Below are 269403 nucleotides of genomic sequence, written 5' to 3' on the forward strand. Positions count from 1 at the left end.
GGGATGGCTAGAGTACGTGTTTTCTTTACCCATTCTCCGATTGTGCTGTCGCCGCCGCTGTGCTGAGTCAGAACTGCACTTCCAGAGACGTGTTCAAAGGCGAAATGCCAGGTGCAACATAACAATCACCCCCTTCAACGGCCGCACCCTTTTCGTTTCCTACGTGCACTCTATTGGATTACCAACCTCAATTCACTTGGACACATTTGCTTGACGCTGGAGAAACCAACGAAGATGGTTCCAGATGTTTAATTTAATTCTAGTTCAGTTTCATCTGATTCGTGCCGAGCAGTGCCGGCTGAATAAAGAGCTGCGCCGAAAAGCTAGCGTTGACCGGGCAGTAAAGGCACGGGTAATTCGAGACGGGGGTGCGTGCGGTTAAAATTAAAACACACCGTTGTTCGTCATTCACTACCACTTACATCAATTCATGGCACGAACCTTTTTATAAACCTAGCAAGATTTTTCGGCCGAGTGTAGCTAATGCCACCACAGGGACCAGGCGCGAATCGCGCCCAAATCGCCTGACTATAGTCACAAGATTTTTGTATACATATAAATTTTTTGCGTACAAAAATTAGAGGAGGACAAAACTCCGAATAAGGTGGTCATGAACAATGGTGTGGAAGGTACGAATTATAAATATCTGGAGATTTATTAGAGCTCTAAAGCCGCATCTGTGCCCATCTGTAAGGAAAATAAAGTTGATTTGATTTGATTGATTTGATTTGATACAGCTCGTGGAGTTTATAATGGAGTGTGTTTATGGAGTGTGGAGTGTGTGTTTATGGATTGTGTTTTTGTGTTATGGAGTGTGTTTATAACACACCGGTGCCAGAAGCTGCAAAATGTTTGCTAATGGACAACTTCATGATCCACAGTAACGTTATATTTAAGATAACTCCGCTTTTCACTCATCCGGCTCCTCCAATGACTCGCGTCCTTTTGCGAGTCGGCGTGCAGTGGATGTAAAGGTTAAAAATAATGTAGCCAGGTATTATTTACCTCGCTGTCTAGAAGTCGTCTGCACGGGAAGGACATTGAACAGCTCCCCAACTATGGTCCGTCGGAGATCGGGCAAAGCGCTGTTACTTCCTCTGAGTTGGACAAGCCACCGAGTCCTGAAAGAACCCCTGGAAACAATGATCCACGTTCTAAACGACCGATTGACAACCCGACCATTGCTTATTCAGGCCGATTACCCTCATAGACCCTCAAGTCGCGTTCCGCACAAAGCTTTCTGTGAACGTCGGTTTGCGGCGCTACACCGGTGGACCCGGAGTGCACTGTATGCGCTACTTCAAACGAAAAATAGGAAGCGGCGAGAACTCGACACGTTCGACCTCGAGGCACATGCATCCCCCCTGGCAGACTCACCGACCGCCATCGGTGGATATGGGGACTACACTACCGCTCCTTTCTCGCGTACCTCCGCGAAACGGTAAATACGTTAATTTAAGCCAGAAGGCATACTATCGCATTAAAGAAAAAGAAACATGGGATGAATGTTATTACTGAGCCCGCGTGCTGGACCCGTTTGGGCTTTTTTTTTTGTATTTCTGATATGTTTCTTCAGCCTTCCTCACCCTCAAGGCTTTTTTTATGGTTGTTGTTGGGTTATAAAATAAAAACACGACATCACCACGTCTCCCGTCACGCACCATCAGGTGGTAGCACTAGAACCACCTTTGTTCCTATTGGGACGACGTCTCCTGCACTTTCCCCTGCCCCCCACGCCATTCTTAAATACCTTGTAGTAGCCTAGAGCTTATTTAGTGAATTTAAGTTCCGCACAGTGCTTTAATCTAACCGTACTTTACCGACTTCAGAGCTGGGGGAAGAGCACGCAAAATTTGCGCACGTCGCGTGCTGAAATTCAATGCGATACGCAATTTGAGCCTTTCAAGGAATTTCTTGATTATTTCGTGTATCTCATGTCCCATTGCTTTTAGCTGCACTCTGTACTAACTCAGTACTTTATATTAGACAATGCATCTTACTGAACCAGATTATACATTGCATTTTATTGTACCAGCGTCTTGCAGGCCATGGGCTCATGTACAGTCTTTGTCAAAATTTTGTGGGCCACGGTGACCGTGGCCGGAGCAGGCGCGAAGCCGAGGGCTGGTTGCGCGGCTAAAGAGAGCGAGGGGAACTTTTGCTCATGCTTTTGTAGTGTGTCCGGCGCGACAAGTGTTGCGCAAAGTTCCTGCGCTGAAGCGAAGTGCGCCTACTCTGAGAAACCGGCCCCGCTGCCCTTATCGCGGAAGCCGTACAAAGAAAGGAAGCGCGAAAGTTCCCCTCACTCTCTTTAGCCGCGCAACCAGCCGACAGCGGCAAGCGCAGCTCTCTTGCTCGGCCGCGCGCCTGCTCCGGCCACGGTCGCCGTGGCCCACAAAATTTTGACAAAGACTGTACTTTGGTCGCGGTAGGTAAGTATTGTAAAGAAGTAATCCGTAGCCCCTAGTGCGCTTTACAGGTGCAAGGTGCGTAAAACCGCGAGTTTGACTTGGAGCATAATCATCGTTTTCAGTTTGCCTCTGTTCTGTGTTCTCAGACCGTTGCAATTACGGTTAGGAATGTTGATGAGGCGCCCACGCCTGTGCATCGGGCCGCGCTTCCCAACTATAGCGCAGAGAGGCGCCCTTCTTTTGTGCTTTTGCTTGTTAGGCAAAAAAATAAGGTGCGCTGACCTCCCTGACGAATGCTTGCAGGGAAGGGCTAGCAGGGCTCAGAGTGACGTGACTTCGTTCGTCCCTCACCAGTGGGCGCGCATTGGTGCTTGACCGCGTTGTTTCCTCATTACGAATTCCAATGCGAGGATTTCTGTATTCGAGCAGTTCACTCTCGCCAAAGCGGGACTAAATACCGTCCTCAAGTAAATGCTGGAAAGAAAAACGAACCAACACCATCAAAACTTGACGCGCCCCGTTTCAATTTGGACGTCGCAGTAGCCTCAGCTGCAGAAAATCAATAAAGAAAGACACCAAGGAGAGTTTAAAGCCTCGTACACGACTTTATTTGGGAAATTTTATCCGAACGCAATATCGCTGCCGGAAGGCACGAAACTAAGTCATCGCTAACCGCTTTGGCTCGTTCCAGAAGGATCAACCGACGACAGTAAGTGGGCATGAAGCTGCGGACGCTTGTGCACGCTCCCAGCTTTGCCGGCTAAGCACCACCGACATTTTGGAAGTGAATACAGGTCCATTCAAAATGTGAAAAATGTACGATGCAATTGCTGCTGAGCGCGCGATGTGAACACTAACGACAGCTAAGGTTCACGTCCAAGGCACTGTAACGCTAGACTAGCGTGCCTCGGAGTCAACTTTCTGAGGGTTGAGACGGCATTTTGGGTTGATTACGAAACTTGCCTTTGGCTTACGTTCTGCTTATTTATGAATCGTGTTGGAGAGTGCGTACCGTGGGTGTTGTGTCCAAGAGGAACACCGACAATTTTTTTTTGTTACGGAAGTTACTTTCTGCTTAACGTTCAGCCCCACCACAATGTCATTCATAAGGTGGACTTCCTTACATTACGAATGGTCTCGCGGTAAAACATCATTTACAGGTGGTTATCGGATCAGACGATAGACGGCGTGAGATTGTGATTGCCTCTCATACCGGCAGCTGTCGCTATGTATGCGCTCTCTTCCCGCAGCTTTAAACGAGAGAGAGAGAGAAACTTTAGTTTGAAGATTCAAGTCTGATACCCGTGCTACACGAGCGTTTGAAATGACATTTGAGTCGAACGACTTTCGGAATTTCTAATACCATTCGGAAGGAGTTTCGCCGATCTACACGACAATTCTCAAAGGCATTTGAAGGTTTCCCGCGTTCGTCCGTTTTGTTTTTGTATCGCCACTGCTGCACTATGTCATCCTTGGAAAAAATTTAATTTTAGAGTTAAAATTGGCTAGAAAACTATTATTAGGGATCAAATTGATAAAAATCGACAAGCTCGCACAAAAAATGCGCAAGACTGCCAGTTTTTTTTTTTTTTTTTTTCGCACCGCCGGCGTTCAGAATACCAAGTTGCCTTGTAATCGTAGAGCGAGTGATAGAGAACAAAAACAAGTGAAAAATTATGAAGATCGTGCACTTTACACACCTAGTTTTTCTCGTAAATAATTGTTTCGTAACTACGGCCAGAGTCTTTCAATGTTTTACTGGTCACGAAACTTCGGCGCTCGTTTCATATAGGGACCGCGCGCGCCGCTACAGGCGCCACCGCCGCACGAAGGTCATCCAGCCGCCGCGCGTGCGGCGTATTGGCCAGCTCTTGGCGTGCAAACGCTTGCTGCTTTTGGTGTCTGCGCGCTGATTAAGTGTTTTTTTTTTTCGTAGTAGTCAGCGATGAATAGTCCAGTCATTGTGTATATCACCTGCCTTCAATGGGGTTTTATTTTTCGAAGCAAAATACCGTATACTTCGGCCGCGAACGGCAACGGCTTCTGCGTGCTCTGGCACAAGCGCTGCGCCGTCGTGTTTAGGGATTTTTAAATCTATATTGCTTCTTTTCGTAAAGCAAAGCTGTAATTACCACATATACGGTAGCTGTGTAGTCACGGAACGCTGCGGGCCTATCGATAATACAATAAAAAAACTGAAAGAAACCAAGTACGCGTCGTTCAGACTACGCTTAATGAATCCGTTGATTGCTCTGGAATGCACAGAACGCTAAAAGAGATAGCCCAATCGTATTGTCGTTTCGATGAGTTGTTACATACTTGAGAACATCTAAAAACGCTGCAGAAACGCGAAGGATCAAAACACGAAGAGATATATGTTGCACCATGTGTCTTTCTGCATCCACGCTTTGCAATACTTGAAAAAACAGGAAGCGAAAAAAGAACAATAAAACTGATTTTATCACACGCTACAAAAAATTTCAATGTTACGAAGGGAGACAAAAGAGCGTGGTTCAGCGTACAAAAATTTATTTTTTCGCGCTGCGATGTGCAGCACACGGAGAAAACAGAATATTTCAACGTAGCCAAGAACGAAGCAAAGCTTTTCTGAACGCAGCGAGCTAGCGATCTTCTGCACTACAAAAGACTAGAATGAAACACAAACGTCGAAGAAGCAGTACGCAGTGTGAGCCCTCATTCCCACCGCCATTTTTCACCTCGTCACGTCACCGTCCCGTCACCGTCTTCCGTCATGGGCGCCGTTCTTCGATTGATTTCTCGCCGAAAACGGTGTGACGGTGACGGGAGGCCGAGCTATACGTTTCCGTCACGTCAACGTGACGGGACCATGCCCCGCGCTAAACCAGCTAATCCGAAAACAAATTTTTACGGCTAAATTTCGGGAAAAGTGAGCCCAAACCATTTTCCTTACTTTTTAGATTAAAAACGCTCAAGTCTAGGCTAAACTGATCACTAGGCAGACGCCCCTGTAATCTGACGGAAAGCTCCCGTGTAGATCCAGTCTGAACACTTCTCCGTTCCGTCAACGTCGCTTTTTGTTGACGTGACGGTGCCGTGACGGAGAAGGTGACGGCTGTGTGAATGAGGGCTGACGTGCACAGATGAACGTCGATAAAGTGAGTTATTAATTTCAGATCCATAGAAATGGGATCGAGAACATTGTCGAAGAAACAAAAAATCAAGTTAGCGACAAGGTGGCATCCTTTCCATATCAAACAATATTGCCTGACGGGACGTACGACAAACAGAGCAAATGGGCGCTCCGGTTGAAACGCCAGATAAGAAACCGGAATCGGCCACGCGCGGTTAAAAAACAAACAAAACGAACCCTAAGGGATAATTCGCGGAAATATGAAAAGTAAAAGCACAAGGACGTCCCAAAGATTTTTTACACGCGAGCCTGAGCGCAAGGTAATACAAGTTTGCAAACAGGTAATGGAGCACCGCTACAACCTGACTGATATGACAAAAATCCGGCTTTAAGTTAGTCTTGTACAATTCTAGGTAAACGATGCTCTCAAAATGGTACATTGCTTTTTCCGTTCTCACACACAGTGCATTTCCACACACTTTCGCACACTTATAATCGAAGCTGAAATCCCCCGTTGCTTGCCTTGGAATGGCGCGCCTCACGCAGCTGCCCGTCGCTCGGTCAACAGAACAAGGAAACATTTTCTGTGGTATCGTTGTACAAGGAACGACATCCCGAGGCGCAACACATGTTCGGCATCGTCGTTGCACTACTTAAGTCGCATCACAAGAGTGCGATATGCCCGTTACATTTTTTTCCCGCACAAAACAAACACAACTCGCCGCCGCTCCGCCGTTCGAGCCAGCGCAACGCCTCCCGAGGAGTGACCTCAGTGAGAGGGTGGCGCCACCGCGCGGCGGCCAAACGCAGCATATGAAGCTCTCCCATTGAGTTACGGAGCAGTTTCGTGACCAGTAAAGCATTGAAAGACTCTGCTACGGCATACAGAAACAGCGCCCGGTGGTGCGACCGTTCGCGTTTCAAAAGCCTTTGAGGACCTTTGAGTTGATGGTGCTCCTTTGACTCAAGTGGCAGTTCAACCAAAGGCCTTTGAAAAACGACGTGTAGCAGCTCAAAGGCGTCGTTTGAGTCAAATGACATCCGACTGGAAGGCCTTCGAAATGCTCGCGTAGCACGGGTGAGTCTTCGGTGACCTGCTTCTCTGACAGGGAAGTTGGAACGGCCTGTTCTTGTGAACGGTCTTCGGCTGTGGGATGATAGTGTAAAGAAGCATGGGCTGAACGTGAGCAGCGAGGAAGGTCCGCCAACATTGACCGAGGTACGTGACAAGGTGGTGCAGCCTGTTTCAACAATTACGGACTTAGATGCGGAGGTAAGGAACGCGGCATTTGCTGGAAAAAAAAAAAAAACATGGCGTCCTTGACAAAAAGGCCAGGACCACGCTGTATGTCCGCGTTATTACACGGATTCCCTCCGCAGTATTGGCAATCCTTGGATGTAGAGGACACGTTAGCGGGGCTGTGGTCTTGTCGGATAGGGAGAAGGTACAGTGCAGCGTGGCCTGTTGCCCGAAATATTGGGCCATTTTCACTAACGTGAAACCTGGGGAGGGGCGAAGCATGCAGTGTATAAGTGTATTCTTGGCGCCTTGGCGTTTTTGCCAACCGAAATGAAACCGTTGGGGGGTAGGTATACAGCTTTGCTGTAAAAGTATCGTGTCTTCGAAGCAAGAAGTTCTGTAGCGTGAGCCGTAAACGAGCGTCCCGGCGTCTTTTTAGTAGGCGTTACGTTCTAGCGCGAGGCGTAAGCCAATTTTCCGGGTGTTTTAGTACCGTGACTACATGAGACGACGCTTACGACGACGACAGGAGACGCCACCAGCACCAGCCCCTAAGGGGCTTCGCCCCTTAAAATACGAATCTAAGCTGTTTGGCGGAGATGCTTTTCCGTTGGGTCAACCCGGGGGTCGTAGGCGTCTGGACATGTAGCAGAAGAGCTCCCGGATAGCTCGTTTCGCGGGCACGGCCAGTGGAGTGCATATGACCCGGTAACCCGCTCGAAGGCTCGGGCGGCTTCTTGGCTGTCAGTGAAAAGGGTAAGTACTTGCAGCTTTCGGTGATGCAAGCTTGTGACTACTTCGGCGCTTGCCAGTATGGGCGCTGCCAAGACCGAAGGAGCATAACGAGCGCCGATGACCACCGCCACTATGTAACATGTGTAATCAAGTGCAACCTCGGGGCATCAGTGGTCTCACTTGTCTTCTATTGCCATTTATTAAGGGACGCGGCATTGGTTCTATCACAAGGCGCGAAATACCATTTCACGAAGGGCATTCACGTGGAAGAGGCGGAATATATATATATATATATATATATATATATATATATATATATATATATATATATATATATATATATATATATATATATATATATATATATTATATATATAGTATAAGTAAAGAGTCGGATACACAGCAAGAACAATAACAAACAAGGTTGACTTACGTAGCGGCAACGGGACTTGCCTTCATCAGAGTAAAGTTACATGATTTTGCTGTCGCAAACATTTGGAACACATTTCTTATATAGGTTTACAGAAAACTGTGAGAAGGAGCGGGCGGAAAATGTTTCGGAATGGGAGAGTATGCATACAGTCGGGCTACGCCTATGTTATAACAAAAAAAAAAAAGGGGGGGAAGGGGAGAGAGAGAGAGAAAGGGGTCGTGTTAACAAAGCAGCGTTCAAGTTCAAGGTTGCACCATGACGGGTCAACGTATGCCCCGTGGGCTGCAAGTTCAGACAATGCCGGAAACTGGACAACCGCGGTTTCAAAAGAAAGGTATTCAGTGGCTGGGGAGACTGGTTGGGGCGGAAGCGAAGATGGGTGTGCCCCCCGCGGATGAAGAGAATAGATACGGGGCACAAAAAAGCATTTCACAGAAGCTAGCAACTGAACGGGAAATAGGTAGGGCTCAGTTCAGTTCCTGTTCAGTTGCTAGCTTCTGTGAAATGCTCTTTTCTGCGTTCCGGTCGCCGGTTGCCTGACCCAACCATGTCCATGACGCGAGAATCGGCCAACACTGCGGCCACCCCGGTGCCGCCGCAGTAAACCATTACGACCCGCCAGCGGGACCCGGCATCGTTCGCTGGCCTTCGTGGGGAAGACGTTGATGAGTGGCTCGGTAGCTACGCACGAGTCGGCGCCTTTAGCAGGTGGTACGACCACACGAAGCTGCAGAATGTCTCGTGGTCCCTGGACGAAGCAGCCAAGACGTGGTTCTTCAACAACGAGCACCGCATCGCTGACTGGCCCGATTTCACCGGGCAGATACGCCAGAAATCGGCTCATCCGCTGCTGGTTCTGACGCCACGAAGAAAATTTCACCATCTTCCCGTAGGGGAACCCTGTGTAGTATGCGAAGCAGCCATGGGGTCGACTCAAGTTCCCATTAGTTTTCAGTTCGTCGTTTCCGTTAAGTTGAGGTTCGTAACTACCGATGTTGTTGGCGCCATATGTTACCGAACTCTTGTTGCAGCACGCCGATGTCCGCGTTCCGGTACTGTTAGTTCTGGTTGCTTCCGACTTTGGTCAAGTTGTTATCGAACCAAAGCCGGTCGCACACACTGCAGCTGTGCCCGAAGCTCCGGTCGAGGAAATCGCGCTTGAACCGCGCGTCGGCGTCGGCCGCTTCGGGATCCGCTGCTCGGCGTTGACGTTTCGATTCGGCTTCGCGAGCCTTCGTTGCATCCGTAGCTTCTTGACGGTGTTTACGGCGCCCTGCAGCTTCCCGAGCCCGGAGCTCAGGATCGTCTTTGCGACATTGACGTGCCACATCAGCTTCCCGAACCCGAAGTTCAGGATCTGCTTGCCGGCGTTGACGTGCAGCTTCAGCTGCGCGAGCCCTCGTTGCATCAGTAGCAGCTTTTTGGCGGCGTTGACGTTTCCTTTCGGCTTCGCGAGCCCGAAGTTCGGGATAGACCTGACGCCGCTGCCGTTTCGTGGCAGCGGCTCGAGCCCTCTTCTCCGCGGCGCTGACACTGGCGTTGACGCTGGCGTTGCAGGTGGCGTTACCGGCGGCGTTGCCCGTGGCACTCATCGCGGCGTTGCGGGAGGGGGTTCCCCTACGGGAAGATGACGGCGGTGGTTGAACGCGAAGCTATCTCGTGATGGATTCTTTGGTTGGCCAATCCCTACGGGCATCCTGCCACAATCATCATCAGTGATGCCTGGCTAGGCATGCGCAGTGGGGGTGTGGACGCCGCACAACGGCGCCCACACAATGGCGGAGGGAACAGGCGCGACCTTAAGCTGCTTCGCATCTCAAAGCTGGACGGTCGCGTGCAACAGGCCCAGGAGACGTATACGTCGTATATAGAGGACGTTCTTGCGCTGTGCCGTCGCGTCAACAGGGATATGCCGGAGGTAGATAGGGTGCGCCACATTATGAAAGGGATCAGCCAGTTTGCATTTTCAGCCCTTGCTGCAAAGAACCCAGCGACAGTAGCCGATGTGGTCGCGACGTGTCAGCGATTGGACGAGCTGCAATCCATCCGCCTCCAGAATGACACGCTGGCACCTGCCTATTTCGCCAATGATGAGCTCCGCACGATGATTCGTGCCATAATTCGTGAAGAGCTTAGCAGCCAACCCTCACTATGCAGTGCCAGTGTTCGTCGCAGTACTCCTGCACCTGGGCTTCGTGAAATAGTTCAAGAGGAGCTGGCGTCTCTGTCCTGTCTTCCGCCGTCCCCTCTGCCGACAGCGGTGACCAACCCGTCGTATTCCGAAGTCGCAAGTCGAATGCCCTTGCCGTTGGCGTCAGTCGCTGCTCAGTCTTACCCTGGGTTTGTGGCAGCTGTTCCTGCGGTTTCCCGCCCGCAGACCTACCAGCCGACGTGGCGACACCCCCGCCAGGACCTCCGCACTCGGCGGCCAGCATGTTGCTATTATGGCATCCCTAGTCACATCTATCGTTTCTGTAGGCGACGCCAGCAAGATGAAAGACGCGGCTGCAAGACGCGGATGAAAGACGCGGCCGTGAAATTGGATCTGGTTACCGTCCATGGTCCTATACGCCCCCTATACGTTATTCCACCTGGCCAACCAGACTTTCATCACGATTCCCGAGAAGTGCACCGTCGATCTCCGTCACCGTATCGCCGCACGTCGTCTCCTCTTCGCCCTGTCTCTCATGAGACTAACCAATTGGCGGGAAACTAGGCCCTGCAGTTTTTTTTTAATGCAGAGCATTTCAGTAACTCACGATGTCACCCGCGTTGACGTCCGTAGTCGTAGTCCACACCCCTCCCCCTACACTATATAAAAAAAAATACTATCCGGCGCCTGGTTTCGATCCCTCGACCCTGCGGGCGGAACGCAATGTACATGGTGCTCTACCCACTGCGCCACAAAGCCGACACAGAATGGGAGGCTTCGAACGCGCCTTATATTCTTGACTCATTCAAACTACGTCAAGAAGCTGCTGATACAACGCATTCACTACCACGAAACACTAAACCACCAAACACTAAACGTTAACGCAATACACCCACCCCCTATGCGACGCATTTACTCGAGTCCCCCTCGCGGGGAGATGGGCCCAATTACGATGGCAGTGCAACGCCGGCACGTGCGGGGAGAAAAGAACAAAGAGAACAGAACTCCCGCTGGCGCAGTTTCAGGCAGGGGGCGCGCGAGCACTGCGAAGGCGGGAAATTTGAATTGCATGGGGTGGTAGCAGTAAGCGGATAACGGCGGTACAGGCCACTATGGCGAATCACTGCTCTGTATTTCCGACAGCTTTCACATTGAGTGGAACGGCTTCTTTTTTTTTTTTTTTGGGGGGGGGGGGGGCGGAGGGAAACTGCACCAGTTTCGAAAATTGAAATTCCCCCAGGTCATCCAGCTAATATGTTATCGGTATCTGTTGAGGGGATTCGTGTACAAGCTTTGATTGATACGGGAGCAAGCATTTCGGTTATCCATGCTGATTTGTGTTCACGCTTACGAAAAGTGAGGACTCCCTACGTAGGGCCATCGTTGCGCGGTGCTAATGAGACTGCACTTACACCTTCTGGATACTGTACACTTAGGGTTATGATCGCCGGAGTTAGTTACCACATATTGTGTGCTGTACTTTCTCCATGTGCCCACAAGCTGATATTGGGCTGGGACTTTCTCTCTTCGACGTCTGCTATCATTTCATGCCGTCAACCCGCCATCGACATCTCAGATACAGAAGACATCATTGTTTCCAATTCAACGGAGTCAGTGACTTTGACCGCGGATTGTGTTATACCTCCTAGCTACGAGCACATCTTGCCGATTTCTGCTGGAGCCATTACTGAAGGAGATGTCTTTGTTTTGCCCTCTGCTCGTTTGCTATCGCGGGGTATTACAATCGCTGCGGGTCTTGTCCGATTTACGCAAGGGACTGCACTCATTACTGTTCAGAATACGACACCAGAACCAATTCTGCCCTCCAAGGGTTGCACGGCATGGCCCTACTGCGAGCGGAGCGAAGCTGGCTAGGTTGGGGATTAAACTTAGGCCCACTTGACGGAGCGCGCTGGCTGCCATCTGTCGCCGGCTGCGATGGGCAGGTAAACTATCTATGAAGCCGGTCGTGGCTGCGCTCTAGCCGTCCACTGCGGATGCACGCATGTACGGCCGGGCGACAGCGGAGTACAGTAATCACTCATGGTTTCCGGCTTAGTGCAGGAGACAAGTAGGGTGACCGCGCATATACCATACATTGTTTCCTCGTGCGGTCTGACAATTGGTCAGGACAAGGGACAGCGCATACACGATAACTGTGGCGGGTAACAGCTGCACGACCTAACAATGAAGAAGGGTCACTCGAGTACAGCGCACACGAGAAAGCGCAGCAAGCGCGACGGTACATTTACGCTTATCCAGCGCATGCCGGTTTTCCCTTGCATGCGTATAAATGCAAGAGTAACCCGAAAACTAACATTAGATGTGGCTTGTAAGTTAAGCTGCCTCGCTCAGTTACAGCCTTGATCGCGTCCGGTGTTCTTTAAAGGGACAGACAGCCGTTTTTTGTCGAGTATATTTTGTTTATTAAAATGAATGGGCATCACTTAGAACACCTTTACCCGAAACGATTTCGCTGGTAGCGCCCTAGAACTTTTAAAATCGCAATTTTTATATCTACCATGCGTGTCCCGTCTAAAAGATTGCTGGCAATCGTGACAGTGGGCCGTGCTGCAACAGACTTTTAAGGCGGCGTCTCGTGCCTCCCGCGGCATAGAGTTTCTTACTATATACAAGAAACTCTACGCCTCGCGGGGTACGAGACAGGTCCCACCCGCAGTGGCTCCTGCCCAGCGTGACGTCATAGCGACGTCGTAGTGACGTCATAATAGCAATAATTGGAATTATTTTGCGTAGTATTATTTTTAATCAAAATTAAAAGGCAATTCAATTGCTAGAAGTTTGCTCAGCATCGCCAGGGAATGGGGGGGAGGGCGCAGAGCCCCCTGCGGGATGCACCGGAGGGGGCTGCGAGGACTTTGTTTGGATGCGTGACGCCGCATGACTGCGGTGGAACAGCGGACCAGCTATACGAAGACAAGCCGGGCACCTAAAGTGATCTGCACTTTAAAAATTGAAATGAAATCACGTGGTGTGCTCAGATGAAGACGGGCAGACTGCAGACTGTGCGTGATACAGAGAGACCAACCGCCACCAGCTTTGCGGTGGCTGTGTGCTATACAGCTCTTAAAAGGCGTTGATAATGGCAGGTGAAGGCTTCGTAAGCCCTACCAACTCAACGCAGCACAGATATGGAAACTTGTGTAATTGGCACTGCGTTCTCCAGCATCCCTCGTATGGATGCAGAAATTAAACGCGACGAATGCTAGCTGTCCAGTTGACTTTTCAGCCTAGGCACACTAACGTCAAGTGGCGCACGCGTATGTACAGCGGCCGCCACAACTTAATTAGCAGTAGTTATGCGGAAAAAAAGGTAACAAAGAAATATAAATAAACGTGTAGGCTGAAATGACGTGTTATGACGGAGAGCTAAGCGAGGAACACTTTCACCTGGGCCAAAAAATTGTGGATATAAAATTTGCTTGTTCGAGAGACATGTAAAGCACCAAGGGATAGCAAAAAAAGAAAAAGAACTTCCATAAATGTTGTTGAACGAAAAGGGTTGGTGAAGCGCTTTCGAAAGAACGACTTCGATGAAACATCCGCCGATAAAGTGGTGTTCGGTATTTATTATACAGACACCAAAAAACATTTAGCAGCGCTAAAAATTAACTGTTTCGAACGCACTCATGACTGCACACAAAGCCTTCGTTTTCACAGGGCGGGGACCAAACTAGGGCGGGACTCTCTGCGGGACACCTTGCTGTGGGTACCTCGCTCGACGCGTGTGCGGGCTTGGCGAATCCGCCGGGGCGCAGAATAACGTGAGCCTGCGGTACTAAAAATGTCATACAACCGAACTTGTTCTCCGAAAAAATGAAGGAAGTTCACACAAACGCGTAATGCTTGAAGGTAGCGAAGCTGTACGCAACTTTCACGACCATCACGAAGGTTTAAGTCCATGATTGCATACGATTTGCTTCATCTTCGCTGCCGCAACGACCTTTACTCCATCATTGTTGCTGAAAGTGTGCGCTTCCCTTTTTTTTAAGTAATATTTATTGGACATCCACTTGGAGCGGCATACGCTATGACGTGTCTTTCTCGTTCCGAGCAAGTGTTGCCACGATTGCGGCGAACGCGGGAGGTTCTTTTTTTTTTTTTTGCTCCTCTCCGTAAGTGGGTATGCTTGGCTTGACAAACGTGCGTCGGGGACAGTGGGCAATCGCCGCGAGACACGCACTCACACGCGCTCGGCATTTTCTTGGTTTTGTTAACTGCCGGGCGATCGCAGCGAGGCACGCGCTCACGTGCGCTCGTCATTTTCTTGGTATTTTTTAAAGCCAACTGCACTCAAATTTTCGACAACGCAAAAAATAATGTCACCTAATAGTACACATAAAAAGAGTGCGAAACGCAAAATACTACGCTTCAAGCACGAACGCGCGCGACGCAAACGGCTAACGGCAGGCGGCCATTACCAGCCGCCAAACGTGACGTACGTAGGGACCCTACGTACGTGATGGAACCGAAGCGGCCGCGCTAGAACCGGCGGCCGCTCAGAGCCGCCTTCAAATGCACGTGGTAGCGTCTTTCCCGCTGTTATTTCCAAAAAACTCCCACTAACGTTGGTCCAGGATAATGGAGTTACTCCGACATCGCGTAGTTATCAATGGAAATGAAGTGGACCGTACGAAAGTTATTTTTTCATCAGGAAAACTGCCGTTGTAGCAATCCTTGGCATTGCGAGTAAAAAAGTGGGCCCTGACTCACAAAGCTAGTTGCTCGTACGATATCGAAAAGCAACTTTGGTTAGCCGGCGCCTCGGCTATCACATCGCACTCTTTCAAGGGAATAAACCGCGTGCGGGCGGAGGTCAATATTTTTACTATACATTAGGTGCAAACAGCTTTGTGAATATCAGCGCAGTATTTTTCGCCTTGCTGCACATCGAGAATCGAATTATAAGAGGGATCTGAAACTATAAGCCAGCTTCCACGGCTAAAGGATGCACTAAAACACGAAAAAAGTTACCTATCTAGCGCTGTTTTCTAGTTTCACCAAAGACGTGTGCTGTTGAAAACATTTTACTTTCAAGAAAACTATATCTAGCGCGCTCTACAAAAGTAAGTACTTCATTTGGGAATGAAAAAAAAATCGTTTGTTTAGGAGAAGAGCAGTTTCGTTAGCTTTAGCACTTCGCGAATTGACGACGGCCGATATTTTTGCGGATGTATTTGTTACCACGTACGAGCAAGGCTGGTTTTGGTTCACTTAGCGAGTGAGGCAAAAATCGCACAAATGTTTATATCCGCGTATACACCAACTTTAGTTTGGTCGCAAAACTTGGGCAGGTCTAAGGGATGAATAAGATATTGCAAATATCGGACGCGGAAGTGCAAGTGGTCAAGAATTTATAGAAGGTCCTTTTTTTTTGTGATAGATGCAATAGAAATGACAAATGTAAGCCAAGTGTGCGTGACGCGTTATTGTTTATCAAATATTATTTTCAAGTAAAAAAATTGGCTCCAATACACGCTGTGAATGTGGTTGGAAAGCAAAGCTTTGAACGACACCCACAACAATTTCCCACGTGACGACACTTGAATTCACACACGTGGCTCTACAACGAGTGAAACCAGGCATTCTGCCCGTTACCTGGAATTCGCGGTGGTGGCGTTCCGAACGCAGCAGCAGCGTCGGCCACGGTCGGGCTAGATAGAGCGGCGGGCGCAGCCGCTGTAGCCCGGCCGTGAGTCGGGAGAAAGAAAGTGGAGAGGAGCGTCTTTCGAAAGGTGATGGCAGCGGAACCTAGCCATCCTGATCTGCTAGCTTGGGGCATGTGAGCTTAGTGATTCCCATTTATACCGATTTAAACTAGTTAGTTTAGTAAGTTTGAAAATTGCGAGAAAGCTAAGGGAACTTTTATAATCGCTATTTTCGAAAACTGAGTCCCATTCGTGGCAAGGAGTGTGCAAAAGGCAGCGTTTTTCTAGCGGCCAGATGTCTGTATGTGGTTTGCACATTTTGTTTTCCTGCCCTGCAAACCAATCCTTAACGTATGTTTGCCGTACGACCGCTTAATTCTGTCGGGTGCGGGTTACCCTAGAGGTGCTGTCGAACAAGCTAATCAAGCCGTGCGAAGGCAGCGCGCAATGGACGCGAAGCTGCGCCGAAACAGGCCCAAAACAACCGTCTGCGACAAAGCCGTACCGCCGCCGCCGCCGCCGGCGGCGAGCAGGCACTTCCGCGCGGGGAACGCTGGGTAAATTCGCAGTGTGCGAATTTCGCATCTACAGTGTGCTCCGTGAGTGAAACCCTCCGCCCCTCCCTTCCCTCCCGCCGCCGCGTTGGGAGTTTGTTGTCCCGCACGCCACAAAAGAACCGTTGGCTGGTAGAGCTAGAAAGGTTTTGCCAACTCCAGAACATTCGCAAGCGTGTGAATAGTTTGTAGACTTCTAATCTCTTTTATTGCACTGAAAAAAAAAAAAGCACGATATTGGTACCTATGTGATGTGATTGCGACGGCGGTAAAGCGCGGTGGTGTAGCAGAGAAACCCCGGGCGAACGCGTCCCTGCGCCCGGCGGAGCGCCGTGCAAGTCGCCGGAGAAGCGCGAGCTTCACGGGACTTTACGGGAATGAAGGTTCTGGGGACCGGTTCCCCAATCTCTGCCAAAGGCCGCTTGGAACTTGTTTCGGCGACTCTCCGCCAGGTGCAAACGTCGTCTGCACGGAGCTCTTTAATTTGAACGGCGGTACCTAGTGTGCTTTGTGCTTATGAAGCTTGGAATTTCGCCATGGTGATTTTAAGAGCATAGACTACTTATTTGGATCAAGTTTGGGCAAAGAAAAATTTGAGTGCTGTTGGCCTTTAACTCTGGACACGAAACTCTTAACGATTTGCTAAACAGCTTCGCTGTTAATAAATTCACTAAGAAGCGGACGGCGTCTGGCAAGGTAAGCTACAACGCTGTTAGTTCCAGAAATGCGCAAAGATCCCGGATCATGGGCGAGCAGCGAACCCGACACACAATAGCTGCGCGCAGCACAGCATGACGTCGTTGTTACTCTTTTGACGCTAGTCACATTCAAACTAAAATTAGACAGTACGTGCCATCTGCCAATTATTGAAGTTCCATCCGATAAGTGTGAATGGCAATCGGTTTATCTCCGGCCACAAGCAGAGTACATGTGTGCGTAGACGTCTCTGTCTGTCCAAATGGCTAACCTACAAACACACATGGAACGCAGACATGTCACTGTCATAACATAACACATGCAGCTGCTACGTCCGCCGGCGTCGTTCAAAACGCAGCCTGCGGCACGACAGGCGAGCAGAAACGTAAAGCGGGCAGTAAAGTCAGTCAGAGGGTAGTAACTCTAGCTGTACTGAAGAGAAAAAAAGAAACAGCACGAATGATATCCCCACCGTTGGCCTGGTCTGCTGCGCACTGCTGACCTAGATTCCGATTTAAGTGGAACACACAATTCTGCGCATACGGTGATGTGAAATGTTTTTTGGGCCTTCCACTCGAACATAGTCTGCGCACACACGTGCCTCAAAATTCCAGCGGTTTTTATGTTTCCATGGAGTGAATATGGCATGCACACCGCCTGCGCCACCCTGCCTCCCGACCGTTCACTGTGGAAGTTTAGAAACAGCTTTGCTGATGATTTCACAGTTGTTCATTCATCGCCCAAAAAGTTTTACGTGCGTTGTTTGCATTTGTGGTTCTGTTTCCTTGTTGTTTTCTTTGTTTGTTTGCACGCATATACAAAGAGCGGTAGATATTTTTCGTTGTAGCCTTGCGTATATGCAAGGCTACAACGCAGAATATCTACCGCTGTATGCAAGGCAACCGCAAAATATCTACCGCTACAACAAAAATGATGCAAGGCTACAATGAAAAATATCTTCCACTGGTCGTATATATGCGTGCAAACAAACAAATAAAGGAAGCAAGGAAACGGAGAAACACGCATCCAAACAACGTACGCTCACACGCGGTAAAAGTTTTGGGCGATGAATGAGCACCCGTGAAGTCGGCAAAGCTGTTTCGAAAAACTTCCGCAGTGTTTGCTTTTTTTGTTTCCACAGAGCAAACACATATTTGCGCGATGCACGTTGAAATGCGGAATGCATTAAGAAGCAAAAAAGCATAAAAGGTTACAAACATTAACTACAGGGGCCATGAAGACACAACATATATTGTTCAGTTTGAAAGAACTGGTTGGCCTTTGGTAACTGCCTCAGCTCCATTCCAATTTCTAACCACGAAAAACGTTTTTTTAACACAAAAAAGAAAGTATCGAAAAGCTTTCGAATTTCCCGCTACAGTGACGTAATAAGGGAAGTGTTGACGTATTACGGGCCAGCACTAAAAACAGTTATCAGTATTAACTGCACCTTAGCATTGAAGTGACAGGGTAAGAGTTAACTAAAGACCCCACTAAAATCGCCCAATCATGTTTCTTGGCGTAGGCTCAAATCGGCGGCCGCCTATCGCACAAAAAAGATTCTGCGACGTCAGAAAAATCGCCTGAAAGTGTGTGTGCGGGAGAAAGGGGGGAAAGGGTCGCCGTTGCTTCATGTTTTTAAAGATGATAGTCTTTCTTGGGCGACTTAAAACCTTAACATATTCATTTGTCTGTCTGTCTATCCCTTGATTCAGCTTTTCGGCCAAAAGTAAAGGAATACTTCAACGAGAGATTTATGCAGGTAAAACTTTTCCAAACCACTAAATCTGGAAATACACTTCATACATACCTGTCAATGTTATTCAACAAAAAAAGTACATATTTGAGACAAAAAGTCAATGCACAACTAAAACTAGCGGCGTTCTTTTAATTCAAAATAAATTTTTGCTCGATATTTTTGATAGCAAATAAAAAAATGCCCTTTGAAAGCAATATTTTTACCCAAAAATACAAAAAAGTGCATGCGAGGAGCCTGGACCACGCGGTGGCATTTCAAGTTCAACAGTAACGAAAAGTTCCAGTAGGGGCAAGCGAGAAGTTGAATGCACGGAAATTGAATCGACTTGAGCAAATCTTCTCCACGTTTATCGTGGGAGGAGCGAAACAGGAAGGGAAGATTGCGATAGCTCGAGAGGAGAAGTATTTACGAGAAAAAAGTGGCAGAAGACTATCGTCTTTCAACGACATTTGCAGCGAAGTTAGCAGATACGCGGAGAATGATTTTTTTTAATATCACGATTATTCATTCAACGTTTGCAATAAAATTTGTATCATTGTATTGGGACACAGCAGGCCTTTTATTGAAACACTTGTATTTTGCCTCCATGGCCCCCCTTTAGGCGCAGCCGGTGCTCTGTAACTTATCTCCCCCAAGCTCTTCTGCGTGCAGCTGCAAACACAGGCTGTAAGGCATGCCGTAAACCAGGTCGCAAAAATAGCGATGCTGCGTGCACAGCCATCTCTATTCCGCAATGTTTCCGGCGTTGTTGGATGGTGCAGCGCTGCTTGCATCTGGTGCCCGCGATACCTGTCCTTGGCACGTGGCACGCAGCTTTGGAGTTTCATTTGAAGACTCGGGCCGCTCAACGCTGAATTCCACAGGCTTTGTTCATATTTGCAAAATTCATTGCCACGGGGAACTGTTTTGCGAATTCTTCGAAAAGCTGAAGTGACTGTTTATAGGGGGGTGCAAGGTAATTCAGTGCTGCTGTTTTCCAACTCGTCCACCTTTCAGATGCTGTGATTGGGAACCGCGCAACAACTTACTTTCGAAACCACGCAAATGAAAAACACTCTTTTTCCCGGGATCTCCACATGGGCAAGGAAATATTGTATAAAAATCAAAGTATTGCTTCGTGAAGCTTTCAAGGGCATTGTGTTGAAATTATTTCTCACTCGTAAAAGTACTGAACAAAATTACAAATGTCTTTGCCCCTTTTTGCGCAAATCACACGGAAATGCAAGATTAAGTGTTTGAGGAGTGATTGAAAGGGAGGTGATTACTCGATTACAATGGCGACACCATTACCTCGTGGTACTTTTTGACAATACTGGCAGCGACACGCTGTAATTATCAGCCCACCTCGGCACGTGAACGGCAGTGCAGCACCACGGCAACGGCCACAGGTGCAATCTGGACAGTGAACGTGAAAGTGGAGGCACGCCTTTTTCCTCCCCATTTCCCTTTGCGAGCTCAATGAGGCTAGTCATTCTGCATGCGTTGTAGCATTTTCTGTAATCAACGCTGCACATACATGAGCAAGACATGAAGTGGTAGCCTGATGCAGCGTAAGAGAGGTAGGTCGGGGGAAAGTGGACACCAGTTTACTCTCATTGAGTTAGGCAAAAAGTTGCCGCAACCCAGAAATTTTTCATTTGTTACTGTAATAATACAAGGGGGTTTTGTAAGGTAGAAGTAACAGTTTTATGCACATTTCTGGTGATTATAACAAAATTAACTCGCCAAATAGTTTCGTTATATAGAGTATTAAAGTGCGTTTTCATCTCTCTTCACCCTGTCCCATACAGCGTGCAGTAGAGGCTGGTCGCAATGTCAGTTACAACGGCCAAGCTTCCTTCCCTAAAATACCCAGCGGAAAAGATTCTTCTCATTAAATTCAAATGGAAGTGGCATGATACATCATGAAGTTGGCAAAAGTTCGTAATTTTTCATTACATGGAGGTTTCCGTTACACGCAGGTTTCGAGCTAATGCTGGCTCGCGTGAACGAAGCAGGAACGGAGTCAAAATGCTAGACGTCAGTGAAGGTGAACTCACCCTCCAAGGATTTACTTCACTGTAAAAAAACTGCGTGATTTGCGCCGGCTGCTTTCGCACGAGCGCACTGGACGGCGCTCCTAATATACCTCCGTATTCACAAACGCAACTTAAATATCACTTTTGACTTTTGACACTTTTAACAGCAAAGCTGTTTAGCAAATCGCAATTTTTCGTGTCCGCAGTTAAAAATACCAAGAAATTGCCGAGTGTGCGCACGTGAGCGTTGGCCTCGCGGGAACCACCCGGCTGTTAACACAACCAATAAAATACCCAGCTCTTGTGTGTGCGTGCCTCGTGACGACCGCCCAGCGTCCCTGGCGCACGTTTGTCTAGCCAAGCATACCCACTTAGGGAGATTGCCCAAGATTGGCCAAAAAGAAAACTCCGACAATCGCCATCATCGCGGCAACACTTGCTTGGAACGAAAAAAACATGTCTAGCGTACGCCCCTTCAGAAATATCCAATGATTATCACTTACAAAGAAAAAATGAAAGAAGTTTACACTTATAGCGACAATGATGGAGTAAAGGTCGTCGGCAACAAAGAAGCAAATCGGCCGCAATCGTGGGCGTGATGGTCGTGAAGGTTGCGTACAGCTTCGCTACCTTGTTAGCTCCCTTTATTTTGTTCCAAACGTGTTTCAAGAACCAAACTTGGGTTGAAAGGGCGCCTTTTTACAAATTTGATGAGCCTTCCCGCGCTCGAAATTGTTGAGTGGGTGCTAGCTTTGATGCTGTACAGGGCAGCGATGGCATCTAAAATTGTGAGCTTGTTTTGAAAAGAGAAAAAATTTCACTTTCTGGCAGAACTCATCACGATGAACAGACATCACAATTAGCCGTGGAGATGCACGACTACATGCCAACAGGCAGGCCTAGCCCCTCGAAACTAAAAGTCTCGAAACGACACCGCACTCACATGTGGAAACACAGCATTTTGCGGTGTGGCCAAAAAAAGTGAAGAGTAGTTACCCTTGCTATCTGGTGTTGTGTCACGTTACACAAGCAAAACCAGAAGTGGATAGCCACGAAATGGCACTATACTCAGGTACGGGCTAAGAATGGCAATAGCTCATGCACTGCATTACTCCGTTGAAGCGGCAGACCCGGATGTCAACGCGCACGTTTTGAAACGAGATTGCGCTTAATGCATAACATCGCCTTCTTTTTCACACCTAGTCTTTTTGCAGTCGCTGCAGGAATTTAAAAGCAGATTAAGTGCGAGAAATCACAGAAACGGCTCGTGTCACGTTCAAGACGCTCACAGTAAGGCACTTTTTGGGCTGCGTGAAGTAACAGCCGGCAGTGGTGATGAGGCACAGCGGCAACTTCCGTTGTCGTTCTTAAGTTGTCCCCGAGTATAGCCGCTCTGTTCAACATCATGATCATGACAAATTTTGTTTTTCAAGGAGCCAAAACATTTTCGTTGCTTCTGGCTCCTTACAGTAGTGCTAGTACTCGCTAAATTAGTTCATTTCTCCAGCCGATTTTTCAGTAAAAGTGCAGAAAACAATGACTGATCAGCTTACAGACTTCATTAAATTAATTAGTTAACTGCCGCAAAGTCTCCATTACATAGAGGTCTCAAACATATTGGCGTCAATGGGGGTGGCAATGTGGAATTGAAAAACTTTGTTAAATCCAGGTTTAACTGGACTTGCTCTGTATTATGCCTCGTTACAGGGAGTTAGCTGCAAAGTTATTGGTTCTTTTTATGGTTCCTTTAAGTTCCTGGCTAAGTCATCTGCCCATCACTGTAACAGGTTAAACCTGGAAGATGTAAAAAGTTTATCACCTGTAGCACTGAACTGAGCTTAAATCATCAGCTATCAGTGAATGAGCACTCAGAGGTAACCTTATGGTTTCCCACACAGAATATGCCACACGTGCATGAAATATGGGCATGACAGACATGCTTCAGCCAAATGTGTGTAGTTTAAGGCAATGAAAGCTGCAAAGCCAGAAGCTTCTTAAAAATAATAAACAATGGGCTCTAGTGAAAGACTAGAATTTATTGCTGTTTGCCAGTGGCGACACAGTGTTGACTTTGTGGTTCATGTGGGCTACGCAACTGCAGTTATTACCAAAGACAGAATAACAAGAATATGCAAAGCACTCTTGTTTGAAAACGGCTCGGAGCGAGCTCAAGATAAGCGACACGCAAAAAGCAAGCACAAGTTTACAAAAAACCTACATAAAGCAGCTCTACAAATTTGATAACTAAGATTTCATTCTCTCATGCTGCATGCTAGTAACAAACAATTATGTGATGCAGATATCAAGAACACTGGCCATAACTAAAACATATCAAGTAGCTGTCACCAGCAAAGTTGGAAATGTTCCAGTTCGAGGAAGCAGATCTCAAGAACACTGGCTGTAACTGAAACATGTCAATTAGCGGTTATCAGGAAAAGCAGAAATAGTGTTGCCATTAATTTCATATTTTATATTAAGAAGCTGCCCTTGAAGCAGCATCAATACACAGACAACACCACTCAAGAGGCATTCAGGCTTCAATAACAAAGGTTCCAAGCCCAAACCCCATCACAATGTACAATTTTTTTGCATGCCCTTTACATAAGTAAATGTGCCTGTGAAAAAAAGACAAGGCCAATAAAAATGAATGTAGGTGGAGGTATTAAGTGGGAGGTGTTGGTTCATTAGAGGACTGGTATATTTTAAAGGCAGTGATTACTAAAACAAGATTTTTAGGTTATACATGTTACCACTAGGAAAGAATAGCAATCATAAAACCACAAAGGGCTCAACTATGCAATACTGTTCCATAAAATGAATTTAAGTACCACAGCAAGTCACAGGGTGGAACATTTTCTCATGCGATGCAAATAGATATCTACAGTGCTTCATTTTGCTAAAACAACATTTTGTGTAACACAGGGCAAGATTCAAGGCGATTCGTACTGAAAAAGCATTCAATGGACTGTAGGCAAATACAAGATTCAGCATATACAGGCAGCAGACATTGGGTTTGTTAGCAGAACATAGTTTAAACATATCTTTTGCACTGGCTCTTCCTATCACTAACAGTAAACGGTTAGTTGGTAGCATACGCACACTGATGTACTGCAAGCAACTTTAAGCATCCAATAAATGCAGTATAAAAACATCATTTCTGGCTTGTACTTCGATTGTAGCAGCTAAATACAGTGGGTTGCAAAAAATTTGCATAACCATCATTGCCATACCCAGCGCATAAACCAAGAGCAAAAACACTGTACTTGGCCTCCAAACGTAAAATACCTGACAAGTTCCAAAGCACAAGAAAAAATCGATCATTTAAGCCTGCAAATCAACAATGGCATTGTACAGTACATACATACACAACAAACAGTCCTATGAAGAACAAAACTTTGGTACATGCAAAGGCACAAGTACTTGACAAAGATGTTTTCAAAACATACTACTGGGAGTGCTATCTCAAACACACGGAGGGCTTGAAATTTATTAGCTGATATGTTCATCATTCTTGGGCTTCTTAAGTCAAGGCACATTGCCATTATAAACTTTTCACTTTCAAAACCTTCGTACAGGGTAGAGCACACTTCATGGCCTGAACATTAAAAATATCAAACATGCAGTTTGATACACACTCACACACTTCTTTTCAAACAACTTTTGGGAGAACAACACCAGAAAGTACCCTGCTTCCTTTTTTTCAGAGCTCTTTTTCCATAGTGAGCAATCACTTCAGTTCTTTCATTTCCCAGCTTCCATAAAGAAACCACCAAAACTTGCATAAAGAACAACTCCAGAGAACAACTCCACTGCCTTTTTTAAAATCAACAAAGTAACCTCGACTGCCAGTTAGATAGCAGCTGTAGTACCCCAACGAACTACCCCCACAAAATTAAAAACGCTTCCATTCGGCTTTGAATGTGGCACGAAACGAATAGGTGACATTGCCGATTCTTGTTGCTCGAACGTTTCGGGCATTGACAGGTGCTTTCCAATAAAAAGGTGCAGTCCACCCAGCGTTGCCGTTCCTCATCCTCGTTTACACGGACATACGGGCACAATGGAGAGACAACAACCACAGTGGACGGCGCTGGTTGTTTTCTCTTGGCGGCCAGACTGGTGTCATCACGGCGGCCAGGCGGGTGTCGCCGCTGCATTTCTTGTTTCAGCACTCAAGTCTGGTGATGGGCCAACAGCTGCAGAGGCACATGGGGGTGGTGATCGTTCCGCTTCGCCACGCTGCGGACGATAGCTGGAGATCAGTGGTCGAAGCGGGTGTACGGCGTCTCGTCCCTGACGAGGCCGTACTTGCGCCGGATGTCGTCCGTGCGGGCCTTGCGCTCTGCCCGCCGCTCGTCTGACCGCTCTTGGCGCTGCCTCCGTTCTTCCTCCATGCTGGCCATGTCGCGAAGCCACTTGCTGTTGTTGCTTTTGCGGCAGCAGCAGCACCAGCAGCAGCACACCGAAATCGCCAGCAGCACGGTCCCGACGACCACGCCGATGGCAATCACACTGCCTTGGAGGGAAACTGTGATAAAAGTGGAAGGACATGCAGAATGTTGATGTACTGTTTTAATTTGCTGCTATTCCATCCCTGCCCACATGTAAAAGAGAAATGCCCATTGCATAAGGGCAGTGGCAAAAAATTTACGGGCAAAGGTTATGATCGATCCTGTAACAGCGACAAACCCCGCTGCCTTGAGCAGCCACTAGATTTTAACAGGACCCAGTAATAATTTTCATGGGGAAATGTTTAGAATATCTTCACAACTGCAATGTCCAGACAATTTACCACAACAACTTCACCTGTTTGTAAAACGATACAACTCAAATCTTCCTAGATCTGGATTGTTTTACGAAATGCATTTCACAGCCAGTATCTGAAAAATGGGCTGTCATTAATTAAAATAGGCTAATACAGAAAGTCCCACATCTGATAAAGGCAGGATCAGTATATTTCACTGTACACTGGAAAAAATGCGAAGAGCCATGCGTCAAAAGGGGCCATAAATAGCAAAGGGTTATGCTCCATGACATATGCCACCCCTTTCCAGCCAAGTGCCATCGATCACTGTACTACTTCTTCCCCTCTAAGCCCTCTGTGATTTTGCTTCCATGAAATTCATTTTTACCATAATCACACAGTTTTTGCACATTATTACAGTGAAGAAGCAGCCTTTCAGTGGAGAAATTTTGAGTGCCAATTACTCCAGGCTGTTAGTACAGCAGGTCAATGCATATTATATGCATTACAGTGGCCTTTTTTTTTTTTTTTTTTTTTTTGAGTGAGTGGACTGGTTTCTCTAATACAAGTGATTGAAAAAAAGAAAAGCTTGGTGTTGGGCTGGTTGGCATAGCGTCACTGAGGGCGTAGCTAGCGCTACAACTTATTACCGGGACAGATTACAAAATGTGCATTTTGATGTGAAGACTAGACGCCTTCCTCAATGATGATTGAAAAAATTCAGACACGAAGCGCAACAGACCTCTATTAGGGTCGCATGACAGCTCTTTGTGTAGACATCAACAGCACTTCGTGTTCAGTCCAAGGAGTTGTGTGGACACGTTTTCACTTAACACAACAGATAGCACCGAAAAAAAAACTCACTGAAGCAGACGCCCCAGTAGACCTCGGAGAAGTAGGCACACTCATCATGGCTTGGAATGAGTCTCTTGTACGGGTAGTAGCCACACTTCCGCGAAGCAGAGCAGTAGTAACACTGAAATATCAAACACCGGCAATAAACGGCAGTCCGGAACACTGCCACAGTTCTTACTTTAAGTGTGCAATGCTTTTAGAACTAATCTCGTTTTTTTTTCTTGCGGCATAGGCTGAAGCATACACATTACAAGTCCCTCTGGGCCATTTTACAGTTAGCTGTATATGCCTTGCATGCCGCACGACATGAAAAATTGTGCCATCCAAGAACTATATATTTATATTCCCTGCTTGAGCCTGGCTTGCTGCAACTGCTCAGTGTTCTGTGCTTGATCTTTGTTGTTTCTAGTGGCATAATGTCACTGTCTGTTGTTGTCTGTTATTCTCTGTTATGATGTCTGTTATTCTCTTACCATACTGCATACCCCACAGCTCAAAACACTACAACAGTACCTCAGTGGCTAGCATGAGCTTAAATAGTATGTCACAGCAATTGATGAACTAATGCCTGCTCCCAAGATTGTCCTAGAACGCAACAGACAATTCGCATAAAGGCTGAAGGGATCGCCAGGTTTTGAGCACGGTATTAAACTTCACTTCTACAGCACATTTTTTGGCTTAAAATGGTCCAATCAATTAAATATACAGCTGAGTCTGATTAAATCAAAATTTATATCTAAACCTGCCTGACACATTTTATTGAAGAAATGTCTTCCCTGAAGGAATTTTCAATTTTGAAGGGTATCCCAGCCAGGAACATGCTTCTACGCTTCACTGCAAGGGCCCTCAAATGCCTTTAATTTAAAAACAAAACGCACTGAACATTTTTGCACTCTTTCCGGTCTACCGACATCAACTGTCACATATGTGCCCAGTACTGCGCAAAGGCATTCAACTATGATGACTTAGCTTCACGGGTGTTTCAAAAGCCTTTGAACGCACTGTCTATCAAGTAAACTGACAGTTTCACTTTCCACGTAGAGCACAGGAAAGGCCATTGAGTCACCTCACCATACAGCCAATGAAGCTCCATTGAAAGTTTCAAAGGCCATCGACTCCACTGTCAGGTGAAAGATTCTATGCATGAGACTTGTCCTTTGTAGTGAAAAACAGATGAGATTTAATGGTACAACAACGACGTAGTTTACACTTAAGTTTCATAGCCCACACTTCATGTCAACAAAGACGATGATGTCATTCATTGTTTACACTCAACTTTTTGGCCAACTTATTGTGCTGGTAACAATTGTGTTAAGAATGACAATGACACGGACTGTTTTCGGCAATGACGGGCAGACATCTTGAGAAGGTCACGCTGCTCTGGTCAATTGCTCGCTTTGATGCAGACGACGATGATGGCCATGGCAATGACAAGCATAATTTCTGCGAAACCAACCACACAGAAATCTAGGGAAGCGTCCCACCTACAGTTTTCACAAAAGAGGCTTTTACCCAAGTCTTGTTGTATGACACGGCAGTCCTTAAAATTACAATCCAAAAGCAGCCAAACGGAAGAAGCAATAACCGAGCAAATATTAATTTAGATTAATTGTACAGGCACATTGAAGGAAACTTTAAGAATAACAAATCCTGCAGGGGTCTTCTAGGCTCCTTGCCTTGCTTGCACGCATGGTTAAGCCTCCCCCGGTGGTGAAGGTGGCCACCTCGGGTAGCAGCGCAATCTTGTGTGTGCTAGCAGGGTTTGTACGGGCTTCAAAAGCAGAAATTCAAGGGTTTGCAAGGACTTTCAAGGACCGGAAAACACATTTTCAAGGTCCCCATCTTATGTTTTATCTGGGATTATTTATCACTTTTTCAACACAATGCAAAATTTTGATATTGCGCAATGCCTAAGAACATTAATGCACATTTAGATAGGCGCTATGGGCTCATGAATGCTCCCCCAGCTTTATTTTTTGATTTCACGGTTTATATTTAGAGGTTTTTCTTTTTTCTTGGTGTTTTGCTAAGGCTGTTTGATTTCAAAACTTACTTAATGTTGCCTGCATCTCCTGCTTTGCCAGCAAGAGTATCAGCTGAAATTAACTCAGCAAGCGTTGCTGCAAGGCAGGATGAACTATGTACACGTCCACCATTTGCACGTAAAAGCAAACACAGATGGCGCGTATGAGGCACAGCAAACATGCAATGAAAGGCCATCACATACTAGATGGAACATGCAAGATAGAGAACAGAAGCCGGCTTTCACGGGATTGTATCGTGACATGAATTCTATTGAGGAGTGCTGCTCCCCATGTTGCCTCGTAATAATGAGAATCCACAACTCGCAATTTCACGCAATACACTGAAACTTGATTGTTACAATGTTTCTTTACATTTTTAACACCTAAAATCCACGACAAACACTTTAAATTCTTGTGAAAAGATAGGCCCATTGGTTCTCTCCAGAAAATCAAGGGTTTTCAAGGACCCTTTAAAAATTCCAGGCCTTTCCAGGCCTTGAAATTTACACTTTTAAATTCAAGGGTTTTCAAGGTTTTCAAGGACCTGTGCGAACCTTGGCTAGCTACCTCATCGGCCTAGCATGGCATGCTGTACCACAACACCATGCAATGTGCAAGTGAGGTGCCGAAGAATGGACCCTCATTGGTCCCCCCGCTGGCACAATCTTTCCTAAATGAAGCCCCTTTTCCACCGAGCCAAGTTAGGATGTGTGCACCATGTTCGTGGGGACAGAGATTTGGTCTGAGTCGATTGTCGTGGGTCCACTCTCCCCATGGCAATGATGACATATCTCAGTCTAAAGCCCTCACGGCTTAGTGAACGAGTTGAGTCCCTGCCTCCGCTGGGAGCGATGGTCATACTGTTATCTGGTATATTACCTGTATTTACTGGGAAATAAAGCCACAACTTCATTGCCGGAGCGTGAAGTCTAGTCTACTGTGCTTAGGTACTCGAACCCGTGCACAATTCTTCAGATTCCACGGTGGACTAGCACTGGCTTGGCAGTTAATACTCTCATGTAGCTAGTCGGGGTCCCCTGTTATCTCGTACAGTAGAGCTTGATTGTAGGGTTTAACGCGCCGACGCAACGCAGGCGATGAGGCGCGCCGTAGTCAAGGGCTCCGGATTAATTTTGACCACCTGGGGATCTTTAACGTGCGCCGAAATCTCATACACACGGGCGTTTTCGCTTTTCGCCTCCATCAGAAAAGTGGCCGTGGCGGCCGGGAAGCGAACTTGCGACCTCGTGCTCAGCAGTGCAACGCCTTAGCCCCTGAGCCACCGCGGCGGGTGCGTACAGTAGGCCACAACCTAGAAATACACATTCAGTGGAAGTAGGATGCAGGTGCCACAGGGTTGGTTAATTCCTTCTGCAGTGGGTCACAAGAAAACGCTGCAGCAAACACGTTGTCAGGGCAAGGTAGCGCCAGAGTCCTTCAATGCTTGAAGACTCTGGCAGCGCATTCAAAATTGAGATGGTTTGTAAAAAGTACAATGTACGCGTTTAATGATAATTTTGCGCTACAGCAAAAGGCCACCATGTGAAACTATTCTGGGCCCAAGAACACAACACAGGCTAGTTTTTGCACACATTCAGACGCTTCTTAATAGGTGCAGAAAGTATCTTGGAAAAACAATTGCACACAAAATAAGCAATGCAGTCAGCAATTAGGTCGCCAGGTTCCACAGCATACTCATCAGCATAGCTCTGTGAGCATGACAAAATGACACGTGGCGCCTAAACGCATCAGTGTCACAACAGTGTCATTGTGCTTGACCTTTTTGACGAGCTCATCAGATCCAGACATAAGCATAAGTTCTTCAGCAAAGCATAAAGCTCAGAAAATATTCCTTTAATTGATAGCAGCGCTGCCCACAGAGAGCAAATAATGGCTGAATAACACCCAAGAAGGTGTGTGCTTAGAAACTAGAGTGCCATACTGATCCCCTCACAGCTGGCCATTAGACTGATTTCATTCACCTCAAATGTTTTTGATGTTAAGCATATTTCAGAGACGTCCAGATGTCAACACCTTATTTCACAGCTGTAAAGAATGGTGCGAGGAACTGATACCCGTGTCACACGTACACGAAAAATGACATTAAACGCTTAATGCCTTAAGTTTTAATGCCATTAATTTGCTGCTACACGCAAAAATCTAATGCCATTCGCTTAAATGTTATTTTAGTTTAAGGACTTCCGCACAACTCATTTACCTTTGCGAACACCTTAAATCTGCCTACTCTCGAGCGCAATGAGCACCAAATGAAGCCACCGAAACTCTCAGCACCAGTGTTGACGCGGAAATGTAGCTAAACTTCGAAATATGACGATTTTTTGTGCACAATTGGTGGCGAAGTTTTGAGGAAGACAAAGTTCATTTGAACAGAGGCAAAAGTAAGAACATCGCGTTACTTTTCGTGTTAAATTTTTTGGATTTGGCTACCGCTGGCTGGCGACGGCATCCTGAAGCCACTTTTAGAAACGGCTCCCACAATTTTTAAGAATCTTTCGCAAAAAACAGTTTTAACGCTTCTAAGGCGTTTTTCTCTACATTAAAGACTTCTAAAATATGAGTGAATTTCTCTTTTTGGTCATGATCATCATCATGCATAACACATTTAATGCCTTTGCATTTTCGCGTGTAGCACGGCCCGCCCAATTAATGACATTGGTATCTTAAGGCCTTAAACAATGTCATTTTTTGTGTACGTGTGGCACGTGTATGAAATACCAAACCAAGCTGCAAATTTTCTGATGAGAATGAAGGGCAAGTGGAATGGCGTTCTTTGACCTCTGCCAACTTTTGAATTTTCTTTTTTTGCTATGATACAACGCATTTTCAACAACGTATCCATACTATGGCAATTCCTTTTTCTAAGCAGAAATAGTTGTGTATAAATTTAAAAAAGTGCATAATGCTGATCTTGTAAACTGATTTGCCCCATCTTAGATTTTTGCCAAATGCTGTTTGCAGACACCATACAGTAAAACAAACAAATAAAAGATACACACAGGTTCACATAAACTAGATGAGAAGCGTAGCTTATTTAGTGGCTCTAGGATCACATATCTAAACTCCAGCTGCTATCCCACTCCCAGGCAAGCTTGCAAGAAAGCAGCTCGCGCAAAGATAATGAATATGCACTGCCTACAAAAATACCTCGCACTTTTTTACAAGCTCTGCGATAACTGAACGTTTCTTGCTAGTATCTTCAATGTGCCTAAACTTCCAAATACATCTCCTGGATTCCACTGACTGCAGCAAAAAGCCACTGGCGCAAGCTGGGGCAAGTGTCAGTAGTTCAGCAGACGCCGCAAGACACGAGTTGAGCAATAAAATAAGGACACTCATGCTTCACTTACCCCTGTGCCCGCAGCCAGGCAGTCAGCGCAGGACGCGTTGGCCTTCATAGAACATGCTGGAAGCAAAAGACAGCCGGAAAATTATTTTAGTGCCCCAGCAAGCAATACTAAAGTGTGCAGAGCACACGCTAAATATATATATTTTCTTTCGCATACACCAGACTCTCATTCCATGGAGAAAACCTTTAAAGGGGTCCGAAACACAATTACTATTAAAGAAAATATTACAACTAAAAAGAGTGCTTGTTTCTGTTCTTTTCTCCCACGCCGTTTGTAATGCAAAGCTGTGGAAGTTGCAGCACGCTAGCCGAGGATGACGACCGGACTAATCGTGAAGATGCCTACATGCAACTGTTAGCGCCTTCGTTTTGCAGATGTTCCACTAAAGCTTTTCAGGATCGTGTTGCCATCACTTGTGCAAGCAATGAAGTTACAAAATCACTGAAGCTGGCACACTGTGGTCATTGCGGCCTTGCATATGAGTGATTTCGGCCTAACCTTTAATGTAAACAGAGCAACGTATGAGATGCTGAGCACTTGGGTTGAAATTCGGTGGTCCCGCGCTTTGCTCAAGAGCCTTATGATATGGTGGTAGCAATGGATGCATCGGTCAGCAAAGCTGAAGCTTCTAATTTCTAAAAAATTGCTGCAGACATTGTTTAGTGAATCTGTCTGCGCGAATGTATAATTAGAAAGCAATGGAATGTCTATTGCACCCAATGCTCTGGATTATATGCTGCTTGATGATATGTTGGAATATATGCCACTGCACTCGCAAATAAGCTGCTGACCCTAGCAGCCTATACAATTCTTTTCCACGAAGTGGGAACATGGCCTTGCAGCAAGCTGCGTGATAAGATATCCTTGAAAAAGAGATAACCTTAAATGAACATGATAACGCGTCAGCGCTCCACATGCAACATTATTAATGAAAAGTGCCAACATCAACAGCAAGCTGACGATATCTGCCTTGAGCACTAAAACAGATTCGCACAACAGAGAAAACGCATTTTCTTTGCCTGCCCCTTGGCACAGCTGACACACGATACCCTATGCTGAAAAGGACGGCGCCTAATATCACACAGACTGCTCAGACTCTGGCTGGGACAAGTGTGGATGCAACCACTTTTGGATTGAAGATAGATGCGTAGTTGGGTGACAGCCACCCAGCGACCACCTGCAGTGCAGCGGTGGGATCACCTTGCTCCTTCTACGGTGTCGTCTGCTATTTTTTCATACCGTACGTATAAACGCATGGAAGAGCCGAATCATCAAGTGATGCACTGCAACGTCCCATATTTGCCTACCTCTAACAGCCACCTCGCTGTCGTGGGAATACCGCATTACCAGAAGGGCATGTAAAGAGCTAACCAATAGCAGGGACCGCTGCTGTACGATACACAAATGTGGCGATGATAGTAATGGCGATGACAGCAATGACGTGGAAAGCCCCCAAGCAACTGCATTCTGAAAGCTCCATTGTGGCGTTAAAGATGAATACGAAGAAATAAAAATAACGCTAAACAGACAAGCAAAAAGCCCTGCCTTAAGCCTAGCTAACGAAATGCTTGAAGAGGCAGATGAATACAGCTATCTTGGACAAGCTGTAAGTGCTGATACAAACGACAAGAAGGAAATCAGGTGTAGAGTTACTATGGGCAGGAGAGAACACAGCAAACACAGTGACAAACAGAATGCTACCTCTGTTGCTAAAAAGAAAAAACACACAACCGGTGCATATTACTGGGGATAACTTCTGGCACAGAAACTTGGGGATTTAGTAAGCACACTGAAAGAAAACTTGGGTCACCCCAAGGAGCCATGAAAAGAAGGATGATAGGAGTAACACTTTGGCATAGGAAACAAGTGCACTAGATCAGGAAACAAAACTCAATCGGAAACATCTTGGCTCGAATGAAAAGAGAAGTGGACTTGTACTGGCAGGTAAGGCAGAGAACTGACCACAGATGGAATATTTTGGTAACTGATTGATTGTAGGGTTTAACGTGCCGACACAACGCAGGCAATGAGACGCGCCATAGTGGAGGCCTCCGGATCAATTTCGACCGCCTGGGGATCTTTAATATGCGCTGAAATCTCGTACACACGGCATTTTTTCTTTTCGCCTCCGTCAGAAAAGCGACTGTTTGAGTAACAGAGTACTGTTACTGAGAGACGGAACTAGGGGTAGGAAAAAAATTAACTTGATGGAGGGCCAAAATAACAAAATTTGAGGCAAAGAAGGGATTCAGGCATTGCAAGACAGGAGCGATTGGAAGTCTAAGGGAGACCTTCACCCTGCAGTGGACATTAGCACTATGACAGTGATGGATACTAAAAATATTAAAAATATGCTGTCTCTTATGCAAGCTAAAAATTTTTCCGAGATGACACAGTAAATATCTGCACTTTCATCCTAATTTATTAGCAACTATAATTCATTTTTTTGGAGACCATGTTTGGGTGGTAGAATTTTTAATCAAATGTGAATGTCCTCAAGAATACAGTAGACTCACGATTGTTCAAACGTGAAGGGACCTGAGGATTTTGTTGCGAGTGATCAGAAGTTTGAATTATCACAAGTTCTCAAATATAACTTGCGGCAACATACCAACTGGTGTTGCAATGAAACAGTTCGAAAAAGAAAATCACTTTGAAAAAAAAAATCACGAATGGCCGACTGCTTTGTATTTGCACGAGAGTTCAAAACAAAATTGCCCACAAAAACAGTCAGTTCACTGTGAAAGTTGTCTGCACTGGCATGCAGGTAATCGGCTTTATTTGTAACAGAAGGCTGCAAATTTGCAGCTAAAAGCGGCAAATGCTGCAGGTATATTTCAGCAAGAAGAAGCAAAAAGTACAAATTTAATAAATTTACACAATGAAGCAGTTTAAAATACATTGAAAACATAGCGGGCCAACCAAAATTTCAAAATTTGTTTGAATTACCGAAAGTTTGAATTATCGTGAGCATACTGTATATGGCTTTGATTTAAAAATTGAACACCAAATATCTCTAGATAATTGTATTTTTTTAAAGCGTACAATGCCATTAACATCAGTAGAACGTGTTGCTGGGCAAAGCATCCGTCCCATCTTTTCACTGGCCTTGTCTTAGCTGCGCTAAACCTTCTTCAATAGTCGCTTAAATCTGCTGTTCTCAAGCTGCAAAAAATGCCAAATGGAAAAAAAAAAAATTCTAGAACACACACCTGTGTTTCTACAGTTGTCAATGTGCAACACTTCGGAATGTGACCTCGATTTTCAAATGCGGAGCTTTAAGGCAATGGAATGTTTCAAACCCAAATATTTGTACAGAAGCATTTAAACCTATGAAGCATCAGATTATTGTTAACAATTAAGTTATTAACAGGCATTGTTCATAAACACAATTTCGTCGAACACACGCACGGTAAAAAATTTAGATTCTGGAGACGGCCTAACCTTTTAAAGACAGGCTGAATTTCAACTGCGCTCTTTTTCCTAGCGAGTATAAGGAAGGGGCAATGCAAGTATAAGGAGCACCCACCGCCTATGCACGTGTCACACAGAGATCAGAAAGTGAGCAAAGCTCAATGAAAAAATATCACAGCAGCTTTGTGCTATACTGAAGAATTGCAACTCAACTTTCGATGGAGCTGTTAGCACGGAAAGCCTCTTCCGATTTTGCCTGCGTGTAACCCATAGCACGGCAACCATACACCCTGCAAACTGAAACCCAGTCCAACATGCGGTTCTTCCACGATACTGCTGAAACAGTCGGCACACTTCAGCAGTGAAACAGTCAGCAAACTTTGGAACATTTGGAGTGGCATATTTTCGTTGAATGTAGGGTTTAACGCGCTGACCCAACGCAGGCGATGAAGCGCGCCGTAGTGGAGAGCTCCGGATTAACTTTTGACCACCTGAGGATTTTTAACGTGAGCCGAAATCTCGTACACACGGACGTGTTTGCTTTCCGCCTCCATCAGAAAAGCGGCTGCCACGACAAGGAATTGAACCCGCGTCCTCATGCTCAACAGCACAACGCCAGCATTTTTTCTTAAGCCCATAATTAACTCAAGCACCATAAACATTGTCCAAACATAACCCATAACATGCACTGCATGCAGCGCTAATATGAACTGTCCGCTACATTTAGCACTTATGAGACCAAATATTCCATGCATGCTATATAAATACCTCTAAATAGAGCACAAAAGCACATTTAGTAATTTCTTTTGGAGAGTAACTAAACCACAAATCAAAAACTTTTTGCCTCGTATAACCCATGACATTCCCTCTAGTATTCCCTCCATATTTAAACTGTGCAGCATACTACAGCAAAAAGCCGCGTGTGTCTCCTTGAAGCGCTTGCACCGGTATTTTTTTTTCCAAAGCTCATTAATCATCTACGCAGTTGAAATGTCTGGCCCCACATGACACTAAGCCGCCAGACATTTCTTGCAAATTCTGTCTTCCACCTGACAGAGGGCACAAATCCTGCTTTTCACATTATGCTCATATATATATACAGGGCGAGAACATAGATATAGTACTTCTCCATAACCAGTATAAATAATCTACAGCAAGTCAAAGTTTCACTGCACATCCCCCTTGATATGCCACCAATTACATACAAGTTTTGCGTATCATTTTACAACCCCAAGGCACTAGATAGCATGCATGTAACTTTTTCAAGTACTTCTGGCCGTCCTAACGGCTTCGCTACGTCTACAGTAGCTGTTTAGTTTTGGTTGCCACGGCAAAAATCCTCCCACCTCTGCCTGTAGCTGCTAGCAGATACAGCGTGTCAAATCTTACTGTTTTAAAACTTCCAAGTCTCTTGTCCTTTTGCAAATGTTAAAAAAAGAAGGCCTGCCCTGTACAATGCCATTAACAACACGTACTTGAAGACCTGAAAAACATTTATACTAAAAGCCTCATGTAAAAACAGCATGTCTCATACATAACATCCCTCAAAAGAGTGAACAAAAGTCTCAATATACTATTGTTTCCCACATTCATTAGCAAGTATATTACCGCAAGTTAATTTATTAAAGTGTCGTTCGCTTTTTATCACTTATTTGTTGTAGTTTCATTCAGTCATTACGCCGATGTATAAAACCTTTGTTAATACAAGCAAAATGTTTTCACATGCTGGTGATGTTATTAATGAACATAAAACCTACCAAATGCCTGTTCCTAGCAGTTTTGTCTGATGTGCATCTTTGCTTTTACCCTCATTTCATTTGTAGTATCAATTTAGAAGCAGGGGGTGATTGTGGGATGGTTACAATTTTGTGTCAATGGGAAGGTTTTGTTTGTTAAAGAGTACAGCTATACAAAATATTCCAAAGTGTCAGAAATCCCGTTTATATATGTGGAAAGTGAAGATAGAATTCTGCCACAAGGTGCCTTATGTGTACATTGGATGTTGGTCCGTTCATTCTCTCTAATTTTTCTTTTCGAGCGCAACTTGGGCTTCAATGTATACCGCCTACTCAAACACCTGATCTAAGCGAGTGATCCCCAAGTTCCAGGCAAGCAACTTCGCTTGGGTCACATGTAATTTACAATTGAAAGCTCAATAATTTTGTGGCCACCACTTCCACCCCAAAATTGACAATTGGGCTTTCTTTTCCCTCTAGCTCTGGTGGCTTGCACCATCGTGCCAAAACAACTGCGCGGTGTTTACTCGCAAGATAAATACAAACATAAATGAAGGTGGTCGTGTTTGGAAGTGCTGAAGATTGTGCACTATGGCTGTGCAGCCAGCTAGTATAATGTGAGGTAGAGAGAGGCAAATTCATACAAAACATCCACAGCTGTGAATACTTCAAGATGATAAATGTCCAGCTCTTCCCGGTTCCAAGTGATATTGACAAGAGATAGTTCAGTTCAGACTTTTAGAATAAAAAGCAGGCCGTGCACTATAGCACTGCTTCCAAAACTGGATTCCAAAATAACAGGACAAAGCAGAGTTATTTCCCCATAAACATTTATCCACACATTTGCTGCGCAAGTTCAAGGGACAAAGGAGAAATGGCATTCAAGAAAATTGAGGAAGTTTTTCAGGTGTGGCCGGACTTTCAGGACATGTTGGGTATTTGCACACAAATCACTCACTTCTGCAACTAGTTTGGATAGGAGAGACAGTTGCGCCGCTCTGGAAGTTAATCTAGCCAGATATGAAACATATGTGCAAGATGTTTACATCAGCACCAAATATATGTTGCCAACGCATGCGCGCGCACACACACACACACAATAAAAAAAATGATAAAACAACCCTCCCCCACTTGAAATGGCACTGTTTGGATGAAGCTCTTAAAATAGGAAGCCTCCTAATTATTATTCCTAATATTATTCAACGATGCGTGTTGCTATGCACTTAACCAATTACATGCGAGCTTCAAACAATGTGGGAAGCAGAGAAGGGCCTTACAAGTACAGCAACATAAATCAAAGGCCACAGATAATGAGAAATGTCACATGCCAGAGAAGTAGCACAGTCTTCAAGGGTGGGGAGAGAAGAAAAGGAAAAAAGAAGTGATTAAATATTTCAACTACAAGGAAGCAGACTGAAGTCTGAACACGCCAAGCGCGACTCATACCTAGAGCGATTAGGTCATGCAAAAATGTTGCAAGAAAAACTGCCAGACAACTTTAGACGTGTTTGACGCATGTCTGCAAACGCGCTGCTGTTGAAAGCAGAAACCACTTGCGTAGTCTTAAATGCGACACCATGCATTTCAGAGCGAAACAACACATCTGGCATGTGTAAGTAACCAACAGGTCGTTGACACGAAAGAAAAATATGCTGCAGGAGTGACGGTGGCGTTAAGGCTCCAGCCTAACAATTGACGCATGTTTCAGCATTTCCAAAACTTGCAGCCACTGGACACTGCTTTCATGTTGCACTGAAACAGATTCTAGTGGGGTTAATTTTCAGAGTGCCTGAGCTGTGTACATTTACAGGTGCCAATGCACGCACACGTACCAGAGAGAGAGGGCTCACTTTTCGAGCACCGGGCATTTCTCATGCGGAGGAAGTCGCCATTGCACTCGCCGCAGCGGACCCCGCATCTCGGATCATTATTACCGATTCGCGGAGTGCGTGCCAAAATCTTACCAAAGGTCGCATCACCATTTGCGCTGCTCGAATCCTCAAGGGCTGTTATTATATGGACCGCCCAAATACACGTTCCGTCATCTGGACTCCAGCTCACGCAGGACTAGGTGGTAACGAGGCTGCCGATGCCTCAGCCCGCGCGCTTGATTCCCGGGACCCTCCTCGCCCTCCATCTCTTGACAATCCAGAACCTAACCCGGTCAGCTCATTTCGCGACATCACAGCGATGTACAAATCGAACAGGCTCCGATTTCCGCCTCCGGCGCCGGGCCTAAGGCTGACGAGCGCTGGCTCTTACGGCTATACACTAACATGGTATTGTGCCCGGCGATACTTGGGCACTTCAATCCGGCCTTCTCCGGGGAATGCCCACACTGTGATCATCCGTTTGCAGATACTTTCCACATGGTGTGGGCATGCCCATCCAACCCGACGGTCCCCCCAATCACGTCCCCTTCCCACCTACCCGTGAGAGCTGGGAGGCTGCCCTGCTCGGCTGCTCGACCTTGGAGGGCCAAAGATCCCTCGTGGCCAGGGCGCGCGCCGCCGCGGAAGCCACAGAGGTCCCGGACTAGGGACTCCTCCTAGAGTTTGTACAGGGTCGGCCCTTAAGGCCGCCCCTATCTCTCACTTGTACATAGTCTTAATAAACGTTTTTCACCACCACCACCTACGTTTAACTTTCATCACCCTCTTTTTGTTCCGTTTCATTTATAAAAAGTATACATTTCCAATGTATAATTCTTTCTGCTGTTGCCTTTCTTCTAAACAGGCTGTTGCCTAGTTACAATTTCTGTCCATGCCTTTATTCAGCTAAACAAAACTAGAAGCTGTTTCACTAAGGTGAATGCGAGTGGTAGCGCTCAAGAAAGGGAGTGCTGTCTCCGTATCTTGGCCGTTTTCACTCGTACTTCGCATGCCTCACACCCCTGGACGCTGCCTGGCAATGCTTTCTTGCTCACACACCATTCTTAACCTTGACTGACGCGCTTCGCACTCCGGCAGAAAATGGCCTGCATAGTTTTACGAGGTGCGGAACATAGCACCCTTGTGGTAAAAAATTCTAGGTCACCCATAATTCTACCCAATGCAGCCTTCCTTTTAAAGGCCAACTGCACTCAAATTTCACCTCGGCCAAATTTGTTTTTAATGCGTAGTAAGTACCCCAAAATAAGCTGAGACACAAGTGGTAGCCCCGTGAAACGCGTCGTTAATCAGTCAGAAGCGTTTAAAAAGGCTCCGCCGCAGACCACTCTGCACCTGCCGGCGGATCGCGTAAACAGCCATGACGCGCCTGTGACGTTCCAGCCGACGGTGGCTTTTTCCTCTGGCCAGCCACGCAGCGGGAGAACCGGTCGAGCTCTGCTGCCCCATGCGCGCGTAGAGCTTGCGCGCAGACATTCTCCCGAACTGGTGACCGTCCGGCCGCTCGCTGGACGGCTGCAACGTCACTGCAATGGCCGCGCTCTCCTCGGTTTCGGTTTCAAAATCGCCGATTTTTGCTGGCCGCTTGCGGCGTCCACGTGCGTATTTCAGCTGTTGTTTTTAGCATGTTGCTTTCTTTTTAAGCAGACTATACGGAAATAGGGTTTTCAAGAAGTCGAAATTTTGAGTGCAGTTGGCCTTTAAAGGAGCCATGAAGACAAAATACAAGTTGGGTTTATTAGAAAGACTGCTTAGTCCCGATAACAATGATACCAATATCATCGCAATCTTCGAACAAATAACGGAGATATTACAGAAAACGTGTGAAGCAGCCGCGACCCCCTAGCCAATTTCCCGCAACTTTTCTATGACGTCACGGAACCTTGTTTGTGCGATTGGCGGCCGCCTAACTGACCTGTCGCGACGAGACATGACTGGACGTCTGTAATGGGGCCTCTAGTTCCATTTGACCGCATCACTTGAATGCTAACGTGCAGTTAACACCCTGAAAATTATGTTTTATTGTTGGCCCTTATGACGTCATTCTTGCTCATAACACGTCACTGCGGCGCAAAATTTGAAAGTTTTTAAATACTTGCTTTTTTTTTCGTTAAAAAACATCTTTTGTGGCTGTAATGGAGCTGAGTGAGATACTGAATCCTAGTTCTTTCAAATTAGACGAAGTTGTATTTTCTCTTCATGGCTCCTTTAAGGAACGACATCCACAAAGGGTTTTGTAAAATCAGACATGCTTCAAAAATTGTTCTAGCTGTATAGTGTAGCGAAAATCCTTTACCATAGCACACCAGCTATGGGTGTCTACAGATGTGGCAAAATAAATCAAGGGGATAGCACATGGAGATTTCATTTAGTACACCACAGCCTCTTTCAGTGCTAATGTAAAAATCCTTGGACAAACCCAGCTGCAAACCACAAGCTTGTTGAAATTACTGCATCAGGCTAATGATTAGAGTGCATAGCCAATGGTCCATTTTATTCTGGCATTGGGAACTACTGTTCTGCACTGTTTGTTCTCCTGTGATGACATCCTCCAAAGTTTGCAGGGATGGCATTTATTAAATTGTAGGCAAGTTTACCTGACACAAAATGTTCCTAAACAGACAGAAATAAAACATCAAAAAGGCCATAAAGACAAAATATAAGCTTACTGAAAAAACTGCATTATCCTAACAAATGATACCAGTTTTAATGTAAACTTGCAACAAATACTACTCTAGATGTTAAGAAAAATAGATGAAGCAGCAGCAGCAGCTCACCAACCCCTTCCTTGCGAGGCCTTACAGGTTAGACGGATTTGTTTTTGCGAATGATCGCCGCCGACCAAAGCCACCACTGAGAAACATGGCTGCCTGGTTGTAGTGGTGCCTCTAGTTCCATTCAGTCATAACACTTTAATGGTAACGCACAGTTAGCATACTGAAAAGTGTTTAATATTCTACATATTAAACCTGAAACTCAAAAAAGTTTCCCAATTTCTTTTTTTTTTCTTTTTCGGTTAAGAAGAATCGTTCGGGGCTGCAATAGAGTTAAGCGAGTTACCAAAAGCTAGTCTTTTGTTTTTGACAAATTAAACAAGGTTAAATTATGTCTTCATGGCTTCTTTGTCTTCAGAATTGTCTCTGAGAACAAGCAAGCAATCGGGAACTAATCACAAGTTGGCATTACATAACGTGTCACTGCTTACCCCTGCTGAACGTGAAAATCTTAAAAATAAGAAGGAAATATCAGCCCGCATGTGAACGTTTCGAGGCTTTAATTATTCACATGAAAGGCAAGCAATGCATAAGCATCGTGTCTATGAAAGGAAATTCACTAATCTGAGGGCATCACCACAACATGATCACTTTAACGACTTCCCCGTCATATTCGTGCCTCTCACTGAAACATGTCATTCTCATGTTTCTGCTCATTACAGTGCCCCTCACCCTTTTCCTGGTAATATATGCTGTGGCATGTCCGTTCATCCTTCATCCTGTTCAAAAGCACTGTTTTTCTTCCCCTCAGCACCACATACAAATAACCCGCCTTCATTTCCACGTTCAATTGGTGCTTTGAAAAGCCTAAGATGATGAAAAACAAATTTTTGAATTCCAAGATAGCAGCTAGGTGTACAGCCAACGGATGTGCCATCCCTGCAGTAGTTTGTAAGGCAGGTGCAAACCTGGCTTGGTGTTCTCTCCCGCAAACTTCTACAGGAAAACTAAGGCTTTATTACACTTCCCATAGCAGTGAAATGCCATTAAACGAACTGAGGTGCACAATACAGACACTAACGAAAGCTAACAAATTACCATTGGCGTCCCTTTAAAGAGGTACCAAACTTGCTCCCTCTGCCACTGGTACAAGTGATGGTTCTTTTTCTGAAGCAGGGGGCAAGCTCCAGCAAGTTCTGGAGCAAGGGGGACTTGGGTCGGAGTGCAACCCCTCATATCTGACGTTTGCACCCAAACTGTACAGACAGCGCAATATCTACAAGTCCTGGGATGGTGATATACTGAAGGAGCAACAAGTGGCCAAGATAGGAGAAGGCAGCAAGGATAAGGGGGGCATCTTAGAACTTCAAGCAGCCTCCTGACCTTTGAACACAGCCCCACGCTTCACTCAACTACGGAGTATGAACCTGCCTAAGCTGCAAGGAGCTCCTGAGCTGGCACACTGGCTTCACTGGCAATTCAGTCATATGGGTAATTCGTACACAAGTCCCTAGCTCCCAGTCAGGTCCCGCATAAGGCGTTTCCACCCTGCTCTCCTCAGACACGATACTTGGCCCACTTATGCATTGATCATTTAATTCTGTGAAGGCAATTTATTTTCAGCATGAAAATTTAAAGAAGCCCTGCATCAATAGAAAATAATGAACTTCTTTAATGAGAAGGGCCAGGAAATCACTGGGATTGTTAGCAGAACCCATGCATACGTGCAGAAAAACATTTTGGGACATTTGTTTCAAATCTGTAACAGGAATGCAAGCAAGGATCCTGGTTTGTCTATGCTGGCAGATGTGGCTCCACGGAGCACAAGCTTCATTTTACGCACTTTCGCCCAATGCGCAGACACAGACAAATGCTTATGCTCTAACGCAATATGTGAGGTGCTCTTTTGCACATGACAAGCATCTGTGAGCCGGCTCTTCGCTGCTGATGTCACACTTCCCCGCTGCGCAAGCGTGATGTGCTGCTCCAGCCATTTCTCTCAATGCTCTTTCATGGTTTGATGGGTTCCACTACCTCATTTATTTTAAAGGGACAGTGAAGTCAATTTGCCAAAGTTCGATTTGTGACTGCATTGTGGAGTTTAACACACGTAGTCCGTTATTTCACAGAAGTCTAGAGCCTTCACTTGTCTGCGATGAGTGCCAGAACAAAAAACACCATGCGCCGTTCATGGCTGCCGCAACTACAGCCGTAACGACGTTGCACCTGTTTGCGACGAGGCTTCACACTATTTCAGCATTCCAGATTTTGGTTTCGCTCCATTCAATCTTTACTGCCACACAGACTTTACAGGTTAAATTTGCTAACAATGGACCAGATTTATCCCTGTGCTCTTGCCAGTGTTTTGTCCCAGCTGATCAACAGGGAGGATATGATGCATGACAAATGACGTTACGAATGCACTTTCCTCCTTGAATGTGGACTGGCCAAAAAAAACTCAAAACACAGCCTATATGTTCTGGACTTCAGGCTGCCAAGGCAATTAGACGGCATTTACAACACACCTCAGTGCCCCTTTAATTAAACATTCGCAACCTGGGCTGCACAATTCCAGAGCAGATAAGCCCAGAGAAGTGTTAGCATAGTGTGTACCATAGCGTTCAAAGGGGTTTACTACACCCCAGGTTCACAGGTAAGATATCTGTGCAGGGCACTCTAAGCTCCCTTATTTTTCATTATAAGTAAATCAGGATTCTATGCACAGGCACTCTAAACTGGCTTATGTGTTATTACTAAAGCAGGATTCAGCGCACTTTCCTGAACCTTAATCATCAGAAAGCCGATGCAGAGGTAGCTGCCCAAGCGACTTGTTGACAAACTTCCTACAATTTAAGATGAACCCATCGAGTACGAACAACACCCTTCTAAACTGCACCTATGCTGGAAGGGAATCACAAGAATGATGATTTCTATTACCCCCTGTAATTGGCTTCACTAAGGACATCACAGTGGCTATACCCTACTTAGTACAACAAAATTGCTCACGAACGTTTTGCTTTTAAGGTTTTACTAAAAAAGCGTCCTTTCCTTTTTTGAAGCTCGTCTGGCAATCTTTTGTACTGATCAATATCAGTACAAGAAGAAATGCCAATCAAGCTCCAAAAAGAAAAGGACGCTTGTTTTTTCGTGGAAGATCACCATGAGAGGTGTACAGATTTGCATTAGGAAGGATGTAGAAGGAAAGGCAGGAAAGTTAACCTGGCTAGAGCCTAGTTTGGTATCCTGCACGTGGGAAAGGGTACAAGGCAAAAAAAAAAAAGAAAGAATGAAGAAAAATTGGAGCAGACAGGTATGCCCAGCGCTGAAGCACTGAACGTTCAACTTCATGGTTAAAAATGGTTCAATGTGGCAAAAAAGGTTTGTTCGCATCAATTAAAAAACCACGTGATAGAAAGAAATCAAGTGTAGTAATGAGAGGGCAATGTAAGCAATTCGTTCATCTGCACATAAGCCTGCAATCACTCCACAGCTACATGTTGGAGACCAAGGCAGGCTATGAAGCCCATCTGCACCCTTATCATTCCCAGGCTGATTGTTATGCCATACTCCCCTCTCAGTTATAGTACAATAGCATGGCTCAGTTAATTCCCACTATACCCAGAAAATTGTCTCTGCATTCCAAAGTAAAGGGAGGCACTTTGGCTCGAAATTTTAAAGTGTATCACCACAATGAGTGCCAGCCATGACCATCCCAAAGCATGGGCATTAAAAGGTGGCACCCGGCACAGTCAGCATGTTTGTCATCTGGAACCTTAAAACCAATTATCATTACTTGGGAACTGTGCACATGACTCTGAAGTAGACACAACTACTCAAAGGCTGTACTACACCTCCTCTAAGGTGAAGGAACTTGATAGCTAATGAGTCATAACGTTAAAATACAAATTCTCCTGTCCCTCCTTATCGAGGTTCCACAATGAATCAGTTTACGAGCAGACAGAACTTTGAAGCTGCTTCATTCTAGACGGCATCCCTTTTTCCCGCACAATTAAAACCGTATCGAAAGACATTGTGCCTCGTATAGTACTGATTGGCGCTCTCGGCAAGACGCGCCGAACATGGCAGACGTAAGAAGGGCATGGAGTCAATTGTACTACATTAGTCACAGCCAGGTGCCATTTGGAGAACAGGACAAAGGAGGAGGGCGCTATAATGCAAGCACAATGAGGTGCACGCACTGCCCTAGTACGGCTGCGTAGATGCAGCGCCTGAAGCGTAAAGCCTGCTGTCACGAGTGACGGTGGTTGCGCGGATGCTAATGACAGTCCGCCGTCGCACAGTGAAATGCCGGGCGCGTGTGACGCCCGCAGCGACCGCGAGAACAAAACAAAAACGGTCGTTTCCATAAACGGCACCAGCGCCTGCCGTAAGCATCTACGCTTAATGCGCTTTGCCTCCTGCTGCGCTACCGGGTTTCCGAAGCGTTTCTGGACTTTCACTCGTGAGGGGAAAAGGTCGCGCAATCAGAGAGTGCGGCTCGGGAAAAACCCACGAAGCCTCGAACCGGCGATACATTTCCCTGAGCTCGTTGAAAATTTGACGATTTTGACGCCGATGATAGGCGACCCGTACTAGATATTTCTAAACAATGCCGCGAAAAGCAACGACAATACAGGTCGTTTGTTATCTGTTTACGCAGCGTAGAACTCAGGTCATTACACGATCGGGAATTTCATACCTAGAATTTTTTAAAGTATCGGTTGTCTTCCTGACAACCTCAGAGATGTGTTGGTGTAGCAAATTTAGAATTAACCGGCGGGCTCTGTTGCACGTCGTTACAACACAACGGAAGTACTGCACTGTGCACACTTGCTTATCAGTGGCCGCCTACATTTCTCGTACGATAGGGCCCAGGAAATAACGTTCAGGCAGTCTCTACTCTCGAGACACAAAGCGCGTACGTCGAGCTTCTCATTGAGGTTGTACTCGCAGATGGCTCACAATACCTGTTTGCGGCGAGATGGTCGTCGTGGGCGGTTCTGTTGTGTTCGCTTCAGTAGTCGAACCAAACACTACGGCGATGCAACAGGTGGTCACCACAAAAAACAACGCCCAGCGCATGTTGCACACTTTCCGATGTGGTCGGCCCGAACAACCTGATGAAAAAGCACGCTGCACTAAAGGGCAGGGAGCTAGTGCACCGCGAAGTTCCTTCAGCTGGCTTGCTGCTCAGCGGCTGAGTGCGCACAACGAGGAAATAGACGCGCAGACGTCGCAGGTTTCAATCGCACGCTCCAACGCTCCGCCAACCGCTGAAAGAGAGAAAGATCGCGTCACCAGCGCTCTTTGCGCCGCGCGACCAGCGCGACTACAGCGGGCGCTTCTCACGGACGCCATGAGATGTCGCTAGGTGCCCAGCGAGTGCAGCAAAAACGCCTGTCCCTATCCGCACGCCTCGCGTGGATAATTTTGAAAACTGTCCGCACGCCTCGCGTGGATAACTTTTAAAACTGTCCGCACGCCTCGCGCGGATAATTTTGAAAACTGTCCGCACGCCTCGCGCGGATAACTTTCCCTGTTCTGTGCCTCGAGCCCGAATGCAGGCAATGCAGCCGATGCAGCGCCGTGTGCCGAGTTTCTTTTTCCGGGTGTTATTATGGACGCACCAGTTTCCTCCGCTCTCAACTTAGATGATATCCGCGTGTTACGTTGTCGTGGCTGGTTACTTTAGTGTTCGCTAGTACGGTGATTTGATGATAGTACGGTGATTTGATGATAGTTTAGTATAGCGGAAAGCACCACTTTAGCGCGCCCATAGCGTTAGCGGGCACGCTAACCGTAGAATCACGCGGCGCTATCCGTTCGCAATTGCGGCCCGCAAAACGTTAACGCTACAGCTAAAACGCTATACTAAAACTCCCTAGTGTTCGCTAGTACGATGTTCGATAGTACGGTGCAGCGCCGGTCTGCTAACGCTCGGCTTCGCGTTGTGTGCTGTCCTGAGCCAGCCAGCTCAAGGGTGAAGCCGGCGTGCTAAGCCCTCGTCGGGGAAACGGCGACCACGACGACACCGACCCATCTCCTGAAGAATCGAGGACGAAGTTTGCCATCGCTAGTTCTGCACGTCCTACAAGCTACGTTGCAATAATGTGCCAGAGATCACCACATGAACAAATGCCGTGCTGTGATATGGCGAATACTGTGAGGTGAAGATGATTGTGTGCATCGGGGTGTAGTGCTCGACGTACTACCACATTCGTCTTGTGATTGCGGTGACGGCGTAAACTTTGTAAATGAGAGCAAAAAAGAGCGAAGTTCCTCCGGTTGCTAGTGGCCTTGGTGCTCTATCCTCATTTTCACAGCGAGCCTCCTCTGACCGTAACACCTTCCCTCGTGGTGGTGTACAGCCATTGCTACTATTTCTCAGGCCCACTTTCTGTTGCACACAGAAGTAGCCATTCCACTGAGAGGAGGGGGAATCACCCCCGCAACCTCACCCACCCAGAAGTCGTCACCTGTACTCATGGGCGTCCGGAAAGAGGGGCAAGGGGGGGGCAACTGCCCCCCCTTGGAAATTCGGATATTTTGATGCACTACAAAAAAGCTGCACAGCTTGGTTGGCCCATATTTCAAATAACTTTGCCCTGAAGGACAGAAGAGAGGAGAGAACGACACCGACGTTCTCTCCTTTGTCCTGTTCTTTAGCGAAAAGTTTTTTTTTAATTATGTACTTGAACCAACTAGCACAACAATCCATGCTACTCAAATGATTAGAACACTCAGGTCCTGCGTATCCGTATGGAACACCCTTCAGGACTGCGGTCAACATTGCACTTTAGACACTAACATTGGCGCTCATGTGACAGCAGTGAAACAGACTGCCTGTGCTGGCTATTGAATATAGCAAACAATTCTGAAAGGTTTGACTTTTTTAACTCTAGATTTATGCAGTCTTACCGTAAGAACTTTAGTTTTCGGACAAAGTTGCAGCTATATCTAGCAAAAAATCTTCACCGCTACACCTAGTAGGGAAAGTGTAACATCCTCCCGTGCCGTCCCATCACCTTGTACACCTTTCCTTCGAAATTGCGAAATGTTGGCACCACCCAAGCCCCGAAACAAAACCTATAAATCAGCCCCTCAAAACGCTTGTACGCCCGTACTGCATTGAAAGCCAGGGAGGCGAGTAGTATCTTTATTGTGTGAGCCATTTCAACAGACTTCATCACAAATGTCATCTCGCAATTTGCCCAGAAAAACCCGAGGCGTCTGCAGCTGCTATTCAAGGGAGATTGACGGAGTGCAGTTCTATGTATGTGAATGTATTGTACTATGTTCTGCTGATCAGTTGGCGTGAGTCGAGAACCCTCACGCAGGGAGACTGGCCACTCTTCTTCACAAAGTGAGAGTAACTTTTCGCATTTTCTTTATTAACTCTATTTCTTTGTTCAGTAATAAAATCCAATGTATTGCCTTCAAGTCTGGTTCTAATTCGCTGTTTGTACTGTTTGCAACCAAAATAGCACCTTTTTGGTGTTATCCAACCGTACAACCCCCCCCGCTAATGGATGCCCCTCCTTGCAAAAAGTTCTGCCGACGCCCTTGCCTGTACTCGTACTCTTATAGCGCTTTCCATTGGGCGAACAGGAATACTTCTAACTGCACCCAAAGTGCTCTCGCGAGTTCTGGCGTCTTCCAGTGGTCGGGCAGGAGCAGGGGCGTTGTGTTTCATTGGTCGAGGAGGAGCACTTTTTTGGCGCCGAGAGCAGCCGAGAGCAGTTCTCGGTGCTCCGTCGCCAGCGGCGACATGACCTCTTTTACGTCATTTCTGGTTTTATCCCCGGGTGGCGGAGGAAAAATGGCGGAATCCAGCAGCCGCGATAGTCGCTCAGTGCGTACGGCAGCAGCTAAGCGCGGCCGTCTGGACGATGCTGCTACTTTTAGATGTTGAAAGCACCACAGATTCAAGCACAAACTCATCATCGGACAGCAGCAGCAGCAGCGACGACGACGACGATTTGATATTGAATGAGTTTATGTTCGAGCACCTGTATAGGCAAGAAGTCGACTGATTTTTCATACGCAGTGTTTTCGAAGGGTCTTTGACGCCTCATCACATCTAGCACAGCTAGGACATGAGGGGGCCAGCTAGTGGGTAAACCATAATGCTCACAATAATAAAAAAAAAAAAAACGGGCAGATTAAAGGACTGCAAACAGCGCTAATTTTTTTCTCCATTAGTTGTTTTTATTTTGTGCTGTGAGCGTTATTCTACGTACCCTCGTGTTGTTTTCAAAACCAATGCATGAACACTTGATTCAGTATCGCTTTGGCAATGTGCCTGTTGGGTCATTCCATGCCAAACGTCCCAGCCGCAAAATCGACCATCACGGATTTGCTCAGTAAAAATTGTGGGTCATCCTCGCATGGCCCACAATGCTCCCTAAAAGCGTTTTTGTCCAAAAAAAATTTCGTTCTGTTTCTAGCGGCCCTTTTATCTCCAGGGTTTCAAGCAAACTTACGTCTGTGAAAAAATTCATGAAAAAGTAAATTCTCCTACAATGGCCACCATTTTTTGTGAACATCATTTTGAGGCCCTGGGCTGCTGTATGCCGAATTTTTCAAATATTTTTCCTTTTGTTTGCTGTGATTACGCCATTCAGAAAATACACGATGTCGAGCATTTTCAAGCATTTTTAGCAAACACAAGCACATTCTCTCAGCCAATGAAGCATTTGTACCTGTATCTCAGCATTGTGGAAAATTGGTAAAAACTATATTTACACTGAAAAAAGGTGAAGTGTGCGAGAAAACGTTTGTCAAACTTGAAAAAATCTTCTTTCTGGCTCATATTCACCTTGGAATTGCGCATTGTTGTGCTCGTAGTAAAAATATCAAATACAAGCCATTCACTAGTACAAATGATCACAGTTTATTTCGAAAAGTTTAATCAGAACAGTTTTTGTTTTAGCAGAGAAAATAATTTTTCAATTTGTTCAGCGACACTACGTCACCCCGTTGTTCCACAGAGCGTCTTCTCTGCACGGCATGCACCTGCCTGCATGAATATCCGCGAGCCAGAGGGTTAAATTTGCGCTACAAGAATACCTTTCGCCGCAATGGTAGTTCGTAGCGTCAGTACAGGAAAAAGGAATACCATACGCGTGTTAGTGGGACCATAGTTTGGGGCTCGTTCTGTTGAACTTGCGAACTGGTCTGCAGGCCGGGGGTTGTGACAAACCCTTGTAACCTAATATCATAGGGGCCAGAGCGTGGAAGTACGGTAATTCCACGAGACCTCCTCGAGGAATCGGGGAGGCCGCACAATCCCTGCCCAGGGAGCGTGCAAAACGGCCGCCACTGCGGAGGTTCCTGGTCAACTGGAATACGCGGAGGTCGGGTGGTTGGGTGTCAACCCGGCACTTGGCAATGCGGTTGAAGCAGGAAGGCGTGTCGAGATCGATCAACTATGACTTTCTTTGGCCGGGGGAAGTAACGCACCCCTGTAATCCAGCGTGAGAGGGGGCCGGCGAGTCAAGTTGTGAAAGTAGCAAGTGCCGCAAGCGTACAGTCGTTTGTTGTTGGCAGTACCGATTATAGTCGGGAAACCACTACGGGCCGGGAGACTGGCGACCCTTGTAACCGCAAGCTGTGGCGGGGCCAGCGACCTGATCGCAAAAAGCCGGGGGGAGTGACAGACCCCTGTAACCGGACGTCACTGGGGGCTAGATGTTGTACAGTCCGTATGGGGCCGGGGGGGGGGGGGGGTCGCGCCCCCCTGTAATCTTGCTGCGAGGGGCATCTTCTCTAGCTGAGGTGCAGGCGAACCTCGTCACCCAAATGCCGCTGGGGCGCAGTTTCACGAGCTACTTGGTGTCCCGCACGGGGAGCACGAGGAAAGGTGAGGTTAGTACACCGACCGGGGAAACTCTCCTGGCTTAGTAACGGCTAGTAGGCCCGGACCGATCTCCTCTGCCATATGCAAGTCAATGCCCGGAGACTCTTGTTCCTATGAGCGAAAGAGTAGGCAAAGAGAAGGACATATGAATAGGCCCTTACTAGCTGGAGGGACCTTGCGAACGGGCTGTTGAGGCACCGTGCGCATACAAACTTCCGGTGTCCGGAGACCGTGAAAAGCAGGTGTTGCAAGTACCCGTGTATAGTGGAAAGCTTTACTGGTGATTCGTGAGTACCTGGTGCGGGACCGTCGATCGAGGACGTTAGTACGCATCGGCCGCAGAGCTGGGGGTCGGGGGGGCCGCCCGTCGCCACTAAATAGGGTACTTCCTGTCTCCGACAGTTGGGGCCCAGTTATCGGACCCTATGGGTGAGCGGTTACCCGTGGCAGGGACCGCATATTTGGCAATTGGCACTGTCTGATGCCCTCGCTGAGCAATCAGTCTTGGAAGAGAGTCAGACAAATGGATTGCAGCAAAATTGCTCCCCCCCTTCCCACCCTTCTTCCCATAACCCATCCCGATGTCCAAGTTCCCGTTCCCAGCAACCCACCCTATCCGGCTTTTTCCTAGGGGGGACAAGGGGGGTCCTCCCGGGCTCGGGGCCCCTGGCGGTGGGTCGCAAGAAAGCTTTTCCCGTTAATTTCTCTCCACCTTCGGGTGGACAAAATTCTCTGTGCCGGTTGGCCCGTTTTTGTACTGTTGCAATTGGGTATAACCGGTTATAGTACGGTGGTGCCGGGGAGCTATTGAAAGCTCCATTTACTCGATGTTAGTGGGAAATGTACAACATGCAGCTAACGGTGGTGCGCCCATTGTATGAGCGCGGGTAACTCAACGGCTAGCTGGACATGGACGTGCATTTAAAGAAGCAGGGTATGTTATACGCGGTATCTATTAAGTATGCCGAAAATTACGAAATAAACAGCGGTTGAGTCATCGAGTTAAGCGGATTTATTTGTATGCGTTAGCGGGAATTCATAAACTAGAAAAGCTGTTCTTTTATCCCACTAGTTAAATAATAGACGTCTGTTAACCAAACGCTCATCCCCGTGACGTACGTTTTTCATTTTCTATATATATATATATAGAAGAGAGAGACGGTGCTTTATATTCAATCTAAGAAAAAACCAAATTTAGAGAAATTCATTTTTTACCATGAAAGGTCCGTATTCAGTTTTTTTTAAATTTCTCGCAATTTTTCAACGTATAAGGATATTTTCGAACTTGTTGCCAGGGCCAGTGACGAAATTTGAGTTCTTGAAACAATGTTTAGGTAGTACACGAATTATGCAGCACTTATAAATCAGGCACCGATTGTACGCTCCCGATTTATTAAAACGCCAGGATTAGCTTCCGTAGCGCTTTTCGCTACTCCCTGGCTGGTAGCAATGTTCTTGCAGCGTGGTCAGCCTCAAACCACTTTGCCTCTTTCCTTTGAAAGCCTTTTTTGTGTGCACATACGAACTTGCCACGAGCTGTCTAAAAAAAGAAAATAAATACGTGCAACGCTAACAGCAAGCTCGGGGGGCGCACTTTTGTTTATTTTGCCCGAGGCTACTGCCAAGAATAGCAGACGGGCAGCCCGCGCATGCGCAGATCGATACTGAAAAAGGTCCATACAAGGACTGACAAGAGTGAAATTTGGGGATTCAAGGGGGGTGTCCAGAAAAACTAGGGGGGTCTACACACCCCCTAGGGGGGGGGGGGGGGGGGGGTGTAGGGAAATCACTGACTCGGCCCCACCTCATTGCGCATTTACCATGTGCTACGCCGTCACCGCAATCACAAGCCGAATGTGGTAGTACGTCGAGCTCTACGCCCCGATGCACACAATCATCTTCACCTCACAGTATTCGCCATATCGCAGCACGGAATTTGTTCGTGTGGTGATCTCTGGCACCAATCCACGCTGGAAGGTGGTTGGAAAGCAAAGCTTTAAACGACACCCACAGCAATTGCCCATGAGACGTCACTTGAATTCACACACGTGGCTCTACAAAGAGTGAAACCAGAGATTTTGTCAACCATTACTTCGAATTCGCGGGGGCGGGGGCGGCGTCCCGAACGCAGCAGCATCGTCAGCCACGGCCGGGCCAGAGCGGCGGACGCCGCCGCCCCGTCGCTGTAGCCCGGCCGTGAGGCGTGAGAAACAAAACGTAGAGGAGCGTTATAGAGGCTAGAAAACCTTCTAGCCTCTATAGGAGCGTCTTTCGGAGGGTGAGACAGCGGAACCTATAGCCATCCTGATGTGTTAGCTTGTGGCTACACCACCGCGCGACACAAGCGCGGACACCGAAACGATTCGGCGTGTGAGCTTAGTGATTCCAATTTATACCTATTTAAACTAGTTATTTTAGTAAGTTCGAGAATTGCGAGAAAGCTGACGGAACTTTTATAATCGCTATTTATCAGAACCAGTTGCTCCTTTTGCCTTTTGTAATACCTCTTAAAACACAAACGAATAGGTATTCACCAATTTAGAAAACGGAGTCCTATTCGTGGCAAGCTGTGCGCAAAAGGTAGCGTTTCTCTAGCGGCCAGATGTCCTGTGTGGTTCCCGCCCTGCAAACCAATCCTTAAAGTATGTTTGCCGTACGGCCACTTAATCCCGTCGGGTGCGGGTTACCCTGGTGGTGCTGTCGAGCAAGTTAATCAAGCCGTGCAAAGGCAGCGCGCAATGGACGCGAAGCTGCGAAAAAACAGGTCCAAAAACAACCGTCGCTAAAGCAGACGACAAAGCCGTACCGCCAACGCCGCCGCCGGCGAGCAGGCACTTCCGCGCGGGGAACGCTGGGTAAATTCGCCGCGCCATCTACAGTGTGCTCCGTGGATGAAACCTTTCTCCCCCCCCCGCCACCGCCGCGTTGGGAGTTTGTTGTCCCGCACGCCACGAAAGAACCGTTGGCTGGCAGAGCTAGAAAGCTTTGCTTTAAAGGGACACTGAAGTGAATTTGTCAATTTCCCGTTTTTGCTTGCACTGTGTAGACTGGCTCAAATTAGCACACTTTTCATCGTGTTTACGATTGACAAAAAGGTAATTATTTTACAAAGCGCGAAAGAAGAAAAACTACCATGCGCGGTTTGCGGCGGCCGCACCAACTAAAGCTGTGACGTTAGGAGGAGCGGGCACCGTGATTGGACGATGCCCAAGGTGAGCAACCAAACAAGTTTCGGTTTCGGTTTCGGTTCTGTAAAACACAACCGTTGGCGTTGTTGGATGGGCATTCTCAATAACTCAGTAATCATCGTACCGCGCTTCTGCCATGTTGTCAGCTGTAAAAATGCATAAAGATAAGCCTCCTAGGACGGCTTGGAATCGTAGCATTCACTAGCCGAAACCTGCGCAGTGCATGAACGCCCTCCGCCTACCCGCAGACGCCCAAATGTCATGCGCTTTTCCCCCATATTTGGAGCTTGCCTCCCTCATGCCTGTATCGTAAAAAGCGTGTTCGCACCAGGCCAAGGGTCTGTTCATTCTGGCCTGTGCCCACTGCCTGCAAGCAGTCGGTGCTTATGGCAACAGCACACCAACGAGAACTCGCTAGCGCGCCACTGCCAGCCTGCGCGCGTTTTGTGAACTAGTTCGTGTAGCCATGAACGTTGCGGCCCAAAAAAAAGGTGAACTCAATATAGAAAACATCGGCGGAAAACGAAAAAGTTAACTTACAGAAAAAAAAAGCACGTACCCGCGGGGATTCGAACTCCTGACTTGCAAAACAATTGCGGTGGCATATCTAGCGCCCCAAACAACTCTTTTTTTTCTTTATTATCGGCTTGGTACAGTGCACAAACAACAAAACAATGACACATGCCTCCACACAGCATAATGGTAAAAAAAAAACTTTAAACAATGACACATATCTGTCACAACATAATGATAAAACCCTTCCCGCTGCTACGGGTGGCGCGTGTTAAAAGCGTTTCAGGTTAACTAGTTCATCCAATATGTTAGCCCAATCAGGTTTCTCGTCTTGAATTTTCATTACATCTCTGATATAAGCAATGCTTTCGATAAAGTATTCCCTTGCCGGTCGCGCATTCGGGTCTGCATGTCTCGCAGCCATACGGGGTTTCCAGAGACTGTGCAGGCTCAAGGCCATAAACATGTCAAGTGGCATGCCTCCATCATTACGCGTTGGAAGGAAACGTATTTCGTACGGAGATACCGGCAGTTCTTTCTTTAGTGTCCGCTGGAGATTAATGTCCCAGTGGAACACTGCGTCAGAACAGTCCAAGAAAATGTGTTCTATGGTTTCCAGTTTACCGCAATGTCGACAATTCACTGACCCAGCTACAAGTATTCCTTTCTCCCGCAGCCAAGGACTGACGGGTAGTGTTCCGGTATGTAATTGAAAGAAGAAACTTTTGACTGTTGACTTGACAGGCATTTGCTTAACTCTTCTTAACACATCTTTCCCCGTTCCTGCACAGTATAACGAACGATAAACAGGTACCGGTAATGCCACATCGATTAAATCCTTGTACAGTTTCTTTCTAGGCACCAGAGCAAGGTATTCGTAGGAAAACCTGGCCTTCAGGAATTGAAAGGCCATAACGACCTCTTTCATGAAGCCTCGTGGTGCTCTTTTTGTTTTAGTGCACTGGAAGACACAACAAAATCTGGCAAATTATTCACCAATCTCGTCTGCACAACTGTTCGTAGAAAAGGGTCTGTCTGGTCTCTCAGGAAAATAAACCTAGAGACAACCTGCCTAAGAAATAGGTGCACCAGTCCAAGACCTCCTTTTTTAACGGAAATGATGAGATTCGTACGACTCATGCGCTCCCATCCTGAGCCCCAAATAAACACAGCAAAAAACCCTGTGAATTTTTTGCACGTTGACCCTTGACATGCACAACACCTGAAGCACATACCATATTTTAGCAACCAAAAATACATTACAGACAGAAGCGCGCGAAAATATTGACATATCATGACCCCCCCCCCCCCCCATTTTAGCGTTTCACTCCGGACTCTTTCAGTTTCCTCAGACCAGAACTCAGTGGGTTTCTGGTACCATTGTAATGGCACACCAAGGTATCTAGTCGGGGAGGTGTTCCAGTTGACGTTTGCAAATTCCTCTGGCGTGCCCTCCCAATCTCCATGCCAAGTCCATGCACTTGCTCCAATTGATAGCGCTTCCTGTCTGCTCACAAAATTCCGCCGCTACTCGAACCGCTCTACTGACGCTCTCTTTGTCAGAGCACACGACCGCAACATCATCAGCATAGCAAAGAATCTTTACCTTACTCTCGTGCAACGTAAAACCTCTTATCTGGTTACTATTTAACAATTTCAGACAAAATGGTTCCAGGTAAATAGCAAACAGCAGGGCACTTAAAGGACATCCCTGCTTCACGCCTGACACAACCGAAAAGCTCTCGCTAACTTTTTTATTTACTATCAGGCTCGTGAAACTGTTTGTATAACTCATCTTAACCCCCTCTAAAATAATCGAGCCGACATTCGCCTGTTCAAGCACTGCAAACAGGATATCATGTGTTACTCGATCAAAGGCCTTAGCCAGATCTAACTGCAAGATAGCAACTCGTCCTCCCAATGAATCAACGGTTTCTAAAAAACTCCGAAACACGTGGAGGTTTGTCGTTATTGAGCGACCTTTTATGCCGCAGGTTTGGTGTTGGCCAACAATCGACCGAATAACACATTGTAAACGTTTTGCCAGAACTTTCATAAATACCTTATAATCTACATTTGCAAGTGTAATTGGTCTGTATGCTTCGACGGATAACAATTTTGTTTCATCATCCGTTTTGGGGATAAGGATTACATGTGATCTACGGAAGGACGGGGGCAACGTCTTTTCCTTATACGCGAGCCATATAACGTTGCAAAGAGTCTCTGCAAGTTCACATTTAAACGCTTTGTAAAAAGAAGCGCTCAGACCATCAGGCCCAGGCGCTTTTCCTCGACTTAGTTCATCTATGGCCTGTTATATTTCCTGAACACTAATAGGAGCCTCCAAGTTTGCTTTAACCTCTTCGTCCAGCTTCGGTACGAGTGGCAAAAACTGCTCCTTAAATCCATCTTTGTATGGCTGACGTTGGCCTAAGATATGTCTATAGTGCTCCACAAATGCACGTTCGATCTTTTGTTTATCTCGAGTGACAGCACCAGCGTATGAAATCGCCACTATATTGTTCTTGGCTGCGTATCGCTTTTCGTCTCCGAGAGCACGTTTCGTGGGCATTTCGCCTAACCACAATCTTTCAGCCCGGGCCCGTATTACCGCTCCCTTATATCTTTCTGTTTCAAGCGTCTCTAGTTGTGTCTTTACCTCTAATACTGCGTGTGTGGGTTCCTGGTTGTAGGCTGTCTGCAAATAACAAATAGTCCAACTGACATTTTAGTTCTTTCTCTTTGTTTCTTTCTTTAACTTTTATTTCGCAGGACCTTTCAATTGCTGCGATTTTGACCTCTTCTTTAAAGCGTTCCCATAATAAGATGTCATCTTCGGCCTTCCCCTGGAGAATGTTCTTAATCTTGTCCTTCACTTTATCGACAAATGCCTCGTCCTGCAGAAGTTTCGTATTTAACTTCCACTGATCCCACTGAAACCTTCCAGCTCTTGGTTGAGATCCAATGTCAAACATTACCAGACTGTGGTCACTAAACGCAACATGTTCCACCTGGTAATTTCTACACAAGATAAGCAGCTCTGTATCAACATATGCGCGGTCGAGACGAGCATGACTTGCGCCCTGGAAATGAGTGAACTGGGTAGGTTTATCTTTCGCTATTAGGAGCGCCACGTCTTCTCGGCCACGGAGCGGGCTTCCCTTGCCTTTGTAATGTAGGGTATATATTGTACAACCAGTTAACACTTTTATTTATTCTTGGCATTTCAAGCAGCTTAGGTGACTATTTGTTGTATTGCGCTCGTGCAATAAGCGTCGCCCGAGTTTCCACAATAGCTCACGTCTAGCAATTGCATTTCGTAGGCGGAAAAGCGTTCGCAGATGCGTAGTCGTGCTGCTGACCGCTGTGCTTGTTCGCCAAGCGCAAAAAAGTGCTTCCCGCACCCTAGTTTTACGCTGTACGGTAAAAATATCAGTTGATTTTGTTTCCTTAGTACCTATATTGACTTCGCTGACTCTTCTCCCGCCTTCAAGAGGCCTTATATTTTCCTACTGGCGTACCAGTCAGCGAAGCGTCGCATGTGCGCTTGTGCAGCGCTTGAAGCGACCTTGACTTGGAGCTAGATACAGTGTACAAACTAACCAAGTAACGAAAGGCAGATTCTACCATTCACAAGCGTGTCCTGGCTTCGTTTCAACTGAGCGAACGAATTGCGACGACCCGTCGGCGGCCGGCGGACGAAACGCTGGGCCGACTGACTGTCTGAAGGCAAGGGAGCCGTGCAGTAGCGCAGCCAATTGCGAGCTCGGCTCCTCTCGACGTCACACGAAAACGCCGCAGAAAATGGGCGAGCGTAAAGAGAGGAGGACAGCATTTTCGAATTAATTTTTCTACTAAATAAAATCGCGTAAACGCGCCCAGGGTGGTCGAAACATGGTCTGGGGACTCCGGACTACAATTTGCGCAAGTAATCCCGCAATGTTTACATATCACTTCAGTGTCCCTTTAAAAATGTCGTCTCCGATATGACTTCATTGCGAACCCCTCAGAATTCAGTAGGAACGAAGCGAATGCGTGTTTTATTGTAACAATGTAATTAACATAAGGTGTATAAATGTCAGTTTAATGAAACCCACCGGAATTAACCTAATAAAAACCGACGACAGTACCCGCAGTACACGGTTCAGCTGCTTGCGACGCCGACGCGCACAATGCATATAGTACCCGAAAAGAAATGAATGAATGAATGAATTTATTTAGAAGGGAGAGGTCGAACGCCTCGTGCCCCTCCTCTTCCTCCCCCACCCGAAAAGAAATAAAAAGAAAAGAACCATAGTTGCATTTCCGTATCTTCCCCCTACCCGGCGCCACCATACACGTGCGCGTGCACAAATTGGCTAACGAGCGTTAAAAAAGAAGTTTGAAATGGGAAGTTGCTCTTTCTTACTTGTTTTCAACAGAAAAATCTGCTGATTTCTGCTGAATTTTGAGCGAAATTTTCATTATTTCTGCAGATTTTTTCAAGCAAAAATATATACTTTTTCTTTGCCTGTGGCAGCACTGTTAGTCAGTCAGAAGCATAAACTAAGAACGAATTAATCGTATGGCTTGGCACTAAACGCGAAGTAATGAGACTCCGGCACGATGGCATTTGCACTGGAACAAGCAACACAGAGCTTGAAAACGCGTTTTAGCACATCGTTTGCGAAGTCTGTACTACGGCCCTACTGGCACCCGTAGTTGCGATCCCTGGCCATACCGTGGCACATTCGCTGTTTACGTCATTCGGTTTGACCGAACTCGCATTTTGGTTCGGAAGATAACCCGAATATGTTCCCGGAATCGGTTGACCACCAACTTCTGTTCGCGTTTGGATGCCCATCTGCACTTTCCTGTCGTGTGACATGGACGTAATTACATTGACGTGTTCTTTGAGTAACAAAGCGAATGTGGCAAAGATTTTTACTTTTTGATACCCCAGATATATACTATACCTTTGCTGTATAATCTTCGCCGCCGCCGCTGCTTTTATAGCAAAAACAGTGACCTGCTTGTCCAGCAAAGGTAAAAATAGATTTAATAAAAGTTACGCAGCTATGCATGGGGTGGACTAGTGTCACTAGATAAGGTTACCTTATCGAGTGACACTAGGGTGGACGTGGCGCCTTCATGTCTTGACCATTCTCTGAATAAAAGGCGTTGTACAGGAGCATATGCCTTGGCGAACGCACAAATATGAAATTTTGTTTCCTTGGCAGACGGTGGCTGGTGCGAACCCTTGAGTAGCCCAGCCTGCAAGTTTACAGTATACGGTATTATATTCAATCACCATAGGTGGTGAGTGAATAATGGGCAATCAAGAAAGTCATTGAGATTTATCGCGCGGCGACAAAAATTGGTCCCGACCATTCGCCAAAAACTATCGTCGCGCGACAAAATTCCCGTCGCTTTCGCTCGCGAGTGTGGCGTAAGCTGGCGTAAGTACGAAGATATGTAGACACTTCAACAACCGAGAGTGACAGTAAGGACGAGAAACCAGGTACGAAAGAAGTTGTTTATTGTTGCATTGAAGATGCCACGCATTCTAAGCGTCAGCGGGTTCGCTCTTAATCTCGAGTTTCCCAGAAGCGCCGCCCGGCTTGTACACGTAGCCAGAGGATTCCGCATCGGCCGGGATGTAGTAGCCGGAGGCTTCCGCACCGCCCGGGTTGTAGACAGAGGCTTCCGCACCCGATCCCCCTTCAATGGCAGAGAAGTCTTCAGTTCCTGTCTCGCCGGCAGAAGTCGACGGGTAGCCGTCGCCTGCAGCGCCGGCCATCTTGTTTTTCTTCTTCAGCAGCCGGATCTGCTTCTCGATGTACTTGGACTCGCGCTGGACGGCATCCAGGTCAGCCTGGTACTCGGCGTTCTTGCGGCGGGTGTTCGCGATGTAGGCGGCCGTCTGGTGGAGGATCTGCGCCCGCGAGGCCCTCACACCCTGAAGCGAGGGCACGGCGTTCCTCAGAGCGTTGAAGTTCTCCTTGATGCCGTCCCGGCGTCGGCGTTCAAGGGCGTTGTGGTGCGCCCTCCGTTCGGCGTCGCTCTCCACGTCCACGTAGCCGTCCTCGTCGCTCATTGTTCCGCGGGAACCTTCGTCTGCACGAGAAGAAAGCGCGGCACCGGGTGAGCGTATGACGATGGGCCACGAAGTAGTAGCACCTACTACGCGCTCGGGGAAATCGGCAAATTCTAACCGGAATGTATCGTCCGGAGCAGAATATAAAAGGATATGCCACAGCTATCAGTAAAATAATCGAGCGTGTCGCGGATAGCATAGTTTGTAATCTCCCTTTCCATCGCTCCAACCCGAAGGCGTGAGACAACATAAAAGTAGCGTATGCTGTGGTTTTACCCATTGTATCATCTCCTATTTAGCATCACAAAGGGACACCCGATAAGCGAACTGCCGTGGCCTGTTAAACGCATGCATAGTGACGCACCTAAACTGGCAGTCAGGCACGCCGAAAAAAATGCTCAGCCTTCGGGGAACCCGTGCAAGAGATATCTTGGTCCTGCACTCCTGCCCGCTCCCACTTGTCACCCGTGCCTTTCACATGAACGTCACGGTAGCAGGCGCACGCTCGAGTGACTAATCAGCGGAAGCACCCTTTTTTTTTTTTTTTCATTTTCGTTGCTCCCTCGCTGGTAGCCAAGTTCTCGCAGCGTGGTCAGCCTCAAACATTTTGGCCCTTTTCCTTTGAAAGGCTTTTTTGTGTGCGCGCACGAACTAACTGCGAACTGCCCGAATAGAGGAAATAAAAACGTGCAGCCCTATGAGGCATAGCCGCTGCCCAAGCAGCAAGTTGAGGGGGCGCCCTTTTGTTTATTTCGCCAGAGGCGACTGCCAAGATGGCGGAGCAGCAGCCCGCGCATGCGCAGATCGCTACCGGAAAAAGATCCATTTGGCGGCCATTCACCACCAGGCCGATTTGACAACCACATCGCGATCACTGCCTTCATTATCCCACGTCGTTCTTTTCAAGGACCGCAACAAAATTTTCAAACGCCGAATTGAACCTACGGGTTTGATGAAAGCTTGCCTGGTTACCATGGGTCATGGTAACAAACTAAAAGCATCGCTCAAAATGTTTTGCTAACATAAAATACGTTTCGGCCACCATACGGCAGCCTTAATTGTTTACAAGCTACAACAATACTCCCATATACCAGCCTAAACGTCTTTTCTGCTGCGCTCGTCGCCTTTCATCGCCCGGTGTACCAGAGAACCTCGTAAAAATAAACGTTTCGAACAAAAAAAAAAAAACGCAGCCGGCCATACGCGAGCAAGCATGCACGCAAATACGGTACTCCCCTCCTTCTCCAAACGCTTTTCAGCGCACGGCCACAACGCGTTCCTTGCCAACTTACTTGGAAAATAAAGTGATTTCTCTCTCTCAAACAAAAGCACACCCACGAACGCGTCGCGTTATAAAGGCACCTCGATAAAGTCAGCTTGGCCGCACGAAGTTTTGTCTTTTTTTTTTTTGAGGACGCAGAACAAAAATGCACTGGACGCTAGCCACAAACAAACAGCGGCAACAATTAAATGCAAGGCCTGAGTTCTGCAAGAAGTAACCAGGACTCTCAAATAAACAACACATAATATAACGAATAACGCACTGGTCGTCTGAAATGCTGTAAGGAAATTGGTACAATGTAAATAGAGCGTAACAACGGTAGGCGTACGATACCTTTCGAAGACAGGCGTTGAAGACGCTTGCAGTCACCGGTGCCGCCGCAGCAGAACCAACTTCGTCCAGGGAATCGACACCGGGGCGGTCAGGACAGCGTCGACTGACGGACTGTTCGCCACTCAGGCTGCCGGTCTTTGGTATATGAAGAGTTATGGAGAGGGAGGGAGTGAGAGGGCAAAAAGTGGGGTCGCTGACAAAGGACTTGCCCGGACACGCTAAAGAAAGAAAGCTAGGGAGGAAACTTGCCACCGGCAAGTCCCTCACCCCTGCTCTTGGAATCCTCCCGCGACAAGTGCCTCCCACATTATCCCCGCAGGCCGTGACTGGCGGCGGAAGGGTCACCGAAGCCCCAAAGCGCAAACGAAATTGAGGGCGCTTCCGCTGACCCCGCTGCTAACCAGAACTTCTGGGGATAATTTGGAAAACAACGAGCGTTCCCCGAATTGTCACTTCGTCTAGGTACAGTGGCTAGAATCTAGGAGGCGCATCGGCCTCGAGGGCAACCGGGGCGCCATCTGGGGTATGTCGTCTGCTGGCACGACGCATTTCGTGCGTCTGTGCAACCACGCGGGTTGGGCCGCGGTCCCTGCACATGCTCTTCAGGTGGTTCTAACCCGTATGGCGCCAGAAAGTAGCCTGTAACTTTGCAACGACGAGTACGGGAGGCACAAACAACGGCTGACACCCTGGAGTCCCACTTCCTACGCTGTGAACCGCAGTCGGTACAGCTCACGCCGCAGAATGCGATGAAACTGACTTCGAGAAACGCGTGCCGTTAATTCCTTAGGAAGTACGTGCGAAGTGTGTCTCGAGCTGTGTCGCATACTAACAGAGGAGTGGACGACTCCGCGCACACACATACATGCCTGCAAGTGCTACTAGAAAGTGCGGTAGCACCTCTAATCGCTTTTTGGTCTGCCTGTTTGGTCTGCCTGTCCCTTGATTCAACTGACCGGCAAAAAAAAAAAAAAAAAAAAAAACAGTTGAACGACCGTTTGAACGCGAAGGGGTCTAGGACATTTCGGTGCACGGATATCTAGATTAACGGATTTGTGTGCTTGCTTGCCATGTTTCGAAAGTTTGCCTTTGGAATTTGAACGTTTTTATGTTTTGTTTATTGCGTTCTTCGAGCAATACCTTACGTTGCCAAATGATTATGTGGCCAATTAACATTTCTTGGGGAGGGGTATTCTAGGTTGGCTCTTTTCTTTTAGTTCGTGGGAGGAAGGTTTCAGAAAACAAAACAGAGAGCAACTCCTTTGTCGCCTGGTGGGCAGTCCGCGTGGAAGAGCGCGCAGGCGTTGTTCGTGTGTTCGAGATTTCGCCCGTGTGTTCGAGATTTCGGCGCACGCACATTAAAGACCTCTAAGTGGTAAAAATGAATTCGGAGCCCTCCACTACGGCGCGCCTCATCACCTGTGTAGCGTCGGCGCGTTAAACCCACACAATCAATCAAATCAACAAATAAACAATTTCAAATCTAATGCAATGCCTAGTGGTGTGTCCTTCAGTGTTTACATAGAAAAGAAATCCTCCAGCTTAGCTATGGTTCAAGCATTGGGCCAGGTAATGCAAGCTTCGCCAATTCTTTTTTTATTCGCAGACTGAAAGTGGGGGTGCGGGTTGTATGCAAGGGCAGGTTATACGCGCGAAAATACGGACGTACACCACCTCAACACCCCTGACGATCAGCACTTGAAATGCAGGTCGCGCTGACCTCTCCACCCCCCCCCCCCCCCTTCCCCCCCCTAAGAAAAAAAATCAGCCCTTCGGCGGTGCTACGGCAGCTCTGCTTTAGAGATAGGCGACTGCAAACAGTGATGTCCGTCCGAAAGTCGCATCCTCCGTGTGAGCGAAGGAGCTGGCCGAGCGGAACTCCGCCGGCGGTGACGTGCACACCTGCTGGTCACACAGACCTCCACACGCCCTCCTAAACAGCCCTAACGAATTTACCATTGTAGAAACCAGCCTCAGACCGGCTTTCAACGCCAATTTCCGGTCAGGGCTTCAAGGCTTTTGTTCAGACGGCGGCGGCGTAACGAAATTCATGCGACGAAAAGACGCCTTGCACGAGAGTTCCTATCTCGAGATGGCACTGTACCAAAAGGCCGTGGTGACGAGTGGGCTCGTTCCCGCTTTGGATAAATCATGGAGCCGCATGTTTGAGATACGGCCCGTTCGTTACATGGCGTTTCGTCATGGGCCGGTTCCTAATAGGCCGTTTGGTCACATGGGATCATTTGTCATAAGCCGGTTCGACAAATGGGAAAGTTCGTCACAGATTCACAAAATGAATGTCCACGTGTTTGTTTTTTTGAACGCACTGTGGGTCCCACTAGCGTGGGATGGTTCGACTCAAAAAGGAGAGCGAGGCACAAGTTTTCTTTTTTCTCTCTTTTTGGTTGTACGTCTGGGAAACTGCAGCAAAGGATGCAAGTCATAGTAGGCAATTACAATGACCTGGTTTCACCAAGAACATAAATACGAGTTCAACAACCCTAGATAGAAAGGTGACATAGCCTAAGAAAGTTATTGAAAGACGGGCCACAAAGAAGAACCCGCGCCCCCCATTTCAGTGTTGTGGCCGGCTTGGGCACAATCTATGGCGCTTGGGGCCAACACATCCATCGTGCCATTACACCCAACGAGCAGAAACATACAATTTTGGCCACTGAATGCAACGTGCCATTACATCCATCGAGCAACTTCGTCCAAAGCTGTGTCATTACATCCAGTTTCGGCCAGTACATCCAATGTGCGACCACATCCAACGTTTCATTACTTCCAGCGCGTAATGCCCTTGCCTAACGTAACTACATTTCTAGGCTTAATTCAACGCAGTTTAACTGAACTCCGTGAACGGAGTGTTTTAGCGTAGCGGGCAGCGTGTGCTACGCTACGCCTTCTCTTCTACGTGTAAGTGTTGTTTGGTACGAATAATTTGACCCACTACAGTTAATCAGTCCCAATTTGAGTGCCACCGTGAATACGGCAGGTGGTGAAGACGGTTTTTTGAGTCTCTGGGTTTTGTAATAAACAAACATATTTGGTCTCCTCGATTTGGCTACACTTTCTGCACCAGTTGAGCCGGTGCAGCACTCGCGCACTCGATTTGCCAGTGCAGCTAGCGCCACCTGCACTTCGGCCCTCGATTTGACGCCGTGCTGCCCCAGTTCTTCTACACGTCTGCACTAGCCCCTGTGCGAGTTCTCGTGCAAGGTGCAGCGCGCCTAGGCGCGTTTTTTGGTGCGCATCGTAGCAGACGACTGCACCGACTCCACCATGATAGTTGTGTCTGTCAACGGAGTGGAAGCGACAGCGTTTCCCGTTTTAGATAAGAATGGTGGTCACTGCAATTGCGACAAGATAGCGCATTTTTGTACAAAACGCAAGGTGAGTGAAACCGAGATAGAGAGAATTAACTTTTATTTTGACCAAGAGATGAGCTTTTATTGAAGCTCGCTCGATCAGTCTAAGATGCCTTAGGCAGAACCGGCAGAGCGGAAAGAAACACTTGTAATAACTCGCTGCAACCTCTTTCTTGTGCCTAGACGGCCTTTACATCAGCATCCAGCACGAAGAAACGCCAGCCAGCCCTACGCTCCCGGTAGCCGCTGTCGCTAGTCAGCTGCAGGTCTCACCTCCTGCCGCCATTCACTCTCCGCGCCCGCCTGCGACCCAGCCTGCAGCTTCGCCTTCGCCGGCTGGTCAGCTTTTAACCCCTGCGTCACAACCGTCCGCCGACAGTGCAACGTGCGGTGTGTGGAGCGCCAACAAGGCGAAGTTCCTCATTTGCAAGTACAAGGAACTGAAGGAAAAGATTGGAATCTCGGGCAATGGCTCAACAGTTACAAAAACAAGTCTGGAACATCGCCGAAGAATAAATTATGTTGGGTTTTTATGCGAATGTTATTAAGGAGAGCGCAGGCTGCGCTCCGAGAAGCCATCTGATCATCTGATCAAGCCATCTGATTTCTTATACAAATAACATACATTTACGTTATTATACAACAAATGCTTTAATAATTATACCCCTTTGTGCGAATGCAAGGCGTTTGGGATTCGGTGCGTATTAATAATTTTTTTGTGTTCATCGGGTTATATTTCCGGGTTCTTCATAATTTTGTTTTATTAGTCGTGTGATTGTTGTGAATAGGTAGACTTCTCCATATAGCAAGTTCATTTTTATTCTTTTTTCCTGTATGTATTTTTAACTTCACTCGACAAATGGTCTACAGTTGCACTATTACGACGCGCTAACATCGATCTCCCATTGTTTCTTATTGTGCAAATGCCAGGCATTACACAGATTGGGCTCTGGGGAATTAGCAAAAAATGCTGACGGATTAAAATTTATATTCCATATTTATAATCACAGCTTTATTGCACTTTTTAGGTCAAATGTCTGTTATCATTCATTGAGACGACTGCATTCATAAACGAAAGTCAAACTTCTTCGCGAACTATAGACACTATGACGATACAATGTACATCTACTTTCATTGTAGCCATCCTTTACTTTGTTAATTTTAAACCACTGTGTCTGAATGTGTATAATTGTATTTATTGCTGAAACTTGCAATGTTATTTTCTTCCTCTGTGGTGCTGTACTCTTATATGCCCTGGTCCCTTAAGCTGACGCTATGTTTCTATGGCTTCCCATGTTAACACTAATAAGTTGATGCTTTTTTCTTTTCCCATGTTGTCTTCCAGTGTGTCAAAGTTGTGATTTCAATTTTGAATGGAAATAAAAAAGTTCAAGTTTAGTTTTATCTGAATGATGCAATAAATTTATACTTTAAGCTATTTCGAGAAAAAATAATTTAAAGGCAATTTTTGCCTTCTACGGTTGAGACTCAATTCAATTCATGGGTCCCGGCGACTTTTCGGCCGCGGTTTAACTGTAGTCATGTCCCACTGCCGTTGTGTGGACGCATGATACTTGTGTTAAGCAGTAGAAACCAAGTGGAATTGCAAGGAACAGGAATTGGTGTGATGCGGCGATCTTCCACTCAGGTCCTAGATTTTACTAAAAAGCACAGCACTAGTCACTCACTACTGTGCCTTGTTTGTTATCCAGTGAGGCAGTGGGCCGAGACATGCACTATGGCATCTCTGAAAAATCAGAAGAAAGGGAAAACGCGTAATCCTGGAGGACAAATACTCGGCTGAACTCAGTGGCAGTAGGCGAGAAATTGGTAGATGCTTAGGGGTTTTTTATTTTGTCAGTCACACACAACTATTACACACATTCATTGCACACACAAAGAAAAGTTGGCCAATTTATTGCCTTGGAATGCGACTGTGCCCTGGCAGGTAGGGAATGAACGGTGGCATTTGGGCTGGGGGGGGGGGGGGGGGGGTGCATGCCTTGAAGACTGCTTAAAAGGGTGGCCTGCTGGGCAAAAAACTGCCCCATAAGGGCTTGAGTTCCCTGCAAGAAGGAGTTAGTGACTCCTGCCAAGAGCTCCTTCGTATTTTCATGCTCCTTTTGGAGAAGCTCCTTCTCCATTTCAAAACGGATCTTATTTTGCTTCTCTTGCTGCTCAATGTTCTTTTCATACATTTTGTCGAGTGCCTTCTCAAAGGTGGTTGTCCTGCGGCGCTTCGGGGGTGGACTTGCATCCGGGGTCAGGGTTCCACCTTGTGTTCCTGATGGGCCTGGTCCTCCTTGCGATGGCGTAGATGTTGCAGCGGAAAATCAAATTCCCATGACGGGGCTTTTTTCATGTTTATCACAGCCTCTTTCATTTTTTTTCTTCAGTCTTGTGCAGTTTTTGTCTCATCCATTTTGTAGGGGGATGTAATTGAACTTGATGTTTTATGTATGCTCCTTTTTATGACATGTTTAGGAATAAGTGGTCTGTCTACAAGTTGGCTGTAAGGTGAGTATGTGGAAAAGGCTGCACCTTTTTAATTTGCAAGTGCTGCAGGTGTTGTTTAATGCTTTGTGTTTTCCCACATGTATTATTGTCTGAGGCTTCATTGTGTACAGAGGGTGTCTAAGGATCGGGAAAACCGGTTAATATCTCAAAGAATTCTTCTACATACAAAAACTGAGCAAGTGTGGAGTATGTACTCTAAAAAGTGACTTGTGTCTTAGGGAAAATGTGAGGCGCATATGCCTTGGCACACCAGACCACACTTGTTTTGCTGGCAATTTTGTTCCAGCGGTGGACATGATGTACTATGAGCTCATGTATATGCAGTAAATAAAGCTTGCACGCATCTTCTCCGCATCATTTTTTTCACTCTCATATTGAACACTGAACTAGGAAACATGAGTGCTTGGCATTCCAGCACAGAAAAAAACTTACATGTTTCTAGATCGTCGGACGCACCTTCCTCCTCTTCGCTGCTATCTGCAATTATAAATGTTGGATTAGTGCATTTGCCGTAAGTCTTCATTGTTATCAGGGATGGGAATATTGACACTACATCCACGTTCATGGTCAAGTCATGATCTACATTTATCCTGCGTAGCATTCCTCGCCGAGTACCCCAGCAACGTAGACTGTGGAATGCCCTGCATTCAAACAAAAATGCGGGATGGGTGTAGTAACACATTTAATTGTTATAACCGAAATGGAGATAATTGGTCAAACAGAGTTTTTAGAAATCAAAAATTAACAAATGCAATGTTCACAAAAATCTGGTGAAATCAACATATAAACCTACCAAAAATGCAGACTATATTAAAAGCTCCCGGAAAAGAATGTTGAAAATAAAAACAAAAATATCGAGAATGAAAGACCGTGCTTCCACAAAAAATGTACAATTGGCGTAATTAACACATTTTATCGCCGTAACAGCGCAGATGCCCTTAATTGGTCAAACGTAAATATATAAAAAACCAGAATAACCAAAATATTAAAAATTCACAAAAACGAAGTGACGAAATAAAATTAAAAAATCCGCGTATTATACATGGCTCATTCCACGCCAAACATTCCAGGAAGTGCGCTCGACCAACTCCGATAAGAATATAAAAATTCATGGTGGATCGCTTTACTACACTAATCGTTTCCATGACCGTTTTTGGCGGAAAGAAATTTTTTCTAACTCTCAGAGCAATATAAATATCGTGGCAGTGACCAATAACTAGGTTGGGAAAAAAATTCCAGTTGGTAGGAAGAACACCGCGTTTCCTTGGCACAACGGGTTCACAGCTACTAGCGTTGTCCCAAGATGTGCCTTGAGGGGAAGCAATGCGTTGTTCTTGGGCGATATTTAGACATTTTTTACAGCTCTTACAACTTTTTATGAGATAATGCAGCTGCATAATTTCTTTGTATTATTGGCGGTAAGTGCAGGAAAATGGAGCATGAATCGACAGGCCGGCTTTGGTGCATTTAGGAGGCTGCAGAAGAACCCGCGGTGCAGTGAAGTGCACTTACGCTCCGCCGTTCGCAGCCTTGGGGGCAGCTCAATGTAAATATTCTTTTCTCGCGTAAAACAAGAAGGACTCGGATTAAACTTACAGAAATAAATATCCTTTATACACCGTTTCAAATGATCCAAAGTGTATATTTCTATATGGAGCGCCACACAGAGCGATAAGTGCCTGCACATGAGCAATATTGCGAAAATTTTCAAATTCCATGTGTTTAGCGCTTCGAAACTACTGACTTCGTGAGTCGTATTTTTCCCGCACTTACCGTCAACAATGGACACAAGCTATGCAGCTGCGTATCTCTGGAGAAGTTGTAAGGGCTGCGAAAATTGCTAAATATGGTCCAAGAACACTGCATTGCTTCCCCGCAAAGCACATTAGCATACACCAGCGGTGAATGCGTTTTAACAAGGAAATACGGTTCTTTTCCTACCGAATGGAATCGTTTTACCGTGCTTTTTGCGAAATTTTTTCGCAACCTAACTGCCACCATATTTAAGAAATTAAAATTTTCTTCTCTAGAAATTGGTTCCCAAAATGCATAGTGCAGTAAAAGTGATCGACCATTATTTTTATAGCGTAATCGGAGATGGTCGAGCGTGCTGTCGGGGATGTTTGGCGTGGAACGACCCTCATTTCCTCCAAAACCCGAACATTGAACCCGAAAAAACGTCCGAAACACCTGAGTCCATTCAGGGATTCTTGAAACACTAATTAAAAAATAGCGAAACCAACCCTGGACTACGCCTTTCCTCCGTGGGAAATTATATGTATTGGAAAAGGCACTTATTTTTGTAATAGTATCCATTTACACCACCGGAGAAAAGATCCAAATAAGAACTCAAAAAACAATAAAATAACACAAAGTATTTGGCTACTCATAGTCGAACCCGGCTGTGAGGAACTCAAAATAAATACAAGCGGCGTGAGAATTCCGCGCGTTAGTAGACAATTCTGTGAATTTCTGCAAATGTATTCTGATGGCGAGGTGACCAGAAACTTTATGAAGGCGTTCGTGTACAAGTATTTGCGATTTCTGGGGCACAAGCTGATTTCCTGCTACGTGCAGAGCAAAATGGCCGGTCGTGAGCACGACAACCAACAAGCTCTCGTACGACGCGCAAAGCAAGATTTAAACTTAAAAGTGATCTGCATTTACCGTATAACATAACGCTGTCCTCGTCTTCTGCGGCGGTGTCGACACCGTAATCCCTGGCTTGCACCATCGGTCGGTCGCCAAGCAGAAGGTTCATTTTGTCGAGCCACTTCCACTTTGAAGGCTCCGCGCCACTTTTGCACATCAGCAGGCGTTCCTGCAAATGCCAAAAAAGTCAGTCACAATTAAAGCGCCTTAAAACTTTTTGAATAAAATCCACGTGGAGGTACTTACAGCCGTGAAGCGTTTTTTCAAATTCTTCCAACATGTCCTTATTTGCTCCCACGTCCACTGTAGGCCCCATTTCTTGAGACATCTTTCTAGGTCCATGAATATGTCTTTGTTCTTTTGGCGTTTTCTATCGAGTAAATCACTCAGTTTTTTTTCGTGGACCAAAGCTAGCAACGCCAGTATTTCGTCATCTGTCCACATGGTGCATGGAGCCCGCGATGAAGACATCTTGCCTAGCGCGCGCGTACCGGCCGGCAGAGCAAGAGCAACGTCGGCGCGATGGGGGCAGGGGAAGGGGAGACCGCGACGGGCCGGAAAGGTCACAATGGGCGGAGGTATTCGATCCCACAATTCCTTACGGCCCGTCAACTCGGCGCGACCGGTTATACATGCCCTTTCCGAGCGCGGCGAGTTCAGCCAACCTACCCCCGTCTCCGGGTCGACCGGACTCGCCACGACGGCTCCCCGACCCGACGCGGGGAGGGCGAGTCCAGAAAACCTGTTAGGTGGTTCGGGTGAAAAGGAAAAGGAAGTGAGCCCAACTCGGGGCTCACCTGCATACAACCCAGTGCGGTGGGGAGGGGGAGGAGGGGGATATAAAGATTAGAGAGGAGAAAGGGGGTGATAGAGGGATAGGTAGGCGAGCAACAAGAGCGAGGAGCCTCGACTTGAATGTTCGTGAAGCAGCAGCAGTGGCGCGTCCAGCAGACTATCGTTCTACAGGCGCTGGACAAGTCCTGTGGCCTCCAAGTAGACCAGCAGGAGGCGGAAGACGAAGGTGAATATTCGTTCCGGTAGGGGGCTTGGTTCCTCGGGCCGGCCTTCGCCATGCCCGCGCATTCTCTCCGCTGAGGGGCAACCTCCTCGCCCTTCCCGCGCACGCCTCCGCAGTCGGGTCCCGGTAACCCGCCGCCGTAAGCCCGTTTTCTTTTGAGTCCGACAAGTCGGATCCAACATGTCGGGTCCGACTTGTCGGTCCGACACGCGAGTCTGTGTCGGGCGGCCGTTTTCTTTTGCATTCGGGAGCCGGACGCCGCCAGCAGTGTCGGGCCAAACACGTCACTTGAATAGAATATTGTGATTGGTTCGTCCGACCTTATAGTACTTTTTGTTTACGCTCAAACAGCTATTGTGGTAATTTGAGAAAATTTGAGTTTATTTCCCTCAGCATGGCGCATATGTTGATCTCGCTAGGCTTAATCAGCCAGCAGCCGTAACGTTTATGTAGACGCAAGCGCAATGGAGAGCTTCCTATAAACCGTGCATGCCCGGCGATGCTGCAGCTTGGCTCGGGTTATGAAGCGGCGACGGCGCAAAATATATTCTTCCCGTTTTTCCGAATATCATGCGGCAAGACTGTTCTTTGAAGCATAACCGCTCTCCCAGCGATGTAACATTCGTCCACGTACGTAGCAGCGCTCTATGATTACGCAGAAACAAGCTCTCGATAGTTCAGCGCATGCATCGCATTCTGATACGGTGCGCACGGGCTGTCTATTTGCGTCGTTGCGGCAAATGTTAGCGCTTCTTTCGTCAACTGCAATGAGTGCTGGTATTTTAAATTCTGTGACGCAGGGTACAAAATTTTGGTATGGGAATATCGGCAGCATAGTTGTTACCTTAACATCATGTCCGCATCTCTTAAACACATATTTACGTACTCAGTTTGCGATTACTCGCCTGTGGAACTACGGCAGCCAGCGATCGCATTTAGTCACTCGCAAAAACCGGAATAGTTCCACCGACCGGCGCCGCGGTGTTTTCTTTTCTTAGTTTTTTTTTTAATGGCGATGCCGGCTTTGATCTTTGTGTTCTACAACGAGATTACCTTTTCTGGACGACTGTACGAAGGCTCCCATCCAGGTCAACAGTTTTACTTAGTAAATAACTTCCACAGAAAACACAGCTAGGCACATTTAAGGCTTTGCTGCATGTTTCAAGTACATTTGTTTACAGTTAATTATGCTGATTCCGACACTACAGATTTTGTTTGCAAATTAGCACAGGGTTAGAACCTGGTCCGGGGTTTGTAAAAACAGGCGTCCATACACGTCTGCATATGCTGGCCATATACCAGAACGCATGAGCGATTCATACAGCAGAATGGAAGTTTTTTTTTTTATCCCTCACTGGAGCAGGCCAGTCCCACCACCTGCACTTACTGGGGGGTAACAGCCGTCTGGCCAAATTAATTTAAAAAAATTAATTCACATACTGCCTCCCACCCTCCCCGCTCCTTTCTTGCAGCCTGGGTTACTGCTTGTTCATCGGATTGGAGTGACTAGCTGACATTTTCCTCCTACTTCTAATGGTCCCCATGGTAGTGCCCTTGGTCTTTCCTTTAAATTTTCTGTAATGAATTATTTCCATTGTAAATGAGCCTAGACAGATTTCGCTATATATTGGCAATTTCACTATTTCTTATAATATCCCCTCCTGGAGTCATGTGTGGGCTACGGGGTTAAAACCGGATGACTGCAGTCTCCCTTCATATCGTCAACAAAAAGAATCCACTCACACTTTTTTACCCTTTTTCAGGAAAACTTGCCCGAAGCTCAGAAATGTACTCGTCTAGCTATTGTATAAACTAGCAACTTGAGCTGAAGTCATATAAAAAACAATCTTTCCTCATCTTGTCGTGAAGTCGGTTTAATAACGCATAAACTCACCAATACTCCAGCAAAAGTTAGATTATTTTTGTACCCTACTTTAATTTGATAGAAACTTCAGTATGCCTGCACAGTCTCAGACCCCTATAGAGGAAATAATATCGAATTGGTTGAAAAGGCTCTAAGAAAGGCTGTTGACTTTATTTATTCTAAATATAATCGCACAAATTCTCTTTGTGAGATCATGTAAGCTTATGGGATTCGAACATTAGTCAAGGAGAAAGTTTTTGCATCTTACGTTTCTTCACTGTTCAGAATTATAACTATGGTCGCACGGATTCTCTTAATGAGCTCATGCAAACTGGTGCGATTGAAGCACTAGGGAAAAAAGAAGTCTCAATGCCTTAAATTTTTTGTTGTTGTTTTGCTACAAACTTGGCCTAGATACAAGACCACGACATACTTCAAAATAATATTCATCATTACCATTTTCATTCTTTCACCCGTTATACACACCGGTCGAAATTTTTTTTTTCCCACATGTATTATCGACTGGAAAAATACACCTGAACATATGTCTTGATTAATTTGAATAAATAGAAGCAAATGTTTAGTTTATTTTAACCTTTTGTTCTTTCTCATTGCTGCCACGTGTAGTATCCTGAACTGCTGGTATCTCTGATCTTGTTCACACCTTTATGCCCCTCCTTCTTGGGCCTCTGGTTCGCAGTATGCACTTCAATAAAAATTTAAAAAATTAGTGACAAGGGCAGCTCGAGGTGCTGAAGAAAAATTGGCCCCACACTAATTGCAGAAGACTCACGGCAGAACACGACGTGTATACCCCACACAAAATAAAACTCGCCGATCAAATTTTATTTCAAAACAAGACAGCTATGCACAAAAACAGATAGGCCCCAGAGATTTATAGATACATGAATTAATAAGCCTTAGTTATAAACAAAGCTGGCTACGTTTTGTTAAGAGCAGTGATGCCTCAATGAGTTACCAAGATCTAGTTCATTTCCGTAATTTCCACTTATAACGCGGTCTTCTGTTTTGAAATGAAGCCTTTTTCGGCCAAAGTTAGGCAAGTAAAGGCACAGCAAAAAGAGTTCCTTTGTTTAATGCTACCAAATGTACTAAGTATTACAGACTTGAAACACACAAGGTTAAGTGAACAACACTACATACAACAATAAGTTAAGTTTATGCAGACTTGGAAAAAAAAAAGATCAGCACTAGATGACGCTAAACTGCAGCACGGTTTATTGACATTTCATCGATAGACACACAACTCGTAATGATCAAGTAGTCCCATGCATGTTGAACCCTTTCATTTTGCACCATTCATATTTTTCTTCTCCTGGGTTCCTTAAATATAAATTGATACTTGAGCATCATCACATACACTATGTTCTTGCAATCAGTAAAAAATCTATGCACTCAACACCAATACAATGGCTTAGAGAGAGAGAGAATAACTTTAATGGAGACCAGCGATGTTAGCCGAGCCGTCGGGCTGGCTTGCTACACTAAATGAGACAAGAAAAACAAAAAGAAAAAAAAAACAAACGTGAAGACGAAAAGATGCCATTTGATGCGGCCAAAATTTTCAATCACAAAACTCCAAAAGAGCTTTGATTGCACGTGCAGCCTGACTGGGACCCAACCATAAAGGCAAAAAGCAAAAATGCTCATCTCGAGATTTTGGCATATTTGAAAAATCTTCAGGAGGTCAAAATTAATCCAGAGTACTTTAATACGGCGCGCCTCATAGTCCAATTGTAGCTTTGGTGCATTAAACCCCATAATCAATCAAATCAATGTAACCAGTTGAGAGGTAGAAAACACAGTTCATTTGCAGCGCCTTGCTTTATCTTTTTGCAAAAACACGTGCCCGCTGCCAATAAAGCTGCAAGTTACTATAATGCCAATACCATCAAAGTACTCCTCATAAAATCAAACGCTCTTACAATCACAGCTAAAACAGTCAGCTTCCGACCGTTATAGTGCCCTTTTCCACTTCTCCCTACGCTTGGCGCCAGACAGAAGACAAAAGTGCTACACCCGTTCATTTGTGCTTCTGCACCTGGAATGGCAGGTCGACACACAGCCCAATCTAGGCATTCTCGAGCTCAGGACACCTGTCGGTTACTTTATGCACAAAGCGCAAACACATGAGTTAGTGCAACAGGGATGGTGTAGTGGAAGAACCACGCAAGGCAGACCGAGGCCATTGCTGCATGAAATGGGGCTGAAAGCTGTAATTGTGCGGGAGCCTTCCAGATGATGATAGTGATGTTAGATAAATGATTTGGGAAATGAATACTGAAGACATTAGCTCCAAAAATGGCGTTGCTTGCTGCGTCAGATAGGGTGAACACAGTAAATGAAAAAAAAAATGTGGAAAGAGTACGTAGAAACAATGAATAAGAGGGAGAATGAAATAAATCAGGAACATTTGAAAAAATGGCAGTAGTTGGATAACAGATCTCAGGATCTTAAGTTATAGAACGTCGACCAATCTAGAGCCTTTGTCCTAGCGCAGTGTCAGCATGACTGCTACAGTTCACAAAAGTGATTCAGTTCTGAAAAGTTTTTTCGTAGCAATCGCACAAGAGTTCTTTTCGCTGTTTCGTGTTGGGTTGCATGCTGCGTGCAGTAGCACAAGAGATGACACATGTTCTCTTTCATAGAGTAAGGGCGTTCTGCATTATGCAGCCCGTCCAGCCTCTGCATAAGCGTTTTGGAAGAGGGTGTTCACTTTGTGGAGTGATTTTTTTAGTTTATTTTCTGATCTTCTGCTGTTGAATGAAGCTAGACCCTCAGGCAAGTGGACAAAAGGCTGAAAGTTGGTACACATAAAAACTGAGTGGAAGAAAAATTAGAAGTGAGCAAATGGTGTGTTAAAGCCAAGAAAACCTCGATGTCATTAGCAATGGTCTTGACCGCCACCGCCTTTGACACTTCTGAAACCTCTACCAGTTGGTATACAGTTGTTCATTTATTTTTAAGTGTGATAGTATGACCGCGTGTTAAGCTTTTTTGCGCAACTTCAGCGCCATGCAAAAAGTCAACGAAAGAGGGCATGCCATGCAGTGAAGCTAGAAAATTTGAATGCCATGCGGCAAAGCCAACTTTTACTGCTCAATTATTCCCAAATTTTCAATACTCGAAAACATTCAGCACTTTGAATGATAAAAGTGCACTGCAAATCGAATAGCAAACAGCATTCGCAAAGTGTTTGAAATTTCAGAAATTTCCACGCCTCTATTGTATTTTTCTGTGTTTGGCGGGACCATCAAATAAATGGATGGACATTAGAAGAAGGAGCTTCCTTGGAAGCCAATGTCACTATACCACTTGATAAGGCACTTTCTAAACTTCCCAGAATTGTGTCAGGACTACCGACGCTGTGATCAGAAACTACGACCAGCTAGGGATAGCAAAAATTACGGAAAGTACGAGTGAAGCTGATGCCGTTTACTACATGCTGCACTAGGCTGTTGCACGTTACTCTCCCAAGCTTCAGATGGTTTTTGACGTTTCATCGCACAGTAACTCACCGAAATATTTCAACAACTTTGAAAGTGGACTGAACCTGACCTCCGATTTAGTCAGTCTATCGGTTTATGCAATGGGCTTTCGAATGCGGGGTGGTGCTATTTGCTTAGCTGCACTGATGCCATCTGCACGGTTGCATTTTGCCGCATGGGCCGCGGCGTTCCTGATGTGAAATGTGGTTCACAGTGTGGTGTTGGCAAGAACGTTCATGTGGACAGCGTTTTTTTTTTCGAGCGATTTGTGGATTTGTGAATGCCTTGTTACAAGTAGTAGTCAGCATTGTTTTTGCGTCGAAATTCCAGACTGTGCTGTGCACGCTTGCTAAAACCGAAGATCCGAAGCAGGCCGCATGGCAAAAGCAAGCATGTCGCTCTTTTTTTTTTTTGCTGCTTCGGAGCCAAGGATAGAGCAACGCTTAACGACAGCCCGCCTTCATGCTACGAATTTACAATGAAGTTATCGATAATGGGACTAATCAGTACTGAATCTGTTGCACCTGTTTCGTTCCAAGTGGAAACGACGGGCCTTGAAGCTTTCACCTCACACTTTGTCACACGCTTGAAACATTGCGCAGTGCTCTCTGCACCGCTGTCCGCACCTGTCTAACCGTTGGACAGGCGCTGATAACGTAGTCCACTTTGCACTATCTCCGTGTGATCCCCATGCATTGATTTTCTTATTTTTGGGTTGCTTCAAAGGACCGTGTCTCGAGTTAGGAAAATTTTCACCCAAAGCTGCAACAATATTTGATATGGTGGCGCCGTGCGGGACGAGGCACTGGCTTTACCGAGCCACCCAGGCATGCTGCGCGCTTCTTGGGGAGTGCGAGATACGGTGAGGTGCTCTGGCAACAGTGTTCTGGTGTGTTGAACATATGACTGACGTCTACCTAAGCTCCCAATGATGGTGAGCAATTACGCAGAGGTTCTGGGTGGAAGCAATCGCGACATATGTATATAAAATTAGGTGCAGCCACGTCGACAAAGATTCGACCGATAGTTTTCAAGTGCTTTTTTTTACTTGAGCATGTGCAAGGTATGAGGTGAAAGCTTTGATGGCCGTCGTCTCCACCTCAAATAAAATGGGCACGCCTGATTCGGTACTGATTAAACCCATCATCGATAGCTTCTTTGCGAATTCGTTGCCTGAAGTCAGATCGTCTTCAAGCACTGCTCTAGCTACTGCTTCAAAACAGAAAAAAAAAGCGAAACGCTTGCTTTTGTTGTGCAGCCTGCTTTCGGATCTGCGGTTGCAGAAGTGTGCACAGCACAGTCCGAAATTTCGAAAAAAAACAATGCTGACTACTCCTTGTGACAAGGCATTCGCAAACCCACGCGAACGTTCTTACCAACACCACGCCGCAAACCACGTTTTGCATCGGGAAACATGCTGCCTGCACGGCAGAATGCAACTGTGGATATGGTGTCGGGGCTGTCGTGTAGGTAGCATTGCTGCACGGCCAAAAGCCCAGTGCATACACCCTATTGCTGAACTCCCGAAGACACCAAGTGGCGCAAGGGTTGGATATCAAACAAACATTATTAAAGGTTGGCATAAAACCGGTGGACAAAGGTGCATTGCGTTTCCTGTGGTTTCAAGCAATACCAAAACCGGGTGTACCACTTTCACCAGTTTTGACTTGCTGTATGACCCGCATCCCTTTCAGAGTGATGGCTAACCCATTTCTACTTCCCGAAATGCTTCAACACCACTTAAACAAAAAGCAGTACCCTCAAACTGTGAGACATACACGGATGACGTGCTCACAGGAGCTGGAAGCGAGAAAGCTGCCGTGAAGCTGTACAAAAATGCCACTGAAATGTTTGAAGCAGTAAAATGCTATTCCAGTGATTTCAACGTGACTCCCGGGCTACCATGCATCTCGGTTATTTGTCGGGTGTGCTGAAGGTTTTGCGACGTACGTGGGACCCGTGTGCCGACCACTTAACATTCTCTCTATGTATGGATTGTATTCATGGCATAGAACCATTCACAAATTGGCCCATGCTACAAACAACGGCGTGGATATGTGACCCACTAGGGCGCAACGTGAAAACTTGGAAGTGTTGGTAAGCATGTTGAACCCTAGCGTAAACGACATGACAAAGCAGCGCTTCGTGTGTCCTGTTGCTATCGTACTGCGTCTTGTCATTTGCGCTGAGGTTCAACATGAACCACTGAGAAGGGAGGGGGAGGGGGGGCTTTCTTTTTTCATTGTCCATGCCAAGGTCCTGTTCCACGAAGTGTGGCGTAAAAACATCGACTTCAACACGCTACCTACCAACAGCACGGCGGCCTGGAAGGTAGCTAGACGGACTCCCTATCTCCCTGAGGTTCAAGTACCCCGGGACTACAGGTCGCAAACAAATGGAGGGAGGACGGACTGCTTTCACATTTCTGCTGATACCCGTCCAATGCCATATGAGGCAGTTGCCTACCTCACCCTGGAGGGGAAAACGGTACAAGATCGACAACTCTGGTAAGCAAACAAAGGGTTGCACCAGGCAAGGAAATTACACTGGCGAGACTGGAACTGATGGCATGCCTGCTCGCTGGTCGATTGTGTGGCTATATTTTGGAAGCCCTCAAGCAACAGCCATCAAACATCTACCTACGGACAGATTCAACAACAGCACTCTATTGGATTCATGAAGATGTTGGCCGCTGGAAGCAGTTCACACGCAACTGAGTCACTAAAATTCAACGCCTCGCGAACAAGTGCGTATGTAGACATTATCCGGGAAGAGAAAATCTAGCTCGCGACATCCCAGCCATGCAGCTGGCCAAAAACGCACAGTAGCGGAGCAAAGCACTGTGGATTTGTCCCGCATGCATATTGGGAATGAGTGGTTCCGAAAGCGATATACGATGAAATCGAACTAGGGGAAAGGAAGAAAACAAGATCATTGCCAGCGGCAACATCGCCACCTACTGAGTCGGGCGTGATCGATCTGGAACACTACGGCAAAATCTTAAAGCTAATCAGAGTCACAGCTCGGGTTTTTCAGTTCATCGCCAGAACCAAACAACAAAGCAGCAAATTGGGACCCCTCATATCCGACGAGCTTAATCAAGCTGAACGATACTGGATATGTTGGGAGCAAAAAGGGATTCTCAAAAGAAGTCACGTGTGCCGCCCACGGAACCCGAATTACCCCCAACTCCGCTTTCAGAATGTTCACTGATGATTGACAGTGCTGGCATTTTAATAAAGAGTTCAGGGAAGACCACAACACAGCCAACTTTGGTGTGGCTTAAAGCAAACAACTATAACAAAAGCGTAAATGGGCATTTGAAAAGGTTTATGATAGAAACCATTTTGTGAACCCGGTGTGTAAACACTACTCACAGGAATATGTCATGACTGCATGATTACATTACAATAACCATGTGCTTCATTAGTAAAGGCACTTTTTCGGATAGTGGTGCATGGAAGCTTTACCTAGCGCATATATGCGGCATACGTAAACAAGCAACAGCTGCAAGTGAAATGACCACGAAAACTAGTCCCAAACGGAAGCAGCATCTCGCATGAAGCACACATCACGTAACCAGGCAGTGCTGAACGCGAAAAAAAAAAGCACAGCCTGGACACACACTGCAGTTGCTGCACAAAGCACACTTGCCACCACATCACGCGGCCACTAGAATAGGCGAACTAGCGGAGCACTCACGACGCTGGTTTGGGAACGCTGCAGTCCACCAGCGGCACTAAAGCACTGGGAACACCCTCACATTTCAAAACGCACAAACACCGCCACACATCGCTACCAACTGCGCAGATATACAACGGGAAAGTTATGTAAAAGGTGCACCCCTCGGTTGCGATGTGTTTCTTGCAGTATCGGAGCTAGCGGCGCCGCAGCTTCACAGACACACATTCAACTCCGGGAGAACTGCGACGCACCACACACGGCTGATCGCGAGAGCCGAACTTCGACACATCAAACAGATAACAGCACGGCGTACACACTTTATATGAAAAACTTGCACTGTACACAAGCGCTGACCACCACTGCGCGTTGCTTTCACTCACAGTGACCATATTTTGAACGTTATCGATGATCCAAGCGCGGAGACAGACCTTGACAGCTTGGAGCGCGCGAGAGCGGGGCCACGATGAATTTGGACTTATCAATCGTCTCGCGCTAGCGATGAGCGCGACGAGCGTATCTCTACACACTTGATAGAGAACGAAAACACGGCGCACCACTCTGCAGACGCTGGTACTGGTGCCTTTTCTGCCTCGGCTCCACACAAAGCGCGACCATTTGAAGTAGACGAACGATAAACGCGTATCGCAGTACCGACTCAGGACCGGGGTGGTCTGTCGTAACTTCTGCAAGTCGTTGTCGTTTTTGGTATCACAATCAAGTTGTGCGACGTACACCGTCCCCGCAGCTCGCCGCCGCCATGTTGCCGAAGGCCGATGGGCGGAGCCAACTCCAGCCGGACGGCCCAGCCGGACGGCTCCAGCCGGACAATTCGCTCGCCGAGCGAATTCGACCTCGGCGTCCAACTTGGCCCGACAGGGCCCCCCCGACAGAGCACGACAGGCCCAGCCGGACCATGTTGTGCTCTGTCGGACTCAAAAGAAAACGGGCTGTAGCATGAGCCTCTCGTAGCCGCTATGCTAAAACTCTGTAGTGTCTTACTACGAGTATTTTGAACGTGACACGAGTCGTTTCCGTGATTTCTCGCACTTAATGTGCGTTTAAATTCTTGCAGCGACGACAAATAAACTCGGTGTGAAAAAAAAAAAAAAAAAGGACCATGTTACACATTAAGCGCAATCTCCTTTAAAACGTGCGCGTGCGTTCCCATCCGGGTCCGTCGCTTCGGCGCGGTGATGCGTCTGTTCTCTCGTTTGCGTAGTTAGTGTTGACCGGGACCCGACTGCGCCTGCGCGCGCGGGAAGGGCGAGGAGGTGCGCCCCACCGTGACGAATGCACGGGCATGGCAAGGGCTGGCCCGCGGAACTAATTCACCCTACCGCGACGAATGCTCAAGTGCCCAGACACGTCCCGGTAAGCACGGTAACCACGTACAACACCGGGCATGTGGAGTGAGTAGCGTGACGAGCGTTCGCTCGAGGCATGCGTGCACGAGCACTCAGCATTTTCTTGGTATTTTCAACTGTGGACACCATACAAAAACCAGGGGTGAGACAGCTGCGCATATTGCGCAGTTTTGATACAAATTTGTTTTCCTTCGCCAGGCTTCTCCAAAAGCTTCAAAATTCCAAACATTGCGCCAAACTGCTCCTAAACAGTCTGAGAGCCAAGGATTTTAACGCTGCCGTCAGTTTCGATGGGGAAAAATGCTTACTGACGGCATAATGTTTTAGCACCTCCACGGTGATGCTGTTTGTAACGGTCTAATTGATTGATCATTCAATAAAAAACCCGCATAAAAATGTCCCCGAGATAGTTTTTTTCCAAAGTCACAATGTCGTGTTGCACATGTTATACTCTGGCCGCCGCCTCCTTTAAAGGAGGCTATGCTCGGGCAGAGTGCTCTTCGCCGATTTCTAGCGCGGTTTTGGTTATTGGGGTGAGTGGGTTTACATTTAGTTTGATCCGTTGCGGGAAGTTGCGTTACTGGGAGTTCATCAAAAACAACGAGGTGACCGCGAATTCGCCGTGTTTCGTCCTTGAGTGTGAGGCGCGGTGCGTGCTTGGATAAAATTTCGGGCTCATTGCGGTGTTATAAAATGCTGAGTTATTGCTGCCTTTGACAGCGAGCTTGCTAGCGGAGGGAATGGGACGATCGACACTGCAGAAGTGGCGGCGCAGGCTACATCGCCGCAAAATGTTCAAGCAGTGTCCGATAGCGGGACGGGCTATTATTGCAGGCTAGTAATAAAGGTTCACTAGTCTGAAGTGAAATTAAATGCCAAAAGGGACGTGGCTAAATATACAAACATTACTGAAATTACGATCCTAGCGAACGTGCACCTTAGGGTTGAAATGGAAGGGCTGACGGGCTGTCACCTCGCTTTGCGCAACTTTTGCCGTGGGTCTACACTTCTGCGTAAAAGCCGGGTCTGGGATTACAGAAATAATTTCGGCATTGACATGATATTAAAAGTGCCTTACGATTGCTTAGTTTTTCAATTCGATGTTTTCAACGGCACTTCACACTGTCTATGCATAGAGCTTAAGAATTAAAAATGGTTGTAAAAAAGTAGCGGAGTGCGTACGTTGTGATACTCTGGTAAAAAAAAAAAACTTTATTGAAAGGCTGTTTCTGTGTTATGTACGTTCAAAGCCAATTAAAAAGTGCACTTTTCCCCCCAGTTGCCAAAAATTTGATTTTTTAGGCTCTAAGGTGACATAATAAATGTCGTTCTTCGGCTCCAAATCGAGGTTCTTCTGCTCCAAAATCGAGATTTCGCTGCTCCAAAAACTGCTCCCAAACCTGGTTCAGCTACTCACCCCTAACAAACGATTTGCTCAGCAGCTCCCCTGTTCAAATGATTTTCCGCAGCTTTTGAACCCGTTTTGCCATTTCCGCGGTCTGCGAAGGTTTTCAGTATTTTTGGAACTTCCAACCAATTTTAAAGTGTATACGTACGCAGAATAAGCGAGGGTGCAAATATGTAAAATTTGCTATAGATAAAATGAATTAGAACATATTTGATGCCGTTAACATTATGATCATGAAAATTTTACTTCATTAAAATAATAAATTGTAAAGGAAGTAAATAAACATTGACAAATAGTGCGAAAAAAAGTAAACAGAACACACAAAGACGGCAATACTTGCCCCCCGCCCCTCCACTCCCAAAAGCGTTCGGTACCCCTGCAGCTGTGCATATTACGTCATAAGGTCAAGTGTGGGAAATGAGCTAGTGAGTCGCATGGCCGTTCCATTTTTTCCTAATTATATTGCTTATTTGAGCAAAGTTTACGTTCAAGAGGGGGGGGGGGGGTATCAGTATAATTCTAACGAGGCAATCTTTCGAATGAACCAAACTTGCGTTTTGTCTACATGGCCCCTTTGAATAACACCACGAAAACAAAGTGTTTAGTACTTTTCGGACCTAGAGTCAAAGCTCTACCAGCCAACTCGAACTTGAAATTCTAGGGTACTCATATCGGCCGACCTCTCATAGCGTTACGACGGAGTTTTACGACCAGAAAAGCATTGAGGGACTCTGGTATTAGTGAATTTTTTGTGTACTCGAACAACTCCCTTTTTTCCGTGTCAATACTTTTTTGGTTGACAGTTACTGATACGCATGATGGGCTGTCAACGTGGCTAAAAACGTGTCGTGGCCCCGTAAGACGTTATTGGACCTTTTAAGTGCGAATGCACTTTATAAGCGACCCTGAATTCCGTTGACCGCCGTCCGTCCAGATAGCAACAGCTGCGGGTGCGCGCGCTCCTCGTCTTCCTTGGCAACGGGGGGAGATGGCACATACCCACGTGGGGGATTGGCCAGGAATCTCCTCGTCTTCCTTGGCAACGGGGGGAGATGGGCGCGCGCTGCCTGGCCGCTGACATGGCACATACCCACGTGGGGGATTGGCCAGGAATCGGGCGTGAGAAGGGCTAATACACCCGCTTAAAGGAGTACTGACACGAAATTTCAAAGCTGAGATCCGCTCTAGCAATCAAGTACAACGACAACACAAATAGGTGTCTGTGCATGGCACATACCCACGTGGGGGATTGGCCAGGAATCGGGCGTGAGAAGGGCTAATGCACCCGCTTAAAGGAGTACTGACACGAAATTTCAAAGCCGAGATCCGCTCTAGCAATCAAGTACAACGACAACACAAATAGGTGTCTGTGAATAAATGCATCTTTCTTTCTTTGTAGTTGTGTGTGTGTGTGTGATCTCTCTTTCGCGAACATTACCGAACCGCGCAAATTCAACTCGTGCATTCGCCCTTTCACATTCTTCCCCTCGGAGAAATGCGGGAAAATTTTTTCCAGTAGCGTAGCACTCTTGTGGCGGCCGCCTGAACCACACTTGGGGGATTATAGAAGAACACGCCCCCTTTGTTTCCGCCTGCCCTGCGCAGTTGAGGAAGCCGCCCAGGCGCCAAGCACGGTTTTGATGGGAGAAATTTTTTTCTATGGCAGCCGTAAAGCCTGCCTGTCGGCCGATTTCATGGCTCAGAGAACGGAGCAGCACTTAGCTGGCTCGGCGTTCACAACTGGCTAATTCAAAATGGCGTCGTTTTGTTTACTTTTTGCCACCCAAGAATGGCGGATCGGTGGTTGGAACTGAGAGCAGCGCATGCGCAGAGCTCTACTGGGCAAAAATTATGTCTTTAGTCATGCCACCCAAAACAAAACTTGTAATAATGATTCTCTTTAATAAAAGTGAATTGAAGTACAAACTGAAAATTTCCTACTCAATCTTGATCTCAATCTTCTCATCAGGCGTTAGATCCTCCCTCTGGAGTAGGTGGGCACAGTAGCGCACATCTCTGTCCAAGTCCTCCTTAAGGCCAACTAGGGCTGTTTTCACTTGATCTTGGTAGAAAACACCAAGGTTCCAGATTTGCACCTTTGGGCTGATGATTGTGGCTAGGCTGCGTGCGAGGTCCATGCGCACATTCGGTACCGCGTCTTCGCACAGCTTCAGCAGCTTCGGCAGGGCGATCACGCGGAACTCCTCGGGGGTGATGCCGTCCTGGAGCGCCATTTCCTCAACCAGCTGACAAAACAGTTGACGTTGAGCCCATTTTCGGTCATCTGCCTTGACGCACAGGTCGCGCACAAATTGTTTGCGGACGAGGGGTTCTGAGGCCATGTGACGAAGCAGGGCGGAGGCAGAGTCAACGCTCTTTCGACGCACTTCTGCCACCTTGTCCAGCAGGAGCTCACTCGCGATAGGGACTAGGTACTCGTTGATGTCCCGGGGGCTGTAGAGCTCGGCGAGCTCGCACAGTTGCCGGGCCAGCGTGTGCCGAGAGCGCCAGTTGCGGTGGTTTTCGGTGCAGAGGAAGTCCGCCAGGAGGGGTAGAGAGCGGCGCTGGTCTTCCCGAGTGAGGCTCCGCAAGAAAGCGCCCAGTCGCTCCAGCAGGCCCACGCGCACCTCGTCCACATCGCGCATAAATGCCTGAAAGCTCGGCACGAGCTCCTCTGAGGCTATCCGGGGGCCCAAGATGGCGGCCAAATCGTGCAGGCCGGACGCCACCGCGTGCCGAACCTTCCACTCGACATCAGACGCCAGGGACTGGTAGGTCGTGCGCAGGCAAGGCCAGAAGCGACGGCCCAAAGTAAGGGCCACGGCAGGTAAACTGTGTGCACAGTGGCGTCCAATCTCAGGATCCAGGCTTTGGGCAAACGAGGGATCTGTCATTGTCAGGTACCGTTCCAAAAGCTGCGGAGGTACAATGTCCTGGTTCGTTGGAGACCAAAAAAGAGGGCTTGCACTGCCTTCCATCTCGTCCGGCTCACTTGTTCGTACGTGGACACGTGCTCCTTCCCCAGCCTCGTTGAAAGCCACAGACGCCCCCGGGATGGAAGAGGGCGGTAAAAGGTTTCCCTCCTGATCAGCCGCGATGAGTGAAGGAAGGGAAGGTGTCCGTATTCTTGAAGCATCCGCTGTGAGCGTTTGCGTGGTGGTGGCACTGTTTCGTTCCGATGGAACCGGGACTGGCAAATGTGATGCAGCAGTGCAGTTATTATCTGGAGGCGGTAATTGCACGTTTAGATCTGATGAAAAGCACCGATTGTCTTGGTCCTGAGACTTGGCCCTCACGTGGACAGCTGGGGCATGGTCACCTAGAAACTCGTCGACTTCGACCTCTCGTATGGGCACCCGCCAGAATTGGAATGCATTGAAGTTACTATCATCACTGGGATCTGCGTCAAGAACCAGTCGCTGCACATCTCCTTCCACCGTGTTTTCAGGATCTTCAAGCTCTTTTAAAACGCTTTTCAGTGTATGTGCATTGCCGCTGACAGGCTGGTTCGTTGGGGCCGGGGCTGTCTCCAGTCCCTTGCACTTCCACGCCAAGTCTTTAGGCTTGTCTGGCAGAGCCGCATCCTCGTGGACGCCTTCCACAGCTTCCAGGCCACAGTAGGCTGGCCTGGTCTTGTCTTCATTCTCAGATATACCCTGCTGCTCCCCTTGGGTAAGCAGATTCACCTCTTTTTCCACCGCAGGGGCCTCTCCACTGTGCGCCTGGGGTGTATGCCGCTGTAGCGCTGTCCTGGCGAGAGTGGTAGTAGTGGTATCTTTGGGCCATCCTTGGGCCACTGCTGGGGGTGATGGAGTGGAAGCCAGGACACTTGGCTCCTTTCCCTCGGCACTCGCATCTGGCGAGCCGCCACGTGACCGAACGCCGACAACCCCGTTGGAGCTGCAATGAATTCCCGTACGCTGTGGGTCAGCAAACGTCGAGATGAAGGGCCCCAGGGCCTGGAAGGCAGCTGTGCGAACCCATCGCGACTGGTCGTCCAGAAGGTCCAGAAAGAGAGGAGCAAGGCTACCGCGCCGAATAGCCAAACAGCACGCGCGCGAAACTGGCACGAACACTTCGACACACGCCTTGCGAACACCCCAGATGCAGTCTTTGCACAGCGACTGGAATGCACCAAGGTTGTCTTCTGTGAGAACTCGTCCCACAATGCTGAAGAAATCTCCGTAATGCGAAGCACACGCCTTGCGAACGTGGATAGAAGAGTCTTGACATAGGCTGATGAAACGAGGGAGGAACAGGGCAGCAGTGGTTTGTTGTCCCAAGAAGGGAGCCATTTTAGTCATCAGCGTGACTGCTTCCATTCGATGGTCCACATTCTCGTTCTCCGTGAGACCCACCACAAGACTGCCTATCTGCTCCTCAAGCAGCTTACGGTCAATCAACGCTCGTTCCAGAATAAGCAGCAAAGACACTTGCGTCATCTTCCTCACCTGATTGGTGACGTCGGTGAGGTACTGCGCAATGATGGGGACGAGGTGCTTCTGAACTACATTTTCCAGCGGGCCAGCCTCGCTCGCGCAGAAGGAGGCGATGTCCGGTAGCTGCTCCATCAGCTCCATCCGCACGCTCAACTCGCTGTCCAGAGAGAGAGAGGCAAGCACAGACAGCACGGAATCGACGTCCTCCTGGCAATGCACGACCGTACGCAGAGTGTCCAGGATGTTCCGGGCCACCAGCTGCCTATCGAAGATGGCGTCGCTGTGAGCGTAGCGCTCGAGCTTGAGAACTCGGTTCGGTTCCTCCAGTAGCTCCCGACGTCGCTTCGTGGCAAGGTCCTCTTCATCGTCACAGTCCCCTCCTAGCGAATCAGCGGCAGCAGCCACAGCAGTCATCTCCTGCTCTTCTGCCAGCATGACCAGGAAGAATTGGGTTGGGTTGTGTGGCGTGTTCGACGCACTTGTCTACGTATACTTGTTCGAAATGATGATGATGTTAATGCGGTTATACCCTTTTGCAAAAGGTGGATGAGAGTGCCGTCTACTGGGTAGCTTGGAGCGCTGCTTATAATTAAGCAACTGGTCATACAACTCCCTGTTCGGCCTCATAGAGTAGGAATAGGAACGCGGGTTTTGACGCGAACGTCTTTTGCTTGAACATCGGCTACTCCAGATTTTTTTGCAAAGGCCGGGATTTTTTACTGCAAAATATTCTTTTAAATCGATTGGACACATCATTGAGGAAAATAGAGATTATTCAATATCGTTTAGGCCGGCTGAAGCTACCAGCACGTGCAATTATTTCTGTGATTCTTCCCGAACGACGCGAGGAAAAAGTACATGTGCGATGCGTCTAGGTGGACATGTTTGTAAAATACGTGTTAGTGTATAGTCACGATCATCATCAGCATAAATCAAGTGGGGAGAGGGATTGTCTATCTAGTGCGGTTCGGCTTGGGTGCGTTCGGCTTCTCTACATTGGGCAAACACTGAGCGCCGAGCATTCCAACAGAAGGTGTCGCGCACTGCACAGGGCCACGGTACTACATTTCTGGCAGTTAGGAGCGCTGCACAGGTTGCCCCGCCCGAAGACGTTGTAGCGACCGGCGCGCCAAGGGTCCGCCGCGTCGGAGACGACAAACGGCGGCGGGAGCTTTGCACGTGGCGCAATCCCATGTGCTCAAGCGTGAACGCACGTGAGCTGGCGAAATAAATCGGTTCGAGCCCGAGCGATGTCGCGTCTGGTCCGTTCGCTACGCTGTGTTCCAGTTTGCGAACAGCATAACAGACAGCCTCGGAGGCAGTCCAATGAGGCGTCTAAAGGAACAAGAATTGGAGCGGCGCCGGGGGCGCGTGCTTCCAAACGCTCCGATGCGCAGCGCACCCACGTGACATGTGTGATGTCACTGCGCGCCTGATTCTATTGAGCTACTGCTAGAAGGATCCCGCCGTTCTGGCTGTGCGGCCGCGAGGTAGAGTTCTGGGTAATGGCGATGGCGGCCTGGGTTCAAACCCCAGATATTGTACTGGGTAATTCTTTTGCCGCGAATTTTTTTTAAACTCCATTCTACGTGTTGTTTGTGTTAATAATGATAATTTGGTATGTTTTACGTCTCTCTAGGCTGGAGGCATAGCCTACGACCACATTTAATTATCGTTCTGCATCGCGCGAAGAGACATCTTGGGGCGCTGTACAGCGAAGCTTTTGGTAATATGCCGCCGGCTCAGGCCGTCACCGTAGGCAAGAACATCGTAGGCAATGAAAATAACGAACACAAGCAGGCACGCAAATAAAAACTTACAGGAAACTACTTCCTCAAAGAACATGGTTGCTTGTTGCATAGCTTATACAGCAAACTAGCCTGCATCTTTGTTCACTTTAATGCTGTCTTCGCGAAGCAGCCTTTGTTGTCGTCTTCGCAAACATTGGAGCAGAGCTTAACATGGCTTGTGGTCCTCGAAGACGGCAATGAAGCCGTATAAATGGGGAATTGGAACGCATCCTAAGTAAGGGGCCGTGCTATTGGCCGTGGCCGTTCTTATACGTAGCCTCCCTGATGCACAACGGATGAATCCGGGAGCAGGGGGTCGGCAATTGTTTCGAAGAGCGGCCGTTTCGCTCGGCCTTCGCCAAAGCGGCACCGTCTTCTGCGTCGACGTCAGCCTCCGCGTCTGAATTTCCGCGTCTAAGGTTTAATTCACAGTGGCCAGGCAGCCAGATAGTGTGAATTTTCCGCAGATAAGTGGAAATGCATGGAATAAAGAGTTTTAAGCAAAGGACTAGAAATTTCCAAGGAGAGAGCCACGCACACAGAAGGGGATCGAGCCCGTGAGCTACATCCCTGGAGGTTGCTGCAAATCAAGTTTCAGGATGGCAAAAAAGAACAGCGAAGAATTCTGACTAAAAATAAGAACATAATCTCATATACGCATGAAAAAGACCAGTTCAATGCCGGGGAGAAAATACTGCCCTCTCCCCCATCTTTTCCATCTTATTGAGAAGCGTCGGTTGCAACAGGCACGTGGGATGGGTATTCGGACTGGTGAGGCAGAAGAATGTTATGAATTATGTTAGACTGGAGGAAGGCATTTGTTCACGTGAGCTTGAAGGTATAGCATTTTTGGGGTAAAGACTACTGAATACAATCTTTATACTACTGATGATAAAATGTACAAGGGTAGAATTCAAAGGAAGATGGTGTTTAAAGAAGAAAACAAAGAATTTGCAACTATAACCTCTGGGCGATGGAAACGAGACCAAAATGAACTAAGAACACCGGGCCCACTCCACGAACGTGAAACCTGAAGAGGGGAGAAGCAAGCAGTGTATAAATGTATTCTTGGCGCCCTGGCATTTTTGCCAACGGCGATGAAACCATTGGGGAGCGTAGCGGTGTACATCATTGCTGTAAAAGTATCCTGTGTTTGAAGCACGAAGCTCTCTAGCGCGATGCGTGAACTAGTGTACCAGTGTTTTTTTAGTACGCGTTAGGAAGCGCTCCAGCGCGAGGAGTAAACGAGTGTCCCGGTGTTTTTTTAGTACGAGTTTTTTTAGCACGAGGCGTAAACGACTTTCCCGGTGTTTTGGTACCGTGACTACATGAGACGACGATTACGACGACAATGACGACAGGAGACGCCAACAACCCCAGCCCCTAAGGGGCTTCGCCCGAAAAACAACATTACATGTTGAAGAAAAACTGTCTGTGGTCTAGCCAGCGGGCACTCAAGGAACTTTGCGAACGCAGGTACAGTGAAACTCCGTTTAACCGTAGCTTACGGGGACGTGAAGAAAGTACGCACTAAGCGGCAATACGGTTTATCCGAATGCGCGAGGTTAAAAGGAAACCGAGTAGGGTATTCGGCTTAACTACGTTGTTCAATCTCTCGACCCGCTGCCTCCTCCGACCACGAAGCCGACGAGGCAGTAGTGAAAAAAAGAGCCGCTCGAAACTCCCGCACCTAGCACACTCCGTACGATAAAGCAACGGCGTGAATCGCGTCTGATGCCAGAGTCCGACGGGCGCGCCAAGCGTCCGCGAGGGGCGCCATCGCGCAGAGCGCTTCCTCCTCTCCCCCAAAACGGCTTTCTGACGCCTCGGAGCCAGTGAGTGAACCGAGCAAGGAGAAAGGAAGAAACGAAAGAAACTCCGCGCAGGCGCCGGTGCCCGCGGAGGCCGCAGACGCGGCAGCGGAGACGCCAGCGCCATCTGTCGCCCCTGCCGCGGATCCTCCCGCGGCGAAGTGCGAGGAGGTGGCGCCGCTCGTCGGCACCCTAGCAAAGAAAGAACTGAAACTAAAGCGTGGCAAACTGTTCGCATGGCGAGCAGTGAAACATCCCCCTCACGAGGGGCACGATCAAATGCAGAGCATTTCCTGGGGTGCACGACGTTAAGTAGTTTGCGTTACGTTAATGTTGTTGCACTTGTGGCAACTGCTGACGAGAGAGCGCTCGTCAGCAGTAATTTGAATGAGTCAACGATATAAGGCGCGTTCGTAGCGTCCCATTCTGTGTCGGCTTTGTGGCGCAGTGTGTAGAGCACCATGTACATTGCGTTCCGCCCGCAGGGTCGAGGGATTGAAACCGGGCGCCGGATAGTATTTTCTTTTATATAGTGTAGGGGGAGGGGTGCGGACAGCGACGGTGCGGACTACGACGGGACAACGCGGGTGACATTGTGAGTTACTGAAATGCTCTGCATTTAAAACGGGAGCTTGAGCATCGAATCTGATGGGGAAAGGTTCGGAAGCATCGCGAATAAACAGCTTTCTTATGCCTTGAGTTTCGCTTTTCGGCACTCGTGGCTCAACATTTTGTGGTGCCGAAACTTGGGAAGGTTGTCGTCGGAAAGTGTCATGAGGCAAGTGTGGCGGTCGTCATGCTTCGAGTATGTGTGATCCCGACAGAAGCCGTTCACAAGCACCACGGGATACCGGGGGACCCGAGGCAAGTACGACGGTGTGCGCGTCCCTTCAAGGTGGCAACATAGCGGTCGATGAACAGCGGAGATCTGTTCTTCTTCAAACATTTCTAGCTTGGGCAGTGATCGAGTGATGATGCCTGTAGATATGTCAGAGGAGTTTTCGACGGCGGCAGCCAGCGCATCTTTGTGCCGGAGGAACTATGTGCGCATCTTCGGCCGAAGAGAATTGGTTTCACCACGATTGCGCTGGATACGTTCGCCAACGTGAGGACCCAACCACCTACAAAACATCTCGTCGTAGAAATCCGGCTACGTAGCCAGTTCATGGACAGTGAGATTGTGTTGCGGGCAATTGTGATACCCCACATCTGCCACAACATTGAGGCGACCTGCATGGAAACATCCTTCGTGGCGACCTTTAAAAAGTCCGAGAAAAACATTGTAAATGAACTGAAGCCCGCCGACCATCGTAACTACAGCTGCCATAAGCGTGCTAATAGGTTCAGACCAGATGCGGACAGTGCTAACCGGAGAAGTCTCGAGATTTAAGAAAACGAAAGCCTAATCGGAATGAATTCCAAGTTCGGATGGACCTTCCAGGGTACCACAACCGCTTTAGCAACAACCAGCAAAATCTCGCGCATGATGGTTTACGTGCTAAGAACACACGCAGTCGAGTGAGACGAGATTGTCCGCTCATTTTGGGAGTTTGACAGCATGGGTATATCGGAATCGATCGACGAATGTTCCCAGCAAAACAAACCAGGTTGCTCTGCCCTGGAAGGACGGCTTCCAGTTCTGTAACAGCAAGTAGGCTGCCACCACAAGACTGCAACGACTCTTATGCATGCTGTCCAAGAATGAGGGACTGCTGAAAATTTATGACAAGACGATCAGAGAGTACCTCGAATCAGGACACGCTGAAGTAGTAGAAACCCCTCCGTCAAACACAGAGAAACTCTACTACATCCCTCACAGAGAAGAGATTAGAGAGCAGGCCCTTACCACAAAAGTGAGGATAGTGTTCGATGCGTCGCCACATGACAGAGGGTGTAAGTCAGTCAATGAATGGCTTGAAAAAGGTTACAACTTGTACCAAGAAATGGGAAAAATTAATTCTCCTCCGGTTCAGGACTCACCCCATCGCCGTCATGGGTGACATAGAAACAGCCTTCCTTGAGATATCTATCAAAGAAGATGCCAGGGATGTGCTTCGATTTTCCTGGTTTAAAGAAGGAAGTAGCTTACAGTACGTTGAGAATGAGCTCCAGAAATGGCGAATAACGAAAGTTCCGTTCGGAGCAACATGCAGCCCATTCCTGCTTACCGCAACAATCCTTTACCACTTAAAGAATAAAGTTGGAGATAAAGCTGAAAGGGCCAAATTGCCCAGCGAGTCATACGTCGGTGATCTGGTCACTGGTACCGCCACAGAACAGGGGGTCATCAAGGTTTGAATATAAGTGCAAGAAATTATGGAGGCGGCAGGAATGACACTGAGGAAGTGGACGACAAACTCGGACCAAGTCAGGGACTTTCTGCAGCAAGAACAACGGGCGGTGAGCAAGGAAATGGTTGTCCTTCAAGAATCCACGGTAAATGTCTTATGAATCACTTGGGATCCCGCGAAGGATACGTTCAGTTTTGTTCTGACTAACCTGATGGACTTCTTAAAATCAAGAGAAAACACAAAACGCTTTGTCTTGCAGACGGCTTCACGTGTTGTTGACCCACTCGGATTTGTTGGCCCTTTCACCATCGCGGCAAGGACACTCTTTCAGAAGCTTTGGTCGCGCGGCATCACTTGGGACGAAGACTTACCGCAACATACCGCAAGCTTCTGGACAGACTCTACGATCACCTTGACTTGGATAAAGAGTGTGTCGGTAAAGTGGAGGCCATTCGTCGCGAACAGGGTTAGAGAAATCAACGAAAAGACAGACTCAACCAAGTGGAGGTATTGTCCTGAAAAAGACAATCCTGCAGACCTGTTAACTCGTGGTGCATCCATTGAAAAAATAATATCCACCCAAGCTTGGTGGCATGGCCCTGCATGATTAACGGATAAAGATGTTTGGCCATCGCAAGCTGTCGACTGTATTACTGAATGGGAACCCTTGGAAGCAGAAGCGGTAACCGTCCAAATCGCACCCGTTACCGAATCTAAAGCATTGGAACCACTTATTGATATTGATCGATACAGCAAACTTCCTTTACTGCTTAGATGTCACGGCGAGGGTCTTCCGCTTCCTAAACCACTGCCGACGCCTCGAAATAACCTCGGCCCAGTGACAGCTGAAGAAATAATACGAGTCGAAAAGTACTGGATCAAGCTGGTTCAATCTCAAGCATATAAAACTGAGATCCAGTGCCTTTCAAATGACACCGCTCTAGAGGGCTCATCACCAATCACTGAACTCAATCCTTTTCTGGATTCCGGTGGTCTACTTCAAGTTGGAGGTCGTCTGTCGCGAGTGCCAGTTGCAGAAGAAGTGAAACACTCAATAATTCTACCACCATACCACCGTTTGTCGGAACTGATTGTGGTGGGATCCCACCTTCAAGTTATGCACGGTGGCGTGAGGGAGACGTTAACTCACCTGAGAGAACGTTATTGGATTCACAGAGCTCGATGCCTAGTCAAACGAGTCATCCATGGCTGCTACCTGTGCAAGCGGTTCCGAACACGTCCAGGCAGTACTCCCGCTGCCCCTCTTCCTGGTCACAGCTTGTCATCGACTAATCCTTTCGAAGCTGTGGGGGTAGACTTCGCAAGCCCACTCTATATACGGTCTTCTAACAACCCCAAGAGCTACATAGCTCTTTTCACATGTGCTACATCACGAGCAGTGCATCTGGAACTGTTCAGTTCGATGACTTCAGAAGCATTCCTGATGTGTTTCCAGCGTGTCGTGTCACGGAGGGGCGTACCTCGAATCATTTATGCAGATAATGCCAAGACATTCAGGAAAACAATATCTGAGGTCAAGCGACTTCACAGGATGTTCCTACAAGACGTCGTCGCTGGGTACATCAGCAGCGCCGAAGTTGCTTGGAGGTTCATCGCGCCTGACGCCCCTTGGTGGGGCGGGTGGTGGGAGTGTCTCATGAGAACTGTTAAGACCACACTGCGAAAAATTCTGGGTAAAGCTCTTTTCACCTTCGAAGAACTAGCAACAGTTCTTACCGAAGTGGAAGCTGCGGTCAATTCTAGACCATTAACATTAATCGAGTCGGACATAGGTGAACCGTGTGCGTTAACGCCCGCCGACCTCCTGATCGAAGGTTTACCGCTCTACCGCATGGGGCATTGAATGTCGCCACCACTTCTACGCGCACAGACGCTCTCCGAAGGCAACAGTATAGAAAACGACTCACGGAAAACTTCTAGACAAGATGGCAGAAGGAGTATCTCCTTCAGTTGCGATCAGCCCGTTTCGCAGCTCGAAGGAGGGCAACAGAATTCAATGGTGGGGACATAGTACTCGTCTATGCTGAGAAAACGCCTCGTCAAATGTGGAAGCTGGCTCGGATACTAGACGTCTACAGAAGCGTGGATGGCCGTATCCGCTCGTGCAAAATCAAGTTGCAGGACGGTCTTGGCACCACCAGGGCTATCCAGAGACTCTGCCCATTTGAACTTGCCGCTACTTAACACCTTTGCCGGGGCCCGGAGTATGTTTAATCTCTCGACCCGCTGCCTCCTCCGACCACGAAAACGACGAGGCAGTAGTGAAAGAAACGGGACCAATATCCCCATGGCAGCGGCCCCACTTCGCTCAATCCGTCACCTCTCAACCCGTCGCACGCAGGAAGCCCGAGCTTCGACAGCACCGCTGCCGACGTCTTGCCTCAACTAAACGACCGGGTGAAACTGACGTCTACACCGACGCTAGCCACATAAACCCACTCGTCGGCACAGCATGGATCAGCCCGGACAATTTATCCATCATGGGAGCCCAATATCACAGTATTCCCAATATTACTTCAAAGGACGCGGAGCTCATCGCTATCCACGATTCTCTCGACTACTTTATGTACGATTACCATCTCCCTATTCCCCCCAACCTTCGCATCCTAACAGACTCATATTAAGCTCTCCAAGAACTTTGTCATCCCATGTCCACCCACCCTTCTGTCCACCACATTATTCATCAAATCACTGCGCTCCAAACATCAGGCTGCCAAGTCCGAATCGACTCGACCCCCAGTCATGAACCAGCCGCTCCTGGGAACCAAGCAGCTCACGTGGCTGCGCAGGAGGCCCTTCTCACAATAGCCTCCGATGGACCCCCGGCGCCGCCCTTCTCGGACCACCCCTGACCAAACTGCCCTGACGATGACCCAACTCTCGCTCCGGCAATCAGGATCCGTAGATTCAAGCAGCTGAAACAACAACGCCTCAAGTCACTCACCCCTTCAGGCCACTTCACCTCCTTCCCCACCCTGACCCGAGCACAAGAGATCTTCTTGAACAAGTTCCTGACCAACACCTGTACGGCACCAGAGACCATTCGACAATGGTATTATCCCCAGCACGCCCCCCGATGTCCCTACCGCCACCACTCCATCGCAGCCGATCTCCACCACCTCATCTGGCACTGCCCCAAGTTTTCTCGATTTCGTACATTCACTCCCCCACACCACGACACCTCAACCTACATCGACCCAACATCCCTCTCACACGACACACTCTTCGAAATCGCCATTTATGCCACAAAAAGCGGCCTAGTACGGGCAATTTAGCAGTGGTCTGCACGACTTCTGAAGAGAACCCTTGAAGCCGGCATCATAAGAACAATGCTCCCCCCCCTTCTCTCCCCCCCCCCCCCCCCCACCTGGCCTTTGGACTTCCTTTCTAATAAAGTTTACAACAACAATGGGAGCTCGTGCATCTAATCTGGCAGAGAACGGTTCGGAAGCTGGCCGCATCGCCAATAAAGTTTTCTTACGCCTTGAGTTTTGATTTCCGGCACTCGTGGATCAACAACGTATAAAAAGAACTTATGGTTTATGGGGGTACGGTTTAACTAGATTCCACTGTATTTGAACCTGGAATTCAGCGTCTCGACTCCGGCCTCTAAGTACAACACCGAAATCGGATTGTAACCCGGCAGGCATAAACACATTCGCAATGTTTGTGGTTTCAGATTTGCCAAAGACAGGAGCTTCTATGTCGCAGAACCAGAGAACAAAACACACCAAATACTAAGGTTGGACGAACATACATGCTGTATACCATCAAACGCGTATCTCCCCTCAGACCTGTTTGCTTAGACGCATAAGTAAAGCTACAGCGTGGGCGCCTTTCGCTGATATGTGCTCAATATGTAGGCGCCAATTAAATTTGTGACATACATGATTACAAGATATTTTTGCCAATCAACCTGACGAGTTGATTGTTGATGATAGGATAACGAAATCGAGGTTGGACTTCTAAGAAAAAACACGGGAATGGAACATTAAAGAAAAGGTTAAATTGTTCAGTGTCGTGTCCAGTGGTGCAATATTCAGTATCATCGTCATTATCCCCTTCCGATTACGTCATTTTCTTTCTGTGTTGCTGCGACTGAGAGGCTTGGCCAGTTACCATTTTTCACAACACGTATACGCTATTGAGGTGGCGTTCTTTGCTACTTTGCTGATATCACTCGGCTAGGCCTCGAGTGAGGGGATTGAGCCCCTCTATTATCACCCTAACGTTGGCTTTTCATCTGAATCGTTTGCTTCCTCTCTCTCTTGCTGTGACTGAAAAACTTGGCTAGTCGCCCCCACTTTCAGCGTAAACGCGCTTTGGTATACTGTCGTGATTACAGTGCTCAAAATACTCCTGTGGTCTTCCAGTGGTGCGATTGTGCCCTCTCATTGCCATCGTCATGCTTCATTTACCCATTTTCTCTTCGGTTTTCTTTTCATTTAGTGAATGACACGTACCCACGAGTGTAAATTGCTTCCTTCTTCTCTGTATTTTTCCTCTTCTTCGCCCTTGTGAGCCCTCCATAGATGCTTTTAGCGTAAACGTACAGTCGCCAGCAGAAGTTTGCGGGATGTGCAGCGCGTGGCCGAGCGGCGCAAAACAACATTGCTGCGCCATCTGCAGCAATCTGTTCTGTTCTGCGCCATCTGTTCTGCTATCACTGGTGCAACAAAACACGTCGGCCGCGGCCGCCGTTTGTGGGTTGCGCAACGTTGAATAAATCTTATCTTTCACGAGCCACTGCTGGTTGAGCACGAATTTATCTTTCACGAGCCACTGCTGGTTGAGCACGAATTATATTCTAATTTTTAATCTAAGCAGCGAAGAACTGTCAGCCGACCCAGAATTGCCGTTGGCTGCTGCTCTCTGTAGCTACAACCACGGGCTACAACGTGATCTGGGACCACACCACCCCGCGTTCCGGAGGACCACAGAAGACATATCGCCCGCCTTACGGGCAGCTCTAAGTAGGCACTTTTAGAGGCCTAAGCTCTAAGAGTGCAAGTGGCGAGTGTAAGTGGCAAATGGCAAGTGTCATGCAAATACACCACTGGCAATGCAAAGTAAAAAACTGCGCAATTTGAGACTGCCACAAAAACGGAAGAAACACATGACTCTGCGCCTGTCCTGTGTTTCCCCCCTTTTTGTGGCCGTCTCAAATTGCGCAGTCCTTTACTTTACGTTGAAGATGCACCAACTCGCACAACACCAAGTTCTTCTAAACACCACTCGCAGCAGCAGATTCTCTTGCTAAAAGGTAGCTTAATATTTGTGCGCGCGTTACAATCGGGCTCAAAACCGAAATAGGCTTTAAAGCGGCTAGCAGCATTCCCATGCGCAACGGACACTAAGTACCCGCAAAATCCAACTCAATCAAATAAAAACAATCCGTCAACACCACGTGAGTGAATTTCGGCGCACTGATTCCTCAATGGCATGCCGCATACCCTGGTTAGCCGTTGCACATTTTTTTGTGCTTCTGCTTAGCCCCTAACGCTTAGAATTATGAAGATTAAGGCACTTGAAATCGCTGGCAGCTTCAGTGTTCCCCGCTATAACTTTATTTCCAGCAGCAGCTGGATAAGCAACCTTGTGAAGCACAATTCATTATTGGCTTCCAGAGCTGCATACGCCAAATAAAATCTCCCTCTTCCAGGTACGTGGTGTCATGTCTTTTCCATCTGCGCAGTACCGTCAGTGTCACATTTTTTTTTCGAATTTTCCTGCGCGAAGTTGCCCGCGCGTTACGATTGGGGGCGCGTTAGAACCGCGCAGATACGGTATTCTGCTCCCCGCGGCCCGCCGACTCAGCCCGACGAGAGAGCTAACCCACCCTCTGCCTCCGAGTTGACTGGACTCGCCGCGACGGCTCTCTGACCCACCCCGCCCGCTTATACATGGGGGTGTCGAGTCCAAAAAACCTGTTTATTTCGACTCAACGCGCCCTCGTCGGGTCAATGTAAACGGGGCTAGTGACGTCCATGAAACCTGTTATGAAAACGCTCCGAACCACCCTCACTGTCATCGGGTGGCCCTGATGTCACACATGGTATGAGATGAGTGCTAAAAATCCAATGTCAGCGAGGTAGGCTAAAAGGCGTTCACTTCTGATCGGGGGTTGATCGGATAAAAACAAAGATGGGTGTAAGGGTATCGTGTAGGTGTATAGTTCGGGGAAGTGTCGTTTCCTTGCTTCATGGTATGCCAAACATTCAGTCAATACGTGGAGAGCTGTAAGTCGTCGTCCGCACTTCTCACAAGCAGGTGGTGCTGTTCCGTTTAAAAGGTATGAGTGAGTAGCATGTGTGTGACCTATCCTTAATCTACATATTGATATTTCTGTGAACCTGTTCCGTTTGTCTGTGTTGTATTTCCCTATTTGTGGTTTATAATGTGTAGTTTGTTTTCGATTTGTGTGTCCCACTGTAACTGCCAGCGCCTCCGAATCCTACTCCGAACTGATTGCTTCATGTCTAGGTAGGGAACATGTGGGATATCTACAACACTGCGGAGAGCCGCCACAGCGGCATTCTGATCAGCAATTTCATTGCCCGAAATGCCGCTGTGCCCAGGTACCTAGCTGTTGTGTCGTGGGCGACGGCGAGCGGCCTCGGCAGCGACGGGAGCGAAGGCCGGCCGCCGGGCCCACCCACAAGCCCAAGAAGAAAGAGTGCGGCCTGCTCGTACCACGACCAAAACCCAAAGAGAACGTTTATTGTTCGACAAGACGACACCTAGACGCATACGCACGTGACCCGTCACGTGCGACCACAGCAACGACATCTAGTTACAATTAACACAACCAAGCGCCCACAGTGAGCGGGCGCTCCACTAGAGGGCGCCACTACACCACATCATCTTCCCGTGCAAAAGAAGTTCGCACACTCTGCGAAATACGCCACTACACCACATCATCTTCCCGTGCAAAAGAAGTTCGCACACTCTGCGAAATACATACAGCATCTTAAATGCACACTGCACATCATTCTCCCGCGCTTTGAAGAATGTCTGCATCTTCCTTTCACTTGACTCACACAACAGGCTATCAGTCGCTCACGACAGTTCTATAAGTCCCCCAAAAAAAACCCGTCCAAAAAACATTTTCGCTCACGACAGTTCTCTAAAGTCCCAAAAAAAAACCCGTCCAAAACACTTTCAATGATGATATACGATTCAACACAGACATGACACGTTCAACATGACGCAAAGCATGAACCGTGCGTATACCCCTTACTGCACATATTCGCGAAGCCACTGAGGCTGCTTAGTCTTACGGCGCGGACGCGTAGACGTTGAACTTGCATTATTTGACGATCCAGAAACCCCCTCATTTTCCCTTGTGTTGTCTACATGGCTATTTGGATCTGTTTGTTCACTATTTTCTTCCTGACATTCTAATGGTTCCCGAGGGACAATGGATTCAGACCTTGCACTGGTAGAGACCTCCGACAGATCAGGGTCTGTCTGAACACTGGGGCTTGTCCCTTCTGACAACTGTAGACTAGGGGACTGACTGTCACAAATGTCCAAGTTAGACAAAGAGTACAAAAACTCTTTATGCCTCGACGAGAGTTCAACATTGTCATAGGAATACGGTGCCGAGCCAACCTCAATTCCTTTCGGAACGACTGTGAGTTTCGAAGCGTTCCAGATCTTTCCATCACTGAGCTTAAAGGTGAAAGGTGCAACCTGAGCTTGCACTGTCAGCGGCTTACTATACTTCAGAAATCCTTGCTTACGGAATTTTACCTTCACGACATCTCCCACCTTTATGCGGGTCGGCTGCGCACCTTTCCTTCTGTCAAAGTACTGTTTAGCTTTATGCTGCTTCGTGAAGACCTGATTCCGAACATGAGGCAGGAAATTGTCCGATTCTGCTGCCTTTTTACGTATTCTGAAGTTGCTAATATCCACTTTGGAACGAGGCTGACGTCCATGCAGCAAAAAAGCTGGAGAAAGACCTGTCACTGAATGTGGTGTGACCCGATACGACCCAAGAAATTGTGTAATGCTCTTCGAAGCATCCTTGCCTTCAAGTCTGGCTACCTGTAAATGTTCTTTGAGAACTCTGTTAAACCGTTCAATCTGGCCGTTAGCCTGAGGGTAATAATTCGACGATAACACGTGGCGGATACCTTTCTCTTTTAGATACTCTTGCATTTGTTTGGAGACAAACTGGGGTCCATTATCCGTCACTAAAACCTCAGGGAGCCCTTCCCGACTGAAAGACCAGTCCAACAGCTTAATGACATCTTCAGTTGAAATGGAATTTGTGCCCAGAACCTCAGGCCACTTAGAGTAGTAATCGACTAGTGTAACAAGAAATCGGGGGTACGACACATCTAACGGACCGACGATGTCCATTCCCAACTTTTGCCAAGGCCCTTCAGGCCATTCCACTGGCTGCAACGGAGCTACATGAGGCTTAGCAGACTTGTCTGCCAGCTGACAAACGTGACAATGCTTTACATGTTCTTCAACATTGCGATCCATTTGAGGCCACCAGTAACGTTCCCGGAGAAGTTGCTTCGTTCGTACTATTCCTTGATGATTTTCATGTGCTAACTCGAGAAACGTAGGTACCAGTACACAAGGAATGACTACACGGTCATCACGCATGAGTAATCCGTCCACAACAGAAAGTTCATCCCTTACATGAAAGTAAGCAGTTAAATCACTGTGTACCTTTTTCTTATCAGGCCAACCCTTTGACACATACTCTGCTACCTTCTGCAACGTCACATCGGCCTTCGTTGCCAGCTGCACGGTTTCTTTATCGACTACTGATGTTACTAGTGACACTATCTCTTCCTCCTTAACAAGTTCTTGACCAGTCTGAATGGGTAATCTCGATAGAGCGTCAGCCACCAGATTTTCTGACCCTTTGCAATACTCGATGTCAAAATTGTAGTACAGCAGACGAGCTGACCACCGTGAAATCCTTAAAGGTCTCCGACCTGAGTCTCCTGCGGCTAACAAAGCAACTACAGCTTGATGGTCAGTTCTAAGTGTGAACCGTCTGCCCCAAAGAAAAATGTGCCACTTTTCGCACGCGAACAAACAAGCCAGCGCTTCGCGCTCTCCCACAGAGTATTTTCTCTCAGTCTCCGACAAAGTTCTAGATGCAAAGGCTATGGTTTCAAGCCGAGAACCATACCGCTGCTGTAGTACCGCGCCAATTCCCACATCAGATGCGTCGGTAGTTACTACTACAGGCAAGTCAGGATTAAAGACCTTCACAACCGGAGAACATGTGAGGCACGCTTTCAACTGATCGAAACTGCGCTGAGCATCATCAGACCAACAAAATGTCTGACCCTTCCTGAGCATGAGGCGAAGTGGTTCAACTATCTCTGCATAGTTCTTTATGAACTTAGCATAGTATCCTGCAAGACCTAAAAATGATTGCAGTGACTTTAGGTCCGTAGGAGCGGGAGCATGAACTATAGCTTTTACTTTGCTCTCCAAAGGTGAGATGCCCTCAGCCGAAATCTTGTGACCCAAAAAATCAAGTTCCCTGACCGAAAAAAGACATTTGTCGTTCAACTTCATGCCACGTTTGCTATACATGTTAAGACTTCAACCAGGCTCGCGTCATGCTCAGCTTGAGTCTTTCCCCACACAAGAATATCATCAAGATAGCAAACAACATTTTTGCAATTTTTTAAGATCTGAGACATCATTTTTTGAAAAACCGCAGGCGCCGACGCCAGACCAAAACACACCCTCTTAAACCTGAATAAACCTTCATGAGTCACGAAAGTAGTTAAGTCCCTACTGCCCTCTTCCAGCAACAACTGATGATAAGCCGACGCCAAGTCAAGCTTAGAAAAACAAACAGCACCATGAAACATCTGCAACAGCTCTTCAACATGCGGTAAAGGATACCCATCAATGATAATTGCCTTATTCGGTTCCCGGAGGTCCACACACAGCCGAATGTCCCCGTTCTTTTTCCGGACGACGACGAGTGGCGAAACCCACTCCGAGGCGTCGACACGCTCAATGACATCATTGTCCTCGAGGCGTCGCAGCTCGCTGGACACTGGATCACGGAGAGCAAGAGGCAATCTTCGTAGCTTAGATGCAACTGGAGTCACACCTGGCCGCCGTTGGATCTTATGCGAGACGTCCTTGACAAGACCCAACTCGCCGTTGAAGAGATGTTCGAAACCCGGGGGCACGTTCACGGGACACTGCACTGCACACACCGATGCTAGTCGACACGTAAGAGACGCACCGTCGATCTGAATGCCCAGTTGCTGGATGGCGTCGAGCCCCAAAAGAGATGTCCCTTTGTCGGTGACGTAGAATGTGACGGAGCAAGACCGTTGCAAGACTTGAACAGGAGCTTGGAATGAGCCGCGGATGCCGATACGTTGTTTGGAAAAATTCCACAAGTTGACGGAAGCCTTGGACAGCGCATGCTGTTTACTGAAGTGACGCTTGAAATCTTCGACAGTCATCAACGACACGGATGCTCCGGTATCGACTAAGAGTTGCATGGTCACTCCGCTGACTTCGGCTTGAACGACTAAGTCCTTTCTTGGAGGATTGTTGACGCTGACTTCAGCTTGGACGACTAAGTCCTTTCTAGAAGAAGTGCTGACTGTTAAGACGGAAGATCTTGCGGGTGCGTTGATCTCCGTGGATGCTGGATGCTCTACAGGTTCCGGTGTCGAAGCGGATCCCGTAGCTTCCTTCGAAGAAACTCGATGCACTGGTGCCGGCTTACGGCACATCGATGCGAAATGTCCCCACTTATTACAAGAGTTGCAGCGCCGATTTCGGGCTGGACAATTTTGAAATGCTGAATTATGCCATTTATTTCCGCATCGTTCGCACAACTGAAGCTTGCCTGCAAACTTCTGCTGAACTGTACCGCGGAGCTCTACAGCTGACTGCGGATGGAAACGTCCATCTTGGAGGCCACCATCTTGCCTTCCCGAACCCGGTGGAATGACGTCACGGCCTCCCCGGCTGGCCAGGCCATCTTGAATTCCTGTGCCGCCATCTTGAGCGCGCCGGCCTCCCCGGCGGCCCAAGCCATCTTGATTCTCCACGCCGCCATCTTGAGCGCGGCGGCTTCCCCGACTGTCATCTTCCGCGACGCCACCTTCTCCTCGTCGACCTACTGCTTGTACTTGATGCGAACCGAAGGCTTGGTTCGCCAACGACAAAGATTCAAAACTCCGACCAATCTCTTCAGCTTTCTCCAAAGACAACCTTTCGCCATGTGCGAGCAGCTTTTCTCTAACCTGGGGGTTAGACGTTCCATGTATGATTTGATCTCGGACGCGCTCCGCGTACGTCAGCCCGAACTTACAACGTACGGCTTTCTCCTTTAGAGCGGTCACGTATTCTAAAAAACTTTCCCCCCGAAATTGACGACGGCTTGTGAACTCATGTCGTTCAACAAGCGTATTTGTGGACGCAGCGAAGAGCCGGTCCAGCTGCTCCAAAAGTTGGTCGAATTTCGAAATGGCCGGAGCCGAGGATGCGGTCACACTACAGTCGGTCGCGGAGTCGGTCACGATAGGGCTGGTTACGTTAGCGTCGGTCACGTTACTGGCGGCGTCCCTCCTTGCTTCGTCCTGCTCCGCCTCAGCAAAATACCTTCGTTGCCCCTCCCTACCCAAAACACTGACGAGCGCCGACGCGCGTCGTCCGTCATTCCAGTCGCTGCCGCCAGCCGCCTCGAGATGGGCCTGAAACAATTTTTTCCAGTTATGCCACGGAATCGGAGGCGGCCCCGGCAATTCGAGGAAAACGGGCAGGTTATCGAAGAGGCCCATGCTGCCAAGCAGGAAGGAGAGAGACGCAGGAGCAGAAGTAGAAGAACGAAGTAGGGCGAGGCCTAAACGACGGTTCGACAAGCGTCAGCACAAAGAACGCTAGGCCTCGCGACGCCAGACGCGCCGGACAGTCACACTCGAGCGAGGTCAAACGCACTCACGTTTTCATTCTGCCGGACCCGTCGACGATGTCGTCGCAGCAGAAGAAAAGCATCCCATCCTCGTCGCCAAAAAGATGTTGTGTCGTGGGCGACGGCGAGCGGCCTCGGCAGCGACGGGAGCGAAGGCCGGCCGCCGGGCCCACGCACAAGCCCAAGAAGAAAGAGTGCGGCCTGCTCGCCGCCAAAAAGATGTTGTGTCGTGGGCGACGGCGAGCGGCCTCGGCAGCGACGGGAGCGAAGGCCGGCCGCCGGGCCCACCCACAAGCCCAAGAAGAAAGAGTGCGGCCTGCTCGTACCACGACCAAAACCCAAAGAGAACGTTTATTGTTCGACAAGACGACACCTAGACGCATACGCACGTGACCCGTCACGTGCGACCACAGCAACGACATCTAGTTACAATTAACACAACCAAGCGCCCACAGTGAGCGGGCGCTCCACTAGAGGGCGCCACTACACCACACTAGCAAACTATTACAGTGAGTTTTAGAGCGTAGGCAGCCATTATGGACTTTATAAGTCGATTTAAAATGAAGTTCCTCGTTGGTTTTCCTGAATGAAGAGCTAGTACTACGCTTAGGGAGTCTGTAAAAATAATGGAACTGTGTATTCTGTTTTGTGTAATGTGTTCCACAGTTGTTAAAATGCCGTGTGCCTCTGCTGTGAAAATACAGGTACTTTTGTTCATTGTCTTTGTGATAGCAAAGTTTGGGCCATGTGCAGCGCATGACACAGAATTAGCAGACTTGGAGGCATCTGTGTAAAACGTTGTGTAGGGATATTTATGCCGTAGGTGTAGGAAATGCTGTAAGACGAGTTCTCTTGGTGCAGTTTTTTTGTTAATGGCTCGAAAAGATAAATCACAAGAAACCGGGGACATTTCCCAAGGAGCGACAAGGTCTGTGATCGAAGTTCTGTAAGTCTCGGTAAGAGAAATCCCAAGCTCCTCCGCTTGCACTTCACGCACTGGCGAGGAAATTGCCCATCCGACCAGACATCATGTATGTCGACGCGGCAGAATACCGCCATCACGAAGGCTATGCCCTCGCAGCCATCAACAGCCCGGATAGCCCCCCTGTTACCTCTCTTACCGTGCGTACCACCTCCCCAGCGGCGGCGGAGGAGGCTGCAATAGCACTTGCGTTAACGACCCGGCCTACCCCAACAATTATAATCACAGATTCGAAAACGGCCATTCAAAATTTCGCCCGTGGGTCAATTTCCCTCGCGGCATCCAAAATCCTCTCCAAAAATCCCCCGACCTCTCCGGTCGAACTCATTTGGACCCCGGCGCACACTGGTCTGGGAGGGAACGAGGCGGCCCACAATGTGGCACGAGGGCTTACTATCCGTGCCGGGGCTAGCATCACCCCCTACCATGGTGCTCGATCCGCGAGGGACCGACCTATCACCTATCACGACATCGTCGTGCATTACCGCCTCGCCCGCCGCCATTATCCCCCCGCTCATCCAGGGCTTAGCAACTATCAGGAACGTCTCTGGCGACTTTTACAAACGAATACCCTCGCTTGTCGGGCAGTACTGCATCGCATCTACCCCGCACAGTATCCCTCACCGAACTGCCTCCTCTGTGGCGCCCCCGCCACACTTGTCCACTCCATGTGGGCATGCCCCCAAGACCCCTTCCAGTATGTAAATAGTGATGAGCAGTGGGAGCGTGCGCTGGGCAGCTCGGACCTGGACGTGCAAACACTCCTGGTCACAAGAGCTGCCACCGTCGCCGCCAGACTCCAACCGGTGGCCACCACGCATTGCTAAACCACAAGACTCAATAAAAGTGTTTCTCTCTCTCTCTCTCTCTCACTCTCAACGAGAAGGGCAGAGATATAGACGGCCGACTGAGAAACAAGTGCATGGCAGAGCTGTCGTGGATAATAAGTGAGGAAGGATGATTTTTTTATAGATGTTGTCTTCACAAAAAGAACCGTTATGATTGGCTGCGACGAAAGTGAAAATCAATGGGACAAGGCTGTAAGGAAGATGGCTACGGTCGAGTAGATCAGGCTCGGCTCACTCAAATATCTTAATGACGTGCTTTGAAACGTCACAAAGAGAGAGAGAGAGAGAGAGAGAGAGAGAGAGAGAGAGAGAGAGAGAGAGAGAGAGAGAGAGAGAGAGAGAGGGGGGGGGGAGGCAAATGACGGATAAACGCAAGTTTTTTTTATTATTTCTTAGGAAACAAGGCATTATTGGCCGTCGAACAAAAGCCGAGAAAGCTGAAAAACGTGTTATCTTTCATTTAAAAGATGTCCAGCGTTTAATGTCTCCTTAATGGAGCATTTGATTCTCACCCACTGAAAACTTTCTGCTGGCACGTACCGCTACTTTGCAGAGCAAATATGAATAAAATAACCGGAAAGTTATGTATGAAGCGTCTAGTGAGTCGTGAATTTTATTTTTTAATGGAGATTTCAGGTTTTTATTTACTTCCTTTGGCCCTTTATCACCTTCTGTCCCTCCTCCACCTTTTTCTAAGGCGCACGCCGTAGGTGCGTCATCAAACGTGGAAAGTGACCGTAGTCGTAGCTGTCGGCGTCGGCACCAATGACACAAAAATGGCCGCCGCTTAAAAACATAAACGAACTGGTTCATGCGAGATTTGAACCCGGCCCACCAGAAGAGTAGCCAGGCGCGTTAAGCACAGCGCTGACCTTCTAGTATGGAATAAGATTTCTTTCGCGCCATTTTGCCACAGGGAATAAGGAACATGAACAGACAAAACAGTTGCTATAGATACGACAGAGAAAGCAAGTAAACAAAAGAAAGCGATATGAGGCGGGTGGCTTCATGTTATGCAGAAGACTGTAGAGGCTGTTAAGTTCGGGCGCCGGTGATCCATGCATAGGCGTTGCCTCCGCTTGTAGCTGCCATGCTGTGTTACTTTCATGCAGCCGCAGGGACGCGAAGTTGGGGGCCGCCGAGTGCATACTTTGTGTTCCTTCCTTTTGTGTGGCAAAAAACAAAGGTGCTTAGCCCGAGTACCTCTGTTGCGTTTGTATGCGGTCAGCTCGACCGGGCGGTCTCAGTGAATGGTGGATGGGTGCACAGCATTGCAGTGAAAACAGTTCCGGCGCGTGGTTCCTTGTCGGACAGCTGTCAAGGTTGACAGCTAACGGGAAGCGAAAGGATGCCGTCCCTTAGTGTCGAAAAGGCGCGCGGCGTAGACTTTGATGATTTTACGAAGCCGGCGTAGGTGCTGTTCGTTTATGGGTCATTCGCCTCTAGAATGCTCGCCTGAGTTTGGAGCAGCTCTTCCCGCCAGTCAGGAGGCGGGCAGCGGCGTCCCTTACTCTGGGGAAGGGATTAGCCCACGACTCCCTCATTGTGCCAGCGCGCGAGGGGACAAAGGCGAGGCGGCAAGGCGAGGACACTGTAGGGTGTTAGCCGCGCGAAGGCCGCTCTAAGCGTTCGGCTTTGGCTTTGGGCAGGAGCCGCCCGCTTAACGTAGTGGTTCGACCACTCCGCGCGGTCAGTGACTTTATGTGGCAGATGTCATGTATTTGCTTGTCGGTTGCAATAACGTGCGCGTGAAACGTACATGAGAGTGCATGAGAGAGCGTGTTGGGTCATGTGACCGCAGGTGGGGACATGTTTAGGATTGGTTGGTTCTTAAGGCCACTACGTGGTCCATATGAATCATGTTGAAAAGGGTTTTCGCTCTTTCTTGAACTCCCGGAGAGGTAGGGGCGAAAGGCTTTCTAGGCGAGACGAGTGCAGAGGTGAAGGTGGGCGACGGGGCGACGGCAAGCGGGGTGCACGATGTGAGACTTGGAGCGGCGGCGATGAGCGTCAGAGGCATTCTCCGGATTTTGTCCGGGGTCGGTCGAGGGGATCTAGTTCAGTATAGATCTTGGCCGAACAGGATGCTGCGGGCAGAGTGACAAAGTAACCGTCATTCTGTCCTGATGTAAACACTTGGAGTGTAAACAGCGTAAATAAACCTAATATACAACAAGAAAGGCAGTCCTCATCCCTAACCTGCTTCAAGCATAGGACGTCGGCCATCCTAGCGAGTCGAGATCTTCCTCTCGGCTCGAGCATCAAAAGAGGCTCATTATTTCGTCTTCATCATTCACCAAGAAGATGGAGAGGCGAAATCTAACTGAGGCCAGTTTTGGAAACGAAGCCCAACAGTTTCTTGTAGATGGGGCCATGCACACTGATGATCTGATTGTAGGGTTTAACGCGCCGACGCAACGCAGGCGATGAGGCGCGCCGTAGTGGAGGGCTCCGGATTAATTTTGACCACCTGGGGATCTTTAACGTGCGCCGAAATCTCGTACACACGGGCGTTTTTGCTTTTCGCCTCCATCAGAAAAGCGGCCGCCGCAGCCGGGAATCGAACCCGCGACCCCGTGCTCAGCAGCGCAACGCCTTAGCCACTGAGCCACCGCGGCGGGTGGGGCCATGCACACACCGATGAATATCGGGAGGGCGGCCTGGGCATGTCCTGTGGCCTCCATGTGTCGGGCTCGGGAGCCCTGGACACATCCCTAGGAAGTGTTCCAAATTCGCTTCTGCAACAGGGGCAGTAAGCCAGTGGCAGACCGAAGAGGGAACAAGGATCAGTCTGCGCCATTACAAGTGCACGTGGCGGCATGCGCGTTGTGGGGGAATGCCTGCCGGAGTGCTTCGCGTCAACACAGGAGAAAAAAGAAGAAAGAGGCGTATACACCATGTAGCAGCAAAGAAGTCCTTGATAATCGCCTTCAAACTCGTAGCGGCGGTCCCTTTTCCGATGGAGGAGAAAAGCGAAAACGCCCGTGTGTTCGAGATTTCGGCGCTCGTTAAAGATCCCCAGGTGGTCAAAATGTTAATCCGGAGCCCTTCTCTACGGCGCGCCTCATCGAATGCGCTGCGTCGGTATACGTTCAACCTCATAATCAACCAATTAACGCGGTCATAGACGCGCTGCTGAGACAATTATCAGGGGCATCGAAGATACACAAAGCGTCAAACATTTCACGAGTGTCCTTATTAAAACAGCGTAATAGTCATGTCTTGTCAAAGAGTAGAGCGCACAAGCACCGGCGGCAATGGCCAGTTGCTGCCGCCAGTTGCAGGGCCAATTGCAGGGTCAGTTGCGGCAAAGCTATAGGCCCTGCGGCTAGCGCTCGTGCAGCTTCACGCTGCTTCCTAAGCCTTTCATTGACGCACCTGCCTGGCTGGGCGATGTAACATTTCCCGCAGGAATGTGGCTTTTGTACACTACGCCCAGATTGCAACCAACAAACTGCGTGACGCCACCTGTTGGTGCAGCGGTTGTTGTTTTTTCTCGCTGTTCAGAGGTATGCACATTCGTGCTAGATTTTCCGGGGCTAAAAAAAAAAAAAAAAAAAAACGACGTGCGCACCACCCATGCACACTTTCCGGTCACCTTTTCTCTCCCTCGCCTGCTCCTGAGTGAAACCCCACTTGCGCCACTGTCGGCCACAAAATGTAGTTTCAATGAAATTCAAGGCAGGCTGGGCATATCGACGTATCTGAGGTGTACAAGTGAGAAGTATCTGTACTGGGGCGGTATTCTCATGTTTCGTACGTTTTGTGTCCGTTTCAAAAGTGTCCGCTCTGAGCAAGCCCTGATTGGCTAAAAGCGAACCTCCGGATGTGACGCCATGCAAGCACGGCGGAGCTATGAGACGCGGCTTTCAGAAGCAGACGATTTGGAGCAGACGATTTTTCGTCACCTTGTTGTTGGTTCGCTGGCGGAACAATAAACACATAAAAGGTAGTTTAAAATAGGTTTAGTCGTTTAAAACGTGTTTACGGGAACAGTTGCGCAAACGTAAACCCAAAGCCCCCCTACAACTGGAAGTATATATATGCCACAACAAAACGGACGCAAAACAGACGCTTTCAAAACGGACAAACACGGCACCCCTGGATACAATTTTGCGCACGCATCCGATATACTTGCCGGAACTGCATTTGCTTTTCGCAGGCATATGGCGCTTGTCTGTGCTTAACGTCAACGTATCTTGCCCAGCACTAGGACTATTTTAAAAGCGGCTGGCACAAGGCTGGAGGCAGCGAAAAGCAGGAAGAGCTTGAATTCTGCAGTGTTAAGTGTCCATAAAAAGGTCAACGGCTCTTCCTGCTGTCACGTATTTATCGTGCGGCGGGAAGCGTCGCGTGTATGTTTGCTACGTCAGAGCAGCATCCGTAACTACACGAAATGTAAGGGACTTGCGAAGCCAGCGTTGTACCAGTATGGAAGTAGCTTTTAAAAGCTGTCACTCTGTTTGCGACATCCAGGAAACTGGAGTGCGCTCCGATGAGACCACGGCAGCTGCGTTATAGGAATTTTTAGCCGACTGTCAGGTAAGGGTCTCTCACTCGGCTTGCCTCCCAAGCGGATGTTATGCTTTTCTCAAACAAGTGTCTTGACTGTCCGCTCGTCGTGCTTAGTGTCGCTGATGCATGGGGCGAAATTCGCCTACTGCGACTTCGCTGTAGTTGACCGACCAGAGGTTTGCGTGGGTATAATCTTCAAATAAAAGAGGCTCTTTTTACTTCATTGGGTAAGAAATAATAGCTGAGAGTAACGCGCTCGTTAAAGACATTCCCGTAACAATATTTTAATTGTGTATCTAATGCTAGTAATGAATTGGTAATAGCGCTGTAATACTTCGAGACTTGTTAAGTAAGTACAGTCTTGTTCATATTGGTTGAGAGAAAGGAAGCAGTGTTTAGTTTATGAATTTCAAACGTAGCTCTGGTGCTTTCCATGGATATTTTAATTTTTGTCAATGACCCTTATTGCAAAGCCCCTGCTTGCATCGGATCATAGGAAGAAGTGTGTTTCGCCTCCGATAGCAGCGATCACAGTCTAAAAGCAGACGTGTATGCGAAGAGGTTTTTCAACTTATATTTTGGCTCGTCTGCAGAGTACCGTTGCTGTTATTGTACATTGTTCAGCAGTGGGCTGCTGTGTGCGTCGTTTAGTCTGAAAACCGAGCTGGGCCATGGGCAAAGATGATAACAGTCCCTCTTCTCCTCTCGGCTGGCGAAATCGAGACATAACAGAGCAAAAGCCGCGTCACACCAGGAAGGAGCTTTGTGCCGATCATAACTCTTTTGCATGCGTAATCATGCGAACAAAAATTAAAATTTCAACACCCAGTATACGCACACGTTAAAAAACCGTTCGATAATGCCCCATCAGAAACAATAATACGTCTCTTGAGAGAAAGGGGCCTTTGTGGGAGGCTAAGTAGGTTTCTGGAGGGCTTTCTGCTGGAACGTTCCTATAAGGTATGGGTGGGAGAAGAGTTCTCTAGCCCTCGAGTGCTCCAGTGAGGTGTCCCCCAGGGCGCCGTCTTAAGCCCGATACTGTTCAACATCTTGGATGTATCTACTTTTTCCCCAACTCCCATTACCTAATCCCTCTCCCCTAGACACCAAAATTCGCTAAAGCATAACATGGCATCTTTGTATCCCTTGTACATAAAATAAATGCGTATTACCACCATCACCACCTACGCACACGCCAGCGACGGACATCCACCAAGAAATCATACCTTTTGACACTTAAGCTCGTACAACGAACGGACAACGAACTATAGGGTTGAAAATATTGCCGCAAAGGAATGGATGTACCAGCGACAAGTAATTTTTCATTTAACTAACAAAAAAAGCACGCAGTTTAATTTTCTTACTTTTCCTGTAATTTTTTTCCACACACCCCAGCGAAGAAGACGACAATTCCTTGGCCTCTTCGCTAAAAACAACAGGGAGCATCATCATCATCGTACCAGTTGCTTCGCTGGAAGCTAAGACGAAGAACAGCCCGCTAAAGGTGAGCAAAGTCGGACATAAGTCTTTTACTCGGAGATTTCTTGTTTCCATGTGTCCGGTAATAGTCCTCGCATACGTTAAGGTGGGATTGGAACGGGGTAAACGTGCCTTATGAAGTTATAGGACGTCAGTTCTACCCCTGCCGCGGCGGCCACCTTTCTGATGTAGGCGAAAAGCGAAAACGCCCGTGTGTTCGATATTTCGGCGCACGTTAAAGATCCCCAGGTGGTCGAAATTAATCCGGAGCCTTCTATTCACTACGGCAAGCATCATAGCCCAGGTGTACCTTCGGCGCTGTAAACCCCGTTCCCCTTTTATGCAGTTAACATCAAGGAGGGATGAGAATGACAAAGTAATAAAGAATATGTATCATGTACTAAAAATAGCCGACGAATTTTATGCAGAACTCTACGCTTCTGACCCTGACTCAGAGACTTGTCATTACTGATGTGCAGCTTCCGCCTGATGTGCAGGTAGCAACGGTGCCCAACGCGATGAAGAAGGGTAAGAGTGCGGGAGATGACAGAATTACGGCCGATATGTCGAGCCTTGGTGGGGACACTGCGCTAACAAAGCTTGCAGACCTATTCTCGAGGTGACTGAGTACTGTACGGCGCCAGGAGGGGAGAAAAACGCGAATTTAGTTATTCTACATAAGCAAGGTGATGCCAAGGCGCTTAGAAATTACAGACCCACCAGCCTTTATTCCTTTATTTATTGGGTATTACCCCTTAAAAAACAAAACAAAAGAAGGTGGGGCACAAAATAGGTTCCAGCCAAGTCATGGAACCCAATAAAAAATAAATGAAAAGGGGGTTGTGCTCGAAAAGTTTGGTCGCTGGATTAGAAATAAACACAGAAAAATCAATGGTTACGTTTGAAAAGCATGCCAGGGAACGTAACTTCAAGGTAGGTAGCGAAATATTGGAAATAGTAGGCGATTACGTCTATCACGGGGAAGGCATATAAATATAAGTGCTAATTCCAACCATTAAAAGTAAATTACCATCAGAATAAGCATGGGGTGCGCTACTTTGGTAGAAATTCTGAGTAAGCTTTCCCTGTCACTGAAAAAGCTGGTATATAACCAATGCGTTCTTCCAGTAAGGACATACGGGGCAGAAACTTGGGGTCTCACAAAGTAACGTGAAAGGCAACTTAGATAGGCCCAACGGGATATGGAAAAAAGAGTGCTTGGGATCACGCTTAGGGATACGAGAACGTCTGCGTGGATTAGGGAACAGACTAGGGTGGAAGACATTCCAGTTCTAATTAGACGAAGGAAATGGGCATAGGCGGATCACGTAATGCGCATGGGGGACAACCATCCGTTTAACGGAGTGGCTGCAGCCAAGAGACGGTAGACGCAATACAGGTCGGCCAAGGACTCGATGGAGAGGGAGGAGCTATGGAAATGCGGATGCCAAGGGTGGAGTCAGCTAGCACTCGATAGACGGGGCCGTAGATACTAGGGAGGGGCTTTCGTCCTCCACTGGACACAAACAGGACGGTGATAATGATGATGATGATGGTGATGACGGCGACGACGACGACGACGACGACGACGACGACGACGAAGAAGAAGAAGAAGAAGAAGAAGAAGAAGAAGAAGAAGAAGAAGAAGAAGAAGAAGAAGAAGAAGAAGAATGAGGAGGAGGAGGAGGAGGAGGAGGAGGAGGAGAGGAAGAAGAAGGAGGAGGAGGGGGAGGAGGAGGAGGAGGAGAAGAAGAAGAAGAAGAAGAAGAAGAAGAAGAAGAAGAAGAAGAAGAAGAAGAAGAAGAAGAAGAAGGAAAATAAAAAGGAAAAGAAGACGGAGGAGAAGAAGAAGAAGAAGGAGAATCGAGGAGGGAACCACGTACTGTTGGGCTGCCCCGGCTGTGGGCCTTTGCGTTATATCTGTAGCAATCAGTTGGATTCGCAGTTGTTGGAGAAGGAACTATGTGCGCTCAATAAGGTCCGGTTTTGTTTAGTTTAAACGATCCGGTCCTATTTTTTGTTACAAGAGAAAACCTCTAAAGCCTTCATACGATCAGCGACTCATTCGCGCACACTCGCACATGCACGCACAGTGCTTCGACGTCTGTTTGTGTTGTAATGTTTTGCAAATATGATGAATGTAACCACAAACAAGACTTAACGATAGGAAAAAATATTTTCGTTGGCATGAAAGTAGCAGTAAGTTGAAAATACTACTTCTCGGTTCTGGGCGCCCAAGTAGTTTTTTTTTTTTTCTTAGACTAAGAAAAGCCTCAGATCGGTACGCTTCAAGCATGCTCGTTGTGCTGCCAAGAAAATCAGTTGTACAAAAAAAGCTACAAGTTGTGGTCGTAGCGAGCGCGAGGCGGGGAGCACGCGTCGGGAAAAGAAAACCGCGGTGCGGGAGGAGGGCCTGAGGAGGGCTCTGACAGAGGGTGATGCAGTGCACGCCGGGAAAAGGAAGCAGCAGTGCCAGAGGAGGGTGGGCCGCTTCCGCACATGAAATCCTTGAGAAATGAGTGCACCGACAGAGGCGAACAGGGGGGTCCTGGCAATGACAAGCGAGCGGAACGAACTACGGAGGGGGTCGTCCAGGGGGTTCGTCAGGGGGCGACGGGTGCGGCAGCAATGTTTAGTTAACAGAAAGCTCAACAGCAGATCACCACAAGGTCCAGCTAGTCTTTCGCCTTCGCATTCTTAGAGGGTTTCGAGCATCCCCGTAAACTATTAGAACAGGAGGTAGCCGACGATCGCCGTAATGTTTATGTACGTGGGTGCCGGCCGAACTGGTAGCCTGCTCACAAGACGGCAATACTAACTTGATGCGCTAAACTTTTTCCAGGTGGTGGAATTTGGTTCGTCCTCATCGGCCTGAAAAAAATGTTGTGCCTTGGAGGAATGCTCGCAGTTACTGCGTATTAACGCGAATCTTTCTATGTTTTACTTGTGGCGGCGTGGAAAAAAAAACGCAATACAGGAGAACGAACTTGGCACAATCGGTTTCTACAAAGGACGCCTGATGATGATAAAAATGATGATAATGATGATGATGATGAAACCCGGCCGCAGCTTTCACCGATACAAATGTAAAGACCACAATCCAATCAGCCGAAGTACAAATCAACGACAACGCTGAGCAAACCAAGCGGGCACATTCAGATGACCCAATCACAAATTTTCTATAGTATTACTATTGATTTTCTATAGTATTACTATAGAAAATCACACCATTACCACATTCGGTTAGCTTCGCGTTGTCGTAGATTTGGACTATCGCTGACCAGATTGTGGACTTCGCATTTGTATCGGTGGAAGCTTCGCGTTTGATCCCTTTCATCCACCAAGTGGCCGTAGATTTTTTTGTTATCCTTCGGACGCCGTACAGAACTCTGCAATTAAAAAACCACCCCCATCCTCACGCAGTAAACAGGTGATTATAATTTTAGCCTGTAATTAAAGCAGAGGTGTTGTGTGTACTCTGAAAAGTCAAGAACTGTTACCTCGTAAACAAGAAACTCAATTTAGTATAGTCAGTACTAAGTTTAAGTCATGTAAGCCACCACATTTTTGGCTAAACGCTGCTAAGTTCTGTCCGGGTTGTAAATCACACCGGAGCCGGTGCGCCAATTCCCGCGTGTAGAAAAGTAACTCACCACCTCTTTCCGATTCAGTTTTCTGTTTTCCGTCATGAATCAATGGGAATCTGCATCACAGACAAATGTGCGGGATAATGGGTGTTCAATGACAGAAACGATAAAGAGGAATCAAACAAGTACAACGTTTCTCCCGATAAGTGCACCCTAGCTCGCAATAATTCAAGGGCAGCGACTGCTGTCCGCGCAACCACGTCCCTTGCTGTCCTTGGACGCGTTTGACTATCCCGTGACCATATTCCAATGCTTTTACCCGCCGCGATGGCACAGTGGTTAAGGCGTTGTGCTACTAAGTCTTAGGACGCGGGTTCGATACCCGGCTGCGGTGGCTGCTTTTCTGGTGGAGGCGAAGGGCGCAAACGCCGGTCTGTTCGAGATTTCAGCGCACGTTGAAGATCCCCAGGTGCTCAAAATTAATCCTGAGCTCTCCGCTTATCATCGCCTGTGTAGCGTCGGCGCTTCAAACCTCACAATCAATCAATCAATGAATCAATCAATCAACGAATCAATCAATCAATGAATCAATCAATCAATCAATCAATGAATCAATCAATCAATGAATCAATCAACCAATCAATCAATCATTGAATCAATCAATCAGTCAATGAATCAATCAATGAATCAATCAATCAATCAATCAATCAATCAATCAATCAATCAATCAATCAGTTCTTTTTCCTGTTAAAACAGGAAAAAAGATAGCTGCGGCTTAGCTCAGCTAACCTTGGATATGCAAATCAAAAGCTTGGCTTAGTCTTGTTGAGTCTTGGTTCCGCTTGGTTAACCCTTGATGTAGTTGTACCGCTCAAAGCCGTTCGGTCCCGTGCAACGCTCACAGGAGGAGGCCTGCCGAGCGCGGCGTTTATTCACGGCGAACGCGCCGTTCCACTACGTCGGGCGAGAAACGAGTCACGTAGCCCGAGACGACCCAGCGGCGCATGCGTGGGAGGCTGCGGGGCTGGTCGGTCGCCGATCCGCTGATCGGCCGCTACCGCCGCTCATACGAGCAGGAAGACCGAAAGCTAGGCCATGTGCCCAGCACCGAAAGCGGGCCCGTCGAATCACGCGACGCGCTTCGAGGGGATTGTCGCCGGGGGTGTGTCCTCGGTGAAAAGGTCGGCTTGCGCGTTCTCCACGAAACGGCTGGACGAAAGTAGCAAAGTTTTGCTTTAATAAACGAACACCGCTCATATGCACCCCGGGCTCACGCAAAAACCACGCACGCCCCCGCCCGAGGGGAACACAGAGGAGTCCGACACGAGAAACACCCCCCACTGCGAGCGTACAACGTCACCGGAAAGCCCACGTCACACCAACAGCCTAGGTGGTGTTGGTCACACCATACGACTCTCTCAACCAACCGGCCCGAACCCCCCTCTCCCAAAACACACGTGGCGGCAGTCTTTAAGTGACTTTGACTCCACCCCGTTCACCTTGCCATCAGAACGGCGCGGATGCACAATGCTGTCCGCCGCAGTCCGTTCTTTTCGACAGTTCTTGTGAACGTAGTCCTCTATAAAAAAGTAAGCGCCGAAAGTTAAAGCTCTCACCGTTGACGACCCGTAACAGCGAACCATCAAAAAGTGTTCGCTCTTTTCATAAAAAGATAAGGAACATCAGTGCATCTGAAGTTGCGAAACTAATACGAATATGGTTTTCTTGCTTGGTGCTCCCAACGGGCAGCCTAATTTCGTTGCACTGCTGCTCTGCTCCCGGCCGTTAATTTATGCTGTGCATATGTTATGCCAATTTGCACGCTAAGACTGTAGCGTTTTTGGGAAAGGGTCTAAAAAATTTGGGTTCTAAAATCAATATTTGAAGCGTGTACTCTGTCTTCCACGCAGGGTGCCGCCTGTTTTACGTATCGATGAGGAGGGGTATATTAACATAACTATTTATTCACTTTTCGGTGTTCCAGTTCATTTTATTTCGCAGGCATGAATCTGGTCAAGAATCGCGTGGTTCGCTCTCCCTACCCGGACGTGGAAATTCCGACATGTTCGTTGTACGAATTTCTCGCTGCCGCCATGAAAAAGCACGGGAACAAGATAGCATATGTGAGTATATAGAGAGCCGCTGCTATTCCGCACCGCAGGGCCGCCGATGTTAAACTCGCTGACGTCATCAAACATGTAAACGATGACATAACCGGAAGTGACAATGCCTCGGGTCCCAACGCCACTAGGTGACCGGTAAAAAGCGCAAAGGCTCATGGGTACATTGTCTGCTCCCTCGGAGCCCCGCCCCTTCCGGTTCGAGAGCTCTTCTGGCCTCCCGTACGCCGGCGGCTTTTGCGCGCGTGTGTGCGTGTTGTTTATCTGTTTCCACCGAAAAGAAAACGCTCTTGCATCGCGCATTCAATGAATAACAACGATTAATCCTACTAGGGGCTTCTCTGAAAGGTAAGGACTCTGTGATAAATAAACAACACGCACACACGCGCGCGAAAGCCACCGGCGTACGGAGGGAAGGCGAAATCTCGAACCGGAAGTGGCGGTAGCAGACGACATACCCATGAGCCTCTGCGCTTTTTACCTGTCACCTCTTGTGACCCCGCTTTCGGCCCTGCTGCTAATTATTGGGATCACGTCACACCGCGTTTTTTCGGTGGTCTCTGTATCTGTGTATAGACAATAACTCACAAACTAGTGCAATCCCATTGGTCCACGCCAAGGCAGGCATGTAGGTTTACATAATAATTAGTACCAGTGGGATTTATTGGCATTGCTTTACGGCTATAGACTTCATAGCAAAATTGGCTGTGACCAAATCTGCCTACAAATGGCCATCACGAATGAAGGCACAAAATGTGTTGCTAACTGCTCCCCTGTAAAAATACACTGCGTATTAGTAAATTGAAATAGCAATGTTCATAATTATTTTAAGCTAATTGGTGACAAGACAGAATCTGAAGACTGGTGACAGCCACGCGAGCCGTCATCTGCCATTATCAACGTGTTGAAACTTCAAGTTCTGCTCTTTGTCCGCATTCAACTCTAATGACACCAAGGCGTTCTTGTGTTTCAGGTCGAAGGGACCAGAACCACCAGCTACGATGGACTACTGAAGGCGGTACGTCGGTATGCGGAGGGATTCCGTCAACACGGCGTGCAACACGGGGACAGCATCATCGTAACGGCCAACACCACCACGGACTCGGTCATCGCCGTCCTGTCAATCCTGATGTCTGGCTGCGTAGCATGCTTCCCATGTGGACCAGGGACGCACAGTGCGTAGCTCTTCATTGATGCAGTTTGTCTTGTCACTTGGGGCACAGCGCGGCATTCCAGTCGTCGTCGAAGAGGAAGAAGGGCCCGTGAAATTTTTGAGCGCGACTGAGCTCCTTTAAGGCTGCTCCAGGGGTTATACGAGCAATTCAATGACCTTATATCTTCATCAAAGCTGTCTGGGGGGCTAGTTGGTCTCTTGACATAATTGAAAAAATGCGCTAACAGGACGGGACTGAGGGAAGGAAACACAAAACAGCGCAGACTAGCAAACTGAGTTTATTGACCACAGCATATATACTACCACTTATCGGCACGTGGGCAATCAACAAGGAAAGATAAAACACACATCACTAAACGCACAAGCAGCCACATATCGGTCAATAGTCCAGGAACGCGATTTCTTTGGTCGATAGGGATATCGACGCAACGCTTATGCAATTATCACCCGCATGCGCAATTTCTCGTGCTTCTATAATCTCCCGCGTGAGCGAGTCACGGCTCTTGGCAATCACCTCGGTTTTGTTAAAAAAGGGGTAGCAATTTCTACAATTTCTGCCGCTAGATGCCCATTGTTAGAGTTCCGGACGTTATTTCTATGTTCTCGTAGCCTATCGTTAATGCATCTGCCGGTTTGGCCGATGTATACTTTTTTACAAAAAAGAGGAATCTTGTACACTACTCCTTCGATGCAGTCCACAAACATGGTGCCGTGCTTAGTGTGACAGTCACTCTCCTTCTTGGGTCCGCAATTAATCTTTTGACAAAGCTTGGACAGCTTGTCAGGCGCTGAAAAGGCTACTTTGCCGCCGGTGCGCATGGCAATCCGTTTCAAGTTGTGGCTTAGCTGATGGATGTAGGGGATCACTGCGGTTCTTTGTTTGCGTGCAGGATCCGCCGTACCAGCTGTGCACGTGACACCACGCGCTGCCAGCTTAGCCTCCTTGAGTGCCTTTTCTGCCACCGCCACAACAAGGTGTGAGGGGTAACCTGCCTCGGATAGCCGCTCTGCCTGAGCAGTTAGGCTTGCCGTCATCTTGTGCGGACAAGATTTGGAGAGGGCGTTTTTAATGCACAGGGAGGCGATGCCTCTCTTCACCAGTTTCGAGTGGGCCGACCCAAACGGGAGGAGCGGTTTGTTGGTCCTATGCCCCTCGGGCAAATAAACCGCTCCTCCCGTTTGGGTCGGCCCACTCGAAACTGGTGAAGAGAGGCATCGCCTCCCTGTGCATTAAAAACGCCCTCTCCAAATCTTGTCCGCACAAGATGACGGCAAGCCTAACTGCTCAGGCAGAGCGGCTATCCGAGGCAGGTTACCCCTCACACCTTGTTGTGGCGGTGGCAGAAAAGGCACTCAAGGAGGCTAAGCTGGCAGCGCGTGGTGTCACGTGCACAGCTGGTACGGCGGATCCTGCACGCAAACAAAGAACCGCAGTGATCCCCTACATCCATCAGCTAAGCCACAACTTGAAACGGATTGCCGTGCGCACCGGCGGCAAAGTAGCCTTTTCAGCGCCTGACAAGCTGTCCAAGCTTTGTCGGAAGATTAATTGCGGACCCAAGAAGGAGAGTGACTGTCACACTAAGCACGGCACCATGTTTGTGGACTGCATCGACGGAGTAGTGTACAAGATTCCTCTTTTTTGTAAAAAAGTATACATCGGCCAAACCGGCAGATGCATTAACGATAGGCTACGAGAACATAGAAATAACTTCCGGAACTCTAACAATGGGCATCTAGCGGCAGAAATTGTAGAAATTGCTACCCCTTTTTTAACAAAACCGAGGTGATTGCCAAGAGCCGTGACTCGCTCACGCGGGAGATTATAGAAGCACGAGAAATTGCGCATGCGGGTGATAATTGCATAAGCGTTGCGTCGATATCCCTATCGACAAAAGAAATCGCGTTCCTGGACTATTGACCGATATGTGGCTGCTTGTGCGTTTAGTGATGTGTGTTTTATCTTTCCTTGTTGATTGCCCACGTGCCGATAAGTGGTAGTATATATTGTGGTAATCCGGCAATAGTGGCGGTGGACAATCCCGCGCGATGGACATGTGCCGGCGGAGGATGAGGAGGTGGCGCGAGAGGAGCTAGGGAGGAACATGGCGGACTCGGCTGGGCGACGTGTGTGCAGCCGGATCGGCTGAGCGGTGTACCTTGGCGGAGCGGGACTCCAAGTAAAGGTGCGATCGAGGGGGCTCAGTGTCCTTCTGGGGAACCGCGGCCGGGTGCAAGAACCCCGGTACCACATCTGGCGCCCTGAACGTGGGGCCGGCCGTGGTTCCTAGGAAGGGCATTGTGGTCTTCTTCCTCGTTTTGGTGTTCCGCGGCAAATGTTACCGAGAGCTCGCTGAAGATGCGGTCAGACACGATCGACCTGGCGGACCAGTCTCTGGTGGTGGACATCTCGGATGCCCTCAGCGAGAGGGACAAGGCCACGTTCACTGTCAACACCAAGACGACGCTGTCGGACTTCCAGAAGCCGGAGTTCTCTGTGCTTCGGCAGCACGAGGAGTTCATCTGGCTCCATGACGCCCTGGAGGAGAGCGAGGACTACGCCGGGATGATCATTCCCCCGGCCCCTCCGCGGCCGGACTTCGACGCCTCGCGGGAGAAGCTCCAGAAGCTCGGCGAGGGCGATGGCTCCATGACCAAGGAGGAGTTCGCCAAGATGAAGCAGGAGCTCGAGGCGGACAGCTGCTGACGACTGCGCCGGACACCACCCCCGCGGAGCAAGGCCCGCGGACAGGACCTTGCCACGTTTGGACCTTCTGCAAGGACCCCCGGGTCTTAGGAGGCCACCTGTGGCACCGGTCTACTGCCATCCGGGCTGAGCCGTGGGAGTCCCTCGAGAGTGCCGACGCGACCCGCGGAGCAAGGCCCGCGGACAGGACCTTGCCACGTTTGGACCTTCTGCAAGGACCCCCGGGTCTTAGGAGGCCACCCGTGGCACCGGTCTACTGCCATCCGGGCTGAGCCGTGGGAGTCCCTCGAGAGTGCCGACGACTGCAGCCGAGGGCAGCCAGCGTCGGCCTTTTTTTCGGAGGGGGGGAGAGTGTGGTAATCCGGCAATAGTGGCGGTGGACAATCCCGCGCGATGGACATGTGCCGGCGGAGGATGAGGAGGTGGCGCGAGAGGAGCTAGGGCGGAACATGGCGGACTCGGCTGGGCGACGTGTGTGCAGCCGGATCGGCTGAGCGGTGTACCTTGGCGGAGCGGGACTCCAAGTAAAGGTGTGATCGAGGGGGCTCAGTGTCCTTCTGGGGAACCGCGGCCGGGTGCAAGAACCCCGGTACCACAATATGCTGTGGTCAATAAACTCAGTTTGCTAGTCTGCGCTGTTTTGTGTTTCCTTCCCTCAGTCCCGTCCTGTTAGCGCATTTTTTCAATTATATCTTCAACCCCCAACTCCAAAGCGGGGCGTCCTCGTTAGCTGCTGCAACTGCCACAGGCATAACTGGCGCTAAAAGTGCCATAAGAATAGATAAAACTGAGACAGTTTAGTGGGGTAAGTTAAAAGTACGTTAGGCACGGTCGCCATTATAATTACGGCTTTGACAAAAAATTGAATCGGAAAATAAAATTGGAAAGCGGCCGGACCGCCGTTCACGAGCATGCGCCGACACAGAAGGTCTCGTAGGCGCACCTATGGTTTAGGTATGGGAGGGAGGGAGATGTCACGGCCGTAGTTATAACGCATGCGTCATAATACGGCCTTGAAGTTCCATGCGTCTAATCGCCCACGAATGCCTGCACTACTCAAAGTTGCGTCGTAGGCGCCCAGTCAGTGTCATCAAAGGGTCTGAGTGCTGGGGCTGGGGAAAGTCAGAGGTTGGTCCATATAGTCTTGCCATGAGTATGTTGTCTGTCACCTCATGGTAGAGCCGGGGAGGTCTAGGAGCAGAAAAGGCTAGCATCATATCAGGCAGCTTGCCCATATACAAGGCGAGTGTAGCTGCCTGGAAGGAGTTCATATACACGGTGAGCCTCGGAGGCCATACACAAGGTCATATACACAGCGATTCTGCAAGGAGTTCATGCCTCAACAGGCGAGCGAAACGACGTTGATGAACGATCTCATATAGCGTTTTTACCTGAACAACTGCTTGTAATGTGGTATTGACATTAGGCTAGGGAAAACAGTGACGGTGCGCATGGAGGTCATTTTGATTGTCTCAAGCCGAAGTCAGTCCATGTGTAGTGTGCGTTAGAAGTTAGAACTGTGCGTGATACACAATCCGTGGTTGCAGTATGCAATGCGATAAGATGCGAGCAATCATCCGGCAGGCCGCACCCCTTATGCGTGCTGCGGCGAATCATCGAGGCGGGACTTTTGTAAGCATTTTTGTCCAGCAGATCGAATCCAGTGAGCTGCTGACCCTGATGCCGAGATCTCCAAACGATGGACACGTTTGGCTGGACACGACAGATATGGCCAACAATGGGCATGGCGATCCCATTCATCCCCAATATTGCCCCACGCCTTAACGAGTTTTTGGTTGCCAGCTGCGGTCGGGTGCGCCAGGTTCGTGGTTTTCAAAGCCCGTTCTCACTTGCGACGAAAGCGACGGGAATTCTGTCACTTTGTCGCGAGGCGACAAAATTTGGTCCCGACCATTCGACAAAAACGATAGTCGCGCGACAAAGCGACGGAATTCGCGTCGCTTTGCTCGCTTTCGTTGCAAGTGTGAACGGGCCCGCTGCCCGTCATCCGCTTAGTCCAAGGGTTGCTCGTCGTAAGTTGTGGCTTGGGGGAATAAACCTGTGAAGTCATGTCATACAAACCCGCTTTCCTTCGAAGCAAATACACTCACCCACAGCGAGATTCTTTACACGATTGAGTAGATACATACTTCGCATCCCTCGAATAGTCCCGGATGAAATTCTTCTGACGTTTTATTTTTCTCGTTTTGTCTACAGAGGAATTTGTCTACCACGTGAAGAGCACCAAGGCAAAATTTTGTCTGGCTGACGTCGATTCCCTGCAGATGATAATGGATGTAGCGAAGGATTGCAACTTCCAGGTAAGGGTTCATATCCAAAGTTTATAGTACTTATCGGTCAACTTAACCTTAAAGGCCACTCACCTGACACGTTGTCAAGGGCCAATGACGCATCAATGGCGGAGTAACGAACAAGTAAATTGTCATACGAACTGCATTTACTAAAGATACATAATTACGAACGACAAATGTATCGTGACGGCTCATTGAGGAATTTCGCGCACTAGCTGACTGATTTCATTGGGCACGTCGCTAATGAGATCGTACGGCTTGGTTGAAACAAAAGCTGATTTGAGAAGTTGCACCAACTGTATGTGGATCTCAGAGTGGCACAGAAGAGCTGCTCACAGTCGTCGCTCTAAATTTAATTGAAGCAACTGGTATACTTGCGACGCCTGCTTGCTGTGTGGGACATGGGGAGGTCAATTGGGTTTAAAGGGGTTCTGCAACACTTCCGTTAAACGCTTTCACTCTTTCCTTCGCATCTGGAAGCACTGCGAAAGTTGCAATTATCGCCAGCATGTAGCGGTACTGAGTGATTTGCTCGTTCCAACGGATACGCCTTCCGTTTCTGCTATGCTTTTTTTGGCTGTCTTTCTAAAGAGGCTATCGGATATTTTCATTGCTGTAACTGGAGGAGAGCCGGCCACGGCCTGCTACACCGCTGTAATGGCGTAATTCTAGCGGTCAAAAAACGCCAACACCAGAAAAGAGAGAAAAATCTTTTGAGCAAGTTTCTAGTTGTCTGATGGGCATATAGTAGTAATTATTGGCTGAAGTACTTTGGGGCCCCCTAATCATGGATATGTTTTTGACTAAGATCTGCAAGCATTCAAGATTTCGAAAATTTTTTTAAAGTATTGCAGGGTCTTTTTAAGTAGTCAAATTCAGGCCACATACGAGCCATGCTGTTACAGAGATGAAACGCCGTTTGGCTGGGTTCGAGTCCAGGATTCCTGCCCAAGCGCCCCTAGTTCTCAAAGCTGCCACCACGTGCCGTAGCAGAATGGAATTTTGCCTACACGGGCTATTTTCCCTCATTCTTCTCGGGGCGGTCGCGGCGTTCGACCGGTTTGACTGTCAAGTGCGACGGCGCAGTCAACTCCTTCTCCTCAAGTTAATTGTTCGTCTGTGAGCGGGGAGTCACTTCAATAGAGTTCCCCCGCGACTATTGTGGGATGGCAAGAGGATGCCTCAGAATAGTTGAAGCTTGAGCCGGTTGGTGCAAAAGTTGGGACGAAGCGAAGACGAGACACACACAAGCGCTTTGTGCTTGTCTCGTCTTTGCTTCGTCCCGTTCATTGCGCTGCCCTCTACTCTGAAAGCGGATGCCCTCTGCGTTAGGATTTTGGCGGAACTTGGAAAGGTTGTCCGCTGCGAAGTAATTCACGACAACTACTAGATATACGGCTTATGTCTATCTACGACGCTATTTTCCTGTTTATCGCACATTTCATACCACCAGAAAAAAAAAAGCATTCGATAATAATTACTTATTTCGGACAGCTACAACTGCGGAACGATATTTTCGAGTAAAAAAATGCTACGGCAGCAGCCGCCGTTTCTTTCTTCCGAAATTTGGTATTCTTGAATGGCTTTTGAGAAAATTCAAATTGCAGGGACGCATCTAATTACGTGAGCAGAAAGCATGAAATTTCAAAACGCGTTCAAAACAGTTCCTGCGAGCGATGTTCCCGGTGCGTCACCTAATTACTACTTCAATGAAGTTCTGGAATTGATTCATTTTATGACATCGTGACGTATCAATAATTAGTATTAGAATTCCTCTGTCACTGCTCATTATTACCTTTCCGCACGATGCGAACTCACGGACACACCACTAGAGATAAAGATTTGTAACTAGTGTTTCAACTAAGGGCTTAGCTTCCATATGAGTAATATTCTAGATATATTTATTTATTTATTTATTTATTTATAACTATCTCTCAGTTTCCTCGATAAGGCATTGAGTAAGGTAAGCTAAAAAAGACACAAGTACAAGTTCGAGCATGTGTAACAAGTAATGCGTGAACGGGGTATATAAAAATGAACGCTAAACATAAGAAACGCATAAAACAAACCTACACATAAATGAGGATCTCACCTCATGGCAGAACAAAAACTGCAATTCACTGCACGGATATCGCGTCTGATGAATATTAAATTTTACCGCATTTCCTGCAAGCGATGTCGATCGCATGAAGACTCCTAACCTTAGGTGGCTTCATTAATTTATGTTGTCGGTCGCCCTCCAAGCCCGTGGTAATCGCGAGAATTATTCGTTTTAAAAGTATCCACATATACTGTTTTCTTTTCCGTTTTTCTTGTTTTTCTAGAAATAAGAATTCCCGTTGCCAACACGCCATTTACCACAGCAGAACGCCTTTGAGGCGATATAAGAATAACAAGGACACTGCGCTAACATGAGTGCTCACTGTATATGAACTCCGAAACGTATTGTAGAAAAATTCTGAATTTAAATCGCCCCGAATATGGGTACTCCAGTTACAAGGCCGAATAAAATCCGCGAATTGGAGTGAATTGGTAAACATTCATGTTGGATACACATAAAGAAGTGCGGGGGTCACGAGCAATAGCGTTAGGTCAAAAGGAGGAAATCCCCGCTTCACGTTTTATGAGGCGCACCACAGTGGATTCCTCCGGATTAATTTTGAACACCTGGGGATCTTTAAAGTGCGCCGAAATTCCGGACACACGGTCTTTCTTGCTTTTCGCCTCCACTAGAAAAGCGGCCGCCGCAGCAGGGAATCGAACCCGCGTCCTTGTGCTTAGCAACGCAACGCCTAAGCCCCGCTTTATCCACACCCTCTCTTTTCGGAATCGGCTTCCGAAACAACGACAGCGAGCCGCCTCATGACAAATACATTTTTTAGGCGAAGCTCATTTGAATATATAGTGTTTTTTGTATTTTGCATGTATGCAAACAAAAAGTTACGTATCTGAAGAGTGAGGCGTTCTTTACCGTGGGGCGTTCGAAAAAAAATGTCCCGGTGTAGGCATTGTCAGTACACGGTCACCACCAATGTCACTCGCCGTTCTTGACCTCAAGCTTATGCGTCTCAACACTCGATCCGCACCATCAGTAGACTAGTTAATATGATGCACCGTCTGCTCATTCGCTAGAATTAAAAATAAAAGTGCGTGGATAAATGTATATGTCTTCCTTGAGGATGCCCATCGTCAACTTTCAACAGAAATTACATTTGTTTACACCTTTCCGGTAAATTTGGCGCCACCTGCGTGTCACGTACCAAGACAAGCTTCGCTGGTAATCCACATTCACCTGGAATGTCTCGTGATTTTTCTTTTCGATTATTCCTCACAAAATTAGGAGCTATCAATCTACATTTAATCTACTATACCACTTACATGTTCCAGCGTGACCAATTCGACACTTATTGTTGCTGCAGACATACATTCTTACGCAGTAATATTACCACTCCAGGCACATCGGATAATCTAAAAAAAAACTGCGCGCAAATTAACGGGGACAAAAACACACGAAGACAGCAGAGAACCCCGTTAATTTCCGCGCAGTTTTTTTTTAGATGCATTATTACCAACTCGCCCAAATCTCAACCCTTTTACATCGGATAACTTGGAAACCCGCTCAAAACATTTTAAAAGTGTAGCTTTTCTGTGTGGACTCAACACGCAAACCCTTCTGTCCGTCTGGGGTGCAGGATGTGCCAGACTTTCCTGCATGCGAAAATTGTAAGAATAAAAGGCCCTGAACCTTCGTGTTTTAATACAAGAGCACTCATATTGGCCTTCCCAGGGAAATCGAGAAAACGGCCGCAACAGCACTCAATTGTCGTCGTTATGATTCCACAGCTCAGACGACAAGGACAGAAAGAAACACGCAAGACAGGCGCTAAGTACGACCGGCGCATGCGATCCGCATGCGACTGATCCGACAAAACCCGTCCTAACAATCAGTCGTAACGATCAGTCGCATGCGAATCGCATCCGCCGGTCGTTCATGTGTCTATCGCTTTAAACAAGTCCTCGCCAAAAACGAGCATCTGCAGTATCTGCGAGCTTCCAAAAAAAAGTGAAAGGTATGACATCATGAAAAGTATGTCATATATGTGGGCTTTTGTTTCCGTTCCATGGATGTATTATATATACATGGTGGTTTCGTCAATAAACTTTCAGCGCCTGTTTGGTGTCCTTTCTTTTATCTTTTTACTGGCCTAAAATAACGTAAAATTACGAGCAACAACAGTTGTAATAAACACGTTCGATTTGAGTGCTTGCAACTCCCATGTTAACAACGGGCGCGGATTTTGCTGCCTCAAACGCTCGCTCGAATACCTGTACCGAACCGCCCTGTACCAAAATGTCCTGTACCGAAACGTCCGTGTACCGAAAAGACCGTACCGAAACGCCCTGTACCGAAAAGACCAGGACCCCCGAAATGTCCGTGCACCGAACTGTCCGTGTACCGAAAAGACCGTACCGAAACGCCCTGTACCGAAAAGACCTAGACCCCCGAAATGTCCGTGCAACGAAATGTCCGTCCACCGAAATGTCTGCGCCCAAATGTCCTACACTGAAATGTCCGGATCCCCATTTGACTAAAATGCCACCTTTGAGCTGACACACAACGTTTTTCAAAACCATTTGATTGAAATGCCGTTTGAGACAAAAGAGCACGACTATCGACCTTTAAAAATCTCCAAGGCCTTTGAAACGCGAAAGCTTGTACTCTCGCACCCAGTTCGTTCGTGCCGATTTGCAATTATTTGCGAGTAAAACTTTGTTATTAAAGAGCTCGCTCATAATCACTTTTCTTTTGTTTTTGTTTACTATCACTTGGTCGACTACTAGAAAGTAGCTTAGACTCCCAACACCGGTGGTACGAAAAAAGAAAAAAAACTGCCTATGTTGTGCAAGTTTTGTGAGCCGCGGGATGACGTGCCTTCGAATATCTCTAAAAGTTCGTATGCACACGTGCTTGTGGGGTCGCAAATGATCGTCATTCAGCGGAATCAATGGGAAATTGGGTAGGCCCATTACCAATTGGTTTCTCTGTAGGACCCACACAACATGCAGTGAAGGTAAACTTTTGGCTGCGACCTGTCTGGTTGGGAGGCTACAAATGAAAAGCTATAATTACACTGCAAACAATGGTACAATAAATGGAGAAGCCGACGTTTCACAACCAGCTTTCTTTCTCAGGGGTGACTGGGGTCAGCCTGCTGCCGCGTCCGATAGCCTTTCAACGCGTTAGGTATCTCACAAAGCCCCCCTCTGTCTAGCGCAGGCCATGCGTGTACACAAAAGTGAGAGTCCCAAGGTAGCGATTAAGGTATTGTGACGTTGTGCCACCAAGTTTTCGTTCTCGACGATGGCCGTCCCGACGAAGTCGTTTCTGTGGCCGGGTGCATGGCAGTGCTATAGCTATACATGCACCATGAGCTGACATAATCTCTTTACTGCACAACAAAGAGCCACCGAAGAAGCCCCCGAGGACACAATGACCAGTCTCATTCGCCCCAGTGTCGCCCATCTCAAGGAACAGGCTTGCTCCCTGCACCCTTCCGCGCGTCGCCGTCATACCTAAGGGCCTTAGTCATACCGATGGCGCCCCTTTCCAGGAATCGCTCCTTTTTCGCCCCGTTGGCCTCCACGGCTTCAAGCCGGGTATAATAACACTTCCGACATTGTTGGATGCAGACGTCTCCTCGCCTGCTCCCATTATAATAGGAAGGAACTTTTAATCGGCTGGTGTGGCGAGAGCTGCAACAGTTGTCTATAAGCTTTCGGCGCCCACTTTGCACAGTGGAAAAGCACAAATGGCACCCCCGATATAGGAGGCTGGTTCTCCAGCAACAACCCCCCCCCTCCCTGGTCAATCCCCTTAGCAACGCCACTGTAAGTGCGATCGCTGATTATTTTTGAGTAGAACCAGAGTCCTTCAATACACCGAATGCAACGACGACGGGGTGATAGAGAATATCAGGAAAGGCGAATGCACACGTGCTTTAATTAAAAGGCACTTTGGTTTCTTTCCTTTTTATTTTTTTCGTGACGGTTGAGGGGCTCATTAAACGCGGAAAGTTTGGTCTCTCTCTTGGTCTGTTTGTCAGCCTGCCTTTCTGTTCTTCGATTCAGCCGCCCGGCCAAAGTTAATGCAGAGGAGAGTTCTAAACAATTAAGTCCGCTGGTAATGTCAATACTTGTGATTATTGTTGAGCCGAAAAAAAACATTAAGCATATTTGAAATAAAACACCAATACATAACATATATTTGCATTGTTCCTTAGAAAAATTCCAAATGAGTAGTCCTTGAGAAGTTAATTATCTGTACGTATGCTGCAGAAAACATTATTAAAAAGCATTTCCAACTTCTGATAAAACAAACAATGCAAACCCGCCGCAGCCCCTGCTAACAACGAAGCCGGGACGGAAGCGTGCGGCGATAAAAAAAGAGAGAGAGAGAGTAATTTATTGCATGGAAAGAACACACAGAGAGGTCGGCCTGATCGTATAGTCTCTGACCTGCTACTTTGTGTGGGGGTGGGCCAGGGGGAAAGAGCATAGATGGAGAGGGTGACAGGTATGACGAATATAATAGGTACATACCTTCCGTAATGCATTTCTAAAAACGCCTTGTTAAGCACTTGCGTTATAAAAAAAAAACCAACGCATACAAATGCGGAATGCCGAGAAATTGCCCTACATCATTTAGCGGTCTAAAAAGGCACAGGTTCCTTTTCCCGCGCAGTGGCCGTCATTTCCGCAGCCTTTGTCGTAGGGGATCCGCAAAGTGTGAAAATAAAATAGTTACTCTCACTGATTTTTGAAAAAAAAAGCGATAATAAGTCGTCAAAACACGACCGAGGAAATACGGTGATACTGTCACTGATTTGTTATATAAAATACTTAATAAGTCGCTACAAAAAGAATAATGAACAGTTAGGTTTTATAAATGCTACAAATATCCCAGCTAATATTCAACAAATAAACGAAAGTTTTTTTTTTTGGCAAGGCCGCACAACCAACTGCTGGCCTAAAATAACGCAGAACTGCGAACAAGAACATCTGTAATAATTAGGTACGAATTGCGTGCTCGCAACCACCACGTAAACAACGCGCGCAGCCTACAGCGCATGCCGGAATTCGCCTTTGTACCGAAACACCCGTGTCCCGAAAGGTCCGTGTCCCGAAACGCCCGTGTCCCGAAAGGTCTGTGCGCCGGAAAGAGCGTACCGAAACGCACTGTACCGAAACGTCCTGCACCGAAAAGACCGGAGCCGAGCGGGGCGGCTGCCGGCGGCCGGCGGCCCGCCGCCGGCAGCCGACCGCGGAGGCTATGGGAGCTGTAGAGGATGCCGGCCACTACGAGAGAGGGCACCACACGTTCCCACTCTCTAACCTGGCATTAGACTCCAGACAAAAAGTGCCCAGTAACATTTTTCTGTGAACCAATCACGTGGAATTTTATGGCGTCTTGAAGTTAACATACTGTAGTACTCAAATCCGGGAGAGCAATTGGATATCTGATCTTGCAGCGACACAGTGCTCGATTTAAGAGAGCCAAGTGGTCCATTTTTCAGAGACTGCCCATAGACGCCATTGACAAAAAGTTATATGCCCAGGTAACAGGCATCGTTCGAGTTACATGATTGAAAATATACAGTAATGGAGAGTGAAAGCTGTTCTGCATACAACCGGGAGAGCAATTAGCTCACTGGTTTGGGTGAGGAGCTATTGATTTTTCATTTTTCGCTCCCTTCAGTTACGGAGCGTCGCGCCGCCACACGCCGACAGAAGGCGCTGCTCTCCGCGGAGGCGCTTGGGCAGGAATCCTGGGTTCGAAACTCCGAGAGCTTAATTTTCGGTTCGTTCTTGAGTGCATCCATTGATGTTTAGTCAGTATACTGCTAGCTGTTTTTCAGCAAGGCTCTATATCTCTAACCCCCGAAGGTTTCATCTCCGTGGGCAAAAACGCCAAGTCGCCAAGGCCTAAGACGCCGAGGGCATGCGTCAGGTTAATCAGGCATGCACAATAGAGCTCAGAATTCGTTTAAGGAAACTACAAAACAAGGATCGAAACCACATTATGGATGATAAGGTGCCTGTGAACAATGCCCCCCCCCCTGTGTTCCTAATAAAGCTACATCATCATCATCAGCCTACTCAGGTCCACTACAAAACGGAGGCCTCTGCCATTGACCTCCAACCGCTCCTGTCGTAAGCTGCTCGAGTCCACAGTTTAGCCCCGAATTTTTGTAGCGAAAGCTATACTAGCTACGTCGGGCAGTCTTCGCAGGGTAACCAGTTTTGACCTTGAGAGCTAGAGGTCAAACCACACCCCCTTCCGCTAGCGCCCGGCACGGAACAGCGGCCCGATGGCGTGGAGAGATAGGCGGCAGGGGTGAGATAGGCTTAATCTTGGATGAAACCAGCGCGAACTTAAACGAAGACAAAGGAAGTGGGACGCAAGGACAGCCACCTGGTCTAAAAACAAGTTTAATATCAAAAAGGGTACATATAAACACTTAATACAAAACAATAAAAACACTGCGCCTTAGTGAAATGAGTTTACAAAAGCCCCGGTGGATAGACACCGGCGACAGTCAAGGCCCACGCATGATATGCAATCTCTTTGGGAGGAAGAGAGAGATAACACTTTATTTAACCAAGGGTTAGCGCAGCTTGGTGGCCGAAGACCATAGAGCAATTCGGTGACTGTGGCTGCCCGACCCGTGAGTGACTTCTGGAGATCCAGGCTTGAGCATCCCAGCGCTGCTTCCCACGGGTCGAGGGAGGTGATGAGAGGGAAGGAATCATACTTGCAGGCCCACATATGGCGATGTAATGTGTCCCGTTCTCCGCATTGCTGGCAGAGTGTTTTGGGGTACAGTGAGGGGTGAATGTGATGAAGTACGGCTAAACAGGAGAGGGATTCAGTTTGAAGCTGACGCCAAAGGCGTTCCTCTTCCACTGATAGGGATGGGTGGGCGGGAGGGTATTTGCGGCGGGAGAGGCGGTATTGTTCCGTGATGTCTCTGTACGTGAGTAAACTATCACGGGCTGATCTGGCTCTATGGGAGGCAGTGCTGGCATCACAGGCCCGGGAGACGAGAGCTCGGGCTGCGGTGTGTGCCACTTCATTTCCTCCAATACCCGTGTGGGCAGGGAACCAGATCAATTCTACAGGATTAGTAGGTGGTTCTTGATTAAGAATTTGGTGGGCTTGAGGCGAGATCTGGCCTCTGACATTGTTTAGAACGGCCGTTTTAATCTGAGAATATGAATCGGGGTGTTGGCCTATGTGTGAGTGCAAGTGCTATCGCTGCCTCTTCCGTCACCCTTTACGCCACTTGAGGGTGACGGGTTCGGATGGTGAGGGTCGTGAGTGGGGGAGAATCGGGTGAGTTGATGACTGTCAGGGCAAAAGCGTCCACATGACGATAAGACGCACACTTTCTTGGCTGACACACTTGTCTCTTCTTTCTGCTATGTGGAACGGTTCCATAATTTCGCGGGGCGTTTGTTCACCGCCTAAATAAAATGTCAGTGGCAGGAAAATTAGGTTTACATCCGCTGCACCTAGTACAATGGGAAGAAAGATGGGATGATGGGGGCCCTTTAATGACATTTCATGCTCTCTCTAACGCACGTTGATACAACTAGTGTTCCACTTCCTTTGTCTTTAAGTTCACGCTGATTTCATCCAAGAATATGTATTTCCAACTAGCCCAGCTTGCAACACTTCCGCCGAGAGTTAGGCGAAAAGGGAACGGAGGCGTGCGGGGGACCCATGTCACCACCTCGTGGAGCGCCCGGCACAGAGCAACGCCCCGTGGCGGTGAAAGATAGGCAGGAGGGGAGAGATAGGAGAGGAGGGAGCGGAGACGTGAGCGGGACCCGTATCGCCACCTGGCGGAGGAAGGCGAGCAGGCCGATGCCGCAGCGATAAGCGCGCGCCAGGAAAGAAGGCCAGGAGGCCAGGTGCAGCGCAGAGCCGTGTGCGCTTGAGGAAGACGAATATCCAGCTGTGGTCGCTCTTACAGCGGCAAGGCGTAAACAATGACGTGAGGGGAGAAAAGATGACGAATAAACAGTGTATTAATTGCAAACATGTCTGTATATCATTGCAAAACCACAGCTCGAGCACCCCTTTTAAAATGGCCCTAGCCAGGGCAGGGAAGCTTTCGCTGTCAACTAGGGTTAACCTAAACCACAGCAATTTTTATTTCATCCGTCCATCGGGTTAATGGAGGGATGAAATCCCTCTTCTAGACCCGTCCCTTGGTATTCATTACGTTACCCTAATTGTCCACCGGGTGTCGGTTCGTCTCACTACATGGCCAGCCCAAGCCCATTTCTTTGTCTTTATTTGAACTATGATCGTCTTCTACTCTCGTTTTTTCTGTGACCCAGGTAGCTCGCTTCCTGTCTCTGAATGTTACTCCTATCATGATTAGTTCCACGACCGCTCAGCCGATTTAAGTTTACTTTGTAGTTGTGTTGTAAGGCGCCAAGTTTCAGCTCCGTATGCCATCACCGGCAGTATGCACCAGTTGTAGATTTTTCTTTTGAGTAACAGAGGCAGCTTACTTTTTATTATTTGGGAGTGCTTGCGAGTGCTCCACAGCCCATACCTATTCTGCGCCGGATTTCACTCTCGTGGTTGGTGTCAGCACTAAGCATCTGTCTGAGGTAGTTGTAGTATTCTATTACTTGTATCATTTCGTTTCCTAAGCTGAAGAAGACATTCTTGTCATGCGTATTCCCCATTACCTTAGATTTATTCCCATTTATTTTTAGCCCCACGACCGTTCTTTCTCATTCTCGTTCCACAAGCATTGTTTGCATGTGTTCTGCAGTCTCACTCAGCAAACCTCAAATGGCTCAAGCATTCCCCGTTTATCCTTGATCCTATATTTTCCCATGGCAAGCTTTCTAAATACCCCGTCAAGAAATGCTGTGAATAGTTTTGGAGAGATGGTATACATCTCTGCCTCACTCCCTTTCGGATCGGAAGTTTATCTTTTTTGTTGTGGAGAATCATCCTTCCCGTGCATCCTTATATATGTCTTCTAGAAGTCTTATGTAGGTTTCCTCTATTCCCTGGTCTCTTAGTGCTTCTGAAACGGTGGAGGTTAGTACGGAATCACACTTTGTCGTAATCTATAAATGTCATGTAAAAGGGTTCAGTTTACTCCGCGGATTTTTCTATCACCTGATTGACGACGTGGTGGTTATCCATTGTTGGGTACCCTTCCCAAACCCAGCCTGCTATCTGGGCTGATGGGAATCCACGCTGTCACCTGTGCGGCTAACTATAACTTTGGCAAACAGCTTGTAAGCAACTGAGAGTAGGCTGATGAATCTGTAATTCATGAGGTCCTTGAGGTCTCCCTTCTTATGAATCAGAATAATGTTGGCGTTTTTTTTCAGGGTATGGGCACTTTGTGAGTCTTCAGGCATTCCGAAAGTAGTGTAGCAAGCTTTTCCAGAACAATATCTCCTCCCTCCTTTAAAAGAGCTACAATTATGCCATCGTCGCCTGCAGCTTTTTCTATTTTATTGCCTTTAAGAGCCTTTCCAAGTCCCTCTTTTGGGACATTGCAAGTTGAGCCTGTATTCTGAGTAGAATTGAGCCTGTATTCTGAGTTTCCCCTGGCCTAACGTCGCTGGCATACAACCTGGTGTATAATCGTTGTGCTACCTTAATTATCTCGTCCAAGTTGTGCGTAATGCTTCCTTGCTCATCTCTGAGTGCGCAAATCGAATTGCCGATGGTTAGCTTTCTCTTAGCTGCTTTCAAGCTTGCCCCTATTTGCAGCGTTTCCTCGATCTCTGCCATGTTATATACACGAATGTCTTTTGTTTTATTTCTGTTAATCAGTTTGACAGCTAGGCTAATTCAATCCGATCCATCGTACTTGATAATTTAATGTTCTTATGTTCGGCAATAGTTTTCTTAGTTAGTTTTCCAGTTTCCATTTGAGAATCTTCCATTCATGGCGGACGCGTTTGGACGGATCTGCGCGAATTTTCATATTTACGTCCGGAAATCTGCGATGTAAGTCTAATCATTTAGCATTCCTATTTCAGAAAGTTGTATAGCAGCTTTGTGCCAAACTTGAACCTCGTAGGCCCAATAGTTTTACGGCCGCGCGCCGAGTCACACTCAAGCAAAACAAACCTGGCAAACTTCTGCGACAAGGTGACCCTTTAAAGACCATACTCGCGTCATCACGGTGCTGCTCACGGCCAAGAATTCGCGGCCCAGAATTGTTGCCCATACGTTTAAATGGGAAAGCTTCCATCGCCCATGGAACCTGGTAGAACAACGTTCTAAACTTGAAACTGAGTAAAAGCAAGTTTTCGTTTCCAGTATTAGCTGCCGGAAAATATGTTGCCTAACGCGGAATAACTTTACAGTAATCACTCCAGAAAGAACTGCCATGAACCGCAAAACTGCCCCTGTTTTCAAATGAAAGTTGACTGCTGTGGCCCTTCAAAATACCCTATGAGAGCGGTCAGTTGCCTTATGACAAATTATCTCGAGAAGCGACCAAGTACGTTCTTACCAATCAGCCAACGAATATGGATGTGAAAAAATGGGCTGAGAAACCGGCTACTTAAAGGAGTAGTGACACGAAATTTCAAAGCTTATAGATAACTATGTACAGCGCTTCCTTCTTATCAAGAGATATCTCCCAGGAAGTTTCAACAGTAACCATTCAATGTAACATATTCTAAATCCATTTTAACCTTCGCCCGCACGAGAAAGCCCAGAGCATGCCGACATGACATCATCTGCTACTTGCCCTAAACTGCCGACGTCGGGGCTCCCTTGACGTAGCCGACGCGCCGGCTGCGGTTGGCGCGCGCTGCTACTCCGTGTATATCACGTCGTCGTTTTGGGACGTACTTCATGCTGCCTGGGTGCGTGGTGATGGTAAAGACCTCGGCCGGTCCGAGCGCGTCCAAACCGTCAGCGGTGTGACAAGAATGGTGACGTCACGTGAACGCTCCTGTCATGGCGGCCGCTCGGCGTTCGTTTTGCCGAAACCGAAACGGGCACGAATAAACGACGCCGTAAACGATTATTTACGCTGCGATGGACCGTCTAATGTGGCATTCCATGATTAGTGGTCTAATAAGCACCCATAGCAGCGAAAAAAACGTAACACGAAAATTCCGTGTCAGTACGCCTTCAAGGGAAAAAGTGTGGAATAAGTCAGTCCGAAAGGTATACCTAAGGCATCAAAACCACATGTGGGCTGAGGTGTTTGTACACGTAAGAGGTATTCACCGTGATGACTATGAATTGTTCTGAGCCATAAAGGGATATGGATCCTCATCATCATCATCATCGTCGTCATCGTCGTCGTCGTCGTCGTCGTCTAATGTTCATCGCTATGTCCACTTAGGACCAAGACTAGTACAAGTTGTACTTTTCACATGGCATTCTAACCGCGCTTATCCTGCGCTATAAAAATCCGACTTATTTCGTTATCTCACCCTCCATCGAGTTGCAGCGGACGAATGGGCAAATTGGTACAGAACCACACCTACAGCAACAGCGTTGCGAAAACGGAACACAAGAAAAGGAGAGGGAACAAACACGGTGCTGTGTTTGTGCCCTCTTCTGGGGCAGTATTCTCGTGTTTTGTCCGTTTCAAAAGTGTCCGTTTTTAGAACGCCTTGATTGGCTAAAAGCGAACACCCGTATGTGACGCCATGCAAGCAAGGCGTTGCTATATGAGCCGCGGCTTTTCAAAGCAGACGATTTTTCGTCGCCTTGTTGTTGGTTGGCTGGTGGAACAACCAATACATAAAAGATAGTTTAAAATAGGTTTAGTCGTTTAAAATGTGTTTACGAGAACATCTGCGCGAAATTGAACCCAAAGCCCGCCTTCAACTGGAAATACGTCACATAAAACGGACGCAAAACGGACGCAAAACCTCTGTTTTGTGTCCAGTTTTAACGCTGTTGTAAGTTATCAGTTTTTTTCCTACTACTCACTCGGCAGAGCGGATTGACCATTATTGATTTATTTATGCCTTCCTCTTGTGCACTTCTGCGCTCGCAGTACGACCGTGACCAGTGGCGATGGCGTTTACAAACGAGAGTCTCAAGCGGCAAAGAAAAAAAAAATAAAAACAAGCAAACGCCATTTTCAAGCTGCCACTAAAGGCATTTCTGCGGAAACAATAAGCTAACAAAAATGCATGCTTGTGAATGACACCTGGCGGAAGGTTGCGATACCATGCGATAGAAGTTGCAATATAGGTGCGACAGAACGAGAAATGTGATAATTTGGCGGACGTCACCTTCCTAAGCAGGTGATTGCACCTGCCCTTTTAACAAATTTTCGCTTTCAGCTACGATTATTTCACAGAGGATGCACAAGTTAAGCTTGTTATTTTCCCTTTTTTTCGTTTGGCCAAAAAGAAGTAACACGGTGGAAACAAGCTGGCCTGTATTGATAGATTAAGGTGCCGAGAATCCAAATTAACCATTGTCACAACCAGAAGTTGTTTAATAAGGCAGAAAGTGCCATAAACGTGAAAGCGGGTGCTAACACCCTGCAGGCTCTCGGGTACTACGGTTTGTGACGTCACAACATTTGTGCTACGGTAAGAGCTCATTGGAGAAGCGCCTATAAATTAAAACATTTATAGGCGCTTCTCCAATGAACACTTAAGCAAAGCTTTCTACTTCTACCAGCCAACGGTTCTTTCCTGGAATGCGGGACAAGGAACTCCTAAGGCGGCTGGGGAGGCGGAGGGCGCTTTTCACTCACGGAACACAGTGTAGATGCCGCGGCGATAGGGTGCTATTACCCAGCATTCCCCGTGCTCACCCCAGCGGGCGTCGGCCGGACCCTTCCGTCGGCTTTGTCATCTGCTTTAGCGACGCTGTTGGGCCTGTTTTGGCGCAGCTTCGCGTCCATTGCGCACTTACTTCGAACGGCTTGATTAATTTATTCGACAGCACTTCCTGGCTAACCCAGACCCAATTAAGTGGTTGTACGGCAAACGTACGTTACCGATCGGTTTGCGGGGCGGGAAAACAAAATGTACAAACCACATACAGACAGACATCTGGCTCAGTGGCGTAGCCAGGGGGGGGCTGACCGGGCTTCAGCCCCCCCCCGAAATTTTTCCGGCCGTCGCCGGTCTGCCTGTATGCCTGGTACGTCGCCTGCGAACAAAGCTGCATATCCTTTGAAAGTGCCACTAGTAGAAGCATTCACGACTCAATGTCTTCCCTACGCAAGGGTGTTTACACAAAACCACGGCCGGACTCGACTCTTTTTCCGCGCTGCGGAAAGGGAGTCGAGTCCGGCCGTGACAAAATGAAGCCCCTGAAGGGTGCGAACCGCTGAGGGATGATTGCGGAGGGGGGCAGCCCTGAAAGCCACGGCGCCTTCAGGTAAGCTCAGCGCACGGGACGACACAGGCATGCGTTGTGTCCCTTTGTGCGAGACATGTGGCAACACAGAGAATAATAGGCCGGCTGAGTACTTCTCAGCAGAGGAGATTGACTCGGCCGGGGAAGCAAGGATTGGTCCGCACTAACTCGCGGGAAAAAAAAAAAGAGGGACCGCCGGTCATTGATGGTTTAAGACTGGTACGATGCAGGCCCGTAAGGGAACAGACGATCTTTGTATGTTAAGCAGAACAACGTACACGCGGCGGTGGCTGACCACGGCCGCTCCATCTCCTAGAAAAGGGGAGATCAAGCGGCCGTGGGCACGTGCACATTCAAGACTCGTGCAAGGTAACTGAAGAATGCGATGGGGCTACGTAATGGATGAAACATGCAGTTTAGCTGGATGAATGTCGTGCGCGGGCAAAGGGCCTTTGCGAATGAGACACACAGCAAGGTACGCCCCTCTTCCTCGCGTCAGCCCTTCATTCTTCCTTTTTCACGTTTCTGCGAGCCCGGGAGGGTTTTGTTGGAGTGGGCTCAGACTGCGCGCACTGAGTGTCCCCTTCCGACGGCGATGTTGCGACAATCAATTTCACCCCTGCGATTAGGCAGCTTTGTTCGGAAGTATTCTCCCCTAACCTAGGAAACTGGAGAACAGCGGTTCGACAAAAAAGGCGCGCTGCAGCTCCCCGAGCCAGTCCCAGACTTTATCCTAAATGTGAAGGCACCGCGGTCACCAGCCCTGCCACAGGCAGACGGCGTCGCGAGAGTAACAACGATCAGGTGGCCATATTCTACCTCGATCACAACTAAAGCCCCTCCATTGTGTCCACGGCCGCTTTTTCTCTGGACGGCGGCTGCCCAGAGCAGTGTATATTAAGGGCCTGAAACACAACGGCAATATGTCGCGAGGATAGAAGCGCCCCTGGTTTTGAGAAGCTCATGTTCCAAGTGCCAACACCCAAAAGAGGCCTCGAATTGTAAGTCATTTCCTTCCAGTGATTAATCCTTCCATGATCACTGATGTCTTTTGACGATGGAGGTTGCATTGTACGTTAAGTTGTGCAGTGCAGATCAGTTATGCATTCTCTGATATTTAAATAATAATTTCTTTATATTTATACGATGCCCCAGTATCTTGCGTCTGCGAGCTAAAATTGTGTATTTCGTTTTATTCCGAATGCAGTATTTGCGTTTGAATTGGTTGTTAAAAGCGCCCACGGTGGAGCGGATAGGTGATTTTTAATGAGGGAAAACGTAAATTCAACTCCTGTAACGCCTAAATATTTTATTATGCACGAAGTTGGAGAGGGTTACTCAGAGTGTATCGGGACAGCGTGAGTATCAGTACATGAAGAGTGAAAAATATATTTGTTCTGGCTGCAGTTTTAATAGTTTGCTTTTACTGGAACGAAACTCCATGTGATGTAGCCGCTGTTGCATTGTGTGCGCGTTATCGGGACTTTTGTTACCGCGTTTATTATCTACGCGTGCATCGACTGATACACCAAATTTTAAACCCATAGCAGCGTGTGTGCACAGCGCAAGTGAAGGACCTTCGTACTGGTGGCGAAGAAACGAACGTGCCTTTCTGGTAGAAATTTCCTTCAACTCTTCCTGGCCTTCTTTGAAGTTATGTGGACGCAGGAGTATCGTTCTTTCAAGGCTCAATCGGTCGTGCAAGACAACATAATTTCCTAATTAAATAAACGGGCTACAGACAGCAGGCCCCCTCAAGAGCACCAGCACACCTCTGCCCTCCTCCTCCGCTCACCTCCCCCCCCCCCCCCCCCCCCCCGCCCACACACATACGGGTGCGCGCTGTTGTCTTTCTTCCTGAATCCACAACTGCTACTTATACATTCTAAAATGTGGCATGAAGGACATTTTGAGCAATCGTCAGCATTTCCTAAGTAACCGAAATGACCGAGGAATTATCACGGTAAACAACTTTGCAACTTTTAGCCAATCTATCCTGTCGTATAGCCTGAAACCATGCTTGAGTTTCAACATCACGCTCGCTGTCAACCAAGGAAATAGTTTAACTATGTCATTACTGTCTGCTTCATGCTGAAGCATGGTAGTCTTTGGTCTTTCTGTATACGGGGCCATGCCAATGCGCATGGTTTCTTGGTGCACTCCGGAAAACAAAATGCTGACTTGTTTCGCGCATCGCACCACGCCCGAAGGTCATGCTGGCTCTGCACAGCTGCCCAATCCTCCGTTTTCTGGTGGGCCAAGGAGATTCCCAACATAATTTCCATTTCCCGCGTCTCTAACAAAAACTACAAAACTCATGTGCGCCCTATACATTCCAGAGCCACCCATGCTTATGCACTGATATTTTTTTTATCGTTTAGCTTTAAAACCGGCAGTGTGTACTCGGCTGAAAAATGGCAGTGCACGCGTCAGCTAAAAAAGTATGTCCTTTCATTAAAGTTTGAAACCAAAATGGTAGGACCGCATTATAACTCTTTCCTCAGATCTCACGACAAAATTCAAAACAGCAATATTTTGCTCAGATTGCACAGAACACGCCTAACCGCAAGAGTACGGTCAGGCATCGTCGTCTTTGCGTTCCTATTTTTTCTTGCTAAATATAAAGTTCGATACAGCATCGAATGGTGAACTTTGCAGTGACTTGCTCTACCTCATCTAGGAGTGGTAGCTAAATGGGGTGGCTGCTCCAGAAAAGTTACTGGATAGTACACGCCTTCAGGCAGACTATAGGGCATTTATGCACGAAGCATTGAAAACTTGACAGGTAATAATGCAACTATTTGAGAACACCAAGCTCATTACAGCAGACTCTACATTTAGGCTGTGCCGAAATGTAAACCAGACCCATTATGTTACAAAGCACAAGCTTCTCATGTCCGCCCGGAGACCTGATAGAAGCTACGAAATGGACTGTGTTGAGACTCAAAACAGAAGCGCAAATTTAAACTGGCATGACTTAACAAATACCAATGGCTGAATTATTACGCTTTGGTGTGGACTAATCTTGCCATGTTCATGTAATTTTCGTGCTTAACAGCGCTGTTATTGCGCATGATGTCTGTGTGTTTAGGGTTGATATTTGTTAAAATTATTGCTAGAGATATAACGCTTCTTGTATGTATAATTCATAGCCTCTCATTTTTTAAAGATAAGATCTGCGCTACAGATAACGCAAGTGCATAGAATCGATGTATACTGCACAGAATGAGCTCCATTGGCCTGACACTGGCCGCTACTGTGCAGGCGTACGCAAAATATTTTATTTTGCATTTTGGACAAGGACAACTAAATAAAAAAAATCTAATTCTTACGGCCTACGTCATTTTATTGCGGTTGTCACACCTATCATACTCCAAACGTTGAGATAAAGCAAGTAATTGCATGAAACTATGGCCGTTTAATGCAATGCCTGCACAAGGTTCCTGTGCGTGCAATGTACGTCCCGTATCACGGGCGCAGATTTGCACCACGCGGTCTGCGGATTTCCGCCCAGTTTACAACTTCAGCTGGCACTAATACAATCATAATCAACACCAACATTATGAGAGAACCTTAAAGAGCCTTTTAAAGACAAAATACAACCTTGTTCAATTGAATAGCAACTAGCCTTTGGTAACTCGCACAGCTCCATTCCAATCACAGGCGTTTTTTAAACCGAAGCAATGCAACAAATGTCAAATTTTTTTAAATTTAGCGCTGCAGTGAAGTGATATCGGCAGGAGTGGTATATATATAGGCTAGCACTAACGCGTAGTTATGAGTGTGTTAACTGCACGTTAGAATTCAAATGATAAGATCAATGGAGGCCCGTCTACAATCGCGCAATCATGTTCCTTGGCGGTGACTTAAGTCGTTGGGCACCAATCGTACCAACAAGATCCTGAACTGTCATAGTGAAATCGCCGCCGGAAAGTGGGCGGGGATTCGCCATTGCTTCAAACGTTTAATTTAATATTTTGATTATTCCTTTGAAGATTGCGATAAAACTGGTATCATTGATATCGGGACAAGGCAGACTTTTGAATGAACCAAACATGTATTTTATCTTCATAGCCTTTAAGGGCGCTTGCAAACTACCGCACATTTTTTGTTCGGGGGGGGTGGGGGGAGGAGGGGGGGGGAGGGGGGACGAGAACAATCTTAGCCCCCCCCCGAACAAAAATCCTGGCTACGCGCCTGATCTGGCTCATAGAGAAATGCTACATTTTGTGCAATGCTTGCCATGAATGGGACTCCGTTTTCTAAATTGGCGAATACCAATTCGGTCGTATTTTAAGAGGTATTACTAAAGGCTAAAGTAGCAACTGGTTCTGATAAATAGCGGTTATAAAGGTTCCGTCAGCTTTCTAGCAATTCTCAAACTTACGAAACTATTTAGTTTAAATCTGTATAAATGGGAATCACTAAGCTCACATTTCGGTGTCTGCGCTTGTGTCGCGCGGTGGTGTAGCCCCGAGCTAGCACATCAGGATGGCTAGGTTTCGCTGTCTCACCCTTCGAAACACGCTCCTCTCCGTTTTCTTTCTGCTGACGCACGGCTGGGCTACAGCGGCGGTGTCCGCCGCTCGAGCCCGGCCGTGGCCGACGCTGCTGCGTTCGAGACGGAACCACCACGAATCCCAGGTAACGGCTGCCAGAATTTCCGGTTTCACTCTTTCTAGAGCGACGTGTGTGAATTCAAGTGACGTCGCATGGGCAGTTGTTGTGGGGGTCGTTCGCAGCTTTGCTTTCCAACCACTTTCACAGCGTAGATTGGAGCCATTTTTTTCCCTAGAATAAACAGTTCCCAAGTGGATGAGCACTTGAAATAAATGTAAATCAAAGATTTTCCTGAGCTTGCGTAATTAAAAAAAAAAACGCAGACTACAGATTTTGTACACGGCGAGACAGGCTGCTTTCCTCACGCTTGCCAGCCATCATTCTTTCAGTTTCGTTTTGGAAAAGCGTTGTCGCGCAATTAGCGAAGTCAATAACCTACCAAGGTGAACGCCCGCGCTTCTGCAAGCAATATACTCGACAGGAAGAAGCAACAGTTCCTTCATTAGAATCTGCAAAAGGAACACGATGCACTGCAGGTGGTCATAAGCGAGCGATCCGCCCGAGCTTCCAATCTCCCATTCTCCGCTCGCGAGGGAGAAGTAGGACGAGGAGTAACACTTTATTTAAAGTGTTGCTATAAGTAAAGTGCGCCCGGCTTGAAATCGCCCGTTAAATGAACTTACTGCGAGTGGTTAGCTGCAGACCGATACGCCCGTTCGTCTCGAGCCGCCGTTGATTATCCGTAAAGGGTCCGTCGCTCTGCCCTTGTTATGTGTGAGCCAGTGGGAGCGCGACTGCCGACACGGCTGCCGTGAAGAGTGTTTATTTCACGTTCGGTTTGCCCTGCGCGAGAGAAGATGAGATGGCTGTGATCGCCAGACGAGGTGAAATGGAGGCGCCTTCCTGCGGCACCAGCCGCAAGCCCGGGACGCCGCAGCGTGATATTCGAAACCATGTTCGAAACGGCGCTGTTGCCTCAAACGAGGCTTCGCTGGCGGCCGGCTGGATGGGGTCTGGGAATCCCGAGTAGGCGGGGGACACCGGCCGCGTTCCAGCATTGAAAAGCGGTTCTCGTTCCGTCGGTGAAAAATCGCAGACTTCGAATCCTCGGCAAGAGAAACGAGCCTTGCCCGCCAGGGCTGGGAGACGCAAAAGCTATCGCTGCGAGCGTTTACGCTCAGGACCATTCTAGTAACGTTGCTCAGGACCGCACCGGTGCTTCCCTCCTAGTTTGTGACTCGATGGCAACGTCACGAAAAAATGAGAGGGAAGCAGGTGAGAGAAATGACAGCTTTCTTTACCGATTTCTCAGCAAATAAGGCATCGTTGCTCGTCGAACAAAAGCCGAGAGAGCTAAGTTCTTTCGGTTAAAGCAAAATTTTATTCAGCCTTTAGTGTCTTTTTAAGGATAATGTAGGCTTAAAACGGAGGTGAAGATAACTGAACCATTGATGTCTGAATATTAAAAATCAGGGACGCTGCGTGGCGTCACCGAACACCTGGTCGGTGGAGCTCATGAACCCTATACGGACGCAAAAGAAAAAATCCCTGCGGGGAAACTTCCCATCACTTGGTGCTTCGAATTTAAAATAATAGTCGAAGGTCGCAAATTTCGTACCTACAGTCGTTGCTTAGTGCGCACCTTTATAATGTACAATAATAATGTTTATTTACAAGCAAAGGTACATGCAATATTCTAGCACTCCTACGCCGTGATGCTTGCGAGCAGGAGGGCCAGACCAACTTCGTGCACGGGCCACATGCCAACGAAACGTGCAAAGATATGAAGGAGAAACAAATCTGGCCTGACTGAAATACGACTTATGCAAAGACCAATGAATAAAGTAAAGGAAAACATTCTTACTGCTAGAACAGTATAACGAGGGAACATTTTCAATGCGAATTAAGATGCAGAGCTTCACAAAGCCTGGTTTTCCTCGCCAAATCGATAACAACATAATGGAGAGCTAGCAAAACAGAGAGAGGTGGAATTTATTACTGTTTTCGTAAGCCAGATCTCCAGAGTGTTTCCGAAAGACGTTCATGTTGTCAGGTGTAAATATTGAGGCAGGATTGAGGCACCCGTTGGAATGAAAATAATGAGCGAGCTGTTATCCGCTTGAATCTGAACGTGCCTTCGTCAGTCGGCTTTGATGTGCGTGAGTGCTACTGTTGACATACGAGAATATGGCCCAAGATATTGGTCAAAGCGTAGTGAAATTGCTGGCTCAACCACGGAAACTAAGAAGGAAACTAGGTGCAAATATGGAAAGCCTATACTGCTACTGTCTCCACACTGGAGGCATGATGAGCAGTAAGCTTTGATTTCATTCACGTTCCTTGAAAGAAAAGTTATAGACTCTTTTCCGTCACAAAAGCTGCGAGAAAACTACACGACACAAGCGGTGCGTCATCTGTGACGCAGTGGAATGCTAAACGATTAATTCGACTCCGCTAATGAGTGTAACGATATGAAGTGGGCACCCGAAAGGGAGAACCGCGGTGGTTGAACGTTTGTTTCATAGTACAGTTAACCCACCGCTACCCTCCTCACTTCTGCAGAAGGTATTCACCACCACAGAGAAGCCCGGCTTCGTATCTCTGAGCTCGTTCAATCACCTGCCGGAGATGGCGCTGGAAGGAGTGCGGGAAGCGGACACCAGAAAGGCCCTCTCTGCCATCGCCTTTACGTCGGGGACAACGGACAACCCGAAGGGTGTCATGATTTCGCAGTACAGCCTCATTGGCAGCATCCTGAATCTTGGGTAAACAGCTCCTTTATTTCCTGAGCAACAAATTGGGCATGTCTGAACAATTTTCGCCTCGCTCTGCCAACTGAGCCGCGTAGCTCCGTCACCAGAGTGGGCGACTGAGAAGAGTATAAAGCGAGAGTGGAGAGAGTGCGTGGAGACAGACAGACAGACATACAGACAGACAGTCATACAGACAGACAGACAGACAGACAGATAGATAGATAGATAGATAGATAGATAGATAGATAGATAGATAGATAGATAGATAGATAGATAGATAGATAGATAGATAGATAGATAGATAGATAGATAGATAGATAGATAGATAGATAGATAGATAGATAGATAGACAGATAGATAGATAGATAGATAGATAGATAGATAGATAGATAGATAGATAGATAGATAGATAGATAGATAGATAGATAGATAGATAGATAGATAGATAGATAGATAGATAGATAGATAGATAGATAGATAGATAGATAGATAGATAGATAGATGAGGAGTGGGGAGGGCTAGGGGGTGGGAGAACGTTCTAGAAAGGAGAGAGATGTCGCGCCAGACGAACATGGCGAAAAATGTCGAAACTTTCATGTTGCTCTTTCGTGCCCTTCCCACTCACCGCTAGCCTTCCCGCGTGCACCTGGCTTAGGCAGCGGAGTGGTCAGCTATTGCAAGGCCGAGCAGGCGCCAAATGATTGCGGAATGTGTTGCGGAATGTGCGGAACGGTGACATGATGCCCAAGCTGCTGAACAACGAGAGGAGCGAGAGGCTCGCGCATCCTAAATATCCACCATTTCATATTAATTTAATTTTTGTTATTCGCTACGAGCGCGACCGAGGGTGGTGTTGCGTACAATGCGGTCGGGATGTCGCATAATAGATTCACGCAATTGTCGCCTCCCTCAAGTTTTACCCCACTGGTATTTCATTAAGGCCCTGACGACGTTTCGTGCTTGTTCGGATCGAATTTCACCCGCCGCGGTGGCTCAGTGGCTAAGGCATTGTGCTGCTGAGCCCGAGGTCGGGTTCGATTCCTGTTTGCGGCGGCCGCTTTTCTGATGGAGGCGAAAAGCGCAAACGCCCTTGTGTACGAGATTTTGGCGCAAGTTAAAGATCCCCAGGTGGTCAAAATTAATCCGGTGCCCTCCCCTACGGCGCACCTCGTCGCCTGCGTTGCGTCGGCGCGTTAAAGCCTACAATCAATCATTTAATCTAATTTCAGTTTCCTTTACATTTTAAGATAATAAAATGCTGAAAATCATGTATATACCCCTCCCCCAGCCTGGGTGTGCTACTCATTTTTTTAAAGCAAAGTTTTAGTAAACTCGTCAAGCGGTTTTGCCGTCGCTGTAAACTTGACATTCATTTGACCGCAGCCAAGCCGGTAACATTGACAACGCATCACGTGACTTTCCGGGCCGAGCTCCGCCGACCGAGCTCGGCCGACGGCTACGTCCCCCCCCCCCCCCCAAAAAAAAAAAAAAAAAATTAAATTCGTTCCACTCAATGTGCAAGCTTTCAGAAGTGCAGAGCAGTGATTCGCCTTATAATGGCCTGTAGCGCCGTTATCCGCTCACGGTTACCACCCAATGCGATTCAAATTTCCCGCCTTCGCAGTGCTCGCGCACCCCCTGCGTGGAACTGCGCCAGCAGGAGTTGTGCTCGCTTTTTCCTCCCGCACGTACCGGCATTGCACTGCCACTTTTGCTCGCCTACTATCGTAAAAACCAACCAAACGAGCGTTCCTAAATGAATGAACATGAGCGAGACGAGCGTGCGACTACCGGAGTGCAAAGAGGGGTGCATGTTTTTGGGAACAGGGGGGATACGAATGGATTGACGCCAACTATGGGGAAGAGGTTTTCGCTCCGTGGTCTGAGGGGCTGACATTTTGAGGTCCTGTAAAAGTGACAGTCCTGTGACTTCCCTCAGAAGCCCTTTTTTGTGATGTAGATCCCGAGATGGTAAAACTTTTAAATGCAGAGCATTTCAGCAACTGACGATGTCACCCGCGTTGACGTCCGTAGTCGTAGTCCGCACCCCTCCCCCTACACTATAAAAAAAAATTTCTGCCGCCCTGCTATACGTATACGGTGCACCTCTTATAGTGCAAGCTTAGCTTTGGAACATTAGACGCGCCAACATTTTTTGACAAGTGTCTTTCCACGAAAAAACAAAAAGAAAAGGTCCATAATTTGGTGTTACACTATTCCGTAGAGAGTTTAAGCATGAATATTTTGAGTCGTTTTTGCGGCATTGAGCCATTGAAAGAACGAAAAACCAGGGGTAGATTTTTTTAGACATCCTTTCCTTGGTCCTACCTTTCGCATAACCAAACTTCTCATCTCTCCGTTTAATGCCTGGTGTAACGTAAATTTTTCAGGACAGCGTGGAGTGGACAAGTTTGCACCCGTCAATTCTCGGCTTACGCTGACGCCAGAAGTTCTTATAAACCATGTACACTAGCACGAAACCTCTATGCAGCTAGTAAAGTCATATTTGTGCTTGGTAGCCACAAAATTACACAAATCATGCAACGTATTTTTGAGGCATGTCATAAAGAACAATCTTCGGTTCGAAGCGTGAAAGTATGAAAAAATCACGCCATATCCACGGAATTAATGATGATAAGTGGGGCGAAGCTCGAGAGGGGGAGATCATCGGTAACCGTAACTCTCCCGTGAAAGTTCGCCCATTACATCATTAAGAAAGACGTAAGACTGTGTGCGTACATTGTACAAATCAACATTTATTTTGTTCTTGTTCGTTTGTTGTTGTTGTAGGGTTCGTGAGGCTGCAAGCAAGCGCTCGTATCGGCAGGCAAACCCCGATGCAGTGAGAGCTCGCGAGGCGGCTGTAAAACGCATCAAGCGAGCTCAGCCCGAAGCTGCCGACGCGCGGTTTAAGCGCGACTTTCTAGACGAGATGCTTCGGCCTCTCTTTCGCGCACGGCGGGATCCTGTCGGCGAGCGCGCGCTGCCGCCGCCCTGCGCGCCCTCCGCTCCGCAGCCTTGTCAACAACAACCTCCTCCATCCGGTGACTCGTTGCGAAAGAGGAAGCGCGTCAACAGCGATTGCCTTTTATAGTGTCAGTCACGTGCGAGTGACGTCATCATGACGTCACTCACACCAGCGCCACCTGCGAGTGAGTCATCGAACTAGGCGGTCACGTAGCGCCACCTGCGAGTGAGTCATCTAACTAGGCGGTCACGTACCACGAGACACAAGGGATGGACAGACCCACGGCTTTAGGAGCTTCGCCCCTAAAAGAATTCAACATTACCTTTTCTATAAACCTTTTTAACTTCTTCGTTTTGGGAGCTGCTATTTTACCACTGGGCTGTGCTAGCGGTTCTATGATTGGCGCTGTCGACAGGAATATGTAACTCCGCATGCGCAACACAGCCCAGAACATGTCCTTATCTTACTACAAGTTAACGGATGAAAGGTTTATACTTGTTTTCAAATTAGAACAAAGTTCTCGAGTTATTTGCAATGCGGAGCACTTTTCAAATTTAACAATTTTTTCTACGTAAACTGAGATTGACGCAAAGAATATGAACGAATACTACAAAAAATTGAACTGCCCAGTTTTTTTAGACAGAAAAAAACAGGACCCCACACATTTTGGCATTTTTTGAAAATGCGCTTGATTTTGAATTTCTTCTAAAATGAATTTTTTCTAACAACAAAAACCAAAAAAATAAATGCGTTACGGTATTTAATTGTGTGTAAGATCACAACAGAAAAAATACTTTGGCAATAGCGGCAATAGTCTGTGTTTTACAGAGGTAAAAGTTTTGAATTTTTTCCTATTCGTTTAACGCACCTGTGACCTGAGCCGGCTTTGGTTTTTTTTTTTTTTATAGAAAGGAAAAGTTTTTTTTCTGCGAACTAACTTCAGATATTATACTCCCTGTGCACATGGAGCCGTACATAATTTTTTTTACCCAAATTAAAAATGTCGACCGTACACACCAGTGCCAAGAAAAAACCCACACTAACCACTAGGTTAGGTTGGGCTTTTACATTAGGATAGACTGGGTTAGAAATTAAACAATTTCCGCCACAATTTTAATTCTTCTGTGGCACCGTGTTTTGCGACGGTGTCAATGACGTTTCCAGTGCAGTTACCAAAAACAAAAGACAGTGCGTTGACTGAGGCTGCCGCCAATGGCATAAGCCTGGCCAATTCAATTAGCCTGGTCGCTATTTGCCTTTATAAATGGCTTTACAATACAGCTGCAAAGACTGCTGTCCGTATACGGTTACACAGCGCTACACTACGCTACCTCGGGCAGACTTCGCGGGGTAACCAGTTTTGACCTTGAGCGCTAGAGGTCAAACCACACCCCCTTCCGCAAGCGCCCGGTATGGAGCAGCGCCTCGCACGGCAGGATTGGAGGAGCGGCGAACGCGCAGAGCGCGCCCGCCGCTCTTCAGCCCGGCCGTGCGTCCCGATGGCGGGAAGAGATAGGCCGCAGGAGAGAGATAGGCGAGGAGGGAACGCAGACGTCGCAGGACCTGTGTTGCCACCTGGCAGAGGAAGGCGAACAGGGCGCCGCCACAGCGATAAGCACGTGCTGCGAAGGAATCCAAGGTGCAGAGCCGTGTGCGATGGAGAAGACGAACATCCATCCAGCTGTGGTCGCTCATACAGCGAGAGAGGCAGGAAACACGCTACTGTTGCGTACAGTTGCTACCTTGAAGTCTTGAGCGTTAGTGTGAGCCTCCTTTTTTTTTTTTCTGATCGGACTTGTACCTGGCTTATTCTTACGGAATTGATAGTAATCGTGTAGTGAAACATTGGGCATGGCTGGACAGGTAGGGTCCCCTAAATGGGAGTGCCGCTTACGCCAGTTTGTCAGAGTCGTGTCAGAAAATACCAACGAGCCCGACTAGGGTTCCTCCACATGGCTCCCGCCTTGCGGGAGCTATATAGAGAAACTCTTAAGCCCGACGGCTGTGCAGCGCCCGCCGGCATAGCGCGCGTTGCACACACTAGTGCTTCTATATCTACGTTTTCATTCGTAAATTACAGTTTAACCCATCATCCTTACTGCTATAGAAAGAATGTGCACTAAGTGTAAATGCAAGCAGTCGTTCTGGAAACTTATAATCCCCGTTTAATTTGCGTTGGATTTTGTAGGCCTCAGCCAATTGTTAATAGGTTCAGTGCGGAAAAGTCGCTAGAGAGTCGGATGACTATTTTCTGTTTTCCTCATTACACAGCTTATTTAAGCGAAGTTGGAATGAAGGGGCCATGGTGTCAGTCATATTTTAAAGAGGAAATCTTCAGGAGGAACCAAACTTGCATTTCGTCTTCATGGCCCCTTTAAGGAAGAAATGCTTAGGTTTCCTCGGAACGGCATCGGACCGCGGGTATAGTTGCGGCGACGCTACCCATCTGGTCGTAGTCTGTGACTTAAACGTGGATGTTTCGGGGCCGAAAAGAAAATGGTTTACGCGTTTTGTGTATGATTTATTCGGCTAGAGATGAAACACTGATGCGGCCCAACTGAACGTACTGCGGTGTACAGGGGCCGTCATAAGTATTTGGAACAATAATTTGCCAATATCACAAAATAGTTGTCTTACTGGCTTTATAGCCAGTTTTGACTTGCAGGAAGCTTGTTATATTAGACAGGACTTCTTTCAACGGACACCAATGCAGCCAGACAGTTCCCGGAAGACGAAATTCCTGTATATTTACGAAACCGTGTTCCAATTACTTTTGACGGCACCTGTACCCATCAGATTATATCATTGCGACAACAGAGCCGTTATGACCGTCGTTATTCATTGTGACGACGAATTTACAGCTTCACTGGTAATACACATTTGCAGCGCGGTATGGTCTTGAATTTTTTCAACGTTGTTTCAGGGCAATGAAAGGCGTCCTCGTGGATGACGTTTCACTCAACCTTTGGCCGTTGTTCATGATCGCCTCAGCCCGCGTCTTTATGACGTTCATAAGCCTCGGCTGTACCACCGTACTGTTAAATCCGAGATGTGGGAGCCACAATTTAATGGAAGATATCAGAAGATACAAAGTAAGTTCCAGTTTATTTTCGCTCTTGTGTTCGATTTCGAAACTGGCGCTATTGAGACGTAGGATCGAGAGCATTGGTACGGCGCCAAGATGGGCTCACTACTACTACTATTACTACTACTTCTACTACCATTCCCAGTGCAGCTGTAACGGGGAGCCACGTTCGTTCCCGTTCCTGCTCGCGGTGTCGGTGATCGTAAGCTCCTCTGGAGCACGCGTGACACGTGATGTAACGTACGGCCCGTGTTTCCGTTGCCACGCCAACCTCCCCCCCTCATTCCCTCCTCGCCCGGCATTGTCGTTTGATGTATGCTCGACGCAGTAGTTCGCTGCGCGCGCGCTCTTTTGCGAGTCAGACTCTTTATCGCTACGTATACGATGAACCGTTCCCACTTGCCAGTGTCGGTAGTCGCGAGAGTGTGGCTTACGTCATTTATAAACCCAACCAGACTCTCTCATCTTACTTCTGATTCCTTTCCGATCTGTTTTTTTTTTTTTTGCGCATGCGCATGGAGTTACTCAGGGTTAGTTTTCTGCGTACACAGGACCACCGCATCTTCCTTTCGCCTAGCCACATGAAGCTTTGCTTTAAAACAGCGGTTTTAACGATTTTTTAGTCAGGATGGCTTCGTTACGCGAATGTTTAATTAATTAACTGAAACCACTTTTCGGGGCTCATAATATTGTACAGTTCGCCTTCTTAGCTCAACAGAATACTCCGACTAACGTATGAATGATCTGCGACGCGTGCATATTTAAATTTGACCTCAGTTATAACGCCGGCGGAACAGATCGGGGAGCGGTGCGCAGCAAGTCGATATCAGCGTGATATCAACCCGCGATAGAAAACTGGGCGGCGTAGACAATATTCTGCAACGTTTGGCAGAAACTCGTGACGTCACTTCACACGCGCGCCGCGGCTACCAGCCGCCACGGCGCCGGAACTATTCACAGTCTGACGCTAGATTTCCTATACATCGCGTAGCGCCGGAGTTGCGCGTCTGATTGTACACACGCCGCGGGTTCCACCTTACGACAGGAAAGCCCGCTTTCAGTGGTGCGCTCAAGACCCCATTTCCGGTCAGTTCTGCTCCAGTGAACAGCGGCGGTTGAGTGAGTGAGTGAAAACACGCTTGCTCCATGTTGTCGCGCTTGGGCACTGCTATGGATGCTCGTAGGGCTGGCAGGGGAAGTTTTAGGTAAGGGGGAAGGTGAAATGGGAAGGGATAATTTTGCCTCTAGTTGCTGTGTCAGCAGCCTGGAGGCAACTCTTCGGTCGCTGGGAGTCGCAGTCACTGTCATCTCCTGGGCATCGCCGCAAAGCCGGCCATCGACGATTGCGCTGCGGAGTCTGTATGAGAAAGAGTAGCAGCGCACGCCACAAGCTAATAGCGTACTCAGTATCGCTTTAGGCGGCGGGCGGGACCAGGACTGGAAAGACGTGGGCCGTAGTACTGATCGTTGATAGTACGCTGGCGAGAGCACGGTACCCAGGAGGGCTGTAGCGGGGACAGTCCACAATAGATGCTATAGGTCAGCCTTAGTATGGCAAGTGCTGCAGGTACCCGCCGCGGTGGCTCAGTGGCTAAGGTGTTGCGCTGCTGAGCACGAGGTCGCGGGTTCGATTCCCGGCCGCGGCGGCCGCTTTTCTGATGGAGGCGAAAAGCAAAAACGCCCGTGTGTACGAGATTTCGGCGCACGATAAAGATCCCCAGGTGGTCAAAATTAATCCGGAGCCCTCCACTACGGCGCGCCTCATCGCCTGCGTTGCGTCGGCGCGTTAAACCCTACAATCAATCAAAATCAAATCAAGTGCTGCAGGTGCTCGCAACACTGGGAGGGGCCCCATGGCGATGAAAGTGGTGGAGCTAAAAAGGCAGAAGCAGCGCACCCGTCAGAATTCGTGGTATGTTTACAGTTTCCCGCCGCGAGAGGAAGAAATTGCAGGGATGTGCATGCACTTGCCGTCGCAGCAACGTAGGCTTTCTGGCTGGCTTGAGTTATCAGTCGTTCAGTTGTGGGGTCGGCTTCTCCTTTAGGCACGGGCAAGAACGCCGTCGTTAGGGCTAGGAGAGGTTCCGAGCTAGCACGGGGAGTAAATGCGCGCGTGCTAGTGGGCGCAGCTTCCCATTTCCGAGGATGTCGCATGTGCTGGCACCATGTGGATTGTAAAGTCACAACCTGATTCGCTGAGCTCCAGAACTTTGCGGGAAATGGCTTTGGTGACGGGACTGGTAAATTGTGAGTCCGCGTACTGTGAGTCCGCGTATAGATTGCGATGCACTGGGGAGCTCACTATTATAGTTCTTAACAGCTGCGTCGAGGTAGTCAGAGATGCCTGCATTTCCGCTTGTGTGCTGTGGGCTGAAGTGTCACAAAGGTGGTGACAGCGACCTTGCAGCCCAGTAGTTCAGCCTAACCAGGTCGTAGCGTACACTATGTGAGTCGGCTGAAGCGGGCATGGCTATATCCGTGTAGATGACTTGCTCATGCTTAAATGCCGATTGTGTTGGGAGAGTGTGACGTTTCATGCTCCCACTGAGGTGTGTGTTGCGGGAGTTATAGTAGACGCCTTGTGTTATAACCTCGTCGGCGAAGGATGTCGCATCCGGCCTCTGTCGCGCGAAGCCGGGCTTCTTGGGTGTGCCGATAAGTGTCAGTTATCTCGAACAAGTCGCTGAAGAGGCTGCAGCCCTTAAGCGCTTCGAGGCGGATGTAGCAGTGGGGTCTTGGGACGATTCGCCGCGCTTCGTTAAGCAACTTTTCTCGTACAAGCCTCTGTGTGCGACTGACAGGGTGGCTTGGAATTCTGTGCATGATGCGAGATACCACAAGTGCTTGCACGATCTGCCGTATCTCCCTTTCATTGGTTCCTAACGTACGGTTTCAAATATGTTTGAGAGCGTGGAGAATTTGCTTGCATGTCTTCATCGTCCTTTAGAACAATCGATGCAATGCTCGTCCAGGTAAATACATAGAATTCTGATGGACGGTTTCCTCGATTCCTCTTGGCCTCCAATCCGCAGTCGGTAGGCCTCCTCCCCCGCCTGTTTCGCCGTTGTACATCTGCCACCTTGAATAATGACGAATTCAGTCTTGTCTGGTGCGGCAGTAAGGCCGACATTACACGTGTATTCACGTGTGATATCCAGGGCCTGTTGGAGCGTGGCTTCATGTGCACAGAAGAAACTTTGATATGCCCACACGGTGAATCTTCAGTATAAATGGCGTATTTGAGTCCAGCTATTGCTTCCAGCTTGGATGGAAGACCGTGCATGGCAAAATTGAAGAGGGTTGGCGCAATAACTGAACATTGAGGCACCCCGCCGTTGTTCTGGTAGATAGTGCTGGTCGTCTGGCCTATGTGGATTTGTTATGTACGACCTTGCAAGAAGGCTGCGACGAAGTTAAAGAAATCCTACACGCGTGGTGGGTGGCTTTCCCGCACGACTTTAGAACTCAAGATGGCGGATGGATGCGCAACTCTGCTTCCCTTGAGAAGCTATATATACAGGAACTCTAACTGATGCAAGCAGCCACTGCTACTGCTCTCACCGGTGGCCTGAATGGCATTGGCGTAAAACATTCCCATATGCAGGGTAGGAGCTGATGATATTGTTACGTGGCGGCAGGGCAAATGACGCGAACTATGGTTGAACGTGATGAGCGATCTATTTACATTATTTGCAAAGCCGCCATGAGAGTGTCCGCGCAGCCTGCGCCCAAACCCAGCTTCTTGTCGTCGGGGCTGGAACCACAGTCATATGCCACTGCTCTCCTAACAACACAGCCGAGAATAGCAAAAAAGCCGCCATCCGCCTCCAGATCTATTGGGATTGATTTGATTGATTGTAGGGTTTAACGCGGCGACGCAGCGCAGGCGATGAGGTGCGCCGTAGTGGAGGGCTCCGGATTGATTTTGACCACCTGGGGATCTTTAACGTGCACCGAATTCATCTCGAACACACGGGCGTTCTCGTTTTTTGCCTCATCTGAAAAGCGGCCGCCGCGGCCAGGAATCGAACCCGCGTCCTCGTGCTCAGCAGCACAACGTCTCAGCCACTGAGCCACCACGGCGGGTCGGTCAGAAAACATCCACCGTGATGATATCCGCCCGACGCCTCCAGGGGCCGCAACTTCGGCGAAAATCAACATCTTCGCAGGACTCCCAGTCTTATGAAGTCCGCGCAAAAGGATGAGGTCGTGTCGTGGTTCTCCCGAACACGCTCTCCGAGCTCAACGAAAATGGTAACCGAAACTGGCGATTTTCAGGTCATTCTATGTAATTAATTATCGCGCGCTCAATTACTCAAGTGCTGTTTCAGCATTGTTAGGACATTAAGCATCGATACGAAGTAATAAAAACGAAACATAAAAACTAGCCGCGAATCTGCTCGCGTCACTGCAAATTTCACCGAAAGGTGATAGTCTTCGCCACCCCTGCCACGTAACTGCTTCTGCTGTCCCATCCGACCACCTCTCACGCATATGCATCTGTCTCTGTTCACCCAGTGGAGCTTTGCGGAGTTCATTTTGCCGCGTTTGCACTGGTGCCGCACCATCTGTTGGGACTATCGGAACTTAGCGCTTGAGCCCCAAGCGCGAGGCTCCTGAGCTAATCTTGTTCACTGTTAAAAAAAACCATCAATTTACGTGGAAACGGCAATGGAACATGTTATGTTCGTCGATATTACACCCACTTTGCTGTTCCATCCAAGTAACAGGAATTGTACCGTAGCACTGAAAATTTTCTATTTACGTAACAACATCCGATATGTGTGGGGAACTGCGCCTGGAGACGCACTTTACCCGAGTGTTTTTGACGCAGGGGTCACACACACTGCGGCTGATCCGAGGTCTCAATAACGTCTCGCATTTTATCGGCCTTTATTTTTCCGCGGACGTCATCGCCACATGAGCCGCGCACGCAGTGCGGAACACGACACTTTATCGCGGCGCGGATGCCGGGAGCGGCGATCTGCTGGGGTTCCCGCCAACGTAGGTTCCCGCGTCGTCAGTGCGGTCTACACTCCGACCGTCATTTCAAGTACCGAAGACTGCGTCTGGCAGCCCAGCTTTGTATGGATTTTGCGCCACACAAGATCGTTTTGCAAGGTATGTACCATTCAGCCATTCATAACTGAGGTATACGATGCGCTATCCGCTTCTTGTGCGTCGCTGATGCGGCGCCGAATTACCTTAAGCCTAACGTGGTTTCTGTTTTGCAAGTGCGATTAAAACGTATTTACACCGCATGCTTGAAGGCAGTCGTTTGGGGGGAGAAGAGTGAGTGAGAGTGAGGTGACATGGGGATGGTGAATGTACTGCGCAAGCGTTTGTTTGTTCGCGATGTGGGAGCGTGATATTCCACTGATAGCGTCGCGCCCGGCGAGCGAACGCTTACCTGCGGCACTTATTCAAAGTCTTGATAGCGGGACTCATCTGTTTAGTCTCGACCTCGCCGCGGGTAGTGCACGGGTATTCCGAGGATTCTCGAAACCATTGTGATATATGGGAAAAACGAATGCCGGACTGCTCCTCGGGGAGTCCGCGGCGAGTCGAAGGTTGATAATCGAAGAGGCGCAGTGTGGCATCAAACAGTAGTAGCCGGGCGGGCGAAGGCGTTTTTGCGGCAGTGATTTTGAGTTATAGATAGCGTCTTATATATTATAAGAAGTTTCTAGCACATGAAGCAGGGAGTTGATAACTCTAGTGGCGCTGTCAGTGCAATTTTTGGCTTTTGTGTAAAGTTGCTGCACGAGGAGTGTGCCGCGCAGAGCTTTCCCGCAAAGCGTTTGCGTCGTGCGGACAAACCAACTACTTTACGTTGTTGTCCGAGGGCAAAAAAAAAAACCAAAAATATAAGTGAGTGTTTCGCAAGGTCATTTCATTGTCTCCGGGATTGGACAAAAAAAAAAAAAAAAGGAGACATGGAGGACGGCCAGTTTCAACGCCGGACCGATCGTGGTAGAAATGTGTTCACCCGAAAGCGCAGAATAAAATTACATACATACCAGCTGCCCCAGGCACATGCAGTGCTTTATTAAGCGGTTGCGGCCTACGAATGTTCGCCGCGCGGCTTGAAGTTGAAAACCGATCCTCGGGCTTTCGCCGGCGGCGGGAAGCGGAGCGCCGGGCAGTCGCCATCTGAGCACCCCACGAAGGTGTACCCCTTGTCATCGCCTCCTGTATTGCGATGCCCTTGTATAACGTAGCTCGCAGTCGGATTAAATTGGTTGTTTTTAGTGTATAGGTTGTTTTTAGCGTACGTGAAGTGTATACGTTGTCCTCAACATCGTCATGGGCAAAACACGCTTGAAATGCTAATGCTTCCCGTTTAAGAACCTATGAAGTTAGGAGGCGTGTACGTGCTTCTGACGCCGGGAATTTCCGGCCTTTATTTAGCGCGCGACTGGCGTTGCACCTTGAAACACGGCGTGGCGCAGGGAATTTTCTGCGAGCGGGAAAGCGATTCTCCATTCATTTCATTTCATTTATTGCATACTGCAGACCTTCGCAGGTCCAAGCAAGTTGGCACGTATGGTACAAGTAAAAAGTACATATACAGGCACTAAAGTAAGGCAGAAATGAAAAAGGAAAAAGGAAAGAATTCTACACACAAGAACAGGTTTACAGACCCAAACAAAACACAGTTAGCAAAACAACCAAAGTGAATCCTTATGCAGAGTCTTTTAGGAAGTTCTATTCTTACACTGTTTGTGGAAAAAAAGAAAATTTAAATGTATCTGTGCATTCAAAATAAGGTGTTAGGGTTGATGCGATATTGGCCTTTGCGGTACATGCTTCTGATGTACATTGCAAAATTGACGCTCTATTGTTCCGCCGTGTGGCTATTGGCACCGCTGGCAGTATTACCCAGCAGCAGCCCATGTGTATCTGTGTGAGGTAAAAAAAAAAAGTTCCTTGCAAACGAATTCACCGCAGTGAAACCAGGAAGCAAAGCACGCTATAAGCCTTGAGCTATATATCGCCTAGCTCGCGTTCCGAGTAGATTTTCTAGAAAGCTGTGAGAAGGTGATATGACATAGTCAAACCACCACTTAAAATTAGCGGTGCGATTTTTTTTTCGATTTAAGTTCTACTGAGAAAGCGTAGTATCTAAGTTTATGTCGGGCATACCGGAATCCATCGTGGTTGCTTCGATGGTGCACGGTAGTGCCTTGGTGCTACAAATGAAGTTTGACTCCAGCTACTTTTTTTGGTGTATTTTCTTCCATGTTTGCCTTTCAGTTAGTAGTGGGTCCAAAGGGCAAAGAAGGTTCTCATGGATGAAAGCCTAAAATCAGAGGAGGAGCAGGATCTACGTCTTCAGGAACACCTGTTCACAACGTTCTATGCATCGGTGCGGCTTACTATCAACACAAATCGCACGAAGGCCAGCGATGTGCAAAAAGAGTGGCCCCTTCTATTTACGCAGCACCACTTCCTGGCACACTTCGAAAGGTACTTCATGAATTGTGCATGCAGTAATTGTTTCTACACTCATTAATACCAATCTGATGGGACTGAGAAAACACATTTATTCAGAAAAGTTACGTCTAACCGAAGCTCATGATTGCCATTAGTATTACGTATATTACGTAAGCACCAAAGTAAAGCCACACTGCAGTGTATGGTTGATGATTGAACAATATTCGAATTCGTTAAAAAAATGCTTTTTTACACACGCTGTCCCAGCTAATGAGAATAAAATGGTAGAATTGTTGATAAAGATTTTGAAAGTTAGCGGTGGATGGCATACAAAGTGCTTCTAGTTACCTGATAGTTAACACTGTTAGGGCTGCTTCATCTCTCATCCAGCTGGTCATAAAATGTTGGGCTCTGGCTTGCTAAGGCTTGTGAACCTAAGGTGTTGGTTTCATCTAATTGCAGTGGTGTATAGTACGACTTCAGAGCCTTTCTACACATTTTGTCAAAGCCTTCGTGCTGCTATCAAACGACACTGGCGTCACAGACACTACTTGTTTTCTGTGAGCCCTGGTTGTTAACATCAGGCTTCTTGCACAAAACCTCGCTTGTTGGATGCTTGCAGTGTGAATCTTCATGCTTGTGTTAGTGTTTGTGGGCAATTGTGGCATTGCGATTTAAAATTTTTTGTAATGACGGAAAGATGACGAAAAATTAAGTACAATTCAGTTACACAATGACATGCCAGCCGTTTTATGCTTCACATTAAAGAATAGCCATTTAACTGTCCATTTTACAATAATGCAAGCACACAATCCTCCACCTCTATAGTTACCCCGGCTGCCCATTAAATAAAGTTCTTGTTTATCCTGCTGGCTGCTGATGATCGGGCTGGCACTTTTTTGTTCGTTCTTTTTCCAGACTGACTGGCACGAGACTGCGGGGACTGTTCTCGGAATCGAGCGTGGAAGATCATGAGCTGCTTCATGCATTTTTCCGACACCATGTCAAAACGGAGTAATCCCTGCAGTGGCTCCTTCAGGCACACAGGGCAGCACGAGAACAAAGTCGTCCACGGGCGCTGCTCATCGGTCTCTTTCCCCTGATGTGCCTGTTTTTCAAAGAAAATTGCGTCGCTCTTCTGTGTTGTGGAGGTAAATACTTCATCACCCTTATTGGCATGCACAGACCAAGCCACACCCTCACACATGCCACAACAATTAGTAAAAATATGATTTCAGGTAGTACTGGGTATTTTTCCAAAACTCGTTCTTTGTACATTGTGAAGCCTGCCAAAAATGTACACAGTTGGTGTGATTCTAAGAAACAGGAGGAATCACATCAAGCAAAAAGCAATAATAAAGTAAAAAGTAATGCAGGAAAAGTGACGTCCTCAATTGGCTTCATTCATATCACCAAGGATTGTCTCTTGGTGCTTCTCAGTACTTGAAATCACGAACTTGGTTTTATTTCTTGTGCGTATCATAGCATCTTAAAAACTTGATGTGGATATGCACCGTGAACAGTGAGCAAGGCTGTTTGGTGCCGTCTGCTATGCGCGTAGGTATGGGTGTCAATCGATTATTATGGGTGGATGTCCATTTCCCCAAATGTTTTTATAGAATGGCAAGATTGTTCACCCTGCAGTCGAGCTTTGTGGGGGCACAAAACCACAGTCTGCTTCTCTTTCTCTTTGTTATGCTCTGTGGTTGTTGGCAGACTTGCAGCTCTTTCAAGGAATAAGTGGTAGAAAAAATCGGGAACATGACATTTGGTTCAGAATTTTTAAAGTTACGCAAATCAGTTTACATGTAGCAGAACTAGCAGTCATGCACTGTTTCTTACATCTTGTTACACTTTTTTTGCTAATTCTTTGGCTTCTTCGAGCTATTTTACTGTTACTTGTGCTATTTTGTTCCTTTTTATCAATTCACACAAACTGTTTGGCGGCATGTTTTTGTCAGGAATTCGCTTATGCATGACATTGACAGGTGTTTTTTATGTACAACAAAACTCCTTTTCCTTTTTGTGTTCATTTTTTTACGATGCAGCAAGCGTAGTGGTGAGAATGTAAATTCATTGTCTGGGATTCAGGTTAGAATTTTGGTAGGTTCACAGGTGAACTTAAAACCAGAAAAATGCTGTGAATACTTCTACAGCTCTTTCTGAGTTAATTCCACTCACAGAAAATTTTATTGAAGGGACTAAATTTACCCTGTGTTGTGTGTAAGGAACATTGGACGTACCCTATCGCAGAGGCTAAGGGTACACTATGGATGTATTCTGGGTTACACTGTTGACACGTTCTCCTGGTTCATTGTGCAGTTCACAGTCTCAATTGATTTTTAACAAGCTTTCCAAACCAATTCTACTGGCTGAAATTTACGAAGCGCCTACAGTTCCGTTAAACTGGGAAATACTGCTGCTCGAACTCCCCGTATCATTGCCCAATAAGATGTCCAATAAGTTGTGCGCATGTAATGCAGTTTGCCTGCTACAAAAGAGATGCAGCAAGCATAATGTGTGTTGGTTAACCAAGGTTGACAACGGAAATGTAGATGTTTTCTCGTGCATACTTTTACAACTTCTACGCCATATTTAAAACACTTTAAAATAATGCTGAAGGGGTTAAAAACTAGTCCGTGTTTCCGTTAGTGCTGGGCAATCGCGTGGTGCAGCGGAATTATAGATGGAAAGTATTCACATGGTCATGCTACGTGAACAGTGTATGCACAGAATCTGTATGTTGTGCACATGGCAGAAGTGAAATGAACTGACACCGAACGCTCAGGCTATCGTTAACCGTAATATAATGTAGGCGTTATTTCTCAAACCGTATGCTGCGCAATTTTTATTTTTCACCGCAAGTGGAAAATTTGAGTCAGGTGCTATAAAAATATTGGGCAGCATCTTGTTATGATAGTCGAGATGTGCTGGGATGATTGGTTATAAGTCATTTTTTCAGATTCTATATTGTTATCAGTAGACTGCACAGTAACAAGTGTTCAAGCTTATGCAATTGGAAGCACCTGTTTCCCCTGAAGTATATTTTTGTGACAAATTCTATGCTGCCACTGAAAGCTTGAGCCTGATTCCTGAACCAGCTTTGGTAGCTATGTAATAACATAGCAACCCCACAGGGCACCATGATGCATGAAGTTCAAGCCATTCTTGGCCGCAGAACATAGTGCCACCGTTAGATATGAACAACACTGGTACGGTGGCTGTGCCAGTCAGCTGTGATCTTTGGTGTGCTTTATTGCAGCACCATGCAAAGCATACAATAACATTCTACAGTAATTCCGCAACAGCGTGCTGGTAAACGAGACAAATTTACTCGGTGCAATGCGCAAATGAGAAGTCACGTGAAGGCAACTTTGCATCATGTCCAGCAAGAGAAACGCACGCAGAGCGTCTCTTGTGCATCATACCACTTGGACAAGTCATTCAGGAGCTACATTGTTTGGTTCGAAAGCTAGTGATCATTTTTAAGTCCCCAAAACAGGTTGTTGTGTTTGCAAACACGGCATCTGACTGCACGATAGTTCTGTGCAGGGTACCCCATGCAATTACACTTGTAGAAACGTGTACACCTGGATTACTAACTGGGCCACTTGGGTGTTATATGTTGGGTTTTAATCCCAATATGATGGTCCAAAAGTGATAACACAAACTTTAAGCTTGGGTATAGCAGAAACTCTGACGTCTGGAAAGTCTGGCAAGGTGATCTGTACACCGAGTGCCGATTTTTAATTCATGACTTGGGTTATACAATATCAATAACAAGGGAGTCATTTCAGATAAGATCGAACAAAGCATGGCTGTCGACGTCTTCAATTCGCTTGAAATTTTTTACCTCATTCCCGCATGTATATTATGTGCGGATTCCCAAATATTCTCGGTGGAAAAAATTGTGGCCGAATGAAAAAAAATTTGGAAAGCACCCGCGTGGACCCCGGCTGCTACCTGCCCCTGCGCCGTGGCCAAATTTAGTGACGTCTACCAAAAATATGCACATCAGGCGAGAATGGAAATTTTTATGCTTAATCTACGCCTGGTGTACATTTCGCCCCCAAAATATGGTTGGCTCGAAAAACATATTTTTCTAATAAACTTACAAATCTTGCTCAGAAACCATTTTGTTCTGTACTTTGGAAGCCAGTATTATCGTAAGTGCTGGAGCTATAGCGTTCAAATTGTATTGAGGGCGGCTCCTGGCAACCACAAATAAGGGCCGTAAATATTGTGTCTGTGCAAGCTACGGTTAAAAAGCAACTGAAGCACGAGTTAAAAAAAAACGAAAACACTCCAAGTTCCAGGCTTATCTAAAAAAAGGTTTCACTATTGTTGAAATTCTCCCCATATGTTCACCTGTGTATGTACTTCAATGATAATTAAAAACATGTTGCATCATTTTGTTCTTGACGCGCCTACAGCGCGAGAAAAAAGCCTGGTCGGCCAGGTCTTCACAAGATTCTGAGACACGAAACAGTGAGAGCAACTTCCACCGAATGTGCAGACATTTGATCATTTTTTGTACCAAAGGCAAACGATTGCTTATAGATAGTATTACAGAGAATTCAGAAGTGAAACTGAAATTTTTGTGCAAATTTTGGAATTAAAATAAAGTCTGCGCACTGCTAAACGTGTATTGCTTAAAGAAAAAATGAAGGAACTCAAGGTTCACACGCATTAAAAAAACGCTTCTTCGAGTTTTATGAAGCTTTTCACAGATAGTTTCGTTTAAATTTACTTGCGTGAGCCAGTTTGGTCGCTAATTCAGTAATTGAACCAGTGTGTCCGGAGAAGGACCGAAGAGGGGCGCACTACCTGGAGGCGTTACCCGCGCCGGGGTCGTGTGTGGCCGATGCCCCTTTTTAATACTTGCCATGTGTGCTGCCGACCGGACGGGCTTCCGTTGAACCTCTGATTTCAGGCGAACGAAAGTTACGTACAGGCGAGTTAAAAAACAAGACTGCGTGCACCTTGTCAAATAGCTGATCTTATGAACCAAATGTAGCGCATCATGCAGCAGTGCGCACAAGAAAAGAGCGTTGATAATGTAAGACTAAGAGTGACCGCGATTGGGGAGATCTAGAGGAAGCTCTAAAATTAGAGCCGAAGAACTTAAAATTTCGCGTTTTACCACCAGCGGTTTCGCAACCGCAGGAAAGGTGCGCTGTATCCGCGCTGTGCAATGACGCACGATATTTGTAGGGCTCACAGAAGTAAGTTTAGAGGAAAATATCTGTGGAAAGCTTTATAAAACTGGAAGCGTTTTATAAAAAATACGTGTGAGCCTGGAGTTCCGTTTTTTCTTCAAACTACAAGTTTTTTCTCCAAACTGTACAAGTTTAGTGGTGCGCAGAATGTTTATTTTCGTCCCAAAATTTACACAAAAATTTCATTTTCATTTCTGAATTCTCCGTGAGTAATCGTTTTCCTTTGGTGCAAAAAATTATAAAATAGCTGCACATTCCGTGGAAATTGCTCTCACTGTTTCGTGTCTCAGCACCTTGTGAAGACCTGGACGATGAGGCTTTGTTCTCGCGCTGTAGGCGCGTCAGGAAGAAAATGATGCAACATGTTTTTAATGATCATTGAAGAGAATTTCAGCAAAATCAAAGAAGTGTTTTTTTGAATAAGCCCCTGAACTTGGAGTGTTATCGTTTTTTCTTCAATGTTGCGCGCCAGTTGCTTTTTAACTGTAGCTTGCACAGACACTATATCTACGGGCCTTATTTGTGCTTGCCAGGAGCAGCCCTCACTAAAATTTGAAGGCTCTAGCTCCCTTACTTTCGATAATACTGGCTCACAAGTACAGAACAAAATGCGCTCTGAGCAAGATTTGTAATTTTATTAGAAATATGTTTTTCTAGCCAACGATATTGTGGGGGGAAATGTACACCAGGTATACATTAAGAATAAAAATTACCATTCCCGCCTGATAAGTATATTTTTTGGTAGGCGTCGCTGAATTTGGCTGCGGCGCAGGGGTAGGTAGCGGCCGGGGTCCACGCGTTGCGTTCCAATTTTTTTTGTCGGCGAAAATTATTTCCACCGAAAATATTTGTGAATCCGTACATTACATGCATGCGGCAATGAGGTAAACAAATTTCAAGCGAATTGAAGAGGTCGAACAGCCATGCTTTGTTCGATCTTATCTGAAATGACCCAAGACACATTCAGGCACATTCACATCTGGTCTTCACATCTGGTATTTCGGTCATGCAGGACCACAACGAGATAGATAATACCCTTCTTTAACCACCACGCCCGGTTCAGTATAGGGGCAAATGGGTAGCTTTAGGACAATCAAAATCATTCAGTTTGCGTGGTGGCATTTACATTCATGAATCTGCACTTTTAGTGAGGATACAAACATGTATGTCCGCAGAAACTGGTTATGGGCTAAAAAATTGTGCAACATAATATTACGTCTTATCTTTCAGGAAACTTGCAGGCATGAACCCAGAAGAGGGCACCCGGCAGTCATCTCGAAAAATCACTACCGTTCACCCCAAAGTCCGGACCGCTCTCCAAAAATTGGAGACATTCCGGAGCAAGTGGTTCGATTGTGCAGCCCTGTTTTGAAGTCTTCAACTTTAAGTTTTGCACAACCGTTTTATTTTTTTACTTCGTTCATTCCTTTGGTTTTGTAATGCCTATTTTTTTAGTAGTCTTGTACCATGTAGCACATGTAGTCGAAATAAACGTTCCAGCCTTACAGAAGTGTTTTAATTCACTCATGGTGAGGCCACAGTTGTGGCGCAGTGCCGTGAGGACACTCTTGTCGGCAACGTTTGGCAGTTTTTGCTTCCTCTTAGTGTAAATGTAACGTGTGCTTTAAGCCAGTTTTTGTTTTTTGCTTGAATTTTCACTGTAAACGTTTTTTGTTCAGTAGCAGCAATGGGCTTTGGGTTATTCATGCTAGATTATTTTATTTTTAATGTCAGTTTGTACCGCTGATTAAAAAATAGCGGGAATGAAAATTCAATGCGAATTATCTTCATGTCAGAAACTTTGAAAACATCTATACAAATGCAGCATTCAGCCTATCTTGTAGGCTGACTCTAGCTTGTAGCCTATCTTCCAACTTAAGCCGATTCCAGGAGAGCATGAAAATTTGGTACTTGACAGAGTGCGTGATATTGACTTTCTATGAACTGTTAAGGTGGTAAATGTACTGTGTGCTACAATAGAGCTTTTGTAACGTAACACACACTTGCAGCATACGCACAGCCAGAGAACTTGCTAGGATGCTATGCGTTTTTATTCAGTCTGAATAGTTTTGCATTCAGGAGCTTTAAGAAAAGGCTCAAGACTGTTTTGTTGCTGCTTTTGTTGCTACAATTTCAGTGACGCAATCGTCTTGAGCTTGCAGCTTTTTTAAAGCTTCCTTAATGCAAAACAATTCAGATTGAATAAAAGTGCTTTGAATTCCAGCATATTCTCTGGCTGCACGCATGCTGCAAGTGTGTGTTACGTTACAAAAGCGCTATTGTAGCACACAATACATTTACCATTTTAACAGTTTACGGTAAGTGTGCATGTTTACTTCATTACCACACATGTGCCATAAAAAGACATTGCAACACAATTCCTGCATTTAGAAAGAATAGGAAATGTTCTGTAAACATGTTGTACGGTACATTTCCTGTAGTTATGTTGTATAGAACATTCTCTGTTCGCTATAAATATGGGTGATGTTCCGTAGCCTAGCTACACGGGACTTGTACTGCTTCCCATTTGTACGGAACATTTCCTGTATTCAGGTAATATGGAATTTGTTCCATAATCTAGAACCACGGAACACGTCCCATCACCTGATGCTACAGAACATGTGCCATAATTTTGTAGTATGGCACATGTTGTGGCAACAAGGTTAGCATGAACATGTCCCGTAAATTGATGGGTATTTTTTTAACAGTGTTCGTATTCTGGGGTTAGAACATCGTTTTTAACGTGTTCTTTTTTAATGTGCTCTCGCAAAGAATAAGCACACATCTACTTATAATTTAAAAGAACACTGCAAACGCTGCTTTTGTAGTGGCTTCCTTTCTCAACATGGCCGAATATGATCTTTTTCCTGCACAATGTCGCCAAATATGGAGCATCTGTCTAGATTTGTTAAATTGAAAGTGTCTTGCCTATATAAAGGTTTCGCTCAATATTTCTTTTAACTTTGGCCATGCGGCTGAAACGAGGGACGGACAGACGTACAGTTTGACACAGGAACAGACAGACAGACAGACAGACTAAAGTGTTCCTGTTTGAGTAGCTCAAGAAAGTTATCCATCGTCTTTACAAATTGGCATCAGGTGCACTCTTTTAATGCTACAGCTGCGGCGGCGGCGCAGGTGACGACTCTGTGCGGGTCGGCGATCACGCTGGAGCGGCTGGCGGCGTACGCTTACCGCTTGGGCGAGAAGATGCCCACCGTGCGGCGCACCTGCTCAGTCGGCGGCAGCCTGCTCCAGTCTACGGTGGACAACATGCGCACTGTCTTCGATCTCGTCACGCTGGCGCACGCCTACGGTCTCACGGAGGCCGCGTCCGCCGTGCTCGTGCCGCCCATCGACATTCTGGGCGTCCCTTTCCTCGGCTACCCCGGCCTGAACGTTCTCGTCAAGGTGGTTGGTGCAACGTCACCCGTTTGTGCCGTCTAGCTTCTCTTGAGCGTCGCTCGAAAGACGTTCCGCTTAATGCGCGCATGTGGCTAATCTAATTCTGATAACAGATAGGGGTTTAAAAAAAAAATTGGCAAAGACACTAACAGCAGCGTATGCGCAGCAAGGCGAACACTTCAAATTTCTGCAGGGGAAATTTTTTGGAGTAAAGTTTCTGCATGTATTGAAGTTGCCTGAACCACCATCCCCGTCGGCGCCGAGAGGAGTAGACGCGGCCACAGCGCCGGCAGGGAGTGCGGCGGTGTGCGCGGCGCGGAACGGCCTGGCTTCCCGGTGACTGCTGTGCCTCTGAGTGAGGTAGCCGAGAGGGGTTGAGGCTATACTGGAGGAGCTGCCGCCGCGGCCAGGAAGGCACCGTAGCCGCGTAGCCCGGACGGCCCTGCTGCCTCTGAGGCGACTAATGAAAACTCCTCCTCAACGTGGTTCTGCGCATGCCCAGGCGTTGCCTAGCAGCGGAGGCGCGCGTTATTTCTGCAGCGAAGCTGGATATCCTAGGTTCAGATCAAATATGCGTCAGTCGACAGAGCCGCCTAGAATAAAAATTTTCTTCTCCAGAGTTGGTGTAAGCCTTACGTAGCTCTCAACTTAACCGAGGTAACTTGACAAACAAGAATGGACGCAGCTTGCATTAGTGCATGGTGAAAGGCTGGAGAAACAGCGGAGCTGCTGGTCAACGTTTATCGTCTTCCCCTCGGGGATTCGCTTTCAGTGTGGGGGACCGACCGGAACGGCCTAGTAGTAAATTTCGGCATCGCCTCTCAACACTTTTTATAGCCTAGCTCGCAAAACCAAACAAAACTTAGCAAAGCTCAGCGAAACTTAGGCGTCTCATCCCCACTATCTCTTCTTGCGCCAGTCGAGCTTCTTTTATGCCACGCGTTCCCCGAGTAGAGTTGAGCCCGGCTGCGAGGCTAGCTTTCGACGCTGCTGGAAGCTGGTGCCGACTAGAGTTGAGCCCTGCTGGGAGGCTGTACCAGGAGGCTAGCGCGTACCCTCCGCTCCTTGCTCTCCCTCTTTGCCAGGAGGCACCATGTGCGTCCTTTTTCTTGGTATTTTTTTTAACAGGACAAAACTCAAGCTTAAAGGGGCCATGAGGACAAATGTAAGTTCGTTTTATTCGAAAGATTTCGTAGCGCTTGTCCGGCCGCAAATGATGCCGTATTCACTGAGAAAATGATCAATTTAGGTTAAAATTTTGATTCTCCCGCCAAATCGCGCGTTTTCGGGACGTCAGCAATGAAGTGAAAAGTGCGCGTATACAAACGAACCTGCACTGCGTGATTCGCTGCACCGCTGCTTGCCGTCAGTCTTCCCAGATGGCGCTACCATACTCATGCACGGACCGTTGTCTGCCATTGCTTTGTTTTTTGACCGCATTTGCAACTGGCTTGTTTTCGTTACTGTAGAAAGTAATCGCTTCGTGAATCATGGAATATCCTCGACAAATAGGGTCACGTAAGACAACGTCGCTTACGCCAATCGGCCAGTGCGTGTAAGACAACTTGAAAACGGCGGATTGCTGTGCAGCTAAAACAAGCATAGTGCGCCCAGTACCAGCAGTATGCATCGGTACAGTCAAACCCGGCTATAACGAACCCGGATAGAGCGAGTTATGCTGTATATCGAACAAAAATAATTCAGTTACGGAAATACATGGGAAACATATTCCTTATAACGAAGTTCACATCCGATACATCGAACTCTGCGCGCCAAGAATGGCCGCCGAAATGCATGGTCTCGGAGTAGCGATTGAGATGTGGATTGGCCACGACCACGGAGCCAGAGTTGCGACTGAGTCATTGCGCCTCGCATGGAGCGACGTGACGCCCGACACTTTCCGTAACTGTTTCCGACGCGCGGGACTCACAACGGAGCTAGCGCAGTCAGCGAGTCCGGACCAAGAGAGCAGCATCGGTGAACTGTGGGAAGAGATCCCCCACGTTCCCGATGATGTCGCGAGCGAAATCCGTCCGACGCTTATAATGAAGCGCTTTCGGCCGTCGATGTGCTCCGCCATTGCTTCTTAGATTTTGGAGGACGCAGACTCGAACTGGTGCAAACAATGTTCCGTGTAGAGAATGCTATGCTAGTTGAAGTCGCCAAAACGAAAGTGAAAACAAAAATCACCGCTTTTTTCTTTGCAAAGTAGGCAGTTCAGGTGGAAAGTAGCTTTATTATTTGCAATAAATGGATTATTTTGGGTACGGTAATGGCTACTTCACTGTGTTCGTTTCTGCATGCGGGGATGGTGAAGTTGGGGAGGAGGAGTAGGGGGGGGGGGGCTCCCGCGGATTGCGAACTTGTAACAATAAGTTCGTGAAAGGCGGGTTCGGCTATATCGAACTATTGGATATATCGAACTAATCGCGGTTCATATTGCAATTCGCTATAAACGGGTTTGACTGTACTTCTATGCTTACGTGTGCTTTCGTAACATCCACTATTTATACCCCCATTCTTACTGCTATAAAAAGAATGTGCCCTAAATTTAAGCGCCAATAGCTCGTTTGGCAAGCTTATGAGCTCTGCCTAATTTGCGTTTGCTTTCGCCGGCCTCGGCCAATCGCAGGGCTGGCTGGCTCTGCAGAGGTTCGGAGGTTCTGTTGCGAGAAATGAGCTAATGAGTCGCATTGTCATTCCCTTTTTTCCTAATTATGTAGCTTATTTGAGCGAAGTGTGCGTTAAAAGTGGTGTCAGTATGATTCTAGCGAGGAAATCTTTCGAAGGAACTAAACTTGTGTTTTGTCTGCATGGCCCCTTTAAACAGCTCCGCTGTTAAAAAAAAAATCACGCTGAAATTTACCGCCATCACGACTCTATCATTACGCCTAGTTTCGTTTACTCGTCATTATTAATTAGTCCACAGTGAAGTTGTAAATGTTACAGAATTACCGTCTGTTGTCAATACACGCTTGTCTACGCAGAGGGTACGGTTAGAGAAAACGGCTGCAACTCCTGTTGTATACAACCTATTCCGAAACAAATTGTATGAGAGTTGCCCACCAAGACGACTCTAACATCACTCCGAGGTTCATCTACTATTTATAATTGCGTAGTGCAGTGGTTCGCAACCACGGGTGTGCCGAGGAACCCTTTCGGGTTCCATGTCATGTAGGTCCATGTGATAATATGAAACAATTTCCACTTGCGGCAAAAGTCGTCCAAATACTTATTCAATGCCGGCCTTTTGTGCCTGACTTGTGTGATGAAGCGTGCCGTATTATAAAGCAATCTTCTCTTGAAGCTAAAAGTTACCCGAACACCAATACACTGCCTTTTGTGTGCCTGGCTTTTCCGCATAGCTTTCGTGCTGTGCCAAAAAGCCAGTGTTAAAACTTGTGCTACATGGACTAAATGAAGTGTACAAATCATGCAGCGAAGCCACGGTTTTTTTATTAGCCCGCAATGTTTGGCAACACGGATAAAAGAATGGGGGGGGGGGAGGGGGGGGAAAGCGAGTTTCCCGGGGCTTCGCGTACACTTAAAATGCCCTTGCGGACGACACCCTGGGGTCCGCAGACCCCCATCTCGGAACCACTGACGTAGCACACAGCGAAATTGCATGTCTTGTAGAATTCCCCTCTGCTGTCATTACATACGCTTCTACGGGAGGGAAACGGACAATACCATGTTTATCCACTAGAATAAAACTTTCATTCAGCCAATTGTCTAGGAAGTATGTTCAATCGCAAATAACACACAAACTCGTTTTGTTTCATGCATGAATGTCAAGCATGAATGCTTCAATTGAGGTAAAACACACCACAGATTCGCTTATCGTCCTTCTTCATGGGGTGGCCAAGGGCTGACGACTTTCTTGTGACCATATATGGGTTACAACGCCGACGCCTATTCTCCTAGCGGGACAAAAATGGCGCTTTCGCTTTAAAGAGACTCTGAAACGCTTCCGTTAAACGCTTTCACTCTTTCCTTCGCGTCTGGAAGCATTATTAAAAATGTAGTTAGCAACAGCACGGATCGGCACCACGAGATTTGCTCGTCGCGGCAGATGTATCCACCTTCTGTTCCCGCTAAGCTTTATGGGTTTTTCCAAAGTGGATACCGAATGCGTTTATTGCTCTAATATATAGGAAGCGACCAATATCCTCTACGCCACTGTGTAATTAAAGCGTTGAAGGAGCGCCAAGACTCGGGAAAGATAGAAAAATCCTTTGTGCAGGTTTTCAAGTTATCTAATGGACGTGAAGCAGTAATTTTTGGCTGAGGTACTTTGCGACTCCCTACTCTAAGTACTGCATGTGCTTTTTGACTACGTTCTGAAAGCATTTAGGACTTAGGAATAAAAGTTAAGTGTTGCAGGGTCCCTTTAAAACACAGCACTTCGTGGAAGCCCTCGTCGCCAGACTATGCCTCACACTGCATTCTCCGGTCCTCGTTTGGCTACTCTTCCTGTCAGCGCTTTTGTGACTCCTGTAGTCGCACTCCTCGTCAAACTTCCACCCAAAGAATACTCGTCACAACCCTCGTTGACCAGACGTGAAGACTACACACAGTTACTCTAGTCCAATGTTGAAAGGAGAAATTTTTAATGCCCAATTAACATATAAATAATAATTCACGTAACCGTGCCTTATTGTCCCTTTTGTTGTGTGATTCAAAACATTGATTAAAATAAAAATACCATTTCAATGAGTGCAACCTCGCGAATGCAGTCAATTATAAAGTTAAAAGTTGTAAAACAGTAGAAGAAAACCCGAATGTAGCCCTATCTGCGAAAATTGTTTTAACTAGGATATCTTCTGTGCTTCAATAAAAGCGTGCCAAATTCAAACAACCGACTGGTAAAGCGCGTATGAATAAGGCTCGCGCCGCTTGGCACTCCTTTCTCCGTGTGGCGGGAGGAGCGCGCACTCTAACGTCGGCGTTTCGGCATTTTGTATCAACGTCGTACTTCAATTGACCGATATATATACTGCCTCGTTCAAAGAATTCCCGGGAAAACAGAGGTGGTGTTCAGTATATTTTTAAACGTCTTTCGACTTTGTACTTTGAAACTTTTGGCTGGGAGTCATCGGTAAATGAGTTAATTGCTTCCTAAACGAATTCTTTAATGAACTAAAGTATAAAGATAGTGTGAGAGGATTCATTGCACCCTGAATGTCTGTTAAAGACCTCAGCGGAACAAAGTTGAACATTAGTGCCTCCAAACTTTCGTCAAAGCTGTAAGCGAGACACCGCTTAATGCAGCATATGGCGGGCCCATTTATTTGTTTCCGTTGAAAAAGGAACCTTCTGATTAACTTTTTCGCCCAAGAAAGAAAGTAGATACAAAAATACAGGCAATCATGCGACTGGGTTGACTCATATTCATGAAATATTCATGAAATATTGTTTTATAAGGTTTAGCATAATCTGGTTCCCACTTTTAGTAACATACGCACATGTACGTATACATATATATGGGCGAATTTTCACCATACAACCAGCCACTATGTCAAATTCCGCACTCGCAAAAAAAAAAAAAAAAGGACGAGGGCTCTAACATTTGTGTATCGTTTGTATGTTGTGATCAGGTCGTTGACGTCACGACTAGGGAAGCGCTCCCCGAAGGAGAGAATGGCGAAATCTGCGTCAAGCTGCCCACCGTTATGATGGGCTATCTCAACGACGAGGAAGCTACCAGAGAGGTCCTCAGCCACGACGGATGGCTCCTTACAGGTGATGCTTACAACACGCAGCATGTATACCTCCAACAAAAGCTCAGAGATGCGCAGAGATGCGCAGAACTAAATCATAATGTCCGCGATGGCGCCATTGATCCCAACTTGGGGTCCAAAACTCTTGGAAAAGGATGGGAGATTGCTCTTTACTGAAAGGGAGGTAATTTTACCGAAATATATAAACGCCTTTCTTCGAGAAAGCAGCGCGAAGGAAGGTGAAGGCAAGTGTGAAGGCAGATGAAAAATTAGGCGGGCACTGAAGACACCCAATTTTGCTTCAAACGGCAGTCCGACGTTCACGTATCCCTCTCGCTGTTTATCCGGCGACGAAAGATACCCTAATTACTGAGAAATAACAAAACTAGACTGATTCGATGACACGGACAACAGGCTCCTGTTTGCTTCCCGCGGTCCTTCGGAAGCGATCGAGGAAGCTGCGGGGTGTACGACGGCTGCCGAAGGAGTTGACATGCTGGCCGAAAACCAGCATTCATGCGACCAGCGGCTCCGTCAGTTTTGGTCGAAGCATTCTAACTCCCGCGTGATTTGCTGCTCCGGACACCGAAGCAAACAATAACGTCCTGGGAGAAGGAGGGATGGGAGGAGAGAGGAAGGTCAGAGATCACCGAATGGGAGTTGTAGGTTAAGGTCGCTATAGATATGCACAAGTTATACTGTACAAATCACACAATGGGCACTGTTCCAGTCTTGGGGTCAATTTGCGCGTGCGTGCGAGATTGTGTGTGCGTGTTGATTGATTGATTGATTGATTGATTGATTGATTGATTGATTGATTGATTGATTGATTGATTGATTGATTGATTGATTGATTGATTGATTGATTTATTGATTGATTGATTGATTGATTGATTGATTGATTGATTGATTGATTGATTGATTGTAGGGTTTAACGCGCCGACAAAACGCAGGTGATGAGGCGCGCCGTAGTGGAGGGCTACGGATTAATTTTGACCACCTGGGGATCTTTAACGTGCGCCGAAATCTCGTACACGGGCGTTTTTTCTTTTCGCCTCCATCAGAAAAGCGGCCGCCGCGGCCGGAAATAGAACCCGCGTCCTCATGCTCCGCGTGTATGTATGTGTATGTGTGTGCGTGTGCGTGTGCGTGTGTGCGTGGGTTGGGGGGTGGGGGAGCAAATGAGGCCGAGCTAAAAAGCAGGTAACCATTCCAAAAGAAGCCCGAAAACCGCGGCACGACCTCTGTGAACATGCCCAGTACAAGCGGGAGCTCCGATAATGTCCGCACTCTTCAAAAAAGTTAATAACAATTTTGAATTTTTTTTTTCAAATTTATTCAGGAAAGTACAAGAGTGCATTAACATTGGGGGAATTTACAGGAGGAGGTCCCAAGGTTTCCGAACCGCAGGCGGGACCTCCTATGCTAGTTGTTTTGGAGGTAACAAGTTGTGAGCACAATACAACCAGTAATTATTGCATACGTTATACAAATCTTGTAAAACATCGTAGAAAATACAACACATTGTGGGAAAAACTGGAGAATTGGAATCAATTGACAACAGAACAAGCAGGGAAAGATGTCACACAAGTAAAATATTTCTAGATGTTACGGGTAAATAGCTAGAAACATTTTCAATTTTCTTTTGAAGGGTTCAAGTGAGCTAACTACCTTTATTTCCAATGGTACGTCGTTCCAAAAAGAAACAGCAGAAAAATGTAGACTAAATTTGCCATAATTTTTTATTACCTTGGGCAACAACAAGTTCGGACGGGAGGAAAACCTAGTGCAATTAGGGTTGGTTAACATGTGGCGACGGAAAATGTCAAGATCCACGAGGCTATGCAGCACTTCAAAAAACAGAACTCGAACGCTATAAAAATACATCTTTGGCAAAGGTAATATATTAATTTGAGCAAAGGTAGGAAGAGATGGTGACATTTTTGGGGAAAGCGTTATTATACACATTGTTGGTTTTTGAAGTTTTTCTAACTATGAAAAGTGATTTTCATACGATCGACCCCACGATCTGATGCAGTAGTTCAAGTGGCTATGAATAAATGCATAATATAAATCCAACAGAGTTTTCGTACTGAAGTACAGTCTAGCCCAAGAAGCGCTCGAATCACAAATGATATCTTATTGCAAATGGAGGAGATATCGCATTGGATGCAGTAGTTCAAGTGGCTATGAATAAATGCATAATATAAATCCAACAGAGTTTTCGTACTGAAGTACAGTCTAGCCCAAGAAGCGCTCAAATGACAAATGATATCTTATTGCAAATGGAGGAGATATCGCATTGGATGCAGTAGTTCAAGTGGCTATGAATAAATGCATAATATAAATCCAACAGAGTTTTCGTACTGAAGTACAGTCTAGCCCAAGAAGCGCTCGAATGACAAATGATATCTTATTGCAAATGGAGGAGATATCGCATTGGATGCAGTAGTTCAAGTGGCTATGAATAAATGCATAATATAAATCCAACAGAGTTTTCGTACTGAAGTACAGTCTAGCCCAAGAAGCGCTCGAATGACAAATGATATCTTATTGCAAATGGAGGAGATATCGCATTGGAACCTTAGGTGAGTGTCTACAATAACACCTAAAAAGGGTGTTTGGTTCCGCAGTAGAATGGAATTGTGACCTATATGGAGGCAAGCATTTATTTGCAATTTCTTATTCGGGGAGTGAAATGCCATTAGGGACGATTTGGACGAGTTAATTGATAGTCTACCGTTAGCACACCAATTTTCAAGGGAAGATAAGTCATTTTGCAAATCAGAAATTACTATAGGCATCAGGATTGTCTTAAAAGATGGTGGTATCGTCGGCGTATAAAATGCATTTCGAGCGCGTGAGGCACTTCGGTAAGTCATTTACGTAAGTAAGGAACAAAAGCGGCCCTCAAAGAGAGCCTTGGGGGACGCCTTCCTGTTATAAGCAGGGGAAGAAAAAATCCCATTGACGCAAACAATTTGCCTCCTCTAGACAAGAAGCTCTTCAACAGTTGAAGTGGCGGTCCAGCTATTCCGTATAACTGAAGTTTAGTGAAGATGATATCGTGATCAATGCGGTCGAATGCTTTAGATAAGTTAACAAATACCGAGCCAGCGTAATTTCCTTTGTGAATGAATAATTTAATGCTATCGACAAAACATGCCAAAGCTTTATCTGTTGAAAGGTCACGTCGAAAGCCGAATTGACTGGGAGTTAGTGTGTTAAACTTTTTATAGTAGTTAGACAGTCTTTTTTCGATTAATTTTGAAGGCCGGAACAACTTTAGCCAATTTAAATACGCTTGGGAACACACCGCTTTTAAAGACAAGATTGAAAGCAGGACTTAATATTGGGAGAATGAATGGACAAATCAACCTGATGTGTTTCCCCTGAATTTTATCTAAGCCAGGACCAGTCTCTTTTAGCCCAGAAATGACGGCTTCAATTTCCGCAGGGTTGGTAGGAATGAATGAATGAATGAATTTATTTAGAAAGGATAGGTCGAACGCCTCGTGCAGGCGAAGGGGAGGAAGAGGAGGGGAAATAAACCAGCGGGGGGATTGGGTTCAATCACAACTCATGTCCGCCCCGCACACGGACCACTTGATTTAGGTCATTTTCACTAGACCTGTACGTTCTGCAAATGCCCACAGGGTCAGTAAAGTTTCTTTCACGTCGCTCGACGGCGAGGAATAAGAAAGAATGATTGTGGCTGGCGAGTAAATGTGGGCGTGTACCCCAAAGAAGGGTTAGAAGATTTCGTGGAAAATATTGATTGAAACAGTTCGCGATATCACGGGGTGCTGTGACGAGCGAGTAGTTTTGTTCTAATGGACGTTCCCGAATCACGTTGATGTGATGGGTTAAGGAATTCCCGTATCAGCTGCCATTTTCTTTTTGTATTGCTTCCGCTGTCCCGAATTTGGTTTTCATAATAGCTTCGCTTGGCCTTTTTTAGCAATACGGATAACATATTTGCACTATCGTGTATACCTGGCTTTGAGGCACGTGTTAAATGGTTGGCGGTTAGTTTTTTTATACATGTTCAGATCCTTGATATGAACCGTGTAATGTGCAGGACAAGGGCCGGTCACTGTGTAAAGGCGAGGGCAGCAGATTAGATTGCAGGCTTCGATCGAACCGTGGTGGCTGATCGCTCGCTCAAGACAAGAAAAACTCTAAAATACGTTTCGGAAGTAAATCAGTCATATTAAGTATTTTCTATCGTGGAAATATACAAAAGTGTATGAACGACAATACTTAGTTGATTTTTATTGTAGTCTCCTAAAGGTAGCCTCCACTTTGTTCAATGCACGTTTGTCAGTTATGTTGATCACCTGCGTGCAAAATTTACTCACTTTTTAGTTCTTCAACGTCGGTTTTATTTTCCACCTCGACTACACACAGTAGTTTTCGCACGTGTCCGACTCATCTGGAAAATGCTCATCTTCCACATCGTCTGAAGCGCGCATGTTTTTCGCGTTGAAAAGCTGCAACGTCTTTGCGGCCCGTTGAAGAAAGCTCAAAACTTGCGGTCGTAATGTACGCGCGAGATGGTGCTCAATATGGCGTTCTTCATTCTGTCGACCTCACGACGTTTTTGTGTGAAACATGCGGTCCATGTCGGCGTTGCTCATGGGCGCGGCCAACATCGACAGAGAGAACTGTGCTTTTTCCTTGGAGCAACTTATACCTGCTGTTACATACGTGAAATCTGCCACACTGAATGTTTTTTTCCTGTTTCTAACGACCGATATAGTTAACGTGGTCAACGCTACAATAGCAATGTTTCTGCGAATAAAACAAACAAAAAAAGGGGCGACCTGCTGAAAAACTCTACAAGTGATATATAAAAAGAAGCCCGAATATAAGCAAACAGGCAACCTTGGGGTTTGCGTGTGCATGTGTTGTGTGCTTGTGGAGATTTGTCATTTCTGATTCCGAAGGACATTAGCATTCGTTGGAGAAAGGAGACGAAAAAATGGCAGCATCTCCACTCCGTGGATGATTGTGAGGGTGCGTAGTACGGGGACTCGAAATGATATCCAAGTTTCGCCCCGAGTGACATCCGATTCGCGCCCCGACTGTCATTCGATTTGAGCCGTGAGTTGCACCTTGACTATTCCCTAAAGGAAACTGCAACTCAAAGCTCAAATCGAATTTCGCTTGACTTTCGCTTGATGGTGGTGTGCGCACGGATGAACGCGGACGGACATTGGGAGGTCCTAAGGTACTCCGCACCGTCACAGGCGAGGGAGTAAGCCATTTGACTCTCGGGTACTAAGTCGGGGTTGTAGCCCAACGGGTAAGACGACTGACACTAACTCTGTCTGGTCTGCCAGAGGCAGGCTCGAATCCTGCCGGTGCCTGTGTGATTTTTTTCGATTGTAAATGCTATGCGCACGGACGCGGACGGACATTGTGCGGTCCTAAAGTACTCCGCACCTAATAATGTACAGGTTTAAGTGGAGCTCTTTCGACACACATTCGAGGCGTCCCACCCGCAACGCATGCTCGCTCCTCTCTTATACACGCGACATTCATTCTGGGCCTAAAGGCAAAGGCGCGAAGTATTTGCGCAGCGATCCTTTGCTTCACTTCCGTATCTCACAAATTATTCCGGTTATTTCCTCCAACCACAACTTTGATGGACGAGCCAGTGCACGCGGCCTTCCCTCCAAGACACAACGAATTACCAAAGGGGCAGTGGACTGACGTAAGAAACAAACTTGTTTTAATAAAAACTAATACCCATAGGGGGTATCCATGGCAATAAAGTTCAATAGTATGGTCGTAGTAAAAGCGCTATTGTAAACAATGCCGTGCGCAAGTCATGATTTGACTTGTCCAATATACCAAGCATTGCGCTGAAACCGAAACCAGTGTGCTTTTTGGTTTACAGCGCTGCAGATCGGCTCGGCTCGCACCATATTGTTTATAGACTTCTTTTTTTTTTGTTACGCTCAAAAATAACAGTATAAATAACTTTAGTTGACATGTTTGCAAACTTCTGGAGTCGTATTGTTATATTTGTTGGCAAATTTTTGAGACTTTGTGCAAGTTGCGCGGAATGGCTTGTGTTAAAGGTAGCTGTGTTTAAGTTTTCGCCGTTTTGCAGTTTATTTCAGCAATGCTTCACTCAGGACTGGTAGATTTAAATTTCGCGGCGAGATATATCGTTATACAAAAGCTATTATTTCGTATCCAGTGTCCCTTTAATCATAGCGAGGGAACTGCCTATTCTGAGCACACTTAATCATCATGAGGAACAGTATGTCTTGCGGCTAGGCCGGGCGGGGCCATGGAAGCAGCTGCAGCTCAGCAATACGCTCAGGTCCCAAGTAACGCTGATTTACCAAGGTCAGGACTCCTGAGCAAAGCCTGGAAAGAATGTTGCCTAATTTAAACATTGCCCATTGTGCATCAAGCGTACGTAGTATCAGGCACAGCATTCCAACGACGTTCAAGAATGTGGGTTCATAAGAGAACTCGTCGGGCTATACGTTCTTCAAAATGGTGTTATGTAACTTGTAATTCCAGTACGAAAGCTATACTCCGTATAACTTAAGCAATTTTAGCGAAACAACTAAATACCCCGCTTTCATTTTCTGCGGCGTTGTCGCGCTCCCTCAGCGTACGCGAGCAGGCATCGCTTGCGAAGACACTAAGCCTAACTAAGCGAGCGTTGCGCCCGGCAGGCGACTGCGGCCACTACGACAAGGACGGCCGGCTGTACTTCATCGACCGGATGAAGGACACCATCAAGTGCCTCGGCATTCACGTGCCGACAGCCGAGCTGGAGCAGCAGATCAAGCAGGTGCCCGAAGTGGGAGAGGTGGCGGTGGTGGGCGTGCCCATTCCCGAGTTGCAGGACGCGCCCATCGCCTTCGTCGTGCTCAAGGAGACGGCCACGCCCAGCGACACGCTAGCGCAGAAGATCAAGAGGTTTGTGTCGGGTAAGGTCTCGTCCATGTCCCCGCACTGCTTGAACTATTGTTCGAACGCTGCACGATGTACCTGGACCGGGCTGCTGCTAGCTGTGGCAACGAAGTTTGCATTTCATGCACTTGGCTAGAGGCCCGCAGCCGTCGCTCAGTGGCTAACGAGTTGTGCTGCTGAGCTCGAGATCGCGGGTTTGACCCCAGCCGCGGTGGCTGCTTGTTTTATGTAGGCGAAAAGCGATAACACCGGTGTGCAGAAATTTCAGCGCAGGTTAAAGATCCCCAGGTGGTCAAAATTAATCCGGAACCCTCCACTACGGCGCGCCTCTATATTTTCGGCGCGTTATCTGGAAGTAATCTGGAAGCGCAGGTGACTGACCACCGATGCCACAACTTTTTTCTGCACAATCAATAGAGGCGGTGCCGAGGCACGTGGGGTTCAGAGTGATGGCAGCGGTTTAGTCTTAGCTAAGAAACCTACTCTTTAAGAGCGTCTGCTGCCGCTTGGTGGTGATCGTAAATTATCATTGTGACGGCATTGTAAATCACAGTGTGGGTGACACCCGGTCCATTTCGACGTACTTAAAATGTGCGGTGTGCTCATGCACCAATGTAGCCGCTAACAGCTATACATCTGTCCAGGACGTACCTGTAGTATACGCAGCACCGCCTGCAGGAACTGGCAGATTTGCTGGCTTGTGAGCTTACCCCCCGGTGTTTGCGCGCATGGTGCTGTTATATGACTGGGGCGTGTTGAGCTTGACTGAGTGGACTAGGTGGACGTGGCCGCATTTTGGGCCGCGGCGAGCTGCACTTCGTCTCGGGTTAGCGTCGTGGCGTGGTTCACTCCGTTTGAAGATACATTTAGCAATTGCTGTGAATCAGGCGTGTGTGCGTGAACATTTCCCCATAATGGCCATTTTTCTTGCAGTGTTCTTGTATGAAAATTATTTATAAGTATGTATTGTAAAAAAATAGACGTTTCTGGGAAAACGTAATAACCGCGTGAGCATCGGCACCTACAAAAGGCAAGCGGCAGGTCGCGTCATGTGTGCGATATATGCGGTTTCGGCCAAACTGAGATGGCAAATATGGCAAACGCTAAAGATCAGAATAAGACACCAGGTCTTTCATTTTCGGCCAACTTCAGCGCATAAACAAGGCTTGAGATGTTCGAAGGGGTCCTGCCTGCATCACGATAATGTAGCAGTGCAGCTAAAACGCACTATGCAGCGCTTAGTTGAATGGACAGGCGGCCATCGCTTGTTGTCAGGTCGCTTTTAATGCGAAAGCATTGAATGGCCTATTGCGCGAAAAGGCCGGCTTCCAGCGTCCGTGTGTGGGACAGAAAAATCTTGCACCCCTCCGTCTAACAACGACGATGGTTGAACGCGAAGCTTCCTCGTGAGGGATTGATTCCCTGGTTCTCATCTGAGTTCGGACTTTGATCGCCAACGGTTTGGACTGAGGCAAGGTTCAGAGTGTCGCCGCAACTGTCGTAATATCTTTATATAATGACGTTATTTGACGTCTCAGCCAACCGAACTGTGTGAAACGCCATTTTTGTACGTCCATAGAGCACGATACGGCTGTTACGTCGTTAATCTGAACATAGCATTACTCGTCGAGCTTTGACCTTGAGCCGCACGCACGGTTTGGACTTTTGGTTGCAGTGGCTTCGACTTGGATTTCGCACGAAGAAAGAAAAAGGAATATACGGACGGGTGGATGACTTTTCTATGCAATTTTGCATGTTCATGCACCACTCTTCCAATCCAGACTGCGTCGATCGTGCTGGAATGGCGAAATTGGATAGGCGTTGGCTTCATAACACGACGGAACCAGGTTCGATTCAGACCGCGGGGAGTGATTTAACTTTTCTTCACTCCACCCACGAGTGTTGACAACGGCCGGAGAGCTCTTCGCACAGCTGCGCAACTCGTCGTGGACCTGCGGTGCGCCGCCCATGTTACACCGGCCCCACATGGCGCGTTTGGCGCGTTAGCTGAGCAAGTGCTTGCTCAAGCTGAGCAGTGAGGAGGGGTATTTTCCTCATTGGAAGGGTGGGAATTACTGTGTTTCACAGTTTATGAGCTTATCCAGCTAAGGAAAGAAGGTTCTCACTGCTTCATCTAGCAGCTGGGTGATTGTCCAGTCAGTCGTAAGCGTTGCGCTAGAAATATCAATGTTCGTGTTGCGCTGTCCAGACATTGCCCGTGATGTGAACCACAGCTTGCGCAGGCTTGTCCTCTGGTTTAAGTGAAGGGGGAAAGGTAGGAGTGGGAGAGGGGTGAAAGAAGGGGTTCGAACAGAGAGGAACATGCGACGAAGGAGAGAGCTGATGAAGAAAGCGAAGAAGGAGAGGGGGAGTGTAAAGGGGACGATGAGAGGGGATCAAAGGAGAGGAGGACGGGAGGAGGAGGATGGGGAATTTATTGACAGTGGGATGGCTACTCAGCCCTGACTGGCCTTCCGGGTATAGGGAAGGGAGAAAAGCTATGCAAGTGTAATTATGGCGGCCTGGCAAGCGAAGTGCCATAATGACAGCAAAGTCACTTTCGTCTTTGCTGTTGACTGTTGGTGTCATCCATTCTAGGGAGGTGTTCACACCTGCTCGAAGGTGGTAGAACGCGGTTGTTGAGCACGTTATTATGAGCATTATATACACTGTACCATGCGATAAAACCATTATTTGTATCAATGAACTTTGCAGAGAAAGAAATCGCAGTACGTTCCGACACGATCACGACGACATATGCGTGCGACCCTCTGTCAATTTCTCCTGCGATAGGTACGCGAAGTGATGCAGCTAGCGCTGGAAATATTCCGCTTACTGTGATGGCAAAGATTGCCATTTTTCGCCATTTTGCGTAACACTGCGCTTGACTCGGCCCTTGACACTTGATGATTTTTTGTTTGTTTTGAACGCAGAATGGTGTCCCCAGCACATTCGTCTCCTCGGCGGTGTTGCGTTTACCAAAAGCCTCCCGAAAAATCAGATGGGAAAAGTGCTCAAGCGAGAACTTAGGGCGAAGGCCATGGAACCTGCCACAGCGAAGCTGTGAAACCGCGGCACTCTTTCGCTACTCGCGAACTTAAAAGAATGCTTATTTTTAGATAAAAATTTACGAATATATAATAAAGTTTATTGCCTCCTTTTTCGCTCATATTTCGCTCACTGTGAGGGAAAAGATTGCCATTTTTCGCCATTTTGCGTAACACTGGAGCTGCGCTTGACTCGGCCCTTGACACTTGACGCATTTTTTGTTTGTTTTGAACGCAGAACGGTGTCCCCAGCACATGCGTCTCCACGGCGGTGTTGCGTTCATCAAAAGCCTCCCGAAGAGCCCGACGGGAAAAGTGCTCAAGCGAGAACTTAGGGTGAAGGCCATGGACCCTGCCACAGTGAAGCTGTGAAACCGCGGCACTCTTTCGCTACTCGCGTCCTTAAAAAATGGTTGATTTTAGATAAACATTTACAAATATATAATAAAATTTACTGCCTCCTTTTTCCCTTTTTATTTGTTATTTCAAAACATGTTTCGTGGTCAACCTGGTTGCACCTACGTACAACAAAGTAAACGCCACGGAGACCAACTTCTTCTGGCAAGTATACCATTTTGCTAAACATGAACTTGCAAGTCTGCAGCGGTGACGTGAAAGAATTAGCAATGAAATAAACACACAAATGAAAAGAAGATCCGTTGCTGGATACTGGTGGAAGCGATCTCCTTCGCGAACTTGAGGATCAGATGCCCGACTAGTGCAACTTCAGACATTCGAAACTCGGCGTTTCCCGCACGCCGCTTACGAGCCGCATCCACCGTGCCGACCGGGCCGCCTGCTTGGCCTGCGCTGTCTACAGAATCAACCCTACGCTATGCACCAGTGTACACGAGTAGCTATGCGACACGTCCAAACATAACATGCTAATGGAGGTAGCGAGCCACCGTCGCAAATTTCAGACCTCAGACTTATTTTGAGGTGGTAGCTGTTAGGGCAACCAGTTTTGGCATAGGTTCACGATAGTATGTCTACTATATCGATCACCCTATCGTCACATGAAGAGCTCAGAATTTGAACAATTGATCGATGAACTGCCGGAGCGATTCATACTAACAGGATGCCTTGATGCTTATCTCCTCCTTTGAGTGTCTAAGCTGTTGCCAGAGACCGGCGAATAACCAGAAATCCTCTTTGCCTCCACAGCCTGCACAGGTATACTTCCCGTTCACAAAATATGAGCTAAATGCGGCACTTTCTACCTGTAAGGAATCATCCCCAGGAAGGATAATGTTACCTATGAAACGTCGAAACACGTGCACGGACATACACACGATGAACACACCCCTTTCGTGCCCACATCCCTTTCTTACTCAACAGGACACCGAAATCAGGAATTTCTCCTAAATCATGCAAGGAGGCAATTAGTCTGCAATTACGACAAAAGGAAGAAGCAGCAAGAATAAGCTTTTATTTCAATTTGTACGGCGACTTCCCTAATTTTTTTTCCGCCAACAACTATTCACCAATCGCGCTTGCGACCTGTCGGTTGAAGTCTCAGTTAGACTAAATAATTGACAGAACTCGTTCATTCGGCCAGGGTGACGTATGTACAAGCGCGATTGACTGAAATACGAACAACGGAGCGTGTTGCTTTCAGTACATACCACGCACCCTGGAAACAGGCCGCGTACGCGCAGTAGGAACAAGTTACGAGAGTTTGTGACCAACCTTGGTATGCAAAGACCATCGTCTTTCGATCGTCTGTTGAGCGCTCGGCACCTCAGTTCGGTCACGCTAACCGCAGTTCCCGCAGCCGCAGTGTTCAAAATCGCACAAGTGAGTTCGGACGCAAGTGTCGGCACGCATCAGCGGAGGCGAAAAAAAAATCACCTGGCGTTCGGAGGAGACGAAGGCCCTCAAATAACCGGCGCCCCAAAGCTGCCCCCAAGAGGCGTTTGCGTTGCTTGCGTCGGTCTCGCAATCAGCGCGACTGCCCGTCAGCAGCGGCTCATTTCCCGATCCACTCGGTCAACTACGACAAAAGCCGTGCTAAATTTGTAAATTTCGCGCACGGTACGGCAAGAAATGGATGAAGCAGGCAATAATGAAGCGTTTTCAGCACTCGGGAACGATCGGCGCGCACGTCCGTCGTGCCTGCAAACACGCCGGCGCCCCTAGCCGCACGGCACTGGCAAGCGGTTCGAACCGGCCCAGACCACGGCAGCAACAGCTTATCGCCGCTCTTCGAAATCAGTCTGATCGCGGGAAAGAAATTCCACATGCGAGAGCGTAAATGTTAGTGTGGTGAAAAATTGTGCAATGGATTGTAATTCGCAGTTGCAGAGATAGCGGCGATCAAATATCCACCGCGATGCTAAGCCTAAAGTTCCCAACACCGATCAGAACCGAGTGTTGCGACCGGGCGGGGGCACCCGATCCGTTCTCCATGGCCTCCAACATACAATGGGTAGCGTGTATGATGCGAGCGGCCAGCCGCTGTTGCAGCCGTGAAGAAGTCCAGAGCAGTAGGATAACGTAACTGTTTACTTCATAGCGAGAGGTGAGCCGAAGCCAAAAAAACATACAATGCCCTGACGGGCGAGGTTACAATACAGGACTCCAGCAGAGCGACCGCATGGATTCGCTGCTCCGACAGGAATGAATTTCAGCGTTTGTGCTGCTTCTATTTATACCCAAAAAACGCCCCCAAGAGTAACACGCCACGAACATCACAGACACCCACACGCTCTTTCCATAGTTCGTGAGTCATCCATGGCTTCGTCCCACGTGGCGTCCGAGAGGGGGGAGAGAGTGTCCTTGAAAGGTGCCGGGGTCGCGCTATCGAATGTTGATCGCGCCGATAGCGAAACGTCTGAGCCGGGGATGTCAAGGCGGGACTCACCGACGCGCAGGTGCCTGAAGGGTGTGGCGAACGTCGTGAAGAATGCCTGGGCGTGCCGCTGGCAGCCGCCGGAGGCGCGTTGCAAAGCGAGGTGACTGACCCGGCATGGCGAGACACGAAAGTACGATTCACCGACACGCGGGCGCACGTGGTCGATTCCCACGTGGTGGCTGATGCGGGAAAATACGGCGGCGTTGACCGATTCGTAACACGAGCAAACCAAGCCGGCAGCGAGCTGTTGGGGAGGCCCCTCTCCTCGCCGCGCGCGAGTGCGTTGCGTTTGGGTGTGAAGCGACTGCTTTAACGATATTTCCTTTTGTCTAGACTGCTTCTAGTTTGTTTTTTATCTTGAGGTTAAAAGTTTGCTAAATTATTTTTATTAAGCTCACAACCAAGTGACCGCTGTCGACACACTTGGAATTTCCCGTGCAACAGCCAAAACCGCAGTTTGCGATAACCGCGGTTAAAGTTTAGTAACCACGGTTAAACGTAACTGCGGTTACTTCCGCCGTGTAACTGGGGTATAAGAGCCTGGTAGAGCTTCAGTGTGGATTTGTCTTCGCACTTGCCGGCGATGCGGTTGTGTCTTCCTGTGTTGTTCTGTTGCTTGCCAGACCACGCCAGAGACGTTCTTGGCAAGCCACCATTCGTCCAGTGACCGGCCCCGGTGAAGCTCCAGCACGGTGTCGTACAGCCCAGGCCTGGAGTCGAGCGTCTGCCGAGCACTTCACTTCGAAAGCATACCTCCGGACAACGGTTGAATACCCTTATCAATCGGGATCTCGGACCCACGGCGGAGAATCTGCTACGAATCGGCCCGCCGCCGTACTTTCCTGCAACACTCCTCGGCTGTGCGGCGAAGTCTCCAGTACGTGCGCTTTTCAAGCAGCCACCCCCCCCCCCCCCCCGTGTCGGTGACTCATGCTTGCACGTCTCGACAAGCCTGGGTCAGGCGCCTCGATATCGGCGCGTTTCAAACTTCGGCGGTTGCCGGCGAGGCAGGCTTCAACGTGCCCCCAAAACACGGAAGAGCCGCGTCCGCAGCGGAGTCCTCCTCTTCTCTCCCCTCTCTCGGACTCAGCGTGCGCCGCTACTACCGACTGCTCACGAACTCTGGAAAGAGTGTTGTGTGTGTCTGTGACATTCATGGCGTGTGCACAATCTAGAGGGAACGCTTGTTTTGACCGTTAGCGCTTTGGGTATAAATAGACCCCGCCCAAGCGCTGTAGTTTCATTCCTGTTTGAGCAGTGAATCCATGCTGTCACTCTGCTCGAGTCCTGTAATGTAACCTCGCCCGTCGGGGCAGTGTTCTTTGGCTTCGGCTCACCTCTCGCTATGAAGTAAACAGTTAAATCAGCCTACGGCTTCTGGACTTCTTCACGGCTGCAACAGCGGCTGGCCGCTCGCTTCACACCACGCTACCACACGTATGTTGGAGGCAGGCGACGGAGCTCGGCTCGGGTCGGCCTTGCCGTACGCAGCAACGGGTTGTCAGCGGTGGGATGACAAAGTCGCAACAATACCAATTCGGTCGTATTTGAAGAGGTATTACAAAAGGCTGAAGTAGGAACTGGTTCTGATAAATAGCGATTATAAAAGTTCCCTCAGCTTTCTAGCAATGCTCAAACTTACTAAACTAACCAGTTTAAATCGGTATAAATGGGAATCACTAAGCTCACACGCCGAATTGTTTCGGTGTCTGCGCTTGTGTCGCGCGGTGGTGTAGCCACAAGCTAGCACATCAGGATGGCTAGGTTCCGCTGTCTCACCCTTCGAAACACGCTCATCTCCGTTTCCTTTCTCGCGACTCACGGCCGGGCTTCAGCGGCGGCGCCCGCCGCTCTAGCCCGGCCGTGGCCGACGCTGCTGCTGCGTTCGGGGCGTGGCCCCCACGAATTGCAGGTAACGGCTGGCAGAATCTCTGGTTTCACTCTTTGTACAGCCACTTGTGTGAATTCAAGTGACGTTGCATGGGCCCTTGTTGTGGGTGTCGTTCAAAGCTTTGCTTTCAAACCACCTTCACTGCGTGGATTGGGGCCAATTTTTTTCTGCCGTAACTGCATAAAGAAGGGCAACTGGTTGAACAAAAATACTTGACACTGCTTTTTAATTATTTCTTAATTCATCTATAACACCTGATTCTAGACTCTGCTAAGGCCTATAGTTGCCTGCTTGTCGCGAAAGTTCCCCCGCTGATTTCCCACCATGTAGAGACAAACGGGAGAGAACTGCGTGCAGGTAGCGCTCTTTACGAGCAGCATGAAGATTAGGAGTCGTCGAAATATTCATGTCTACGAGATAAGACGGCCTCCGTCACGCAGTCGCAGGTATCAGCTTCGAAGTTCACATTCCATGGTCGAGTTACCGAAGGCAACAGCCACAGCGCAGGCAACAGCTAGGAAGCCGGCCATGTGGCAAACCATCCGGACAAAAGCCAAGCAGGGAACTGCGAAACGTAAGTACACCCAAGAGATCAGCGCGCTGTACCTGGTTTCTGGTATGCTGTGACTTTCATACGGAGTTATTTGTTTCAAACACCCCCTGGACCAACAGGTATTGGATATTGCAGGGGTCAGAAGACTACGGAAAGTAAAAAGGGGAGTAAGAGGCTTAGTTAAAGCCCAAACAGGCTTCTGATCACTTAAATTTAGTAGAAGTAGAAAAGTTGTATCTTCTTCACAAGTTGGCTACGAAGTGGCTTCATATTGTAGAATCTCGAAGGAGCAGGGGCCCTATTCTCGACTGCATAAACTCACGGTGAATTCACCATGTTTTTTTTTGTAAGCAACACGTAATAATCAGTAAAGTAATGCATGTATAGATATGACGACATGCAGTGTAATTTAGCGCTGAGCCTATAAAGTTCACAACCAAGCTATCAAATATTGCGCATAAAACATATAAAAACACTTCGCATGTCTTATAAAAATTAGGACGACAGCCGAGGCTGGCAAGGGAAACATATTTCTTCAGGTTAAAATTGGCGTCAACTCAACAAGAAATCAAGTAACGTTGATGAAAAGGCGGATGTTAAGCTAAAGAACATCACACAACCTTTCTTGTGGTATTTATTTATTTATTTATTTCAAAAGCTTTTAGTAATATAGTTGAGTTCTCTGCTTCAATAAAAGCTTTGTTGTGTTATCATCTCCCCGGCCGTCACCGCCACCACGCTATCGTCTGCTGCTATGTAAGAAGTTTATGGAGTGATCACAGAAAAAGACGGCCGTGACCATCGGTTGTGTGACGCGGTAAGGACAGTGAAACTCTACGCATGATAACGGCCTAGCGTACTGAAGTGACAACTACTAAATAACGAACTATAACGAAACATCCAGAGTACCCCACCGCCCGCCGTCAAGCCAGAGCTCACCACCATTCGACTGCATACGCCCAACAAACTACCACCCGGTACGTAGATGCTACGGCATACAATCCCCAAGCTTTTGTTTACAGCGTCACCAATCACCAGGGACAAGAACTCACTGCCGTTACGATTCGCACCTCAGAGCCCACCACAGAGGAAGAAGTCGTCATTGCCCTCGCGTTACAAACCACAGAAGATGATATCACGATCCTAACAGACTCCCAATCAGCGTGCCGCAACTACCTCACTGGCCGCATCTCTCATCAAGCCCTGCGAATTTTACGTCAGAATCTCCATCTGCCCCTCGCACATATCGTATGGACTCCAGGTCACATGGGATTAGAAGGCAATGAAGCGGCTCATGCCGCGGCCCGCGAACATGTACTCCGGGCCGTTGCCGACTGCCCTAATAACTCCCTCCCCTTCGCCCCGCCCCCAACCCTGTCCACGCCTCTCCTCATATACACCGATATCCTCGCCCACTATAGGCTACAACGACAGAAATACCCCCTCCTCACCATACTCTCTCCAGGACCGACGCAGTTACACTACGTAAGCTGAACTGTACCACAACTGTACCACTACGCAAAATAAACTGTACCACGCCATGTTCCCTACCCAATACCCAGCCACGTGTCACGTTTGTCCAAACATGGGAACTCTCCACCACATTATCGTAGAATGCCCCAACACCCCTACCCAACCGCCACTCCCCAACATCACCACACAGCAGTGGGTGGAGTTGCTGGCCAGCTCCGACCCCTCTACCCAGCGCATGCTGGTAGAGAGGGCAACGCGAGCAGGTCACCTCCAAGGCATCCTGGACTGAGGACGCCTCTCACCGGGCGGGCGCCCTAACATCGCACTTGCTGTCTTGAATAAAGTTTATTCAATCAATCACTTCCTATATCGAATTTCTGCTATATCGAACTATTTTACAATCCTCGCGCTGTTCGATATAAGCGGGCTTTACTGTAATTGAATCCGATCCGCCGTACTTGACAGTTTCGTGTTGTTACGCTTGGCAATTAGTTTCTTAGTTTTGTCAGTCAGTTTTCCAGTTTGGTCCGTACATGTTGCTTATCCCACAGCTGCTGCTGGTTCACTGAGTGCCGTTTAGGTCGCCATTTAGCCTGTCTACACTGACTTCGTTCTGTTCGTTCAGAAGCGCGAATTTGTTTTGTGAAGGGTTATTCTAAACTCCCGCGATCCGGCCCTGACTGACTCCATGCGGGGTTTCTTAGTTTTCACGAGTTTTTTCCTTTCTATTTTGAGATGCAGCCACGGCTTGCATCTAACCATCCTATGATCGCTGCTCCGAATCTTACTTAAAAGCACCCATACGTCTTTCACGCGATACCTGGGTTGTCACTGAAAACGAAGTCACTTTCGTTTTTTGTTGTACCATCGAAACGTTTCCGTGTTCATTTCCTTCTTTTGTATTGGAATGTGTTCATCTCCCCCAGGAAATTGCTCTCTGAAATTCCCACCAGTGTATCTCCTCGACTGTTGCGATTGTCTATTCCGAAGTTTGCCCCTGATCTTTCTTCCATTTGCTTCTTGCCGACCTTTGCGTTAAAGTCTCCCATCACAATCGTGAACTACGTTGTTGTCTTCTTCATTGTTGATTCGACGTCCTCGCAGAAGCTGTCTATGGCTTCGTCAACAAGGCTGGTTGTTGGCGCATAGGCCTGTACAATTAGGGTGACAGAGTGGATACCGAGAGATGGGTCGATCTAGAAGAATGCGAAGGCCATTAAGCCGATGGAGGGATGAAATAAAGAAACTCGGAGGTAAACTATGGACTATAGCAGCGCAAAACAGGAGCGGTTGGAGGTCAGTGGGAGTGGCCTTTGTCCTTCAGTGGACCTAAGTACAGTGCCTAGAATGTACTGGCTAGTGTGCCGACCGCGGCCTTCCCGGAGGCACCGCGAGCGATGAATGCCGCCGGCCGCCGCTTGGAGCGCTGTCAGGCGGGTGGGTGCCTTTCGGTGGGGGCGGGCCGCGCCGCGCAGCCTTCGCAACGCCGGCAAGAGGGCTGGTGCGTTTTTGCTTTTGTTCAGCCATAATCTCTTTTGTCGAGAAGTTTATTGAGGAGGGTATGGTTCATCTATTCCGGACAGCAGCTATTATGACGGTAGCTGACTGCAAGTTTCATGGCTTGCTTTGAGCCGATCGGCTAGGGGTGGCATATTCAGCCGTTGTTGCTGGCCAGAAAACTTTTATAAAGTTGAGCACAACTTCAAGTTTCGAACACACATGTTGATTTATTCATACATTCATGTGAACAACGCAGAAAACAGATCGCACAACACTTGTTGCCTTTTTCAGCAAACGCAGGCACATGACTAGAATTACACAAAGAGTAGAGCACGCAGTCTATCAACATTTACTGGCAGCGGCGCATTTTAAGAAACTTTTGCCGTCGCCTTTTACCCTCGCGCTCATTGTTGAGGCCCTCAACAAAAAACCGAAACCTTAACAGAACATAAAACCTTACAACGGTAGATAAAACTTCCTTTTCGTGCTTTGGGCAGCCAAGTTGAGGAAACATGTCTGCAGCTGACTGGAAAATTCAAGCAAACTCGTCTCATGGAGCTTGTTCTTGCTAAAAAACGTGGTAAATGCATCTTCCATGGCCTTTACAGCAGTTGACAAGTTCTGGCTAGGATACACGAGGCCCCCGTTGTCGAAATGGCTAGTAAAGTACGAAGCAGTGTCGGCACTTGCTTCAGCTTTGCTTACACAAAGGCAGCCTGCACACTGTGGACAACAGTTCTTTGCAATTATCTTTCTTGCCACATAGCCTGTAGTGCAGTAGATCAAAGCACTGTTGCTCTTTTTCTCTGTGTACGACGCATGGTCACCGCTAGACACAAGAGCTTGAACTACATCATCAGCTTCACCGACATTCCCGTGGTCAAGCAGGTCATCCATTTTGTCTAAAAGGGACGTTCTCGTCATTTCACGGAGCTCATTTGGACTCAGCAGTGCCTTGATCACGTCCGGGGCACAGTTTCCTCCTCTAGGTGTTTTCGCTAGGTTGTAGAATGCAAGTAGATCGACCGTGGTCAGGAACTGCGAAACTGTCGGGTGGTCATTACTCCCTGATGACTGTCTAATGACTCCAAACAGGTTTTCCAGTTTATCCTGGCTCAATCTGGATGTTAAAAGATACCTGAAGCCAAAAGTCGACGTCAGATAGGACAACAAGCCCAGTGTGCTCGTGATGGTAACCCTTAGACCAATTAACAGCCGTGTTTTCTGCCAGAAAACCACCAGCTTCCGCAATTTCTTTTATTTTTTTTCCCCTTATATGCTGCTCCCATTCCTGCAGGTACTCTAGGAATCCTTCCAGAAACCGCACGTTTGGGCTACCTGGCTTCAGCGCCGTCTGGCTTGTCCGCGATGTCATCACACGAATCAGGCGATTCATTTCTTTCACGAAATCCTCTTTTGGCTGCACGGTCTCATATGAGGATCGAATGTGTTCTCTATAAATGAACAGTGCTTTGATGACCTGGTCACTGAACAGTTGAAACGCGAGGTCCACTTTCATTTTGTCAAAGCTGTTGGGCTCGAGGTGTGCGTTTGTAATTTTTGGCATTGCTTTCAGTGTTACATTTTCCCGATCTTTTTTGAAGGCCGCTTGTAGAATACCACTGTGGACATCTCCAGCTGGTGTCAGGTACCCTTTTTCAACGAATCCATTTCTCACATTCTTGAGTAGGAGGGGAAAATCTGACAAAAAATAGAGTTGCCTCTTGGAGACCGCTGGGTGCTCGGTACTGCTCCGAACGTGGCTTGCAGAACCTTGAGAAAAGTAAACTTGGTATCAGTTACTTCATCACATTTAAACATTGGAAACGTTACAGAGATACCCAATTTTAGTTTCATGTCTTTTACTCCGTAACAATGCATATAACCTCAGAAGAGTTGAAACTTCAGCTTGTTAGGTTATAACTCTGCAAAAAAGGCGCAAGTGTTTGCCTCCTTTTCGTTCCGTCCCGTCTGTTGCGCTGCCGCTTTCGTACGAATGCATAAGACATTGGTTTACATAATAACTGGCTTACATAATAACTTACATAATAACTTACATAATAACTGGCAAAATAACTGGCTTTAACATACGATTTGTGTATGCTTGTCGCTAACAGTAAAGCCCTCCTTAAGGAGCTTAGATGATGATGATAATGATGATTATGTAATTTCCCGTTCGCCGGTCTATGTGCAGGCTACGGGTGATTCGTTCGTCCGTAGAGAAGGTGATTAGGCGGACACGCGCTCGTGAGCGTGATCATGAGTGCGCTCGTGAGTGGCGCGCGGTCCCCGAAGTTCGTCAGGCGGAAGTGGAGGCCAACACTGGGTGTTTACTATCAAGATTTGCGTGTTTTAGGTTTTCCTTTAGGAAAGAGACTAATAAGTTTTCTTATCAGCTATAAAGTACAGTCGAACACGATTTGAAGGTTATCGCGCCAGCATCGAGCGGCCACGCGTGCCACCAACCAACGGTTTCGTTTCGGAACCATGAAAATCAAGATTTCGCACTCTTCTCTCCCTTGTTGGCTGTTCCATATGCTACAACAATGGCCCGCACAACTGACTTGCCACCCTTTGGGTTTCAAGCTTTTCATTAGTTGTTATCAAATACAGACTTGGCGGCCTTTTATCTACGCCGACAATAACGAAACTGGCATGGAAAATTGGCTAAAGCTGGTGGTCTGTCTGCTTCATTTAAAGAGTAGCTTTCCCGCGATAACCTTCGAATCCCAGTGGACTGTTCGTACGGCACATTCGTATATCATGGCGGTAAAGCTAGCAAACGTGAGTCTTCGTCCTTAAGTAATCGCCATTTTGTTATTTTTTCTGCTAGTAACCTGAATAGCAAACTTACGCTTAGCGGAATACCTTATTCCACTGCTGTTGAATGTTGAGCTTGTTGCACGTTTCTGAAATTTCATTCTATTTTTAGCCGTTAAATCGAACAGACATGGCTCCAGTAAAATTCCGGTTAAGCAAATACAGAATACTGATTCTAACTAAGAGGCAGGTCAAGGAAACAATGGAATAGTGCCAAAAAGACAAAGCTCCGCAATAAAGAGAATTGTCCAGTTTTGTTGATGTGGCGGAAATACAAGATGGGTAGAGCAATGCTTTTCATACAGCAGAAATTATGGAAGTGCAATAGTCAATGAAATGCGATGTCGGTAGAAAAATAAACATATAAAGGATTGATAGTTGACTGAACAAAATACAGTGACAGGCTCTGTCATGTTATTATACTTTGTACCAGTGTAAAGACAAGGAATGACACGCTAAAGTCCAGACTTTTTCCTGCTGTTCCGCCATTTCCTGGCCGTGCTGTTCCGCCAGCGAAACAGCGGGACTGCCTCGATCGGCTCGCGGCAGGTTCCCGGCACTGCTCGGTGTATCCGGCGCGAAATGCATCCGGTCTGTCTATTGTATATGTAGACATGTACAGCATCTGGAGCGGGCACAGGGATCAGACGTTGACGTAGCCCTTGTTTTCAGCTTTATATGAGCAGGAATGTCTTTAAAACTGCAGGTTTCGCGCCTGCAGGCGACTTCAGGGGGTTCTTCAGGCTACTTAAACCACACCCCAGCCTGGCACGAAACATTTCGGGGGGGGGGGGGGAGGGGGGGGCACGGGCCCGGTGTGCAACCCCCCCCCCCCCCCGGCTGCGCCCCTGGCTGAGATGTATGCTTTCGATAAACAGCCATGCCTCGACGGAATCGCTTGCCAATTAAGTTCAGTTCAGTTCAGTTCAGTTTATTCACCAAAAGGAATCTAGATGAATATACATGGATTTCTGGGCTAAAAGTTGTATAAACAACTTGACTAGGGCCCAGGTGATTCCTCGCGCGGCATACAAGACATTGCATATAGTAAAAAAAAATTAGGAACAAGTTCAATGTTTTTTTCGAAGATGTGTAGGATATAAACAATAACAATAAAAATTGCAGTAGATATCACAAAACATAGCATATAACAAGAAGGATACTGAATGAAACATTAGCAAAGAGCACTGTTTGTGAGCAAAGAGTAAACTGTATTTAATTTGCCAGCTGTGTAGCTTAGAAAATGAAATATATTAAGGGGACAAACAGATGTACGTAACTTAGTACAATGCAGCAGTGACGGATAATTGTTTGAATAAGTAAACGTATAAGCGGAGAAAATACAGAGAGAGAGCGGGTTTTAACTCCAACATAACAAACAACTACTAAAAATATAAGCGCAGACACTGGTAAAAGAACTGAAACAGGAAAAAAAACGCCAGAAATAATTCAAGTCTCATCAATTAGTATAAAGTCTACAAAATATCGATGGGTTTCCTTAAATGAAAAATGTTGTACTGCTTTAAATCTGTTAAGAATATCAGGAAGGTTATGCCGAAGAGATTGTAGCTTGTAGTCTGTACGAAAGCGGGGTATGTGCCTAGTGTCAGTGTTGCGCGTGTTTACTACGTTTGTTGTATGTGTTAGCAGTGCTGTAGACGATAAAAAGTTTTTTGATGGGACGGATCAAAAATAAAAGGAGCGTACGATGCGGAAATGATACATATGCTGAAAAGCTATAATATTATAGGTGTTAAATATACCGGCTGTTGGTAATAAATAATGCACACCTGAAAAGAGTCGCATGATTTTTTTTTGCAATATTTGAATTTTTGTTATATTTGTTTTTGTCGTGGTTGCCCAGACTAGGCTGCAGTAATTGAGGTGTGATTCAAATAATGCAAAGTAGAGTTTCAATTTTACTTTTGAGGGTAGAAGTAACCGGGTGCGGGCCAAAGCTCCTGTTGCTGAAGAAAGTTTTTTACAAATGTTACTGATGTGAGTATCCCAGCTGAGGCATGCTGAAAAGGTGACACCAATAATTTTGATTTCATTTACTATTTCAATTGTACCGCTTGAATATTTAAAGATATGGTTGAGTTTCACTGGTTTGTGTTTTGCTCTAAATATAACAACCTTTGCTTTTGCTGGGTTTATATTTATTCTGTTGGATTGGGACCATGAGTGCAACCTTTCAAGAATACCGTTACATTTCATTATTAAATTATCTTCACATTTACCAGATATCAGTAAAGTACAGGCATACATGAAAAATTTTGCTTCCGAGTCAATTTTTACGATATCATTAATGAACATATTGAAAAGGAGGGGTCCCAGTACACTTCCCTGCGGTACACCCATTGTTGTGGGCAAAAAGGATGAAATGTTATCATCAATACAAACGCATTGGTGCCTGTTGGCTAGGTAAGACTGGAGTAGCGATAACGGAGTTCCACGTATACCATTAGGCATCAGTTTGTGTATTAGTATATAATGATTAAGACAATCAAAAGCCTTCGTGAAATCTATAAAAAGACCGAGAGTGTAATGCTTGTTTTCAATATTTTGCAAAATGTTTTCTTTGATTGTCAAGAGAGCTTTCTCAGTTGATTTGTTTTTTCGGAAACCAAATTGTGCATTAGATAAAATGTTGCCTCTGTCAAGGAAACTTGTCATACGGGATAGCAGCAACTTTTCTATTGCTTTAGAAAACACCGAAATCACTGATATAGGTCGCTAATTTGATCTGTTAGTTTTATCCCCACTTTTATGTATCGCCGAAACCCTACTGCAGCTGCTACCCTATAACCTTACAATCTCAGCTGCTCTTCACAACCTCCTCGCCGATAGGACACAGCGCCATTCATATAGGACACAGCGCCATCCTTTTTTAACATGAAATTGTTTTATTTCCGGATGCACAAAAAATTTCACTGACGTCATATGCGTCACGGAAATGACGCCAGTACAACGTAGCAAGCGTACTGTCAAGAGTGCACCCCTGCACACAGGGTCTTCTTGCGGGGAAGCAACCTTTAGTACCAAAGAGTACTAGATTAGATTAGAATGCTGGTGGACGAAAAGCAGAGAGGGGAATATTGCTTAGGACAGTTATCACCTGTAACAGAAAAAAAAGTATTTTGTGCTCAATAACCTTTTTGTGCCTGCCCTAAGCAGCGCTAGTAATAAATCGAGTATAAAACATAGGTATTAGTCCTTTTTGGTAAGATGACATGTAATCACCCCGCTACAAAGGGGAAACCAATAGCAATCATCATCATCATCATCATCAGTACCTCCATACTTAGGGTTGTTCGTTTTCGGGTCTTATATTTTAACACGAAGGTGTTTTATGCCGGGATACACCAAGATTTCACTGATATATCTGTCACGGAAATGACGCCAGTACACATGTGCCGAAGCGATCCACCAGCAGGACTTCGCTCGCCAAGCACACCCACCAGACAGCCTCCGACCCGCAAATCATGCTTAGATGCTAATTTCGCTACACATTTCACTTTCGTATTTTACCGATTCCTATGACAGAGGAATCAATTTTTTTATTCATACATGCCTAAACGCCGTTCACACAACCACAGGATGTTTGAGAGCCTCAGGGGAAGCGCACTCAGTGTAAATGTATTCTGTAGGCGTTAAGAAACAGCTAAGCCTTGGGTCAAAAGGACCGCATCGTGCGGATTGACAGTGATGGCCTGATGCAGGCCAATTCACAGCCGATTCATCAGGCCAGCATCATGGCCTGCTGCAGGCAAGACCACCGGCAGTGGCCGCCCTCCAGATGCCGTAGGCAGCGGCACCGGCCATGGCGCATACGCCGGCTGTGCCGACAGCGGCGACGAGCAGCACGTGCGGCGGGTGCCGCTCCAGGAAAACCAGCTCGAATGGTTCCGCCCTGGCTTCCTGCATCGCGGAGCCAAAAGTGTAGATCCACTTAGCTCACTCACCTCTCAGCGACAACAGGTCGATGTTTAGAAAAGGTTTAAAAAAAAAACATTGCATGGCCTCTTAATTAAGCAAGCGTACCTCACGCGACAACTGCTCGAAAATTCCCAACGAGAACGGGGACAACTAAGTGGACCCACCTTGAACTCCGGTTCCTCGACCCAGATTTCGTCCTTTCGCAGCAGGTTCATCGCGTGTAGAATCTTGCGCGCAGAAAGAAGAGAAGATAAGACAGCCGAGCGGAATTACAAGGTAACAAACAGCATGGGCGATCAAAGACGGAAAGATGCATGCAAGGCAGTAGGTGGATTGAGCAATGTCAGTAGTGCCTGAGGTATGAGTGAGCTCTGGGAAAAGATATGTATGGGAAATGGGAAGGTGCTCGAAGGAAAAACAAGTGAACGTCAATTGTCAGTAAAACCGACCTCGACGGGCACTCTGGCAGTGCACTGGGCATAGTGACCATGTGACCGACAATGATCAAAAGATTCGCAGTTAAAACTGACTTAGCCTTTTGCCATGTATTCTCTATCCAAAATCAAGGGGAAGAAAGTCAGTGCCCCGTCTATGCGCCTGGCAGATAGTTTTATTCTCTAATCTATTCGCCAGAAAGATTATATTAATTGAGCTTCTTTGTTTCCACACATCCATTTGAGAGCGGTTTTCGCCTTGTCTACTTTCTTGAGTCTATTTATTTGGTGTTTGTCATGTAGCACACGTGACTAGGAGTGCCATACGAATAAAATACTGCGTAGTACCTTCAGGCAACCACACCAACGACAGGAAATGCTTCATGCTTACACATGCAGTTTCGCCTTTCCGTAGATTCAAAAATGGGCGCGCACTTTTGGAAGTGTTCTTCGATTACCCCAAAGCAGCCCAGTTTGTGTTTAATAAAATTCTTTCAAATGTTCACTAGATGCATCCTACTCTATACGCCTTTAATCGGTACAAAATTGTAAAGAATTTTCTTTTACCGATGTTTTTACTCGGTTTAACATAAAATGGTTATTCGAGCTCTGGTGTGCCCTCGCACCTTCAACAATTTATTCAGTCCATCCGCTCCGAAATGACACCGTAGAGGCTCTGACGTCACAGTTAATTAAGCTTTCGGCAGGTTTCACCTCACGGGTGGCGTAAGTGTCCCGACCTTGGCTAATGTGGATGCCCGAACGGAGAAGCGTAAGTCTGCGAACGCACCGAGGCTGCACCGGAGTGCACTCACCTCCCTCGCTGCTCGTTCTCCGGCTTGCACCGCGCCGTTCATGTATCCCGGCCACGACGTGGCCGTCTCGGTGCCCGCAAAGTACACCCGGCCGAACGGCTCCCGGATCGTCCTGCACCGTAGAAGGGGAGGACATGGTGCGGTTCGGAAAGGCCTCGAACAGAGCGCATTACGTCTGCACCGGCTCACCATTTTACACTGAAGATGCTTATGCTACTACCTGCGTAATGGTTAGTGTCCGCCGTGAACAAGTAGTGCATTCCGGCAAAGCCAACTCTACACCTGGTTGTAGGGCACGAATCTTATAATAGAAAAATTATGAGCCATTCCACTCTGTGAAGCTGGATGACCAGCGAAGCTGAGCTGACACAGACACAGAATTTTGAACACAGTTACGAACTTTCGACCGATGTCGTGCTGGAACTAGCCGTTACTCTACGTCATTCCTCTACGTTGTTCAGCAGGTTCGAACTTCTTCACTCCCCTCCCATCACATTCTGCACCGCATCTACCGGCGTCCTGGTCATCCTTCCTGTCCCACCTGTTATTCCTACCCGTCCATCCCTCATTCTAATCGGGAATGCACCCCACCATCTCTTGCCCCATCCCTCGCCTCCATCACCTCCCGGGGGCTCTGGTTGTCTCCACCGCCGACAGTGAACATCCACGCTGCCCAGGAAGCTCTCTATGAACATGTGCACCGGATCCGCACGAACATTCTTCAGCACTACATGGACCCGGTGAATTAAAGACTGTAATCAGAACCCTGGACCTAGGTTCTGTGGGAAATTCTCTCTCTCTCTCTCTCTCTCTCTCTCTCTCTCTCTCTCTCTCTCTCTCTCTCTCTCTCTCTCTCTCTCTCTCTCTCTCTCTCTCTCTCTCTCTCTCTCTCTCTCTCTCACTCTCTCTACGTTGTCGGTACGTGGGCTTGCCTCTAAAGGATTCCCCCAGTAAGAACGCCCGTGCTGCCTTGAAAGAAGTAAAACAGTCGACAGTAACGGAAAGTATTACAGAGTAGGTTGACAATTATAATGATCATTGAACTTCCGGAAGAGGCAGAGGGAGCAGAGCAAGCGAACGCTGAACAATCGCATCGGCATGCAATCACTGGCTTTTTCGATATCAATTTAGTAATTTCCCTCAGATAAACGTCTTACGGGCGATTTGTCGCCGAAAACGGTGCGACGGTGACGGGAGGCCGAGCTCTACGTTTCCATTCCGTCAACGCGACGGGACCACGCCCCGTAGTAAACCAGCCAATCAGAAAACAAATTTTTACGACTAAATTTAGCGAAAAGTGAGCCCACGTAAAAATCTAAGCCATTTTCTTTACTTTTCAGACTAAGCACGCTCAATTCTAGGCTAAACTGATCACTGGGCAGACGACCCTGTACTATGACGGAGAGCTCCAGTACGAACGCTACTCCGCTACGTCTCCGTCGCGGTTTTTTGACGTGACGGTGCCGTGACGCAGAAGGTGACGGCTGTGTGAATGAGGGCTTACGGAGTACCCGGACAAAGAACCAATAAGAGGCTTTTACTGCGGTATGTACGTGATAATATTACTCGCGTCCTTGTGCTCGCCTGCGGCGTAAGACGATTTCATGGGACACTGAACAGAGCCCAACAAGCCTTCACATGCATATAAAAGGTCGTTGTACCAATACTAAAGCAACTTTTCTTTCTCTTTGTTTCTTTGCTATCATGCGCTATATTGTTAAACAATAACGTTTAACTGAGAGTAACGAAGCTGTACGGCGTTATTTTAGCCATGGAATGTTTTACTGCTTTTCATTCCACTTTTATGCAGAAGTGGAAGGACGTACGATACCGCCTTTAATTGCCTACAAAAGAATCCCCGTGTCGTATGTCTTCCCGGCAGCAAGCCTATTTTGTACTGGGGAAAACAGAACGAGACGGAAACACGAGCAGTGCCAAGCTCGGGATTGCCACCCTGCTTACCTGCCGTACTTGCTGATGACTCCCGTGGGAAACGTAGACACGTAACAGCCGCCCGAGTACTGCTCTTCGAGCCAGTTTTTCTCTTCGAAGTGCACCGGCTGGATAACATGCGCGCACAATTTACTGGGGGCTGCAAAATACTGGTTCCACATTTAATATATTTCCGAGTACCATAATTCATGCCTATGGTAACAGCGCAAACAGCACGACACAAGAAGAGAAGAGGGCACGAACACTGCGCTGAAGTTAGCGCTGAATAACTGACTAAAGGAGTTGTTAGCGCCGTGTTTGTGCCCTCTTGTTTGCGCTGTTACTTGGCATAACGTACCAACTCGCCCAATCGTCCGTTTTAGAACCATAATTCAACACTCTTCTACCTGCCATAGCACTCTGTGCTGCGTTGCTGCCGTTTATATTTCAAAACATGCACCGACAAGTATGCGATGAGACAGTTGGAGCAGAAAGGAAAACCGGTTCTTCGTATTCGGTGCAGAGTCAAAGCACCTACGCATGCGCACAACCAGGTTTCGGGGATGTGTGTACACCGCCTGCACCAGCCGGCTTTACCGTACACCGCACGGTTCTACCGCCTGCTTCAGTCAAAGACGGCAACACGACAATGGCAGGTACAATTTGTTTCACACAAGGTACACGGACCGGCGTTAATCTCAAGCTGTACAATGAAAGAAGGCAGCAAAAGCGGATTCCGTGCAGGGCTTGCTCCTGTGTGGGCTTCGCATTGTCCCTATAGGAATAGCGAGTTATCCCTAAAGACGACTTCCGAACCCTATAGCATTGAGTGCTCTCCATGTCACGGTAAGTAGTGTACACCAAGCGCTGCGGAAGTGCGCAGGGACAATAAATGGAGGAGTGAACTCTGGGGAATATCTGACAATTGTTTGTCACTGGACAGCCGTCACGATACATCGTTCTCATAAACGCTCTAGGTACTCTTACGTGGAAAGCTGCTTCGTGCTCGAATACCCTTGCCAGGTCTGCTGCAATAACCTTCTGTCGGATGTGCTTGGGAAGTTCTTGTAGTTTCAAGGCGTTGTCCCCGATCGCGAACCTGCTCGCGGTTGAAAGAAAATGCGCCACGGCAAGGAATTAGCAAGGCGACACTGCAGGAAACACAAGTGGTCGTTAAAGAATTTCAGACTGCATGGAGACTGGAAACTGCAAGGAAACGCGCGGGTTCGATAAGCAAACGCAACGGGTCGTGTGTATGCACGAGGTAACGCAATGGACAATGCAACCGTTCCCTGATTAAGTATCGAGAAGGTTCGGATAAGGTGTCGAGGATGGCGTGACAGCCGTGCTATATATACCGCAAGAGATTTCGGGAATACTGTGCGGACTCTCCTTATAGCAACCATTCGTCTCCTTATAATTTATGCCATGTTGACCGCAACTTGGAAATATGTGAAACTGAAGTGATGTTACGGAAGCGGTTTGTTGAGAAACTGCATCCGTGTTGGTTCTAACAGTCCATTCCGAGGATATACTTCTAAGAGCGCATTTAGGTAGTCGGTCCGCTAAAGCGCCCTGCACGTAAACGGAGCGCGTGTCTACTGTCAAAGCTTTGGACTGCACTTAGGGATGGCGAGTACTAGTTATAGCGGTGTTGCATTTGTCGAGCACGCACGACATCACCAAGATAAAGTTTGTCCTTACACCGTGAGTGCAGCCAGCGAAAAGCCCGGTCGGCAGTCGTCCGTGGTGTTGTTGAAGGCCAGTTCTTGATCGCAACAGTTCACAACTCCGTTGTACCCTGTCGCGCGCAGCATAAGAACTCGTTGTAGCATTTGGCCACGTCTTGCAGTAAAAGGGCGCGCAGCCTGTGGCCGTTATTGCTATCATTTGCAACAACACAGACCATTTCCACGTTTTCAGCTTCGAAACGATTATGTGAACAGGATCGGTGCTGACAATCGAACATTTCTTTATACGTTTTATTTTAGAGTACAGCTCTTAAGCGGCCGCTCCTGTGGTTTCGCGGCGTCCCTCGCCGTGGACCCTCGATGTAACCGAGAGAACGAGGAGGACACCGAAGAGAGAGCGAGGAAGAAAGCGGAGAAAGAGGGTATGGCGCAAGTTTGAGGAGGAAAGTGCCGCGAGTGCCGCTGGAGACGTGCGCCGAGGCGGCGACCCGCTACGAAATGGGGCCAGAGCTAAACGAGCTTAGGGTGCGTGGATGCGCGCGCACCGAATCCAGGCACCCTGAACGACCTGTCCGAGCTAAGGCCCCGAAAATTACTTTAGGGGCCTTAGTCCGAGCAGAGGCTCAGCGCCACCATCGACAGAATACAGAAGTGCGCGCCGCCGAAGCAGCAGCTGTGCGCTATCGTCGAGAAGCTCTCTGATGTTCGCGCCGCCGACGCAGAGGCTTACAGCCGCTGCCCATACATATATTTCTGTCTGAAATTCTTTGCCTCAACATATTTACAAAGTCGGAACAGCTAGACAGCTGCGCTCAAATTTTTCATTAGGGAGTATCGTAATCGTCACCCACTGGATTATCCCCAAGCGTTTGCTACTTTAGAAGACGCTGAAAAACGCCCGCGCGTCAGACTTTTGCCGCACGCAAGAGACCAACAAGTGGTCCAGATTTTTCCGAAGCCGAATGGCGTACCTCATAGCCATAGCCCTCATAGCGTTGGCGCGTAAAATCCCAGTTTGTCCATTTACGAACGCTCACCACTGCCCACAGTTTACAGCGTCACGTGCGGTATACGTCACAGGGCTGTTGTTTTCGTCAACGTCACTCCGCTAGCCTTGTGGCGACAGAGGGTGTTCAAAACGTCCACACAGTCCTTTACCTTCTGTGTTCGATGGAAACGCTAAACACACAGATAAGGCTTGATTGGTGACAGTTCCTTACAATACAGTAAGTGGCCCGTCGGCCGCCCACTAGACGGCTACACTGTTTGGTCGGTTGCGCTGAGAATCCTGGTCACTCGAAGGGCATAGCGTTGACAAAACATTCGAAACGCCGCTTGCGTGGATTCCCTTGAAATGAAATTTCGTGCAAAACAATGAGGTATGAGGTCCATCCCCACAAAGTGAGAGAGGCTACACCTTTCTCCCTCCAGAAGGGCTTGGTGTAGTAGATGGTCATCTTGAAGGCCGACCCGACGGGCGTCTGTTGGATGAGCTGGTTGCGTAGCGGGGACAGCGGAGGCTCGTAGTGAATTTTCAGCTGCAGCGGCAGCGGGATGGCCATGATCACGTGCTTAGCCTGAAGGGGGGGGGGGGGGGTTAAATCATTGGCCTTGGTCTCAGGAGGTCCGGGCTCAAACGAGCTCAACAGTTAGGGTGAACACGGGAGCGCGCATCATTCCGTGCGCGGGAGCCGTTCCGGGTAACTTCGCATGCGCATCACATATCCTCGTTGCAAACGAACTGCGCATGCTTGCGAAGTTACCCGGAACTCCGACAGGCGGCTCCCGCGCACGGAGTAACACGCGCTCCCGTGTTCACCCTAAATGTGATCAAGATAGTACATCTCAGCTCTTTTATACTACACATTAACCTGGCTCCGTATCAAGTGGTGAAGTGAAGGTGCCATCTCGTACACAAACCCCAGTGGGCTAAAGAAGAAGCACTTATAACGGTAGTATTTGTTTTCTCCCACCTACTTTCCCCCTTTCCTCCATATTCGCTGGTGTACTAGTGCGAGCGTTTGGGTCCACGAAACGTTCCTACAGTTCCTAGCATTAAGCTCTAGTATGTTGTAACCGAACGTCATCATTGTCTTTTGGCTCCTCACTGAAGAGAAGAGAATAAGGTAGATGATAGTCTCGTATAAAACGCACAGAACATTCAGAAATTTATTGTCCGAGTATTGTACCTTCTTACCTGGAACTCCCTGCCATCGAGCGTGGCCACGACCACTCCCCTCTCGTCTTGCTGGAGGTCGCACACTTGCGCATCGAACTCGACCTTGCCTGTAACCAGCCATAGGTACGATGGGAGGGGGCACCCGCAAAGCGCCTTCCCGCCGGACACATTCCCGGCGACTTGTGGGGAAAGGAGCTCGGAACAGATTCACACTCCTAATCGGCGCAGTCCTAGTCGTTCTCTCTTGTCTTTTTTTTTTGCGCTGGTTTTTCCTATATCATGTACCAACACGCCCCGTATGTCCACGTTATTCCCAGTCCTGTTCCCCATTAATTGATCAGCACAATGTTTTGCCAAGCTTTATGTGTAAGCCAGGTAAAGCAGCGGCAAATCGGCAACTGCGCTTGCGTGCAAACATATGCGTGGGTGTGCACTATCCCTACATGAAAGGGAAGGTAAAAGTCTCACGGTGACTTTGTCGCTGTGGCTATGTAAATGATTAGCGGAAAGCCCATTGGGAATAAAGAGCAATGACTGTTTTTCTGCACCTTGAGAAATAGTGAACAGGGAAACGTTAACCATATGTTCGGGAAATGCTGGCGGGAAAATCGGGTGGTATAGGGCGAGCTAATAGACAGGTAATCGCTATAATATCTTACAAACATACAATGAATATCGAATTTCCAAACCTTAGTACCGCATTTCAAATCAAGCGTGAAATATTTCATTCGTGCTTCGATTGCACTTATCGCGATTCCTACGCGTTTTTTCATCCTCCTGAAAATAGTCTGCTATGCAAAAACGAAGTTGTTGTTTTTGTAATATCATCATGTCAACAGCGGGTGCTACGCGGGGTCTGATAAATGCCCAATACAAGCATTACAGCCGCTATCTTTCTTGCACGAGGTGAAACCAAACGAGGCATAGAGAATTCCGCGCTCAAATTGCTCTGTCAGATTATATGAACGTACCTTCAAGTAGCCGCAGGAGCTTTTCGCAAATGGTCATAGAGCCGTTCTCGAATTTCCTCTCCTGCACACATTGAGCGCAATCAACCTTCACTCAGCACACATCCCACAGATGCCTCCCCCGTGTGTGTCAGTCAGGGAAGGATGCCTCGATGCCAGTGCCGCCGTACGGCGGATACGCGCGTGAGTCGAGGCACCCTAAGTCAGAGGACATGCATGCGCCATCTCGCGTGCGCCTCCCGCGGGTGTGCAAGCGGAGCGCACATTACCTGGGCGCCGTTGTCCGTGTTGCACATCCTGTGCATGCCTCCGCAGCACTTGGTGTACCACAGCGCCCACAGCAAGGACACCTGGCTGGGTTCACTGGCCAGGTTGTCCTGCGCCAAAGCGCTCAGGTAGTCCCGGCAGCTCCTGCATCAAAGGGATCCCCAAATAGGGTGCCAACTATACAGGCCCCGCACGCGTTGGTATATACACGCCTTCGTGCGTGCGTGTGCGTGTGGTTACGTCTGCTAACGTACTTTGTCCAGGACTCGTTCTCATAAAAGCTCTGCAGTGTCATGGCGTCCCATTCGTCAGCGTGAGGGCAGTTCCACGGATCGACGGCAGGAATCTGCGAGCAAGCATCCACGCAAGCCCAATACGTTCCCCGAACTTTCTGCATATGTATATTATAACGTTGAAGCTGTGGGGTACTTTTACGTTCACCTTCCGCGACTCAGTGTTGCGTGTACAGTATAACCCCGATTATACGACTTTCTCGGGACCGTTAGAAAGCGTCGTAAAATCCGGGCGCTGCAAAATCCGAACAACTAGCTACAATTACGCCTGTTAATAGTTTCGCGCAACGAATTTTCAGAAAACTTCAACGTAAACTACAAACTAATGCTTTGAAGGGCTCGGAAACCCTAATCACTGAAAAAAAGTAAATGCGAAAAGAATAATGCAGTGCAGCGCAATGACGCTGTATTAAAACAAACCTTGTAGCGCAGTCCACTGCCGCCATCCCCGCCCGGCTGTGCGAACAATGGCACACGCGATCACGACAAACAGATGTGGAAGCCTAAGCCTGTCATCGTAACCTCGTTGGCGATTCACTTCTGAGTGGCAGAAATGAACACCTGCACCCTGCCCCTGCACTGAACGCCGCGCAACAAGAGGAGGCGCCAGCGAGGAGAGCAGGAAATCGATTGTGCAGATGAGCGGGCGGCTGCTGAAGGGAAGAGAAACTAAAGATGAGACGGAGAAGAAAGCAGTGGCGTAGAGAATCGGCTGAGCGGGGTCATGGTCCGGAGAACAGGCCAGGGGCATTTCATTTCGTCCGTCTGCCGGTGGCCCGCTTGGCGTGGGTTGTCGGATAACGCGGTGTTACGAATCGGCCAGCGCCGCTGGTCTGTCCCGCATCACTCCTCGACTGTGCGGCGAAGCCCCTGCGTGCGCCTTCGAAAACAGGCACAACCATGTCGGTGGCGAGTTGCGACAAGCCGCGTCAGACGCTTTGCCCTCGGCACATTTCAAAACTTCGGCGGCTGGCGGCGAGGCTCGTCTCTACGCTCTTCAAGGACACAGAGGCCCCGTCGATCGCAACGGAGTCCTCCTCTCCCCTCTCTCGGACTCAACGTGCGCGGAGGCTACCGACGACTAACGAACACTGGAAAGAGTGTTGTGTGTGTCTGTGACGTTCGTGGCGTGTTCCCGCTTGTTGCGTTTGACCGTTATCGCTTTTGGGTATAAATAGAGCTGCCCAAGCGTTGTAACTCATTCCTGTTAGAGCAGAGAATCGATGTTGTCGCTCTGCTCGAGTCCTGTATTGTAACCTCGCCCGTCGGGGCATTGTTCTTTGGCTTCGGCTCACCTCTCGCTATGAAGTAAACAGTTACGTTAGCCTACGGCTTCTGGACTTCTTCACGGCTGCAACAGCGGCTGGCCGCTCGCATCATATACGCTACCACTCGTATGTCGGAGGCCACGGAGCTCGGATCGGGTGCCCCCACTCGGTCGCAACAGCGGTTAAGGCATGAAATCGTGTCGGATAATTGAGGTTTTCAATGCATTGTTTCTACGGCGATTTTGCCGGGACTAGAATAGTCCGTCGTGAAATCCGGGTTGTCGTAAACCCCGGGAAATATAACCGGGGTTCCACTGTAGTTGCCATCGAAATGTCGGGGCATGGCCCGTTGTAATGTGGTGGCATGCCGTGTTGGTACCAAACTTCAGTGAAGTCCTGTACCACATGGTATGGGATTGTAAGGGCGTTAAGGAACTCCCGGAGACCCTGACATCAGCACCGGAGCAGTGGGAGGCCGTGCTGACCAGCGCGGATCTGGATAACCGCCGTGGCGTGGTGACTAGGGCAGTTCGTTCTGCGGCAGGCCATGGCATCCAGAACTATAGGGTTGCCAACCACCGCGGATGATCACCTCAAAACCCTCGCACATCATCGCCTAGCTCCCATCTGGGACAAAAAAGAATTTAAACTACTATCGCTGGAGAGAAACAAGTTTATTAAGAGCATTGATCAGAAGATCACGTGTAGTGGTTCCCTGTTCACGGCAGTCCATGTGCCGTCTTGACCGCGGCTGCCGTCTAGACGAGGATGAGCTGGTCCGGGAGGGATTGGCTAGACAGCAGCATCTCCTACTGCTCTTGAGGGTGGGGGAAGGGAATAGTAGCGGGGGAAGTCCTGGGTAACTTTACGCCCTGCGATAATGTGCCTGATTGGAGGTTTGAAACAAGTGTTATGAAATACTGAAACATCAGAAACCTATTTATGTCCACTGAGGTATGAAGGTCTCCCCCACTGACTTCGAAATGCTCCTATTATCGTGCGCAATCTCAATCAACTCTGTTGCACCACACACACACACATTCACTGTGTGTGTGCATACATTTTTTGGCGAAGTTTACAGTTAACCGTGCGTGAAATTAACTAGCCGTGTCCGTCTTTTCAAGTTGGCTTGGATTAAATCAACCCACCTCTGATTAAGTGCCAAACCAGTTTTGCTCAAACCCCATGCAGTCTTCCCTCGTGAGAACCTGCCTGCCCGTGATGTCAGGGACAATTGTCATCTGGTCCCTCACGGTAACGCGTAGTGTTTTTATTAAGCGATCACTTAATAAACGCACTACGTGCTAACGTGTGGGACCAGATTATGAGGACGAAGACAATGTAGATATCGTCGCGAGAAGACGCTTCGCATCCTGCCAATGGTGAACATATTTATATTTATTTATTTACAATACTGCCAGTCTCTACTCAGACCATAGCAGGTGGGGACAATGTACAGATTTATACAAAGAACACTCATCACGCCAAATATTCAACAATTCATTTGAATTTGAATTTTCGCGAAAACAAGTTACATTTTTTTAGCCTAGCGGGTTGTCGCTCGTGACCCGCGCCTTCTGAGGCTCTGTGTAATCGCGCACAACGTGCGAGGGCAGTTCGCATACCTGCTCCATCATCTTTTTCATCTTGTGCATGACGTAGTTGATGTCGAACCAGGCCAACGGGTCGCTCAGGCCGAAGTGCGCCCACGAGCCCTGGTATGGGTACGGTTTACCCTGCACGTTGGAGGGAAATGGCGGGGTATATATGCACAACGCCGTCTGATGTTGTATGCTGTGTACAACCACAACGAGGACTAGAAAGTGGTAAAGAAAGGGTATGTGAGCCATCTTGGTACGTGAGACATCTTTGGAAACAATAAACTAACAACTTACGTCGTCATATAGCTCGCCGGGCTTGGCTTCACGGTGAAATGGTTTGGGTTTTCTGAATTAAATGAGCAATCCCGAGTATTTTCCTTCTCGCCGAAGGTGCATGGAACCAACGACTTCTTTTTTTCTCATTTTTCAACCAATATTAAACTAACCACACAACTTTAGCTTTTTATTAAATCCGTGTCTATTGCGTTGATCACCTTAGGTAAAAGTTTTGCGCATTTTGTATTTTGTTTCCTTGTCTTCTCCACTTATTGCTACCAAAGAAGAATGCCTTCTGTGCTTATCCGGGAAAGCGTTCATGGGTTGCTATGGTGGAAGGAATCGCTATGCGTGTGATATCGCACGTAGTTACACATGTATATAGCTGTTCACACGCTTACATTTTTATTTACTTTTTTCGCTGCTGCCTCAGTTGGTTGGTTCTAGTGAGGGGGGGGGGGGTTGATCGTAATGTTGCTTGTCCTCGCTTTCCTATTCCCGCAGCTGTGTGTGCATCTGTAGTAAAGTAAGTCAAACAATAAACTAACACCTTGCTCAACAAAGCCGGGACGAGCATACTGAAACCATCTGGACAAGGCCTTAACATGTATGCAAGCATAGGATAGCAAAACAAGCAATGTTCACAGGTTGCGCATTTTTCTAACTATGTATGTGATATTGTGAAAAGACAGTTTAAACAAGAAAATGTCTGTCGGAACACCTGTTTGCCGGGCATATCTCTTTTTTGGCTTTTCAGGTAATATCTTGCCTTTATTTTCGGTCAATATTTTTGTGTTCTCCTATGTGCCTCTGCTTTTCGCGCTCGTTTTAAGATTTGTGATTGAATTTGGCAGTAAGCTTCTTTTTCGAATGTATGTTTCCGTGCCTTCGCGCAGAGTATACCTTTGCTTTTCTCATTCAACGTAGGCGTCTTTCACGAGCCGAATCTACACATTGGCTATGAGGCGCGCCAGAGTAGAGGGCTAAGCAATATTTTGAACTACCCGGGAACCTTTGAAGCACGCCGAAATCTCGACACACATGTGTTTTCGGTTCTCGCCTCCATCAGAAAAAAATCCCGGGCCATTTCTACTAATGGAGGACCGAACCATGCAGTGTATAGGTGAATTCTTGTCGCCTTGGCGTTTTTGCCCACGGAGATGAAACCGTTTCGAGGTAGAGGTATACAGCTTTGCCGTACGTCACGTGTATTTGAAGCACTAGCGTTCTAGCGCGAGGCATTGGAAAGCGAGTGTCCCGGCGTATTCTTTTTGTATGCATTTTTCCCACAGAGATGAAACGTTCTAGCGCGAGGCGTTGGAAAACGAGTGTCCTCGTGTGTTCTTTTAGTACGGGTTACGTTCTATAGCGTGAAGCGTTGGAAAGGAGGGTCCTGGTGTTTTAGTACCATGACTACATGATATTACGACGACATGAGACTACGACGACGTGAGACGCCAACAGCTCGAGAGGGGCTTCGCCCCTAAAAGCGGCCGCAGCGGCCCGGGTTGAACCCGCGTCCTTGAGCTCAGCAGCACAACGCCTTGGCCACTGAGCCACCGCAACGGGTGCTCTTCTTGCCTTCCTGCGTTCCTCTGAGTGTTGCTCGATGGAGGTTCTGTGCATCCACGCGGACGTCTCGGGGATATTTATGGATTGTAAGGGTTGTCCAGTGCGCTCTGTAAACGTGTACCACTCACGAGTGACAAGGAAGACGGTTCAGTTTGTTAAGAGCAACAGTCGTATAGAATTTTGTACTTGATCTAAAGCTGTGTGGAAGTAGGCGTTTCACATCTGTCTGCAATTGGTATGCGGAGTCGGTAGCCGTGGCAGTGTTATAATGACCGGCATTTCGGGAAGTGCCCAAATAGGCAGTAAAATTATGCTGACTCGCTTGGATCATGGAAAAATAAATTTTGTTCTGCCGGAAGTTTCATTTTAAAGTGACCACGTAAGGGAGGCTTTCGCTGTTAAACAGTAACGTAACGGTATAACGATCATTCAATAAATATTTGGCCACCCATCCGCTCGCTTCTCTGGAAATGCCGCCGAAAGACGGGACTATTCCGCCGCCCCTACCACGTGACTGCCTCACATTTCTCTACCACCCACCTCTGACGCTCCTGCCCTCGCGTTTCGCCACTCTCGTTATAAACGGAATGGAGGTTCGCTGAATGCAGGTTAATTTTCCCGGGTCCGCACTGTGGCCTGCCAACTGTTGAGAGTGTTCTGGTTGGACGTGGGGTGCGTCTCCAGCTAGAGGCTGCAGCGCGAGCCCTTTTTAGAATTTCTCGGTTAAAATAATGTTTTTAACGCGTTTGTTGTTCGATAGCACAAAAAGCATGCATGACTAATTTGAACTAATAAAACACAGAGAGACAGACAGACAGACAGACAGACAGACAGACAGAGAGACAGACAGACAGACAGACAGACAGACAGACAGACAGACAGACAGACAGACAGACAGACAGACAGACAAGACACCAGATTTCCGCTTTTAAGTAGCCGAAGGAAGCTTCATTGGTTGATTGTGGGGTTTAACGCTCCGACGCAACGCAGGCGATGGGAGGGCTCCAGGTTAATTTCGACCACCTGGGGATCTTTAACGTGCGCCGAGATTTCGTGCACACGGGCGTTTTTACTTTTCGCCTCGTTCAGAAAAGCGGCCACCGCGGCCGGGAATCGAACTCGGGTTCTCGTGCTCAGCAGCACAATTGACTCCTCAGCCACTGAGCCACCGCGGCGGGTAACACCCCAAACCTGAGTCACTCCCATAGAGCGACTAGGTCATCCGAAGATGTTACAAGAAAAACTGCCAGACAACTTTAGACGTGTTTGACGCATGTCTGCAAACGTGCTGCTGTTGAAAGACGAAACCACTTGAGTAGTCTTAAATGCGACATTACGCATTTCATAGCGAAAAAGCACAACTGGCGTGTGTAAGTAAACAACAGGTCGTTAGCACCCCCCAAAAAAATGCAGCAGGAATGACGGCTGCGGGAAAGCTCCAGCCTAACAATTGACGCATGTCTCAGCATTTCTCACCAAGAGCATGTCTCACCAAGAAAGGCTATCAGCTTTAAAAATGCGCGAGTTGCATGGCGTTAAACTAGCAATCCAGGAGTCTCGATCTCGATAGGTTTACGCCTTCTTTGGGTTGTTTGAATGTGCATTTAAAGAAGAACCATGCAGAGGCGGTAGCAACTGGGGTGTGCCTTTACGGAAGTGTGGCGTACCGTAGAAACATAAAACTAGGCGGCAAGCGTGCAGGGTGTGACTTTAGCCCCCCACATCTGGTGGCGCCGCTTTCATCTAAGGGTATAACTAAGGATGGCGGTAAGTGCAAGAGGAAGGAAAGGTTAGTGGGAAAGATACCGGTGTGCGGTCAGCCTAGTCGTGTAGTGTGTGCCCTGGGTATGTGACATCGGTGCTGCTGTAACGCTAATTTCAAATAATATAAATCCTAGCTCAACAGCTATCGCAGTTCGATATCTTCATACTAGTTTGGTCAGAAGTGTGCAACGGGCAGCCATGTAATTTAGCTCCCGCCAGGCGAACGGGACTCGGCGCTCGCTATCGACTTCCAAGCACCGAGTGTGAGTTCACTTAGTTTTCATTTGCGTGCACTTAGATAGGCTAAGTTTCTGTTGCGCATGCATTGCACTTTAGGGAGCTTACTACTAGTGACAAGGAAGGCAGGAACAAAGTGTTGTTGGTCTCTAGTACTGCTCGGCGAGCGTGAGTACCTCTCCAAAGTGGATATACTTCAGGCCGCCATCGAAAATCCTGTAGGTTTCCGCTCCGAGCTCGTGAGCCAGGCGCAAGATGTAGTTCTGCGTAGGGCCCACGTACGAGCCGCCGAGGTCCACCCAACCAACCGTGTCGTTCTGTGGGGGGCGAACACAAGACAAAGGAATAAATAGGAAAATGACATGTGTTGCGCATTGTTGCACAGCACATGACGTTGAAGTCGCGAAGGTGGGTTGGTAAAATATATAATTGTTGGTTCGAGAAGACCCGCTTTTCTTTCCCTCTCCGGACGATGTACACAGCTGGTGGATAAGTATTCCTCTTAACTAAAACCATTTCACTGGCAACAGCAACAGCAACACCCACCATTTCCTGCTGGTAAATGAAACTTATTCTGAAGAAAAGTACCGCTGCGCTGACCATTGAGTTGGGCTACTGTGCCCGTGAGTTACCGTAAAGGTTCCCAGCGACAACTGGGAGTTCTTTCGGAGACCGTAAAGAAAATATAAACTAGTTGTGGTTCTATACGGGCACAGAAGAGAATAGGAGAGTTTATTATTTTCATTAGCGTGGCTGCTTTCAGTGTGCTCCCTTTCATTCCGGCGCACACAAACGGGGCCTAACCGACGATCCACAGGTGTTGCGCCCATTTAAAGGCCAACTCTACTGAAATTTCGCCTGGGACAAATTTATTTCTGTATATACAGTACATACCACCAAACCAATTAATGCATGACTGGTTGCTCCAGGAAAGGCGTTTTAATCAGTTAGAAGCGTTTAACATATCTCTGTAGCAGACGACGCAAGCCCCGGATACATGGTCTCGACGAGAAATGGTCGATTTGAGTCGACTGGCGGGTTCAGCTACCTTGACCCCTGCCGCGTTTATATAAACCCCGTTCAAAGAATCGAGGTGTGGGGAGCGGAGGGGTTCCAGGAAAAGGAGATACCGTATTTTCTCGATTCTAACGCGCACATTCTTTCGCTAAAACGTAGCCTTAATATTGGTGTGCGCGTTACAATTGGGCCCAAGCAGAAATAGGCTTTAAAGCGGCCAGCAGCATTCCCATACGGAACGGACACAAAGTCCCCGCCAAATCCAACTATATCAAATAAAAACAATCCGTCAACACCACGTGAGTGAATTTCGGAGCACTAATTCCTCAATGGCATGCCGCATACCTTGGTCAGCTGTATCACAATTTTTTGTGCTGCTGCAAACAGCCCGTAACGCCTAGAATTATGAATATCAAGGCACATGAAATCGCAAACAGCTTCAATGTTCCCCGCTTTTACATTATTTCCAGCAGAAGCTGGATAAGCAATTTATGAAGCACAATTCATTTTTGACTTCCACAGCTACATACGCCAAATAAAATTTCCTTCTTCCAGCTACGTGGTGTGGTGTCTTTTTCATCTGCGTGGTAGAGTCAGTGTGGTGGTGATGGCAAAACGTTTATTGCGCCAAAGGGAAGGGGTAGAAGGGCGTGGTTAGCCTCCTAACTCCAGGAGGCCTCTTGTCCGGCCTGCCTCTATAGTTCATACCACAAGCTATAGGTGCAGCACTGTGGAGGCTACATTGTTGTCAACAGTGGGCCCACTGAGGGCGCCTAAGTCGCCGCGGAGGGGGTCCTGAAAGGACATTCCCTTCTCCCCTCTCGGCAAGTGGAACCGCAAGGCCCCGGCGCCTTTTGTCGCTTCCTTCGTGGTGAGTTAGGCGCCCTGAGGGGGCGGGCTGTTGACAACAATGTAGCCTCCACAGTGCTGCACCTAGCTTATGGAATGAACTATAGTGCGCGCCGCACCAGGGCGACCTGGTGCTCCGGTGCGGAGCTGGTCAGCTCGGACTACCACTGCTCAGGGGAAGAGGAGGGGTGGGGATGTGGGTGTTGGGGCCTGGAGAAGACGAGGTGGTAGGTGTTGAGAGGGATGTGACAATGTGGGCAGTCGGGTGGAAAGAGAGAAGGGGAAATGTGGTATAGGATGATGTGGTTAAAGTAGGTTTCGGTCTGTAGTCGGCGGAGGATGTAGGCCTGTTGGGCGGTGAGGGGGGCGGGTATCGCCGGCGGGAGTTAGTGTGGTGGGAGAGGATGGAGTTGTACGTGGGGACAGGGCTGCTGGGTCGGGAGGAGGGGCAGTTGCTTGGCCGAGGCGAGGCGAGGGAAGTTCCCGGGTAATGAGTGCGCGGGCTGCGGCGTGGGCCGCCTCATTCCCTTACAGGCCGGAATGGCTGGGGGTCCAGACAATGGAGCCGTCAATGTCTTCGGGGAGGCGTTGAAGGAGGTGAATGGCTGCTGGCGGGGCGAGGCCGGCTTGATAGAGGCGGCAGGCTTGCTGCGAGTCGGTGATTATGGTCAGGTAGGGTTGGTGGCAGTGGATCAGGGCAGCATAGGTGATGGCGAGGGACTCGGCGGTGAGCGTGGGGATGTGGCGGTAGGAGGCCGCGGTGGGGAGGCGGCCCTCGTTGGTGAGGACTGCGATGGTGGTGCTGTGGTGGGTGGAGGACTGGGCTATGTCGGTATAGCAGGTGTTGGGACCCGTGCCGTAGCGTTTTTCAAGGAATCGGACGCGGGCGTTGCGGCGGCCTTGGTTGTAGAAGGGGTGCATATGCTTGGGGCCGGGAGGGACGTGGATGCGTTGACGGATGGAGAGGGGAATACGTTAGGGCGCGTGTGGGGTGGCAGGGGCCGTGCGTCCGATGACCTGAAGTACCCGTGGACCAGCCGGTGTGAGGGAGAGTCGGTGCAGGTGGGAAGTGCGTTGGGCTTCCAAGATTTCTGTGAGGGTGTTGTGGAGGCCAAGCTGGAGGAGGCGTGTGTTGGAGGTGTAGGTAGGGAGGCCTAAGGCTGCTTTGTAGGTCTTGTGGATCAGAGCGTCCAGCTTGTTAGCTTCCTGTATCTTAAGGTTGACAAAAGGGCAGCTGTGAGGTGACTGATGAGTCAGTGTCAAATTATTTTTTTACCCACTTACGCACTCGTTGCAATTGGGGGCACGTTAGAACCGCGCAGATACGGTATTCTGCTCCTCGTGGCCCGCCGACTCAGCCCGACGAACGAATCAACCTACCCCTGCCTCCGGGTCAACTGGACTCGCCACGACGGCTCTCTGACCCAACCCGTTCGCTTATTCATGAGGGGGTTGAGTCCAAAAAACCTGTTTAGTTGCCTAAACTTGCCCTCGTCGGGTCAATGTAAACGTGGCTGAAGATCATGCTGGCGGATTGCGCAAACAGCCATGTAGCGGAAAAGACATGGCGGTCGTCCGGGAGCTTGGTCCTCATGCCAGCCAAGAGAGCCCGTCGAGCTCCGCCGGGCGCTTCTCCAATGGCTGTCGCGCTCGCAAAGCGGTTGCGCACAGGGTTCCGAACGGCCGGCCACCCGCTCGTCGGCTGCAACGTCACTTCAGCCATGCCAATTTCGGTTTCAAAATCACCGATTTTTACTGGTCATCAGCATCATGCATGCGCGTATTTCAGCTGTCATATTTGAATCTTGCAGTCTGTTTAGGCAAACTATGCGCACATAGGGATTTCAAGAGGTCGAGAGAGAGAGAGACTCAACTTTTACTGAGCTCTTAAAGAACGTGTATGCCGCTTTCACGGATTAGTCCCTCCGCGTTACCAAAACGTGGAGCTTTCTTAGACTTACTATAACAGCGCGCTTCTTCCGCGTAACCATAGCGACGGCGTTGGTCAAGTGATTGGCTCCGCGATACCACGATCGGGAAGGAGTGTGCCTATGCTTTCCTTTTTCGCCTACCTCTTCCCTCTTCCGCCATTTTCTCTGCCCCCAGTGTACTCCCCAAGCTTCCACCTCTTTCTTCGTTTTCCTTGTCGCACTCTTCGCTATCCCCGTACTTTAACCATCCGCTGTGCTCTGCGTTCAGTCGGTTACGCTGACATCTCTGTGACAAGTCTGTGGCGCCCCCCAAACCTGATATTCGTTGGCCGCTAAGTTCAGTGGCTCCACCAGGCTCGGTGGGCAACATTGTGGGTGGCCGGAGAATAAACACCGGCGAGCACGGCTGCTCGCGGTCAGTCACCCTCACCACCAGCACGCTGCAATGTCGTCTCTCGGCTGGAGGGTACCCCTACCCTCCCATGTTCACGAACGCGGGGTTAAATCGTGACACTGGCGACGAGGGAAGAAGCCCGCGGAGCGGCCGAAGCCACCGAGAACGCCGCCACCGATAACGCCGAGACACCGCCCCCTCAAGCCAGCCGCCATTACGCCATGCCGCTGTACGGGAGGCTCGAGCCGTTCGAGGGTGAAGGGTCTGCCTGGCCGGTCTACGAGGAACAAGTCGGCGTGTTTTTCCGGGCGAACGACACACCCGAGGCAAAACAGCGCGACATCTTCCTGGCCAGCTGCGGGACCCGCGTCTTCGCTCTCCTGCTCGATCTGCTCAAGCCGGCCACGCCGCATGACAAGTCGCTGGGTGAGCTGCTCACGACGATACGCTCGCACTACAGCCCGGCTCCGTCGACGTTAATGGAGCGCTTCCGCTTCAACAACCGGAGCCGCCGAGACGGAGAGACGCTCGGGAAGTTCGTCGCAGCGCTGCGAGGGTTGGCGAGCGGCTGCGCCTTCGGGGAGCAGCTCTACTCGCTGCTCCGGGACCGTTTCGTCTGCGGCATCAACGACCCCGCCATTCAGACGCGACTCCTGGAGCTTCCTGACCCCTCGCTGGACGACGCCGTGAAGGCAGCGCTGGCGATGGAGGCTGCGGCCAAGGACGCGGGCGAGATAGCGCGCGCGGCCGGCTCACCGTCGGCGGAGGCGGCGGTGAACAAGATGGCGACACGGCATGGCAGGTGCAGTCGCTACGGTGGTGGCCACCCCCCCCCCTCACAGTGCCAGTTCGCGGAAGCGGAGTGCTTTGCGTGCGGAAGAACTGGGCACATTGCTCGGGCGTGCCGAGGGGGGACGACGGCGGACGGACGGAAGCAGCAGCCGGCGTCGAGCACAGGTTCCGCGCCAGCCCACGGCCAAGGGACTCGGCGCAAGGGTAGGCGGCGGGGGCGTGCGGCAGCAGCTTCGGGTGCAGCGGCTAGGCTTCACGTCGTGGCCGAAGACCCGCAGAATTTCGACATGTGGCACGCGATCACAGTGCAGCCGTCGGTGCCACCATACATGCTGACCGTCGAAGTCTGCGGGGGCCCCATTCCCATGAAGCTGGATACGGGGGCCAGTGTGTCGGTCATGGCTGGGAAAGCCTTCAGACGCACCTTCCCTGGCGTGGCCGTCGAGGCGTCGGGCGTCATGCTGCGCAGCTACTCTGGACAGATCGCCCAAGTCGAGGGTCAAGCACAGGTCAGCGTTCGCCTTCGCGACAGGGAGGCCACCCTCCCCCTGTACCTGACCAAGGGGCCGTCACCGACGCTGCTGGGCCGGAACTGGATCCAGGCTTTCGGTGTGCGGCTGCCGGAGTACCAGGAAGCAGTGCGTGCGATGGAAGACGTCCCGAGCCTCCTGACCAAGTTCAAGGCCCTGTTCCAGCCCAGGGTGGGCACATTCGCCGGCACGGCGGCGAGCATTCATGTGCAAGAGGGAGCCAAGCTCCTGTTTTTTAAGCCGCGCCCGCTGCCGTTCGCTTTGAAGGACGGGGTCACCCAGGAGCTGCAACGGCTGCAGCGAGACGAGGTCCTGATGCCCGTCAAATCTTCGGAGTGGGCTGCTCCCATCGTGCCAGTCCTGAAGCAAGACGGCAGTGTAGGGATCTGCGGGGACTTCAAGGTCACCATCAACCCCGTCGCTACCGTGGAAAAGTACTTGCTGCCCCGTATTGAAGATCTCCGGTCAGCGCTGTCCGGGGGACAGAAGTTCACCAAGCTCGACCTCAGAGATGCGTACCAGCAGCTGCTGCTCCAGGAGTCGTCCCGGAAGTATGTCACCACATCGACAACGTTGGGACTCTTCCAGTACACGCGCCTACCGTGGCCTCAGCTCCTGTCATTCTCCAGAGGGAGATGTACAACCTGTTCAGGGGCATGAGGCACGTGGCGGTGTACTTGGACGACATCCTGATGACCGGTACAGATGACGAGGACCACCTGCAGAACCTACACAGCTCCTGGCACGATTGCAGGATGCTGGGCTGAAGCTCAAGCTGGAGAAATGCATTTTCATGGCCCCCAGCGTTGAGTACCCGGGCCACGTCATTTCCCAGGCAGGCCTAGCCCCGACACCCCGCAAGTTTGAGGCTGTGCTCAAGGCGCCTAAGCCCTAGAACAAGAAAGAGCTGAAGAGCTACTTCGGCCTCATCAATTTCTACAGTAGCTTCCTGCCGAACCTGTCGTCGCATCTGCAGCCGCTGCATCTTCTGCTTCGAGATGGACAGCGGTGGACCTGGAAGAAGGAGCAGGACTTGGCCTTCCAGCGCAGCAAGGAGCTGATCACCAAGGCTCTGGTGCTGGTGCACTTCGATCCGGCCAAGCCTGTCGTCCTTACTGTAGATGCGTCGCCGTACGGCGTGGGAGCTGTCCTGGTCCACCGGGAGAATGGCCAGGAACACCCTGTGTCGTTTGCGTCCCGTCGGCTCCATGCTGCAGAACAGCGGTACAGCCAGCTGGACAAGGAAGGCCTGGCCCTCATGTTCGGGGTCAAGCGCTTCCACCAGTACCTCTGGGGCCGGAAGTTCGAGGCGGTCACAGACCACAAGCCGCTGCTGGGACTGCTGGGGCCTGACAAGGCGGTCCCAGTGCAGGCATCGCCTCGAGTGGTGCGCTGGGCCTTGAGGCTCGCGGCCTAAAACTACCGGCTGGTCTACCATCCGGGAAAGGACCTGGCACCTGCTGATGCCCTGAGCCGACTGCCCCTGCCAGAGGTGCCTGCTGGTGTTCCTGAACCTGCCGAAGTGTTCATGCTGGAGCAGGCTTACCCGGAGGTGCTGTCCAGATCGGCAGTGTCGCAAGCGACCTGCCAGGACCCAGTCCTGTCCAAGGTGGTCAAGGCGGTGTCCCGAGGGGAGGAGTTGGCTGAGCGGACGTACAGCCACAAGGCCGCCGAGCTGAGCCTGCAGCAGGGCTGCGTGCTGTGGGTTGCCAGGGTGGTGATTCCACAGAGCCTGCGATCCAGGGTCCTGCAGTTGCTGCACGCGGGTCATCCAGGCGTGGAGAAGACCAAGATGGTGGCCCGGTCCCACGTTTGGTGGCCTGGCCTGGACCAGGACATTGCTCGCATGGTGCAGAGCTGCCAAGTCTGCCAGGAGAACCAGCGAGCCTCGCGCCATGTGGAGATCACCCCCTGGCCGTTCCCGTAGAGACCCTGGTCCCGCCTGCACGTGGATTTCGGGGGGCCCTTCAAGGGCCACTACTTCCTGGTGGTGGTGGACGCCTTCTCCAAGTGGGTGGAGGTGCTGCCGGTCACCACTCCCTCGGCAGGAGCAACCATTGCGGCGCTGCGGCAAGTCTTCGCAGCCCAGGGGTTGCCGGACGTCATCGTGTCCGACAACGGTCCCACTTTCGCCAGTGAACAGTACCTGGCCTGGCTGACGAAGAACGGAATCCGTCGGATGATGGTTCCGCCGTACCACCCTGCGTCGAATGGTGCTGCCGAGCGGGTCGTGCAAACGAGGAAGGACAAGCTCAAGAAGAGCAAGGCTGGGGATTTCCGGACGCAGGTTGCCCGGGTCCTGTTCCAGTACCGGACCACACCCCATGATGTCACGGGCCGTGCCCCCTGTGAGCTCCTGTTGGGCCGGATGGTGAAGACACCGTTGGTCGTGTTCCACCCCGATCTCCGGTCCAGAGCGCTCCTGAAGCAGCTCAAGCAGAAGCTGGCGGCTGACCGAGGTTGCCGTCCTGGGCCTTTGCCGGAGTCTGGGGCTCCGGTCTTGGCCAGGAACTTCCGGCCTGGTCCACGCTGGTCTGCCGGGCATGTGGTCTCTCCTGCCAGTGCGTCATCACTGCTTGTTCGCATGTCGGACGGGACCACGTGGCACCGGCACGTGGACCATGTGAGGCCTCGCCTGGCAACCTAAGCCGCCCCTTCAAGAAGCCAGCAGGCAGGGGAGCCAACTACACCGACCGCTGCCAGCACAGCACCAGGGGCTGGTTCTACTCGCACCACTGTGGCGCCACGTGCAAGTCCTGCGACACCTGCAAGGCTGGCGGACGGTGCGAGGGTGACACAAGCGGCACCTGATGCTGCCAAACCTGCATCGACACCTGTCCTCAGGCGGAGTGCGAGACTATGGAGACCGCCAGACTTACTCGCTGGGGTGACAGGTGTTGTTTCGTGTTGTGTAGGACAAACAAACTTGGGGGTGATTGGTGTGACAAGTTTGTGGCGCCCCCCAACCCTGATATTCGTTGGCCGCTAAGTTCAGTGGCCCCACCAGGCTCGGTGGGCAACATTGTGGGTGGCCGGAGAATAAACACCGCCGAGCACGGCTGCTCGCGGTCAGTCACCGTCACCACCAGCACGCTCCATGTCGTCTCTCGGCTGGAGGGTACCCCTTCCCTCCCAGGTTCACGAACGAGGGGCTAAATCGTGACAATCTCAATACCACGACAGGCTCGTAACAGCTGCGCTCTAAAACAGGTAGACCTTAGAACCAGCGCCCCTAAATGTCACGGAACGCCAGGTTTGGTAACGGCAAAACACCCATACCCAGTTTAACAGCTGGAAGCACGTGAAACAACTGAAAGCCAAGCGAATCCGAACACGCTTCCGGTCAAATTGGTGAGCTCGCGGAAAACCTCGCAAGTGGCGTATACCACCAACTGTGTCTTTTTGTTTACGACGCGAATTGTTAATCCAGTGAAATTATAGTTTTTCCTCGCCACAGGGCAGAAAGGGCAGTCATAAGTAGTTATGTGTATACCTGCGTAACTTATGTAGTCGCTCTAGTGTGGCAACGCTGACGGCAACCTATAGTTGCTCGCCAAAATCGTCTATCCAGATGTCTGCGCGACAAATTACAATATTAAGTTCTACATGCCATTGTCTATCCGAATGCCCGTAGTTCATGCCCTATGATACTGTGTAGTCCGGCATGGAATATCTATATATGGTCATGGCGCCCAACATTTGGTAAACCGGGTCGATTCCATGCTTCGTGGTATCCTGAAAAGTGTTGCTTATGATCTTTCTCCCAAGTCCGATGTGTTAAAAATCTTGTCATTACCAGATTTCAATTCTCTGCTGTTCGAAACCGTTGTCTTAAACCATTTATGGTACAGTCACTACAAAATTTCCCACGTGCCTGCTCGTTCCCTGAGACCTAAAAATCATTATGTTACACCCCACTGCAATACAAGATACGGTAGAACACTCCGTAACTACTATGTCCCTGCAATGTTTAATTCACTCCCCCCTGCATACTAGAAGTTAAAACGAAACGTAGTCTCAGAAAGGCTCTTAGACACATTAATGCGTGATCGGAATCCTGTAATGTTTCCGATATTTTATTTCATTGTTGTTTTCGTGCTAATTAGTTGCTACTGATGGCTCTGTTGCCGTCTGCCAGGCACTGCCGTTCAAGCCCACTGCGGCTTTGGCAGGCCCGTCTCTTGTATTGTATTGCACTCACGCCATCAATAGGTATTATTATTATTATTAAAAATGCATACTCCGTTGTCTTCCTGAGTGGCTTTGTAAGCGCAGCGCCGTTCACTTGCGCATTCTGTTGGACAAAAGGCCGAGAACTTAGAGGGGCGTGCCTCACCTTGACGGTGAAAGTGCGACCACCCACCCTGTCTCGAGCCTCGAGGACCGTCACGTCGACGCCACGGTCCGTCAAAAGCTTGGCCGCCGATAGTCCTGTTTTTTTTTTTCGCCCCGTGAGGACGCAAAACACAACAAGGAAAAAAAAATAAATGAAGCGTTGGGAGTTAAAGAAACTAACGCGGCGAAATAAATCAACTTTTGAAGACTTGCTATGTATACTCATGTCTTATTCAATTGAATGTTCGTTTCAGCCAGCCGTTTATAATAGTGCAGGAAGATCCAAGTTTGGTAGCCACCTATCATCGTCGTTGCAAGTGCCGGAAGTAAGTCTCTAAAGCAGCTAACGTTGTGCATGGCGAAAAGTCGTTGCTATTTGGCGAATGTGACGTAAGCCCCAGAATTTGTCCCGCCGCACTCCAGCGCTTGGATAACTGCCGGCTGACCAGAAGAAGCCATCGTCGGAGGTTTTCCTTTGCTATAGTAACGGCCCCAAGACTTTATCCCCGCCGCGTGTGGCTGCACATTCATGCTACACCTGACACTTCCTCCACGCGCTCGCCCATGCGGCAATGTATCGTTTCGGGTGCTAGTAAGTATAGGTCGCTCGGTGGAAGCACAGTAGCTTTCATAACTGCAAGCCGGCCCAGTTGGAGTTGATGCATCTTGACAAATAGCGCACACAAACGGGGACACGAAAGGACGCTTTCTTGTTCCCGTACTGTCTATATATATACCACGTTCCTTCCTCCCATTCCACCTCTACACTCCTCTTACCCTCACCAATCACTTTCCCTCAAATTTCCAGTGGGTCGTAAACCATATGGAATGGGCTTATCAGCAACATTTCTCGCTGATTCGAGTGACATACATACATACATAGATGCATACATACATACATACATACATACATACATACATACATACATACATACATACATTAGCATTCGCAGCTGCACCATCGTCATCGACACGCTGATGTGTTGTATGATAAGTAAAGAAGAGGACGAAGTGGGTTTCCACGCTCGAACACCAGCACTGCGTCTGCGTCTCTTTTCTCCGCGCCCCTGGCCCGTCGGCCACAGGCGCTGTGCAACATATCTGGGTGCGGGCGGCTCGCCACTTTACGCGATGGCCAGCCCTGCCTACACATACATACGTACGTACATACATACATACATACATACATACATACATACATACATACGTACATACATACATACATACACACGCATATATATACATGCATACAGTTAAACCTGCTGAATAAATTTGAGGCGCTAAACAACGGGGACCAGGAGAAACACGTAGACACAGACAAGGCGCCACTTCCAACTAAACTTTATTAGTGAAAAACCCTAGGTTAAATACACTGTTCTGACGTCATGAAAAAAAAGTGATAATGCGACCGACGGTGTACTGATGCACTTGTTTCCTGCCTTGTGAATGAAGTACGCCTCCACAATCTCTCTTTCTTGCCTATCTCTGACCCATTTTAAGAACGTGGCCTGTTTGAAGAGCTGAGTGCAGTTTGTACCCTGCAGAGTGCACCTTTTGCAGTACTCAGCCATGTGGCCCCCAGCGTTGTTCTTTACTGCCCAACAGTGCTCGCGCGCTCTGTCGTTGCAACATCTGCCTGTTTGACCAATATAACACTTGTTACAACTCATGGGAATCTCGTAGACAACTCCCATGGTGCATTCTGTGTATAATTCGCCGTGGTTCTTGGAGCACGATTGCCGCTTCCTTTGCGTCATCATAGGGCAAAACTTCGCCACTTTGCAGGGCGCGCTAAACACCACATTGACGTCGTACCTTTGAGCAACTTTTTTGAGGTTATGGGAGATCCTGTGCCAATACGGGATAACGTGAACTTTCTTTCTTTCTATTTTCTTTTGCATCTCACCTTCCTTCGGTTTTCGTTTAAATTTTTGCAGAAGTGCTTCGCAAACGCCAGAAACAACCGCAGAAGAGAATCCCGCATTGCTCAGCCGGGCAATCTGTTTATTAAATGCGTCTTGTAACAAGCCATACGCGCTGATTTTGTTTCCTGCACCACCCCCTAGTGCAGTAAACAAAAAATACCTTAACATAAATACCCGAGAAAGTGGTGGGGAAACAGCCCCGCCGGTAGCGTAGTGGTTATCGCACCAGACCGGTATTCTGGAGGTCGTGGGTTCGGATCCCACCCGGCGGGCATTTTTGCACCACTTTCTTTCTGACTCAAAAATTCTTCATCTGTTTCTATGACCCACCACAACCTCCCCTTTGCTTTTCGAGGTTTTCTTGACTGCCAACCCTTATTTTCTGTCTTATTTCACCGAGCCCCTCATTTCCCATTTCTGATTCGCTACATGATTAGCGAGGGCCTCTGTTCTGGCAGTCTTGGTGCCAAGGTTAGCTTAAGAGGGTTCAACGCTGGTCGACCACTCTCGACATGTCGTAGACACACGAGTCACGGCCCGGGGGTTAAAAAGGTCCCCTTCAGCCCGAGTAGTCCGAGTGGCGCTGGCAACCACCCACTAGTGCAGGAAACAAAAAAATACCTTAACATAAATACCCGGGAAAGTGGTGGGGAAACAGCCCCGCCGTTAGCGTAGTGGTTATCGTACCAGACCGGTATTCTGGAGCTCGTGGGTTCGGATCCCACCCGGCGGGCAGTTTTTCACCACTTTCTTTCTGACTCAAAAAATTCTTCATCTGTTTCTATGACCCACAACAACCTCCCCTTTGCTTGAAAGCAAGCCCCGAGGAAAGCAAGTTCTCTTTGCTGAAACGTAGGCCACAATCGTGCTTTTACCTTGTCCGAAGTTTTTCTTCTCTTGTGTTCTCTACCATCTTCAAAGTTCTACTGCTCCCTATATATATATATATATATATATATATATATATATATATATATATATATATATATATATATATATATATAAGATTGTCACGGGACGTGGCGGAAAATCGCCGCAGGCCACCACCAAGGATGATGACGACGAAGAGCTGTGTGCGCGGCACGGCCAGCGCGGGCTCGGTTATGGCTTGATGTAAATAGTTCTTCCCCATTATGTAAATACATCGCTTCATCGCTACATAGTTCGTGTCATCTGCCGCCACGTTACAAATATATTGAGAGACGCGTCAAGGGCAGCCGTCACACAGGAAGGGCGCCGGAGAGACAATCGACACAGCGCGTTTATTCCGACAGGCAGCCAGGACTCTAGCACAGGGAATGATTATGTGGATGGGTATGAGAAACATATGACGTACGACGTTATGATGATAATGGTCGTGAGAAGCAGACGGAGTGCAAGGTGGATTGGATACAGAAGTATCAGGCGCGTTCCATGTGCCCTTGGATATAGTTGACCCTCCGGTAGTTGACCGAACATCGTTTATTGGCAGGAGCAGAAGCAAGGCTAGCGTAGGTACAAGCGTACAGACGATGGCCGAACTCGCGCGCCGAGCACCTTCTGCCGTACTTCTTCCGCTGCTACCAGCGTGCGCGTATACCGTCGTGCATAGATTGGCCACGATCGCATGGCACTCTTTCTTGATGCGGCGCATCCCCCATAAGCTGATGGCGTTGCAAGAGCTGCTGATTAGCCTTGCTACAGATAGATAGAAGCAACTTTATTTTGTCGCCTGCAGACCGACACCACCATTAAATGGCGCCGCGACGCGGGCCCTTACGTCTTCTCAGCGGGTGGTCTTTACTCGACTACGGCGCGTGCTACTCCCGCGTTCGGTCGCCCTTGGGGGCGACGTCCCGGCGGTTTCGCTCGGCCTTTGTCTTTCAAGAGCCGCCGAGACCTGCTGGATGGCCCAGGTTTGGATTTCTTGGTCATAGCACTTCGCCGCAGCCGCGAGCCGCGGCGGAATCGTTGTACTTGTCGACGCTTCGTGGGGGAACTTGGTGCAGTCCCACAGGATGTGCGTTAGGGTGGCCCTCTCCCGCTGGCACACGCGGCACACATCACTCGCATACATTTGCGGGTACACATATTTCATCAACACTGGGGTGGGTAAGGACCCAGTCTGCAGTTGTCTGAACAGCACCGCCTCCGCTCGGTTCAGCCCCGGGTGCGGTGGTGGGAGAGTCGTTCGAGCCAAGCGGTGGAACTGTGTAAGTTCGTTGAACGTCGTCATACGGCTACAATCGCCCCCGGTGAAAAGGATCCAACCTGGCGACTTAGGGTGAGGACGACACCAGGGGGTCGTAGTAGGGCTTCAGTCGTTGAACGTGGACTGTTTCACGCCCTCTGCGGCGAAGGTCAGAGGAGGCGGTGACTGGTTCCACAATGTAGTTTACGGGCGAAGTGCGGGCGATGGCTTTGTAAGAGCCGTGATACTTGGCTAGAAGTTTTGAGGATAGACCCGGTGCTGGGCAGGGCACCCAGAGCCAGACATGCGAGCCCGGGTCAAATATCGGAGGAGTGGGTCAATCGTCACGGCTAACGCTGTTGATCTGCAGTTGTAAAGGAACGAGCGAGTTGGTGACATACTTCAGCGTGCTGCGCTAGTTGCGAAACCGGTTCAAATTCTGTGGCGTCAGGGTTGTAAGGTAGGATGGTGTCCAGTGTACAGGTCGGCTCGCGTCCATAAAGTAGGAAAAACGGAGAAGATCCTGTCGTTGTCTGCGTAACCGTGTTATATAAGTTATGAACGGAAGTACGAGGTCCGAATTGGAGTGATCCGACGACACGTCCATTGAAAGCATATCTCCCAAGGTGCGGTTGAACCGCAGTGTGAGCCCATTGGTTTGCGGGTGGTACGAGGAGCTGATGCGGTGAACAACGTGGCGTTCGGCGAGTAGAGCTTTCACAACGTCCGATAGGAAAACGCGGCCTCGATCACTCAAAAGTTCCGGAGGTGCTCCGTAGCGAAGGACAAAGTGACGTAAAAGAAAAGTGGCGCGTCACGAGCCGTGGATGCCGGCAAGGCAGGTGTTTCGGCGTACATTGTGATGCGGTCTACCGCAACAATTATCCACCTGTTACCGGCGGCCGTTAAAGGCAGTGGCCCGTTCATATCGATGCCAACGCGATCAAAGGGTTTCGCGGGGCACGGTAGTGGTTGCAACGGGGCCGTATAGCGAGTAGGCGGTGACTTGCGGCGTTGACATTCCGGACACGAGCGCACGTACTTCCGCACGTAGTTATACATGCCCCTCCAATAGTAACGTAGGCGGAGTCGCTCGTACGTTTTGAAGACGCCAGCGTGCGCGCAACTCGGGTCGGCATGAAAGGCGGCGCAGATGTCTGCACGCATATGGCGTAGGATAACTAAAAGCCACTTCCGACCGTCCGAGTTGTAGTTCCGACGATAAAGAAGCTCTTCACGCAGTTGGTAGTGAGAGGCTTGTCGCTGCAGTGACCTGGGTGCTCCGGTAGCTGAAGGACCAGACAGGACGCCGATGATGGAAGCTATCCATGGGTCCTTACGCTGCTCGGCAGTCATGTTGGTGACACTGAGAGACGACAAGCTACAGTCCGCTGTGGTAAGGTGAGACACGTCAGCCGGCATTGGAGAGCTGGAGAGTGTGTCAGCATCCGAATGCTTACGGCGGGAACGGTAAACCACGCGGATATCATATTCTTGCAGACGAAGAGCCCACCGCCCAAGACGACCCGAAGGATCCTTCAGGGAGGCGAGCCAACAAAGCGCGTGGTGATCGGTCCCCACGTCAAATGGGCGACCATACAAGTACGGGCGGAACTTCCCCAGCGCCCATATATATGGCCAAACATTCCTTCTCAGTGACGGAGTAATTTGTTTCTGCTTTCGCCAGTGCCCGACTCGCGTACGCAACAACATATTCCTCACAGCCGGATTTCCGCTGGGCGAGCACGGCACCAAGGCCAATCCCACTCGCATCAGTGTGCACTTCTGTTGGGGCCGACGGGTCAAAGTGCCGTAATATAGGCGGGGATGTCCACAAACGACGCAGTGTCGCAAACGCCTCGTCGCAGGAAGGTGACCAAGCAGAAATGCCGCTGTCGTTACCGAGGAGCTTGGTGAGAGGCGAAATGATGGTCGCAAAGTTGCGAACAAACGGTCCAAAATACGAGCACAGCCCAATGAAGCTCCGAAGGAAGCGCCTTCAGTGTGGTCGGCTTCGGGAACTTTGCAACGGCTCGAAGCTTTGTCGCGTCGGGGCTGATGCAGTCTTTGGAAATGACATAACCGAGGATGGTAAGCTTGCGTGCGGCGAAGTGGCATTTTTTGAGGTTGAGCTGCAGCCCAGCGTTCGCAAGGCAAGTCAGGACTTGTTCTAGGCGAATCAGGTGTGTCTCGAAATCTGGAGAGAAAACGACTACGTCATCCAGGTAACAGAGGCACGTCTTCCACTTGAGGCCACGGAGGAGACTGTCCATCATTCTTTCGAACGTGGCGGGGGCGTTGCAAAGCCCATACGGCATAACGTTGAATTCGTAAAGGCCGTCTGGGGTATACAAATGCCGTTTTTGCGCGATCAGACTCGGCCATGGGGACTTGCCAGTACCCGGAGCGTAAGTCGAGTGATGAGAAAAATTCCGCTTCCTGCAGACAGTCCAGCGCATCGTCGATACGCGGAAGAGGGTACACGTCTTTTCTTGTGATGGTATTCAAGCGGCGATAATCAACGCAAAACCGAATAGAGCCGTCTTTCTTCTTAACAACAACCACTGGTGAAGCCCACGGACTCTTCGAGGGATGAACAACACCTCGTTGAAGCATATCCGTGACGTGGTCTTCAATGGTTCGCCGCTCTGTCGGAGACATACGATATGGGCGCGGTCGAAGTGGGGCATGCGATCCGGTGTCGACTGAGTGCGTAACAGTAGACGTGCGGCCCAGCGAGGTTTGCGCGCAATCAAAGGAAGGACGAAACTTCGAAAGCAATAAAGTAAGACCTTCTCGTTGGGTTGCATCCAGATTGACGTCGATGCAGTGGACAAAGGCATCGAATGGCAATAGTTCGGGCGAACATGGAGAAGCACTCAGTTCACTCATCTCAAGATGGTAAAGATCACCTGCTACGCCAACAACTTGACGAGGATCTACAAGCTCTGCGAAGCCAAGTGTTTCTCCCTGTAGAAGAGCGCACGGGGTCGCTGACGGATTGGTCACCAACATGGTGGTGGCGTCATCACGAACAGTTAAAACGGCGGAAGGCAGCGGAAGGCATTTGCGGCGGAAGAAAGTGTCGGAAGGCGTAAACAAAACAGTGGCGTCGGGGACAGAGGTAAAGCACAGCTAGGGGCACGATGACGGAGGAGCTGGGCGGGACGTCGGTGTCTTCAGCGGCGAGTAATTTCGTAGGGGCATGACAAGAACCGCCGAAAAGAACAGAAGAAAGCTCGACATCAGCACGGGAACAATTAGACTGCGTTATTGTGGGAAAGTAAGTCCCACCCGAGGATGATGTCGTGAGAGCAAGATGGCAGCACGATGAATTCGATGGTGTACGAATTGTGCTTTGTTGACGACACGAGCAGTGCAGGCGGCTAGCGGATTAATGGGCTGTCAATTGGCGGTGCGTAACGAGAGTCCAGGAAGAGGCGTCATTAATTTTCGAATAGAACGGCAGCGGTAGGCGTGAATGACAGAAACAGCGGCTCCAGTGTCGATGAGAGCAAGGGTAGGGACACCTCACACAATTACGTCGATAAGATTTTTAGGCGAGAAATGAGGACTTCTAGGATTCGATGACAACGCAGTTCTTGCCTCCGGAACTGCGGATTTTAGTTTTCCTCTTCGGCATCAGTAGGGCGGCGACACATGGGAGACACCGAACGGCGACGTGGAGAAGCTGAACGGCGGCCAGTGAAAGTTGGACGTTCAGTCGGCTCAGAGGGCAAATTGTACTGCACTTGTTGAGGGGCATACGGCGGAAAGTAAGGGGTTCCGTAAAAAGGTGCCTGGGGATAGCTGGTGGCGTGCGGCAATATGCGGCGGCGACAGTAGCGAGAGAGAGAGAAAAAGCTTTAATGAGCAAAAATAATTGTTGGGCGGCTTCCTAGTCCGGAAGTCCATGGACAGCCCTGGCTCTGTCCGCTCGGTCAACCAAGATCACCTGGTCGTCGACGCTCGAGCTGGACAACATGCTCTCCCACTGCTCCCGGGAAGGGTTGGGAATGGGGAGAAGGTCGGGGTTTCGGTCGCACTCCCAGACGATGTGGTAGAGTGTGCCTGAGTAGCGAGCGACATGCCCTGGCGTTCCACATGCAAAACGAATCGGACGATTGCCCTGCGTGCGTGCGCCACTCACACGTTATCGGGAGACTGCTCACCGGGCTTATCGGCGGTCGTGCTGGTAATGCAGCCGGGGCACAGGGCGCTGGCGGAAAGGAAGCGGCAGGAAAGGAAGCGGCAGGTGGGCATAGTTCGGCGAGAGAACGAAGCAGGCTGGTGCGATAGCTGTCCTGCTACCGAGGCGTAAGTGAGGGGCGCAGCTACGGGCAGGTTATGCTGAGCCGATGGTAGTGCCTCAGCGACCTCTTCCTTAATCACATACTGAAGAGAAGGCGCCAGGGTGGTAGGCGGGTCTGAGATGCAAGGGAGGAGGGAGACTTGGCGGGCCACCTGTTGGCGAATGAAATCTTTGATTCGATTAAAACAGCGTAGGGTCCACTTCATACACTGCCTCCACACTTGACACGGGCTGCTCCCGAACACAAGCTTGCCGAGTGAGGGCTCGCTGCTTGCGCAGCTCGTCGAAACTGTGGCACAGGCGGACGAAGTAAGCGACAGTTCGGGGGTCCTTGGCTAGTAACATCTGGAAAGCGTCGTCATCAACTCCCTTCAAGATGTGTCGGACCTTCTCTGTTTCTGTCATGGAGGAGTCGACGCGCTTGCACAGGTCGATGACATCCTCTATGCAGCTAGTGAACGTCTCCCCAGCCTGCTCTGCTCGCCCGCGTAAGCGCTGCTCGGCACGAAGCTTCCTCACCGTAGGGCGCCCGAAGACTTCGATGAAGTTAGAGCGGAAGGAGGACCATGTATTATTGCGGGTTTCGTTATTATTGTACCACGTTTCCGCGAGGCCGGTGAGAGGGAAGGGAACATTGATGGCGTGGGTTCGGGTTCGTGGGTTCGGCCCCCGTGGGTTCGGCCCCCACTCTGGCGTGGGTTCGGCCCCCACTCTGGGCGTGGGTTCGGCCCCCACTCTGGGCGCGTGTTTTTCTTTCTTTCTTTCTCACGTAATTAATAATAATAAATAATAATGTAACGTCACTAACGGTAAAAAATATTCTAACCATTCCCCTATGCCTTCTTTGGCGTTGTAGACTGCCGGCATTTCTTCCTGTATTTTCTAACGAGCCCCTCATTTACAAACTCTATTATCATGCGAAAGCTTAGCGAGGGCCTCGGTTCTGGCAGCCTTGATGCCAAGGTAGCATAAGAGGGTTTCCCGCCAGTTACCCGCTTATGACAGGCTGTAGACGTTCGCGTCACGCCCCGGGGGTTGAAAAGAAGGTCCCCTTCTCCCCGTGTAGTCTGAGTGGCGCTGGCTACCACCATCAAGCGTCAGATACAGTTGTAGTATATATAAATACCCCAGAAAGTGAAGCGGAACACAGTCGCCCAGATAGCCGAATTGGTAAGGCATTCGAGATCTAATCGAAAGGCGTGGGTTCGGCCCCCACTCTGGGCGCGTGTTTTTCTTTCTTTCTTTCTCACGTAATTAATAATAATAAATAATAATGTAACGTCACTAACGGTAAAAAATATTCTAACCATTCCCCTATGCCTTCTTTGGCGTTGTAGACTGCCGGCATTTCTTCCTATATATATATATATATATATATATATATGTGTGTGTGTGTGTGTGTGTGTGTGTGTGTGTGTGTGTAGAAGGGCTTGCGTTCGGGCTAGTTGGTATTCCATAACGTTCATCTTAAGCGCACAAAATCACACGGACACGGAAGACAAGGACAAGCCCTGTCAGATAAGGAGGCAGCGTTCTTAAAAAAGAACTGGTCATGGTAATGGCTGACACGTATGGGACTGCGCAAAGTGATTTCGTTATTCTAACTCTGTATAATCGTAACCTTTTCTGTATCTCTTCTCTTTTTGCTGGTATATATTTCACCGCGATTCAATAAAATTCAGTAGGAGCGCTTGTCGTTGTCTTCTGTGTCCGTGTGATGTTGTGCGCTTAAGTTAACGTTGTGTGTGTGTGTGTGTGTGCGTGCGTGTGTGTGTGTGTGTGTGTGTGTGTGTGCGCGTGCGTGTGTGTGTGTGCGTGTGCGTGTGCGTGTGTGTGCGTGTGCGTGCGTGTGTGTGTGCGTGTGTGTGTGTGTGTGTGCGTGTGTGTGTGTGTGTGTCAAACTATTTAACTCATGTTGAGCTCACATTCTCGCTCATATTGAGAGAAAAGAGGGAAAGCGTATACCTATATAACCACTGGATGCAGAACAGCACGTGCTACAAGCCTCTATTGCAGTTTCTACACATAACCGGACAGTCTTGTTCACCCACTACACCACTGTTCTTGCTTTCCAGTGTTATTTTAATATGCCCCTCATTCCTTTATTTTCTTTTTCTCAATTTGTTTTTCTTCTTACGCTCCTTGTACACGCCGCTAAGAAAAACCACGAAGCGAACACAAAAAGTTTTCGCTGGACATGCTGCGGGGAGAAGTGACAACCGGCAATCCACCGGGTGACGAAGTATAGCTACAATTTGGCAGTAAAGCATGAGTTCGAAGTGGGAAGGATAGGAGCAGTTGCAAGTTAATAAGAGAGGCCGTCATCCTGCACTGGATACAAACGTAATGATGGTGATGATGAATACATCAGTATGCTCGTTAGACGACGCTTGCGGATACCTAAGAAGGCGCCTTTTCAGAAGCGCGGCGGCAGTGCGCCTCTCTTACCGCTTAGGCCCGCTCCGATGATGAGCACCGTCGTCGTCCTCCTATTGTCCGCGGGCTCCGCGAGGCAGGCCGCGCCATTCTGCGCCATCCCGTCTTGCGACGCCAAGCCCCGGCGACGAAACCTGCGTCGCAAGGGCGGAGATGATTGTCCCTTGTCGCCGCTCAACCGCGGTACCGCCGGTTCGTTTTCCGAGCTCATGGCTCCGCTACTGAGTCACTTTGCAGGCATCCTTGGAAAAAAGATGCTTTTTTATATACACGAAACCTGTATGAACTCTCTTCTCATAGCCTGGAATGACAGCGAGGCTGAAGGAGAGAAGAGAGAAAGCGGGACAAAGCAGCGTTCACCTTTCGCTCACCCTTTAAAAACACGTGCGATTACAGTAACGCACACGTGTGTTTCCGTCGAGTCGGCATCCGATACAAACCGCAAAGCTATGTCACAGATGGCGTAATAGATTGCGTACTCATCCGCCGGGCCCGTATTTGTTGCTTTGGCTCTTGATTATGAACACTTGCCATTTTCCTCTCTGGAGTCCACGTTCAGCGCCTGTATGTCGAGGAGGTTCACATGCGCAGTGCGCGCGCTTTCAGGCGATATGGCGTCTAACTGTAGGTGTATGTAGTGCCGAATATATGACCTCAGCGCAACCAAACGGTTTGTACTTGTAAAGTTTCAACACACACAAACCCCGGGGCCAGGGGTGCACATAATATGGGGATAAAACGGAGAGGACAGAGCAGTGAGTGAGTGAGTGAGTGAGTGAGTGGGTGAGTGAGTGAGTGAGTGAGTGAGTGAGTGAGTGAGTGAGTGAGTGAGTGAGTGAGTGAGTGAGTGAGTGAGTGAGTGAGTGAGTGAGTGAGTGAGTGAGTGAGTGAGTGAGTGAGTGAGTGAGTGAGTGAGTGAGTGAGCAATTCGCCCTGAATACTGTGCTCGCTGAAACCCATGCAAGGACGAAACGCAAAATCCAACACCGCCTTGGAAAAAACATGCCTTCTCTGTTCAGTATTTGGTGCTCCAAGTCTCTAAGCAAGGGAGAGCTGTGGTTTTAAATTTACGTACTATATATGAAATTATACCTGTAGCAATCTTAAAAGTGCCACCAAGCAAACTTGGTGGCACATCTTTCTGTCTGTTCTCCCGGATGACATAAGTTAACATCTTTCTCTGTTGTCGACTTCCCCAACCCTCGTGCCGTGACCATCACTTTCTAAGCCAAATCATTTGTTGCCTCGTTGTTATCCTTGTTCCTATCCTTAACACTGTCCTACAAGCAGGTGACTCAATCTGCTGAGAAGCCGCCTGCGCAGCTTGGGAGCACTCGCGTGGCTTCGTCTCACCCTTCGGCAGGGCAAACCTGAAGATATATGCCTTGCTCGCCGTCGGTGATTTTTGGTCGGGACAGGTGTACCGTTTGATTCTGACTGCTCTTTCAGTTACTTCTGCTGTCGTTTTGGGAGTTGTCCCTTAGACAAACTCAGTAATATTGCTGGCCGTGTGAAACCACAAGCGAGGACTCGAGGCATAGACAAGGTCGCGTTCGGCTAGTTATCCTGTAGGAACATTACCAAATTTCCCTCCAGCGATTCTTTTCCAGTGAAAAGCGTGCCACGGCAAGGCAAAAAGGTTGCCCTGAGTTCCCGATTCTGTTAGCACTTCAAGCGGCCGTAAGTTCGGTTTTATGAAGCCGAAATGACGTCCGCACACCATTTCCTGTGACGTCGTGATTTCCGATGACGACCGTACCGGTGACGTCATTTCCCCAGCAGCATTCTGTGCAGCGAAGCACCAGTGGCCCGAAACTAATGGGTTCTGCAGACGTAGGAACACCGAAACGAACTGAGAATGCTTGTAAGCGCCGAACAGCACGAATTTCATAGATGGGAAGGCCCAGCGACTGCGGGGCCGAATATACGGGTTGAGGCAGTCGAGGTTGCGTGGTTGTACAGCCGGGGACAAAACTTTCTAGGACGCGATCGTGACTGTCAACGATATTTGCTCTGCTTTGTGATGGATGAGCACGTGATTTATATTCAAAAGTGAGGCATCCTGCTTTGAAGAATCGTCATCATACGGCAGCTCAGGTTGCGGAAAAATTAACTCGGATTGTTGGAAAACTTTTGCCCCGGGTGTTTATCTACCCGACCATACTTTCCCGCGTCGTTTAACTGTCGGTCTTTTTCGAGTCGGCCAGTGCATTCAATCTAAAGCGGAGTAAATTGGCCACGACGCTAATCTTGCATCAAATCGTCTGAATGCACAGGAAAGGATCTCTTCACTTTTAACACACCCTTCTCCGATATTCGCGTTGAGGAATGGCACGTATAAATATTAATGCGAAGCTTTATGCCATCTTCAGACTACCGACGTAGCAGACACATCGGGCGCTATGGACGTAAAAAAACGGCGTTTCACGCAGTTCGGTTGGCTGAGACGTGAAATGACGTCATTATTTAAAGATATTACGACAGTTGCGAAAGAAGTTTGAACCCGGCCTTATAGTGTCCCCACTGATGCCGTAGTGCGCCAATACGCCCTGCAGAGAGGAGATCTTTCTCTGACGATGATGATGAATAATCGCGGGTGAAGGTAAGGAAAAAAACGCTTCCCGTGGCCGTAATCAAACCTGGTTCCCTCGCGTTCTGAAGCCGGCGTCTATCCGATTGCTCCATTTCGACATTTTTTTTTCTTTATTGCCTTACTTTGACAATACGAACACCCACAACAAAACACTACATTGATAAAACTGCTAGCCGACACTCGGGTAGCAGAAAGCCAGCTAAAATTGTTTCATGCTTGTTAATGTTTCCATCACAGGCAACCATTCTGGAGGCTCAGGCTGAGCCCTCCATACTTCAATAATCAACCGAATAAACTCAGAAAAATACTCCTTAGAGCGCTTGGCATCAACATCACGATGGCGTATGGCCATACGCGACTTCCAAATAATGGCCATACGCGACTTCCGAATAATCTTTCACATAAAGCTGGTAAAATCCAGCCAAACACCCCCCAAAATTTAGTGCCTTTCCACTCTGTGAAGAAGGATGACCTGCAAACCAGCACGTCCCCCATGGTGTGCACGAAACAAAACACGTTTGTTTGCAATTTACGGCTGAGCATACCTCCTAGCCAATTACCTGAATGAAATTTTGAAAAGACCCGAGCTTTACCCTAGCGGCCAAACGTAGAGCTCTCTTTTTTCCTCCCGTGTCGTAGGCATCTTACTGTTTTTGTAACACACCAATCTAATAATCCACTCTACCACTGATGACACCCGACCGGTGGCATTGGGCTGTTTGACGGCCACGTTGAACCTCACGCCAACACACTGGACATGTCACCAGTAAGGGTATGAAACCTACACCTGCGGGCGCCCGCACTCTCCCCCCCCCCCCCCCCTACCGCCCTCTCCTCTCACAACCCGTGCACGCATAAACCGGCAACCGGTCATGCGCGGGTGCTTAGAAGGGAAAGGCTTGTGTTTGGGCTGACGCTAAAGTTCCCTCTCTTCCTCCTCCAAGCGAGCGACATGCGTCCGTCCCATAGCGAGTTAACACCTGGAGGGCTTCGACCTCTATACTAACGGACACACACATGGGTTTCCCTTTCGCTGCCCAGTCGTAGGCATCCTATTGTCTGTGCAACACACCTACCCAGACCCAACCGCTCGATTGCGGAGGACAGCTGACTGGGCGCATTGAGCCATGAGACTGCCACGTTTAAATCTCCCACCACCACAACAGGTATGTCATCGGTAGCGGCATTAAGCCCTGCTGTGCGTGCATGCCCTACCCCCTTCACCCCAACCCGCTCACGCCTAAACCGGCAACGGTGGATAGACGCCTAATCAGGCGTGAAATACACTGGCGAATGGAGAGAGACTTTATATGCGACCAGACTAAGATCTATTCTTCCGCCAGAAGAACTATGACCACCTGGTCAACGATGGCCACCGACGCGACAATGTTGCTCGGAATGGCTTTCAGGCTAATGAATAATGTGCTCACGCCGGCGTTCCAACTGCAGTGGGCAACATGCTTTCAACCGGCAGGGGCGCGCAGATAGTGGGCGAGGTTCAATTTGAAGCGGCAAGCAACGGCCGGCTTACATTCTTGGCGGCGGTGCTGGCGGCGGCTTTCGGGCGTCGTTACACCCATTTGCGCTGGTGTTGATTCTCCGCAATGATCTGATAACGGCGCTGCGGCCGCTGTCAGCTGACTGCGCAACTTGTGAAAGACGCATCGGTGGTGGCGAGGGGAATAACCGTTGTGATAACCGTTGTGAAAGAGGCGTCGGCGGTGGCGCGAGGAGGAGCATCAGAGTGGCGCCGAGTAAATCTGCTTCACCGGAATGAAAACTGTGTGTGTGTGTGGGGGGGGGGGGGGGGTGAGACATATACTGCTTTGCAGTAAAAAGCCCTTATCTCGGACTAAGTGGTTGTGTAGGGAAAGAAATACTCTATGATGGTTGGTCGGCCATAGTGCTTCGGCCGGCCGCGCACCACAACATGCGCTACAGTCAAACCTCGATATATCGAACACGGGTATATCGAATTATTGCCTGTATCGAACACTTTCTATATCACGCGGAAAATCGCATGCATTTTTAATTTTTTATTTCGAACTGGGACGGACGTGAAATGGGTATATCCAACTCCGCCACCCCAGACTACCCAGACCGCTCACGCTCTGTTGACAGGCGGCGAGCTATACCGCAGTACCCTCGAGGATAGTGGTGGCGCGATGGGCGTTCCCGACTGCTGCGCATCGGTTGCACCGAAGCAGAATTGGACGGTGCAAAAGAAGAATGCGAGCTTGAAGAAACCTGGGGCCCGCTGGAGCGGTGTGTTGGGGCTGAGCCACGAAGCATGTGCATTGATGACTTTGGTGGCGCTGGCGGTCACGACAGCACCGGAACGACGGCGGAGTTGACGGATGTGGAGATCCTAGCGGAGGTTACTACTGAGCGCACAAACGAAGACGCAGCCGAGGTTGTACCCGCAAGCGCTGCTACTGCCCCGCTCCCGACTTCGACCGAGGCTTCAGCGGTTTTGGCCCTACCGCACCGCTACTGCAGCGCTATAGAAGGCACCGCCCTGTCGCTAGTGGAACGTTTGGACTACGTTGAGGAAGTCGTGTATAACACGCCAGGCTACCCTGCTGTAGTACTTTAAGCCAAAAGAATAAATACTTTGAAGCACCAAGTGAGTATTTACGGCAAAATTCGTTCATTTATTGATTTGTACCAGTTTATGACTCGTTTTTTACGTGATTTTATATATCGAATTATGGTTATATCGAACTATTTCGCGGGCACCGCGCTGTTCGATATATCGAGGTTTCACTGTAGATACGTCACTTCAGCGCATCCTATGTGACACTTCCATGGTTTGCCTGTTAAGCCTTCTTCTTTGAGCCTGTTCAACACGACTAAGTGCTCTACATGCTCCTATCATGTGTTAGAAAAGATGGCGACATCGCCGAGGTAAGGGAGCGCGTACACTGACAGGCCACGAAACACGTAATTAATTAGTTTCGAGCAGCAATGCGGCGCGTTTTTGAGACCGAAGCTCAACATGACGGGACGGACTGTTCCGAACGGGGAAACGACGGCAGCGTTAGAACTAGCGCTTCGCGCCCGGCTTGTTTCGTCATTCTAAACGCATTCTTTTACCCCCGTCATGTACAAGTTTCGCAGGGCTGACGCCCGTAAACTAGTGCGGAGCTGACTCCAAGGCCAACATAGCGGCAGGCACGCATGCCTCTTAATCGCGTTTCCGCTCAAAGCAGACACCTCTCAACCATCGCTTTCGCCCCGACTGCATTCCCTCCACTGGGTTGGAATGCGGGTGAAAGTTACAGCTGTGTACTACCTTGATTGCATGACATCTATCAAGGACTGGGCGCAATGTCGAGTTCGCCTCGCCCGGCGCGGCCAGCTGCGTTTACCCTCCGATGGTGATGACAACCCGCTTTGGCCGTTGGCGGCTCGACTAAGCTATCGCCAGAGCTTTTGGTCCGCTCGCCGCACTGGCTTCGTTGCTCGCTCGTCTCTCGTGTCCCGTTCGCAGGATTTGCCACAACATCGCCCGAGTTAGAGCTCGCACCCCAAGGGACACTTTCTGTTTCCGGGGGCTCGTGCGGCTTCGTCTGGCTAGCCTCACTGTGCACACTCTTTCGCGAAACCTGGTTATCTCACGCACTGTTCGCGCTCCGGTTCGAAGCAGTTTCAAAGGCCTCCCCTGAATCTGATCATTCTGCCGAGATCCCTACAACCGAGGCCGATACATGAACGCAATCAGTGGACTCGTACGGCCTTCTATCGAAGTCTCAGCTAGTACGTTATTTCGTCTATACCTACGCCTTTGTTCTCCGAGATGGCAGAACTTCGACTTTTCGCGTGATAGGCCTCCTGCCAGTATATTATCTCTATGCCTCCTGCGCTACCCAGGGGGCGCTGCGCAAGCGGCTTCCGGGCAGTACTTGGGTATACTACAAAGCTGCGCGGGTCCCATAGGATCCCGCGTTGACAGAAGCAAAACGATCTCGATGTTCTCGATTGTTTTGCGACATGGTAACCAGCCCATCCCCGACGAGTCCGGTCTCTTCCGGCGATCAACTGGGCATTAGGGGAAAAAGCTTTGCAGCGCTAAATACGTTTACAGCGCCGACGAAAGTGCCGGGACGGTGACGGCGCTCTCCCACTCGCTGGTTCACTGACCATTTGAAGTGAAACTTCTAGTTTAAACTAATACTCTAGGTGACAAGGACTTTTCAACAACAGCCGCGGTCAAAAAATAAGAGGGATGCAATCGGCGATGATCGCGCTTTAAAAAGCCAGCGAGTCCGGCGGACCGCTGGCTCGCTGCTGCGGTGCGCCGCTCTTTTGCATACCTCCGCACTATGCGTGCACTTTCATTAAACAGTGCTTGTTTGCGTCGCCGTTACGAATACATGGTGCAGCGTTAGCTTGCCGTTTTGTTGCGTGTCTCAGTGACAAAATGCAGCGAGCGTCATAAGCGTGAAATCTGTTTTGCGATTCCGAAATTAGTGTCGATAAAACAAGGTGGTCGGGCGAACTGAGAGGTCGCTCGCTTTCCTTGTTTGCTCTCACTTTACTTAATTACTCTCTTGCAGCATTCATTCCCAGTTCCCACTTAATAGGCTAGAATGAGGGTCAGCAACGTTTTGAGTTGTAGGGACGAGTTGCATGTTAGCCGACACGGCGGAGGGCTGGACGGCAAATCGGGTGGGAGGGGGAGGGGGGCTTTGAACGCAAAAAAAAAAAAATAGCGAATTGCCAATAATATTTGACAATAATCTGGTGAAGTGTGAAGATGAGGGACAATTCAACTGGAAGCGACCAACTATCTGTTCTTGTCTGGCTGCCTAACTCCATTTGAGGACAAAACTGGCGTGTCGGCGTTCAGATTGTTAGCGACGACCCCTGCACTAGAAGATAACCAGCAGAGTCAGTGATGATCGTATGTAAATATTTGGGGCCCCGCGCCGTGTATTCGGCTGTTATGTTATGAAAATATAGAAGTACACATCTTTGCAGGCAGCGGGCGTGTGATTTGGAGCTTGTTTTGCGTCCTTTAATAGCGCTTAATTTGTTTATTTGACGATATTGCTTCCCCCACTCGCTAGTATACAAGTACGCTGCCGTTCGTAAATCGTGCGACGTAAAACGTTACGCAAGAATCATTTAGTTGGCGAAAATACAAAGCAAAAAACTCCCACCTCCCCTCGCGGGAACCCCTGTGTAGATGCGACGCATAGGGGGTTCACGTTGCAGCGTTGGACAGCGGAGGAACGGCGCTGGAACGATGCAGCGGAGCGGCGCAGGCACCGCGTTTTATAGCGCGCATAACGGTGAGGGGACGCGCCGGCGCCAGTGCGTCTGTCGCGGCTATGACGCAACACAATCCAACACAATCCACTTTAATCCAATCCAATCCAAATCCAATCCAAGCCAAGCCAAGCCAAGTTAAGCCAATCGAATCCAATCCAATGCTCCTCGCGAGAGAGTGTTCGCTATCGGAGAGCGCAGCTGGCGCGGCGAGGAGAATGGGGGTGGGGCGGACGCCGACAACAACGCCGACGCCGGATGCAGGGACAAGGCGGGTGAATGAGATGCGTTGCATCTAAAATTTCCACTCGTTTTCAAGGCGGTGCCAGGCCAGCAGTGTCAGCTGAGTCGGCTGCGCTATTCTTGCGTTCGCTGGCATGCTCCCGCTGAAGCAACCTTTTACAGTTACCAGCAGCGTTCCGTGTTTATGCTACTCGTGAACTTTCCTTTGTCGACCGCACGCAAGAAGAAAGAACGGTAATGGTCGTCAGGAAGTTAAACCATCCGTCCTGGCGATACTGTCCCACGCCGCGACGACCGCGACAGCTCGCTCAAAAGAAAGCCGATAAATCGGCTTGTTTTGGCGGATATTATTTTGTTTAGCCTCTGCAATTACTTTAAAGGCTATTTCATACAGTTTGCAGTCATTTAAAGGCGCTACAAAGCGATTAAACTAAGTACAACGAACTTTTACTGTGGCTTGTAATTGAAAACACGTAGAGGGCGGCCCAGAGGCGTCTGCCACTAGGGGCGCTGCATGTCGCCAACACTCCAGCGCCCGAGGCCTATTCGCCACGAGCTCACTGGATTTCTTTCTCGGCAGCGCTCCGACCTTGAACTCGTTTTCGCGCAACAGCTGATCGGAGACCGGTGACAACGTATACTGTTCGTCTTGCCCGGCTGCGTTTCTCCAGCGAAGGATTTCACGCAACCGCTTCAGCCGCTGGCGATGCGACTACGCTACCACGAGAAATTTTCGTCGTCTCGTAGTTCGGGCTACGCTGTTCGGCGTCTTTTCGTGTCTCGCTCGCTGGGGAAGAGTCAAGTTTCTGCGAGAACTTCCCCGCTTGCAATCTTGTGAGTGCCATGCGCTCGCCACAATTCGCGGACTGTTCGCACTTTTCGAAATCTTTCTTTCGACGCAGCTCCTCTGCCTCCGCGTTCTTCTCGTTTTCCTGGCTTGTTTCACTGTCCGAGAATACGATTGCGGTCGCTTCGCGTTTGTCCTGGGACGCTCCGCGTTTCGGCCGGCCCTGACGTGTCAACAACGAACGGCACCAGTTGGTCCCGAATTCTCGGACCGCTTTCCTGAACCGTTGGAAAAGCCGCGCTCGACGCCGGCGAGCACTGTCGGAGCTTCAACTCTATCCTCATCAACTCAAACTGCCTTTCGGCTTGCTCTCCGTTCCTGCCTTTCGGCTTCCTCCTTCCGTTCCTGCCTTTCGGCTTCCTCGCGCTCACGGCGCTCTATGATTTGAGCCCTGGGCTCATCGACTTCCTCAGCCGTATACGTTCTCCTTCAGCATGATCTCAACGATCGCATGCTTCCGTTTCGCACGGCCTAAGCCAAGGCCTAGCCCCTCGCAAATTTCGATGAGTTCCTTCATTTTAAGGTCCACCATCGTTTGCAATAGCATCTTGATGCTTGGCCACGTTAGAATTCCCTTGCCGTTCTTATCTACTAGTAAGGTACGCGCAAGTAATTCCCTACGCTGCTTTGTTTACGCCATCGGCACTAGCTCTGGTTTCAAAACACTTTCTCTAGGCTTGAAACAACCAAAGCTACACACAGCCCTCTCTAAACTACGATAACCTGTGCTAGAGAAGACTCGTGAACTGAGAGCGAATATTGAGCGCTTACCACACTAGGTAGTAGCCGTTGCCGGTCGATCCCGCAGCTGCCATCCACTTCTGGGAATAAGCCATCCCACCCCTGCCACCACTGTTGCGAATCAGCCATCCCGACGCTGCCACCACTTATGGGATTGGGCCAATTTACCGAAGCCATCACTGTTGCGACTGGGCATCCGAGCGCAGTCACCTGTGCTGCGACGTTGCCTCGCTCTGTCCGCTAGCGACGTGGCTCAGAGCAGAGCGATGAAGTTCTCGAGCCGACGAAGAGTTGAAGCAACATTTACATACAGTGTGTACAAGGGTAACAGAAGCGTTACATGACTCGCACAAAGGCGACAACACGTCTCCACTTAGTGCCTCCGAAAAGTGCCGCGCTCGCTGTGCTTCCGGGCGGGTTTTATGCCCCCGGGAGTCCGTTGTAGCCGCGAGAAGTTTGAATCGCTCCAATTAGGAGTCTCGCTGCCGGAAATTTGAATCCGACGAATGGAGGCGAAGCGATTGCGTCAGCTAAGCCGCCACGACGGGCAAAGGGAAGGCGACGCCGTCGCTGTCTCAGCGCCGCCGTCTCCGGGCATGTTTGGGCATGTCTGCCGCTGACGGTTTGGTCGAGGCCCCGCTGTCGGCGCGTCGCCCCACGCAGCGCATTTTAAATGCAGAGCATTTCTTTAACTCACATGTAGCGTCCGATGTCCGTCCGCAACAGCTCACTCCTCCTCTCCCGCATCACGCTACCCTCCTCGCTCTCAACAACAGGTCCGCACCCCTCCCCCTACACTATATAAAAAATAATACTTACCGGCGCCAGGTTTCGATCCCACGACTCTGCGGGCGGAACGCAAGGTACATGGGGCTCTACCCACTGCGCCACAAAGCCGACACCGAATGGAAGGCTACGAACGCGCCTTATATCCTTGACTCATTCAAACTACGCCAAGAAGCTGCTTATACAACGCATTCACTACCTGTGGGCGGAACGCGAGTTACATGGTGCTCTTCCCACTGCGCCACAAAACCGACACAGAATGAAAGGCTACAAACGCGCGTTATATCCTTGACTCATTCAAACTACGTCAAGAAGCTGCTGATACAACGCATTCACTACCACCAACTCCCCAAACACTAAACGTTAACGCAGTACACCCACCCCCTATGCAATGATGTTTGATCTGGGCGCTCTGGCACAACAGTGGTTACGTGCGAGCGTCGAAGCAGCGCGACCAGCGCTCGTCCTGTGTGCCTCAGCTTAAGTCTTTGTTTCTGTTGCGCTGTATTGTTAAGATGTATCACAAACTGGCCCAATACTACACTCTGCGCATCTTGTGGAGCGCGCGCTAGGAAGGCGTCACGCGATTACCCCTGCGCAGAACTATATGCGCAATGGCCCAGACTATTCTCCAAAACCGGCGTGCGCGCTGGCCCAGTGGCCCTTTTTTCTTGCTTGCAGAGACAGCTGCTGACGACTGCGCCAGACATCACCCCTCGGAGCACGAGCCACGGACGGGACCCTGCCACGTTTGGGCTTCTGCAAGCACCCCCGTGTCTTAGGAGGTCATGGCGCAGGTCTACCGCCACACGTGCTGAGCCGTTGGAGCCGCTGTGGACGGCGCCCGCCTTCACGCACCGTTCCTGGCGAGAGCACCGGCGACTGGAGCCAAGGGCAGGCAGCGCCGGCACCGATGCTACCGATACCTCGGAAAGGACCACCCGGCCTTCGAAGAGCGTCCCTGGCGCCGTCCTGGAACTGTCAGGCATCAACTGTCGTGAACGGCGGATAAACCGCAATGTTGTTGAGCCACTCCTTATGCGTACGCTCCTTGCGTGTAGCATCAAGGCCGAACTGCTACAAACTCCTGCCGGGAAGTCCAAACTGCCCAAAAAATGCGTGCCCAGTCGCCGTTCTTCTCGTGTCTCGTTCTTCTCACGCTAATTTTATTACAAAAATGCTGGCGACAGCGCGGCAACTCCTAATATCCGATAAGCAATCTTTTAGGGGCGAACCCCTTAGAGGCTTGGGCTGTCGGCGTCTCCTGTTGTCGTCGTAATCGTCGTCTCATGTAGTCGCGGTACTAAAACATCGTGACACTCGTTTACGCTGTTGGCGTCTCCTGCCGTCGTTGTTAGGCTGTTGGCGCCTCCGGTCGTCGTAATCGTCGTCTCATGTTGTCACGGTACTAAAACACCGGGACACTCGTTTACGCCTCGCGTGAGCTTCGTGCTCCAAAGACAACATTCTTTTACGGCAAAGCAATGGTTTCATCTGCTTTGGAAGAAAAGCCAAGGCGCCAAGAATACACTCGCCCCTCCCCAGGTTTTACGTTAGTAGAGACAGCCCGGCATTCTTTTTCATGCCGCAGCTAGAATGGTGATTCCGGGCAGTATACAGACGCAAACTACTCGTCATTATAACTGCCTTCTATGGCGTAGGGGAAAAGTAGTTGGAGATCCTTTGGTGGTCTCCAAGAACGCGTGAGCATCCCTTCCCAGCTCTCCCTCACGAACTTGAGGCTCTCCCAACTGCCCCCAGTGCAGCCAACGTGCCACTCTGGGATATTCCATGTCCGCGTGCCCTTATCACCCCATCCCTCATATCGATACAGGCCCTGGGGGGCTCGTATCTAGCCACGCAGGAGGTGGCGACCACCTGGGCCCTGGAAGTCGCACAGGCCCTGTGGACTTCCGACACCAACCCTCCTCCCCCCCCCCCCCCCCCAACCCCCCTGCCACTCCCTGAGCCCATGGGCTTTAATAACCTGTTTTTCCCCTTCTCCGGCAGCGAGCTTTATTATAAAGAGAGGCGTTGGGTAGCTCTAGCCAAACGATTCAAGGGGGCCTTGGTTAATACTAAAGTGTAACAAAATGGTGAGCTAGACGAGTTGCTATGGTGTCATCTTAAGAGCACGAAAAAGACGGGGACTAAGGAAGCAGGTAAGACTAGCGCTGACTCACAGCTAGTTTATTTGTGGCATGCAAAATGGATATAAACGTTGGCATCAACATAACAAAAGGGAGAGAACTCAGCATTCCGTTCGAACATACTCCTTCGACCCCAACCCTCCCACCACATAGTGAACACTCGTAAAGCCTTTTACTTGACACACATGAAGATACGACAACGGACCTCTGCCTGAGTTTACAAAGTAAAGCATAAGGGAGGAACAGCAAGCTCAATGCGACACATTATGTTTCGCGGCATGTGCTGGTTAAGAACGCAAACTCTGTCACAGAGCCCTATCGACCTTTGGCTAGCGCAATCGTGTCTCCCGTTTTTGGAATGTGAAACGCTTGGATTATTTTCTGCCTGCCCTGGCATGTCTGAAAAGAACAGCTGTTTCTTTTAATACGGGATAACGTCCGCATGCGCAGCAGTGGTCTGCTAGTCGAGAACAGGCTGTCGCCTTCAGAGACAGCCTATGGTCACTTCGGCGGGTAATCACGCATCGATCACTTTGACCCACGTATCTCTTGCCGCAAGACAGAGGGAGCCGATAAACTATACCTATTTTGCAAGGAACATACCTTGGCTTGTGCTGGAGACCACAACAACCCTCTGCGCGGCTGCGCACTTGCGCACACGTCTTGCCGAGCTTTTGTGGCGCCGCAAAAACAACACAGACGCCATAACACTGAGCTAGGTTTTTTTTAACCCATGAGACAGCTTATATGTGCTTCTGGTACAACGGCAAACTGTTCTTGCTTGGAAGCAGAGCTCGGGGCGTCTGCCGAGACCAAAGCCGGGAGGCGCTTGATCAGTTTTTAGCACGCGAGTGACATTATGTGGCGTTGAAAACCGGTGCACAGTAGTTGGTGAACTTGCTGTTCAAAGCTTTTTTGAACGCTATCAGGGCATGGCTTCAACAGGGCGGCTTTTAGTGATCAAAAGGCGAAACCTTGCTTAATGACTTTTGAGGGACCAGTGGCATACGGGAGCAGGGGTTTCTTAGCACTTTGCCGATAGCACCAGCAAACACACGATGGCAAAAAGGTCGGGCTCGAATCAAGAGACTGAAGCACCCCATTATGCAGAAACTCAACAATAAACTCAAGCCCAAGGCCACACTCATAAAAAGGTCGAGAAAAGAGCTTCCTGAATTGGTGCGTTCTGCTGTTTTGAACAGTACCAGAAAATCATCAGCGTATACTATCGGCACACATGAACAACCTTTCCTTCTAGGCTGGCGGCAAGCCTGCTGTCCACTCTGCTCAAGAAAAATTCTCTTAACAACGAGCAACTCCGGACCCTATACACACCCTTTTCCTTTAAATAAAAAATGCGCACCAATCTACCCTGTGAAGGTGGTTGGAAAGCACGAAGTCGCGAGTTCGATTCCCGGCTGCGGCGGCCGCTTTTTTGATGGAGCCGAAGGCAAAAACGCCCGTGTGTACGATATTTCAGCGCACGTTAAAGATCCCCTAGGCGGTCAAAATTAATCCGGAGCCCTCCACTACGGCGCGCCTCATCGTCTGCGTTGCGCCGGCGCGTTAAAGGGACACTGAAGTGATTTGTAAACATTGCGGGATTACTAGCGCAAATTGTAGTTCGGAGTCCGTAGGCATTGTTTCGACCACTCTGGCCGCCTTTACGCGAATTTATTTAGTAGAAAAATCAGTTCGAAAATGCTGTCCTCCTCTCTTTACGCTCGCCCATTTTTTGTGGCGTTTTCGTGTGACGTCAGCAGGAGATGAGCTGGAAAATGGCTGCGCTACTGCACGGTTCGCCGACCAGCCGACCTACCGATCGAGTCAGTCGGCCCAGCGTTTCGTCCGCCGGCCGCCGACGGGTCGTCGCTATTCGCTCGATCAGTTGAAACTAAGCCACAACACCTTTGTGAATGAAAGAATGTGCCTTTCCTTACTTTGTTAGTTTGTACACTGTGTCAAACTCAGAGTCCGGGTCGCTCCACACAAGCGCTGCACAAGTGCACATGCGACGCTTCGCTGACTTTACGCTAGTAGGAAAATCTAAGGCTAATTGAAGGCGGGAGAAGAGTCAGCGAAGTCAATATAGGTACTAAGAAAATAAAATCAACTGAAACTTTTACCGTACAGCGCAAAACTAGGTAGCAGGAAGCACTTTTTGCGCTGGGTAAACAAGCACAGTGGTCAGCAGCACGACCGCACATCTGCGAACGCTTTTCCGTCAAAGAAATGCAATTGCTAGACGTGAGATATTGCGGAAGTTTGGAGGACACTTACTGCAGGAGTGATATACAACAAATAGTCACATAAAGTACTTAAAATGCTTAAAATAAATAAAAGTGTAAACTGGTCATACATTATAAACCTTATATATCCAAATTGGCCCTTGCCGGCTCGTGGCCTAGCGGTCTGAGGCGCTGGAACTTGTTTTGAAAGTCGCAAGTTCGAATCCCCGAGGGTACATGTATTTTTTTTTTTGTAAGTTGATTTTTTCGTGTGCGGCCAATGTTTTCTGAACTGAGTTCACCATTTTTGGGCCGTAACGTTCACTGCTCCACGAGCGAGATCGCAGAACGCGCGCATACTGACAATGACGCGCTAGCGAGTTCTCGTTGGCGTGCTGTTGCCACAAGCACCGACTGCTTGCGGGCAGTGGGCCGCCTGAATCAGCACACCCTTGGCCTGGTGCGAACTAGCTTTTTACGAACAGACATGAGTGAGGCAAGCTCCGAATATGCGGGAAAAGCGCATGGCATTTGAGAGTCTGCGGTGACGCGGAGGGCGTTCATCCACTGCGTAGGCCTCGTCTAGTGATTTCTACGATTCCAAGCCGCCCTGGGAGGTTTATCTTAGACATTTGCCAGCCAACAACATGGCAGAAGCGCGGTACGGCGATAATTGAGAAATCGAGAATGCCCATCCAACAACGCCATCAGATGTCAAGCATGTTGTTTTACAGAACCGAAACCGAAACCGAAACTTTTGATTGCTAACCTTGGGCATCGTCCAATCACGGCGCCCCCCCTCCTGACGTCACAGCCTTTAGTTGGTGCGGCAGCCGCAAACCGCGCATAGTAGTTTTTCTTCTTTCGCGCTTTGTAAAATAATTACCGATTTGTCAACCGGATAAACGATGAATAGTGTGTTAATTTGAGCCAGTCTACACAGTGCAAGCAAAAACGGGAGCTTGACAAATTCACTTCAGTGTCCCTTTAAACCCTACAATCAATCAAGGAAGGTGGTTAGAAAGCGTAGCTGTAAATGACACCCACAACGATTACCCATGCTGCGTCACTTGAATTCACACACGTGTCTATACAAAGAGTGAAGCCAAGACAAGTGAAACGCACTTAACACACCATTAATTAATTAATTAATTAATAATCAACAAGATATTTTTGCCAATAATAAATCAATGCATGATCCATGAATGGTGGTTTCATAGAGTAGTATTGGTGAAGCACATAAGTGGAAACTTTTTTATAAAATAAAAGGTAGCTCAAACCTGGTGTTAAGACGATTTCACTTCTTCGTCTTTTCCGCAGCCGACGGAGGCGACGAGAGAGAGAGAGTACCACTTTATTTAAGGCTATGTCAGGGGGAGGAGGTGGTGGGTGCCCAGAGGGCCTCCGCGACCTGTTGGGCCCTGGTGACGAGGGTGGTCTGGGTCTCCAGGGTCGAGCTCCGCAGGGCCTGCTCCCAGTGGGTGGGTGTGCGGAAAAGGGGAAAAGGGGAGCGCGGGCAGTCACAGAGAGAGTGTAGTTGAGAGTCCCGGGCGCCGCAGAGAGGGCAGAGGTGGGAGGGGAAGAGGAAGGCTCTGCAGGAGAACGAGCGCGTTTGGAGGAGGCGCCAGGTTCTTGCCTCCTCCCGTGTGAGGCTGGGGGGCGGGGGGGGCGAGGGGATAGTGGCGGCGGAGGAGGCGGTAATGTTGTGTGATCTCCCGGTACGAGATGAGAATGTCCCGGGAGCTGGGGAGGCCGTGGTTGCTCTCCAACGAAGGGCCTGCTCGGGTAGTCATAGCTCGAGCTTCTCGGTTGGGTGCCTCGTTGGCACCTATTCCCGTCGTATGGGCGGGGACCCACAACAAGACCACGGGGTGGGGAGGTGGTTTTCGTGGTAGAATTTGGAGGAGAGAGGTCAGCGGCAGAGACGGAGAAATGAGGTTTCCTAGCACATGTGCAAGGCGCGCACAGAGGCGCGAGATGTCGCGTGACGCTATCACGTGGCATTCAGCGAGAACTTCGAGGATAAACCCGCAGCTGAGCTCGGTGAGTACACCGTCTGCCTCCCCCGTCTGCGCGTGCACTCGTCGCTCAATATAATAAAACACGCGCTCGTAGCGCAATCGGTAAGACAACGGGATCTCGCTACGCGCGCACCCGCCGCGGAGCTCAGCGGCTAAGGCGTTGCGCTGCTGAGCACGAGGTCGCGGGTTCAATTCCCGGCCGTGGCGGCCGCTTTTCTGATGGAGGCAAAAAGCAAAAACGCCCGTGTGTACGAGATTTCGGCGCACGTTAAAGATCTCCAGGTGTTCAAAATTAATTCGGAGCACTCCACTACGGCGCGCCTCATCACCTGCGTTGCGTCGGCGCGTTAAACCCTACTACCAATCAATCAACGGGCTCTCGCTCCGTTTCTCTATTAGTTCCAGGTTCAATTCCTGGTGGTGCCAGTAACTTCTTTTACTTGTCTGCAGGAGTTTTCTTTTGACGCCAACAGTCGCGACAGAGCCCTTGGGGGGTAGAGGCACAAAGCTTCGCTTTAAAAGGGCTCCTTCATAGCCAACAGACGTGCAGACAGGCTGAGAAATAATTTAAGTGTTTCATATTCCAAAAATGGGAGACACGATTGCGTTAGCCGACCCTCGATAGAGCTCTGTGACAAAGAGTGCGTTCTGTTACATACGGGCAGGCGTCCCCGAACCGGGCTCCGTCGCCTCCGTCATGCGTGTGGTAGCGTGATGGTGAGCGGCCAGCAAAGGTTGCTGCCTTGGAGATGACAACAAGAAGCCGAAGGCAAACTTAACTGGTTTACTGCATCGCGAGAGATGATTCGAAGCAATACATGAGCAGAAGCAATGCCCTTACGGGCAACATTGCAGTACAGGGCTCGAGCAGATCGACAGCATGGATTCGCTGCTGCAAAACGAACCCGAACTATCCGCCGAGAGGGCGGTTTTATACACAATAGCCGTAACGGCCGCGTGCCTTTCCCAATGCCTTCGTGCATACGGCACGCAAATAGTCCAGACGCACACAACACTTTCTGAGTTCGTGAGGGGCCGGCAGCAGCGGCGCTCGCTGAGACTGAGAAAGACGGGCGAGGATTTCTCGTCTGCGGCGTCCACCCCGCCAGTGCAAGTTTCAACTTGATCCATTGGCTGTCGCTGCGATGGTTTGAGTCACCGACAGCGAGGCGCCCACGCAGAAGGCGCACGTAGTGGTAGGCTCAGCCACAAAGCACGAGAGCACTGTGCGAAGCTTGCAGTACGCGCGAAGAGAAAAGCGCCGCGCATGCCGCGAAACATGTGCCGCATTGAAGTTGCTCTTCCTCCCTTATGCCTTCACTTAACTCTGACAGAGGTCCGTCGTTGAAGCTTCGGGTGTGTCAAGGCTTTACGAGCGTTCACTGTGAAAGGGTGGGGGGGAAGGGGGGGGGGGGAGTATGTTCGAGTGGAATGCTGTGTTCTCTCCATTTTCTTCTGTTGATGCCAGCGTTTATATTCCGTGCGCTGCAACGAATAAATTAATTTTGAGTCAGCCCTCGTCTTGACTGTTTCCTTTGTCTTCATCGTTTTCGCGTTGTTAAGATAAATGCTATATGTTTCGTTCTCTCTCTCTCTCTCTCTCTCTCTCTCTCTCTCTCTCTCTCTCTCTCTCTCTCTCTCTCTCTCTCTCTCTCTCTCTCTCGCTCGCTCTCTCGCTCTCTCTCTGCACGATGCGCACACTTTGCTCCGGCTTTTTGTTTTGCCTAATTGCACTGGCTGCATTCTACACTCAATTCTATACTGCCTGCAAGAGGTGGCGGGAGTCACGAGACCCGTCGAGGTGCAGAGGTAAGTAGCGCGCCGCGCTTTCACTTGACGTCACTCTGGAAACGTCGGCACCAGGGCAGCGTCGAAAGGAGCTCTCCCTGCGCTCTCTCTCCCCTGTAGTTTTGTGTGTGCTCCTCTGTCGTCTGCTCTGTTGATAGATCTACACGGCTCTTCTGATGATAGATCGACACGGATCGAATCAGCTGCTTCTAGTGGCTGGCTGGGAGATGTTGAAGAATTTCCCCAGGTAAGTCTGTAAATTCAAACAATAGCAGAAGGCTGGCCACGATGAAAATACCCCGAAACTTCAGGAAAAAGGCATTTTATAACAAAATTTCCGTAAAAAGACAGAACAGTCTGTATAAAAGGTGTGAGCATCCTGCACCGCTACGCGATCAATCAAGGAAACGACTATGTTGCTTCCATTTGGGACTGCTGCGTACACGACCTAGTTGCACGTTTTCTCTTTTGCCTGTATGACGGGCTATATTCATTTTGCAGGAAATATGTCGTTTTCTGGTCGCTTAAGATATTCATCCGTTCTTCCTGCATTGCACGGGATTCTACGGTGCATGCCCATTTCTGAGCGCTTCCAACAAAATATGACATCACACACGCTGAGTGCACTTGCAAAGCCGGTGACCTGGCAGAAGCAAGCCCCGTGCGGCCGTCCTTCCTTTAATCGGGGAGCAACGGCCGACATCGCTAACAGATCCTGTGTCTCCATGAAATACGTTGTGATTCAGACGCAGACACTCCAGGAATAAACAGGCATAAAATCCGACAGTAACATAAAGAGATAATTTTACGGCACAAATTTCTGAATATTGTCTCCCCATACAATCATCGATCTATTTGGAAAGACTACTTTTATACTGCCTTCGATTTATAGTGATTGGTACATCCGTATATGCATGAAATTAAAACAAAAATGGGCAACCTAATTTCACAGCTCACTGATAACTTCTTGTACTTTATACTTTCCTTCGCGCCGCTCAGTTTTAACGTGCCCATGTTATTTTGAAGGTCATATACAGTAATAACTCTTTGGCTCGAAATCCTAAAATCCACTGAAATTTTCGAGATAAGCGGAGTTTCAAGTTTCTGCAAAACGCCGAAAATACCGACCACATACGTCAGGACTCAATTCGACATGCGTCACACGTGGTCGCATGCGGCGAAAGTAAAGAGCAACCTCCTTCGTGCACGTGCAAGGGTTGGGTGGGTCAACCCGTGGTCTGACTCACCGATAAAAAAAAAACGTGATCGCCCGCCCACAAGTGGCGCCTTCTATGGGCGCCATGGTGGCGCACACATTATCATTCCCACAGTTCCTTCACACGTTGAATAGGGAATCCCACTTCACCGGAATTTTTGCCGTTCACGACCACATTGGGCGAGTAGTAGGAGCTAAAAGTTCACCCGGAGACTATCGGCTGTCTGGAGTGGAATTTGCCATGTGTCTCCTATGTCAATATATCCTTGGCCAATCTTCATTCATTCTTCAAACCAATCAGACTGATGAATCATGACGGTGTCCATTGTAGATCATGGCTTTGTCAGTGTTTCGCCTATTTCCCTGAGAATTTATATCCCTGCAACAGCTTACCGGATCAAGCTATGAGTGCTGCTTTAAGGAGACGAATTGACACCTTGTGAATCATTGCCTGTGGCTTCTCAAGAAGCACTTTGCGAGCGAATATTCTTGATGAAGTGCGACCTGCCATGTTCAAGTGTTTTGACAGCACGCCATGCACTGTAACTCAGACAACGCACCCGCCGTGGTGGCTCAGTGGCTAAGGCGCTGTGCTGCTGAGCACGAGGACGCGGGCTCGATTCCCGGCCGCGGCGGCCACTGTTCTGATGGGGGCGAGAAGCGAACACGCCCGTGTGAATGAGATTTCGGTGCACGTTAAGATTCCCAGGTGGTCAAAATTAATCCGGAGCCCTCCACTACGGCGCGCCTCATCGCCTGCGTTGCGTCGGCACATATAATCAATCAAACTAAGACAACGAACGCTTTCTCTCAGTGGAAATAAATCCCATAAAGAGCAACAACAACTCGGTCCAAAATAAGGTCGAAAGTAGACGCACACAAGACGAACGCTGACTTTAACTGAACTTTGTCACGCATGTCATTGACAAACACGCGCGCACACAAGCGAACAGACATAAACAAGCCAGATAAGCAGCGATAGGACAAATACAGTCACCGACCGTTTTTTCGGACTCCAAAAATTCGGACTTGCTGGATATTTCGGACTTTCCCTAGAAACCGCCAGTTGTCCCATAGGAGTAATGACTCACGGATTTTTCGGACTGCTCTTTTATTCGGATATATTTTTCGTTCCCTTGCAGGTCCGAAAAATCGGTCGGCGATTGATACTGTACCAAGAAGGAACGCAGTAATTGCCCCGGACGTCACTATGGTATGTTACGTGAGCGGTGTTTCAGCCGCTAAAAAAAGCAACTTTCTTGTAGTTAAAAAGGCTACCGAAAGAACATGCGTACACGTCGCCCAACTTGGCTATTTTCGCGGCCTTGATACGCTATCTGATCTCCATGGAGCTCAAGGACTCGGCATTGGTTGAAGGTCTGAGGGCATTTGCAATCCCTACAGCACATGCCCAATTTCCCTCTTACGCAGCGGTACACGTTTAATGATGCTCCCGAGGCCTTGTGTTCACATATCTGCACTTTCTGCCACATTATCTGCCACACAGATAACCGACATTGTGCACGCCCCAATTTTTTTTTTTTTTTTTTTGTGCTGAATGACGATCTTGCAGGCTACGTTCTTCAGAAGATACGTCTTCTTGCAAATAGTCGCCAATTTGTGCAGACGCGTATGACAACCTGTACGTCGGCAGCCCTCTATAAAAGTGGCTTGTTTCCGCGTGGCTCGTACAGCCAATAAACGTGGTCACCAGAAAAGTGGACCCGAAGTCCGAGGAACCTTAGGGTGCTAGGTTCCGGCAATTCATGTACGAACATCAATGGGTCAAAACACTTCTGGAACAGACGTGCGCTAGTCGATGGGAGCTCAAAATCAGTCTAGAATCACAGAAGATCCCCCGCGTGACGGAAAATCCCAAGCCTATTTACGCTCCCCGAGTCAATGACCACCCTCCATCCTAGACTGGCCAAGAACAGGCCACTGAGGAGAGCCTATACTCACACCATTAATCTGAATTAAGGTACAAATTATTTAAGTCAATAACTAATCTTTTAGGTTGTGTTCCAGTCAAAGCACTAGTTTAGAACTTCAATTTGTACTAGGCTGAACTGGGCTTTAAAGTAAGGGAGTGAATCCATTTGCCATAATGTACAAAGAAAATAAAGTCCACACACATTTCTAGTCCCTGTCCTTTTTTTTTTTTTTTTGCGCTGAAACATACATAACGGAATACCAACTAGGCCAGTCAATTACGTTACAAAATAAAGTCCCCAAAAAACAAGCAGTAGAGAGATAGAGAAAAGAGCGGGTTGGAAAAAAGTTTATTAGAGCCGATAATTTAAAAAAAAAAAATGAAAAGAAAGGGAAGGGAAAGAGAAGTGCGTGGCATTTAATAATTTGCTAAGCGAGTCTTGAAAGTCCGGAGCCTTAGATTTCGGTGGCTTATAACGTCCCCATAATGCGATAAGGGTGATGGAAAAGCACTGACAGATTCCAGACACAGTGGGTTACCCTTGACGGCAGTTACAACGACCACCGCCCCCCTCCGAAAAGGTACCCCGAACAGGTATGTATTGAAATATAAAAAAAAATACGCTACTTGACCACAGCGGCGACGCAGTGGAGGGAAAAGTAAAGACTTCGTTATCAGTGCGTTAACTGCACATTAGCATTTGAATGACACGATTAAGTGGCAGCACTGCAATCGCGTGGTCATGTTCCTTGGCTGTCGCTTTGGCTGGCGGACGCCCATCGCACAAACAAGATCCTGTGACGTCATAAAGACCCGCCCAGAAGGCTGCCGGTAAGTGGTCGCTGCTTTATCCGCTTTCCTCCATACATCTGCCCTAGCTGCTGGAAGTGTCCTATTAAGTAGGCATCGTTGTTATCACGAAAATTCAGACTTTTTAATGAACCAAGCATATCTGTCTTCATGGCCTCTTTAAAGAGGCCATGCAGACAGAACACAAGTTTGGTTCATTCGAAAGATTGCCTCGTTAGAATCATACCGACACCACTTTTAACGTAAACTTCGCTCAAATAAGCTATATAAATAGAGAAAAGGGTAATGGCCATGCGACCCACCAGCTCATTTCCCGCATGGTTGTCAGCTCACATACAGTACTAAAATTTATCAATGAAGGCGGAAGCCATCTGCGTAAATAAGCAACTTTTGCATCAGCAGCAGCAGCACAACGAAAAAAAAAAATCTCACGAGCTACACTTGAATAATAAGGACGTTACAATGCGGTGCCATGAACTACATTAACACCCACTATAGATTAAAAGGCAGCCTGTGCATTGTGCCAATGATGAAAAATCGTAAAGCAAGGCACGACTTCAGTGTTCAGTTAACATGAAACTTGCATGTGCCAGTAACTTAAACCTCTTCATATGATCTCACCCCCTTCATGCCTTCTATCTGACCTTTTTCATGCCTTTCAAGAGATACTTTAACCTCTACCAATAATTTAAAATCCCAAGTAGAGCTGAACACTTCAAGTATTTCAAGAGTCTCCAACTTAAATGACACCAGGCCACTGTCAAATTTCTCATACTTTCCAAGAACTCGCTGCAAAAGTCCCAAGAACTCTTCAAAGGCACATAACCATAAGAACATGATGACACGATGAAAAAGATGACATATGCGCCGAAGAGGATGACCACATCCCGAAGTGACAATGCAGGCGGCGAACCCGTGATGTGTTTCTTGCGGGCAATATTGATGCCGCCAGTCCCTTCTTAGAATAACCGGGCCTCGAGAAGACTTACTGCTCACCTCATGTACCTTCAAGGAAACAAGAAAATTTTGTTACATGGTTGCTTTAAATGAATGAGTTGCTTAGGTCCTTTCATAACACAGTAATTGATTTAAAATCAGTGATTTCTTGGGGGTTTTTTGGAGTGCTGCTAAAGGTGAAAGTGCGCTAAACAATATCACCACAGACAATCAATGAAATTGCCCGGAAAGTATCCCACTTTGCTGCCTCGGAATCCTGAATATAGCGTTTTTTATCCTTGAGAGGTTTCGTTTATTAATCAAATAATAATTACTATAATCACCTTTCGGCATTATATTTTACACACCTTATCTCTGCAAAAAATGTTCTCTGTACTGTATAATGTGCTCCCTAGAATGCTGTAGCGAGGCTGGCTTAATATAACTTACAGCTAAACGATGTTTCTACCGCAAAGAAATAAATGGCCAGTTATAGGAAATCATAAATATCGCACTGTGGCAGAAATTTTTTCGGGAATTATTTCCACCTAAAATATTTCCCTCTCGATGTATATTCCTCCATGCGTAGTGCTATGAGCCAAAAGTTGAGCTGACTAATGCTGAACTAGGCTGTTGCACAATTTTCTTATAAATCATAACTCTAGCACATTTTATTGCAGACGTCACTTTCTGTACTCTAAACAATTCCCTTCAAAAAATAATTACCCCTTATTTAGCCACCTATCAAAATCCAATGCAAGCATTACTCATGCTACACCTGTATTTGGGAGTATTATTGGTACTACGGCCGTATTAAAAGAGGGAAATTTAAATCTTCAGTTGCCACCGTATTGTTGTAGCAGCAACCACGTTGCGCGTGTCTCTGGTGCTGGCAAATCACCGCAACAACTCTCAAGGTGTAAAAGCTAAATATTTACAAAACTAAATACAAAATAGTGGACTTTTTCGCCACTGTTGGACAATCCGTAATAGGCGGAATGTGAATTGGCGTTCACGATAACTTTTTAACAGTGAGATTTTATTAGGATGAACAGTCCCAGAAATTGAGTCCCGCAAAAACAAAATGCCAGCTTACCCAACCAAAATTAAGATCCGGGTGTTTCTGCCAGGGCCGCGTCAAAGTGCACTTCCAGAAACGCTTTGCTAACGTGTTGCGAAAAGCTCCTACTGTCACCTTGAACCACAGGCCAAGCTGTCACTGAAAAGAAGTTTCAAACCATTATTTATAAAGCAACTACCTAAAAACGCGCCATAAAAGACCCAAAAATGGCAGTGCGTACTTACTTGTAGAATGCAATGATTTCATCCCGTGCAAGAGCTTTAATGTGTTGCCTTGTGATCATACACTTCCAAGAAGGGGTCCAAATACAATTAAAATGGCCATATGCATTCCTTTTTCCGCTTTTTTAGGCCTATGTTCAGCCTGTTGCCTAGAAAATAAACAGTACAAAAATATCAGAGAATAAATTTATGCCTTGATTTACCCAGGGAGCACGAGAAAATATTGAACAATGTCTGATTCGTTCCACGAAACTCCAATGTTTTTTTTTTTACAGCGGAAGCCCTGGTAATCTTTTCTTGCCAAACAATTTGAGATATAAAATATCTGAACATACTTTAAGCTCACCTGTCCTTGGTCTATGCTAACTGGTGAATATCTGCACAATATGCACGACTCAAAACGTACTCTTTTGTGGCTTATGAGCTCCACAGGGCATGCATAATCCGCCACACTCTCCCCAACTACCCTTCAGCATTCCGAAGATGTCTTCAGCCATAGTGAATTCCACAGCCATGACCTCGCAGGAGCATGTAAGAAATGGAAATAATTTGCTTTCATTGTTTTTTTTTTTTTTTTTTGCTGAGGAACAAAAACATCTGTCACAACCTATCAGTGCAGGGCCAAATGTCTCCACAATCAGCCATAGACTGTTTCTGAACACGTCAAAGAGTATGAATACAGAATGTAGCAATCTGCTTTTGCAGTATAATTTCTACGTTCAAAGGAGAACAGAAATGGATTAACGTTTGGTGCACATCATGATGCAACAACTTTGACCCTAAGCGTTTTGAAAATTATTCCAACTCTCGAGCTGCCACTGACACTGATTGCATAAAATTGCAGGAATGGATTATTTTTAAACTTACTTGGTTATGTTAAAACTTTTAATAGTCCACACGTGAGCTTTACGGGTAATTATTCTGAGGTCTCAGTTTACCACTGACATTGACAGCATAGAAACGGCACCACACTTTCTGCGTGTTCCCACCTGCCTGCCCCTCCACAAAAGGAACGTTTTGTCACAACGCTACTGCTCAGACAACCACTTTCCCTTGCATTTCAGTACACGTTAGGGAGCCAACTAAAGTTGACTAGTGTAAATAGAACATCTGAATTCATCGAAGGCATTGGAAGAAACCGGGAACAACTACACACACAGCACAGATAAACGTAAGCAGTGCTGCCGCTAACGCCTTGAACGCACATTAACATTAGGCGGAATAGCGTGATTAGCACAGTAAATGTATGGCTCTCAGCAGACCAACACAACGCAATTAACGCGAAAGTTTAAAAATGCCGATAAGCCTAATGACAGACGCTACAAGTTGTTCAGTGCGGGACTAACCCGAGAAGATTCAGTACCGCTGACAGGTACTGCAACCGTCAATATACAGGGTGTTGCGACGATAACTGGAACACTTTAAAAAATTTTCCTGAGTGATCCGCCGCTGTGTTCGCGCTCAAACTTCACACAAAGGTCGCATTTTGCGGTCTATTTTGTTTGACACCGGGAACAACAACGGTACTTACCTGTTTATTCTGAAAATAAATAAAAACGATTTTCGCCTATGGGAAAATGGCCGCTGATTTGGACGTGCGAGCCAGCGCAAATTGATGTTGGAACGACGGAACCACCTGCAGAGTGAAACGCGTGTTTGGGATTCACGTACGGAGCCAAATGGTGCAGCAGACGATCAGAAAATGCACCTAGAAATGAGCTAACAGAAGATCAGAAAACCCGGTTTTCGGGCTTGCACGTCCAAATCGCCACCATTTTCCCATAGGCGAAAATCGTTTTTATTTATTTTCAGAATAAACAGGTAACTACCGTTGTTGTACCCGGTGTCAAACAAAATAGACCACAAAATGAGACCTTTGTGTGAAGTTTGAGCGTGAACAGAGCGGCGGATCGCTCAGGAAAATTTTTTAAAGTGTTCCAGTTATCGTCGCAACACTACACCGTAAGGGGAGATGCAGACTCGAGAAATGCGCGCAGCAGCAACTTTCTAAATAGCACTAGCCAACGTACGCAGTCAGAAATGTCAAGCCGACTCGGACCCACAACCACGCAAGCTTGAGTGAATAACAGCAGCAAACGTTTCTCGAACACGAACAACAGGCAGCGGAGCGGCATGTTTATCGGACGCAGTGATGAACAAGTCAATGAACAACAACCGTTACCAGAACATAAATAAGCAGCACTGACCTTTTTTGAGCCTCCTGGCAAAACTACATTGCGTCGAACAGTAAATACAGCCCGAGGATATGAAGAAATCCGAAGTTTCACGCCACAACCAAACTGCCACAACGGTTCCCGCCACTCTGATTGACAAGGCCTCTAGTACATCAGGCGCATAACGCGAGCAATCTAGAAAACCGCTGTAGAACGCCACTTGTGGCGCTGCATGCAGAAGAACATAAAACTAGCGCAGTAAATGCCAAAAGATAGGGGCGCTGCTGTCGTTTAAATGGTTGACGCAGTCCTGTTTTTCACTCATCGTCGTTGTACCCGTTGCCGTCCCACTATACCATGCATTAACGCAAACGGCGTGGACTTGCGGCTGCCAACGCATGCGCACGGCATGCCGCACTGAAGTGGCGGTCTTTTCGTAATGGTGTCGGCCAACTTTTTCTTCCTCCGTGGCTTGGGCGATGCACGCCGTGGCCAGTGACCAGTCCGCGGAATAGATCACAAACTCGGCACCCTTGATCGCTTTTATTTGCTTCGGAAAATGGGAGTAGGCCTCTAAGCGGACGTCTACGCGGCTCTGAGGCTGGAACAAAGAGCTCAGATATTAGCCAATTTAACACGTTAGTTGGGCTAAAGTTGTTTCTCGCCGCGGGCCGTGAGCGCGTGCGGTATGTGTGCATAAACTTTGATGACAGCTTTACTTCGTTGTTTGCAGTGAAAACAAAACGACGCTTCTTTATTGACTGCGTTCTCCTGACAACAAGCCTTTCAAATACCAATAATATATACTGCGACGCTCTTTGTACCCACGTTATAGAAAACTACTTCCGTATAGTATATCCAGTGTGACATAGCTAATTAGCGAGTGATAATACATCTGCCCGTTTTCCAGCAGTTTTTCTTTATGAACACCAATAGTGCAGGAAAACAGCAACGGGGGGACCAGCAGGAGACGGCAGGTCATTCGGTGAACTTGAATTACTATGGCAAGTAACAACATTAGGGTAACACTGCGGATTTCCCGATACTGCAATGAATAATTTGAAATAAGAATGCCATTTAAGTATAAATATATAGAATGTAAGGCAGATGCCGCGAGGTAGATTTAGTTCTCCAGGTTTTTAGTCGTTCTCCTTCTGCAAAGAGGCTTTCGTTTTTGCTTGTGAAACTTAAGAACCGAGACGACACAAAATACAAAAAAGAACTTCTAAGCATATAACTGCATGCGTAGCATGATGTGTGCGGTGTAAAATGTGACGCAGTCGGTTACCATTATGTATGCACCCCATCACAACATAAGTAACGTGGACTAAGTACCATTAAGCGCGTACTACACCACAGCGATATGATGACTGAGCGTTGAACAAAAACTGCCGTTTTTGCAAAGCTTTGTAAACCAGACGTAAACATGTAATAGCCTCAACAAGTATTTCGTTATGAAGGTGCTCACAAAAGTACCACGAATCATTCAGCACTATAGCAGTTATGGCTTCGCCCGAACGGAAAATGAGGAAAAGGAAGACGTTTAGTACTTCTCAAATTCAAGTCACTGGTAATTTTGTACTTCACGCCTCAAATTAGAAAAATAAGATATTCACGAAAGCGGTTTGAGTGCCACAGAACACCTGAAAATGGGTTCCTGCAATTTCTTCTTTTCCCTAAGATAGCCTTCTCGCGACATTTTTAATGCTTTGTACAGCGTTGGCAAAGAAGTGCGATTTCGTTTTCTGTCGAAGGTCATCAATAAAACTACGCCTTAGCCGTATTATGAAACTTAAATACGCGTGCGTTGTTTGGGACCCCCATACAAAAAAGAACATTAACTCACTTGAGAAAATTCAGAGACGTGCAGTGCGCTTCATATATTCAGTATATGGTAGAAATGTCTGTTACAAAAACAATGCAAAACCATGGGGTTGTAACCTTGGAATCACGACGAAAGTTTATTCGCCTTAAGTTTCTTTATTCTCTTATTAACCGCAGGCTCGGTCTTGACCCCTCCCACTTCGTAACACCTCTATCAACGCGGCGAACTCGTCATTCACACGCGTTATCTCTCACGCAGTTTTTTGCTCGGACCGATTTGTTCAAATTTTCCTTCTTCCCGCGAACAGTCAACGATTGGAATAACACTTCTGTAGAGGACCTGCTATCAATAGAGCGCCTTGAACCCAATGTTTAAAATGAATACCTGTCATGCTTTAATCGTCATAGCCACTTTTCTGCGTATTGTTTTGCTGACCGCTTTGTTGAATTTCTTCACTGTTCTGACCCATTGTTGTTCCTCTTGTTTTGTCATTGAGTTACTGATACTATCGATGTCTTGGCTCATCTTGTGTATTTTCCAGTATGTACACAAGATGCTTTTGATGTTTTTGTGTGTGCGCGATGCATGCACACACACACACACACACACACACACACACACACACACACACACACACACACACACACACACACACACACACACACACACACACACACACACACACACACACACACACACACACACACACACACACACACACACACACACACACACACACAGAGAGAGAGAGAGAGAGAGAGAGAGAGAGAGAGAGAGAGAGAGAGAGAGAGAGAGAGAGACAAACACAATAAAAAACTGCGTGGACGGGGGAACTCTATACATACCACTTAACCTCCTTTGTTCCTGTCTGGCGAAAAAGTGCCTCATTGTTGGATTTATCTCTCGCTTTTTAAAATTTTAGTCTAGCAGCAAATACAGTGCGCCTATCTCCGCCGTAACTGTACTGGTCCCGTTACGCTTAACAAGTGATTGCCACAGACTACAACTTCCCAATTACACTCGCACTAACGTTACGCTAAAAGTCAAGCACAATATATTCTATAACGTTCTACAACCTATAACGTTGTTTACGTTGCCTGTGGAATGATTCGCGAGCGGGCTCAGTTGAAGGCCCCAGATGCCATTTTTTAAAGCAAAGCTTTCTAGCTCTCTACCAGCCAACGGTTTTTTCGTGGCGTGCGGGACAACACACTCCCAACGCGGCGGAGGGAAGGATTGGGAGGGGGGGGGGGGGGGAGAGGGTTTCACTAACGGAGCACACTGTATATAGATGGCGCAGCGAATTTACCCAGCGTTCCCCGCGCGGAGGTGCCTGCTCGCCGGCGTCGGCGTCGGCGGTACGGCTTTGTCGTCGGCTTCAGCGACGGTTGTTTCGGGCCTGTTTTGGTGCATCTTCGGGTCCATTGCGAGCTGCCTTCGCACAACTTAATTAACTTGTTCGACAGCACCTACAGGGTTACTCGCACCCGATGGAATCAAGTGGTCATACGGCAAACGTACGTTACGGATTGGTTTGCAGGGCGGGAAAACAAAATGTACAAACCACATACAGACATCTGGCTGATAGAGAAATGCTACCTTTTGCGCAATGCTTGCCCCAAATGGGACTCCGTTTTCTAAATTGGTGAATACCAATTCGGTCGTATTTTAAGAGGTCCTACAAAAGGCTAAAGTAGCGGCTGGTTCTGATAAATAGCGATTATAAAAGTTCCCACAGCTTTCTAGCAATTCTCAAACTTACTAAACTAAACAGTTTAAATGGGTATAAATGGAAATCAGTAAGCTCATGCACATGCAGAATTGTTTCGGTGTCTGCGCTTGTGTCGCGCCGTGGTGTAGCCCCAAGCTAGCACATCAGCATGGCTAGGTTCCGCTGTCTCACCCTTCGAAACACGCTCATCTCCGTTTTCTTTCTCCCGACTCACGGCCGGGCTTCGGCGGCGGAGTCCGCCGCTCTAGCCCTGCCGTGGCCGCCGCTGCTGCTGCGTTCGGGGCGCCGCCCCCCGCGAACTCCAGGTAACGGCTGGCAAATCTCTGGTTTCACTCTTTGTAGAGCCACTTTTGTGAATTCAAGTGTCGTTGCATAGGCATTTGTTGGGGGTGTCGTTCAAAGCTTTGCTTTCAAACCACCTTCACAGCGCGGATTGGGGTCAATTTTTTTCTGCCGTAACTGCATAAAGAAGGGCAACTGGTTGAACAAATATACTTTACGCTGAGGTATTCTCAGTAACCTCAGAATACCTCAGTAACCTCAGATTTGCTGATGAAGTTGCCTTGCTAAGTAACTCGGGGGACGAATTGCAAAGCATGCTTTCCGCACTGGGCGAACAGAGTAGAACCGTGGGCTTGAAAATTAATGTGCAGAAAACTAAAGTAATGATCAATAACCTCGGGACAGCACAGCAGTTTGAGATAGGTGGCGAGGCAGGGGAAGTTGTAAGCGAATATATCTACTTAGGCCAAGTTGTGACCCCAGATCCCAACCATGAGGCAGAGATAATTAGAAGGATCAGAATGGGGTGGGGTGCATATGGCAGACATTCTTAGATAATGAATAGCAGCCTACCATTGTCGCTGAAGAAGAAAGTGTATGACAGCTGCATCTTACCGGTACTCACCTACGGGGCAGAAACTTGGAGGCTCACTAAGAGGGTTCAACTTAAATTGAGAACGACTCAGCGGGCAATGGAGCGGAAAATGATAGGTGTAACATTAAGGGACAAGAAGAGAGCGGAGTGGGTCAGGGAGCAAACTGGTGTTAAAGACGTATTAGTAGAAATTAAGAAGAAGAA

At 48.3% G+C, this 269403-nt stretch overlaps 6 protein-coding genes, 2 long non-coding RNA genes and 1 other non-coding gene across 13 annotated transcripts; 3 read left to right on the top strand and 6 right to left on the bottom strand.

The window, feature by feature from the left end:
- Window positions 1–24901: 24901 nt before the first annotated feature.
- On the bottom strand, window positions 24902–46807 carry LOC144169699 (pituitary tumor-transforming gene 1 protein-interacting protein-like). The gene is made up of 4 exons (XM_077699001.1): window positions 46491–46807; window positions 31771–31826; window positions 26388–26499; window positions 24902–25307 (listed from the first exon to the last, which is right to left on the bottom strand). Exons 1-4 carry the CDS (start codon window positions 46603–46605, stop codon window positions 25039–25041), a joined length of 552 nt encoding a protein of 183 aa, XP_077555127.1. The 5' UTR covers window positions 46606–46807; the 3' UTR covers window positions 24902–25038.
- Window positions 46808–60572: 13765 nt separating this feature from the next.
- On the bottom strand, window positions 60573–146831 carry LOC144169703 (protein max-like). 5 transcript variants are annotated; one of them, XM_077699006.1, is made up of 3 exons: window positions 146813–146831; window positions 62775–62909; window positions 60577–61179 (listed from the first exon to the last, which is right to left on the bottom strand). In XM_077699006.1, exon 3 carries the CDS (start codon window positions 61157–61159, stop codon window positions 60629–60631), a length of 531 nt encoding a protein of 176 aa, XP_077555132.1. In that variant the 5' UTR covers window positions 61160–61179; window positions 62775–62909; window positions 146813–146831; the 3' UTR covers window positions 60577–60628. The 5 variants fall into 5 exon arrangements, with proteins under 5 accessions (XP_077555130.1, XP_077555131.1, XP_077555133.1 ...); XM_077699004.1 differs by lacking the exons at window positions 62775–62909; window positions 146813–146831 and adding an exon at window positions 61278–61400 and having other exon boundaries at window positions 60573–61179; XM_077699005.1 differs by lacking the exons at window positions 62775–62909; window positions 146813–146831 and adding an exon at window positions 61436–61505 and having other exon boundaries at window positions 60575–61179.
- Window positions 68651–71824, bottom strand: LOC144169704 (uncharacterized). The gene is made up of 3 exons (XM_077699008.1): window positions 71561–71824; window positions 71330–71483; window positions 68651–69139 (listed from the first exon to the last, which is right to left on the bottom strand). The coding sequence occupies exons 1-3, from the start codon at window positions 71783–71785 to the stop codon at window positions 68973–68975; spliced, it is 546 nt and encodes a 181-aa protein (XP_077555134.1). The 5' UTR covers window positions 71786–71824; the 3' UTR covers window positions 68651–68972.
- LOC144168457 (serine/threonine-protein phosphatase 4 regulatory subunit 1-like) lies at window positions 86099–89023 on the bottom strand. The gene has a single exon (XM_077697438.1). The coding sequence runs from the start codon at window positions 89012–89014 to the stop codon at window positions 86099–86101; it is 2916 nt and encodes a 971-aa protein (XP_077553564.1). The 5' UTR covers window positions 89015–89023.
- On the bottom strand, window positions 104194–106627 carry LOC144169700 (uncharacterized). The gene is made up of 2 exons (XR_013322498.1): window positions 106476–106627; window positions 104194–106227 (listed from the first exon to the last, which is right to left on the bottom strand). It is a non-coding gene; the product is annotated as an uncharacterized LOC144169700 (long non-coding RNA).
- Window positions 112696–187160, top strand: LOC144169702 (uncharacterized). Its single transcript, XM_077699002.1, has 11 exons — window positions 112696–112817; window positions 114186–114294; window positions 119841–119979; window positions 120950–121151; window positions 126075–126178; window positions 148692–148894; window positions 154774–154942; window positions 170730–171002; window positions 176594–176738; window positions 183418–183675; window positions 186944–187160. Exons 3-11 carry the CDS (start codon window positions 119860–119862, stop codon window positions 187075–187077), a joined length of 1608 nt encoding a protein of 535 aa, XP_077555128.1. The 5' UTR covers window positions 112696–112817; window positions 114186–114294; window positions 119841–119859; the 3' UTR covers window positions 187078–187160.
- LOC144169701 (uncharacterized) lies at window positions 159574–170295 on the top strand. The gene is made up of 4 exons (XR_013322500.1): window positions 159574–160056; window positions 162193–162405; window positions 163291–163523; window positions 168822–170295. It is a non-coding gene; the product is annotated as an uncharacterized LOC144169701 (long non-coding RNA).
- Window positions 187161–198687: 11527 nt separating the features above from the next.
- On the bottom strand, window positions 198688–237823 carry LOC144168458 (amine oxidase [flavin-containing] B-like). The gene is made up of 16 exons (XM_077697439.1): window positions 237736–237823; window positions 235509–235763; window positions 226882–226976; window positions 217209–217349; window positions 213208–213318; window positions 210276–210367; window positions 210024–210165; window positions 209758–209818; window positions 208805–208893; window positions 208025–208184; window positions 206621–206717; window positions 205904–206015; window positions 204947–205044; window positions 202985–203096; window positions 201900–201962; window positions 198688–201717 (listed from the first exon to the last, which is right to left on the bottom strand). Exons 1-16 carry the CDS (start codon window positions 237821–237823, stop codon window positions 201550–201552), a joined length of 1884 nt encoding a protein of 627 aa, XP_077553565.1. The 3' UTR covers window positions 198688–201549.
- Window positions 229005–229077, top strand: Trnat-ggu (transfer RNA threonine (anticodon GGU)). The gene has a single exon. It is a non-coding gene; the product is annotated as a tRNA-Thr (tRNA).
- Window positions 237824–269403: the final 31580 nt, after the last annotated feature.

The sequence above is a fragment of the Haemaphysalis longicornis genome, unplaced genomic scaffold (assembly GCF_048455015.1).
Source record: "Haemaphysalis longicornis isolate Haplotype H1 unplaced genomic scaffold, Haemaphysalis longicornis Haplotype H1 scaffold_2, whole genome shotgun sequence".
Lineage (NCBI taxonomy): Eukaryota > Metazoa > Arthropoda > Arachnida > Ixodida > Ixodidae > Haemaphysalis > Haemaphysalis longicornis.

Bases quoted from the DNA above. Each gene is read 5' to 3' on its own strand.
- LOC144169699 (XM_077699001.1), bottom strand. From the start codon at position 46,605: ATGCGCTGGGCGTTGTTTTTTGTGGTGACCACCTGTTGCATCGCCGTA. The intron at 31,827-46,490 runs GTATTGTGAGCC...TTTTGCTTCCAG, and splicing joins GACCATCTCGCCGCAAACAG to CATGTTCTATGAAGGCCAAC. The intron at 25,308-26,387 runs GTGAGTTTTTTT...CTTTTATCACAG, and splicing joins CTACTGGGGCGTCTGCTTCA to TTTCCCTCCAAGGCAGTGTG.
- LOC144169703 (XM_077699003.1), bottom strand. From the start codon at position 61,358: ATGCTATCCGCGACACGCTCGATTATTTTACTGATAGCTGTGGCATAT. The intron at 61,180-61,246 runs GTAGGTGCTACT...CTTCTCGTGCAG, and splicing joins CCGATTTCCCCGAGCGCGTA to ACGAAGGTTCCCGCGGAACA.
- LOC144169704 (XM_077699008.1), bottom strand. From the start codon at position 71,785: ATGTCTTCATCGCGGGCTCCATGCACCATGTGGACAGATGACGAAATA. The intron at 71,484-71,560 runs GTAAGTACCTCC...TGGCATTTGCAG, and splicing joins TGAAAAAACGCTTCACGGCT to GAACGCCTGCTGATGTGCAA. The intron at 69,140-71,329 runs GTAAATGCAGAT...TTATAATTGCAG, and splicing joins GGACAGCGTTATGTTATACG to ATAGCAGCGAAGAGGAGGAA.
- LOC144168457 (XM_077697438.1), bottom strand. From the start codon at position 89,014: ATGACTGCTGTGGCTGCTGCCGCTGATTCGCTAGGAGGGGACTGTGAC.
- LOC144169702 (XM_077699002.1), top strand. From the start codon at position 119,860: ATGAATCTGGTCAAGAATCGCGTGGTTCGCTCTCCCTACCCGGACGTG. The intron at 121,152-126,074 runs GTGCGTAGCTCT...TTTTGTCTACAG, and splicing joins ATGTGGACCAGGGACGCACA to AGGAATTTGTCTACCACGTG. The intron at 126,179-148,691 runs GTAAGGGTTCAT...TCACTTCTGCAG, and splicing joins CGAAGGATTGCAACTTCCAG to AAGGTATTCACCACCACAGA.
- LOC144168458 (XM_077697439.1), bottom strand. From the start codon at position 237,823: ATGGCGCAGAATGGCGCGGCCTGCCTCGCGGAGCCCGCGGACAATAGG. The intron at 206,016-206,620 runs GTAAGGACAAAC...AACCGCGAGCAG, and splicing joins TCGCTGGCTGCACTCACGGT to GTTCGCGATCGGGGACAACG. The intron at 201,963-202,984 runs GTGAGTGCACTC...TCTGCGCGCAAG, and splicing joins GAGAACGAGCAGCGAGGGAG to ATTCTACACGCGATGAACCT.